The following is a 288,358-nucleotide window of genomic DNA, read 5'->3' on the forward strand; positions in this document are numbered from 1 at the left end:
CCGACTAATTTTGTATTTTTTTTTTTTTTTGAGATGGAGTTTCGCTCTTGTTACCCAGGCAGGAGTGCAATAGCGCGATCTCGGCTCACCGCAACCTCCGCCTCCTGGGTTCAGGCAATTCTCCTGCCTCAGCCTCCTGAGTAGCTGGGATTACAGGCACGTGCCACCGTGCCCAGCTAATTTTTTTTGTAATTTTTTTTGTATTTTTAGTAGAGACTGGGTTTCTCCATGTTGGTCAGGCTGGTCTCAAACTCCCAACCTCAGGTGATCTGCCCGCCTCAGCCTTCCAAAGTGCTGGAATTACAGGCGTGCACCCCTGTGCCTGTCCTGAAGTTTACTTTTTCTATGTTCTCTCTAATTTTTTTTTCTGGAACTCTATTAAGCATATGTTGGATCCTCTCATGCTTTTCTACCCACCTCTTTATTTCTCATTCATATTTTTCAATCCTTACCCTCTTTGTTTTGCATCCTGGGAAATTAGAGAACGTTTATGAAAATCTCAGAAAAAAACACATTTTTAAACAATTTTAACACATATGTTTATATGCCTAAATATTACTCTCTCAGTCTCTGATCTTCCTGTTTCTAATACAAAATTTAAAAATAAAGTGGCATTTATTGAGTGCATATTATGTGCTTGCTACAATTCTAAGTGCCTTCTGTATATTTTTTATGTAATCCTCATGACCATCTATTTTATAGATGAAAAACTAAAGCAGAGAGAGGAAAGTGATTTTCCCAATATTACCCAGCTAGTAAATAGCAGGGCTGGAATTTGAACACATGCCTTTCTTTCTTTAAATCTTGTTCTTTCTATGAAGTCATTTGACTGTAGTAAGAAATATTGGCAATTAAGGGAGTTGTTGGCCAAAGCTTATTCTCCAGTTCACTGCTTTGCCTCTTTCATAATCTCCCATTAGATAACTAATTTTCAGTTTTAATAGTCATCTGTGTGTAGCTTACTTCCAAATATTCTGTCTTCAGTCCTAACATCTTCTTTAAACTCCCCTGAACTCTAATATCAAAGATGTGAAATTGGATGTTGCCTAATGAGTATCAAGAGGCACAGCTGTGTAGCAGTAAGGTGGGAAGGTCTTGCACGTGGCCTGCCAAAATTTGAATCCTGCTTCTACTACTTGCAGATGTGTAACTTGGGCAAGTTGCTTAAATTCTCTGTGTCTAAGTTCTCATTCATAAAAAGAATAAGATGAATTTGCTATTATGTCTTAAACATATAATTTCTAAAATTGATCTCTTCAATCTCCCCGTAAAAGTACATCATCCCTCTTTCTAACCTCCCCCAACCAATAGATTTGGGTTCTTCCTTGTCTGATTAGCCCCTAGAACCCTTCTATGAAGTGTTTTGAACGTATCCCTTTCTTTCTACTTCCTTAGCTACAGTACTTTACTTCTGTATGTATTACTTTAAGAATCTTTTTATTTTTGCTCTGTTTTCAGGCTTTTTCTCTTTTAATCCATTTTTGTTCGTATACAAAATGAATACTTCCTGCATGTCTATGATCCTTTGTTATTGATTTTTTTTTTTTTTTTTTTTTTTTTTTTTTTTGAGATTTAGTCTCACTCTGTCGCCCAGGCTGGAGTGCAGTGGCACGATCTCAGTTCACTGCAACCTTTGCTGGCCAGGTTCAAGTGATTCTTCTGCCTCAGCCTCCTGAGTAGCTGGGATTACAGGAGTCTGGCACAGCGCCTGGCCAATTTTTGTAGTTTTTAGTAGAGACGGGGTTTCACCATCTTGGCGGGGCTGGTCTTGAACTCCTGACCTTGTGATCCACCTGCCTCAGCCTCCCAAAGGACTGGGGTTACAGGCATGAGCCACTGTGCCCAGCCTAATTTTTTTTTCTTTCTGATGATGAATTGCAAAAAATGCAACTGTTACAGAACAGAGAAAATGAAAGACTGCCAAACTTGACCTTGGATATGACCATTATCAACAATTTGGTGCATATTTTATTTAATAGTAAACAAAACTACTATTAACATTTGGTGCATATTTTACTTAATATTATACATATCCACTGTTAACTTTTGGTGCATATTTCCACTATTATCAATTCGTGTATATTCTATGTAACATTTTCTGTAACCACTATTAACATTTTGGTACATATTTAATACTATATATAAGACTTTTCAACATTATTATTTAACCATATATGTTGTTGACATATTTCCATGGTAGTGATATAGACCTATCTCATTATTTTTTAAAAATTGATTTTATTTGGCCAGGTGCAGTGGCTAATGCCTGTAATCCCAGCACTTTCAGAGGCCAAGGCAGGTGGATCACCTGAGGTCAGGAGTTCGAGACCAGCCTGACGAACATGGTGAAACTGTGTCTCTAACAAAAACTAGCTGGGTGTGGTGGCAAATGCCTGTAGTACCAGCTACTCGGGAGGCTAGGCAGGAAGGGTCACCTGAACCCAGGAGGCAGAGGTTGCAGTAAACCAAGATTGCGCCACTACACTCCAGCCTGGGTGACAGAGTGAGACTCTATCTCAAAAAAAATTGGTTGTATTAAATATTGATTGAACACAAAAGAATATTTATGAAATTTGTGTAAGTCATACAGAATTTTTATACAATGATTACCCACGTTCATACCACCCTGTTTAAGGAATAGAACATTATCATTACCTTTACATTTCTATTCCCTTTCCCCTCAAATGTAACCTGTATCATTTATTTCCATTTATCATTTTCTTGCTTTTCTTTATAGTTTCCCTATATGTTTGTGTAACTAAACAATATATCGTTTGCTTTTGCATGTTTTTGAGATTTATATAAGTGAATCATTCTGCATGTTGCCTTCTGCCACTTGACTTTTTCCCTTTCTACATCATGTTTCTTTTAGGATTGTGACTGGAATAACGTTGAGGAGAATTGATATCTTCATGATTTTGAGTCTTTCAACCCATAAATGTTATAACATTGTTTTATATATATATAATATATATATATATAATCTCCATTTATCCATTTATTTAAGTCTTCTTTAATGCTTTTCAATATAGTTTATGATTTTCTCCCTAAATGTCTTGGTCATCCTTTGCTAGATTTATTCCTAGATACATATCTTTTTTAACATTATTCTAAATGGTCTTTTTAGTAGTTAGTTTTCTAGCTCTTTGTTGGTAGATATAAATGCAATTGATTTTTCTGATGGAATGAAACCATTATTTAACGTCTAGAAGAAGGAAAACAACACATTTATTGCTTTTTGGATACATGACAGCTTCAGTGAAATTCTATAAATTTGGTTGGGAAAGATGGATACAAATTTGAGGAGAGTGTTATTTAGAGAGGCAGAGGGAAAGGAATCAAGGAGAGGCGCAAAGAGGGCATTAATGGTTTTCATCATATTTTATTTCTTTTTGAAGTAAATATGGGAAATTTTAAGATTTGTTAAGGCTTCATAGTTGGTACATGAGTGATTGCTTTATTATTCTTTGCACTTTTTGGAAACAGATCATAATTTTAAAAATAAAATATGCAATGTTAGACATATGCTCAAGATAAATCACTTTTATGATAGATGACCACAGAATCCATTTACTTCCATCAATTATTCTAAATTGGACATTGCAAAATGGGAGCTGTGTGCTGAATTGAAGCTCCAGATGTAATTTTTTTTGTGCCTGATGATAAACAAACGGATCAGTAAACACCAAAGATTTTACATTCGAATCTGGATTTCAGAATTCTCTTAAAGCATTAGAAAATCTGACCATACTGTATTTCCATGTGGTAATAGTCAATTAGATATGAATAAGTATTGGCTGCCTAAATGTGTTTTGACTGTTTAAAGATTTTAAATATTTTCAAAGATAGAGAGAAGAGCATAATAAGCCCCTGGATACCCATGATAGAAATACAGCAATTTTTGATTCATGGTCAATTTTATTTATTTATTTATTTAAGAGGCAGAGTTTCGCTCTGTTACCTAGACTGGAGTACAGTGGCATGATCATAGCTCACTGTAACCTTGAACCCCTAGGCTTAGGGGATTCTCCCGACTCAGCCTCCTGAGAAGCTAGGACCACAGGTGTGCACCACCAGCCCAGTTAATTTTTAAATTTTTTGTAGAGGCCAGGGTTCTTGCTGTGTTGCCCAGGCTGGTCTCAAACTCTTGACCTCAAGTAATCATTCTGGCTCAGTCTCTAGGAGTGCTGGGATTATAGGCATGAGCCACCATGCCCAGCTTGTTTTTTATTGTTAAAATTTTGTTTATTTTTTAATTGACAAAAAACATATATATTTATCATGTGCAACATGATGTTTTGAAATATGTATACACTGTGAAATGACTAAATTGAATGCCAATTACCATATCCATTACCTCACATATTTATCATTTTTTTTTTGTGGTGAGAACACTTAACATCTACTCTCTCAGCAATTTTTAAGAATATAATATATTATTATTAACTATAGTCACCATGTTGCACAATAGAGCTCTTGAACTTACTCCTTTTATCTAATGGAAATTTTATATCCTTCGCAACATGTCCCAAAACTTTCCTACCTTCCTCCCTCTCCCCAGCTTCTGGCAACCATCATTCCACAGTCAACATTTTTAGATTCTCTATATAAGTGAGATCATGCAGTATTTGTCTTTCTGTGCCTGGCTTATTTCACATAACAGAATGTCCTTCAGATTCATCCATGTTGATGCAAATGACAGGATTTTCTTCTTTTTTTTTTTTGAAACGGAGTTTTGCTCGTTACCCAGGCTGGAGTGCAATGGCGCGATCTCGGCTCACCGCAACCTCCGCCTCCTGGGTTTAGGCAATTCTCCTGCCTCAGCCTCCTGAGTAGCTGGGATTACAGGCACGCGCCACCATGCCCAGCTAATTTTTTGTATTAGTAGAGACGGGGTTTCACCATGTTGACCAGGATGGTCTCGATCTCTTGACCTCGTGATCCACCCGCCTCGGCCTCCCAAAGTGCTGGGATTACAGGTGTGAGCCACCGCGCCCGGCCAGGATTTTCTTCTTTTTAAAGGCGAATAGTATTCCATTATATATATAAATAGACACACACACACACACACACACACACACACACACCCCAACACATTTTCTTTATCTGTTCATTTGCTGATGGACAGTTAGGTTGACTCAATATTGTGAATAATGCTACAATGCACTTGGGAGTGCAGTTATCTCTTCAACATACAGATTTCATTTCCTTTGAATATATACCCAGTACTGGGATTGCTAGATCATGTGATAGTTTCTTTCTTTCTTTTTTTTTTTTTGTGATGGAGTTTTGCTCTTGTTGCCCAGGCTGGAGTGCAATGGCGTGATCTCAGCTCACTGTAACCACCGTCTCCTGGGTTGAAGCGATTCTCCTGCCTCAGCTTCCTGAGTAGCTGCGATTACAGGCACACGCCACCACGCCTGGTTAATTTTTGTATTTTAAGTACAGACGGGGTTTCACCATATTGGTCAGGCTGGTCTGGAATTCCTGACCTTAGGTGATCCACCCACCTCGGCCTCCCAAAGTGCTGAGATTACAGGCGTGAGCCACTACATCTGGCCTGAATTTCTATTTCTGAGGAAGCTTCATGCTGTTTTCCATAATGGTTGTACTAATTTACATTCCCACTAACAGTACACAAGGGTTTCCTTTTCTCCACATCCTCACTAACATTTATTATCATTCACTTTTCTGATAATAGCCATTCTAACAAGTGTGAAGTGGTATTTCATTCTGGTTTTACGTGGCATTTTCTTGATGATTAGCGATGTTGACCATTTAAATCTTTTACCCATTTTAAAAATAAGGTTACTTGTCTTTTGTGCTATCGAGTTGTCTGAGTTCCTTTATATATTTTGAATACTAACTTCTTTTATTTATTTATTTATTGTATTTGGGCTCTGGGGTACATATGCACGTCCCGCATCCTGCAGTACGGCCATTTTCATGATATTGATTCTTCCTAACCATGAGCATGGAATGTTTTTCCACCTGTTTGTGTCCTCTCTTATTTCCTTGATCAGTGGTTTGTAGTTTTCCCTGAAGAGATCTTTTACCTCCTTTGTTAGTTGTATTCCTAGGTATTTTCTTCTCTTTGTAGCAATTGTGAACAGGAGTTCACTCATGATTTGGCTCTCTGTTTGTCTGTTATTGGTGTATAGGAATGCTTGTGATTTCTGCACATTGATTTTGTATCCCGAGACTTTGCGAAGTTGCTTATCAACTTAAGGAGGCTTTGGGCTGAGACAATGGGGTCTTCTAAATATAAGATCATGTCATCTGCAAATAGGGACAATTTGACTTCTTCTTTTCCTAGTTGAATGCCCTTTATTTATTTTTCTTGCCTAATTCCTCCGGCTACAACTTCCAATACTATATTGAATAGGAGTGGTGAGAGAGGGCATCCTTGTCTAGTGCCAGTTTTTAAAGGGAATGCTTCTAATTTTTGCCCATTCAGGATGATATTGGCTGTGGGTTTGTCGTAAATAGCTTTTATTGTTTTGAGATACGTCCCATTGATACCTAGTTTATTGAGAGTTTTTAGCATAAAGGGCTGTTGAATTTTGTCAAAGGCCTCTGCATCTATGAGATAATCATGTGGTTTTTGTCTTTGGTTCTGTTTATGTGGTGGATTATGTTTATAGATTTGCGTATGTTGAACCAGCATTGCATCCCTGGGATGAAGCCGACTTGATCATGGTGGATAAGCTTTTTGATGTGCTGTTGCAATCGGTTTGCCAGTATTTTATTGAAGATCTTTGCATCAATGTGCATCATGGATATTGGCCTGTAGTTTTCTCTTTTAGTTGCATCTCTGCCAGATTTTGGTATCAGGATGATGTTGGTGTCATAGAAAGAGTTAGGGAGGATTCCCTCTTTTTGTATTGTTTGGAAGAGTTTCAACAGGAATGGTACCAGCTCATTTTTGTATGTCTGGTAGAATTCTGCTGTGAACCTGTCTGGACCTGGACTTTTTTTGGTTGGTAGGCTATTAATTGCTGCCTCAACTTCAGACCTTGTTATTGGTCTATTCAGGGTTTCAACTTCTTCTTGGCCTAGTCTTGGGAGTGTGCAAGTGTCCAGGAATTTATCCATTTCTTCCAGATTTACTGGTTTACGTGCATAGAGTTGTTTGTAGTAACCTCTGATGGCAATTTGTATTTCTGAGGAATTGGTGGTGATCTCCCCTTTATCATTTTTTATTGCATCTATTCAATTATTCTCTCTTTTCTTTTTTATTAGTCTAGCTAGTGGTCTATTTTGTTGATCTTTAAAAAAAAACCAGTTCCTGGATTTATTGATTTTTTGAAGGGTTTTTTGTGTCTCTATCTCCTTCAGTTCTGCTCTTAGTTATTTCTTGTCTTCTGCTAGCTTTTGAGTTTTTTTGATCTTGCTCCTCTAGCTCTTTCAATTTTGATGATAGAGTATCAATTTTAGATCTTTCTTTGTTTCTCATGTGGGCATTCATTGCTATAAATTTCCCTCTAGACACTGCTTTAAATGTGTCCCATAGGATCTGGTATGTTGTGTCTTCATTGTCATTGGTTTCAAAGAACATTTTTATTTCTGCCTTCATTTCATTGTTTATCCATTTGTCATTCAGGAGCAGGTTGTTCAGTCTCCATGTGATTGTGCAGTTTTGAGTGCTTTTCTTAATCCTGATTTCTAATTTGATTGTGCTGTGGTCTGAGAGACAATTATGGTTTCCGTTCTTTTGCATTTGCTAAGGAGTGATTTACTTCCAATTATGTGGTCAATTTTGGAGTAAGTGCAATGTGGTGCTGAGCAGAATGTGTATTCTGTGGATTTGGAATGGAGAGTTCTGTAAATGTCTATTAGGTCTGCTTGGTCCAAATATACATTCAAGTCCTGGACATCCTTGTTGACTTTCTGTCTTGTTGATCTGTCCAGTATTGACAGTGGAGTGTTAAAGTCTCCCGCTATTATTGTGTGAGAGTCTAAGTCTCTTTGTAGTTCTTTAAGAACTTGCTTTATGTATCTGGGTGCTCCTGTATTGGGTGCATATATATTTAGGATCATTAGCTCTTCTTGTTGCATCGATCCTTTTATCATTATGTAATGCCCTTCTTTGCCTCTTTTGATCTTTGTTGGTTTAAAGTCTGTTTTATCAGAGACTAGGATTGCTACCCCTGCTTTTTTTTGCTCTCCATTTGCTTGGTAAATCTTCTTCCATCCCTTTATTTTGAGGCTATATGAGTCTTTGCATGTGAGATGGGTCTCCTGAATACAGCACACTGATGGGTTTTGACTTTTTATCCAGTTTGCCAGTCTGTGTCTTTTGATTGGGGCATTTAGGCCATATACATTCAAAGTTAATATTGTTATATTTGAATTTGATCCTGCCATTTTGTTACTGGCTGGTTGTTTTGCCTGTTAATTGATGTGGCTCCTTCATTGCGTCATTGTTCTTTACCATTTGGTACATTTTTGCAGTGGCTGGTACTGGTTGTTCCTTTCCCTGTTTAGTACTTCCTTCAGTAGCTCCTGTAAGCCAGGTCTTGTAGCAACGAAATCTCTCAGCACTTGCTTGTCCATAAAGGATTTTATTTCTCCTTCACTTATGACGTTTAGTTTGGCTGGATATGAAATTCTGGGTTGAAAGTTCTTTGTTTAAGGATGTTGAATATTGGCCCCCACTCTCTTCTGGCTTGCAGGGTTTCTGCTGAGAGATCTGCTGTGAGTCTGATGGTCTTTCCTTTGTGGGTGACTTGACCTTTCTCTCTGGCTGCCATTAGGATTTTTTCCTTCTTTTCAACCCTGGTGAATCTGACAATTATGTGCCTTGGTGTTGCTCTTCTTGAGGAATATCTTTGTGGTATTCTCCGTATTTCCTGGATTTGAATGTTGACCTGCCTTGTTAGGTTGGGAAAGTTCTCTTGGATAATATCTTGAGGAGTGTTTCCAACTTGTATTCATTCTCCCCGTCACATTCAGGTACGCCGATCAAGTGTAAATTAGGTTTTTCACATAATCCCATAGTTCTTGGAGGCTTTGTTAATTTCTTTTCACCCTTTCTTCTCTAATCTTGCCTTCTCATTTTATTTCATTGATTTGATCTTCTATCTCTGATATCTTTTCTTTTGCTTGATCAATTCGGCTGCTGAAACTTCTGTATGCCTCTTGAAGTTCTCATGCTGTGTTTCTCAGCTCCATCAAGTTGTTTATGTTCTTCTCTAAGCTGATTATTCTAGTTAGCATTTTGTGTAACCTTTTTTCAAGGTTCTTAGTTTCTTTGCATTGGGTTTGAACATGGTCTTTTAACTCAGAGAAGTTAATGTTACTACCCACCTTCTGAAGCCTGCTTCTGTCAATTGATCAGATTCATTCTCTGTCTTTTTCTGTTCCCTTGATGGTGAGGAGCTGTGATCCCTGGGAGGAGAAGAGGTGTTCTGTTCTTTGATAGTTTCATCCTTTTTGCGCTGTTTTTTCCCCATCTTCATGAATTTATCTCCCTTTAATATTTGAAGTTGGTGATTTCAGGAGGAGTCTCTGAGTGGACTTTTTTTCTGTTGAGGTTGGAGCTGTATCTTTTTTGGCCTGTAGAGGGCGCGGCTGGGCTCTCTCGGGTTCAGTCAGGTTGTTGGGTGGGTGGTCCTTCCCTGGAGTTTGTTTGTAGGTGGGATGGGCCCCGCCTTCTCAATGGCGTCTCTCCTTCCCCAGCTGGATCTTCCTGGTTGAGGTCAGCTGGTGTATTTGCTGCCAAGCTCTCTGGCGAGGGCTTCAGTTTGAGTTCTGTGGAGGTGGGGCCTGCTGGGCTTATGGTCTGTTTCCCTGCTTGCAACTCTGCCTCCCTCCGTGGGACTCTCCGTCCCGCTGGTGTTAGTTCAAACTCCCGCCCAGGTTCCTGCGACAAGTTGCCGCACCCGGCGGTAGCCTCTGCTCAGATTTGCATCGACTACCCACAGCACCCCACCGTCTGGCAGGGCTCTCATTGACCGTGGGTTGCAGGAGGAATGAGGTAAGCACAGAATCCGAATGCGAGCACAGAGAGGGTTAAGTCCCCTGACCCTCCCAACCGGCTGCACGTTTCAGGTGGGGATGCGCCCCCCACCCCCCCGTCTTGATTTGTCTCCCGGTGGCTCTTGTCCTGCGGCTCCTTCCCTGGGCCTATTTTCAGAGCCCTATCAGTCCCACAGAAACAAACGCGGCACCTCGTTTCGAACTGTGAAGTCCTCTAGCCTTCTGCGTGTCATCCGCTGGGAGCTGCATTCCGGTGCTGGCTTCTCTTTGGCCATCTTGGCACCCACTGAATACTAACTTCTTATCAGATGAATGGTTTGCAATTAGCCCCCATTCTGTAGGTTGCCTCTTCTCACGATTGTTTTCTTTGCTCTGCAGAAGACTCATGGCCAATTTGGTTATATCTATTTTCTCTGTTCTCCTGACTTCTAGATTATTTCAAAGCAAGTACCAGATACTTCATTTCATCCACAGTATTTTATTTTATTTTATTTTTTGAGACACAGTCTCATTCTGTCATCCAGGTTGGAGTGCAGTGGAATGATCTCAGCTCACTGAAGCCTTCACCTTCTGGATTCAAGTGATTCATGCCTCAGCCTCCCGAGTAGCTGGGATTACAGCTGGGCACCACCATGCCTGGCTGATTTTTGTATTTTTATTAGAGATGGGGTTTCACCATGTTGGCCAGGCTGGTCTCGAACTCCTGACCTCAGATGATCAGCCCACCTTGGCCTCCAAAAGTGTTGGTATTACAGGCATGAGCTACCGCACCTGGCCACATCCATGGAATTTATTATTTATCTCTAAAAGGTTAGTACTTTTAGAAACAATAACCACAATATTATTGTCACACCCAAAATCATTAACAGTAATTCCTTAATATAATCAATTAGCAGTCAATGTTCAAATTTTCCCATTTTCTCAACTTTATTTTACTGTTTGTTCAACTAGAAATTCAAATAAACCTCTTACATTGCACCTGCTTAATATGTTTTTGAAATCTCTGGCATCCGGCAGTGAGGTCTAGACCAGCAGTATCCAACAAAATTTTCTGTAATAACCAAAATGTTCCTTATCTGTGCTGTCCAGTGCAGTGGTAGTTACTAACCGTACGTGCTATTGAGCCCTTGAAACATGACAACTACAACCAAAGGAATAGATTTTTAATTTTATTTAATCTTAATTAATGAAAAAATGTTTACTGATAGCTTTATTGAGATAAAATTCACATGCCATAAAAGTCACCTTCTAAAGTATACAATTCAGTGGATTTAGTTAAGTTCACAAAGTTGTACATTATTCACCATCTACTCCGGAACATTTACATCACCCCTAAAAAAGCTCAGTAGCAGTCACTTCTCATTCTCCCCAGGCCCTGCCAACCATGAATCTACTTTCTGTCTCTTTGGATTTATGTATTCTGGTTATTTCATATAAAGGAGTCCTATTGTATGGGCCTTTTATGTCTGGCTTCTTTCACTTAGCATCATATTTTTAAGATTCATCCACATTGTAGCATGTGTCAGTTAATTCATTTCATCTTATGGATGGATAATGCTCTATTGTATGCATATTCCTCAGTTTGCTTATCCATTCATCAACTGATTGACACTTGGATTATTTCCACTTTTTGTCTATTATGAATAATGCTGCTATGAACATTCCTGTATAAATTGTTATATGGACATATGCTTTCAATTCTCCTTAGTATGTAACTACGGTTGGCGTTGCTGGGTCATACGTTAACTCAGTGTTTAATTTGTTGAAGAACTACCAAATGGTTTTCCAAAGTGAATGCAACACTTTACATTCCCACCAGCAACATATGAAGGTTCCAATTTCTCTACATTTTTGCCAACACTTGTAATTTTATTTTATTTATTTATTTATTTATGAGACAGAGTCTCACTCTGTTACCCAGGCTGGTACAGTGGCATGATCTCAGCTCACTGCAACCTCTGCCTCCCGGGCTCAAGTGATGCTCCTGTCTCAGCCTCCTGAGTAGCTGGGATTACAGGTGCCCACCACCATGCCCGGCTAATTTTTGTATTTTTAGTACAGACAGGGTTTCACCATATTGGCCAGGCTGGTCTCGAACTCCTGACCTCAAGTGATCTGCCCACCTCGGCCTCCCAAAGTGTTGGGATTACAGGTGTGAGCCACTGCCCACAGTGTGATTTTCTATTTTTTAGAAAAATGATAGCCATTCTAGTGGGTGTAAAGTGGTATCTCATTGTGGTTTTGACTTACATTTCTCTAATTACTAATGATGCTGAGAATTTTTGCACGTGTTTACTGGCCATTTGTTTCTCTTCTTTGGAAAGATGGCTGCTCAAATCTTTTGTCCATTTTTAAATTGGGTTATTTATTGTTTTTCTTTTTGTAGTTGTTTTTGAATTTTAAGTGTTTATACATATAGATTCTAGATACGACTCAGTTGCTTATTAGATAGATGATTTGCAAATGTTTTCTCCCATGGTCTGAGTTGCCCTTTTACTTTCTTGTTGATTTCCTCTGAAGCACAAGTTTTAAATTTTGATGAAGTCTAATTTATCTGTTTTTCTTTTGTTGTTAGTGCTTTTGGTGTCATATTTAAAAAAAACATTGCCTAAAGCAAGTTCAGAAAAATTTACTCCTATGTTTTCTTTTAAGAGTTTTGTAGCTTTTGCTCTTACATTTAGGTCTCTGGTCCATTTCAACCTAATTTTTGAATATAGTGAGATCTTCATGTCTTGGTGTATGGCAGGTGAACATTTCCCTTCTTTTGCATGCTTAGCCAGTTGTCGTCACATCATTTGTTGAAAAGACTGTGCTTTCCCCTATTGATTTGTCTTAGCACTCTCGTCAAAAATCAATTGACAGTAAATTTAAGAGTTTATTTCTGGACTCACAGTTCTATTCCATTGATCTATATATGTGTCTTTACACCAGTATCACATTGTCATCACTACTGTAGTTTTGTAATAAATTTTGAAATCAGGAAGTGTGAGTTCTCTAACCTTATTATTTTTTAAGATGTTTTTTGCTTCTTTATTTATTTATTTGAGACAGAGTTTCACTCTCGTTGCCTGGGTTGGAGTGCAAAGGCGTGATCTCGGCTAACTGCAACCTCTGCCTCCTGGGTTCAAGTGATTCTCCTGCCTCAGCCTCCCCAGTAGCTGGGATTACAGGCACCTGCCACCACGCCTGGCTAATTTTTGTATTTTTATCAGAGATGAGGTTTCATCATGTTGGCCAGGCTGATCTCGAACTCCTGACCTCAGGTGATCCACCCTCCTTGGCCTCTCAAAGTGCTGGGATTACAGGCGTGAGTCACCATGCCCAGCCGGTTTTTGCTTCTTTTTATCCCTTGTATTACTACATACATTTTAGGATCACCTTGTCCATTTCTGCAAAAATGGGCAGCTGATATTTTGGTAGGGATTGCAATTAATGCAAAGGTCAATTTGGGGGCTATTGCCATCTTAATGATATTCAGTCTTCCTGGCTGGGCGCGGTGGCTTGTGCCTGCAGTCCCAGCACTTTGGGAGGCTGAGGTGGTGGATCACTTGAGGCCAGGAGTTTGAGACCAGCCTGGGAAACACAGCAAGACATCATCTCTATTAAAAATCCAAAAATTAGCTGGATGTGATGGTGAATGCCTGTAGTCCCAGCTACTTGAGAGGCTGAGGCATGAGAATCGCTTGAACCTGGGAGGTGGATGTTGCAATGAGCTGAGATTGTGCCACTGTGCTCCAGCCTGGGCTACAGAGCAAGACCGTCTCAAAAAAAACCCCTCCAAAACCTCACAATATTTAGTCTTTCAGTCCAGGGAAAACATATTTTTCCATTTATTTAGGTCTTCTTTAATTCCTTTCAATAATGTTTTACAGTTTTTAGTTCAAGTCTTGTACTTCTTTTGTTAAATATATTAATCAGTATTTTATTCTTTTTGATGCTATTGTAATTCAAATAGTTTTCTTGTTTCATTTTTAATTGTTTATTGTTAATACATAGACATACAATTGAGTTTTGAATATTGATGTATTCTACAACTTTACTAAATGCATTTTCAATTGTTTGCATGTGTGTAAATTCCTTAAGATTTTCTATATACAAGATCATGTTTTCTGTGAATAGAGATAATTTTACTTTTTCATTTCCAATCTGGATGCCTTTTATTTTATTTTGTTTTAGCTTAATTGCCTTGGCTAAAACCTCTAGTACAAGTTGAACTGAAGTGGTGAGAAGGAACATCTTAGTCTTGTTCCTGATCTTAGGGTACAAGCATGCAGTATTTCACTATAAAGTGTGGTGTTAGTTGTGAGTTTTCATAAACTGCTTTTATTGGATTGAGGAAATTCACTCTATTCCCGGTTTGTTGAGTATTTTTTATTGAAAAATGATGTATTTTGTCTAATACTTTTTCTGTGTCTATTGAGATAATCATATAGTTTTTGTCCTTTATTCTATTAATATGGTACATTATATTGATCGATTTTCAGATGCTAAACCGACTTTGCATTCTTTGAATAAATCCCTCTTGGTCATGGTTTATAATCCTTTTTATAGGTTGCTGGATTTGGTTTGCCATTTTTTTTGAGGGTTTCTGTGTCTCCATTTAGAAAAGGTATCGGTCTATGGTTTTCTTTTCTTGTGATGCCTTTGTCTGGTTTTGGTGTCAGGGCAATACTGGCCTCGTAGAATGAGTTGGGAAGTGTTTCCTTCTCTTCTGTTTTCTAAGGAATTTGTAAAGGATTGGTGCTAATTCTTCTTTAAGTGCTCAGGATGAAGACTTGAAATGTGGATATAACCAAGTAAGCACAAAATAATGAAGAAGAGTGCCAGTCTTCAGGAGCTGAGAGGAATGGGGCAGTGATATTTCTGAGGATATCAAAAGAAGGGAGAATTGACCGGCAAGGCTTTGCTGGAGGAGAAAAGGAAGTTTGTGCAGAAATACCATCAAAGGCACTCCTTCCTGCTGCCAAGAGCACTTGCATCTTGTAGAAAGGCTCCAGATTGCAAGATAACCTCATTCCTCAGAAGAAATTCTCCAACTGGGCAAATATTTCCTTGCTCTTAGGCCAGTTTGAGCTTGCTCAGAAGTGTTATTTCTGTTGGCCTCCTCTGCACTTTCTTCATCCGTGGGTGTGTAACACAGACTCTTTGAACATCAATAGCAGTGCTTCCCAGTGCTGGTCTTGACATGCCCCAAGGTGTCTTCAGTTATTTCAGGGGGTGTCTTGTAATTCCCAGAATTAGTTTACTTTCAATTTATTTTAAAAAGCGCTATATACCATTTGAGATGTTCCTTTGTGGTAGACGTGTCAGGAGAAGCGGATGGAAGATATGTGTCTCAGAAGGAAAATGAAGCAAGAAGTTACAACTTATAAAAGACAGAATCTCAGATCTGGGGTGTTTGGAAGTGTTCACTCTGTCCTACTCACTGATATGTCCCAGTGTTTGGCAGAGGTTCTGGCACATCAGAGTAGATGTTCAGTAAATATTTGTTAAATGAGAAATTATGGAATCAATGATTCTAAAACTCTGTGTGTTTATGGGAGAGCAGACATTATGTGGGGAGTACCTAAAGAGGTACAAGAAGATATCATTGTCCCCACAGGAGGTGGCAAGTATGAACATGCTAGGATAGACGTGTTTGGTGGCCTTAGGTCCCAGATTTTTCCAACAGCCCTAATTTAGGATACTTTCCTTTATTACTCTCTTAGGAAAATCATTCTTATCAGAATTGCTTTTTGCTTTGTAAAATATCCTCACTTTGAAAGGCAGAGGCCTTCTCGGTATAGATTGTGGCTGTGATGGAGCAGTGGTCTGTGCGTGTGAGCTATGGCATATTAGAGAGAACACTCCACTTGGAATCAGAAGGTGCCAATCCCACCTTGGTGAGTTGCCACATAGGTGGGATCACCATAAACATTTATAAACACATAAGGAAACAATCCACCATGAAGGAGAGGCAGCCAACACAAGAAGCAGGTAAGTGGCACCCCATGAACATAAGAGATCAGAATTGTTGGTTAAGGACTCTGAGCTAAGTATGTTTAAAATGATTAAAGAGATAAAATTAACAAGGGAAATTATATGCAAAGAGCAAGACTCTCTTTAAAAGAACATATAGATTTAAAAAGAACAAATGAGATTTAGAGAAATAAAATTAAATTTGTTGAAATTAACATTTTAATGTATCAGCTATGCTCACTTTAAAAGGAATGTAATATTACCTGGTAAAATTGAAGATGTACATACCCTATCTCTTAAAAATGCTGTAAGTACAAAGGCAAACACTAGAACAAAAATGCAAGCCTTCCTAAATATTCAAAGATATTTATAAATTATAATAGCAAAGAAAATAATATCATGAAGAAAAAGAAACAGTAGATATACATAATATGCATGGTGATCACAATAGAAAAGAATATATTGAAGTTGAAAACACAAATATCAATTTTACCAACAAATGTGAATGAGCTTAACTCACCTACTAAAACAAAAATATCTTCAATGTGGCTCATAAAGCAAGACCCAGCTACATGTGGTGTATGGGAGATACATCTAAATCAAAATAATTCAGATGGGCTAAAAATAAAGGCGTGTGCAAAAAGGTACCAGGCAAATGGAAGTAACAAGTAAGTGGGGGTTGAGATCCTGATATCGAAGTAGAATTTAGGCCAACAAAAAATTAAATGTGACCAAAAAAAGTCAATTTTACAATGTAGGTTTAACAGTTATGAAAATCTGTGTACCAAATAACCTTCTTTAAAAAGCAGAAACTACAGCTGAAAGGAGATACAGATAGAAACACTTGGCTAGTAGGAGAGTATAATATACCACTCTCAGAGCAAAACAGATCAAGTGGTAGAAATATAAGTAAGGATATAAAGTTAACAGCATAGTCAATAAAATAGATTTATGATCAATACTGAACTTTAGAATTTAATAATAGAGAATACAACTTCCCTCTCAACTGCATATGCAATAGTTATAAAAATTGATCAAATATTAGATCACAAAGCATCAATAAGTTATATACAATAGAAATATTAAGGGCTTGGTGTGATGGCTCAGATTTGTAATCCCAGGACTTTGGGAGGGTGAGGTGGGGGCATCACCTGATGTCAGGAGTTCAAGACCAACCTGGCCAACATGCTGAAACCTTGTCTCTACTAAAAATACAAAATACAAAAAAATACAAAAAAATTTAGCTGGTATGGTGGTGTGCACCTGTAGTCCCAGCCTGAGGGCTAAGATGGAAGAATTGCTTGAATTTGGGAGGCAGAAGTTGCAGTGAGCCAAGATGACTGCCACTGCACTCCAGCCTGGGTGACAAAGCAAGACTCTGTCTCAAAAAAAAAAAAAGAAAGACAAAGAAAAGAAATATTAAAACAATTCTTTTTTTTATATTGAAACAATTCTTACAAAAGTTCAATAAAACTAAAATTAAGATAAAATAAAATCCGCCCCTCCCCCCAGTCTTTTCCACCTAGAGACTCTTAACATTTTTTATTAAACAACTCTTGGGTGAAAGGGAAAATACAAGCCCAAATCACAGAATATCTAAAAAGCAAACAAATAAACCGAAAAAAGCAAGTAATGAAAACACCACATATCAGGATATTGGATATGTTTAAAGTAGAGATAATAGGAAAATTTATAGCCTTAAACACTTATATCAATAAAAAGCTAATGAAAATGAGTGAATTATATTGCCAACCTTAAATAATTATATTCAGGCCAGGTGCAGTGGCTTACACTTGTAATCCCAGCACTTTGGGAGGCCAAGGCGGGTGGGTCACTTGAGTTCAGGAGTTCGAGACCAGCCTGGTCAATATGGTGAAACACTGTCTCTACTAAAAACACAAAAAATTAGCTGGGTGTGGTGATGGGTGCCTATAATCCCAGCTATTCAGGAGGCTGAGGCAGAAGAATTGCTTAAACCTGGGACACAGAGTTTGCGGTGAGCAGAGATCACACCACTGCATTCCAGCCTGGGTGATAGAGTGACACCCTGTCTTAAAAAAAAAAAAAAAAAAAGAGAGAAGAGATTCAGAAAATATGATTAAGTGTAGAGTTTATCCAAGCACAAAGCTTGAAGATGGCCACTGGGAAAGCACAGACTCTAAACAAATAGGGTCAGTGGTCTTAAAGTGGAGAAATTTAAAGTTTCAATTATATAGGCAGAGACAGATGATCCAGCAGGATTACATTTTCCATACAAGACCAGTGCACATGAGCCACAGTGATTTGATTGATTACCGATTGCTGTATTCTAAGGAAGATTATTACTCTGTGAGGAAGGGTAGTGACTTGAGTCGGGGGTTCTTATCTCTGGAACTGTTTGGTCTTAATTATTTACAGTAAAAAGAGAGAAAAAGGCAGAAGTTGCAGCTGCATGCCTTGTGAACCAGGTTGCATAGTTACAATCCTCTAAAGGCTTGGGGTAATTTAAAGTTCCAACAGCTTTAACTTGGAATTATTTAATTTTACAATATCAGCTTAAAAGTGAGAAAAAGAACAACAAATGAGTCAAAAGCAAGCACAAGGAAGAAAGCAATGAAAGTCAAAGCAGAAAAATAGTAAAGATTAGGAATAGAAAACAGTGGGTCAAATTAATAAATCACAATTCTGGTTCTTTGAAAAAAGGAAGAAAATATGTAAACAACTAGCTAAATTACTGAAACTACAAAGGGAGAAACACGTGTATACAAAATAAGACAAAGAAGAAATAATGTGAAATATGAATAGGCATGAACAGACCAAACTGTTTTTTAAATGAATAACATGAGCATTCCAAATAGGGGTGGGGGGAGGCAAAAGCTTAAGTAATTTTTGAGCCTGGTATTTTGACTGTGTACATTAAGACTAAAGAAAAACACTGAAAACAAATATTGAACGCTAGTTAGTAGGTTTGGCTCTTGTTTCACAGAGATACGAGTTAGATAAGTAAATACAGTTGTCCCTCGGTGTACACGGGGCATTGGTTCCAGAACCCCCGAGTATACCAAAATCCTTGAACACTCAAGTGTCACAGTTGGCCTTGCAGAACCTGTGTATACAAAAGTCAACCCTCTGTATGTGTGGGTTTTGCATCCCACCAATAATTTATTTTTATTTTTATTATTATTTTACGTGACAAGGTTGCAGTAGGCAGCACAGCAGAGAAAGGGCTGTCTGCCCCATGAGTAATTTTAAAAGTCTGCATATAAGTGGATCAATGCAGTTCAAACCTGTGTTGTTCAAGGGCCAACTATATTTTGAGGATAATTGGAATAAGATTTCTTACAGCTTGAGCAGAGCGTCACCAGTGCAGAGAGGGTAACAGGAGCAGGTACTCTATTATGTTGATTGGAATTGGAGGTATTAGTATAAACTCATGACTTTTAATATATCCATTTATGTATAGCTATATATTCATCTATCTGTAGACAGAAACTTGGCACACTTCACTTTAATCCAATGATCAAAGTGAACCTCATCATTGATGGTAAAAATGCACATTATGTGCCTGTTTCTTTGATGAACTAGAAGGACACAACAGTCCTCCTGTGACATTCTTGTCCAAAAGCCATAAACTGAATCTCCTCATAAGGAAACATCAGTCACACCTAAATTGAAGAACATTTACCAAATATCTGGCCTATCCTTTTCTTTTATTTTTTCTTTTTTTTGAGACGGCATCGCCCAGGCTGGAGTGCAATGGCGTGAGCTTGACTCACTGCAGCCTCCGCCTCCCGTGCTCAAGCAATTATCTTGCTTTAGCCTCCAGAGTAGCTGGGATTACAGGCAGGTACCACCACACCCGGCTAATTTTTGTATTTTTTAGTAGAAACGAGGTTTCGCCATGTTGGGCAGGCTAGTCTCAAACTCCTGACCTCAAGTGATCTACCCACCTTGGCTTCCCAAAGTGCTGGAATTACAGGCATGAGCTGCCATGCCTACCCATGGCCTATCCTTTTCAAAAATATCAAGGTCACAAGAGACGAAGAAAGATGGAAGAACTGTTCCCAATTAAAGGAGAATAAAGAGACATGACAATCAAGTGCCGTATGTGATGTTGCATCAGATTCTGGGTCAAAACAAATTATTTTTCTTTTTGCTAAAAAAGGACATGATAGGCCAGGTGTGGTGGCTCATGCCTATAATCCCAGCACTTTGAGAGGCCAAGGCAGGAAGACTGCTTGGAATCAGGAGTTCGAGACCAGCTTAAGCAAAATAGTGAGACCCTCATCTCTACAAAGAAAACAAAATTAGCCAGCCATGGTGGTGTGTGCCTTATACCCAACTACTTTGCTTGAGATCAGGAGTTTGAGGCCAGGCTGGGTAACATAATGAGACTCCCATGTCTAAAAAAAAAAAAAAAAAATAGCTGGGTATGGTGGCACGTACCTGTAGTTCCAACTACTTGGGAGGGTGAGGTAGGAGGATCACTTGAGCTTGGGAGGTGGAGGCTGCAGTGAGCCATGATCATGCCACTGCACTCCACCCAGGGCAACATTGTCAGACCCTGTCTCAGAAAAAAGAAAACAGTATTATATTAATATTAAATTTCTGATTTTGATTATTATACTTCAGTTATGTAAGAGACTGTCCTTATTCTTAGGAAATACACACTGAAGTATTTAGGAGTCAAGGGCCAAGATATCTGCAACTTACTCTAAAATGGAAAAAACTATATATGGGGAGAATGGTAAAATGAATGTAGTAATATATAAAGCAATTGGGGAATCTGGGGAAAGGATAAATGAGAGTTATTTGGACTCTTCTTTCAACTTTTCTACTAGCTTGAAATTATTTCAATTGAAAAAGTAACAGGGAATATTTTTAAATGTTTGCAAGAACATGTAGGAGAATAACTGTTCTTTCGGAGTATAGGATTTTCGAATTCACATACAAAACACCAAACAGGCCAGGCACAGTGACTCACACCTGTAATCCCAGCACTTTGGGAGGCCAAGGTGGGCGGATCACTTGAGATCAGGAGTTCAAGACCAGCCTGGGCAACATGGTGAAACCCGATCTCTACTAAAAATACAAAAATTAGCTGCGTGTAGTGGCGCATGCCTGTAATCCCAGCTACTCAGGAGGCTGAGGCAGGACAATCACTTGAACCTGGGAGGCAGAGGTTGCCGTGAGCCAAGATCAGGGCATTGCACTCCAGCCTGGGCGACAGAGTGAGATTCTGTCTCAAAAAAAAAAAAAAAACCCACCAACCATAACTGAAAGAATAATACATTTGAGTAGAGTAAAATGACAAATTTATGTATACAGTAAAGAACTCTATGTAAGTGGAGTTAAAAGATAAACAACAATGAGAAAATATTTGCTATGCTTCAAATTAGTATCCAGAATATCTGTATATCTATCTATCTAAAAAAAAAAACTGCAAATGAGCAAAGAGAAAAATCAGCAAAGGATATAAATAGCTGAGTCACAGGCGAAAGGAACAAGCATGGGAAAAGGTGACCAACTGCACTAGGAGTTAGGGAGAAACAAATTAAAATAACAATAGTATACTATTCACACTTATTCAGATGATTATCCAAAATTATACAATTTGGTAATACCTATTGTTGAAAGGATGAATGGGAAAGGGGACTTTCTTTTCTTTTCTATTTTTTTTTTGAGACGGAGTTTCGCTCTTGTTACCCAGGCTGGAGTGCAATGGCGCGATCTCGGCTCACCGCAACCTCCGCCTCCTGGGTTCAGGCAATTCTCCTGCCTCAGCCTCCCGAGTAGCTGGGATTACAGGCACGCCCCACCATGCCCAGCTAATTTTTTGTATTTTTAGTAGAGACAGGGTTTCACCATGTTGACCAGCATGGTCTCGATCTCTTGACCTCGTGATCCACCCGCCTCGGCCTCCCAAAGTGCTGGGATTACAGGCGTGAGCCACCGCGCCCTGCCTGAGGGGACTTTCTTAATTAGTTTATCTATCTGGAGATTGTCTAACAAAATCTAGTAAAGCTGAAGGCCTGCACTTGGATATGTATGTGATTCCATCTTTAGGTCTGTGCCCTAGATCATTGCCAAAGGAACAGGTAGAATCGTTCATTGCAGCATTGTTGGTCATTAGTGAAAAATTGGAAACAACCTAACTGTCATCAACAGATGACAGCAGATAGTTAATTTGTGGTATAATCATACAATGCATTTAAAATTAATGAACTCTACATGCGCCAATGTGTAGAAATCTCAATAACAGAATTTTATTATTATTATTTTTGAGACAGAGTCTTGCTCTGTTGCCCAGGCTGGAGTACAGTGGCGTAATCTCGGCTCACTGCAACCTCTGCCTCCCCTGGTTCAAGCAATTCTCCTGCCTCAGCCTCCCAAGTAGCTGGGATTACAGGCATGCGCTACCATGCCTGGCTACTTTTTGTATTTTTAGTACAAACGGGTTTCACTATTTTGGTCAGGCTGGTCTCGAACCACTGACCTTGTGGTCCACCTGCCTCTGCCTCCGAAAGTGCTGGGATTACCGGTGTGAACCACGGCACCCAGCCTTAATAACAGAATCTTAGGCGAAAAAAGCAAGAAGCAGAAATGTAGTGTAAAATTTATAAACACAGAAACAATAATGGATATTTTTGATTGAATAGAAAAGGAGATACAGTTCCTGCCCTGGAGGAATTTGGGGGCATTGAAAGAAGTGTCAAGTAAACAGGTGATTCCAACATAGTACAATGAAAACCACAATTAGAATGGGCACCAAATACAGATGGAGGTGGCAAGAAGAAGGTGAAAAAACATATTGAAGAAATGGCAAAACCTTCCCTGCCCCTCTCCCATGCTGAACCAAGTCCTGAAAGACAAGAAGGGGTTACTTAGGTGAAAGAAAGGAAGGGAGTTTCTAGATCATAGTGTTATTTGCAAAAGCCCCAGGAAGAGACACCGTAGAGCGTGATTTGGAAACTGCCAGTTTTCTCAGAGTTGGAGTAGATGGAGGAGGGGACAAAGAAAGGGATGGAGGGCATTGGTAGGCACCCCCTGACAAAGGCTCTTCAGATCAGGCTATAAGGAGTTTCATCGCCTTCTGAAGGTGGCGGGAAGGCTAGATTATTGAAGCAGAAGAGTAACAGTTGCATCATGAATTATAAAAACGACGGCTCTGGAGGTAAGATCAGTTAGGTTTTTTTTTTTTTTTTTTTTTTCTTTTTAAAGAAGAAAACCAGGCAAGAAACAATGGGATCTCAGCTGAAATAGATGAGGTGGTGACTGAGAGATAGCACCATGTCCAACCCACACGGCTTCAGGGATGGATTAGATGTAGGTGTCAGGAGAGGATTTGAGGAGGTTCCTGGCCTGGCTGTCTTGGGTGTATGATGGAGTGACAGTGTTGCGTTTTGTGCCACTTGACTCTGCCCCTGGCCAACCACTGATTGGACCTTACAAACATTTAGTTCAAATATAAAAATGGGCCAGACACAGTGGCTCATACCTGTAATCCCAGCACTTTGGGAGGCAGAGGCGAGGCGGGAGGGCTGCTTGAGTCCAGGAGTTCGAGATCAGCCTGGACAACATAGTGAGACCTTGTCTCAAAACACAAAACAAAAACAAACAAAAAACAAATATAAAAATATCCAGAGGGAAAACTGAAGGCAGTGGTTACCATTACAACGTGTTTTCATTAGGGGTATATGTGGCCTTAGATTCATCATGAACTTTTAAATTACAAAATAAAAGCTGATTTTCTATGCAACATAGGAAATCATCGACTTGTGTAACATCTCAGTGAGCACAGGGACGTCATATTATTTTCTGAACTTTGCTGTGTGTTTGAACCACATAGCAAAAGAATGTCGGTGACAAAAATTGGAAAAGCAAGAAAGTACATACAAGAAAGGCTCGGCGGAGAGAGATCCAAGATGGCTGATCACTAGCAGCTCGGGCTCGTAGCTCCCAGTGAAAGCGCAGAGAACGAGAGGATGCCACACTTTCAGACGAATTTTTGTTGCTCACGGACCAAGAGATTCCCAACAGAGGAGCCCCACGGGTCACCAGGGCAACTTTTGTGGCTGGCGCGGCGGTTTTGCTGGCGCCTTAGTGCAGCAGTTCCTGGTGCAGAGTCCGGAGATTCCTGGGCAGAAAAGCACCATCAATCTTAACACCGCTGTTTTGGCCGGCACAGTGGATTGCTCAGATTTTGGCGCTGGGAATCAACAAGTGACGTCCGCTCAGAGACCTAGGTAGAAAGTCGGTAATTACAAAGATGACAGAGGGATAAATATATAATGAAGGGAAGAAACTAGCCTAAAAAGGCAAAGAATACTCAAAATCAGAATGCCTCTCCCTCTACAGGGGATTGCAATTCCTCATCAGTAACGGAACAAGGCTTAATGGAGAACAAGTGTGTTCCAATAACAGAAGCAGGTTTCAAAAGGTGGGTGATAAACTTCTGTGAATTAAAAGAACTAGTTCTAACCCAATGCAAATAAACTAAGAACCTTGAAAAAAGGTTTGACAAAATGTTAATGAGAATGGACAATTTAGAGAGGAATATAAGTGAATTGATGGAGCTGAAAAACACAACACAAGAACTTTGCGAAGTATGCACAAGTTTAAACAGTTGAATAGATCAAGCAGAAGAAAGGATATCAGATGTCAAGGACCAGCTCAGTGAAATGAAATGAGAAGACAAGATTGGAGAAAAAAGGATAAAAAGGAATGAGCAAAGTCTCCAGGAAATATGGGACTATGTGAAAAGACCTAATTTACGTTTGATAGGTGTACCTGAATGTGATGAAGAGAATGAATCCAAGTTGGAAAATACTCTTCAGGATATCATTCAGGAAAACTTTCCCAACCTAGCAAGGCAGGGTAATATTCAACTCCAGGTAATACAGAGAACACCACAAAGATACTCTTCAAGAAGACCAACCCCAAGACACATAATTGCCAGATTTATTAGGGTTGAAATGAAGGAGAAAATACTAAGGGCAGCCAGAGAGAAAGGTCAGGTTACCCACAAAGGGAAACCTATCAGACTCACAGCAGATCTCTCAGCAGAAACCCTACAAGCCAGAAAAGAGTGGGGACCAATATTTAACATCCTTAAAGAAAAGAACTTTCAACCCAGAATTTCATATCCAGCCAAACTAAGCTTTATAAGCGAAGGAAAAATTAAATCTTTTGCGAACAAACAAGTACTTAGAGACTTCACCACCACCAGGCCTGCTTTACAAGAGCTTCTGAAAGAAGCACTATACATATAAAGGAACAACCAATATCAGCCTTTCCAAAAATATATCAAAAAGCAAAGAGCATTAACACAATGAAAAATTTACACCAACTAATGGGCAAAACAGCCGGGTAGCATCAAATGCCAATATTAAACTTATATGTATTCTAATTGGATAAAAAGCCAAAACCCATCGGTATGCTGCATCCAGACCCATCTCACATGTAACAATACACAAAGACTCAAAACAAAGAGAAGGAGGAAGATTTACCAACCAAACAGAGTAAAAATAAACAAATAAGCAAAAAGCAGGAGATGCAACTCTCGCCTCTGATAAAGTAGACTTTAAAGTAACAAAGATCAAAAGAGGCAAAGAAGGACATTACATAATGGCAAAAGGATCAATGTAACAAGAAGAGCTAACGATTCTATAGATCAACCAGACAGAAAATTAACAAGGACATCCAGGACTTGAACTCAGACCCAGAACAAGTAAACTTAATAAACATTTATAGAACTCTCCACTTCAAATACACAAAACATACATTACCACCTCACACCTATTCCAAAAGTGACTACGTAATTGGAAGTAAATCACTCCTCAGTAATCACATAGCATTTCATAGGTTTAAATGAAATATTGGTTGGCTGCTTGTTTGTTATTTTCTTCCCTTATTCCTTCTTGTCTACATCATTAAGTATAATTATTGGTATAAAAGAGGTTTTCAATACCCATTACTAAACGGCATTCTAGCCTGGCCAAGAAACCAATACTCCCATTCTCTCTCTCTCTCTCTCTTCCTTTTTCTTTCCTCTTCTTCTTTTCTTTCTTTCTTTCTTTCTTTCTAAAAAAAAAGGGGGAGGGGAACAGAGCCCAAAGCACTTTGTGTGCTGCCTCTATAAACCGGCTAGAACCAGTCCATGGTTGAGAGTCATTGATCAGGAAGGAATGTTTTGTAAGCTGGTCAGCTTTCATGTCAAAATTGGGAAAGGGAAGGGAGTCTGGCAGTTGGTTGAAATTGAAATCAGTGAAATCTCCAGATCTTGGTTTTCCAGGGCTGATTTCTGTTTAACTCTTGGGAAAGAAGCCTGGTAATGGTTCATGAGGAAGCAGGTATGTACTGAGGAGTGATTGACCTATCATCATGGCTGGGAAACTTAGATTTTAAAGTTTTTCCAGGGTCTCTTTGGCTAAGAGGTGTCCATTTGGTTGTTTGGAGGGCTGAGGATTTTATTTGCATTTTCCAGAGGGCTGAGTCCTCTGAAGACCTCAGCAGGTGGAGAACTCTGGAATCCTCAGGCCTCCTTTCCTCCTTTATACCCCAGTGCTGACTAGAGAAGGGCAGACAGATATCTAGGAACTCCTGAAGATGGGAGCTCCTCTAGAGGGAGCTCCTGCCCTCTCATCCTCTGCCCCCAGCCTGGGGGCTGATCATCAACTAGACTTTATTGCCCCTCCACTGCAAGAGTGAGACCTGCTCCCTGAGCCAGTCCCCTGGGCCATGAGGGCTTCAGAAAAAGCGACCAGCAAATGGAAGGTTGGGTTAGAGGTCAAGTTCAGTTCCTCTGGTGAGTCCTCACCAATTGTGAAGCCTCAGTGCCCTGCTCCAAAGGATGAGGTGGTGTGCCTATCTGGAATCTGGGTGCTAGGTCCAGCAGGGAGCGACAGGCAGACAGCCAGCTTGGAACCAGTCCAGAGAGTATCTACCTGAGCTGGAAGCTTAGTACCACAAGGTTAACCATTGGCATTCCTTCCAACCCCAACCTGAAGGCTGCCCTAGGACCAGCCACAGATAATAGCAAGCTGTTTGACTCACAGAGGTAGAGATTCTGGGCCTCAGGGAACAGAAGAAGGGCCTCAGAGTTAGAGAGAGAAACCTGAGCTCTTCCCTGAGTGCCAGCTCATCACACATGCAATCTCACATCACTCGTCTTCCCAGCTGCAGAAACTACAGATCTCAGTCTGATTCTAAGCCTGACTTCTTTCACCTAGCAGTTGCAGGAGAGAAGCTCTGTGAGGGCCCACAGGGCACCATCCTAACGAATGTAGATCTAGTGTTTCTCTTTGGCCTTATCGGCTGCCTACTCCCCACATAACTTCTATCTCAGCCACCCTGGAATTCTTCTCACAAAAAAAAAAAAAAAAAAAAAAAAGGCTCTGCGCTCTGTAAAGGGATTAAACCAAAAAGCGGCGGGGGCAGGGAACAGTGTGACGGTCAGTCTTTGTGTGTGCACACTGCGCGTGCAGACAGGAGACTCCTCGGGAGACCAGGACCTGGCTGTGTGTGTGCGCGCAGTGCGGGGGTAAAGGGGGTGGAGGGGAGCTGGGACGGGGGACGGGGGAGGAGGTGCGCGCCGCGGAAGTCTCCCCCACCGCCGCCCCCATCACTTCCCTTCCCCCCGCCCCTCCTCCCTCTGTGACGCCGCCTCCCGTCTCCAGGTAACGTGGGGACCAAACAACGCGGCCGGAATGTGGCCACTGCCGGCCGGGCCTTCTCTTCTGGGACCCTTGATTTTCGGACATTGAGCACCATGCGCTTGCCTCTGCTGCCGGGCAACAGCTTCAACCGCAATGTGAGTAGGCAAGGCGTCGAGTAGGCAAGGCGTCCGAGGTCACGGCTCCCGGCTGGAGGCTGGAGTCTAGGCAGGGTCGTGGTCTGGCCACCTCCGCGGACTCTCCTGGAGGCCCCCTGCTGCTGCCCTGGGTTGGTTGCAACTTGGACCAAACTTTATAGGCCCCTTCTCCCATCTCCAAATGCATCTGAATGTTTTTCCTAATTTAGAAACATTATATAGAGTCCTTATAGGTGGCAGGACCCTCCAAGGTAGCGAATAATAGTGATGATAACCATTGAGCGTTTAATGTTTGTCAGGTGCTGTGCTTTAATCACCTCATGCAGCATCCAATATCCCAGCAGCCCTTTGAATTAGGTAGTTTTTCCCCCCATTTTACTATTGAGGAAACTGAGGCACAGAGCTACACAGTCTCATTGGTGAAGTTGGGTTTCTTTCAAATAACCTTATCTCCACAGACCAGAAGCCTAATCATTAGCCCCAGTATCCTGTGTGAAAAAAAAAAGTTACCGTTTCAATTATCAAATCGAAGAAATCCGGCACTATAAAGAGGGGTAGGTGGCAGATAAGAGTTCTATCAGCCTGTAAAGTTTACTCCCAAACTTTATAAAGACAGGCACCCAAACATGGATTTTTTTTCTCTATTTAGAATTGGGAGGGGCCATTTCTTTTTTTCTTTTTGAAATGGAGTCTGGCTCTGTTGCCCAGGTTAGAGTTCAGTGGGGCGATCTCGGCTCACTGCAGCCTCCGCCTCCCGGATTCAAGCGATTCTTCTGCCTCAGCCTCCCGAGTAGCTGGGATTACAGGCGCCTGCCACCACACCCAGCTAATTTTTGTATTTTTAGTAAAGATAGGGGTTTCACCATGTTGGCCAGGCTGGCCTTGAACTGACCTCAAGTGATCCACCCGCCTTGGCCTCCCAAAGTGCTGGGATTACAGGCTGAGCCACGGCGCCTGCACTGGAAGGGTCCATTTCAAAAGAAGATGAAGGTACAGAATAAAGCAACACAACACAAAAAACCCCGATCATGAAAGAACTTTTGCCAATAAATAGCACCTCATTTAAACAACAGCAGGAAAATGATTCAGGCTTTTGTTTACACTGGTTACTACTCTTTACCTGGGTCTCCCAGCTGTGTCTGCAGGAGAAGGTAATTCCCGATTAGACAAGAGGGAATTAGATGGAGTCACTCAAGGCAATTGTGTAAACCTTTAATAACTTTAGCAAGCAGACAGCAGATTGAAGTTTTTGACTTTATAGTTTCCGAACAGTGTCTGCAGCTAAGTCGTTGGCCCTAAAGTACCACTTTTATTTGTAGCTTCAGGCCATTGAATTCTGACCCCCACACATCTGGTGAGTCCAACTTTGAACACTGATTTGTGCATTTGTTGGTTGATGGGTAGAGGTTGGCCTCCCAGCATCGCATTGCTCTTTGGTGAGTATAAGCCAGCCACGCAAATAAGAAACGCCCCTGAGAGACGGGGCGTAAAAACAGATTCCAGAAGTAAAGAAGCATGTTGTGTAAAAGTAATTTTAATTAAAAAAAATGATAGTACAGCCTACAGCTTTTTGCCCAGCAACACTTCTGATTACCAATCCCCACTTCCTGCAGAAGTATCATAGCTCTCACGTGCAGTGATTAAGGATGGGAAGGAAAAACAGTGGTTGGATGGGTTATTTTTAAATCTGCAAGGTTCTGAGTGTATTTTTGCTTTTTAAAACACTTTTAAAATGGTGAAGTACAACACATATGCAGAAAGAGGCACAATGGATGATCACAAAATGAACATCAAGAAATTAAATATGGGGGCTGGGCGCAGTGGCTCATACTCGTAAGCTCAGCACTTGGGGAGACGGAGGTGGGAGGATCCCTTAAGCACAGGCGTTCCGGACCAGCATGGGCAATATAGTAAGACCTCATCTCTACAAAAATTTAAAATAATTAGCCAAGTGTGGTGGCACATGCCTGTAGTCCCAGCTACTCTGGAGGCTGAGGTGGGAGAGTCACTTGAGCCTGGGAGGTCAAGGCTGCAGTGAGCCATGATTGCACCACTGTACTCCAGCCTAGGCAACAGAGCCAGACCCTGCCTCTAAATAAATAAATAAATAAATAAAATATTACCAGTTCTCCAAAAATACCCCCCTTGACTGGGGTTGCCAGATTTAGCAAATAAAAAGACACATCTCAAATATTGCATGGAACCTATTTATGCGAAAGGATTATTTGTTGTTTACCAAATTTAACTGAGCATCTTGTATTTTATGTGACTACTCTACCTATACACTTTCTGTTCATTATACCTTCCGTACTCTCCAAATGTAACCACTGTCCTGGCTCCTATCACTGTAATTAGGCTTTGCTTGCCTTTGAAACTTTTATCAATGGAAATGTTTGGTGTTTATTCTTTTATGACTGGCTTTTTTAGCTCAACATTATATTCATTAGATTTGTCCATGTGGCTGTCTGTAGAGGTAGTTTGTACATTTTTATTACTCTGTAGTATTGCATTGTATGATTTTCACAACATTTATATATACATTTTAGTCTTGATAAATATTTGGCTTGTTTAGGGTTGTTAAGAATAGTTTTACTGTGACTATTTTTGTTCGTGTCTTTTGGTAGGATTGCTAGATCACACAGTATTCATATGTTCAGTTTACTGTCAAAGTGAGTATACTACTTAAATTCCCACCAGCATTTTCTGTTCCTGTTGCTCCACATTCTAACACTTGGTATTGTTAGTCTTTTCAATTTTTTGGATATTTTGGTTGGTGGGTGTAGCAACTCTTTGTAGTTATAATCTGTACTTCCTGATTTCTAATGAAATTGAGCATGTTTTACACATTTGTTGGTCATTTGTATGACCATTTATTGGTCACTGCTTTTTTTTTTTTTTTTAAAGATGAGGTCTCACTCTGTTGCCCAGACTGGGGTGCAGTGGTGCGATCTCGGCTCACTGCAACCTCCACCTCCCGGGTTCAGGCGATTCTCCTGCCTCAGCCTTTTGAGTAGCTTGGATTACAGGTATGCGCCACCATGCCTGGTTAATTTTTTTTTTTTTTTGTATTTTTAGTAGAGACGGGGTTTCACCATGTTGGCTAGGCTGGTCTTGAACTCCTGACCTCAAGCGATCCGCCTGCTTCAGCCTCCCAAAGTGCTGGCATTGCAGGTGTGAGTCACCGCGCCTGGCTTTATTTGTATGACCATTTATTGGTCACTACTTTTTTGTGTAGTACCTACTTATCTTTTGTCTAATTTTTACTGGGTTGTCTGCCTATTTCTTAGTGATTTGTAGAAGTTCTATATAAATTTTGGATATCTTCTTGTTTGTAGTTGGACTGTTCCCTCTCCTAATGATGTTTTTGATGAATAATTTTTGGAAAAGATTACTCTTTCTCTATGTCTCTGCAGAGCCACCTTTGTCAAAAATCAAGCATCCATCTACGTGTGGGTCTATTTCTAGGCTCATGAGTATTTAGAACATTTATTTATTTTATGCCTGAGAACAATGGGAGAGTGTGTGTGTGTGCGTGCATGTATGTGCGTGTGTAATAGAGAATGACAGTATACTTATTAGACACCTTGGACTGTCATTCAACAAGTCAGTATTTATTTATTGAGTATCCTAGTATGTGCCAAAATTAGGTGGCTGCATTTAGAAAATTGTTACTCTAGCCTTGGTACTAAACGTACTATGTGTTGCCCAAAGATTAATATTTTAAAAACTTGTACTTAGTTAAAATGTTGGATGTTCTCTGGCATAGAATGGTCAGAAAGTAAGTAAAGCTGTATCTGGCCTTTTCATCTCCCTCCCCGCACCGCCCCCCTCCGACTTGCTGAATTAAATTACCAAGTGAAAAACCTTGGCCTCCTGTAGATAGCATAATTACTTGGCTGTTTGGACTTAAAATTATAACACAGCTAACTTTTATTGCTTTTCCATAGACATTGAAAAGGAACTTATGTGCCCCTTTACTTAGCTGCCAGTGGTCAGTCATAAGCAATAGATGGATTTCTGTCCGCAACTAGGTGATATGCAACCTGTATTTCTCTCTCTGAAATACAAGAACTATTGTGCCTTCTAAAATATGAACATTTATAACTCTGATGATATTAAAATTATTTTGATATGAGTTGAAAACCTTTGGGAAAGATCACAACTAAATTCCAGATACACTATATCTTTTTTCCAACAATTTCCATGCTGAACTTGTATTGAGCAAGATAATCTGTAAAATGAGAATATTAAAATTAAAAGGGACATTTCCAGCCAAAGCCAAAAATCCTTTCTACAGTATTTTGGACAGATGGTTGTGTAGACCATCCTGATCCTGAGTGTCTCTAATGAATGATGAGGAGCTCACTCTTTCTGCTTTTTTTTTTTTTTTTTTTTTTTGAGATGGAGTCTTGCTCTATCACCCAGGCTGGAGTGCAATGGCGTGATCTCGGCTCACTGCAACCTCTGCCTCCCAGGTTTAGGTGATTCTCCTGCTTCAGCCTCTCAAGTAGCTGCGACTACAGGTGCCCGCCACCATGCCTGGCTAATTTTTGTATTTTTAGTAGAGATGGGGTTTTATCATATTGGTCAGGATGGTCTCGAACTCCTGACCTCAGGTGATCTGCCTGTCTCAGTCACCCAAAGTGCTGGGATTACAGGTGTCAGCCTCCGAAAGTGCTGGGATTATAGACATGGCTGCTCTTTTTGCTTTTAATGAAGCTATCTTGCCACCATCTTAGGAGGGTTTGCTGTAAATAGCCCATCATCTAATTTGCAGTGAAGCAAAGTCCTCCTTAAGAAGAAAGAAAACATATTTGAATTCGCAGCAATAAAATAAAATAAGAATTTAATGAATCATGACCAGCATTTTTCTTTCTTTCTTTTTTTTTTTAGACAGAGTTTCACTTGTGTTGCCTAGGCTGGAGTGCAATGGCAAGATCTTGGCTCACTGCAACCTCCGCCTCCTGGGTTCAAGCGATTCTCCTGCCTCAGTTTCCTGAGTAGCTGGGATTACAGGCACCCACCACCATGCCCGGCTAATTTTATATTTTTAGTAGAGCCGGGGTTTCTCCATGTTGGTCAGGCTGGTCTCAAACTCCTGATCTCAGGTGATTCGCCTGCCTCAGCTTCCCAAAGTGCTGAGATTACAGGCATGAGCCACTATGCCCTGCCCCTTTTTTTTTTTTAAGGAAAAAATAAAAAGAAATGAGTGGGATAGAGTAAAGAATTAGAGTGTATTATACTTGAGAAAGTTAATTGTTTCATGGACTTGTTTGTCCTTCCTGTGTGTGCTTGTGTATGTATGTGAACTAGCCTGCATTATATGCCTGTTACTGTGGTTGTGCAATCAGCATTTGAAAAACACTCATTCGAGCCACCTCCATCAATTTTTTTTTTTTTTTGAGGTACAGTCTTGCTATTTCTCCCAGGCTAAAGTGCAGTGGCACGATCACAGCTCACAGTTCACTGCATGCAGCTTCAACCTCCCAGGCTCAAGACATCCTCCCACCTCCATTGCCCCAGTAGCTGGGACTACAGGCGTGCGCCAGCATGCTCAGCTAATTTTTAAAATTATTATTTGTAGAGATGGGGTCTCACTATATTGTCCAGACTGGGCAATTCTTATTTAAATTCAGATCTTCAGCTTCTATGAAGGTCAGATCTCATCTCTCACCTTTCAAGCAGCCTCGTCAGCCTTTCTCAATATACTTTTAAAAATTTTTTGAAGTAAATTTCATGTAACATGAAATTAATCACTATTTGAAAGTATAAAATTCAGTGGAACGTCAGGTGCAGTGGCTCACGCCTGTAATCCTAGCACTTCGGGAGGCCGAGGTGGGTGGATCACCTGAGGTCAGGAGTTCAAGACCAGCCTGGCCATCATGGTGAAACCCTATCTTAAAAAAAAAAAAAAAAAAAATTCAGTGGAACTTAGTACATTCACACCATTGTGCAGCTATCACCTCTAACTAGTTTCAAAACATTTTTATCACGTCAAATCTCAATCTTTTTACCCTGAGGAGTCTTTGAAATGATTTTCGGGTCTTAGAGAATTCCTGCATAAAAACTATAGCTATAGCCCATGGTACATTAGCACAATCTGTGATAATAAATAAATAATGACACAAAAAGATGTTCAACATCATAGCTATTAGGGAAATAAAAATTAAAATCAAGATGAGATACCACTATATATCTGTTAAAATGGCTCAAACCCAAAACACAATAGCAATTGCTTACAAGGATTTGGAATAACAGGGATTCTCACTCATTTTTGGTGGGAATGCAAAATGGTAATTTCTTATGAAGTTAAACACGTACCTGCATATGGCCAGTTCCCAATTTATGTGAAATAAATAAATTCCCATAAATAATTCAGGGTTAAACTTGAAATAAGCACACATCAATTTCATTTTCAACTGGAATGAGAATATTGTAGATATACTAATCCAATAATAGTTGTCTTTTTAAAGTAAAGAATGGTAGTTTTCTGTGTATCTCTGGGTTTCAGCCAACTTATTTACCTACTCTTTCCCTTTCTCACAAAGGGTATCAACCATAAAGCAAGTGCGAATGTAGTAGAGGAAGCTTCAGGTTGTCTTGTGATAAAATTTCCTACTTGATTTATTTTTTCTTTTTACCTTATCCAAGTAGGCCTAAAAGTTCTCTATAGCTTCTATTTTAGAGGGTGCTATTAAGGAATGATATATGGTATATGGTATGAACAAGAGTAGTTTTCTCCCATATTTAAAACCGAAAAGGACTTTTCACCAGCTTTTTTGAGGAAAAAAAAAAAAAAAACAAAACAGGCAGTCTAGCTTACCTTTGTTTCCTTTTCATACATTCAAAAAAACTCTTCAGTCAGCGTAAGATAAACATGTTAAAGAATTCAAGATTATTTCAGTTTATATTTAAGATGGAATTGACTTTTTCAAAAAGTAGGCTAAGATGATTCAATTTAAATAAAGGTTGTAAATTCATTGTAATTAATGCTGTTTGCAGCATGAGAATGTATTGACAATGTTACGTAATAAAGCTACTAAAACCATATGACAAAGCATTATGAGTAAAAATATAACCTAAGATACAATTTTATACAAGACTTAAAAATTAAGTTCTTTTACTGACTGACACGATTGGGCTTAAAGATAGGTAGTTACAAAATTATAATCTTGATTTCTTTATATACCTGTATGTACATAAGAGTCTTATTTTTTAAAAGCTAAAAATAAATAATTAAATGTACCTCTCCACTCTGAAATCTGCGTTTGTATTTTCTCACACAAGTAATTCTGGGTCAAACTTGAAATAAGCATCTATCAGTTTCATTTTCAACTGGAGTGAGAAGCTTTCTGGCCTTCTTTTTGATACTTGTTAAACAAGAAAAGCTTTGCTTGCACATATAAGGAGTAGAAAATTATAGCAAAATGGTCATTGCTTCCCTGTAAATGGCAGGATGCTTGCTTTCATGTAATTTGTAACTGGCCATATGGTAGGTGTGTGTTTATAAGAAATTATCATTTTGTATTCCTACCAGCAATGATTGAGAATTTCTGTTATTACAAATCCTTGTGAGCAATTGGTATTGTCAGTGTTTCGGATTTTAGCCATTTTAATAGGTATATAGTGGTATTTCCTCTTTTCTCTTTCTCTCTCTCTCTTTTTTTTTTTTTTTCCTGAGACAGAGTCTCTCTCTGTCACCCAGGCTGGAGTGCAGTGGCGAGTTCTTGGCTCACTGCAACCTCTGCTTTCCGGGTTCAAGTGATTCTTCTGCCTTAGCCTCCAGAGTAGCTGGGATTACAGGCGTGTGCCACCATGCCTGGCTAATTTTTGCATTTTTGGTAGAGACAGGGTTTTACCTTGTTGGCTGGGCTGGTGTTGAACTCCCCCTCAGGTGATCCACCCACCTTGGCCTCCCAAAGTGCTGGGATTACAGGCCTGAGCCACTCTGCTCAGCCTGGTATCTCCTCTTGATTTTAATTTTAATTTCCCTAATGGCTATGATGTTGAACATCTTTTTATGTGCTTATTTGCCATCTGTATATCCCCTTTGGTGAAATGTCTTCTACTCATTTTTAATTGTGGTATTTCCTTACTGCTGAGTTTTGAAGGTAATTTTTAATATATTCTGGATACAAGTTGGATGCAAATCCATTATTGAATGTATGGTCTGTAAATATTTATTTCCAGTCTATGGCTTGAATTTTCATTCTCTTAAAGCAAGGGTAAAAAATATGTACATATATTTAAGGATAAAGTATAACATGAGTTCAAAAACTTATTTCCAATGCAAATTAAGGAGTATAGGGTTTTTATTTAACTTCTTTGATTTTATATATTTACATGAAATCTTGCTTCATAAGTACGTTAACTTAATTACTTATCCTAACATAAATAAAAATGTACAACCATATAATAATTTTGTATTAATAATTATTATTAACAATTTGAGTTTTGAAAATAGTTTAAGATTTGTTTGTAGCTATTTCTGTTGTGAGGGTATATCCCACCGGGAACGTACTGTCAAATTACTTGGTTTTAATTTCATTTAAATTATTGCTGTCAATATGGTTAAGTCACCAATTCAGTATCCAGTTAGGTTCATTTGTTTCATGGTGCTTTTGATTCTGAACTTTAAAAAAGCATTTGTATGGTTTCAAAGTCAAATTTGCAAAGTAAGTTACTTTCAGAGAGGTCTAGCTTTTATCCCTGTCTCTTCAATCTTATTCTCCCCCTCTCTCCATAATAACTTAAAAAAAGAAACAACTCTATTTAGTTTGGGGTTATCCTCTTTCTCTTCCTCCTTCTCTTCTTTTTTTTTCTAGATTTTTAAAAGTAAATTGTTAAATATATTCACATGTTCCCCTTTTATTAAATAAGTAGTAGCATACTCTATACATTCTCTCGAACTTTCCTTTTTTCATTTTAAGAGTATATCTTGGATATCACTTCATAATGGTATATGAGGCTCTTCCTCATTTCTTTTTACAGTTACATAGTACTCCATTGTGTAGACTTAACAATAGTTTATTCAACCCATCTGCTTTTGATGTACAGCTATATTATTTCCAGTCTTTTGTTATTATCGAATAATGTTGCAATAGATAGCCAAAGTGTGCTTCAAAAGACACTATCAAAAAAGTGAAAATGCAGACCACAGTGTGGGAGGAAATATTTATAAAGCATATTATCTGATAAGGGACTAGATTGAGAATATATAAAGAACTCTCAAAACTCAATAATAAAAAGACGAATAATCCAGTTTTGGTTGTATGGGATTGCTGGGCAAACAAACCAATTGATGTCTACTATGTCAGATCACAGGATAGTTTTGATTTAAAGATTTCTGTCACTTTGTTCCCAGTGACTATTAAAATATCCTTGAAATTACGTTATTTCAGATTGGGCCTCTTACTGAAGCTGCCATCCATATTGTGGAAATAACATATTCCATTGCTATTCCAAAATGTTCATTTGAAGTTCAGAAATTAAAGTCTTTTTGCCTATGTAGGATTCAAACACCTAATTTTGGTCACTGTGCATTCTGTACTGAACTTCATAGCTTTGTCACCTAGGGTACATTTGAGTATAAGTCACAGTGGCCAGGTGCGGTGGCTCACGCCTATAATCCCAGCACTGTGGGAGGCCCAGGCAGGTGGATCACCTGAGATCAGGAGTTTGAGACCAGCTTGGCCAACGTGGTGAAACCCTGTCTCTACTAAAAATACAAAAATTAGCCGGGCATGGTGGCATGTGCCTTTAGTCCCAGCTATTTGGGAGACTGAGGCAGGAGAATCGCTTGAAGCCAGGAGGTAGAGGTTGCAGTGGGCCGAGATCGTGCCATTGCACTCCAGCCTGGGCGACAAGAGCGAGACTCCGTCTCTAAAAATAAAATAAGTTACAGAATACCTAACGATGGCTTAAGCCAAATTAATTTTCTCATATCATAAGAACTTTAGAGGTGTGACAGTTTCAGGTTTAGGCAGTAACTGATGAATGTCAAAGAACTCAGGCTCTTTTTCTCTCTGCATTCTGCCATCTTCAGAATGTTGGCTTTTCTTTCTTCAGCTTGTGACCTCATAGTGGCAAAATAGTTGGCTCAGTTCCAGTCATCACAACTACATGTAAACATGTTCAAGACAAGCAGGAAGGAGAGGGAGGGAAAACAGCTCTTCTTATATCAGAAAACAAAATGTTTTCCAGGAGCCCCCCCAATAGATTCCCTCCTTCCATCTTACTTGCTAAAATTGGTGTACATGGCCATCCTTTGCTATAAGGAATGCTGGGAAATTATCTTGATTTTTTTTCACCATCTACGTTTGGAGGTGGGAAAAGGAAAAGAAGGTTCAATAGTGCTGTTAATAATGGCCAACAGGCCGGGCGCAGTGGCTCACGCCTGTAATCTCAGCACTTTGGGAGGCCGAGTCCGGCAGATCATGAGGTCAAGAGTTCGAGACCAGCCTGGCCGACATGGTGAAACCCTGTCTCTACTAATGATACAAAATGTTAGCTGGGCATGGTGGTACGTACCTGTAATCCTAGCTACTTGGGAGGCTGAGGCCAGAGAATTGCTGGAACCCGGGAGGCAGAGGTTGCAGTGAGCCAAGATTGCACCATTGCACGCCAGCCTCAGCGACATGGCGAGACGCCGTCTCAGAAAAAAAAATATATAATAATAATAATAATGGCCAAAAAACTTTGTCTGCCACACCAGCCACAGACAATACCTGTGAGTCTGGTATTGTCAGACTTAGTAGTATCTCTTTTATTACAATTTCTTTGTGTTGTTAAATTATACAAGTAACACATGAGTATGTCATCATTGCAAAAGATTCCAAGAATACTGTTCTTTCTAAACTATCTTCTTTTCGATAATGGAAAATAAGCCTAATACTCCAGTTAATCCAGCACGTTCACACTTTGTCCTTTGGGTATATTTTGGACTTTTCCACTAAATTATTAGTTTATTTGTCCCCTTGCCTGATAGCAGTGTAACCGGATTTGCAGCTTGGGCTCCAGGCTCTGGTTCTTAGCTTCCTTTGCTCAAAGAATCAAGCAGAGAGCCTTACCCCCACGGTGAGTGTTCCAGCTCCAAACAAGCATTCGTGGACCTAGAGAGTGAACAGCAATGCCGTTTATTGAGCAAGCGAAAGTAAAGGCTTCCACAGCATGGAAGGGTGGAAGGGAGCCCAAGAGGGTTGCCATTGCTGGCCAGGGCTGCCTGGGCTTATATTCACAAGTAATTCTGAGTTACTGAGTGTCTGTCCCCTAGTCCCATGTGGGGAGAGGGCTTGTGACCATGAGTCACCTAATCTCTCCTCTGAGTTGCTGAGTGTGTGCCCTTTAGTCCTGTGTAGGGAGGGCCTTGTGACCACGAGTCACCTAATCTCTCCTTCTGGTGGTTTCTTCTTAGTTTCTGTTGAACTTGCCAGCAGTATTGGAATGTGGTTGAACAGCTAACAGATACTTTGAATACAGCCTCCTGATATAGTTGAAGTACCTGTGTTGACCTTTTCCCATGTTAGGATTTCCAAAAGATTTCCCATTTACCCAAAAGGTTTTATTCCCTCAGTAGCATCCTTCTGCCTCTTCCTCTTCCCATCTAGATCCTGACCTTCCCTCAAAACTTGGCTCTAATCCCCCTGCTCATTAAAGCCTTCCCCGATCTTCTCAGCAAGAACCATCTGTGTACATAACCTTGCATGCTCATATTGCCCATTTACTGCCTTATTTCCTGTGTTGTGTTTTGTGTTCCTTATGTGTGATCGTGGCCGTCCTCAGCTGACTAAGAAACTGTGATTGGTAGCTCTTTGGGTTGCCCTTCATGTTCTCAGTGCCTTTCTTACACAAAGCGGGTCCTTAATAGGTGATTGATTGTCTGTTGCTGCCTCTACCTGCAGCAGCCATGATTAAAACATAGATGGGAATAAACACAGTTTGGGGGAATTAGCTCTGGAATTAGTTTCCTGCTTATGTCTTCCGCTGCTGCTGTGGAACAAAACAGCTCTTATTTTAGCAATAGTGACTATAAAGGAGGAAGAAAGTCATTTGCTTTTGTGGCTTAAATAGGGGATAAACTTCTCAGGATACATGGTTTATACAAAGCAGCCAGGGCAGCATGAAGATGTCCCTATCTAAATTGTGACTCAAAGCCCCCGTGTGGCCTCTTGTGCCATGCTGAGGGGTATTTTTCTCTCTCTCATTGGTATCCAGTTTGGGTTTTCCTGGAAGCAGCAGGTTTGTCTATGCATATTCATCAGTCAGGACTTCTAAGGAGACCATTCTCCCCACAGTGGGATTCCAGCTATGCTAATGGTACAAATGTAAAGGGATTTCTTAGGCTATTTCCTGGGGGGAGTTTATTCTGTTTCTGCAGTTGCAGAAAGGGCAGAGCCAACTTCTTGCAGAGGGGGGAATTCCCTAAAGCAAAGGGAATTGAGAGGTGGGCATTTTTACACCCCTGTTACCCAGGCCCCTGGGTGCTCAAATTCTACCTGGCAACTCCAGTGTGGCAAAGTGACCAGCTTGACCAGCTGAAGACTAAACAAACTGTTTGCTTTCCTAATGATGTGTTTGACATCCCAAAGGAGAGAATGGTCAAAACCACTAGATTTTTTTCAGGGATTGGAGGGATTAGGTCAGTTGCATGGTTTACCTGTAATTTAGACTACCTTTTCTTCTTCACATGAATTTGGTAATTGAAACTTACTGTTCTGTCAGATTCAAGCAGAGATGTTTATTTAATCATTTACAGGTCTATTTCTATATCATTTCGGTTAGAGTTTAGTCATTTGTTGCTTGGCTGTTTTCAGATCTAAACTTTATAAAAGGCACGTGAGTAGAGCCTCTCCTAGTGACCAAGGAAAGTGGACCTTCTCTTTCCTTTGTTTTAAATTGAAGTTTTTATTGAGATCATTGTAAATGAACATACATGTAGATTCACTTAAGGAAGAATACAGAGAGGTCCTGTTTACCCCTCATCCCATTTGCCCCAGTGGTAACATTTTTCTTTTCTTTTCTTTTTGTTTTAAGATAGGGTGTTGCTCTGTCACCCAGGCTGGAGTGCAGTGGCATAATCATAGTTCACTGCACCCTCGACCTCCCTGGATTAATTAGTCCTCCTGCCTCAGCCCCTTGAGTAGCCAGGACTGCAGGTGCAAACCACCATGTCTGGCTAACTTTTAAAAATTATTTTTTCTAGAGTTGGGGGGAGGGTCTTGCTATGTTGCCCAGGCTGGTCTCAAACTCTTGGGCTCAAGTGATCTGTCTGCCTCGGCCCCTGGAAGTGTTGAGATTACAGGTGTGAGCCACTGTGCCCAGCTCATTTTTCAAAGCTGTAGTATAATATCACAATCAGTATCTTGACATTGATATACTCCACTGATCTCATTCAGATTTTCCCAGCTTTACTTGAATTCATTTGTATGTTAGTATATGTGTATTTAGTCTATACATTTCATCACATGTATAGGTTTTTGTGGCTACCACCACAGTAAAGGTACAGAAGAGTTTTATCACCACAGGGATTCCTTATGTTGCCCTTTTATAACCACACCTCCCTCCCTTCCACCAACTCCCTGGACCCTACCATTCCTAACCCCTGGCAACAATGAATCTGTTTTCCATTTCTAAAATTTTACTATTTCAAAATGTTACGTGAATGGAATCAAAAAGTACGTACCTTTTGGAATTTGTTTTTTCCACTTGGTGTAAGTCTCTGGGGATTTATCGAGGTTGTTGCGTGTATCAACTGTTCATTCACTTTTACTACTGAGTAGTAGTTCATGTATGTATCACAGTTTCTTTACATTTGCCTTTTGAAGGTCATTGGGACTATTTCTAGTTTTTAGCTATTATGAATAAAGATGCTGTGAACATGTATGTATAGGTTTTTGTGTGAGCATACATTTTCATTTCTCTAGGATAAGGGCCCAAGAGTGCAATTGCGTGTTATGTGATACTTACATGTTTAATTTTATAAAAAGACTATCAAACTATTTTTGAGAGCAAATTACCATTTTACATTCCCAACAACAATATATGAGTGATCTAATTTGTTTGCGCCCTGATCAGCATTTAGTGTTGTCACTATTTTTATTTTAGCTGTCTGATAGGTATGTAGTAATATCTCATTATGGGTTTAATTGGCATTTCTCTGATGGTTAATCAATTGAATATCTTTTCATGTGCTTATTTGTCATCTGTATATCCACCTAAGTGAAATGTCTGTGTATTTTGCTCATTTCTAACTGGATTGTTTTTTACTAAGTTTTTTTTTTTTTTTAATTATTTATTTATTGTTTTGAGACAGAGTCTCACTCTGTTGCCCAGGCTAGAGTACAGTGGCGTGATCTTGGCTTACTGGAACCTCTGCCTCCCAGGTTCAAGTGACTCTCATGCCTTAGCCTCCCAAGTAGTTGGGATTACAGGGAAGAGCCACTGTGCCCAGCCTTGTTTTTGTTTTTGTTTTTTTCCCACTGTTTTGAGAATTCTTTATGCATTCTGTATACTAGTTCTTTGAGATGTGGTTTGCACGTATTTCCTCCCAGTCTATGGCTTATCTTTTCATCCTGTTAACAGTGTTTTTTGTAGAGCCAAAGTTTCTAATTTTGATAAGGTCTAATCTATCACATTTTTCTTTTATGAGTTATGCTTTTGGTGTCAAGTTTAAGGACTCTCTGCCTATCCCTGTATCATGAAGATTGTCTCCTGTGGTGGTTTATTTTGAGACAGGGTCTCATTTTGTTGCCCAAGCTGGAATGCAGTGGCATAATCTTGGCTCACTGCAGCTTCAACCTCCCAGGTTCAAGCAGTCCTCCTGCCTCAGCCCCCCAATAGCTGAGACAACAGGTATGCACCACCATGCTAGGCTATCATTTTTTTTTTATATATATTTTTGTAGAGACAGGGTTTCACCATGTTGCCTAGGCTTGTCTCAAACTCCTGCGCTCAAGAGATTCACCTGCCTCAGCCTCCCACAGTGCTCAGATTACAGTTGTGAGCCACTGCGCCTGGCCTCCTGCGCTGTTGTTGTTGCTTGTTTCCCTAAAGGATTTATTTATTTAGTTTTGCATTTTATATTTAAGTCTGTGATCTGCTGGGCATGATGGCTTATGCCTATAATCCCAGCATTTTGGGAGGCTGAGGTGGGAGGATTGCTTGAGGCCAGGAGTTCAAGACCAGCCTGGGCAACATAAGGAGACTTTGACTCTACAAAAATAATAATACAAAAAAGCTTGGTGTGGTGTTGTGCACCTGTGGTCCCAACTACTTGGGAGGCTGAGGTGGGAGGATGGCTTGGGCCTAAGAGGTGGAGGCTGCAGTGAGCTGTAGTCACACTACTGTATTCCATTCTGGGGGACGGTGTTTGACCCTGTCTCAAAAAAAAAAAAAAGCCTGTTAAAACTTAAAAGCCTAATTAACTTAAAAAGCTTTTAAGTTAATTTTTATATAAGTTGTGAGATCTAGGTTGTGATGAACTTTTTTGGCCTATGGGTGTCCAGTTGCTCAAGCACCATCTGTTGTAAAGGCTATCCTTCCATTGAATTTCTTTTGAATCTTTACAAAACCATTTGAGCATATTTGTGTGGGTTGCCTTTGAGTTGTCTGTCTGTTTCACTGATCACTGTGTCTATCCCTGTGCCATTGCCACACAGCTTTTATTACTATAGCTGTATAGTAAACCTTAATATCAGGTTCAGTGATTCCTCCCATTTTATTTTTCTTTGTCAAGGTTATTTGTCTTTTTTTAATTTTTCCTTATATATAAAGAAAATTTCTCTTTAGATCATTTAATCTTTTTCTGCTAAAAAAAAAATAAAAGATAGCTTTTAGAGACTGCATGCATTGGTTTGTAATGCTTTCTCCTGCAAGTAATGGAATACCTGACCGATAGTGGTTTAAACAAGCAGGGATTTATTTTTTTCACTGAGCAGGAAGTCTGGAAGTGTTGCCAGTGGAGGGTGTCCAGGTTCTTTGCATCTTGAACAAAGAATTGGACAAAATGCACAAACAAAGTAAGGAAAGAATGAAGCAACAAAAGTAGAGATTTATTGAAAACAAAAGTACAGTGTGGACCAGGTAGAGCATAGGGGCTCAAGAGCCCCTTTACAGAATTTTCTGGGGTTTAAATACCCTCTAGAGGTTTCCCATTGGTTACTTGATGTAGACCGTATCAAGTAATAGTGGCCTGTAATCAGTTTGATTGGTTGCAGAAAGCAACCAATCAGAGGCTGCAGTGAGGTTACAAAGGTTATATCCTATGCAAGTTATCTGATTGGTTGTGGGAAACAAACAATCAGAGGCTAAAGTGAAGTTATATAGTTACATGCAAAAAATGCAGAGTGTAACTCTCTGCAACCAATCAGAGATACTTTTGATTTTTCATCTGCCATGCAGAAAAAGGTTTGGGTGGGATTGCAAAGGGAGTAGCCTACCTCCAGTCCTTTTGTTACTTAGGGTGGAAAGTTGTGGTTTTCCTTTTGATTTAGTTCCAGAAGTCAGTATGAATTGGCTTTAGATTTCCTGCCTCCAGACCCTATTCTCTTGCCTCCAAGGTAGTTGGCTGCTGGCACATGTTTAGAGACTTAACTTTGTCTCAGCCAACATTTCTGCAATCCTGCCCGTGATCCCAAGGTGGCTGCCACAGCTCCAGGGATCATGTATACATTTCAAGAGAAGAGGTGACTGAGGGCAAGGTGATCTGCATCTGTCCCTTGGCTCAAGAGAGCAAAAATCCTTCATAGAATTCCAAAACAGACTCCTGAAAAAGAGGCTGAGGAAACAGGTGGAAGCATTTAGCTTTTTTTTTTTCTTTTTTTTTTTTTTATTGCATTTTAGGTTTTGGGGTACATCTGAAAAACATGCAAGATTGTTGCATAGGTGCATACGTGGCAGTGTGATTTGCTGCCTTCCTCCCCTTCACCTATATGTGGCATTTCTCCCCATGCTATCTCTCTCCAACTCCCCACCCCCTACTGTCCCCCACCACTCCCCCCAACAGACCCCAGTGTATAGTGCTCCCCTCCCTGTGTCCATGTGTTCCCATTGTTCAACACCCGTCTAGAGTGAGAACATGCGATGTTTGATTTTGTGTTCTTGAGCATTTAGCTTTTTCTGGAGTTTTTAAATGAAGACTTGCAAGGGAGAAGAAATTTGGGAATGTCTGTATGAATCGGCTATAATGAGCCAGTGTTTTCAATTTACTTTGGGGAAAATCTTTAGAATTCTTTATTGACTGGTGCCTTGAGTTGAATTATTTAGAGAAAAAATATCAGAGCCTTGTGAGAAAGATTCTGCACATCTCTACATCTTATTGATTTATATTTTGTTTTTCACTCTACTGATTTAAATATATTATTAAATATATAAAATCAATCTTATTGTTATATTGAGTTGGTGGCTAAGAATCATGAGCACAATACTTTTTCAAGTTAGTTTTGGGAAGAAAGGAAAATTAGCTTGAAAATGTTTGAGGTTTTCTTTGGCGTGCTTTTTTTTTTTTATATTTTTGAGACAGAGTTTCGCTCTCGTTACCCAGGCTGGAGTGCAATGGCGCGATCTCGGCTCACCGCAACCTCCGCCTCCTGGGTTCAGGCAATTCTCCTGCCTCAGCCTCCCGAGTAGCTGGGATTACAGGCACGCGCCACCATGCCCAGCTAATTTTTTGTATTTTTAGTAGAGACAGGGTTTCACCATGTTGACCAGGATGGTCTCGATTTCTTGACCTCGTGATCCACCCGCCTCGGCCTCCCAAAGTGCTGGGATTACAGGCGTGAGCCACTGCGCCCAGCCTGATGTGCTTTTTTAATTTGCACATTTGGGGTTAGTTTTTGAGTGATTTAGCTTAATTAATAAATAATGATAGCTTTCATGCTCTTATAGTCTTACACTCTCAGATCCCACTATACCTGAGGCAATTTTGTTATTTTCTCTGGGAGGCTCACAGTATCTGCTGAATGATTTTTTCTTCTCCATAGAAGCACAGAAAAGAAGAAAAGATAAAATGAATTTTTAAAATAAATATTAGATGAAGGAGGAAAAAAATCCTACACTATTTACAGAATAGAAGCAAATTAGTCCAGAACCTGATCAGGCAGAAATATCTAAGAATGATAGTTTTAGATAATTCTATATCAAATTTTCTATTAACCTCAAAAAATAGAAAAATAAGTTAATGTTTATCAAAATATTAAATATTAACTGTCTCTCTTCAGTTCCCAAATTTCCAGTAACTGCTGGTGACTGTAGAGGGATTGCTACAGCACTCTTTTTTAGTATTTCCCCAGCTTTTAAGGGATTGAGTTTAGATCCAATTATCTGGTCTATTTCCTCCCTTCCGGATCATGGTGGATGTTTTTGCTATTATATTTGCCAAAAGCAAAAGTAACAATTCAATTCTGATGACTTAAACAAGGAGACATCTATTACTTTTCTCAAAAAAGCACAAAGAATATTAGGCCTAATGCTTAAGGGCTCAGGTGTTGGGTTTGCATCCTGGATTCACCACTTATACTAGTTGAACTTTGGGCAAATTACTAAAACTCTGTCTCTCAGAATCCCCATCTAGGCTGGGCACAGTGACTAAAATCCTAGCACTTTGGGAGGCTGAAGTTGGCAGATCACTTGAGCCCAGGAGTTTGAGACCAGCCTAGGCAATATGGTGAAACCCCGTCTCTGAAAAAAATACAAAAATTAGCCAGGTGTGGTGGCATGCACCTGAAGTCCCAGCTATTCAGGAGGCTGAGGTGGGAGGATCGCTTGAGCCCAGGAGGTCAAGGCTGTAGCGAGCCATGATTGCACCACTGTACTCCGGCCTGAGCTACAGAGTGAGACCCTGGATCCAAAAAAAAAAAAAAAAAAAAGACTCATGTATAAAATGGGGATGATGATAGAATATAGTTAGAGATTTTCTGAGGATTAAGAGCATTTAAAAAATGTGCGTATCTCATTTATTAATGAGATTAACTATATTTTAGTATGTTTATTGGCTATTTCCACTTCATTTTTCTGTAAAGTGCCTTTTCAAATCCATTGCCCATTTTTCCATTGGATTTTCCCTTTTTTATTGTACATATATATGAGATATAGAGTGGTATTTCCATATCTGTATACAATGTGTAATGAGCAAATCAAGCATATTTATCACCTCAAATATTTATCATTTCTTTGTTTTGGGAACATTCAAAATCTTCTCTTCTAGATTTTTGAAAATATGTAATAAATTATAGTTAACCATATCTACCCTACAGAGCTACAGAACACTAGCACTCATTTCATCTATCTACTGTAATTTTTTATCTGTTAACCAACGTCTCTCCACCTCCTCTCGTTCCCATTTCCAGCCTTTAATACTCCCATTGATTAAGAGAATTTAATGTGGCCAGACATGGTGGGTCACATCTGTAATCCCAGCACTTTAGGAGGCTGAGGTGAGCAGATCACTTGAGCCCAGGAGTTCAAGACCAGTCTGGGCAACATGGTGAAACCTCATCTTTACAAAAAATACAGAACTTAGCAGGGTGTGGTAGTGTGAACCTGTAGTCCCAAGCTACTCAGGAGGCTGAGGCAGGAGGACAGCTTGAGCCCAGGAGGTCAAGGCCACAGTGAACTGTGATTGTGCCACTGCACTCCAGCCTGGGTGACAGGCAAGACCCTGTCTCAAAAAAAAAAAAAAAAAAGAGTTTAATGTTTCTTAAGTGCTTAGAACAGTGCTACAATTATTAACTGTCATGGCAACAGAAATGACATTTATATCTGCTTATCTAGCTCATGGTGGTCCTAGTAAGCTGTCACATTCTTACCAAGCACCTCATTCTTCCTGCCTTTGCCTTGTGGTTGTCGAGCATCTGGGCTTTTGAGTGTAGCCTAGAAAGAAACAACAGACTGCTGTGCTGGAGTTCTGAAATAGAGATTGCAAGCAGATCAACAGCTCCTGATGTAGATGACTATAGCTAGCTTCTCAGCTTGGATTAACTTTACGGTTTCTGTAGCGGCCTTGATAACTAATTGATTAATTAACCTATGCATGTGCTAAAATTGCCCTTCCAATTTTTAGCAATGAAGTAGGGGTGCTGGTGTTAGCTTTTAATTTGATATGAAGCAGAGAGTCTAGATTTGGCTGCCACCTTTCCAACAGTGGTGGAATGGGAGTCAGGGAGTTGAGATGCCAAGGAGCACTGATCTAGGAATAGTTATGCTCCTAACTTTATCATTTGCTAAGACACTTGCTAATTTCCTTGAATTGAGACTGAGTACCAATTCACAGTCACTATAGCAAAGGAAAAGTTGCCATGCCATCTTAAGAGGCTGTAATGGCAAATCTCAAGCTTGTGTATGTGTATAGGGTGTGTGTGTGTGGGGGCAAATATTTTAAACAAGTGCCATATGGACTGTTAAATCATATCAAACAAATTCTCAACATGTTTGTTTCTAAGGTATAGAATTCTGAATTGAAATTTCAAGTTAATACTCTAATAGTGCAAAAATGGAGTTTTGTATGCTACGTCAATTAGAGTAACAATAGCAATTGGCATCACTGAACTTAAAAAAGTGTGTGTTTTGTTGTTTTGAGTTTGTGTGAATTCACAACTCACAAGTCAAGACTTTTGGAGATGTTTTAGTAATAGTTCCTTTCATGCTAAAAACTATGTAATTAGGTGTGACTGATTTTATTTTATTTAGCAAGAGAATTGGAAATATTTAACAAGTATCTGGCTAATACTCTTTGAGTAGAGAATTTGCTCATAAATTTAGTAGCAACTTGATTGAATGAACTGCATTCTGACTTGATATATTTTGGTTTCTCTTCAATTTATAGCATCAGTGGATTTTATGGGCCCCACATGCTTCCACACAACTCTGTTGACCTTGGTGGGTTTTAATGTTTAAAATTAAAGGGCCCTGTCATATGATATTCTTAGTTATTGTTACTATTATAGCTGGACAAAGATGTGCTGGTAAGAGTTTGTAGCAGTTGTGTGTGTGTGTGCGTGCGTGCACACGTGTGTGTATGTATGCGGGGGTGGTGGTGGTGTCAGGGGTGCAGTGGCTGCTGCCCCCTCAAAGCAGCAAGCATGTAGCTGTCCGATGGGTTCTTCTTACCCACTGCCCAGATAACGGCCGATTTATCAAGATGGAGGAATTGCATTAAAGTTTCATCCACTCAGAGCCAGCTAAATGGGAGACCAGAGTTTTATTACTCAAATCAGTCTCCCTGAAAATTTGGAGACAGAGGTTTTTAAGAGATAGTTTGTGGCAGGCAGGGGCCTAGGGAATGGGGAACACTGGTTGTTGGTTCAGAGATGAAATCATAGGTAGTTGAAGCTGTCCTCTTGCACTGAGTCAATTCCTGGATGGGGGCTACAGACCAGATGAGCCAGTTTACCTGTCTGGGTGGTGCCAGCTGATCCATCAGAATGGAGGGTCTGAAAAATATCTTGAACACCAGTCTTAGGTTTTTTAATAGTAATGTTATCTATGGGAGAAGTTGGGGAGGTTAGGAATCTTGTGGTTTCTGGCTGCGCGACTCCTAAGCCATAATTTCTCATCTTGTGGCTATTAGTTTTGCAAAGGCAATCCGGTCCCCCCGCAAGGAAGGGGACTTTGTTTTGGGGAGGGGCTGTTATCATCTTTGTTTCAAATTTAAACTATAAATTCCTCCCAAAGTTAGTTTGGCCTATGCCCAGGAATGAATAGCTTGGAGGTTAGAAGCATGATGGAGTCGGTTAGGTACCATTTCTTTTGCTGCCATAATTTTTGCAAAGGCAGTTTCAGGAATCTCTCTTCTGCCCTTGTCTTTTCCAGCCCCTTATCTTCCTCATGCAGCTGTGGTGGTGACCAGGAAGGGAAGGCTAGCCTTGTGGAGGGCACTTTCATTTCAATCCACCTCTTCAGCTTCCTTTAGAAATAACAGCAGAAATGAGCCTTATACTCCATAAGATGTCATTTAAGTGTCTGATTTTGCTATTTAAGGCTCTCTGTGGAAATAGAGAGCCTCCTTTAGAAATAACAGCAGAAATCAGCCTTATACCCCATAAGATGTCATTTAAGTGTCTGATTTTGCTATTTAAGACTCTCTGTGGACTGATTTCCATATCAGCTGTTCAACATTTATGTCCCACTACTATAGGAAACGCTGCTGTATCTAGCTGGGTCTAGTCCTGGTCCTTCAACATGCTTCAGCATCTTTTCTCTTACTCTGCCCAAATTTACTGCATGGTTCAAGGCTCACTTTAAGACTCATATTCTACATAAATATTTCTCTGGCATCTACCACTCCATAGTATACTCCTTTGAATTCCTATAGCCTAATCTATATGCATAGGGTCCGCTACAGTGGGTTGCCCAAAAAATAAATCTTAAAAATAGATGGTATGGTTTAAGTTGAAGAACTATTGACTCATACCTATCATGCCCTGTGTTAAATGTTGAATAAGAAATAAGACAGACTGTGGCCCTGCTTCCATGGAACTAAGAGGAACAGTGTTAAAAGTGAAGTTTGACCCAGGAATGATGATCAGATAATTTATACATGTTCTTGGAGTAAATATTATTATGACCAATAATGTCATAAAAGTGGAGATAAATCTATAAATCTATTTGTGGATGAGAACATATAAGCTCTTAGGTTGGTTAGTAAGGGAGTCCTACTTGGTCCCTTTTTTTTTTGAGATGGAGTCTCACTCTGTCACTCAGGCTGCAGTGCAATGGTGCGATCTTGGCTTACTGCACCCTCCACCTCCCGGGTTCAAGCGATCCTCCTGCCTCAGCCTGTTGGATAGCCGGGACTACAGGTGCATGCCACCACACCTGGCTAATTTTTGTATTTTTAGCAGAGACAGGGTTTCACCATGTTGGCCAGGCTAGTCTCGAACTCCTGTACTTGGTCTCTTTTTACTGGAGCTCTGACGCAGTTCTCTCTAAAAGCTAATACCAAGTCCTTCCTCTTGAGAAAACAAAGTAATAAATGCTAACAAGCAGGCACAGTCACAGAGATTCTCTCATTTAGTCCTAACCACTGTCTCATGAAGCAGGTATTATTATTCTCACTTTAGACATGGCAAGCTAGAGGTCTCTGGAGACATAAAGTGGCTGCTCCAGCATCACATGGCCCATAGAGGCAAAGCTGGAAGGTGGATGCCAGGCTTCTGATGCCAGATCTCCTGTCCTATCCTTTATGACCCCATTACTCCGTGGTTCTGCTCTCCATTCCAAATGTTTGATTATTAGATTTAAAAGGGTCTAACCCAGGTAACATGAACAGGGAAAGATCAGCTGACAATATCTGATTGTTTGAAAAGAATCCACAGCTTATGTTCTATTCGTTCAATAGATGATCATTGAACACCTACTACGTGCCAGGCCCTATAGTCCTTACTGTCAGAAAGTACAAACTCTAGTATGAAATACAAGTAAATAAACAGAAAACTATAGTATAGTGTTCTAAGTACACTGATGGCTATACAGGCATTATGGGCATATAGAAGGGGGCTGATTTGTTGAATGCATGAATCAAGAAGAAGCTTGTGAGATTGTTTGTTTCTGTCTGCACCACTGCTGCCCTTTCAAAGGCACATCTATTATTTTTTTAAAAAAAACATGGTATTGTGTGTTCTAGGCACTTGGCCTGGCACTGGTGATATAGCCGGGGAGTGGGGGAGGGGAAAAGATAAATTCCTAAATGGTTAAAGACAGGGTAATCTTCCAGACGTTAATAGAAGATCTATACAGGAACAGAATGTTCTGCCTCTGGCAGTCAGAGAAGACTTTAAGAGATGACATTTAGATGATCTTTTATTTATTTCTTGCATTTTTCTGAGCTTGGGTTATTTTAAGGAAATTATAAATACTAGAAACTCAGGAGTTTTGATACCTTACCTAGAGCTGTTCAAAGAGCCATATGGTTCACAAGCTATTTCTGTCCCCATGATTCTGCTAAAACCATTCTCGTCAAGGTCACCAGCCACCTCCGTGTTGCCAAATCGGGGTCAAGTCTCAAGCCTCATCTTCATTTGACTTATTAGTAGCATTTAACACAGTGAGTCATGTGTTCTTTCAAATGCTTTCTTTATGTATTTTCCATGATACTCAACTCTCCTGGTGTTCTTCCCATCTTACCAGCTACTCCTTTTTAGTCTTGTTTGCTAATTCTATCCCATCTCCTTAATCACATAACATTGGCATATTTAAAGCTCAGTCTTGGACTTCTTTTCTGCACTATCATCATTCATTCTAGCGCTGTAGCCTTAAATACCATCCATCAACTGATGTATGTCAAATTTTTACATCCAGCCTTGACTTTCTGCTTGAACTTCAGACTCCTATATCCACCTGCTAGTCCACATTTCTACTTGCTTGTTGGCGTGGTATCTTGACACGTAACATGTCCAAAATAGAATTCTGGACTCCTGTGCTTGCCTCCTACCTCCAGAATTCTCATTTAAGTTCTGTCCCACCATTCTACATCCCAGCATCTAAAACTCCATTCTTCTAGTTGTTCAGGCCAAAATACTTGGGGTTGTTAACAACTCATCTCTTTTTCCACACCCTACATCTAATCTATTGGTAAATCCTTTTTGTTCCACCTTCAAGATATACAGAACTTGATCACTTCCACTGTCTCTACTTGCGTTACCCTGGTCTAGGCCACTATCATTTCTTGCCTGAACTACTGCAATATCCCCAGTTCTTTGTATTGTGGCCAGAGTGATCCTTACTCTGCCCAGCTCAAAACAAAATCAAGTCTTCTTTAAACCTCCAAGGCATTGGCCTCTGTTTATACGCTTAACCTCATGTCTCAAGTTAGAGGACTCTAGACCTTTCAAACACTAGGTAAGGCCTAATAGGGGAGATCAAATGACAATCCAGAGTGCAGGAGTGAATGGAGGGGAGAAGGGACTCTCGGTGACTGCAGACTACCGTTTCGTGAAACATGAAGATAGAGGATGGGAGGGAGTGAAGATGATAATGAAAGCAAGACTAAGGGCTGAAGGAGGCTTTTCTTCCTCTAAGAAGTGAAAGACTTGAGTGTCTTTATGAGTCCACTGAAAGGAGGCCATAGAAGGGAGAGGCTAATGCTGTTGATCACTGACTTACCAGGGACGCAAGCAAGTCAGTACTGCAAGGAGAGACAGTTAGGGCCCACGTGAGTATGGAGATCATAAGTTGACTGCAGTCACTGTTGTTTGCTTAGTTGTGTGGCTTATCCTACCACTTCACTCTGTCTTCTGGCCAGCGCCTTCTAGGTATCTTCATTCTACCCTTCCCAGCCCTTTTGTGTTATGCCTGCCCATCAATCCTGTTGCCTTCTCCCTTGTTCTGCTCCAGGCTCCTGAACACGGTGGATGTGACACGGGTCCTGAGGGTCACATTGCTTCCTGGATCACTATTCTTCTCTGTTTCCTAATTCTTGTTCTCCTCCCAGGTGCTTTAAACTTATCTACTCCAGGCCAGGTGCGGTGATTCATGCCTGTAATCCAAGCACTTTTGGGAGGCCGAGGTGGGCGGATCACCTGAGGTTGGGAGTTTGAGACAGGCCTAGCTAACATGCTGAAACCCCAGCTCTACTAAAAATACAAAAATTTGCCAGGTGTGGTGGTGTGTGCCTGTAATTCCAGCTACTCGGGAGGCTGAGGCAGGAGAATCTCTTGAACCCAGGAGACAGAGATTACAGTGAGCCGAGATCCCACCACTGCACTCCAGCCTGGGTGACAGAGCGAGACTCCATCTCATAAACATACATACATACATTCAATAAAATAAACTTATCTACTCCTGTGACATTTGTTTGATGGGGTCAGAGGTTGTGAAACTTTAGAAGCATACATGCTACCTTCGGAATTTAAAAAAATGTATCTACATGCCAACCGATCCATTATTTACTTAATATCTCTTTGCGAATTGAATCACTTTTGGAAAACTAAAACATACTTAAAAGGGAAACTTTATGTCCTTACCATAAACGAAAACCACACCACTTGATCTAAGTGGAAGGTCATGGTAAGAAAAAAAGAAATGAAAACAAAACAGTGTTTTTAGATTTGATGCCTACAAAAAGTTATGAGCCTGAGGCCTGCTTTCTTTTATATAGGCAAGTGTTTGGAAGGTATAGTCAGTACTATCAAATTGAGACTTAGCCTTACCTTAATCAAAAGGAAGAGGATAGAAGAAGATGAACATTCTTGCGTGTCCTCTGAAATCATCTCCATTACCAGGTAGAGTGGCATCCCTGGAAAGAGTGGCCTGGGTGTTTGTGTGCAGGGATGCTTAGCTCAAGGGTTGGCTTGCTGTGGCTTGCTTAATCAATTACAGTTGAAGATTGGTTGAAGATCTTCATGTTAAGACATGGCAGTGGCCTCTTTAAAAGTCTTTTGTGCAGGGCATGGTGGCTTATGCCTATAATCCCAGCACTTTGGGAGGCTGAGGCAGGCGGATTACCTGAGCCCGGGAGGTTGAGATCAGTCTGGCCAACATGGTGAAACCCTGTCTCTACTGAAAATACAAATATAAGCTGGGCATGGTGGTGGGCACCTGTAATCCCAGCTACTTGGGAGGCTGACGCAGGAGAATTGCTTGGACCTGGGAGGCGGAGGTTGCAGTGAGCCGAGATCACATCACTGAACTCCGGCCTGGGTGACAAGAGTGAGACTGTTTCAAAAAAAGAAAAAAAAAAGTCTTTTGCCTTCAGACCTTCCCCCTTCCAACCCATCCTGCTCACACTTAGTGGGTCTGTCTTCAGACGTGCTGCCTCGTATTGTCCCTGTGTCTCTGGGGAAACAAATGGCTCCTTGTTGCCTATTTGATCCAGACCCACAATGTTCAATTTGGCAAGCAGTGAATCTACCACTCAAATGTTATGGGCTTCCTGTATCTGCAGCAATATGTTAGATGGTGAGGGGACATAGAAAAAGGAAGAAATACACACCACGGTCCCAGAGTCTAAAAAATGTGTCATCTAGTTGAGGAGACAAAACAAACATGAGTATGCACATATTATGGTACACGTACATGTCAAAGGGCTGGTGGTCGGGGAGGGCCTCGTGAATCTGCCCAACCCTGGGCTTGGTCATCACATAGCTCATTTGTGGTGTATGAATCTCATGCTGGCTGGGTTTTTTTTATTGTGGTAAAATATACAAAGTATAAAAGATACCATTTTAACCATTTAAAGTATACAATTCAGTGGCATTTGGTACATTCACAATGCTGTGTAGCTGTCCCCACTATTTCAAGAACATTTTCGTCACTTCAAAGGAATCCTTGTACCCAGTAAACGGTCACTCCCCATTCTTTGTTCCTCCCAGTCCCTGGCAACCGTGAATCTGCCTTCTGTCTATGAATTTGCCTATTTTGTATATTTCATATACATGGAATCATATAATATGTGGCCCTTTTTATCTGGCTTTTTTCTCTTAGCATAACGTTTTCAAGGTTCATCCACATAGCATGTATCAATACTTTGTTCCCTTTGATGGCAGAATAATATTCCATTGTATGGTTATACCACATTTGTTTAACCATTCGTCAGCTGATAGACATTTGGGTTGTTTCCACCTTTTGGCTATTGCACATAAAGCTTCTATGAATATTTGTGTATAAGTTTCTTTCTGTGGATGTATGTTTTCAATTCTCCTGAGAATATACTGAGGAATGTAACTGCTGAATCATATGATGATTCTTTGTTTAACTTAATGAGGAGCTGCCAAACTGTTTTTCACAGCAGCCATACTAGTGTTATCCCCACCAGCAAGGTGTGAGAGTTCCAATGTCTCCACATCCTCACCAACATTTATTTTCTATTTAAAAAAAATTATAGCCACCCTAGTGAGTGTGAAGTGTTATCACATTGTATGTATGTATCTATGTATGTATGTATTTATTTTTAAGACAGAGTCTCACTCTGTCGCCTAGGCTGGAGTGCAGTGTGCGATCATGGCTTCATGGCTTCATGGCTCACTACAGCCTCAGCCTCATGAGCTCAAGCGATCCTTTTGCCTTAGTCTCCCGAGTAGCTGGGACGATAGGCGTGCACTGCCGGGACTATAGGCATGCGCTGCCATGCCTGGCTAATTTTTGTATTTTTTTGTAGAGACAAGATCTCACCATGTTGCTCAGGCTGATCTCCAACTCCTGGACTCAAGTGATCTGCCTGCCTAAGCCTCCCAATGTATTGAGATTATAGGTGTGAGCCACTGTGTCTGGTTTCACTGTACTTTTGATTTACATTTCCCTAATGACTAATGGCATTGAAGATGTTTTAATGTGCTTGTTGGCCATTTGTATATCTTCCTTGGAGAAATGTCTATTCAAGTCCTTTGCCCATTTTTAAATTGAATTGTGTGTGTTTTTGCTGAGTTGTAAGAATTCTTTATATATTCTGTATAATAGACCGTTATAATATATGATTTCCAAATATTTTCTGTCATTCTATGGATTTGTTTGTTGGTTTGTCTGTTTTTCTTTTTTTTTTTTTTATTGCATTTTAGGTTTTGGGGTACATGTAGAGAACACACAAGATTGTTGCATAGGTGCATTTGTGGCAGTGTGATTTGCTGCCTTCCTCCCCTTCACCTATATGTGCCATTTCTCCCCATGCCATCACTCCCCGACTCCCCACCCCCCGCTGTCCCTCACCTATTTCCCCCCAACAGACCCCAGTGTATAGTGCTCCCCTCCCTGTGTCCACGTGTTCTAATTGTTCAACACCCATCTATGAGTGAGAACATGTGGTGTTTGATTTTGTGTTTCTGTGTCAGTTTGCTGAGAATGATGGCTTCCGGGTTCATCCATGTCCATACAAAGGACGCGAACTCATCATTTTTGATGGCTGCATAATACTCCATGGTGTATATGTGCCACATTTTCCCTGTCCAGTCTATCATCGATGGGCGTTTGGGTTGGTTCCAGGTCTTTGCTACTGTAAACTGTGCTGCAATGAACATTTGTGTGCATGTGTCCTTATAGTAGGGCGATTTATACTCCTTTGGATACATACCCAGTAATGGGATTGCTGGGTCAAATGGAATTTCTATTTCTAGGTCCTTGAGGAATCTCCACACTGTCTTCCACAATGGTTGAACTAATTTACACTCCCACCAACAGTGTAAAAGTGTTCCTATTTCTCCACATCCTCTCCAGCATCTGTTTTCTCCAGATTTTTTAATGATCGCCATTCTAACTGGTGTGAGATGGTATCTCAATGTAGTTTTGATTTGCATTTCTCTAATGACCAGTGATGATGGGCATTTTTTCATGTGTTTGTTGGCCTCATGTATGTCTTCTTTTGTAAAATATCTGTTCATATCCTTCACCCAATTTTGAATGGGCTTGTTTCTTTTTTTCTTGTAAATCTGTTTCAGTTCGTTGTAAATTCTGGATATCAGCCCTTTGTCAGATGGGTAAGCTGCAAAAATTTTTTCCCATTCTGTTGGTTGCTGATTCACTCTAATGATTGTTTCTTTTGCCGTGTGGAAGCTTTGGAGTTTGATTAGGTCCCATTTGTCTATTTTGGCTTTTGTTGCCAATGCTTTTGGTGTTTTGGTCATGAAGTCTTTGCCTACGCCTATGTCCTGAATGGTTTTGCCTAGATTTTCTTCTAGGGTTTTTATGGTGTTAGGTCTTATGTTTAAGTCTTTAATCCATCTGGAGGTAATTTTAGTGTAAGGTGTCAGGAAGGGGTCCAGTTTCTGCTTTCTGCATATGGCTAGCCAGTTTTCCCAACACCACTTATTAAACAGGGAATCCTTTCCCCATTGCTTGTTTTTGTCAGGTTTGTCAAAGATCGGATGGTTGTAGATTTGTTCTGTTGCCTCCGAGGCCTCTGTTCTGTTCCATTGGTCTATATCTCTGTTTTGGTACCAGTACCATGCTGTTTGATTACTGTAGCCTTGTAGTATAGTTTGAAATCAGGTAGTGTGATGCCTCCCGCTTTGTTCTTTTTGCTTAGAATTGACTTGGCTATGTGGGCTCTCTTTTGGTTCCATATGAAGTTTAAGGTGGTTTTTTCCAGTTCTGTGAAGAAGGTCATTAGTAGCTTAATGGGGATAGCATTGAATCTGTTAATTACTTCGGGCAGTATGGCCATTTTCACGATATTGATTCTTCCTAACCATGAACATGGAATGTTTCTCCATCTGTTTGTGTCTTCTCTTATTTCGTTGAGCAGTGGTTTGTAGTTCTCCTTGAAGAGGTCCTTTACGTTCCTTGTTAGTTGTATTCCTAGGTATTTTATTCTCTTTGTAGCAATTGTGAATGGCAGTTCATTCTTGATTTGGCTCTCTTTAAGTCTGTTATTGGTGTATAGGAATGCTTGTGATTTTTGCACATTGATTTTGTATCCTGAGACTTTGCTGAAGTTGCTTATCAGTTTCAGGAGATTTTGGGCTGAGACGATGGAGTCTTCTAGATACACAATCATGTCGTCTGCAAATAGAGACAGTTTGACTTCCTCCTTTCCTAATTGAATACCCTTTATTTCTTTTTCTTGCCTGATTGCTCTGGCTAGAACTTCCAGTACTATATTGAACAGGAGTGGTGAGAGAGGGCATCCTTGTCTAGTGCCCGATTTCAAAGGGAATGCTTCCAGTTTTTGCCCATTCAGTATGATATTGGCTGTTGGTTTGTCGTAAATAGCTTTTATTATTTTGAGATACGTTCCGTCGATACCTAGTTTATTGAGGGTTTTTAGCATAAAGGGCTGTTGAATTTTGTCGAAGGCCTTCTCTGCATCAATTGAGATAATCATGTGGTTTTTGTCTTTGGTTCTGTTTATGTGGTGAATTACATTTATAGACTTGCGTATATTGAACCAGCCTTGCATCCCCGGGATGAATCCTACTTGATCATGGTGGATAAGCTTTTTGATGTGCTGTTGTAATCGGCTTGCCAGTATTTTATTGAAGATTTTTGCATCTATCTTCATCATGGATATTGGCCTATAGTTTTCTTTTCTTTTTGAGTCTCTGCCAGGTTTTGGTATCAGGATGATGTTGGTCTCATAAAATGATTTGGGAAGGATTCCCTCCTTTTGGATTATTTGGAATAGTTTCAGAAGGAATGGTACCAGTTCCTCTTTGTATGTCTGGTAGAATTCGGCTGTGAACCCATCTGGACCTGGGCTTTTTTTGGGTGGTAGGCTCTTAATTGCTGCCTTGACTTCAGACCTTGTTATTGATCTATTCAGGGTTTTGACTTCTTCCTGGTTTAGGCTTGGGAGGAGGCAAGTGTCCAGGAATTTATCCATTTCTTCCAGGTTTTCTAGTTTATGTGCATAGAGTTGTTTGTAATAATCTCTGATGATGGTTTGAATTTCTGTGGAATCTGTGGTGATATCCCCTTTCTCATTTTTTATTGCATCTATTTGGTTATTCTCTCTTTTCTTTTTTATTAATCTGGCTAGTGGTCTGTCTATTTTGTTGATCTTTTCAAAAAACCAGCTCCTGGATTTATTGATTTTTTGAAGGGTTTTTCGTGTCTCTATCTCCTTCAGTTCTGCTCTGATTTTAGTTATTTCTTGTCTTCTGCTAGCTTTTGAGTTTTTTTGATCTTGTTCCTCTAGCTCTTTCAGTTTTGATGATAGGGTGTCAATTTTAGATCTCTCCTTGTTTCTCATGTGGGCACTTATTGTTATATATTTTCCCCTAGAGACTGCTTTAAATGTGTCGCAGAGATTCTGGCATGTGGTGTCTTCGTTCTCGTTGGTTTCGAAGAACATCTTTATTTCTGCCTTCATTTCATTGTTTATCCAGTCAACATTGAAGAGAAAGTTGTTCATTTTCCATGAAGCTGTGCAGTTCTGGGTTGGTTTCTGAATTCTGAGTTCTAACTTGATTGCACTGTGGTCTGAGAGACTGTTTGTTATGGTTTCCGTTCTTTTGCATTTGCTGAGGAGTGATTTACTTCCAATTATGTGGTCAATTTTGAGTAGGTGTGATGTGGTGCTGAGAAGAATGTATATTCTGTGGATTTGGGGTGGAGAGTTCTGTAAATGTCTATTAGGTTTGCTTGTTCCAGGTCTGAGTTCAAGTCCTGGACATCCTTGTTAATTTTCTGTCTCATTGATCTGTCTAATATTGACAATGGTGTGTTAAAGTCTCCCACTATTATTGTCTGGGAGTCTAAGTCTCTTTGTAAGTCATTAAGAACTTGCCTTATGTATCTGGGTGCTCCTGTATTAGGTGCATATATATTTAGGATCGTTAGCTCTTCTTGCTGCATTGATCCTTTTACCATTATGTAATGTCCTTCTTTGTCTCTTTTGATCTTTGTTGCTTTAAAGTCTATTTTATCAGAGATGAGAATTGCAACTCCCGCTTTTTTTTTTTTGCTCTCCATTTGCTTGGTAAATCTTCCTCCATCCTTTTATTTTGAGCCTTTGTGTATCCTTGCATGTGAGATGGATTTCCTGAATACAGCACACTGATGGGTTTTGGCTTTTTATCCAATTTGCCAGTCTGTGTCTTTTGATTGGGGCATTTAGTCCATTTACATTTAGGGTTAATATTGTTATGTGTGAATTTGATACTGCCATTTTGATGCTAGCTGGCTGTTTTGCCTATTGGTTGATGCGGATTCTTCATTGTGTTGATGCTCTTTACCATTTGGTATGCTTTTGGAGTGGCTGGTACTGGTTGTTCTTTTCTATGTGTAGTGCCTCTTTCAGGAGCTCTTGTAAAGCAGGCCTGGTGGTGATGAAATCTCTGAGTACTTGCTTGTTCACAAAGGATTTTATTTTTCCTTCACTTATGAAGCTTAGTTTGGCTGGATATGAAATTCTGGGTTGAAAGTTCTTTTCTTTAAGGATGTTGAATATCAGCCCCCACTCTCTTCCGGCTTGTAGGGTTTCTACTGAGAGATCTGCTGTGAGTCTGATGGGTTTCCCTTTGTGGGTAACCCGACCTTTCTCTCTGGCTGCCCTTAGCATTTTCTCCTTCATTTCAACCTTGGTGAATCTGACGATTATGTGCCTTGGGGTTGCTTTTCTAGAGGAATATCTTTGTGGTGTTCTCTGTATTTCCTGGACTTGACTATTGGCCTGCCTTGCTAGGTTTGGGAAGTTTTCCTGGATAATATCCTGAAGAGTATTTTCCAGCTTGGATTCATTCTCTTCGTCACATTCAGGTACACCTATCAAACATAGATTAGGTCTTTTCACATAGTCCCATATTTCTTGTTGACTCTGTTCATTCCTTTTTACCCCATTTTCTCTAATCTTGCCTTCTCGTTTTATTTCATTGAGTTGATCTTCGACCTCTGATATCCTTTCTTCTGCTTGGTCAATTCGGCTGTTGAAACTTGTGCATGCTTTGCGAAATTCTCTTGTTGTGTTTTTCAGCTCCATCAATTCACTCATATTCCTCTCTAAGTTGTCCATTCTCGTTAGCATTTTGTCAAATCTTTTTTCAAGGTTCTTAGTTTCTTTGCATTGGGTTAGAACATGTTCTTTTAGCTCACGAAAGTTTCTTATTATCCACTTTCTAAAGGCTGATTCTGTCATTTCGTCACATTCATTCTCCATCCAGTCTTGTTCCCTTGCTGGTGTGGAGTTGTGATCCCTTGTAGGAGGAGAGGTGTTCTGGTTTCGGGTGTTTTCATCCTTTTTGCGCTGGTTTCTTCCCATCTTTGTGGATTTATCCACCTGTTGACTTCGTAGTTGTTGACTTTCTGATTTTGGTTAAGTTTAAGTCTGTAGCAGCAGAACTCATAAACCCCCTTTTTTTTTTCCCCAGGTGTTCTGTCCCAGGGAGTTAGGGCTTTATGAGTTTCTGCTGTGCTGCTGCCGTTTTTTTGTTTGTTTTTTTTTTTTCTTCAGGAGAAAGAAGAAGGCAGCCTAGTCACTCTCAGCCTGCAGAGGCTTCACTGAGCTGCCGTGTGAACTTCCCTGCAGTCCTGTTTATATGGGTGTAGTTAGAACTGCCTCAGGAACAGTGGCCCGCCTCTGTAATGAGGACTCTCTCTGTAATGGCGGGTTGCCTTGGCAATGGCGGGTTGCCTTGGCAACTGCAGGCTGCCTGCGTAATGGTGGACGCCCCTCCCCCACAGAGCTGGACCATCCCGGGTTCAGCTGTGCTTGCTGTGAAAGTCTCAACCCAGAGCGTTCCCAATTGCTGTTTTTTGGTTTTTCTTTTTGTTTTTGTGAGGGTGGGACCAGCTGGGCCTGATCACCTGGCTCCCTGCCTCAGAGCCTTTTGTTTTTTAGTTGAACAGTTGGCTCTCTACCAGGTGACCTGGTCGCCTGTTGAATAGGCACTGGGATCTGTGTGATTTCCCGTGCAGTGACCCACTGTGCCGGCTGAAACTGCGGCTCTGAGATTCATGGCGCTTTTTTGCCTGGGAATCTCCTGGCCTGGCTCCCTGTTTCAGCTCCCCTTGCTGGCTAAGAGGGGACACAGTCTCGTTTACTCTGCACTGGGAACCGCTGCGCCGGGGCACAGGCAAAACAGCCGCGCTGGTCAAAACAGCCGCCCTGGCGACCCGTGGGGCTCCTCCGCCTGGGAATCTCCTGGTCTGTGGGCAGTAAAAATCCATCTGGAAATGCGGCGTCCACTCACCCTCTGTGCTTTCACTCGGACCTGCAATCCTGAGCTCCTCCTAACCGTCCATCTTGGATCTCTCCTGGTTTGTCTGTTTTTCTAGAAGTGACATCTCACTATATTGCCTAGGATGGTCTTGAACTCCTGGGCTCAAGTGATTCTCCCAGCTCAGCCTCTTAAAATGTTGCTGGGATGCAGGCTTGAGCCACCTCACCCAGACTTCATTCTGTGGATTTTTTTCACTCTCTTGATAGTATCCTTTGACACACACACAGTTTTAATTTTGATGAAGTCCAGTTTATTTTTCCTTTTGTTGCTTGTGTTTTTGGTGCCATGTGTATGAAACCCAGTGCCAAATCCAGAGCCATAGTCACTGGCTTCTATTCTAGGGTTGGGAGCTGTGACTTGCCCAAGCCATGTCCCCAAAGTCTCTCACAACTTAGCACCCAATGGATGCTCACCAGATGTTTGTGAAAGGGATGACTATGTAGTGGGATGTGAGCTAACCCTTGATAGGGAGAGGGGTTTGTGTAGAGGTAGAGCCTGACCAGGGACATGACTTTGAATAGACATTAAGGTACCTTATAGGCTGTAAGATGTGGTCTGATCAAAGAGGAGGGTACATATGAACAAATTGTGGAAATCTGGGGGACAGGTAGCTGAGTGAGGCCTTCAACAGTGGCAGGGGCTTTTTCCATGTGAATATGGAAACCTAGATCCATGGAGAAAACTTCAAATAGTGGAGAAAGCTCCTCAGGGGAAAGAAGTCTGGCTGTGACTTCATCTTTATACCATACTGTCTAGAATGGGGCCTGGCCAGTACTACGCCTTAGTAAATATTCTGGTGTTCTGATGAAGGAGACTTTTAAGATATTTACATGAGAGGCTTTTCATGATATAGTCCTCCTATATATTCTACTCCAACTCACCCTCCTTCCAAACTTGAACTTGAGTTTCTTTTTATTAGATTCGCCCCTCACCCTAGGCACCGTCACCTCAGCTGCAGTATATCACTTGTAATCCTGCTCAGAACATCCTTGCCTCTCCTCTCTTATGGAGACTCTGGTCAGCCATGCACTTACCAGAGCTTAGGGTCACATGACCTTAGGTTCAGATGCAGGCTCCACTGCTTACTGTGTAACATTGGGTGGGCTAGTCTCCCTCTTTCTGCCTTGGTTTCCTCATTGGAAAAATGGCAGTAATAACACTGATGAAATAGTTCTGTGAAGGTGAAATAAGATATAAAACCCTTAGTTAAGCATCCAGCTTCTAGTAAGTGGTCAAAAATGGTAGCTATACTGTTTCTAGTTTTCTGTATTTGGCTGTTCTGTTGCTATAAATAAATATGTGAGGCTGGGTAATTTATTTAAAAAAGAGGTTTAATTGGCTCATAGTTCTACAGGCTGTACAAGAAGTGTGGCATTGGCATCTGCTTCTGATGAGGGTCTCAGAAAGCTTCCAATCGGTGGAAGGTAAAGGGATAGCCAGTGTATCACCTGGTGAGAGTGGGGGCAAGAGAGAGAAGGGGCAGGTCCCAGACTCTTTTAAAAACAACCAGATCTCATGTGAACTAACTGAGCGACAACTCATTTATCACTAAGGGGATGGTGTGAAACCATTCATGAGAGATCTGTCCCCATGCTCCAATCACCTCCCACCAGGCCCCACCTCCAACATTGAGAATCACATTTCAACATGAGATTTGGAGAGGACAAACATCCAAACCATATCATTGTATATATCTAAATCTTGCTTCCTCTGCAAGATTGTGGTTTTTTTTTTTTTTTTACTTCAGGGCAGGGGCTGAGTCTTATGCTTATTTTAACTTGTGTTATTTGGCACAAAGCTAGGACTATAGTAAGTACTTAAGAAACATTTGTTGGTTCAAGGTGACTTGTGATTACTCGGAGTTACTTGCTTTAGGAGACAGTATATCATTATAAAATTCTATATTATTCCACTACTCATTTTCTCAAACCCAACTTTTGCTTTGTTCTGTGGGGATCTGGGACTGACTTGTGGTAATCTGATTGTATGTGTGAGCAAGTGTGTGTGTGTGTGTGAGAGAGAGAGACAGAGAGAAAGAGAGAGAGAGAAAGAAAGAAAGACAGTGACAGAGAGACAGAGTGGAGGGAATGGTGGAGGTAGTGACAATTGATTCCCTAAGGGGCAGAACCAGCTACAGCTCACCATCTTAACCATTGCATCTAGCTTTCCTCCCCCAGCCCTAGAGTTGGGCTGTTATCTGCCCAGGGCAGCTGTTATGGCCCTGACTCCCCTGGGGAGGGCTGCTCAGGCCTTCCCCATTCTTCCAGGCTGCCTTTACCACAAAAGGAAATGAGGTCTTTTTGACCCTATCAGACTTCCCTGCCAAGGCATCGTGTTTTACAAGACGCTATTGCCCTGGCTATATACAGTAGTGGGCGATGTGCTAACATTAAAGAAACAAATTCAGGATACTGGTTATCTCTGGAGAAGGGAGGCAGGGCTATGAGCTCTGAGATAAAGCTTCAGTTATATCTGAAGTGTTTATTTGTTATGCAGGGCTGTGGGGCATATGGGTGTTCATTTATTATCATGAATATTACATAATCTTGAATTTGTTGCTTATCATTTCTATGCATGTATTATCCATAAATATTACTATATTTTATGAGTATTTTCTAGGTTTATATATATGTTGTGAAATTTTATGTGTACTTCAGCTACCTATATTTTTGGCCTGACAGTTTTTCATTTGTCTATTTGTGTGTGTGTGTGTGTGTGTGTCTGTCTGTCTGTCTGTCTGTGTTTGAGACAGAATTTTGCTCTTGTTGCCCAGGCTGGAGTGCAATGGCATGATCTCGGCTCACTGCAATCTCCGCCTCCCAGGTTCAAGCGATTCTCCTGCCTCAGCCTCCCAAGTAGCTGGGATTACAGGTGCACACCATCACATCCGGCTCATTTTTTTTATTTTTAGTGGAGACGGGGTTTCACCATGTTGCCCAGGCTGGTCTTGAACGCCTGACCTCAGGTGACCCTCCTGCCTCAGCCTCCCAAAGTGCTGGGATTACAGGCATGAGCCACCGTGCCTGGCCTAGATTTGTCTGTGTTGATACATGTAATATTAGACTCTGTATTCACATTCCATTTTATAAAGAGATGTATCTTTTCTACTATGGGTAGACTTTCAGTGGTTTCCTATTTTTCACTTTTGCAAACAATGCTGTAACAAATAGTCTGATATGTAGTTCCTTGTGCCTAGGACAGATACTTGTATAGGAGTGGACTGGCTAGGTCATAGGACATATATGCCTCTCTCTTTGCTCATATTTCCACATCTCTCCTTAGAGTGATTGTCCTACTTTACCTTCCCACCAGCAGTGCACAAATGTTGATGTTGGCCACGTCCTTGTCAACAACCCTTGGTAGTTGTATCTGTGTTTCCTCCTCTCTCTCCAGATCATCAGAAAAGGTGAGAGGTAAGGTTTTGCAATTAAAGGAGAATGTCAGCTCTGAAGAATTTCCTGTTATATTTACTTTAATGAGGAAAAGATTTTGTTCTCTGTTTTGGTGAAAATAATGTTTAGACTTCTGTGGAAAACAGTTACATACACTTTTTATTCTGAAGCAGACCAGTTTTTTCTCTTTGTTTTTTTCTGTTTGCATTCTTGGCAAACAAATAGGAAAGACCAATTAGCAAGCTAATGTTCTAAATATTTACTTGCAGTAAGAGTCTTTTTTTAATGTTTTATATAGCATGGAGCATTAGGTTTGTGTTTACTGATTTTCAATGTTTTGAATTGGTTAAAATGAATTAAATTTAAGAATGTGACACAACTTTATGGATAATGATTGATCATAATTATTTGCCCCTTTATTTGCATTTTGTGAGGGGAAAATACATGGTGAGAAAATGTGTTGACATTTTAAAACAGGTTAGAAAAGTCATAAAGAGTAACTTTGGGCCAGGTGCGGTGGCTCACAACTGTAATTCCAGCACTTTGGGAGGCTGACGCGGGCACATCACGAGGTCAGGAGATTGAGACCATCCTGGCCAACATGGTGAAATCTCGTCTCTGCTACAAATACAAAAATTAGCCTGGTATGGTGGAGAATCACTTGAACCCAGGAGGCAGAGGTTGCAGTGAGCTGAGATCGTGCCACTGCACTGCAGCCTGGGCGATAGAGGGAGACTCCATTACACACACACACACACGACTAACTTTGGCTATTTTATGTTGTCTCTTGTGTTCACAGGTAGGAAAGGAGAAGTTTCACAAATCCCAACATTGGGGCTTTTGCAACAATGTTATGATGTTGGTGAGTGAGGAAAAACCTGGAATAGGTGGAGAACCACTTCTGGGGCAAAAGATAAAGCCGAAATGTACCATATATCCTCAAGGAGATGGAAGCGATGTACCATCATGGGTAGCTTTTGATAAACAGGTAAGCCACATGATGCTGGGAGAAATGCAGTCTTAGAATTTTACAGATGCTAAATAGTTTTGAGAAAGTAGGAGTCTTCAGTGTAAATATTAAGGCTAGTTCTTTTTCTTTTTGCCTTTTCTACTTATTATTGCCTTTATTTTTAGTGTTTTATTTTTAGTATTTCTCCTCTTGTCTTTATTTGTTTAAACTGACAAACATAATTGTATGTATTTATGGTGTACAACATTATGTTTTGAAATATGTATACACTATGGGATGGCTAAATTGAGCTAATTAACATATGCATTAACTCATGTGCATCTCATTTTTTTTTTTGTGGTGAAAACACCATCTATTGTCTTACCATTTTCAAGTGTACAATACATTGTTATTAACTATAGTCATTGTGTTATACAATAGATCTCTTAAACATTCCTCCTAAGTGAAATGTTGCTTCTTTTGACTAAGGTTAGTTCTTCTGAAAAGATAAATTCAAGAACAAAAGTATCCTAAACAAAGAAAAATTATTCTTGCTCTGCTCTTTTTTATCAGGCACATTGGTTGCAAATGTTTATCTTTCTTGGCTAATGCTTATTAACCTTTCTCCTTCACTGGACAGGATAATCTGTCCTATAGACATTAAGGGTCTGGTCAGATTGTCACTTTTGCTTTTGAGTTGCCATTGACTAAATAATTGTGTTTGAGTCTGAATGTGGCATTTAATAGGAACAGAAAAATGCCTTCTCTTCCTTTCTCCATACTAATTAGTAATAAGCCATAGTTATGATTCCTCATCGCTAAGGGCTAAAATGTGACATGGCAAGAAAAATAGTGAAAGGAAGCAATGCCATTATTAGAAAAGAGTTGGAATTTTCTAATGTATATGTCTCTACACATAACACACACACATACATATAGACATATTGGAAGTTAGAAAAGGAAATGTATTTGAATATTTTAAAAAAGGACTAAGATCAAAGGAAAGAAAAGGCAACCAGCTATATGTATATGGTGTGTTTATCAGACAGCCCTGTATCACAGCCCTATGTTCTGTTCTCCAGAAAGAACTAGTTATTAGATTATTTGAGATCGTGTAATTAAAGGATAGTTCAGGAATAGATAAAGAATTCAAACCATAGCACGCTAAGTTTACCAGGTGGTTTTTAGTAGCTTTTAACATGGATTGGTTGGCAGTACTTTGATTCTAATTAAAACGTCCTCAAATTTGGTAGAATTGACACATCCCCATGTCATCTGTGATAGGGTAGATCAATTAGAGTGCACATTTTTTTTGGAAGCCTAGTTCCGACACTTATAGAGATCTAACAGACTACAGGGAGGTTTCTTTCCTGGGAAACAATCTCTCCTTTCAACATGGGCCAATATTTTTTCTTTTTTTGGATTATTTTCAGTACCTGGCTCAGTGCTGGACCCAGAGCTCAAAAACAATTCTGAGCCGACTGACTTGGGTGGATTATGCATAGTTTTCTATTACTCTCAATCTTATAGGATGTTTACTTTGCATGGGCCAAAGAAAAGATTCTATTTTTACTTCATGTCAAAAAGAGAGTATTGACAATATTTTAAACAAATCCACTACTGAATAAGTAATGTAGGCCACGATGTATTAATATTAAACTATTCTCTTGCATTTAAAGTCGAAAAGTCATTTTATTCATGTTTTTCTCAATGTTTAATATGTGCCTTTCAAGCCTATTTTGCAGCCCTTTAATTACTTATAAAATGATGTAGAATATTTCGTGAAGCTGAAATAATTTTAGCTTTAGACTACTTGAGAAAATGAAGAGCTTGCTCATTTCAGGTCTAACTAAATACGTCATAATTCTTTCAGTTATTTTGTTGGTCAACTTCAATTAAATATTCATTGAGCTTTAAATGAGACACTAAGACTATGAAATATTTACGTGCTCTGATGAGATTATGAACTACGGACTAGATCCTGGTTAATACCCTGAACAAATTATAAAGCACTTTCTACATTAGCAGTTCAACAAAAACAAGTCAACACCTGTTAATCATTTTTCTTAAAAATGAGACATTTTCAACTTGTTGCTGGTTTTTCCAGTAGCTTTTAATCTTAGCAATGTATCTCGCATTACACTCTCAAATAATACAAAGTTAAAATAAAGGCGGTCCTTGGGAAAGTGTATTAAAATTAATCTTTGTAGTAGATGCTTTTTGTGCCCACCCAGATCCATGCTGGGGTGGTGCTCCCCCACCCCCAGCTGTGACAAATGCTTTGACAAACTGCTACACCTGTAACCCTCTCTGGAGACTTGCTCTTGGCTGATGGGAGTTGTATCTCTCAGATTCACCTGGGAGGTTACATGGGCCCCTTTCCCCCAACAGAGGCAGCTAATAACTGACTGATTTATCAAGGGTTAAAAAAGGTTGGCTTCCTTGCCTGAAGGATGGATAATTCTTTGCTGTGATTCAGGCTCCATAGCCCCTCATGCATCAGGCCAAGGCTACACTTGACCTGAGAATGCATCCTTCCTTGCACGGCTCATTTCGCTTTCCTTTGCTGCTTCCCTCACTCCCTTACAGGTTTCTCCCAAGAGTGTGCCCTTAATAAATCACATGCACTAAAATCCCTGTTTCAGGCTCTGCCTCTATGGAACCCAACCTAAGACAACATTCCAAGTTTTAATCCATAATTCTAAAAACCACCACCAAAATGCCTTGCTCAAGTAGACTATCACGTTATAAGCAGAGAAAATGCCATTTGCAATCACCAAAAAGAGCCAGTATTTGTTACCCTGAATGGCCCCTGTGGCAGACACTTCTAGCTGTTTATCCTTTATGCATTCTACCCTTCCTTCTTATAGGCAGATCAGTTTTACGCAGGCTGGAATTGTGCCTACTTAAACGTGTTACCTGCCCAGGCTCCTTGCAGCTAGGGCTGGCCGCATGACTCACTTTTGGCCAATGATATATGCATTAAGGTTTATTGGGTGGGGCTTCTGGGAATGTTAGTATTTTTCTAATGAAAACAGGCTCAGCGGGTATGATTTCCCTGCCCTTTGCCCTCCTTTTGTTTTCCTGTCTGAAACTAGCGTTACCGAACCAAACTGGGTCCATTTACCTGCATGCAAGGGAAAGCCAAATGTCAAAGCACCAGGTTTTTGCAGCAAAAAGGGTTTATTGAGTTGATTGGCAAGGAGACAGGAGGAAACACTCAAATCTGTTTCTTGGAGCTGGGGGCTGGGTCAGGTTTTATAAGCATAGGTAATGAGGTGTGAGCTGATTGCATCTTGCAATAAGGTGATGCTGGGAGGCATAATCTGACTGGATACTGACGTGGGGTGACACCAGAGTTCGAACTTTTTGTTTCCTGGATCCTGCCATATGGTATCTGTAAGGGTTATTGCCGAGTTTAAAATGAGGAAACTGAGACCAGCACAAGAAGATTGAATGCGAACTTATTAAGCTCCCGGGCGAAGTTCTGCGGTCCGTTAGGAGGGGCCGGAGAAGTCGCGCTTGACTCCTCTCAGACGTGGGGTTTTATAGGGAGTGGACAAGTCTTGCTTGGTTGTGGGGAAGCAGGTTGTGGGCGGGGCAAGCTGCCTATTGGCAGGTAAGCGGGATGCACAATGCTATTGGGCAGGTTTTGGCGGGGCTTCTTTTAAATTTTGGCGGGATTCTTCAGCAGCTGGCTAGGTGCTGAGTGCAGAGCCTAGTGCTGAGTGCAGAAGTGGGTGTGGGATGATGACGTGGTTTCTAGGTGCGGAGGGGGTGAGCGTGTCCGAGCTCCCGGAGGGGGAGTGGGCATGTCCGAGCTCCCAGCGAGGCAACCGGCCTTACAGTATCTGCTTCTTAATTCAGTCCCTGTTTCTTGGTCCAAGCACTTAGGTTTCACCTGTGCACATTTGGTTCAACTAGGCATGCTTAGGTTGTGTGACCTCCAACTCTGGGGTCTATGGCAACTGGAAAACAACTCACGATTTTGTTATATAAAAGTTGAACTAGACTAGTCTGGTGCAGTTACACTAGGATGTAATTCCTAGGGCACAGCAGCTATCTTGTGAGCATGGCAGAGATAAAGGAAACCTAGGTCCTTGTTGGCATTGGGGAGCCACTGTTTAAGGCCCAGGCTGCTTCTCTTTGGACTTGTAGTTATATGAGAAAAATCAAGCCACATTTCAGAGATTCTCAGCCTAGCAAGGTATTTGGAAATATGTGGATGTGTTTTGGGTTGTCACGATGACCAGGAGCTGGGCCGGACTAGGGTAAGGCAAGTGAGGCACTTGCCTTGGGTACAACATTTAAGGGGTGCCCCCAAACTCAGCAATTAAGCTAGATAATATTTTAGTATAATACTAAAAAAAATCAAATTAATGCCAGAAATTCATGATGAACAAAATGCTATTGGAGCCTGAGACAAAAGGAAAAACCAGTAATACTGATCCAATCTTTATTAAAAATTTGGCATTTTGATATTTTGTTCCTCCTGGATTTTTTGCATTAATTTTGTTTTGTTTTATTTTTATTTTTTGAGATGGAGTCTTACTCCGTTGCCCAGGCTGGAGCACAGTGGCATGATCTTAGCTCACTGCAACCTCTGCCTCCTAGGTTCAAGCGATTTTCCTGCCTCAGCCTCCTGAGGAGCTGGGACTACAAGCAAACCCCACCATACATGGCTAAGTTTTGTATTTTTAGTAGAGATGGGGTTTCACCATGTTGGCCAGGCTGGTCTTGAACTCATGACCTCAGGTAATCCACCTGCCTCAGCCTCCCAAAGTGCTGGGATTACAGGCATGAGCCACTGTGCCTGGCTTGCATTAATTTTGACGTTTTAAATCGCCTCACCCTAGGGCCAGCCCTGACCAGGAGGTGCTGCTACCATTGAGTATCCAGGGGCCAAGTGTGTATTTTACATCTTGAGGTGTGGGGAAGGCAACCCGACATTGAGGAAGAATTGTTCTACCTCAAATGCCAATTATGTTTCCATTGAGAAACACAGTGTATGTACTGTTGCTTAAAACAGTATTGGGAGAATTTCTAAAAATAGGCAAAAGAATTTTGCTTAATACTGCACCCACCCTTCAAAGACTTCGTTATTTCATTGAATTCATTTAAATAAAAGCAGACTATGATGGGATCAAGACCAAAACAAGACTACTCCATAATCATAACTGTCTGAACACAGATGGAATGCGAACATTGTCCAAGTCACAAAATACATCACTCACACCACTCATACTAGTTATTTCCAGTCATCATCCCAGTACCTCCATGAGTAAGAAGCAAATATAGATGGTTATCCTTACCATATAAATGAAGAATCATTCTCAAGGAGAAGTGTAGCAAAAACCAGGGTCTGAGACTGGGTGTTGGAGGCACTGATTCTGGTTCTGGTCCTGCCATTAACTCTACATGTGATTGTGGCTTAGTCACTTTACCTTTCTGAGCCTCAGTTTCCTTAACTATAATGCAGGACTTGGCTAGCCGATCTCTACCTAGGCTCTTTTACCTCTAGCAATTTATGTCTAAGACTTGACTAAAGTCAAATTCAGCTTGTTTATCCTGGAACTGAGCCCAGACCCTGAATCTCACGGCCTAGGACTCTTTCTAATTACATCAGGCACCCACTACTTCATTATTAATTGAAATTTGGCATTTAGCAGTTTATGCTATGCTATGGTGGCTGTATAAGATCCATAGTTAGCTGCTTTTATGAAACGTTGGAGTATTTAGAAATACACGAGTGACTGAATGTTTTTATATGACTTTCGTCTGGATGTTAAGCCCCATTTACATAGACTCTACAATTTTGTTCTCATTTTTCATTTGTCAACAGCTCATAGTTAGCCTAATTTGTTTGCTATTTCACAAATGACTCAATTATAATAAGTGGCAAGATAAAGGTTGATCTCATGGGATATGCATAAATTTTAAAATATTTCTTTTTTTCCCATCTATTGTAAACATAATGATTATAATCAAAACTACTGACCGCACAATTGGAATTTTAATCACTTACATTAATTGACATTGAGTTTGTAATGAGCTGATTATTTATGTAGCACTGTGTGACTGTATGATTTGAACAATATAAAAATAAACTTTTAAAATATAATTTGGTCCCTTGGGTCTTCCTGATTTTATTTTTTAGATTAAACAAGTTAGTTTATTATTCATTTGCAGCAAGGGAAAAAACACACCCTAAGCAACTGTGGGATGTCTAATGAAGCAGGTGTTAGAAAAGGCTTATTATAGGATTTGGGCTTGTGTTACCTTAATTGTGGGGACTGATTAAGGAACCAGGGCTTTGCTCTGGATTGGGTGCTATCAGGAAGTAGGGGTACTTCTACGACTGGGTGTCTTCATAAATCTCATTATAAAGAGAACAGACTAGAGTGAGTCTATATCTGTAATTGGGAGAGAAGCAGCTGTCACTTCTGTGATCCAGGAGAGGGGGATGTTTGAAATTTTGTGGCTGGACAAGGTTCATTTTCTGTCTGTGTTTAGATGTGATTATGGAGTGGTCTTGGTTTTGTCTTGATCCATCACAGTCACAGAGTGGCCTTGTCTGATGTTGGTGGTCTCTGAAATTATTCCTGTTCAGCAGGGCAATACCAAGGTCCAGCTGTGGGTCCCAAGCCTGCTTGTAGCAGCACCAAGACCAGCTGATAGTATAGGCTGGCTCCTGGATATCAGGGGCTACTTTTCTGTTTCTAACCCAGAACTAGATAGAATTTTTAATTTTCCTGCAGGGGATTAAAGAGTGATCAAGTACATTAGAATTTCACTTGGTTAACAAAGAATAATACATAAATACAGATTCTTGAGGTTTTGCCTAAAGCCAATTAGGAATGTTATAAAATATCAGAATATATAAAAATAAAATACAATTAAGTTTTTTAAAAAATGAAAATGTGTTAGATATACGTTTAAACCAGACCCAAAATTTCAAATGGAAATCTTTCCATAGGTTTATATAATTTTCAGATTATCTGACTCCTGCCATTACCATGTCATAAAAGACACCAATATGTATAATTATAAGACAATGTAATTGCAATACATTGCCATTTTATTCCTACGTTTTAAGTTACAGTTACACAGATCTTCAGCTATTTAGTTTTAGAGAAGAAATAAAAAATCTTGCCTGAAATCAACCATGTCATGTCCCAAATTCTCAACTATGCATTCTGAATTTGTCAGTAAGAATAAAACACTTAGTCTTTATATTAAAGTGATAAAATTTGCAATTTCATTGTATTATGTGGGTTTCTTTAATCTTCTTTTGAAATTCAAAAGGTACTTAATAAAAATAATCCCCAATTCTGGAATAAATGTTTTTAGAATAAAAAGAATGAGATTCATAAATGAGCATTTTACTAAAGAAGAGAGTTCTTCCCACCTCTTTTCTAAAACCTGGAATTTAGCTATTTGACAAAATTTTAAGGCCCTTCCCTCAGGCCTAAACTTTTATCAGTAACTAGGCCTGTGGCTTATTCTGATTAGTCCAAAGTTAAAATTATCTTTTCGAACTTAAACTTTTGTAGGTACCACTACACCTCCATTAGAATGGCTATAATTTAAAAAGACTCTTCCTACTAAGTGTTGCTGAGCATGTGGAGAAACTAGAACCTTCATACATTCCTGGTAGGAATGTAAAATGGTGCTGCTGTTTTGAAAGACAGTTTGGCAGTTTCTTAAATTAGTTAAACATATACTTGCTGCATGACCCAGTAATTCCACTCCTATGTATCCATCTAAAAGAAATTAAAACATGTTCACACAAAAACCTGTGTGTGACTGTTTATAACATCATTATTCATAGTAGCCAAAAACAGGGAACAACCCAAATGTCTCTTAAGTCATCATGGATAAGCAAAATATGGTATATTCACACAATGAAAACTATCCAGCAATAAAAGAAACCTAATGATATATGTTACAACATGGGTGAACCTCAAAAACATTAAATAAAAGTAACCAGACACAGAAGACTTCATATTATATATGATTCCATATATATGAAATCATAGAAAAGGCAAATACATAGGAAAAAGCAGATCAGTAGTTGACTAGGGCTAAGTTCCTCCTGAAGTTAGTTTGACCTATGCCTCAGAATGAACAAGGACAACTTGGACGTTAGAAGAAAGATAAAGTTGCTTAGGTCAGATCTCTTTCACTGTAATAATTTTCTCAATTATGATTTTTGTAAAGGTGGTGTCACCATAACAAAATACTACAGACTAGGTCGCTTAAACAGAAATTGGTTTTCTCACAGTTCTGGAGGCTGGAAGTCCAAGGTCAAGGTGCTGACAGGGTTGGTTTCTCCTGAGGTCTCTCTCCTTGTCTTACAGATGACTACCCTCTTGCTGCCTCATCCTCTGTGCACACTAATTATAGTTATTTTGAACATAAAATCCTTGTCATTTATAAGATTTTAGTTCACAAATTAGAAAGAAACTGATAGTTACTATTTGACTTGTTGACTTAAATTTTAGGCTGATTTATATTTTGTTCTGAATTTTGTTTTTTTTGGAGACGGAGTTTCACTCTTGTTACCCAGGCTGGAGTGTAATGGCGTGGTCTCGGCTCACTGCAACCTCCACCTCTTGGGCTCAAGTGATTCTCCTGCCTCAGCCTCCCAAGTAGCTGGGATTACAGGTGTCTGCCACCATGCCCAGCTGATTTTATTTTTTTGTATTTTTTTTTTTTTAGTAGAGACAGAGTTTCACCATGTTGGCCAGGCTGGTCTCGAATTCCTGACCTCAGGTGATCCACACGCCAAGGCTTCCCAAAGTGCTGAGATTATAGGCATGAGTGACCATGCCTGGCCTGAACTTTTGACCTATAGAAGTCATGGTTATTTAGTTACTTTCCCCCCCTGAATTCAAACCAGCTGCAAGTTCATTTGAAACATTAAAAAAAATCTTTTACCTTCCTTGATTTTGTATTTGCAGGACTCTGCCCTATGGTAAACTCACTTTTCGTAACACCGATGATGGGTGATAGCACAAACGCCATAGACATATAATCTAGCTGCATTCTTAAAAAAATTTTTTTTGAAGTAATTTTGGACTCACAGAAAGTCCCAAAAATAGTACACAGAGTTCCTGAATACCCTTTTGACAGCTTTCCCCAATGATGACATTTAATATAACCATAATACCTTATAAAAACCAGGATTTTACCTTCTGCAACATGGTAAAACAAGAACAAAAATGCAGGACATCAGCATTGGCGTTGTGAACTCTAAAGTATCTGAGATAGGTCTCAATCAATTTAGAAAGTTTATTTTGCCAAGGTTAAGGAAGTCCCTGTGACACAGCCTGAGGAGGTCCTGATGACATGTGCCCAAAGGTGGTCAAGGTACAGCTTGCTTTCATACATTTTAGTGACACATAATACATCAGTCAATATGTGTAAGATGTATATTGGTTTGATCTGGAAAGGTGGGCCAACACAAAGCTGGGGAGAGGCTTCCAAGTCACAGGCAGATTCAAAGATTTTCTGATTCGCAATTAGTTGAAGGAGTTGTTATCAATAAGGAATGTCTGGGTTATGATAAAGTCTTGTGGAGACCATGGTTTTACCATGCAGATGAAGCCTCTAAGAAGTAGGCTTCAGAGAGAATAGATTGTAAATGTTTCTTATCAGACTTAAGGTCTAAGTTGATGATAATGCTGGTCAACTTTTCCTGAATTCCAAAAGGGAGGAAGGTATAATAAGGAATGTCTGGCTACCCGTTCCATCATGGCCTGGAACTAGTTTTTCAGGCTAACTTTGGAATGTCTATGGCCTAGAGGAGGGATCTGTTCAGATGCCTGGGGGGCTTAGAAATTTTATTTTTGGTTTATAGTATAATACTATTAACTAAACTGCAAACCTTATTTGGATTTTACCAGTTTTTACATGCCTTCACTTCCCCTACTTTGTTTAATAGTTTTATGGAATCTTATCCCATATATAGAGTGATGTAACCACCACCATGTTCAGGATACAAAATAACTGTATTCTTTAGGATTTTGCTGTTTGAGTCCTCATTTATTGAGGTAAACTTCATTTTAATTCTTAAAATCAACTTTACTGAGATATAATTTATATGTAATAAAATGAACCTATTTTAAGTATACAATTCCATTAGTTGTGACAAATGTATGCATCTGTGTAACCACCACCCCAGATACCATCTAGAACATCTCTATTACCTCAGGAAGTTCCGTTATTCCCCCATTTCTTTTAGCACTTTCCCATTGTTCTGACTTCTATCACCATAGCTTAGTCTTTCTTGTTCTTGGATTTCAGATAAATGGAATCTTATGGTGCATCTGCCGTGGAGTCTAGCTTACTGTTTGGCATTTAAGATTTGAAGCACAGCTTTGACAATGTGTATATAAACAAAGTGTAGAAATTCATGTAATAATCTACTATAACAGATTTCTGGGCATTTTACAGTCCTTTTTAGTCCTCTGGATTGATATCCCTTTATTTTAAAACATTCTGGTTCCATGTTTGTTTGTTTGTTTATTTATTTATGTATTTTTTGAGACGGAGTCTTGCTCTGTCACAAGGCTGGAGTGCAGTGATGCAGTCTTGGCTCACTGCAACCTGCGTTTCCTGGGTTCAAGTGATTCATTCCCCTGCCTCAGCCTCCTGAGTAGCTGGGACTACAGGTGCGTGCCACAATGCCTGGCTAATTTTTTGTATTTTAGTAGAGATGGGGTTTCACCATGTTGGCCAGGATGGTCTTGATCTTCTGACTTCGTGATCCACCCGCCTCGGCCTCCCAAAGTGCTGGGATTATAGGCATGAGCCACCATGCCCGGCCTTTTTTTTTCTATTTTCTTTTCTCTTTTATTGGACTTTCTGCCTCTTCATCTTCATTCTCTTTACTTTTATCCATTTTTATTCATCTTCTATTGTGAGTGCCCTATTTAACTTTCTTTCTTTCCCTACTTTGTCTTCCTCTGCTTCTGGCCTTGCAGTTGCTGACTTCTCTTCTTAGGAAAGTGTCATCATGATTGTCATCATCATCATCATCATCACTGATATTATTACTAGGGTCTTTTACCTTTCCCTTTCCCTTAGGGTTGAACCCAGGATATATACGTCTCCCCAAAGGGAGTGTTCTCTGAAATTAACTCTGTGTGCAGTGTCTAGGGTGTTCTTTGGAAACATGGCCTGCCTGCAGTACCTCTTTAATGAGAGGCTCTTTGATATACTAGAAAGAACAAGGCTTTTTCAGTTAGACAGACTGAAGTTTAGAACCTGGATATACCATCTGTTACCCATTTCATCCTGGCCATGTTTTTAACCTCTCTCTTAGCCTGAGTTCCCTCATCTGTCAAGTGGTAATAACAAAACCCACCTTAGAGTTGCTGTGAGCGTCAAATGGGTAATGCATGCGAAATACCCACGTTGTAGTAGTCATGAAGAATTATTTCCTTACATGGGATGGGGATGGCAGTTTTCCTAGGGGAAGTGAAGCATAAGCTGGGACTATCCCAGTACTCATGTGTGCTACAGGATTCTTACATTTTTCTTTTGGATAAATTCTGGCGTTTTCCAGAAGAATACATTTGGAGATGCTACCACTGAGACCAGTGAGTCATAAAAAGCAGCTATTAAGCTATCAATGTATTGCTCTTTCCAATTGTTCTATGCACCATTTATGTTGGAATTAGGGTAGTTTAAAAAATCATATATTATTTAAACAAAAGATTTTGTGATGTCTCTTCTATTTTAGCAAATTTACTTAATGATCTTTTAGGAGGAAAGGTGATAAATAACTACCTTTTTAATTATTTTATTTTTTCATTATTCTGAACTAATAGCAGTCAGTAATAGGCTGCTACAATTGTATTTGCATGCCTGTTATTCATAACTGTACTCATAGATTTTATAACATGATCATCTAGGTTCTAGAAACTTCATGCAGGTCCTTTTATGTTTAATTGAAATTCTGCTTCCTTTGCAATCTACCATGTCCCCCCCCTTTTTTTGGCTTAAAATATGAAATCTGTTTTGCATGTATTTTATAATTTCTCTTTGATTCTACTTGTTGACATTTTTCATTCAGAATTTCAAAGCATTTATTTTTGCATTTATATTTATATATCAAAAATATTAAATTTTAATACTTTTACATATTGCAGCTATTTTCAATTCTGGCCTACTTGGCTTTTACAGTCAGCTTTATGAATTGAAGCTTTGGTTCTTACTGATAGGTAATGGAGATAATATTATTGTATGTTCCTAGCTTTCTCCTTTTTCACATACCCTGCCTGCTGAACAAAAATTTGTCTTTGCTCAGTCCACTTTTCTCCACCTCCATCCTCTAAGGATTCTTGACTTTTTCAGTTGTTCTTATGCTTTGTGGGATATAAGAAAAGAAGAAGGGGATAGGAGGGAGAGAAACAGTGAATGAGAGATCACTGATGGTGATGAAATGTGAGACGTGTGAGAATTGAAAAAGAGAGAAAAGAGTTCTTTTGGGGGGAACTGTAGATGTGGAGCATAAATTGGATCACCTTTAGATTTTTCTCAGAGGTCTAAGTGAAGATGAAACAGGATTTTCAATTGCTATTAGTTGTTGGTCTTTTTCTTTGAATATACTACCACGCTGAGACTAGGCCACACTGGCTTATTATTTGAGTTGTTTCTAAATGTTAGCTTACTAAATTATATATTTTTGTGTATGCTTCAACAAATAAGAGAACTGCCTTTACCCACCCCTCTCCCAACACTGATCATTTGACCTAAGTCCTCTTATCTCCCTCTGAAATCTCTCTTTCATCAGTCTCCTTCTTTCCATGGCCACTGCTGCCATCCTAGTCCATCTTTCACCTAGAGAGTAGCCTCTCTAATGGCATCCCCGCCTTCAGTATAATTCCCTTTCTCAACTGCCCACTCTGCTACAGAGTTAATTTTCTAAAATGTTTAGACTCCTTTAGCCTCCTTTGCCTGGCTTAGGGACCACCTATGTTTTGGCTCTCGTACCTCTGTAGTCTTATCTCCCTTACTCCCCCATCATCACTCAGCCCTTAGCCACACAAAATGACTTGCAGTACCCCACATACCGAACACTGCTATGCTCCCAAAACTTCGGACATGCTGTTCCCCTTGACAGTGAATGCCCTTCCCCTCTTGTCCACTTCCTCCACCTTTCAGCCGATTGAAGACCCATTTCACATGGTACCTCCCCTGTGATGCCTTCTGCTTAATATTTTCAGGTGGTTGGCTATTCCCCCTCCTTTTGGAGCATTTTCATAAATCCTTCTTCCTCTTCTCTGTGTCCTCCACTGTGCAGGAGTGAGTGGAGATTTTGTGGCAGTTCAGGGCATAGTGGTTAAGCTTGTGGCCTCTGAGGCTAGGCACCTTGAGTTCTAATCCCAGCTGTCTCATTCTCTTTGAGACCATGGGCAAATTACTTAACCTCCCAAACCTTGACTTCTATAAAATGAGAATCACAGTATTGCCTAATTTATTGGTGTTTTGTGAAGAGTAAATGAGACAAAGTGGTGCACATCTGTAATCCCAGCTACTCGGGAGGCTGAGGCAGGAGAATTGCTTGAACCTAGGAGGCGTAGGTTGCAGTGAGCCGAGATCCCACTGCTGCACTCCAGCCTGGGCAACAGAGCAGGACTCCCTCTCAAAAAGAAAAAAGAAGAAATACCTGAGACAGGGTAATTTATAAAAAGGTTTAGTTGGCTCATGGTTCTGCAGGCTGTACAGGAAGCATGGCACATCTGCTTCTAAGGAGGCCTTAGGAATCTTCCAATCATGGTAGAAGGCAAAGGGGGAGTGAGGCACTTCATATGGCTGGAGCAGGAGGAAAAGAAAGAAGGGGGAGGTGCCACACACCTTTAAACAACCAGATCTCATGAGAACTCACAATGGTGAAGATAGCACCACGGGGGATATCCGCCCTCTTGATAGTCACCTCCCACCAGGACCCACCTCCAACATTGGGAATTACAATTCGACATGAGATTTGGGTGGGTACACAGATCCAAACCATATCACATGTGAGTAAGTGTAAGAAAATTCTTGCTTATCCACAGCATTTAAATTCAGTCAGGAATAATTATGCCAAATAACCACAGATTGTCCATGAGTGGCTGAGATAGTGACACCTTTGCTTTCTGATGTTCAGTGTACACAACTTTGTTTCATGTACAAAATCATGAAAAATAGTATACAAAAGTATCTTTAGGCTATGTGTATAAGGTGTGTATGAAACACAAATGAATTTCCTATTTAGACTTGTGTCCCATCCCCAAGATATCGCATTATGTATATGCAAATATTCCAAAATCTGAAAAACGTCTGAAACATTCTGGTCTCGAATTTCGGATGAGGGATACTGAACCTACATATGTACATACATATGTGTGTGTGTGTGTGTGTGTGTGTGTGTGTGTATATATGATAAAGGAAAAATATTATAAAAGATAAAGGAACAATCATATATATATATACAAGTACATATTTATATATAAAATCTATCTTTTCTATGGTAGGTGTTTTTCTTTTGTATTTTTCATATTGAATGTCAGTTTTCTTGATTCTGTTTATAAAATTGATTAGCAATGTGATTTCTGCTGGATAGGGCGACCCCCTTTCTTCTAGTCCTAGTATCATTTTTCCAGGAAGTCTGATTTTAAACAGTGGTTTGGAATCTCTTCTCTTAGTAATATCAAGTGTTTTTTAATTGCCTTGCGCAATAGACTCCATAAGGATGTAAAGACTATTTTAGATATGGTTTTGACAGTATTTTCAAGCTTCCAGCTTTGCATCCTACACTGATTTATATATTATTCAGTATTTTTATACATTCATTTTCTCTCCAAAGCTCTGTTATATATACATAATTTTCTTAATTCTTTAAATAGTGCTATGGTTATCACTGGTTAGCAAGTGTTCATTTTCTAATTTTTGCTGAAAGGTTAACCAGTGAACAAAGAGCTTAAGTGGTTTGTACCTGTGATGTAGTTAATTAGTGATAAAGCTACAAGAACATTCTAGCATTCTAGCCACTTCCCTTTCCATTTTCATGCATCATAGAATCATGTCTTATGCAGACAAGTAAAACTAAATTTCATGAATGCTTATATTGCCCATACAGGTGCATTTTACCTCAAACCATAGATTTAGTCATGAAAATTTGAGCACTAATTATAAACAGGTTTATGATATTTTAGTAATATAAAAAATTCTTTGGAAATCATCCCTTTGTAATTTATCTTTTCTGTTATTCATTTATGGAACTTACCTTTATTGACCACCTCTTATATTCAACATGCTAAATGAGATTCAGGTTTGTATAACTTGAGTTTTCTTAAAATAAGATATGCCTATTTAAACATAGTATCCATAGGAACATAAATTTATCAAAAAATGAAGTGAGAGAAAAAAATGAGAATTTGGAGTGAGATTATAACTTGAGCATTGGTGTTTAGATGCACCCCCACCTCCACAATCCCAATTGAAATCACTGCAAAATTTTAAAATGTGGAGAAACTAAATTAGTGTTGGAAGCCACGGAGGGGTTCCATCTTCATGCTGCAAACTTTGAAGAGTTTCCACCTGATATAGTGCAGATGGGATCATACTGAAGGAATATACCAAAACCAACTTGCAATTTCACTTCCCGAGAAAGTGACAAGAATTGAGTTGGGGTTAGGACAACCTGTAGGGGTTTCCACCTGGTTTACTTTCACAACTATTGATGGCTTAAGAGTGTCACTAGGAGGCCCAGAAATAGTCACACTGAAGTCAAAGTGGGCCCTGCATTTGGGCTTTTCTCTGGTCCAACAGGCAATGGCGTACAAAGGACTGGCCACTCTTCCTGGAGTGGAGGTCGGGTGAATTCATAAAATGTTTATATGAAAAATTAAAAGTTTTTCCTGGTGGGGCCATCAATGGCTCCACCTCCCTTCCTACTTCTCTTGACTGCTCTATATGAATTTATATTAACCAGTCTTCCAGTGAGAGGAGGAATCTAAGAACATTAGGATAGATGGTGAAGGGTGTGAAAGAAAACCCACCCACCCACCCACCCTATTTTTGGGAAAACACCAGTCTAGATAGACTGCTCTTTGTTCAGGAATGAAAAAAGAAACTTAATACAAAGTTTCTGAAAAGATTCTACAACATAAATGGAGAACATAGTATTCAAGAGGCAGAGGAAGAAAAATAGTTATTTCAAAAGTATGTTTTCTACAGAAAAATAAGTATTTCTGATAACAATGTGCTTTGTATACAGAAGTATATAATACAAAGTGAGAAGTAAAAGCAAGTTAAAAATATTATTGAATGAGACTGCAGGCAAAAATTAAAGGGAGATTGCTGAAGAAGGATGAATTATGAGGAGTCTAAAAATGCATTATATGTAGTAAAAAAAATATTAAAAGTGGGGAGAATGGGATGAGTGATGGAAAAGGTAAACTTCAGAAATTCTCCTGAAATGTAATGGAAAAAGATAGTAGAGCAATGAGATAATAACAGGTTGGACAGAGGATGGAGCTCTAACATGCAGACAGTTGTTCCTAAAGAATTAATGGCCAGATTAAAAGCAACCAAATTGATTAAGCATGCCATAAGAAAACAATAAAAACAAAAGCAACTTTCTGGATTATAGAAAGACGTAGACCTGCTGGTAGAATACTTATTCTGTACCTGAGAAAATAAAAAAAGAGATCAATAATTAGATCTACCCTGGCAAATTTTCAAGGATAAAGCAAGAAAATTACCAAGCATCAGGATAGAAAAAGTAGCTTAACCCACAAAGGAGAAGTTGACATCAGAATTCTCAGCAATCCTAAATGCCAGAAGACAATGAAGTAATGTCTATAACTTTTTGGGGAAAATGTTTGTGACTCAGAAATTCTAGACTCAGCCAAGGTGTTATCATTAATGAAAGCAGCAGTAAGATCTCAGTTATATAATTTATCACAAATATGCTATCCACATACTTTTCCCAAAAAAGTTGCTTAATTGCTAGCCAGTTAAAAGATGAGGCAAATTAAACAGTTCAACCATGGGGAGGTCATGAAATAAAAGGATTCGTGGCAAGTAGTGGAAAGAAACATATATAATAAGTCATGAAATAAAATAAAATTTAAAACATAATGTAAACATTTTGAGTGTTTATTGAAAAATAAAGAATAACAATCATAAAATGAGCCCCAAATGCAAGATAGGGCTAGGAAAAAATATGAATTATTTAGAAGAATATACAGTTTAACAGAGCTATATGGTCACAACTATGTCAAGGAAAGACACCAACAACAGTGGGTTTCTAGGTAATAGAAACACCATATACTTTTTCCTGTTACTTTCTGTTTTCATATTTTTATAATACATTTGTATTGTTTTTTTACATTTGTATTTTTATAGTGGGAAAAGTGCATGCAGGAGACTAACATGAAGGGATTTAAACTTTACCAAAAAAACAAAAAAATCTATGCATACAGCAGAGTTATAATTACAGACACATTTGTGGTATTGACTGCTTTGTTCTTACTCTCCAAATTAAAAATAAACTAAGCATTTAGCTTAGTTTATAGAAACTAAGAAAACTTAGAAAATACACAATAAAACAGACATCAGAGAACAGAAAGAAAAATAAATTTAAAAGCACAATTTTTTATATCAGTAAACAATAGTTTTGAAAAAGCACATGCAGTCTGAGTTGATTAAAGCAAACAGAATTAAAAACCTAAACAAAAAATACAGAAAACAATGAATTTAAATCATAAATTCAGAGGAAGTAATATATATAGCTATGCTAACTATGAAGTGAATAGTATTAATTAGCAAAACTGACTTAAGTACTATGCTGGAATTGGCCAATAACTATAGAAATATTAGAGAAAACCGCCAAAGAGCTACTCCAAATGTTAGTGCTTGTCTCTAAGTGGTAGCATTATGGGCTATTTTACTCCCTCGTGCGTGTGTGTGTTAATATTTACTTTTTTCCCACTACAAGCCACTTTAATTCTTTGAACAGTTTTTCCATGCAGGTAAACTATCACATTTTTCTACTAAAAATATTTTCAGTAGACTTTTTTCTACAATAAATTTTACTAAAAGCACTTGGTTCATTAATTACTTTTTGTCTATATGAATGCTGTCCATTGTGGCTTTTGAAAATCTGACTTTTCCTTGATGATCATATTTCTACCAAGATCAATTTTCCTGAGTCAAATTTTGTGTGTCCAAATTTTGCCAATATTTGGCTCTAATATTGATTTTTAAAAAATCAATTTTACCATGTGCATTTTTCCTTCTGTTGCTTTTATTTTGTTTGGGTTTTTAAAAAATAACATTTATTTTTTCTCTTTAGGTGCCTCAAAAATTTTATAATAAGCAGGTATGAATTTTGAAGTTAGATATAAATAAAAACCAACTGAAAAAACAAATCCCTCTGTCTTTCAAGACAAAGTGGGCAGGTTGTTTCTTCTGAGCTTTAAAGGTAGAAATAGTTGCCTTTCTAAAATTTAAGTGAAGCAAAATGTGACATGCCCTGAAAGGACTGCCAAGGTTCAGGGAGCCTGTTAATGGGCCTGAGAGCCTCTGTGACTCTGGACTAATGGCCCAGGGACCACTAAGAGTAAATTGAATTTCGAGATTACCGGCTACCTTCACAGCTCTCTGATGCCTCCAGGATGGGAGAGCAGATGCAACAAGTGGCAGACAAATAAATGCTAAATAATAATTCTTTGAGGTTCAATGGAATATCTATCACTTAAGTAGCAAACTATTTACAAAGTGTCCCAAATTTTACACATTTGCATTGCAAGATTTTACTAGTAACATGAATAGACGAACTGTTCTTTATGTCACTCATGGAATAAATGAAGATTGCTTTTTGATTTAGGCCACTCTTGATATACTGTACTTAGAACTACATTGCTTACTCCCTTTCCTAAAGAAATAAAGGTGAATGACAGCAAGGGTCTCTCCTGCATGTTAGAAACACTGCAGAGTATACTTGCATTTGCCACACAAAAATGCAGGGAGAGAGGAGCAGGTTGATAGGAAATATTTTTTGGAAAGGAAAACAACTAATTGTGTGTATATCCCGCTTATCTTGTTGAATGTATACTTATATTTTTTATTCACACAATTTTTTTTTAGAGACAAGATCTCACTATGTTGCCTAGGCTGGTCTCAAACTCCTGGGCTCAAGTGATCCACCCGCTTTGGCCTCCCAAAGTGTTGGGATTACAGGCATGAGCCACCGCAACTGGCTTATATTTTATTTAAAAAACACATTTTTTTTTTTTTTTTTTTTTTTTTAAGAGATGGGGAGTTTTACTCTGTTGCCAGGCTGGAGTGCCGTGGTGTGATTATAGCCCCAGAGTCCTGGATTCAAGTGATCTTCCCACCTCAGCCTCCCAAGTAGCTGGAATTACAGGCATGTGCCACCACACCCAGCTAATTTTTTATTTTTATTTTTTATTATTTTTTTATTTTTTTGTAGCGACGAGGTTTCACTATGTTGCCCAGGCTGGTCTTGAATTCCTGGGCTCAAGTGATCTGCCTGCTGGCCTCCCAAAGTGCTAGAATTACAGGCGTGAGCCACCACGCCTGGCCTATTTTTAATTTTTTTAATAGAATTTCTATAATATACCAATATCATACACAAATCACCTACCTCACTTTTAAAATTCTACATTTTTTAAAAGACAAGTAGGAGGGTGACTTTATCCACACTGCAGAGGACAGGGATTTAGATTGGGCAACTTTGTATTCTATCAAACTCTCTTCTTCACTGGCTACCTTAAGGCATTTTTGCTGGGAAGAAAACCCTTAATAACATCAAGGGCAGTTTACCTTAGCCCTCCTCCCATCCCATTGTACCCCACCCTAGCAGTCAGAAGCAGAAGTCTTATGAAAAGGTTTTGAGGAAAATATCCTGTCCTAGTTTACTCCATTCTAACGGATTCTTCAAACACATCCTTGACCTGGGACACAGGCAGAGTTCAAATCTAGTTTATATGTTTTGTCAGGCTACTTACTGGTCTCCTTTTTTTTGGAAGACTCCTGACTGTGCCTCTTCTGTTTAAAGATCGTAGAGGCGATGAGTGTTCTCTCGTAAGGTGGCCAAGGTGTGGGAGAGTGACAGATCTTTGATTCTAGCGATCACTCGCACTGTATGCAGGGCCAGGCCTGGGTGGGCATACAGGCAATGACTTCTGGAAATGCAGCAAGGGAGGAAGAAGGGAGCATCAGTTTCCACAATAATTCTCTCTAGTGGGATCTTTTTCACAGCTTCTCGGACTTGCTCAGCAGAAGAGTAAGTCAGAATTCCCGTGAAGCCCACATACAGGTTGGGAAAGTGGTTCAACAGGGGCTCGATGACTGGGTAACTGCCAGTGAAGCAATGCCTGTGAATCTTGTGGTCAGGGGGTACATGTTTTTTCAAGATGCCCAACATATCTTCCTCAGCCTCACGACAATGGATCATTATGGGCTTCTTTAGCGAGACGGCCAGCCGCAGCTGTCTCTTAAATACCTTCTGCTGCTCTGAGACAAGCGTGGTACACTTACAGGAATAATCCAAGCCCATTTCACCAAATGCCACAGCCTTGGGGTGTCGTAAGGCTTTTAAAATACTTTTTTCTTGTTGATGGTTATAATTATGGGCAAAGTAAGGGTGACAGCCAAAGGCCCCCCAAACAAGATTATCTTTCAAGTGATACTCCCACAGGCCATCCTTTAGGTTTCGAGGATTGCAGAAGCAAGAGATGCAGCCCTGAAATTCCTTAGGGAAGGAGCAGCTGTAAATTTGTCTGAATTTGGTAAAGTTCCCTTTGAAAGGTAGTCTGGAATATAACATGTCCAGGTGACAATGGGCATCAATGAAACCCTGTTGGTTTGGCTTCCCGAGGGTCCTTGGCAGAAAGCTAGATGCCTGTCCTCCATAAGGATGTTGTAATGTCTCCTCTTGATACACTCTTTCCTCTTTCGCCTCTGCTTCCCTATTTCTAGAGAAGTCAAGTAAAGGTGAATTCTTAGATGTGACTTCCTCTGTCATCTTCAGATCTCTGGACATGTTTTGGGAGCTCACTGGAAAACTGGTGGAAAAATAACTCAGGAAGCTCTGGTGGCTGCTCCTCTCACCCTGGAATATGTTGTTGTTGTTGTTGCTGCTGCTGCTGCTGCGGCTGCTCTCCTCAGCCTGAAATGTGTTACTGCTGCTGCCCATGGAGGGATAGCAAGAAGACTTGGTATTGCTGAACCGAGAGCTGGTATAGTCATGCCAAGGACTATAATGAGGTGGAAAAGTGGTATAGTCAGTGGCGTAGTATGTAGGCTCTGACACTACAGGGAAACACAGTGAGAATGCCTCATCTTGAGAGAATATGACAGTGGTTTCACCTTTATCAGACCAGTCACTCCCTGAAGAGGGGTGCTCCATCACCACCTTTTCTTTGTGGTTTTGGATTATTGAATGGGAGTTATAGTCATCCAGAAAATTAAAAGGTGGCGAGCCTTTTTCAAAAATGAGTCGACTTTGGTTACTGGGCTGTTTTTGGAATACTGAATGGGAGTTATAGTCATCCAGAAAATTTAAAGGTGGAGAGAGTTTTTCGCAAATGACTCTACTTTGGTTACTAGGTTGCCCCTCACTGAAGTTTTTAGGAGGATTAACAATCATCCTCTTGTCACGGGAGCTGCTCATCTCTGGAGCTAACTCCCTCTCTTTTTGAGGAGCAAAGATAGTGGCATTCCTGGCTGGTCTCTCTCCATGGTAGGGATGCTCTCCTATTCTAGATCGTACACTAGTGACAGCCTCTTCCTTTCCTTTTGGCATGTCATCTCCCAGGATCTCCTGGAGAACCTTCAGATAAGTCAATGAAGAGTCACTATCTTGAGGTCTGCCCTTCCTATTCTGGAACTTGTTTGGCTCCTCAGTTTCATTTTGACCCTCACTTCCAGCTGCAAACGTAGGGTTCATGAAGTTATAGGAGCTAAGTCTGGAATTAACTTTAAGGTTGTAGATGCCCTCCTCTAGAGAAGCCATTTGTTTTCCCAAGGGCTGGCAGACTGTATATGGAATCACAAGGAGGAGAGGAACCCCAAATGCTCCGAATTAGACAGTCTTTGGAGCTAGCCCTAATCACACCAGTGGCTGAGGAATGGGAGGAGGAGGAGGAGAAAGAATTTCTGTGGCAGGAGAAGCCTTAGGAAAAACCTTGGTGTGCAGGCCACAAAGTACTCCTTATGGGCTTTTGGGCCTTTGCGGGGGGGTCTCGGTCCCCTTCCAAACCACGTTACTGAGCTCCCCAGGGCAGCAGTGTTTGCTGGGAGATCCTACCTTAGTGCTCTTCGGTGGTGCTTTTCAGCGTGCGGACCAACCCCAGAGCGGGAGGGCCGTCACGCCACTCCGGCGCCTCAGGAACTTTTTCAACTCTTTTTTTCCTCCGCTTTTCAACTCTCTGTCACAGTTCTCGGTGTTCTAGGGATGCCAGAGTCCTTCCACGATGATTTCAATGTGCTTTGGATAAGTCGCAACGATCCAGGCCAGGTATGGCGTCAGATCCCACAGCACTCTCCTCAGACTCCTCCAAAGGTGGTCCGATTTTGCGCGGTACAACTTCCCGGATGTAAAATAAAACTGCTTCCAGAGAGTCAAAGTACTTCTGGGAAGTCAAAGTACTTTTTATTTATTTATTTATTTATTTATTTATTTATTTATTTATTTATTTATTTTTTGAGACGGAGTTTCGCTCTTGTTACCCAGGCTGGAGTGCAATGGCGCAGTCTCGGCTCACCGCAACCTCCGCCTCCTGGGTTCAGGCAATTCTCCTGACCTCGTGATCCACCCGCCTCGGCCTCCCAAAGTGCTGGGATTACAGGTGTGAGCCACTGCGCCCAGCCCAGTCCTGTGGACTATTCACTTAACATTACTGCATAGCCTCAGTATTTTTCCTATTGCCGAATGGTTTTCAAAAACATCATGCTAGTGCCATATAATACTCCATGGAGAATGTAGATGTGCCATAATTCACCAAACCCTTCTCTTTTTGTCATTTCTTCAGGTACCCTTATTCTACCTTTTTTCCTATGATAAAAAGCTGCAAAGAACATCTTTGCAGATATGTTTTTCTGCATTTTGGGTTGTTTCTTTAGACTACGTGCCGGGAAATGGAGTATCTGAGGGGAGGAGGAATTTTAAATTGGTTCCTTATAGCATTATATTGCCGCAGAAGAATTGTACTAACTTAAAATCTCATCTCTGATGAATGGTCCATTTAATAGGAGAAACACACACATAAACCCGATGCCTCGTTGTTATTTTAATTTGCACTTAATCTGACAATTTCTTAGAGTGAACATCTTTTTATTTGTTGACCTGCTCATGAATTTTGTTTATGCTCTGCTCCTATTTCTCTTTTAGGGTCTTTAAAAATTTAATTTAATTTTTTTTTTTTTTTTGAGACGGAGTTTCACTCTTGTTACCCAGGCTGCAGTGCAATGGCGCAATCTCGGCTCACCACAACCTCCGCCTCCTGGGTTCAAGCAATTCTCCTGCCTCAGCCTCCTGAGTAGCTGGGATTACAGGCACGCGCCACTATGCCCAGCTAATTTTTTTTTGTATTAGTAGAGGCGGGGTTTCGCCATGTTGACCAGGATGGTCTTGATCTCTTGACCTCGTGATCCACCCGCCTCGGCCTCCCGAAGTGCTGGGATTACAGGCTTGAGCCACCGCGCCCGGCCCCTAATTTAAAATTTTTTTATAAAATTACAGTTTAGTCATATTTGTAAAATTGTTTGTTAGCATGTTTTTGTTTACATTTTAATATATTGAAGTTATAACTTATTTATGTTGTCAAATCTTAATTTTTAAAAATGTTTTCTCTTTTTCTCCCAAGCCCACAGTGTAATTCCTCTTTCTGAGGCTTGACACATATTTATTTTTTTGGAAGGTGAAAGGAATTGATTTATTATATGTAAACCAATAATTCATCTGGTATTTATTTTAGGATCAATTGTATGGGGGACTATACACTGATGTTTTTCCAAGTTGGTACTTTTTTTGCCTATTGATTTATGACTTCTTTTTCATTATGTGTTAAATTCCTGTTAATAGAGTCTATTTCCAGACCATCTATTCTTTTTACACCTATTATATCTCTTGTTACTCTCTTTTACTACTTTAATAATTGAACTATTATATTAAGATTTTAAGTCTGGGAGAGCTAGATCTCCTTCATTACACTTAAATTTTATATTTAAAATTTATCTCTAATAGGCTGAACTATCTCTAATAGGCTGAAGTGTCTATTTTATCAGGTAGACTTAAAAAAATAATTCTAGGCCAGGCCCAGTGGCTCACACTTGTAATCCCAGCACTTTGAGAGACCAAGGCAGGTGGATCACCTGAGGTCAGGATTTCAAGATCAGCCTGGTCAACATGGTGAAACCCCATCTCTACTAAAAATACAAAAATTATCTGGGTGTAGAGGCATGCACCTATAGTCCCAGCTACTTGGGAGGCTGAGGCAGGAGAATCACTTGAATCCGGGAGGTAGAGTCCATATCGTGCCACTGTACACCATCCTGGGTGACAGAGTGAGACCTCATCTCAAAATAATAGTAATAATAATAATAATTTTAAGTCCCTCCAAAACAACTTTCAAATGGCCACTTGAAAAGTTGTTTTTGCTTATCCAGAATATACTTCACCTATCCTTTTAGTTGTGCTCTTCTATTAATATATCTTCTAGTAAAGATTTTTAGAGTTTTATCTGGGTCACAGAGATTTATTAAAACTATTTTTAAGTGTTTTGTAATTTTTTATTATATTATGAACATACTTTCCCCCCACTGTATGGTATAACTGGTTATTGCTAACACATAAGAATATTTTAAATTCAGGTATGCTTGTACTGAAATCTTCGTTAGTTTTTCAGCCTCTGCCTTTATCATTATTTTGTCTTTCCATAATGATAATTTTTGTCTCTTTCTTGCTACAATTTTTGCTTCATATCTTTCTACATTGTCTAGAACTTTTAAAAACAATATTAAATAATGATGCTAGTAGGGGCATTATTGTTTGGTTCCTGATTTTGGTAGGCACATAGTTTAATTAAGTATTATGTTAGATATTTACACTGTTGTTTTAAAGCAGATGCTTTTGTAATCTTGTTAAGGAACTACCCTTGCAATTAAAAATGTATGTGGTAGGAAATGGTGTGAGATCATTATATATTTGCTCATATTTCCTAATTGGGAAGCATGTTGGCAACTGTGAAGAAAATGCTGTTGTGTAGGTGGCTTGTAACTGTTAGAGACTATTGAATTCTGTTTGCCTGTATTTTACTTAGGATCTTTCTTCTATAAATTGTAAGTAGTGAAATTTCTCTGAAGCAGTAGTTCTCAACTTTGGCTTGCACTTTGTAATCACTTGGGGAGCTTTAAAAATCACTGATGCCTAGGTGCACCCTGAGAGAATCTGATTTCTGTGTGTGTGTGTGTGTGTGTGTGTGTGTGTGTGTGTATGGGGGATGGTGGATGTCTGTGACAGGGATTGGGGAGCTAGTGGAGGGACAGTGTGGCCATAGCATCAGGATTTTTAAAAGCTCTATAGGTGATTCTAATGTGCAGCCAGGGTGAGAACTATTGTTTTACAGTTACTTTTTTTTTTCATGGTACATCTGTTAGGCATAGGAATTCACCTTTGTAGCTTTCCATCTTTCTTTTGGTATCCTGGGGAGTTATTTTAATTTGGTAATTTTCTTTTCCTTGAAAGTTTGAACAAATTCATTAGTAAATCATTCTGGTTGGAGACTTTGTTGAGGCAATTCCTTGGTAATATTTTTCACTTCTTACTTGGTTATTAGCTTATTCATTGTGTTTTTGATAAGTTACAGTTCTTACAGAATAGCACTTATTTAATTGTAATTTTAAAATTTATTTTCATATGTTTGCATGATTATTGTAAGAAAATTTATCTTATAGTTCATATCTTATAATTGCATCTCCATCACGCACTGTCTCATTTCTCATTTTATTTATTTATATATTTCTTGATGAGCTTTGCTAAAATCTTAGCAATTTTATTCATTTAAAAAGTCTGTGGATTTATTTATTGTAGTTGTTTTTCTTCTTTCAAATTCATCTGTCCATACTATCTTTTTTGCTTCCTGTTTTTCTTATGACAGTTTTTTGCTTTTTCAAAAGCTTTTGTTTGTTTTTTTTTTTTGAGGCAGTCTCACTCTTTTGCCCAGACTAGAATGCAGTGGCATGATCATGGCTCACTGCAGCCTCTGCCTCCTGGGTTCAAGCGATTCTCCTGCCTCAGTCTCCTGAGTAGCTGGGATTATAGGCATGCACCACCAGTCCCAGCTAATTTTTTTGTATTTTTCATAGAGACGAGGTTTTACCATCTTGAACTCCTGACCTCAAGTGATCCACCTACCTTGGCCTCCCAAAGTGCTGGGATTACAGGCATGAGCCACTGTGCCTAGCCTTAAAAGCTTTTGTTTGAACCATTGCTGACTGGTTCTAAACTCTGGCTATGTTTCAGAATTACCTGGGGAGAGTAGGAAAGAAAAATAAATATCTTGTACTTGCCTATCTCAAGGTTCATGGTTGAGACCTCTGTAACAAAAGACAGATTTACAAGAGAAAAGCGCACAAATTTATTTAATGAAAGCTTCATGAGACATAGAGCCTTTAGAAATGGCCCAAAGAAACAGGGGAAAACTGTATTTTTATGGACAGTCATGTAGAATTATGATTGGAGGACAAAAGGATATGATCTAATGGTAATAAACTGGCGGGAACTTGTAATAGCTAGACTTGTTTGTTCAGATTTTTTTTCTTCATCCCTATGTGACACTCCTTTCCTCTGGGTATAGGGCAGGACACCTGTCACATGAGAGTCTATAGTGAAAGAGGAAGGGAGAAGGTCAGAGAATGACCTTCCTAGGTTTTGTGACCTGCTTCCACGGAGAATGATGGGAGAAGGTCAGAGAGACCTTCCTGCTTCTGCTTTTTCTCAAATGCCAAGATGCCATATTCCTCAGCATATTTGCTGAGGTAGCATTCCTGAACCCCATCATTACTGTTTTTTAAAAAATAGTAATAGTCCCCTCCCCAAGGTTCTGATTTAATTTATTTAGGCAAGGGTCTGGGTCTTTATTTTTTCTTATTTTTATTTTTTGACGGAATGTCATTCTGCCACTCAGGCTGGAGTGCAATGGTGTGATCTTGGCCCACTGCAACCTCCGCCTCCCAGGCTCAAGCGATTCTGCTGCCTCAGCCTCCTAAGGAGCTGGTATTACAGGTGTCCACAACTGTGCCTGGCTACTTTTTGCATTTTTAGTAGAGATGGGGTTTCACCATGTTGGTCAGGCTGGTCTCGAACTCCTGACCTCAGGTGATCCACCTGCCTTGGCCTCCCAAAATACTGGCATTATAGGCGTGAGCCATTGTGCCTAGCCGCATCTGGTCTTTTAAAAATTTTTTAAAGTTCCTAATGTGTAGCCAAGGCTAAGAAACATTGTTAGCAATTTATCCTCTCTCTCAGACTCTAAATTCCTTTATATAATAATTTGAATCCATTAATTTACCCCAGATTGCAAATTTGCCTATATCTTATAGGTTTGCATGGCCTTATATTTTATTATATGTGTTTATACAAATTTTATTATATACATTTATATAAAATTTATTTCTTTACTTTTTGTATTTTTAAATTTATTTTTTGTGCAGTTATGAGGAGTGAAAATTTTTGTTTATAGGTACATTATACACTTCTAGTTGTATTACTTTGTGATCAGTGAATACAACTTGTATATTTTTTGTTTTTAAAATTTATTAGAATTTTTGTGAATTAGCATATAAGTTTCAGAAATATTTCTGTAAATATATATATTGTCATGCATAAAGGAGCCATCCTTTATATGCTACACAAAATTTGTTATTGTTTATTTCCTTGATTATGGGATTCCATAATCATGAGAGAAACCATTGATTTAATAACACCTTTTTCAGGAGGAATAAACAACACTGCATTAAATGTACACAAATTTTTACTATCTACTAACTAACATATAGGGCATGTATTTATCCTTACCATTATGTCCCTTTTATAGTACTTCACAATTTAAGTCTGAACCTTTTTCATAAAACAGAGCTTAAGCATATTAAACTTGGACATGTGATGTTGACCTCTTTATAAAATGTCGAGGTTATTGAACATTGCTGATGTTTCATCTTTCTTTCCTGACAGCTTCTCTAGAAATTCAGCTGTAAGTTTTTGACACTTAGATGTTTGGTTCCTGAAATAATAGTCTTTCTGACTCATGCATTGGCCATATCAGCCTCTCCATCTTTAAAAATTATATGACTTATTCTAAGAGATTAGGGTTTTGCTTTTGCCTTACGATTGCATGGTCTAGCCTCCAGTGGACAACCTTCTCCATGCAGTTATTTTTTTGTGTCATACTACATCAGACAGTAATCATTTTCAAACATTTTATGTCAAAGTTAGGAATCTAATGTTAAAATCCAGCTGTTTGCGATATGCAATGCAAAGCAAATAACTCAATTGACTTGAAGATAGGATAGATCCTTCCCTACAAAGCTAAATTTGCATCATACATCAAGTTAGAACTACTTGCCCATTAAAATGCATTCTTTTTTTTTTTTTTTTTTTTAGGACAGAGTCTCCTTCTGTCACCCAGGCTAGAGTTCAATGGTGCAATCTCAGCTCAATGCAACCTCTGCCTCCTGGGTTCAAGTGATTCTCCTGCCTCAGCCTTGAGTAGCTGGGATTACAGGTGTGCACCACCACGCCCGGCTAATTTTTTTATTTTTGGTAGAGATGGGGTTTCACCATGTTGGCCAGGCTGGTCTCGAACTCCTGACCTTGTGATCTGCCCGCCTTGGCCTCCCAAAGTGTTGAGATTACAGGTGTGAGCCACTGCGCCTGGCCAAAATGCATTCTTGATTGCTTTGAGATTCTTTTGGCTTTAATTGTAAGATCCTGAATTCAGAAATATTAACATTTAAACTTTTTCCTTTGGAATGAGGAAATCATATACCTGTTATTTAAAGCTGATTGATTTCAGACTCAGGGTTTTTTTTTTCTTTTTCTTTTTTGTTTTTTCTGTCACCCAAGCTGGAATGCAGTGACATGGTTATAGCCCCACTGAAGCCTTGAACTTCTGGACTCAAGCAGTCCTCCTGCCTCAGCTTCCTGAGCAGCTTGGACTATGAGGCACACACCACCCTACCTGCCTAGTTAAATAAAGAAAAAATGTTGTAGAGATGGGGACTCATATGTTGTCCAGGCTGGTCTAGAACTCTTGGCCTAAAGTGATCCAATCCTCCTGATTTAGCCTCCTAAAGTGTTGGGATTACAGGCGTGATCACTGCACCCCGCCTAAGGTTTTATATCCTCTAGGGTAAGATTAAAATTCCAGATTCCTTGGGGATCAGGCAGGTAACCTCATATAATATCATAGGGCCTGCAGAGGCCTGTGGGAAACTGAAGATCACATGCCCCCACCAAACGATATTTATATTCTGTTTTCAAGAAAATTGCAGCCAGGTACATCCTCTAGGACCTTCTTTTTCTTTTTCTTTTTCTTTCTTTCTTTCTATTTTTTTGAGACAGCATCTCACTCTGTCACCTGGGCTGGAGTGCAGTGGCACAATCTCAGCTCACTGTAACCTCCACCTCCTGGGTTCAAGTGATTCTCCTGCCTCAACCTCTCAAGTAGCTGAGATTACAAGCCAAGCATGCGCCAACACACCTGGCTAATTTTTGTGTTTTTAGTAGAGACAGGGTTTCACCGTGTTGGTTAGGCTGGTCTCAAACCCTTGACCTCAGGTGATCTACCTGCCTCAGCCTCCCAAAGTGCTGGGATTACAAGTGTAAGCAACCATGCCTGGCCTAGGACCTTATTTATCTAGTTTCTACTTGGCATCATAAATGATGATAACACCTTATGTCATAATTATGTTCCTATAAATTTTCATTTTTAACAGTTTTTATTTTAGGTTCTTTTTTCTGGATTCTCTGATACATCAAGTTCCATTGCAATTAGGTCATTTATTTTTGTGAGATTACTTCTTAATCTATTTGGTGTCTTTCTTCTTACATTCTACTTTGCCACATTTTATAATTTCCTCTCCCTCTTCCTTTTTTGTCTTTCCATCTCTACTTCTTTCTGACTTGCTCTGTATCTTTCATGCTGGAGTTTGACAGACCTGTATTGTTATGGGATCAGAACATGAAGTATCAGTCTGTCCCTCATCTAGACATATTGAAGCCCAACCTAAAATAATGTCTGTCCTTTTCCTTTATTTCATTTTGGCATCCTTTTCTTTTAATGCATCATTTGATTGATAAATATTTAATGAGTACATATATGACAGTTGATCTATGCCAGTTGTCAACTGACGTGTGCCAATGTATTCATTCACAAATTTATACTGGTAGCATTCAGTATATAGAGGTGGATGAGAGCCAAGAATATCCTCTCTACACTTTTCTACTTGATTACAAAGAAAAAAAAATCTCAGATTAAATATTACCCACACTGAAAGTTTGATGAAGTTCCAGCTCTTTCTCCTTTTAGGTGTTCTTTTCTTCCTCCTCATTATTTAAAAAAAAAAAATACTTTTAAGACAGAGTCTCACTCTGTCACCCAGGTTGGAGTGCAGTGGTGAGGTCATAATTCACTGCAGCCTCGATCTCCTGGGCTCAAGTGATCCTTCCACCTCAGCCTCCCTAGTAGCTGAGACTACAAGTACATGTAACCACGCCCAGCTAATTTTTAAAATTTTTTGTAAAAATCAGGTCTCATTATGTGTCCCAGGCTGGTCTCAAACTCCTCGGCTCAAGTGATCCTCCTGCCACAGGCCTGAGCCACTGTACCCAGCTTCCTCCTCCTACTTAAAAAAAAATTGAAATATAATTCACATGACAAAAACTCACCATTTTACAGTGTACAACACAATTCAGTGTCTAATATCTTTTTTTAACTGAGGTAAAATTCTCATAACATAAAATTATCCATTAGCCATTTTAAAGTGTGCAATTCAGGGACATTTAGCATATCCACAAGGTTGTGCAACCATCACATCTATCTAGTTCCAAGACATTTTTGTCACCCCAGAAGGAAACTCTATAGTTGTCCAACAGCATCTTATCTGAAATGTTCACTCAGTACAAATGTGACAGCATTCTAGCAGTGGGGTTTAGCTAACCTAATTGGAGTCAGACCAGACAAATTTCTTAAGAAAGCAGCTGAACATAGGACTATTTGGGAATGAAGCCAAAGGTGCCATTTTGAAGGGTGTAGATCTCTGGGCTCACCAGATTCTTAGAACCTGTTGCTGTAAGGGCAGTGCCTGGTTAGTATTTGTAACTGATGTATGCATTTCGAATGTAATCATTTCACTAAAATTTATTTCTCACATCATTTATGGCAATTGACAAAGCTTCTTGTGTTGATCAGAGAAAAAGCTACTGAGGCATTTTGTTAGCCACTTCTGAATTGTGAGCTTCTGATAGAAATTTGCTAAACACTCCTGGAGTATATATTCTTAATTAGCTTAACTGACCCCCACCCCTAGAGGGTAGATTGCATCTAACAGACTCTTTCATATATATCATATTGTCCACGTTGAATAACCCTGGATTTACATCATATGTGCACTTAACTTTTGCAACTTCAATTATAAAAATTGATCAAAAGTGAGCGACAAAGAGAATATTTAAATGGAGCTCTTAGAGAGCCTGAGCCGCAGGTCAAGCTTGAAATGGCAGCCTGAATCCACTGTTCCCACAGTTGTCCTCAATTACCTTGTTGTCCTCAGTGTGTGAGCAGGATGCCATATTAAGAATGATCCCAATGGTTAAAGATATATATTATTCATACAACATGGCACCTAAGCATAATGAAATGATTTTAACTGGTCTTCAACTGAGGAAGCAGGCAGTCATCTGCTTCAACATGGGAGAAAAATGGGCTGTGTTTTACTTACTGAGAGGCACAGTTTTCTAAAGTAGTTAAGGAATTTTCAAGGATATTTTTGACTATTTCTGAATTTTGCCATAACTGCTTTAGAATCCACCTGTCTTTCCCTTCCTTATTCCCTACCGCCCCCATACAAGATGAGTCTGAGTCTAGCATTGGACTAGGCTCCTTGAGGTTCCCGAAGTGTAAGGTAGGGTCTCCAGGGCATTGGAAGAATTTCAGATATGCCTGCTTGAATTGCCTGAAGGCAAGAAATCGTCAGGACTAACAGTTAGGATAATTTTATGCCAGAAACAAGGCAGCTTTGTGTTATTGTTAATGGGAAAAAAATGACAAAACTTATTCATCTTGTGAGAAAGAATATTTTGTCTCTATAACACATACATTTAGAATCCCACTGTGAAATCCCAAAGACAGACTCTAGTTCAGTTTCTGGTAGAGCTGAACGATGGATGTATTACTTGAATATCATTTCCTTGTTCTAACCAGATGGTGATAAAAGTATAAAATAATCTTTATGTATTGTATCTTAGATCGTGTATCCATTCGCATAGCTGATGTATAGAATGTCTTCTTCGAAAAATTATCTCTACTTTTTTCTATATTAACAAAAAGTATACAGGCAGCTGCTTTGTTTATTTTAAGTTTGCTGAATTTTCTTTTCAATTCTTAGTTTCTAATTACGATTCCAACAGGTATTATCTTTTGATGCCTATTCGGAAGAGGAAGTACCTGATAAAAGCCAAACCAAGTACAGAATAAGATACTACAAAATCTACTACTATCCTGAAGATGACACAATTCAAGTAAATGAACCAGAGGTGAAAAATAGTGGATTGCCTCAAGGTATCTATTTAAAGCCGATTTATGGTTCTTTCACTTCTGACTTCTGCCTTTATATATTGTCTGTCTTTAGCTTTTCAAAAGACTGCATGCTACTGTTTAGGCTGTCTAGCCTGCTGGCAATGGTGAATATAAACATGCCATTAGCGTGTAGTTATTGATGGTGACTTAGCGGCTTTCTACCTTCTGCACCTCAACATTGGCCGGATCTCTCGCTCCTCTGTGGCATACTTGTATGTTTTCAGGTGCTGCTCTGGTATGAATAAACTCTCCTGTGTCTTTGATTTTTTTCTTCAAACCCTTTGGTCTCCTTGCTGTGAGCAGATCACTTCCTTCACCACACCATTAGGGGAGAAGAGAAAGCTGTTCTCCACTGTAGCTTCCAGATTGGCATTCTCTTCTTGAATTTATTGTCATTTGTTTCAACTGCCCCCTCCTCATCCTCATACATGTTAACAACAAACTTCGATGATTCTTCACCAGAGAGTCATTGTTCCTTTACCCCATGTATGCAAGTCATCTTTGTCTATGCTCCACTCAGCCACGGATAAGAGTTAACTCTGTGATGTGGCCACCAGAGAAGCTAATCCTAGGTTGCATTAAGTATGGCACAGATCAGTGGAGGTGCCTGATTTCTTCTGTTTGTGCTATGGGTTCTTGTCTTGGGATGCTGCTGAGTTCTGGATGACTTCAGGGGACAGAAACTACAACGGCGAAAGAACTGAAAATTTGTCATGTGCAAGACAGAATAGCGAAAAGGGATATTTGTCTGTAATGGGGAGACTCAAGTGTGTTTGATAAATATCCTCAGGAATCTAAAAGGCTGTCACGTGGAGGAGGGGTGACCTTATTTTCTGTATCTTCATGGATGTGACGTAGGGGTCAGAGTTCAGGTCAGTAAGAGGAAGAACTTTCTGGCAGAGAGCTGCTAGAAGTCGTAGTGAATGGAGCTGGATAGGGTTGGGATTAGGGGTCTGGTATAGGGGCGGAGGAGAGGAGAGTCACAGATTTGTTTGTTCCCTCGTGTAGACAGACGGCCCTGGGGGCAGATCAGGGTTGTTTTTCACTGACAGCTTAGTAGAAGCATGAGAGGATTTGAGTGGTCGCTGGTGTAAATGACCTTTCCAGGTACTTTGTTCCCTGAGGAGTTATGATTCTTGGGTGTGCTGTTGTTTCTTTGCCTTTTAGAGTATTGCCACCTCCAGTATCTCAGGCTCTGAAATTGCCTTCTCTGACTACAATCTCTACTCCTTTTACTTTACCCACTTGCTCATAACTACCATCCCTGTTCTTAATTCTCCTAGAAAAACGTATCCTGAATATGTCCATGTCTTTCCATCCCCTTCACTACCATCCTCACCCAATCTACCCTCATCTCTTGACTAAAGGAATGGAATAGCTGCCTGACATGGTCTCCCTGTTTCCATTCTTGCTCCTCCTCCTCATACAATCTCTTCTCTATGCAGCAGGGAGAGTGTTGTGTGGGATGTTACCTGGATGCAGTGGTGGCCTCTGAGAATTGTACATTCAGGCTCTCCCAGAGGCCACAAAACAGAAGGCCCATGGATCACATTAAAATGCATGAATCACATAATGCATTAAAGTAATTTAAAACACATGATGAGAAGCAAGAGGGAAAGAGATAGGGTTGGTTCACACACTTGGGACAGGGTACAAGTAGGCGGAAAGACCATACTGCCTGAATCCTGGGGCCAGCAGTGGTTCTGTCTCTGTTTTCACTACCCTTCCCTGCTACTAATATGGAGACTAGAATTGAGGTTCAAGCAAGGAGAACCATAGCCAGAGGGGGCCTCTGGCTGAGGGCACACACCGTCTCTGTTGGAGAGATGCAGGGAAAAGTGTGCCTGGCCATGGCTGTAGCTTGTCAATAAGCCTGCTGAATAGTCTTAGGTTTTGTTTGTGTTTCTTGGGCAGAGGTCACATGGGGCCAGAATGGGTGTCTCCAATGAATGAGTGGCCAAATTGAGACCTTATAAATATTGGGTGCTCATGAATATTTAGTGTCCCTTATATATTTAGCACATCATGAATATTTAGAGTCCAGGTGCCTCATGTATATTTAAGACCTACTGAAAATTAGTTATCTTTTGGTTTTTCGAACCCTTTCTTTCTATGTTTAACATACTCGTGCTCTACTTAGCCTACCTACCTATCGTTATTTAACACAACTCATGATTTCTGCCTATGTTGAACAAATTTTGCTTACTAACTAGTAATCTAGGCCTGAGGGCTTTGTATTGATATACCACAATGAGTTCAAGGGGGAGAAGCAGGGATTTGAGGGCCATGGGCTCTGAGAATAAGGTTGTCATGCAACCTCATTAAGTGTGCAAAGGGCTTCCTTCAATGCTCACGAGATTGAGTTTTTTCTTAGAGCATGGCTTCATTGTGTCTGGTGGTTGGAATGATGAATTTGGAGCCAGCCAGCATTGCCAGGAAGTGTTTGTTGGATGCCTACTCTGTGTCAGGCACTATGCTGTGTTTTGGGAAAATGGACAAAAGGACTGAGTCCCATCATAGCCCAATCTCATAGAGCAATAATAGGCCACCAGATTGGAGAAGAAAGGGAACAAGGCCACCAGTCCAAGAGTTTTGCAATTGTTCAGGCTAGAAATGCTGAGTGTCCAAACCAGGACAATGATGGTAGGAATAGAAAATTGGGGCAGGATTTGAGAGACATTTGTTGGCAGAGTAGATAGGCATCAGCCAGTGATTAAATCCAGAGAGTGAGGAAGGGGAATATCTAATGAAAGAGTGCCTATGTTATCATTATCTCATTTAATCTCCTGATGATCATGTAAAGTAGTTATTGTCACTGTCAGCTTTTACAGAAAAGGAAACAGGCTTAGGGAGGCAATTTGCTCAGCCTGTTTTGCATTGCTCTAAAGGAATACCTGGGGATGGATAATTTATAAAGAAAAGAGGATTATTTGGCTCACAGTTCTGCAGACTGTACAAGATGCATGGCACTAGCTTCTGCATCTGGTGAGCCTTCAGGAAGCTTTTACTCATGGTGGAAGGTAAAGGGAGAGCAGCAATGTCACATGGCAAGATGGGGAGCAAGAGAGAAAGGAGGAGATGCCAGGTACTCGTTAACAATTAGATTTTATGGTAACCAATAGAAAGAACTCATACATTACTGCCAGGACAGCACAAAGACATTCATGAGGGATCCACCCCCATGACCCAAACACCTCCCAGCAGGCCCCACCTCCAACATTGGGATCAGATTTCAGCGTGAGATTTGGAGGGGACAAATACCCAAACTATATCAGCCTCAGAGGGTCTCTATGGTTGAGGAGATGATGATACCTTTATAAAGCCTAGGAGCACAGAACAAGAAACAGGATTGGCATTTGAAGCTGGGGTGTGTGTGTTTCAGGGCATGAGGCCTTTAAAAGGGTGTTAGGACATCTATGTGGTAATGTCCCTCCACACAGGCGGAAACTTAGGATGTGTTTTCAGGAAAAATGTCAAGACTAGAAATGGAGATTGGGAATCAGAGGTGCCCAGATCTTGACCAGGCTATTCTACTCTGTTGGAGGAGAGCCACCGGTGAGATGGTGGAAAGAGAAAGAGAATTCGATGTAGTGTCTCTGCTTGGTTTTACTAGTGGTGGGAAAAGAGGAAGATTAGTATGAGGAGGCAATACGAGCTGTCCTCATTGTTCTTAGTGTTCTAACTGACACACTGTCCTCTCCCTGGTCATTTTGTTTGGTGAATTTATGGCTTAATGGGAAATCTTTCAGGAAATATGGAAATGCCTTAACATTTTTAAAAAAAGGTTTTCACAAATTTTAAGGTTAAAAGTATACATTTGGAGGGAGGCAGCAAATCACACTGCCACGTATGCACCTATGCAACAACCTTGCATGTTTTTCACATGTACCCCAAAACCTAAAATGCAATAAAAAAAAAATAAAGAAATGCATACAAAAAAAAAAGTATACATTTTATTTTATAAAGGGACAAGAGGTTTTAGATTCTTTAGAGTCATTTTAAACATATAAGGCAGTTTTTAAAGATTGGCAACAATGCATTAGGAAATGGTTGAAGATTAAGAACAAAGAATTTACAATGTATAATTTCTGTGGACATCTGTTTTACTTATGTGTATTTGATTATGTAACAGTATTGCTGTAGGAAAAAAATACTTTCTTATGGTTCTCACTTAAACATTTTGTTCTGATATTCCCTAAATAAGCTCTGCTTATTTTCTGATTACTTTCCCACCGTGACACCAAACTTGCACAAATGATAGACAGGAGGTCACAGGACACTCCAAGCCTGGATTAGGGACTTGCATTATTATGTTTTCATTATTACCTTTCAGGTGAAAGCTCATAATCCTATAGCTCACTGGTCCCTGTCCAGTTCATCTTAGTTTTATTAAACTATCCAAGAAGAAATACGAAATGTAGCTTCTTTTAGAATCTTGGAAAGGCTTTTATTAAGACTTTTCAATTCTTTCAGACTCTTGATTTCAAATCTCACACAGGCAGATTCCAAAGGCAAGTTGAAGGTAGTCATAATGATGTACTTGAAAATCATTCTTGTGGAAGGAGGAAGGAATACTATCATAAAGGCTCAAAAAAAGAGAGACCCGAGTAAAAGATAATTTTAAAGTCTCTGAAAAATTTCTGAATTTTTAATTGGCTCACTGTGGTCAGGATACTTCCCTGTGTGAAGACACAGCTCAAGAGTTGTGTATAGAATACACAGTAATCACACTATGTAATGACATTAAATTTGTCAGCAGAATAGAGAAATTTGGAAGGCTGTAGCAAATCCTGCAGAAAGCAAACACGAATAACCACTCTGTCACCAAGCTTTGTTTACAGAGAAACCAGTCTCTCTTGAAATATTTAATATGATAATTCTAGTTAAGGAAGGTCTGTTTGGACTGCAGATAGTTTGAAAAATCATTTAAATGCCTTCTTCAAGCTTTTCCTTTTCTTTCTTTCTTTCTTTTCTTTCTTTTTTTTTTTTTGAGATGGTGTTTTGCCTTTGTTGACCAGGCCGGAGTGCGATAGTGTGATCTTGGCTCACCTCAACCTCCGCCTCCCAGGTTCAACGATTCTTTTGCCTCAGCCTCCCAAGTAGCTGGGATTACAGACATACACCACCACATCCAGCTAATTTTGTATTTTTAATAGAGACGGGGTTTCTCCATGTTGGTCAGGCTGGTCTCTAACTCCCGACCTCAGGTGATCTGCTTGCTTTGGTCTCCCAAAGTGCTGAGATTACAGACGTGAGCCACCACACCTGGCCTGAGCTTTTCTAAATTAAGTGATTGGAAAAAAGAAAACACACTTACTGAGCCAGTGGTTCAGACCTCAGTGGGACAGGGTAGGTAGTGTTTCTTTCTGTTGTGATTTGATTGGCCTGGGCCTGCTTTCCATGTATTTAGGCCCTGGGAAGAGGCAAATGGTCAAGTTTAGGTGCTGTGCAGTGATGGTGTTCCTGTCACTTTCATAGGGTTTTGATATTTTCTAAATGAACTTAGAGGTCGGATACACTTATTTCTTGTGTACCTGACCATTTGGAAATGAGTGCAACTGGAGGAATTATAACCCTCCCTGCCCTCTTTTAGTTGCCTCTATTATCATGTAATTTTTTTAGGGTGGGGGGAGTTTGGAATCAGCCAGAAGCAAAAGAGGCATCCATTAGCATGGTACCAAAATAGGCATTCATACAGCTTCTAATCAGAACAACATATTTTTAATATTCACGAGTTCTTGTTGGCAAGGAGATTTGTGTGTGTTATGAGTCAAGAAAGTCAGTGTTGCACTTCAAGGCTTGCTTTCATTTCTTGCCAGGACATCACTCTCTTTTCGGTTAGATGTGTTATATTTATAGAATGTGTTGCTTTTCTGCCGGAATGTAGTTAAAACAACATTATATCAAGCCAAGAATGTCAGAGGTTAACCCAGTAGTTTTACCTCTAATTGTCTAACAGAATAATTGTCAGTTAAATACACCAAGTCCAGACTAATCTGTGCTAAAGAAAGGATTATGGTTAAAAATGTGCCATGATTTTCTAGTATGGTCTATACCAGTTGTTCTCAGAAGTGATCATCAGAATCTCCTAGCTCACCCCAGAATTTTTTTCTTCTGTAGACATGGGGGTCAAGAACTGGCTTCCCCATGGTTCTTAGTGCATCTTAGTTAAGAACACTGATTTCCACTAATGAATTGTTTTGGCCCCTTAATAGGATAGTATTTCTTATATATTTTTTAATACTCTAAGATAATCTACTTGACCAAGCAAATGTAATCACAAAATACAAGTCAGTCATTCATATGCCATTCACTCCTATTGGGCATATACTATATGTAGGTACTATATCCCATAAAGTGGAGGAGGGGTGGTGGGAGGGTTGCCAGATAAAGTATAAGATACCCAGCTATTTTTGAATTTCAGATAAGCAATAAAGTTTTTAGTATAACTATGTCCCAAATATTGTATAGGACATAGTTATACTAAAGAATTTGACTGGGCATAATGGCTTACACCTGTAATCCCAGCAATTTGGGAGGAGGAGGTGGGCTGATCACTTGAGGCCAGGAGTTTGAGACCAGCCTGACCAACATGGCAAAACCCTGTCTCTACTAAAAATATAAAAATTAGCTGGGCATGGTGGCACATGCCTATAATCCTAGCTACTCAGGAGGCTGAGACAGGAGAATCGCAGAGGGAGAGGTAGCAGTGAGCCGAGATCATACCACTGCACTCCAGCCTGTGTGAAAAAAATTAAAAAAAATTAAAAAAAGAATTCTTTGTTGTTTATCTGGAGTTCAAATTTAACCAAGCAGCCTATATTTTAATTTGCTAAATCTGGTAACCCTAGAGGGTGAACACCTGGGAGGGAACCAGGTACTTGAGGGATCAGAGGAGGAAAAGCCAATATCTACTAGAGAAGCTGGCATTTGATTGGTACCTCAAAAGTTTCTCTAGATAAAGATGGAAGAGAAAGGCAGAATAGTCAAAAGGAGCAACATGAGATAAAGTGATGGGACAGGAAATTGGGAGGTGTTTGGGAGCAGATCATAGATTGAATAGGGAAAACTGGGCAAGAGGACATTAAAGCATCTGTTATTTTGGTGCTTATTCAATGGCTAAAGGGGAGATGCATAGGGTTACTATTTCTTATTGTGCGCAGAAATGTGGAATTTTAAGTTTCTTATTCTTTTGCTGCAAGATAGGTGCCAGGCTATGTATATAAAAATAGTTATTCTTGTGAAACCAGGACTCTAAAGGTGATATTTTAGAAAAACAAAAGTAAAACTGTAGTAGTCATTTTAGTGGAGGAATATAGTACACAAAAGAGGAAGAAAAGACACTGTTGTCTGATTGTGGTTAAGGCTCTTAGTATTTTTAGAGCACAAACTTGTAGATGTGATGACAAGTGGCAATTGCAGTTATATCTTCATTTACCTAAGAAATATCTGTCTTTAGACTTGGATGTACTCTGGGTATGCAGCATTACTAAAATGAAATTAACATACTTAAAATAGAGGTGACCCAGATGTGGTGGCTTACACCTGTAATCCCAGCACTTTGGGACGCCAAGGCAAAAGGATCACCTGAGACCAGGAGTTCAAGACCGGTCTGGGCAACAAAGGAAGATTCTGTCTCTACCAAATATAAAAAATTAGCCAGGTGTGGTGGTGCATGCCCGTAATCTCAGCTACTCGGGAGGCTGAGGTAGGGAGGATCGCTTGAGCCTGGGAGGTTGAGGCTGCATTCATCCACGATTATGCCACTGCACTCTAGCCTAGGCAATGAAGTGAGACCCTGTCTCAAAAATGAATAAATAAATAAATAAATAATAAAATAGAGGTGAGAGATTGGAGTCTTAATTCTGGAAGGTGAATTCCAGAAAAGTAAATTTAGTGATATGAGCAAAGATCTAAAGCAATTCCCAATTGAATAACATGAAAACACATTAAACATAAATGGATATATGGTCACTTTGATCTAAACCACAGGGAAATGTTAGAAAGTTAAAGCTTGCAGAGTATAGCCAGATAACAGGGCTTTTACAAAGGAAGAGAGATGTAAAACATGGCGATGAGGAAAAGCTGGAAAGCAGGTACGTGATCCATGGACATGTGTCCCAATTGTCTTTATGGGGCAGTTAAGATAAACACGTGAAACTTTAAAGGGCAAATGCAGTGCTTTAGTTGTTTTTCTGTTTTTTTTTTTTTGAGACGGAGTTTCGCTCTTGTTACCCAGGCTGGAGTGCAATGGCGCAATCTCGGCTCACCGCAACCTCCGCCTCCTGCGTTCAGGCAATTCTCCTGCCTCAGCCTCCTGAATAGCTGGGATTACAGGCACGCGCCACCATGCCCAGCTAATGTTTTGTATTAGTAGAGACGGGGTTTCACCATGTTGACCAGGATGGTCTCGATGTCTTGACCTCGTGATCCACCCGCCTCGGCCTCCCAAAGTGCTGGGATTACAGGCATGAGCCACCGCGCCCGGCCTTTTTTTCTGTTTTTTAACAATATCCTTATTTATCCACCTTGATGATTTCACCTGCTCTTCAGTGTGGGCCACGGACACATATCCTGCCCATTTCTTTGATATCCCAGAACAAATTCCTGCTAATGGAGTTTCTGCCATATATCATGGAAGACTAAAAACACATAAATCCCGATGATTAGAAATTTTAATTCTCAAAGGACAATTGAGAAATCTTAAGAATATGTTATTGAAAGCTCTCATGTGCAACTGTACATTTCAAATGGCCCACATTGCTTTTCTGATTAGTATGGAATTGTGACATTAGATTTTTGGTTATCAAAATTTTATTAGTGTTAAATCTGCCTTTTCTTTCTAACTCATGGATGTTCAGGACTCTTTTTTTGTCACCAAGAACTTCTCTGGCCTTTTCTGAGAAGCATCTAGTGAGAGAAGTGTGGAGGCTAAGAGATGGAAGAGTAGGGGGAGGGAGCCTGAGATCTGCAGGCTCCTGGGAGAGACAAGTCATCTGGTGGGGCAGGCCCTGCAGGATGCATTGCCACAGCAGTGGGTGGGCATCTCTGGAAATTTCCCCTTAGAGCAGAGAGAGACTGTTCTTTTGGAAGAGGAACTCCATCTTCTCTCTTTTCTTTTCATGGTAGCTGATAGCTCTTTTATCCATTTCCCTCCTGTTATGCCTATGGCTTTTCCTCCTCAAGTAATATGTAGCTGCAGTACAGTGAATTACAGCTCAGTGAAGACTATGGAAAGTAATGGTATTTAGTTAGAGTCTGAAAACCCAACTTCAAGATCTTTTACTGCCATTTGTTAGGGCATGACCTTGGGCATGGCATTTAACCACTCTGAGCTTTGGTTTTTTCATCCTTAAACTGAATATTCATATTTCATGTATTATCTGTCTTATGTAATTATTGAGGATTAAATGAGAAAATGTAAATGAAAGTTTATCTTAGGGCTATGATGATGATTGTGCTTAGTATTATTTAAAAGCCCAGTGGGTGAACCAGTTTTTCTCACCTAGAAAAATAAAGGATTCCTATTCAAAGTCTTACTGAACAAAAATCAGCACTAACTTGCTTATTTGAATTTTTATAATGAAGTAAAAATGCAAGATAGATGGAATTTTTGAAGAAGCTCCTGACTGTTGAATAATTCTTATGTATTTTAAAAACTGTCACAATATAAGTATTTTTGAAGTGGTATATAATGGTTCCTGAAAATACCTGAAATGCCCATCCTTTTATACATGTTGAAGTATGCAATTTGTTCTAAATGTCTAATCTTGAATGATTAAATAATTTGCATACTGTTTTCAGTGCTTTGAATTAAAGGCTAATTGAAGTATAATTTTTTGCAGTAAAATCATCTTTTATGTAGTACATTTAAAAATATTCTAGGCCAGTTCTAATTTTATAGTTTTATTATTTTAATTTAATGCACCAAGTAATTAAAAATTGCTGCAAAGAAAAGCTGAAAATGATTTTAGTTAATTTCCCCTCAACAGAGTGAAAAGATGATAAGTAGAATAATGGAAGAGAGCCCAACACAGTTCCTGGCACATAAAGATATTCATTAAATATTCCTTAATGAATAAGGAATGACTAATTCCTACAGTGTCTCTAGACTTTGAGAAAAGGCACCATTCTCAGTGCTGTATAAAATGACGATAGGTTGACATCTTTATATTAAAATACCTCCATGCAGAGTTCTCACAAGCCAATTTTTGTTGAATCATTAGATCCGCAGTTTGCTCTGCTTTCCTTTTCTCCTTGTTCTTGGAGTAGATTCTCAGGCCTAAGTCAGTTACAGATATTGAGAGACAATTCTCCATGGGTATCATGCATTTCTATAAGGCACTGACTTCTCTTTGTTCTGGACTGTCTCTTCAAGGATGTTTATATAGCAAGTAGCTGTGGAAGACAAAAACAGTCTCTTCCTCTGGAACAAAGTATAGGTTTGCTTATAGCCTTGGAAGATAGAGGCTTAGTGTCTCCTTCCAGAATAAAGTCTAATAAAGATAGTAGCTCCCTCTGAGACAAAAGCAGGGATGCTTATTGCTTATTATAAAAGATTTGGGTTCCCAAAGCTAATGGTTCCTCTCCTATAATGTGCAAATGTTACCTGGCCCTTACTGTGTCATCCTGTGGGAACTGGGGCTCAGGAAACTGGAGCAAGAAATGCTGATATTCAGGGTACTCTTGCTATTGTTGATTAATAAACTGCCTTTTGTCTCTGACCAAGGCACCTCCTGTCTTCTACCAGCATCCATGAAGCTATGGAAAGCTAACTTGTCATCTTGCAAGTAGGATAAAATCTCAAACCCTAAACAATTCTTTGTTCGTTTGTTTTGAGACAGGATCTCACTCTGTTGCCCAAGCTAGAGTGCAGTAGTGTGATCAGGGTTCACTTTAGTCTCAACCTCCTGGGCTCAAGCAATCTTCCCACCTTTCAGCCTCCCAAGTACCTGGGACCACAGGTGGCATCACCACACCCAGGTAATTTTTTTAAAATTAATTATTTTTCTTTTGTAGAGACAGGATTTTGCCATGTTGCCCAGGCTGGTCTTGAAGTCTTGGGCTCAAGCAATCTGCCTCCCTTGGCCTGCCAAAGTGGTAGGATTGCAGACATGAGCCACTGTGCCTGGCCCCTAAACAATCCTTGACAACAGATTGCAGCAATATTTGGGTAACTTAGCTGATATGGTGTGGTATAGTTGGTATGCTCATGTAGGCAAGGAACCCTTTTACCTCCAGTGGCTGACCACTCTTTTGGATATACGTAGGGACCCTGGGAACATATTCTCAAGAGGAGAAATGAATGGGTATCAGGGTTGGAGGTAGAAGATGGGATGAGACCTAGAGCTTTTGGCCCAGAGCACTGGCTAGAACTAGGAAGCCTCTAGTAACCCTCATTTGAGGTAGTGGTTCAGTGGAGGTGGACAGAGGCTATATAGAGGAAGGAGGAGGAAAAATAGGTTGATAGACGAAAGAAGATTCCATGAAACTTCACAGCAGCTGAAAGTCATTCATTGTTACTGAAACTTCTAAGTCAATGTTGACACCTCTCATTCCAAAGCTTATTAGCGTTTGTTTTTTGAGACATGAGTATGCATTTTCGTGAGCACTCTACATTGGTGCCTTAATGCCTTGTTGAGCATGCTCATATTGAGTGATTGAGTGCTTGCTGGTGGCTGAATGTGAACAGGCTTGTTCTAAGAAAAGACATGATGGCAGCGTCTGGTACTTTTGGTCACTCTGACTATATGCCCTGTCCTTCATCCCCCATCATCACCCCAGTCTTTATGGTTTATTAAAATACTTCCCTACCACCACTTAACACAACTCTAACCACATGCAAGGCTGGCCACAGAGCTCTGAACCTCAAAGTCTCAGCTCCTTCTGACTCCCTTGGAGTTGGAACGTACTAATGCTGTTTCCTAGAATGAACCTTTTGCCCAGTTTTCTGTTGTGGGAAAGTATTCCGGGTTGTTAGTGACTGTGCTGTATCTTCTTACTTGTTAGCCACATGATAAAACAGTTTTATTTTCTTTCATGCCATAGGGACTTCTATCCGGCGTCATCGGATTACTCTCCCACCTCCTGATGAGGATCAGTTTTATACTGTGTATCATTTTAATGTCGGCACAGAAGTTGTCTTCTATGGCAGGATATTCAAGATTTATGACTGTGATACATTCACAAGAAACTTTTTGAGGAAATTAGGAGTCAAAGTGAATCCACCAGTACAACGTCCGGAAGATCCTTACATTAAGATTCGGAGAGAGGTAAGGAGTTGATGTTCATTGAGTTCTTGTCTTCAGAGTAAGAATCCCTTTGGAAAGTCAGTAAACGGTATTTATACTCCGGATGCAGATGTGAAAGAGCTCTTAGGGCCATAGTTACTCAAGTCATTTTGTTCTTCTTTGGGCTAGCGGGAAGGCTGAGTGTTAGCAACAGAATAGGAATGACTTCCTCATTGCCTCACCCCAATTCTCTCTGCAGAGAGTCTCCCTTTCAGAAGTAGGAGTCTTCAGTGAACTGCTCAGGTGAGACAGTTTCTAGGTACCCACAGTTGGGTTTGTGGTCACTGATGATGTATGAATTGTATCCATACTTCCTTGGCTTGTGTTTTTACATTTTAGTTGCCTAACTCTGGCTAGAAAGATTTTTGCTTCTACACTAGTGACTTAGTGAACCAAGACTTGGGTGCACCTTTTTTCTTCCTCCTAGGAACTCCCAGGTCCTCTTAGGGTGGCACTGGATGCCAAGATGCTCTGGAAGAATAAAGAGGACCATGATTCTGGTGTACCCCCTTTAGGAAAGGATGTTTATCTACAAAGTGTGACCCCAGCTAGTGTAAGGGAGTAAAGACTCAGTATTTTTAGTATTATTTTTTTCTTTCTATTTTTTTTTAACAGTCCCTTGGCCCAAATTTTGTTTTCCAGAGGAAGAATCTGAACACTCAAAGGGGTGGAAGGTGACACACCCAGCTAATCTCCTTGCTGGGACTGCATTGCAAATCTCTTGACTCTTACCCTGATTTTCATCATTGTCATTTGTTTTCTTTTTCCTTTTCTATTGAAATGTGATTATACACAGTAAAATACACAGAAATTAAGTGTACAGTTGGATCAGTCTTAACAAATACATGTACCCCTATAACCTACCCCCAGATTGAGATGTAGAACATTTTCCTCCCACAGGAAAGCCCCCACTCAACCGCCATGCATTTTGTGAATCAATCCCTCTCCCCACCATGGACAACCGCTGTTCTTATTTCTCTCCCCATAGATGAGTTTTCTCTGATTTTTATTGTTTTAAAACTTATAATTAATTTCCTTGTAGATAGATAACAAAATTTCCTTGTAGAGAGGTAACGAAATTCTTTACTTGTAGAGAGGTAACAAGGAAACACAATTTCCTTGTAGAGAGGTAACAAAATTCTCTTTTGATTCTGTTTTGATCTCTTTTTAAAAGCCACATGTAGGATCATTCATCTATTCCTGCCTCCCAGCCCCAGCAGAATTATTCTTTAATGTTGTAGGCATACAGCCCTCTGGAGAAATATATATATAAATATATATATTTTGTTGATCCTAGAATATCTAAGGTGAAATGCCTGTATATCGATGTAAAAAGGGATTTTTTTGATTTGGATTCATTTTTATTTTTTCCAAATGCCATAGATGAAAGAGTCTAGATAAATAGAAAGAATTTAGAACCAGCAGAGAGAACCTGAAGGGAATGGATCCAAAAGAATTGCCACCCTTTGCATATGGCTGCACTCATTCACTAACAGTTGGTGTTATATGATAGTGACTGTGAATAATGATGTGTTATATGAAATCACACAGAGCACTGTGGGATTTTATAGGTTTATAAAGAAAAAGATCTTTTTAAAAAAATTATACTTTAAGTTCTGGGGTACATGTACAGAACGTGCAGGTTTGTTACATAGGTATACACGTGCCATGGTGGTTTTTGGCACCCATCAACCCGTTATCTACATTAGGTATTTCATCTAATGCTATCCCTCCCCTAGCCCCCCACCCCCCAACAGGCCCCGGTGTGTGATGTTCCCCTCCCTGCATCCATATGTTCTCATTGTTCAGCTCCCACTTATGAGTGAGAACATGCAGTGTCTGGTTTTCTGTTCCTGTGTTAGTTTGCTGAGAATGATAGTTTCCAACTTCATCCATGTCCCTGTAAAGGACATCAACTCATCCCTTTTCATGACTGCATAGTATTCCATGGTGTTTATGTGCCACATTTTCTTTATACAGTCTGTCATTGATGGGCATTTGGGTTGGTTCCAAGTCTTTGCAATTGTGAATAGTGCTGCAATAAAACATATGTGTGCATGTGTCTTTATAGTAGAATGATTTATAATCCTTTGGGTATATAACCAGTAATGGGGTGCTGGGTCAAATGTTATTTCTGGTTCTAGATCCTTGAGGAATCGCCACACTGTATTCCACAATAGTTGAACTAACTTACACTCCCACCAACAGTGTAAAAGCGTTCCTGTTTCTCTACATCCTCTCCAGCATCTATTGTTTCCTGACTTTTTATGATCACCATTCTAACTGGAGTGAGATGGTATCTCACTGAGGTTTTGATTTGCATTTCTCTAATGACCAGTGATGATGAGCTTTTTTTCATATGTTTGTTGGCTGTATAAACACCTTCTTTTGAGAACTGTTCATATCCTTTGTCCACTTTTTGATGGGTTGTTTCTTTCTTGTAAATTTAAGTTCCTTGTAGATTCTGGATATTAGCCCTTTGTCAGATGGGCAGATTGTCAAAATTTTCTCCCATTCTATAGGTTGCCTGTTCACTGTGATGATAGTCTCCTTTGCTGTGCAGAAGCTCTTTAATTTAATTAGAATCCATTTGTCAATTTTGGCTTTTGTTGCCATTGCTTTTGGTGTTTTAGTCATGAAGTCTTTGCCCATGCCTATGTCCTGAATGGTATTGCCTAGGTTTTCTTCTAGGGTTTTTATGGTTTTAGGTCTTACATTTAAGTCTAATGCATCTTGAGTTAATTTTTATATAAGGTGTAAGGAAGGGGTCCAGTTTCAGTTTTCTGCATATGACTAGCCAGTTTTCCCAACACCATTTATTAAACAGAGAATCCTTTCCCCGTTGTTTGTTTTTGTCAGATTTGTCACAGATCAGATGGTTGTAGGTGTGTGGCATTATTTCTGAGACCTCTGTTCTATTCTATTGGTCTATATGTCTGTTTTGGTACCAGTACCATGCTGTTTTAGTTACTGTAACCTTGTAGTATAGTTTGAAGTCAGGTAGCATGATGACCCCAGCTTTGTTCTTTTTGTTTACGATTGTCTTGGCTATATGGGCTTGTTTTTGCTTCCATTTGAAATTTAAAGTAGTTTTTTTCTAATTCTGTGAAGAAAGTCAATGGTAGCTTGATGGGGATAGTATTGAATCTATAAATTACTACAGGCCGTATGGCCATTTCCACAATATTGATTTTCTTATCCATGAGCATGGAATGTTTTTCCATTTGTTTGTGTCTACTCTTATTTCCTTGAGCAGTGATTCTGTAGTTCTCCTTGAAGAGGTCCTTCACATCCCTTGTAAGTTGTATTCCTAGGTATTTTATTGTCTTTGTAGCAATTGTGAATGGGCATTCACTCATGATTTGGCTCTCTGTTTGTCTATTATTGGTATATAGGAATGCTTGTGATTTTTGCACATTGATTTTGTATACTGAGACTTCGCTGAAGTTGCTTATCAGCTTAAGAAGATTTTGGGCTGAGAGGATGGGGTTTTCTACATAGACAGTCATGTCATCTGCAAACAGAGATACTTTGGCTTTCTCTCTTCCTATTTAAATACGCTTTATTTCTTTCTCTTGCCTGATTTCCCTGGCCAGAACTTCCAATACTGTGTTGTAGATACGGTGTTGAATAGAAGTGGTGAGAGAGGGCATCTTTGTCTTGTGCCAGTTTTCAAAGGAATGCTTCCAGCATTTGCCCATTCAGTATGATATTGGCTGTGGGTCTGTCATAAATATTTCTTATTATTATGAGATACGTTCCATCAATACCTAGTTTACTGAGAGTTTTTAGCATGAAGGGGTGTTGAATTTTATCGAAGGCTTTTTCTGCATCTATTTAGATAATCATGTGGTTTTTTTCATTAGTTCTGCTTATGTGATGGATTATGTTTATTGATTTGCATATGTTGAACCAGCCTTGCATCCCAGGGATGAAGCTGACTTGATTGTGGTGGATAAGCTTTTTGATGTGCTGCTGGATTTGGCTTGCCAGTATTTTATTGAAGATTTTTGCATTGATATTCATCAGGGATATTGGCCTGAAATTTTCTTTTTTAGTTGTGTCTCTGCCAGGTTTTGGTATCAGGATGATGCTAACCTCATAAAATGAGTTAGGGAGGAGTCTCCCTTTTTCTACTGTTTGGAATTGTTTCAGAAGCAATGGTACCAGCTCCTCTTTGTACCCCTGGTAGAATTCGGCTGTGAATCCATCTGGTCCTGGGCTTTTTTTGGTTGGTAGGCTATTAATTACTGCCTCAATTTCAGAACTTGTTATTAGTGTATTCAGAGATTTGACTTCTCCCTGGTTTAGTCTTGGGAGGGTGTATGTGTCCAGGAATTTATCAATTTATTCTAGATTTTCTAGTTTATTTGCATAGTGGTGTTTATAGTATTCTCTGATAGTAGTTTGTATTTCTGTGGCATCAGTGGTGATATCCCCTTTATCATTTTTTATTGTGTCTATTTGATTCTTCTCTCTTTTCTTCTTTATTTGTCTGGGTAATGGTCTATCTATTTTGTTAATCTTTTCAAAAAACCAGCTCCTGTATTCACTGATTTTTTTGAAGGTTTTTTTGTGTCTCTAGCTCTATCAGTTCTGCTCTGATCTTAGTTGTTTCTTGTCTTCTGCTAGCTTTTGAATTTGTTTGCTCTTGCTTCTCTAGTTCTTTTAATTGTGATATTAGGATGTTGATTTTAGATCTTTCTTGCTTTCTTCTGTGGGCATTTAGTGCTATAAATTTCCCTCTAAACATTACTTTCTTTAGCTGTGTCCCAGAGATTCTGGTATGTTGTGTTTTTGTTGTCATTGGTTTCAAAGAACTTATTTATTTTGGCCTTAATTGTGTTATTTATCCAGTAATCATTCAACAGCAGGTTTTTCAGCTTCCATGTCATTGTGTGATTTTGAGTGAGTTTCTTAATCCTGAGTTCTAATTTGATTGCACTGTGGTCTGTGAGACTGTTATGATTTCTGTTCTTTTGCATTTGCTGAGGAGTGTTTTACTTACAATTATGTGGTTAGTTTTAGAATAAGTGCTATGTGGTGCTGAGAAGAATGTATTTTCTGTGGATTTGGGGTAGAGAGTTCTGTAGATGCCTATTAGGTCTGCTTGGTCCAGACTGAGTTCAAGTCCTGAATATCCTTGTTAATTTTCTGTCTCATTCATCTGTCAAATATTGACAGTGGGGTGTTAAATCTCCCATTATTGTTGTGTGGGAGTCTAAGTCTCTTCGTAGGTCTCTAAGACCTCACTTTATAAAACTGGGTGCTCCTGTATTGGATGCATATATATTTAGGATAGTTAGCTCTTCTTGTTGCATTGATCCCTTTACCATTATGTAATACCTTTGTCTTTTTTGATCTTTGTTGGCTTAAAATCTGTTTTATCAGAGGCTAGGATTGCAACCCCTGCTTTTTTTTTGCTTCCATTTGCTTGGCAGATATTCCTCCATCTTTTTATTTTGAGTCTGTGTGTGCCTTTGCATGTGAGATGGGTCTCCTGAGTACAGCATGCCAATGGGTCTTGACTCTTTATCCAATTTGCCAGTCTGTGTCTTTCAATTTGGGCATTTAGCCCATTTACATTTAAGGTTAATATTATGTGTGAATTTGATCCTGTCATTATGGTGCTACCTGGTTATTTTGCCCATTGGTTGATGCAGTTTTTTCATAGTCTTGACAGTCTTTACAAGTTGGTATGTTTTTTTCAGTGGCTAGTACTGGTTTTTACTTCTCATATTTAGTGCTTTCTTCAGGAGGTCTTGTAAGCCAGGCCTGGTGGTGAAAAAAATCTCTCAGAATTTCCTTGTTTGTATTTCTCCTTCACTTATGAAGCTTAGTTTGCCTGGATATGAAATTCTGGGTTGAAAATTGTTTTCTTTAAGAATGTTGAATATTGGCCCCCACTCTCTTCTGGCTTGTAGGGGTTCTGCAGAGATACCTGCTGTTAGTCTCATGGGCTTCCCTTTGTGGGTAACCAGACCTTTTTCTCTGGCTGCCTTTAACATTTTTTCCTTCATTTCAACCTTGGTGAATCTGATGATTATGTGTCTTGGGGTTCTTCTCAAGGAGTGTCTTTGTGGTGTTCTCTGTATTTCCTGAATTTGAATGTTGGCCTGTCTTGCTAGGTTGAGAAAGTTCTCCTGGATAATATCCTGAAGACTCTTTTCCAACTTGGTTCTGTTCACCCCATCATTTTCAGATATACCCATGAAACTTAGGTTTGGTCTTTTCACATAGTCCCATATTTCTTGGAGGCTTTGTTCATTCCTTTTCATTCTTTTTTCTCTAATCTTGTCTTCATGCTTTATTTCATTAAGTCGATCTTCAGTCTCTGATATCCTTTCTTCTGCTTGTTCAATTTGGCTATTGATACTTGTATATGCTTCACAAAGTTCTCGTGCTATGTTTTTCAGCTCCATCAGGTTATTTTTGTTTTTCTCTAAACTAGTTATTCTAGTCAGCAATTCCTCTAACCTTTTTTCAAGGTTTTTAGCTTCCTTGCATTGGGTTAGAACGTGTTCCTTTAGCTCAGAGGAGTTTGTTATTACCCACCTTCTGAAGCCTGCTTCTGTCAGTTCCTCAAACTCATTCTCTGTCCAGTTTTGTTCCCTTGCTGGTGAGGAATTGTGATCCTTTGCAGGAGAACAGGTTTGGTTTTTGGATTTTTCAGCCTTTTTGCACTGTTTTTTCCTCATCTTCATGGATGTATCTACCTTGTTCTCTGATATTGGTGACCTTTGGATGGGGTTTCCGTGTGGATGTCCTTTTTGTTGATGTTGATGCTATTCCTTTCTGTTAGTTTTCCTTCCAACTGTCAGGCTCCTCTGCTGTAGGTCTGCTGGGGTTTTCTGGAGGTCCACTCCAGAGCCTGTTTCCTTGGGTATCACCAATGGAGGCTACAGAACAGCAAAGATTGCTGCCTGTTCCTTCCTCTGGAAGCTTGATCCCAGGGGGCATCTGCCAGATGCCAGCCGGAGCTCTGCTATATGAGGTGTCTATTGACCCCTGCTGGGAGGTCTCTCTTATTCAGGAGGCACAGGGGTCAGGGACCCACTTGAGCAGTCAGTCTGTGCCTTAGCAGAGCTCAGGTGCTATGCTGGGAGATCCACTGCACTCCTCAGAGTGGCAGGCAGGTACATTTAAGTCTGCTGAAGCTGTGCCCATAGCTGCCCCTTTTGCCAGGTGCTCTGTCCCAGGGAGATGGGAGCTTTTTACTATAAGTCCCTGACTGGGCCTGCTGCAATTCTTTCAGAGATGCCCTGCCCAGAGAGAAGGAATCCAGAGAGGCAGTCTGGCTACAGCTGCTTTGCTGAGCTGCGGTGGGCTCCACCCAGTTTGAACTTCCCAGCAGCTTTATTTACATCGTGAGGGGAAAACTGCCATTCAAGCCTCTGTAATAGTAGACACTCCTCCCCGACCATCAAGCTCCAACATCCCTGGTCGACTTCAGACTGCTGTGCTGGCAGTGAGAATTTCAAGCCAGTGGATCTTAGCTTGCTGGGCTCCATGGGGGTGGGTTCTGCTGAGCTAGACCACTTGGCTTCCTGGCTTCAGCCCCCTTTCCAGGGGAGTAAATGGTTCTGTCTTGCTGGTGTTCCAGACACCACTGGGGTATGGAAAAAAAAAAAAAACTCCTGCAACTAGCTCAGTGTCTGCCCAAACAGCCACTCAGTTTTGTGCTTGAAACCAGTAGGCACCCAAGGGAATCTCCCTCCTTGTCTGCGGGTTGCAAAGACTGTGGGAAAAGCATAGTATCTGGGCCGGAGTGCACCATTCCTCATGGCAGGGTCCCTCAAAGCTTCCCTTGCCTAGGGGAGGGAGTTTCCTGACCCCTTGCACTTCCCGGCTGAGGTGATGCCCGACCCTGCTACGGCTCACCCTCCATGGGCTGCACCCACTGTCTAACCAGTCCCAGTGAGATGAACCAGGTACCTCAGTTGGAAATTCAAAAATTACCCACCTTCTGCATTGATCTTGCTGGGAGCTGCAGATTAGAGCTGTTCCTATTCGGCCATCTTGCCAGCCACCCCCAGAAAAAGATCTTTTGTGCCAGGAATTGAGAATAAATACCAAGAACAGCCAAGAAATGTTTTAAATAATTTCCTTTCAGAGTGGGAACATCATTTTAGCATTTATTCCCCGAGGGAGAAAATTCTTCAATAAATATAGAAGTCTTTGGGAAATTAGGAGTTTAATAAGAGGCTTCTATATTGACTTTCATACATTTACTTCTGCAGTGTTTGCTGCCTTTAACTGTAAAGTTAAAATTAAACAATTTAACTTAGACTGAAAAGAATCCCAATGGTATATTATCAATAATGCTTTTCTTAGAGGCCTCATAATGCCAAAGAAACGTTTTTCAATCCATTGAAATAGTGGTCCTATAATTTCATTTAAATATCAGGGATAAGATTGAAGAGCCTTTGGAAAACCATCGTGTCTTTCTGCTGTCTTGGGTTAAGAGTGCACCTAGACTGCCCTTGACAGCTAGAAAATTTCAAGAATTTACAAAAAGATTGTATAACCTGATTTGCGACAACATCTCCCTTGTCAGTGAGCACTTCCTTATATAACAAACAGTCCTATTTGGCTACATCAGACAGAATGGGGGCAATTTTATTCCAAGACAGGGCCATGAACATGCAAATAGAGGGAAGAGTTACATCAAGAAGACTGTGGAACTAGTGGTTCCTGGGCCAGAGGACAGCCGAGGCAGGGGCTCTGCAAACCTTAAGTTCTCCATTTGCTATGCTCCTGTTTCTCCAGAGCATTCTTATCCTTGACACCTAAAACTTGTTGAGCTAAAATAAAACAATGAATATATTTCTTCCCTTTTACCTTCACAAAAATCTGTGAATGAGTAACAATTACGTACTCATGTGAATTTCCCAGTGAAAAGACAAATTATGTTTTTGGTTGAGATATAATTAACTTTAGAATCAAATGTATAAATCTTAAGTGTGTAGGTCAAGTTTTGTAAAATGTGTGCAATTGAGTAACCAACACAAAAATCAAGACATATAATATTTTTATCACCTCAGAAAGTTCCTTTGTCCCCCTTTCTGGTCAAATTCCCTACCCAGAGGCAATTAGTGTTCTGATTTCCATCACCGTAGATTAGTTTTATCTGTTCTTAAATATAAATTTTAAATCTTTGAGAAAAGTCAGTTTTTAAAAATATTAAAGAAGTATAGTTTTTAAATTTTTTAAACTTTTTTTTTTTTTTTTTGAGACAGAGTCTCGCTCTGTCACCCAGGCTGGAGTGTAATGGTGCCATCTTGGCTCACTGCAACATCTGCCTCCCAGGTTCAATCGATCCTCCTGCCTCAGACTCCTGAGTAGCTGGGATTACTGGTGCCCACCACCACACCTGGCTAGATTTTTTTTGTGTGTGTATTTTTAATAGAGACAGCCAGGATGGTCTTGAACTCCTGGCCTCAAGTGATTCACCCGCCTTGGCCTCCCAAAGTGCTGAGATTACAGGTATGAGCCACTGTGCCTGGCCAGAAGTATAGTTTAGTGTATTAAAATAATATTTAATAAGAAAAACTTCCTCATGCTTGTCTCTGTTCTTAAGATTAAAACTGATTATAGATGCATATGTATGTATGTCATAGTTGAAATTTTAAAATGTATCACAGAATAGTCTATAGAAAATATATACCCCCCCACCTTTTTTTTTGAGACAGGGTCATGTTCTGTCATCCAGGCTGGTGTGCAGTGGTGTGAACATGGCTCACTGCAGCCTTCACCTCCTGGGCTGAAGCAGTCCTCCCATTTTAGCTTCCTGAGTAGCTGGGACTACAGGTGTGTGGCACCACACCTGGCTAATTTTTTTTTAAGAGTTGTGTTTTTGCCATGTTGCCCAGGCTGGTCTTGAACTCTTGAACTCAAGCAATCCTCCCACCTTGGCCTCCCAAAATGCTGGGATTACAGGCATGAGCCACTGTGCCTGGCCAAAAATATATCTTTATATATTTGTCACTTGATTGTGTGTATCCTAGAAGTGATTATGCAAAACCTGCAACTATTATTGATATTTTCTTCATTTGCAGATTCTAGAACACGTAGAGCCCCTACGTCCCTACAAATCCTTTGACACCCGGAAACGGTTCCTCCAGTATCATGGCAAGATTTTGCGTTTCTTCTGCCTGTGGGTTGACTCAGGCTCAATGCTTGGAGACCGTCGAGAACTCATCCTGCATTACTACTTGTGTGATGATACTATTGAAATCAAAGAATTGCTTCCAGACAACTCAGGCCGAGATTCTGTGAAAATGTTCCTCCGGAGGAGTAAACTACCCAAGGTGAGCAGTGGAAATAACTGCTTTCTGAATTTGCTTGTGGAACAAGAGACTAGAGTCACTGTTTGGAATGTTGTGTGTTAAGAGTATGGGATGATAGTAACCATGCACCAGTGCAGGTATTCAGGAAACTTTCATTTTGTGCTCTCTATTAATATACATCTGTGAAAGTAATACAGAGAATATGATAAATTAGAGTTCGAACATTGAAGTTAAGGGAAGTAAAGGAAAAAAGTCAATTGTAAGAAAAAGTACATCATTGTCATTGAGTTCACAAAGAGTTTTATGAAACTAAATGACCCCTTAGTAAAAGAATTGCTTGTGGCTTTGGATGGAGCACTAGGGTATGATCTCTGCGGACTACTGAGGAGAACCCACGGTTTGGTCTGGGTTGTGAATGCAAACACACACTATACACGTGCACCCACATGTGCATGTACACATGCACTCACAAACATACACATGCAACTTTACAAACCAAAGCATCTCTTCTGAGTGTAGCAACTAGTCACCAACTAGCCACTAGCTAGTGGCAATGATGACTTTTGGATTTTATTTGATATTAAAAAGAGTTTTCAGACTGATTTCTACAAATATTTATGGCCACATGAGAGCTTATGTAACTTTGGTGCAGCAGAAACAGGCCAGACCTGGATTAGAATTCTGAGTCTGCCCCTTAATAGCTGTGCTACCTTGGGCAAATCACTTAACCTCTCTGAGCTTATTTCCCCATCTTTAAAATGTGATAATATAGCACACACACAAGAAAATACCACCTATGGACCTGTAAACATGTATATGGACACTTAAAAATATGAAGGTTTTTTTCAAAAGCTCTATGTTATAGTTTCTTTCTTATTTGGATAAAGTATCTTTTAATTGAATTCTTAGTGCTCATGGAAAGGTTACCATAACACTAATTTCCAAGGCAAATAACTGCTGTCCATTCAGTCCTCACAGAAGGTTTTCCCAGATTCTCTGAGCCCACTGCCAGAAGCCCTATGGTATTGCTTGGAGGCAGGAGAGGCACAATTTGTCCCAGAGGGAGCTCTGGGATATGCATAGCAGGCGACCAGGAGGTGCCAGAGAAACCTCTTTTTAGAATGGCTTTGAAAAATAAGCTAAATATAAAATAATAATGACATACCTGACATTTACAGTGTGCCAATATCAGTTACTTCATTTTATTCATTCATTCAACAAATATTCTTTGAGTGCCACCTGTGTGCCAGCCCTGGGGTTATAGTAAGAAAGGGAATGGATGAAGTCCTACCGCAACTTGTTTTGATTTTGTCTTCCAGAATGACCACACTAGAGTCTATCAACCAGGCCAGATAACAGATCGAGTAATTCTCAATTTCTGTGGTGACTTAAAAAGGAACCAAGAGGATGGCTACCTGTTGGATAAATATAAGGGAAGGAACCTCACATTTTATTACCTGTTTCTAGTGTGACTTCCCTGGAACCTGAACAGTGGGGCGAGTTACATAGTCTTCTCTTATGAGATTGTGAATGAAATGGATGAATATATAAAACGTATGCCTTGTACTGCTATTTATTAGTAATAAACATGTTGAAATGTATATATAAATATATGCATTGCGTTGCAGTTTGTAAGTATAATACTGCAGTGCTAAAATAACACTTTTAGAATATGAACATCAACTGGTTACTTTTTTATTTGATTTTTAAAATTTAGTTATAAAAGACTGAAAAATTTTTTCATTTCCTTTTTTCTCTGGGAAGGGATGTCTGGTTCTTTGGAGGGTCCATGGTGCCAATGCTATGTTCCTTTGTTTTTATTAGCTAGGAAAAGAAGACCAAGAGTTTTACAAGGATTGTGACTTGTCCCTAGGAGTCACCATCAATGTGTGGGGAAGAAAAGTGCTCCTTTATGACTGTGATGAATTTACGAAGTCTTATTATAAGTCTAAATATGGAATTAGTAAGTGATACATATGTCAATTAAATATCTTTTAAGAATTAAACTCTTTGTTCCCTAGTTAAGATTTTACTTTGGAGTTTCAAATGCTAGGCTCATAATAGCTACCATTTATTGTACATTTGGTATCTTCCAAGTATTTGTTGTCTTGCATATTCCTAATGATTCTCTACGGGTAGATTTACTATCCCCACTTTAGAGGTGAAAAAACCCGAGGCTTAAAGGGGGCTCATTTTTCCAACATCATGCAGTGAGCAAAGAGTGAGCCAAGGTTTGAACTTGTCTGCCTGATGCCAGGGACTTCCATTTTCCCTTATGGTCCTCTGCCCCACTCCAATATGGGGTAAATGTTTTGGTTGAGCAATCAAAATGGAAATCTGAATGCATTTCTTTTCACTTAATTCTTCTTACCACATTGGATATACCTAATTGAGTTATTGAAGGAATTCTCTTCTGCTAGTTTGCTCTACCTTTCCTGGTGAGGCTCAGCCAGGTTTCAAGCTTCTCTCTTCTTAGATATTAACTCCATTCCAATCAGGTTAGTTCAGTTCAGAATGAAAATGAGTGATTTATTAAGCACCTACTGTATGTAGGTCATTGCAGTAGACATAGGAGATACAGAGTTTATAAGAGGTTTCTAGACTGGAAGGGGAACTGAGACCTGTGGCGTGTGACACCGTGTTATGTGTGTCTTGGAAACTGGTGGAGGATATGACTTGAAACCTAAAACATAAACCCTCATTTGTTAAACTCCCCTCTACCTGAGGCTGCAGGTACCTGCTGCTGCTAGGAATCGATGGGACTTGCTGACCTCCCAGATTGGTACTTGGAGTTGAGATAGGGAGTACTTAGTCCTGTACTTCTCTCTGAACCTTGGAGTATTCATAGGAACACACTTCCCTGAGGGGTGAGATGGAAGCCAAGCGCAGCCACAGCTTCTTAAAAGACAAGGTGCTTTGTCTCTAGAATGAGATGAAGCCATGTTATGTGTCTTGTTGTCCCCATTGTGTAGTATTCCTGGAATTCTGGGAATCTTCATATTGTGGGAGAAGGCACGTCAAGCGCACAAAGGGGTTAGAATAAAAAAGGCTTTCAGTTTTACTGTTAGGTTCACTAAGGGAATTTGTTGCACCGCATCTGCAGGCCAGATGAGTCAAAATGTATGGGCCCTACTGGGGCCAAATTGGTGGCCTCTTTTTATTTTATTTTCTAAAATTAGTCCCCCTCAGTGGACACAGTTGGGCATATTTGCTTTGGGGACTGTGGACAAGAAACAGCCAGGAATGTGCAGGTGGCAGCTGCTCTAGAGAAGCTGCTGGTGGCCCTTAGACTATGGGAAAGGAATTTGGCCTTTAATAAATGTAGACACCTGTTTGGAATCCGTAAGTCTTTAATGTAGAATAAAAATGTAAATGTAAATATCAAGGTGAGTCACCGAAAACCATAACTTACACCTGATGATTACCTTAATATAAAGGATGTGGTCAATGTTCCAAAGCATTATATGATTCCTTAGTCCAACTTTTGGTTGATGTTTGTCTGTCAGCTTGGTGTTGAGAATATGAAAGTGGCATTTGGGAAAATGAATTTCGTACTGCTGAGACTTAGTATGTTGTTAGGATCTTAGCAGCTTCTCTCGAAAATTTTCTGATGCAGTGTGAATTCCCTGGTATGCTCCAAATCGAGCCATCCTGGGTAAATGTATCAGCTTCAAATGTCCTATGGTCCATTTCAGTCGAGTCCTTGTGCTTAATTTCTTTCTGTTTACTTCTTTTGTTCACTCTATGGACTAATTGTATGATGTAAAAAAAAGTAGTCTGTGCCTTTAAAGCTAATATAACATGAGCATTATGCATTTAAACAGAAAATTATGCAAATGCAAAATTATGATGCATTTCATAGTCACACTGACTTTTTATATTTCTCATAACATATGTTAAAATATCCCATTTAACAGACACTATTATTACACAACATTTCTTGAGTTACAACAGTGCACTTAATGTAAGTAAAGACTAGAAATTATATGTATGATGAGGTAGAAGGGGGAATGAATCAGTATTCTCCTATAATCTTTGCATTTGCTTTTCCTGATTTTTTGGTAAGGTTAAATTAATATACTTAATGTTACTCAGATAGAGTTATTTCTGCCATTTTAATTTTATTTATAGTTCATCTGGTCCTAGCAATTTGTTTAACTGACCAAATTACATGCATTATGTTTTGGTATCCTTAAAACCCAAACCAGGACAAAGTCCCATCAATCATTGTGGTTCTGTTAATAATTGTGGTCATATTTCCTCCCTTGTCAATAATTGTGGTCAGTAGAAAACCTGGGTGTCTCCACTGCGCAGCACGCAGAAAGGATCTGACAAGTGCCAGCCACACAGCTAGGGGCCTTAGCAGAAAGTTGGGGGAGATTTCTAACACAGTATGCAGCCTTGCTGCTTTAGTACCTTCTCCTGTGTAATGACACCCCAACCTATTTTGGGAGAGAAAAAATGTCAGACAAAGAGAAGAAGTTGGCCACAGTCCCAAGAAAGGTACACAGATAACCTTTCTATTTATGTAGAAGTGGAGGGCTTACTAGAATTTGAAGAGACATTTGAGCTCCTGTGTAAAACTCAATTTCTTAATATGATTCCTTCATACATTTAAGGATTTTAAGGAGAAGGTGATTCCATAGATTTCTTCTCTATAATAGTGCAGTGTGACCCCCTCCATCAGGCAGTTTTGCCATCCTGTTGGCCCTGGCCTGCCTGCCAGGCTGTAGCGTGTCACTCCCTCATTATTTTATGTGAATGAATGCAGACTGGCAGATGGAGGTCTGTTGATCTTCCCTATAGCATGAAGGTTGAAAAAGGCTCTAGGGGCTCCAGCAGGTGTTTCTTTCACTAAAAGGACAGGGATAAAATGTAAACTGTTCTTATATAGGAATTTCTGCCTTAGGTTATTATTTATCAATGGACTTTCTTATCATTTTTTCGTCATGACTGGAACAATGAAGTAGTAACAAGACTGTTCATTCTGGTTGCTTTTGAACACTTATTAGGCTATACTTAGATTGAACAAAAATCTTAAAGCCTCTTTAATTTTGTGGAGTCATTTCTGGCCATCTCTGAACTTTTAGTGTTAGGAACAGCAGGACATTAAAGATAAGTGTTTAATGATTATTTGAGTGAATTGGACACTTAAAATTACACCAATAGGATAGAATTGGCTTCCGGTCTCATCACATGGCCTTGATGGACCTAACAATTTTGTTTCTTTTGCTTCCTCTATAAAATGAAGATGGTTGAAATGGGAGGATTCTTAAAGATTTTATAACTCTAACATGATGTGATTCACGAATTTAGGTTTCATTGAAATCATTTGACATGGGTATTGAATACAAACAGAAGTGGATTTACCTTCAAGCTACTGAAACATAATTTTTAGAGGTCTTCCTTTCCAGGGGCCCCAATCCAAGGCCCTGGCCTAACTTTTTCTTAGTAATTTGACATTCTTTGTCTAGGAGAGCTTCGCCCAAATTATTTAAGCTTCCAGCCTCCCAAAACCTGTATTCGTCTCTAGGTTACTAGAATATAAGCGATGAACTTTGAGGTAATTGAAGGCTTTTCCAAATAGTCTTTCCCACTGAGATGGTGAATAGAAAATCACCATGAAGAAGCATTAAGACTCCTTTTTAATATATACCATCTCTCTGCCAATTTGTTGGAATCTAGTCAACCATGGATGGGCATTCGAAATATATATATACACACACACACACACACACACACACACACATATGTGTATATGTGTGTGTATATATATGTGTATATACATAGACAAGTTACTTGGAATTAGGGGAATCAGATAATTAAAAGACATATATGTCTCAGGATCTAGCAGAATGCCAACTTAAGACATTTGGGAAGATGCTTTATACAAAAATGTATACTTTTTCATTTATTCAATGAGTATTTTTAACACCTAAAACATGCAGGATGCTGGGCTGATGGAAAACCAAAGTGAGGAAACTTGTCATTCAGCTGTGAGTCCAGAGCTTTGTGAATGTATGCAAATTAACCAGAGAAATGGGATTTAAAGTTGGATCTTGAGCCAGAGTTTCCAAAAAGATGTATGTGGTGGTATAAAAGTAAGGCATGATGAAGTGGAAAAGTTCTAAGCTTTTATACACTAGATGGCACTGTGGGTGCAGAGGAAAGCTCTAAATTGGTTCTTTTGTTACTTAAATCTGTTGCAAAAATTATGTGGTTGAGAAAACAACAGTGTATTATAAGCCCTGTAATTTTGGGGGGAAGCGTAGAATGCAGTCCTAATTACTTTGAGATTCAATATGTGCCCTCTTTTGGGTTAGACTGCTTAGACTGATATATAGAGTTGTATGTATATGTCTCCTGTTCTAAGAAACTGCTCAGGCCCTGATTTTTTAATAATCACATAGAACTCTCCTGCCATGGCTATGGTGCTCTTTCTGAAATGAAAAACCGAACAGCGGTGCATTAGGTGTACTGATTAGCAATGATACGGTCTACTGCAGTTCTGCCCAATTCCAAGATTTGAACTATCCTCTTTATTCCCAAGACTTTTCTTTAATCACCACAAAAATAGCAGTAGTTGAAGCTCATAAGTCACTTGTGTACTGGCAGACTGGCTCCTCTCTTTCACTGAATCACCTTTATAAACAAGACTGCTGTGAGCAGTTTCTGTTAGGATGGAACAGTACTCTTTGGGGGATTGTGTTTGGGGAAATTTCACACAAAGGGTGCTAGGAAGTCTAAGGAAATATGAAAGCTGAAAATGTTTTCAACAAGAGTTAGAAATGGCCTCAAGCCCTTAGCCTTTTGATCATCAGTTAAAAAACAAAACAAAACAAAAACAAAAAAACACCTTAATATTAAGAGTTAGATTGTCTTGGATGAAAAATTGGTCTATATTTTCTCTTCTGGAGGTGTGCACTAAAATTTGTCCTTTTCCTCTTTGAGAACTTTGACAGTGAAAAAGGAAATATTGCTTATGTAGAACTCCTTTCATTCGTGATTGAAAACACCTATGTCATACTGAAGCTTGGGGAAGAAGTAGAAAATTGACTCTGTGTGAGTTTGTTTTGTCTTAGGAAAGATCTGGCATCTTCTTTGCCATTTATGTTGGGGACAAACACAGTGACTTGGATAGATCAGGTCAATATGTTCTTTGCTCTGGAGAGCACAGTTGCTTCTCAGAGATTGTACAGCCTCACAAATGAGTACCTGGAAGCTCCTAGGCTATTACAAATATGTTACCAGCTCTCTCTCCGCCTCTCTTTCCTCACAGATGATAAGTGTATAAATAAAATCAACAGTATTTACCGCATACCACTCCCTTGGAGAGAGTAGGCAGTTGGCTATTTTAAAAGTTTTTTCTCTTTCCGTTTTGTTTGTTTGCTTCATTGCATTTGAGTGCAATTGCAGTCTTTCCTTGGGCAGTAACAAAAGCTACCTTTTGTTTTGGTGTTTGTTTTTGAACTACATAGGGAAGTGCTATGACCCGGAGTCGATTTGGAAGCAAGGGGGCGTACTCAAATAGAAGGTGCAGTAGGAGGAGATGTTAGATGCGGAAGGATAAAGGTGAATAGTTAGGAGTAAGTCCTGTTTGGAAAAGAATTGTATTAGTGAGTGTTGACTGAGATAGGAGAGGGCTAAATTACAAGTTAAAACATGGAGTGAGTGGCATAACCTTTCAAGTTTGAATTTTCATATTATTGGAAAAAATCAGAGAACAAAAATATTCAGAAATGGGAATGTGATTACAAAATATAAATGTGTACTTATTTGACATAGATTCTTTTTTTTTTTAACTTTTGAAGCAATGGTGATTATTAAGTGAGTTCCATGGTTTTTGTAAACATGATTGAAACCTATTCTCATAGGATTTTGCTGTGTTTTGTTTGAAGGAGTTTAAAATAGTCTACAAAGATCTCCATGTTCATCTTGAAAACATAACAAACCTTTCAAAACAGCCATAATCAGGGCAAAAAAAAAAATATTGATGTTTTGTTTGCCTTTGTTTTGTTATAGAGAACTTTACCTCAGTTTCATGCAAGCCGCCTCCTCCTCCTCCAAAAATAGAAAGGAAATTTCCACCTTATAATGGTTTTGGTTCTGAAGAGGATTCTCTTCGTAACTGCATAAGCCTCAAGCCCACACCTCATCGGAAGAACTTCAAGAAGTTCATGGAAAAAGACAGGTGCTTAAGGGAACCATGATTTTAGTCTGATCTTTCCCAAATGTGTTTGGAGTTTATAACATAGTTCTCATGACGAAACAGATGTCATGTAGCTCATCTAATTGCAAGTCCAGGGAGACATTATTATAGGCTTTTAATGAGGTTGATTAACATGCACGTATTAACAGGTTCTTACTTGAGTGCTTATTTTAATAAGTATCATCTGGAGGCCTCTAAAGTAATATTATCTCCAATCCATGTTGCCTTTCCATGTCTATCTATATCTCTGTCTCTTGAAGATGGCAAAGATGTAGAGTAGGAGTTAGCAAGCTTTTTCTCAAAGGGTCAGATAGGAAATATTTTTGGCTTTGTGGGCCATACGGTGTCTGTCACAACCACTCAGATCTGCCTTTGTAGCGTGAAAGCAACCACAGACAGAATGTAAACGAATGTGTGACTGTGTTCCCATAACATGTTTTTTTATGGCCACTGACATTCAAGTTTCATATCATTTTTATATATCATAAGATATTATTCTTATTTTGATTTTTTTTAACCATTTCAAAATGTGAAAACCATTCTTATCTCAAAAGTCATATAAAAACAGGTGGCCGGCTGGATTTGGCCCACTGACTGTGGTTTGCCAACCCCTGCTATAGAGATTTCCAGGATTTATACGTGTTTTTAAAAATGTTATTTGGTGATTAATGTTGTTGTTTTCACTTGAGAGGTTGGTTGAGTTCAGTAACCATAGATTTCTCACTTGGCTGAGTATAATTTTAAATGATTGACTTTCAGAAGTATTCCTAATAGACATGGAGAAAAACCTGCCCATGAATCATGCATATAGAATGTAGACACTGCCCTTGGCTACTTTTTGCTTCTGCAGGGAGAGCAGACACTGGAGAAAGAAGTCAGGGGAAAAGTGGTGGCGAAAGATTGTAGATACTTGAATAGGATGTGGGCTGAGGGTTGCAGTCCTGTGTGACAGAAATGAGGGATCAGGAAATCCTGGGGAGAAACAGTGATAAAGGGAACATGTGGTAAGACTAGGAGAAGGAGAAGAAAAAGACATCCTGAATTTCATACAATTGATTGGGGTCAGGGGCTGTTGTAGAACATTTGAAGGAGAGAGAACAATAGTTGTGTTACATCTGTAAAAGTGGTAAAAATTGATAAAGAATTGTACAGAATGTCAGTCTGCCTTTGCTATGACATGATATCCTTTGTCTTTCTAGAAATAATCTTTTTTTTTTTTTTAAGGACTTTACGGTTCCATTTTTAAGTTTTAGATTTGGTGCTTCTCAGGAATGGTCCCTGTAAGTTTTAGAAATGCTAATTATTGTGCCTCCCCCCCCTCCCCGCCCCCTTACCGACTGCGACAGAAGCTCTGGGGAAGGGGCCCAACAGTCTGTGTTTTATCAAGCCTTCCAGGGGATTCTGAGTCACACCAGTGTTTGAGAACCACTGATTTCTAGCACGTAAGAGGGTCGCCAACTTATACTCTGTCCTCCCTTATTGAGAACAGTGTTTAAGTGAGGTTCCAGGGTAGGACTCTTGATGGCTAACTGCTGTTTTTAAGGACAACCACCCGAAGGAGGTGGGCAGGAAGAATGTCCCTATTGTAAAAGGAGAGGGAATTTTTCTTATAAGTAAACAAGATGAAATATTATCTAGGGTGTTGCTTCTGGAACCCAGGGAAAAACCATTCTTTGTGAGTAGTTGACTTAGTCCCTCATTCTGTCTACACTGTGTAAACTTGCCCACAGAACACTGACTCTAGATGGTATTCCATGTTCCTGTCATGTTGTCATGGCTGGAAGATGGTGGTATAGGCACAAATGTCTCTCATTTTGTTCTTTCTGTCCACTGCTCGATCTGTGCCAGGAATACACTTTCCTCAAGCTCCTCTCACACAGGGACTGTGTTTCCATAGTAACTAGCACATTCAGCTAGAGACTTATACATGAGTTTGAATAACCCAAGGTTTTAAAACTGTAAGAACATAAAGAAGATGATTTCACAAAGCATACAAAAATAGTTTTTTAAAAAATACAAATAAACTGTGAATTCAGACATGAAATTGTACATGACATGTTGATTATATATATTGCTATTAAGATGTACTTGGTGCTATTGTTGTTGTGAGGTTAATGCTGATGTATGAATCATTGGAGGGAATAGTTTCAGATTAAAGCATATGAGCTTTGATGGATATAAAGATCTTTATTATCTGGGTAGATATCACTGTGGTAGCCTGGTGGTTAGATTGTCTAGTTTGAGGAGGGAGAACCAGGATAATATCTTTCTTGCTGCACCAGGCTGAGTTAGTTACTCTGTTCTTTGTGTGCTCACAGTATTCTGTTGATTATATTTCTAATAATCCAGTTACAATACTTAATCTAATTTAATCCAAAACCTTGGAATATAGATAATATTATTGCACCCATTTCTCACATGAGGAAACTGAGGCTCAGAGAGGCCATACAACTTCCTCAAGGTCACACAGGTAATTTTTAGTTGAACTAGGAATTGAACCCAGGGAAATCTGACTTCTGGAATTCACCTGTCTTTCAACAGAACCTATACATATCGAAGTGCATGTTAATGACTTGTTTATGTAATTTGTGGGCTCCTCTGAGACCAAGGGCTCCTTGAGGGCAGGGGCCAGCTTTATGGCTTCTGTAAGAGTTAGTGCTGGCTATACATTTGGGGATCAATAGTTTGTCTAAGAAGAGAAGACAAACTATTGCTCACTTATTCATATGATGAATAAGTGATATGAATAAGTGAGCAATAGTTTGTCTAAGAAGAGAAGACAAACTATTGCTCACTTATTCATATGATGAATAAGTGAGCAAATAGAATAAATATTCACTCATCCAGTTCTTAATCATGGATGGAAGAGACAGATGACTTCTCACCAGGAGGGTTATTATCACAGACTTGTGCCAGTCATAATCATACAGCATCCAAAAACTCGTGGTTTAATCTTCATCTCTGTCTTGTTACAGATATTATCCATCTGCTGTCCCCACCAGTCATTTTTCCCTCTTTTAAAAATGTTTCCCCATTAATAAAAATAAGTCTTCATGTGTCTTCCGACCATAAAACTCTATAGCTCTATGTCTATTTGAGGTTTTTAGTAGGTGTAGAGCCCTGGATGAGCCGTTAATGAATGAACAACTATTTATTGAGTCACTACTGTGTGTCAAGCAGTGTTCTGGGTGTTTGGGATGCATCAGTGAACAAAACAGACACCAAGGCCTGCCATCGTGGAACTTATATTCTAGTTGTGGGAGATGGACCATCAGTGATGAAGATAATACATAAGTAAATTATGAAGTATTTACAAGATGTTAAGTACCATGAAAAAGATAAAGAAAGTATTAAGTTGCTGTGAAAAGAGTAAAGATGGATTGGGAGTGTGGGGCTGAGGAACATTCCTCGTTGCCGTTTTAAATAGTGTGGTTGTGATGGACTTTACTGAGGAGAGGAAATGTGCTTCAGGCAAAAGGAACAGTTGGTGTAAAGGCCCTGAGCAAGAAGTGTGCTTGGGATGTGCAAGAAACATCCAGGAGGCCGACATGGATAGAGTTGATGAGTAAACAGCAGAGCATATGGAGAGGAGATGAGAGTGTATGGGGGATTGGGTCATGCAGGGCTTTACAGACTGTTTAAAGGCGCTTTTGACTTTGAGTGATAAGGGGACCATTGGGAAATTTGAGCAGAGAAGTGACTTGAGCTGATTTTCTTCTTAAAAGAATCATTCCAGTGTAGTGTTGAGAGTAGACTATAGATGGCCATGGTGGAAGTTAAGACCAGGTAAGAAGCTACTGCAGTAGTCCAAGAGAAAAGTTATGGTGGCTCAGATCTGGGTGAATGCAGTGGAAGTGATGAAACTTAATAGTGGATCCTGGAAATATTTTGAGGTTAGGGTCAGTGGGATTCCCTGAAAAATTGGATATGAAGTATGAAAGAAGCAAGGAGTTAAGATGACTCTCAAAATTTTGGTCTGAGCAACTGGAAGGGTGGAGTTGCCATCCACTGAGATGAGAAAGATTGTAGATAGGGTAGGTTTAGGGATAAGTGTAGAAGTTTAGTTTTAGAACCAGTTAAGTTTGGGATGTCTATTAGATAATCAAGTGATGATACCAAGTAGGCAGTTGAATATATTTGTGAATATACGGTTCAGAAGACAGGTGAATGTGGATCCATCAGCATGTAGATAGTATTTAAATCCATGATACCAAATTGTGTTAAAACCTTGAGATTGGATGAGATCACCAAGGGAGTGAAAATACATAGAGCGGAGCATGACCAAGGAATAAACTCTGGAACGTCCCCAATTAGGAGCTTGGGGAAAAAAAGGAAACCAGCAAAGGAGACTAAAAAGGAGCAAACAAGAAAGTAGGAGCAAAACCAAGAGAATGCTGGATCCTGGAAGCCAAGTGAAGCAAGAGTATCACCGAAGGAACCATCATTTGTGCCAGTTGCTGCTGATTGGTTAAGTGAGATGGGCACAAAAAATTAAGCATTGGAATTGGCATTGTGGCGATCATCGTTGACCTCTACAAGAGCAAACCTAATGGAAGTAGGTTCAAGAGAAAATGAGAGAAGAATTTGAGGCAATGATTGTAGATAACTCTGGGCTGTATGTAGAAAAAGTTAAGACATGGCTCCTGGACCTAGGAATTTATAATTTGTTTGGGGACAATGGGAATAAACACATTTTAAAAACAACCATCCAGAGTACACGTCTATATAGTGCTAAATTCAATGTGACATTACAATTGATGCAGGAGGTGTAAGTAGGTGGTCAGCTGGAGTATTGTGATAAAAAAGAATATTCTGAGAAGTCTGAGAAGTAGCTATTAGGGAAACATCTGAAGACACACTTGCAGAGCTTCTCAAAGTATGCCCAGGGGAACACCTTATCAGAATCTTCTGGGGTTCTTCTTAATAATGCAGGTTTCTGGAAATGTGTGCTAACTACCGAATCCCCCTGTATCTTTGGGGATAGGACTCTGGATTCTGCATATTTAACAAGCTCCCGAGGCGACTTTTATATACAATAGACTTTGTGAACTGCTAGTCTAAAGATTTAATTGTGTAGATTATATTCTTGATTAATGAGATCTCCAGAACACTAGATTTAGGTGAAAAAAGGCATGTTGAATGTGTGAAAAACCCACGCTTAACATATACACTTATAAATTTACGTAGGTTATAAGAAGTTAAATTTACAGTAATATTTCTTTGCCTGAAGTTAGACCTTCCTCAGTTGTTGCAGTGATATTTTGGCTATCTGAAAAGTTACGGTTTTGTGTGTGCGAGACAGGGGCTATCAAATCTATTTGTTACTTATAAATCCAATTATGTACCAGAGAAGATGGTTGGCAAGGCATAGCTTCCTCCCACACTATATGAGGTCTTTCTGAAGCCGGGGAACTGGATATCGAGAAAACAGAACCATGGAGACCTGACTGCTTTGCTCAGGCTGTTCTGAGGCGAGTCTTCCAAACTGCTGCACACCGTCTCACATGGGTCCTCAAGCCTAGGAATCTTGGTGCCATGCTTTTTCAGCTCTGATTCTTGTCCAGTCTGAGAAAGGGGCAGAGAAAAGCACTTTTTGCCTCTGCAAATCAGAAATACTTGGTTTATTTTTTAATCACTGTGAACACAAGGAAAGAATGATTTTCAGCATAGGAGACCCTGCAAGGGAAGACTTTTCTGCTTAGAGTTGTGACAGAGGACATGGTTTATTCTCCTGTGTACTTCCTTGGGGTAATGATTTTAATTATCAAAGACCTCTCCAAGGGTTTATTGTCTGTTACAAAGTCCACCTTTCACTAGCTGATATCTGCAGACATGCTTCTACTAACAGATTATAAATCAGTTTCTTCAGTGACCAGGCAATCAACTTTGGTAACTTTTAATTCTATAATTTGATCCTATCTTTAGCCTACTAGACTATTCTATTAATGCATAGAATTCTGAATGCAAATACCAATAGATACAGATACCATAACAATTTTCCATGAACATTTATTGAATACTTATAATGTAAAAAGTGTTATATTAGATAATGGTTAATAAGACAGTCTTTGGCCTTGGAAAACAGACTTGTAATGGCTTACAATACAAGTGATAAACACTATTAAAAACAAAAAAGGTGGGTCTGTCATAGGTGTTATAGCATTTGAAAAGGAAAAGTTAATTTTTCCCTTGAAGGAAGTTGGGGGGATGCTGGGGAGCTGGAGGAGTGAGTCAGAGAGGGGAGGATGTGGACTGGAAGACAGAAAAGCGGAAGGGCATGAGACAGTGAGTGGTGAACGGGAGTGATGGCCCCAGATACTGGCAGAGCCCAGGATTGCCCAGGCAGCAGGCCTAGGTGCTTGCTCTTCTTTCCAATGTGATTATTTTGATTGGTGACTAGCTTCGTCATTGGAGAACAACCAGTTTGTGCAGCTGGTTTGAGCAGTGTGTTTATGAGGTTTGTTTAGGGTTCATTTTCCCAATGTGTTACCCAGGACATGTAAAGAATCAGAGATATTTTAATATACTGAGACAATTCGTCTGCATTTAGATTTAGAACCTTAATTAGAAAATGGTTGAATTCTTTCACTTTGGACAGTTTGTGCCTACTGTATTAAAGCTACATTATATCTTTTGCAGACTTTTAAAAACATAATACGTGAAAGATTTCCTGTATAACTCTGTAACTCTCATTTCTCTTCCATTTAGCTGTGGCTCAGAAAGCAATATACTCCGGTTTTTTGCAAAACTAGACATGGAAAAATACGCTGACTTGGACAGGATATTTGTTATTTCATATTATCTCGCTGATGATACCATTTCAGTATTCGAACCTATAAAGAATAATTCAGGTAAGAGATATAGTTCTCATAGTATTTTCTTGAGAACATTTAAGTGTCTCTTCATGTTGAAAATTAGGGAACATGATCTGATTTTGTAGCCTAGATTATGTACAATAGAGGCTTAAAAAAAAAACCCTGAACAATAGTGGGTTTTTTTTTTTTTTTTTTTTTTTTTAAACAAATCTCTTGAATGGGAACCTAAACATTTAAAATGATAGAGGTGGAACAGTTTTGGTTGGCTTTGGGCTGGGGTACCTGGAGTTACCTCCTTTTTGCCACTATCCCCACTTCCACTGTGGCCTCTGAAGCACCTCCATGGAACCCGATGGCTTCAAAATCATGGTCTAGGTACCACTGGTTCTACTCGCAGCCAGCAAGCCAAGAGGAAGTCTGTATTCTTGATAGTCCTACTTACAAAATTTTTGTTTGGCTGTGAGACAAGAATCTCAGATACACAAATTCAGTCTTCAGGGTCCATCTTTATCTGGCCCTTCTGTCTGTTGAGGTTGTTGCCAAGGTTCCAGCACTCAGGCCCACAGAATGCCTCTCTGCAATATGCTGGTACCACAGCCATTGCTGAGGAGAGCCATTGACTTACCTAATCATGGCACTGTAGGATCCTGTTCTTTGTCTCAACATGTTTAAAACTTTTATCTATGCTGAAGACATACATTTGGGCAGAATAATCAGTGATGTGCTGGTTAACTGGCTCTTTGAAAAGATTTTAAAAGCCCTGATTTATACTGTTTGCCAGTTTCCATGGTGTGAATACCCCAACCATGGCCAATTTCAAGCAGCCAAGAGTTTAAAAACTGGCTTGCAAAATCTCTGAAAATTCAACTGTCAGCTCCTTTGAGCTGGTATAAGCTACTTAGCACACCAGTGAGTAATGAATAACTTGTATAACTAGGCTCTACGGTGATTTCAATAATGGATCAAATCTTAAAATATGAAATTGCATAGGGATGAATACAAGTCATGCTCTTACAGGTCAAAAATCAACTCTAATACATTTAGAATGGGGAAGATGTGGCCAAACAAGTTGTAGCATATGTGAAACAGAAGGGAAAAAAAGATTTAAGGAGACTCCCATAGTTATCTTTAAAAACTTAAGTAATCTCCTTTACAGAAGTAGGGCATTTGCTACTTAATCTGCATACCAGATTAAATATAAGGCATCATCTGGGGCAAATAGGTGGAAATAAGCACAAGTGAGGAATTTTCTAACTGCTACTATTCAAACATGCTCTAAAGATGAGTATCTTCCTGATGTTCCACTCTCCCATTATGCTGCTGGGCATATATAGGAGGTCTTTTGCCAAGTGTTTATTGGACTGGGAAGAGAGTAGAGAGCGAGAAGAAAAGGCTAGAATTCCATGCCATTTTTTCTTTTTCTTTTCTTTTTTTTTGAGATGGAATCTCGGTATGCTGCTCAGGCTGGTCTTGAACTCCTAGCCTCAAGCGATCCTCCTGCCTCAGCCTCTTGAGTTGCTGGGACTGCAGGCATATTCCACCCTGCCCAGCTTTGCTTTTTGTCTTGAACACCCACACCTAGAAAGTCTTATTTCTTTGCTCACTCCCTCATTCCTCCCTTAAGTCCTAAAATAATAGGCAATATGAGTTCACAGGTAACTTGTATGGTGGTCTGTGCTTGAAGATAAAGTAACTCTGAAGTCAAGTCAGATGCTTCTTTCAAGAATAAAGACTGTTCATGGACTTTTCTATTTTTCTATAGGAGTTACTGGTAGAATGTTCTTGAAAAGAAGTCGTGTTAAGAAGCCTGGACAACAAGTCTTTAAACGTGAACTATCTGAATATTTCAAGGCCGAGGAGTTCTACATTGGAGTCACAGTGAATGTGAATGGTTACCTGTTTCGTTTGCTCAATGCTGATGAGTATACGCTAAAATACATGGAGCAGAATGTAGATAAGGTGAATTTACTTTGTGTAATTCTTGACTTGCCTCTCAGCCCTCTGCAGTCTGTGTTTTTCTTTCTCTAGGGCCTTTTTCTTCATCTTGCCACCAGTTTAACATTGTGCATTCACACATGTGGGCATGAATAATGGATCCGTGTGACTTGGCCACACGTTCCATCACAGAGGCCAGGTCCTTGTCTACTCTGTTTACATGCTGGGTTCTCCTCTGCCCAGCATCACAGATTCCAGGCACAGGCAGGAGGCAGGGCCAGGGTTGAATCAAGTTTCCTGGGTTTTCTGCTGACACTAACAATGTTTTCAGAAAGAAATTCAACAACTATAGGAAAGGAAGAAAATCTGGTGCCACACACTGTGCCGTCCCAGTTAATTGGCACAGGCCAACAGAGAAGGCCAAGACCTGAACAAACAGAAATCTCAAGGGAACTGAATAGTTGCTAGGGTTGCACCTTCCCATAGCAGTAGCCACCTGAGGCCTAAATAAGGATTTAAGGATAAATTGGCAACAGTGAGCTCAAATAGTGTTTTTTTATTTTTTTTAAATAAGATGGCAGATGGGTACTGTTACTGCAAGTGCTATTAAGGCAATGCTGTTCAGTAAAAATAACATATTGATAAAAATCTTGATTTTACATGTGGACTAGTTCAGTGTGCAAACATATATATTTGGGAAGCATTGCCTAATACCGAAAAATCTATCTGGAAAATTTTATTTTAAAAGTTTTCCTTTAAGTGATAATATTTATGTACTATTTATATACATACAATGCCAATTTTGTCTCCTTTGTAGATAAAATGCCCAGGGTTAAGTTGCTAAGATCGATGTCTCTGTGTGTATCACATCATTCATATCAGTTTGGTGTGATATGACTATATCACATCATTCATATCAGTTTGGGTCCTCTGAGAAGCAGATGCTAAAACAGAACGAGAAGTGTGAGAGATGTCGTGGGGGAAGTTTCTAAGAAGGATAAAGGGGGAGGGGCCAGGAGTGGGCACGAGGAACCTTCAGACCGGGAGGCAGATTGAAACCCTGTGGAAGGAGAGAGAAAGGAAGGAGGGGTGTGTAGGGAGAGCCTCAGCCGACAGTGCAGCTCTGGGAAAGTCTCAACCAGGCTGATGGGGAGCCCCAGAGCACAGACTGCCTATCAGAGAGGTCCCCTGTCAGGCAGGAATGGCCTGGCTCTAGTCCCCCTGCTGTGCTTTGTGTCATTGGGCAGGAACAGCCTGGGGAGAGGGTGGCCCCAGCAGCGACATTTCCTGTGAACTCTGTGTGAATCTGGAAGGTATGGCAGCTGGAGTCTGTCAGCCAACAGTGCTCTTCTCTCCAGGATCTCTCTTGACAGGCGGCCTGAGAAGTGCCCTCCATGGCTGCCACACCATCTCTTCATTTGTAGTCTTAGGGATTCAGGTTATAAAACCATGAACCAGTAGCTATACGAAAACACTGAATCTAGACGAGAAACTCAGTCATTGAGAGTTTAGGTTTCTGGAGACCAGCAGGCCTGGCTTGGGAACCTGACTCCACATTAATAGCTGAGGGACCTTACATAAGTATTTTTCCTGAGCTTCAGTTTCTTCATCTTTGGAATTGGAGGAACAGCAGTGCCTATTTCGTAGAATTGCTATGAAGATTAGATGTGATAATATGTATGAAGTGCTGAACTAACCATGAGGCCCATGGTAAGCTCAATCAGTACTGCTATTGTAATTTAGAGTTCTTTTTCCAAACAGAGGGTGAACCTATACCTTAATATAAAATATATATGCAGCATAAATATAAGATATAAAGGTTTTTTTTTTTTTTTTTTTTTACCTTTGGGGACAATAAAAGCAAGGTAGGACGTTATCTGGTGTCAGTATCCCAAGTGAAAACTGTATTATTTTAAAACTACCCTTAACAAAGACATTCTAAGCAGAGAAAGATTGCTATACCATTTAATATCAGCCTGAGGAATCTTTTCAAAAGAGCTAATAGATCCTGTCATGGAAATAGATGAAAGGAAATGAAAAAATGTAGGAGGGGTAGGGAACTGCGATAGGTGCCAAACCACCCGGATCATTCTCTGGTGGGAGAGAAGGATCTTTATACTAAATTGCCATCAATGTTTTTATGTTAAAATTTCCTCTTCTCATTTTTGATCTCGTAGCTATAATTATTTACGACCTTATGTTTAACTGGTTGCAAGAAGTATTCTTACCAAGTCAAAAAGCTAGTCACAGGGTAGGAGACAGGAACACTGGACAGCCCAAAGAATGAATGTGCGAGGGCTACGGTGCCTGCATGGATCTTTGATATTCAGTCTTGCTCTCATCAGTGCATTGCCTAATGAACAACAGTTCCGGGGGGTGGGGCCCATTCTAAAGATCTAGAGAAAATAGAGGTCTACTTATCCAGTTTTGAATCCTCATTTTTTTCATTAGGATCTCCCAACATATTGGGCCAATATCCAAGGGTTATAGGGAGGAGGCTGAGATAGAAGCAGGGGTTGTTTTCTGATCTCTGCGGTCTGCTGTTCCTTAAGCTTACTTCTCTCAGAGCTGGGGCCTATGCGGATGTGAACTGTCATCCAGAAGCTTTAACTGAGGAGATACAAAGCTAGTATGCCTTCTCGGTGTTGGTATCTTTGCAAAGACAAACCCGCTAACTTCATGTCCACAGTGTGAAGTCCCTTTGCTGGCCATCAGAAAAATTGGGCTCCTGAAGTGTTTAGGAATATTTAAATGTGTTTTTCCTTTCATTTCCCCCTCACAGTATCCTTTCAGTGACTTCGAACGTAGCCTGCAAAAGGTGAAGCAAGAATCAAGATCCAGAGAGCTCAAGCAGGTATTTATAGCTGCTGACTGTAAGCACACAAAGATGGTGGATTATAATACATTCAGGTAAGCCATATTCTGCTAATAATAATCTGTTTTCCCCTCAAGATTGTCCAAAGAACAGAAAGAATTATTTCTTTCCTAATTAGTTAACTATTTTCTATTGGGAATTGGCATTTCTTTGAGTTCGTATTACTCTGTGGTCAAGTTTTGGCCACTAATACTCTAATAAATGTTATGAATTTACGTATAAAAGGGGTTTGTACATGGGAACAGAGGGGCAAAAGCATAGAAAGTCAGCTGGTCACATTGTCTTATGAATCATGGGGTTGAAGGATCAGCAGAATGCCAGGAACGGTACAACTGAGTGAGAAAGACAAGAAAACGCAGCTAAGAGCACCTCCCCTCACCCACATCTGGGGGACAAAGGAGGGACATCTCCAGGAATGTGATGAAGTTGGAAAATAGTAAAAATGTTACCGATTATCAGAGCAAAGGTGATATGTATGCATCTGTGTGTACTTGTGCTTACACATGTGTATTCTGAAAGACATGAAAATATAGGAATCGAGGGAAAAATATATGACAGTAGTTGGAAATATTATAACAAATCATGATCAAGATTTTCTCTAAGGTGAAGCTGAATTCTGGGACTATCCAGTGGCTGACCTAGGCAAATTTCCAAACAGCAGAAACACGGGGAAATTTAAATCCAGGGTCTCGTACAATTCTGAGACTTCTTAGCCTGAAAACAAAGTGAATGGAGCGTTTAGGAGAGTAAATTAAATCATGGTTGGAGGACAAAGGGCACTTTCTCCTTAGGCTGAGAATTCTGGCTCCTGACAACCATAGTGGCTGAAAGCTATATAGTAAACTCCATTTGATGCAGTCAAGATGTGGGCTGAGAAATGAGGAAGTGAGCCCAGGAGAGGGTAGCAGGGAGGTCTTTCCAACTTTGTGTCTGCAGTCGCCTCTTGCATCACTACCTGGTGGCCCAGAGCCCACCATTAGGCCCAGAGTGTCCCAAGAGCTCATTTGTTGTTTTAACAAAGCTCTTTTGTGTCTCCAAAATGTTCTTTTGAGAGAAGCAGTCAGAGGACATATTTTTATTGTTTAGAATTCCCAACCTTCTGGGATCAATAAGAATTTATAGTTCTTTGTTATTGTTCATAGTCACATACACATGTTCATAGTGTTTTGGAAAATAAATGGAGACAGTAAAGAGCAGAGACAATTACTCAGGCCATGGGCTAATGGAAAGCAGTGGAGGAGAAAACAAGAAATTTCCATCAGAAATGAGGGAGTGGTTTCATTTTATTATTTGTGTCCTTTTACAAAAGCATCCATTTTCCCAACACTCGCAAAGTCTATTGGAAACACTTTAGTGAGTTTATAGGGCTTTTTGGGAAACACTTAGGCCAGGCAGGCAATCCAAGGAGGAAAAGTTGCTTTGCAGATGGTGGCCTGACCCTAATTCTGGGTGGGATAAAGGACCACTACACTGTGATTGGAAGGGTGGCCTCAAGGAGCTGCATGCTGAAAAAAAAGCTCCTGGTCCCAGAAATTCCTTAAAATGAAAGTCAGATCAGATTACGCCTGGCTTGAAAAATCCTTCAGTGGCTTGCTATTGTCCTCACAATAAGATCCAAACATTTCACTGCAGCCAGCAAGGCCTTGAGTGATGTAAGTCTGTTTGTATTTCCAGTGTCACCACCTCTTTTTCTCCAGTTCTGTCTTTTGGCCTCACTGACTGTCTTTCAGTTTCTCAAACACATCAAGCTCTTTCCTGCCTCTGAGCATATGCACACCCAGTTCCCTCTGCCTGGAATGCCCTCACCAGCGTCCTCTACATGGCAAACTCTGGTACTGATTTCAAATGTCAGCTCCCAGAGGGGTTTTCATTCACTCACGGTCCTATGTAAAGTAGATCATCTGCTGTTATTCTTAGCCCCTTGTTTATATTTTTCATATCACTTAGCACAACTTGCATTTATTTCATTTAGAGATCTGTTTAGTTGGGAGTGAGGTGTCTATGTGTGTGTGCTTGTGTGTGTCTTCTATTCGAATATGAGCTTTCTGGGGGCAGGGAGCTCAATGGTCTTGTTCCCCGTGGCATCCCCTACTGCTGGGGTCAGTCAGTACATATATATATATAGTTACCAAATGAAATGATGAACCACTGGAGTTGTTCTTGGGGGTTCTAGTTTGGAGGTGATGGCATGGCCTCCAAATATGAGCGTAGACCAAGAGTCTAGATGTCGTGATTTATATGACATGCTTGGTGCCGGGTGCTGAGCCCTCTGTCTTTGGAACTCCTCATTCGTGCTTGGCTCATAAGTGTGGGTCCCTGCACGTTGTCTTCAGCCCTCTCTTTTGCTTCTCAAACTCTTTCCTGAGCAAAGAAAAAAGAACTACATAGCCCGTGTCTATCACATCATACCCTAATTCAATTCTTTGCTCAGTGCTTTTACTAGCTAATATTTTCCTTCCTTTATGTATGTGTGTAAGAGTGTGTGTGTGTGTGTGTGTGTGTGTGTGTGTATTCTGGCTCTCCTCACCAGAATGTAATCTCTTTGAGAGCAGGGACCTTCTCTTTCTTGTTTTCTGCTTTAGCCTTATGACTTACCACAATGTCTGGCAAACAGTAGTGTTAATAAATACTAGTTGAATGGATACATTTTATCTAACCCTCACTGCTTTGGCTCTGATCTGCAGGCTGATGATTGTCTCCATGCTAGTTCCTCAAGCCCAGACCTTTCTCCTGAACTATAAACCTGGAAATATGAATACCTCTGGGACATGTCCCCCTTGCATGTCTTTTAGGCATCCCAAAAATAACTTTCCCTAACTTGACCTCATTTTCTTCTTTCATAAAGTTGCAGCTAGGGGACTGTATCCTGATAAAGGCCATCATGGGCATCCCCAAGAGCCCAGACCAGGGATTGGCTTTGTGTCTCCCCTCTCTCCTCTCACGACCTCTCCCACTCACCCTTTGAAATTGTACATCTTGAACTACCTCTAGAAACTTTCCCTTCTTTCCATCCCTAGCTTCATGATTGCAGTTCAGCTTTTCATCACTGTTTACTTGGACCACCTGGAAAGCAGTATAACTTATCTCTTTTTCTTAACTCTCATCTTCCAAAGTTTTACCAGAGTAACCTTCCTAAACTCTGATCAGATCATTCCTCTGCTCTTAACCCTGCATCAGTGTACCACGTGAGTTTGCCTACCTCTCTCTCCATATTTCCATCTCACTCGAAGAATACTTTTGTAGAAACCACCATTTATTGAGCACTTACTGGGGGCCAAGCATTGTGCTAAACACTTTACACCTACTATCCACTGGTAGCCTCCTGTCGAGTTGTTACTTGTTTGCTTCCCTGCCTCCACATCAGCTCCTGCCAAGTACAATAGATGTTTGCTGAATAATTTAATGAATGATCCTATTTCTAAAGGAGTGTTCAGTCTAAAGCTTGCATCAATCAAGTAAATAATTGATTACCTTGTACCAGGGAAGGGCCATCTGGCTCTCACTTAGGGAAGTAAAGAGAAGCTAGGCCTGATCCTCACTAGCCAAGTGACTTGGGCAACTCACTTCACCTGCCTGCATCTCACTCTTTTGTTCACATATTGGTCTCTGAGGTCCCTTCTAGGCTTTGACAACTGGAAACTCTGAAAACGTTAAGTTTATAATGTTCTTGTAAAATATTCTCTTTTCAAATTTGTGCATTGAGATGGTAGAGAACAACAGAGGCAGGCAAAGCCAGGATTGCAACATAGGCCTATGGACTTCGCCCCCGTGCCCTGACTCTCTCCTGCTTAGAAACCTGGCACTCTTATCATATATCTGGGGCTTCAGGGCCCAGATCTGCTGCTCTGGGCAGTGGTACAAGCCCCCGGCATTGCCCTTCTTCTCAGAGATGTGCATCTCCTCTCAGGAAAACCTTGAGGATAGGAGCTAATAAACTACCTCTGCATAAGGTGCCATGGTTGATAATGGACTCATGTGTGGACCTCCCAGAGATATTTGCCTCAGAATACACCTGATGGAATGCAGGAACAGGCAGCCATCAGGAAACAGAAGTAGGGATTTTTTTTTTAATGTTTTATTTGGGTAGGGAACATTTCTCTTTTGCCTTGTGGGAGTTCACTTCTGCTTCTGTTTCATTGATCCTCTCTAGAATCTTTTTGGCATGGTCTATCAGATTTGCCTATGAGAGCTGCTGATCGTGATCCAAGAGAGTGCAGAGAACCTTTCTCAGAGCCTTGGGATAGGTATCTGGTGGCAGTGGTGGGCAGATTTTAGCAGGGAGCAGGGCAGGGACTAAGCTTGGCAGGCCTAGTATTTCAGTTAGTCGGGAACATGGGCAGGGTGAGGCTTCCCAGTGAGGGCCCTGGACTCTGAACCACAAGCAGCAGCAGCAGCAGCACTGAGAGCCCAATGCCAAGGAAGATGTGGTCAGCCCATCTCTCTGGCCACCTCCCCGAGCCTTGATCTACCCATCAGAGACAACACCTGGCCCTATGTAGCCAGTGTGTATTTTGGTTAGCTGTGTGCCTCTTCTCCCCACCTGGGGAAGCTGTCAGAGGGCAGGGCCCATGCCTGGTTCACTCTTGTGGCTTTACCAGATACCTCCAGAACCCAGGGTATCAGGCCTCAATGAACATGGTGAATTATTACAGGGTTCTTCTTCAGGCCCCCATTATCAATTACAGGGTCAGTAGCTCTCCTGTGAACATCCATGTAATAAATTCCTTCTAAGATTTAGAACCTCGAGGAAATTTTTTCTCTTGCAAAACTAAAATTCTTTCTAAAAGAGGTAATATAATAGAAATAGTTCTTATCACTGGTTTTGGAGTTGGCAAACCCAGATCCAGCTCTTGACTCTTGTTTCCCAGCTTCTTGGCCTTGGGGAGTCTGCTGAATAATTTTTTCCTCTGTAAAATGGGGACAATAATACATAGAACACAGCTGTTGTGATGAATACATTTGATATTGGTATGTAAAATTCTTATTGTAGCTGATTAGTGCACAGTGCATACTCAAAGTGAAAATTCTTTATCCCAATAGTTGCAAACTGGTATCATAACAACAGTAATAGCAATCTGCATACTGTTTTTAGTATTTCAATAAGCTTTATATTTACTCATGATGGGGGTCATTCAAAACGTTCTTTAATAAATGAGGTTGAAAGAGAAACTCTAAAAACTTGTAAGCCTTGAAGATGGAAAATAATAAACATCATGTTGGTGGACCAAGACAGGGAAACATTAATATAATCCACCCTGTTGCTGTCCTTTACTTCACAGAAGCAGATTGTAAATTTAGTGCTTAGAACATGGTAATGGTCTCATCCTGATTTATCTAGGACAATTATCTCTCCCTTTATATGGTTTTGCTCTATTTTTATTTGGACTACTCAGTGTACATTGCTATTGGTGTTTTTACTGTAAGCAGTCTAGTATTTTTTAAGGAAGACACTAGTCCATGAATCTGTATGAACAAAAGCAAAAGCAAAGACAAGTAAAATCCCAAAGCACTCAAACATAGGTTCTTATCATGAACCAAATAGATTCTTTGACAGTATTCATAGCCTGTCTTCAAAATGGAAATCTCAATATATATTTTTGAAAACAGCATTTTGAACCTTCCTAAAAGCATTAAATATAAATAATGTGATGTTGTAGAAAGAATGCTGGCCTGGGAATCAAAAAGATTGAGACCTTTGATTTGATTCTGTCACTGGCTGCTGGTGGTGTTTGTATTGGTGAGGGCTTAGTTTTAAACAGGAATATCCTCTCTGGCTAGTTAAGCAAAAGAAAAGAATTTATTAAAAGGAGACTGGGTGGTTCACAGTGTCTTTGGAAGGGCTGGAGAAACAAGCTCGAGGCTGAACTATAGGAACAGTGCCCAAAACAGGGCTGTAGAACTTGTCTGATGAGAAAATGACCTCTGTTACCACCGCCACCGCCCATGACTCATTGCTGCACTTGCATTGCTGCCAAGAACTCGATTTTACCACAGCCATAACTACCACCACTTCTGGCAATTGTCCTTTACCACCCCTGAAGGCTGAGCTCCTTTGACATCAAACGTGGCCCGCCCTGAGCTGCTTTTCTTCTGTTGATCCCTTCTGAGGCACAATCTTATATAAGCTCCCCTGATTGGTAGAGAGCCTGGATCACCTGCATATTTCTAACTGCAGGGAAGTCTGGGAAATTGAGCTCTGACCTCTATGTTAGGGTGGTAGGGAACTTGATGTGGTAATTTCCCCACATTAAATAAAAGCTATTTAAAAGATAGCTTTTGTAGAAAGTTTGAGTTAGACAGGATGAATAAATTCTGGCGTTCTGGAGATCTACTGTACATCATGGTGACTATAGTGAATAATGATGTATTATATACTTGAATTGCTAAGAGAGTAGCTCTTAAGTGTTCTCACCACAAAACAATAAGCGTATGAAGTGGTAGATATGTGACTTAGCTTGAGTTAATTATTTCTAAATGTATATGTATGTCAAATCATCACATTATGTGCTGTAAATATAAATAATTTTTAATTGTCAATTATACTTTAATAAAGCTGGGGAAAATAAAATAAACAAAAGGTACCCTCTTCATTTGCCATGAATACTGCAGGGATAGTAAATCCAAACCAACATGAGCCAAACAGGGAACGCAATTATATGTTGGCATCAGGGACTAAAGTCTTTGTAACCAAACCAAGCAAAGAACCTACCTATTGTTAGTATTTTGAAAATATTGTTTTGACTCACCAAGGAGCTAAGCAAGATGCAAAGCCCTCCCCTACATGCTGGGAATACTCTGAACCCCTCTGTGGTGACTGAGCAACCCCAAGCTTCTGGAAGAATTGGCAAAACGCAAGCTATCTGAAATAACAAGAAGAAGTTGTTGTTGATTTTTAACGTGTAAATTCCCTTAGAATTTGGTTTCTCCGAAATGAGTTATTTGCTTTGCGATGCTTGTTACTTGCTGTATCGATGATATTTGAGAAAATGAAGGATAATGTGAAATGCTGAGATGAAACTTGTAACTTTGGCTCTGCTGAGCTGCAACTTGTAACTTTGGCTCTGCTGAGCTGCTTGTAACTTTGGCTCTACTGAACTGTTCTGGTAAAAACAGGAACTCTGTGAAAGGGACTAACCACATAGCTTGACTGCCGAAGAGAGATGACAGAGTGTAATAGGCTTCTCATTGCAGAGAGCCTATAAACGGATGTGCAGTAGAGAGGCTTATTACCTGGATTCCTTTCCCAGGAAAGCCATATTGATTAGGGCCCTGAAAAGGGGATGCGAACACTTATGGAGAGCCTATAAACGGACGCATGAGGGGCGTCTGTCTCTGTGGTTGAGATAAGGATGTAAAAGTCTTTCTTCTCCCACTGCTCCTCCAGCCTGCATGGAGGCCCCCTCCTCTTGGAGCTTTGTGGTCAGGCTGGTTGTCCTGTGTCAGATCCTATTCCCCCTGTAGCTGTGAGCCCAATATGTTCTTGTTGATAATCATAAGTTTATGTTTCAGCTGTATTCTTGCTAAGGTGTATGGTTTCTATGCTGACCCACAGAAAGTTATCTTTATATTGTTCTGCTTTTATAATACCACATTGTGATTTTTTTGCACCAGTTTTTGCAAATATATTCTTTTTGTGTAATTATCACTGAAACTTTGTGTAATTTCACTCCCCCTCCCCTATTGAAAGAGCACAATAAAAGACTGAGGTTTTCAGGGTAATGTCAGACATCCATGGAGCGGCTTTTTGTGGTATCTCCCCTGGACCCAGCTTTAAAGAAAACTTTTTCCTGTCTCTATTTCTCTTTCATCAACCACTTGATCACTTTGAGAGATCTTAAACCCACATTGATATATTGGGAGCTGGTCTCGCCAGTACCTACACTTGGCTACTTTTGCAATCTCTGATGAACCTTTCTGAGTTTCCATTGCCTTAAATGAAGGTATTGGATTAAATACAGGTTTATAGGTTGAAAGCTGGCAGTTATGTTTTGTTTGGCTTTTGTTTAATGTTTTTAAAATTAAGAGTTTAAACATAAGAATATATATATCTGATGCCTCTTGGAAAATAGAAATTGGACCCTCATTTCTCCACGGCAACAATCTTTTGGGGGTGAATGGCACTTGTCCTCTTTAGGTAGAGCCTGTTCTCTGCGTTTCTTCTCAGTCTCTACGAGTCCTTATTGTCTCACACCAGGACACTTTCTCCTATTTATCTTACATACCTACCCAAGTAGGTACTAGACTAGGTAATTCTTGGATTAGATCATTACAAGGTACTTACCAGACATACAATTCCATTATTTTGTTACCGTAGGTACTGTGGAAATAGGCATTTAGGAGTCCCTGGATAAATAGTTCAAAATAGAACTGAAGACTGATTTTTTAAAATTAGAACTCAGATATGATTGTATACTTGGAAAATCCAAAGGAATCAATTTTGAAATGGTTGGAACTATTAAGAGCATTCAGGAAAGTCGCTAAATATAAGAAAGCTATATACAGAACAATAGCTTTACTTTATATCGGCAATAACTACTTAGGAAGTGTTCTGAAAAGGGGAATACTATTTGCTGTAGCAACAAAAGTGAAATATCTGGGAATAAATTGGACAAGAAACGTTAAGACTAAAATGAATGCAGTTTTTTAAACTTTATGATATCTCTGAATGGGAAGACAATATTGTGAAAATTCTAATTTTCCAAATTAATCTATAGATTTCAAGCAATTCCCATTAGAATTACACAGTAGGTTTCTGCTGTTGCTGTTGTTAGATTTCATTTTGTTTAACAGGGTTAGGGGAGATAAATTGACTGATTGATTATGAAGCTTCTTCAAGAAGAATAAGGGATTAAGAATATACAATAAAATGTTGAAAATATTAAAACGTAGATACTAGAAAGGTATATGATTTACATACATTGAAAACATTTTCTAGCAGAGAAACAAAAATATCAGTGAAATACAGTGTCGAGTCCATAAAAAAACCCATTTTTATGAACTTTTGTATAGGGTATGGAGAACATTTCAAATCAGTGGAGAAAGAATGGATTATTAATAAAGATTTTGGTGACAATTGACTAGAAAATGCTTTTATACGCTTATTTTGTGGTGGAGCACAGTTTCCAAAAGCCATAAAGGAAAGATTATATTGACTACAGAAAAATTTTATATCTCTCTATACAAAAGATACCACAAACTTAAAAGACAAGGGACAGACTAAGATAAAATATATATATATGATCACATACATACAAATAGTCTTTAACTATATATATATATATATATTTAGTTCATGTATTTTATTAACTCTTACAGTTACTTGTCTTCTGGTTTGTTGAAGCAGTAAGTCAGATAACATTTGCCACAATAACGTCTGTCAAAGTGGCTTGCAATAAATACTCCAGCACCACATTCTCAGAAGGGTGCTCTTGATGAAAGCAACTAATTTTGCCATTCTCACCCACCTTATAATATTTCAGGACGACCAGCTTAAACTTTCTCTTGTGCTTATTCTTCTCGGGAGTGGTGTAGGACTTCTTCCTTTTCTTAGCAACACCATGAAGTCTCAACACAAGATGAAGAATAGACTCCTTTTGAATGTTGTAGTCAGACAAAGTACATCCATCTTCCAGTTGCTTGCTAGCAAAGATCAGTCTTTGCTGATCAGAAGGAATTCCTTCCTTATCCTGGATCTTGGCCTTTACATTTTCTATCGTATCTGAAGGCTCAACCTCGAGGGTGATGGTCTTCCCCATAAGGGTTTTCACAAAAATCTGCATTTTGGTGGCGTCTCCATTGGAGATGGCGGATGGAAAAAAAAAAAAGCGAGAAACTATTTATAATCAGTGCAAGAACCAGGGGATTAACATTAAGTACTTAAGAATTCGTATAAAATCAACAGACAAAAATGGGTCAAAGACAGGAATAGAGAATTCACAGAAGAAATAAAAATAGTCTTTAAACCTATGAAAAGATGCCCAATAATGACACAAGCTGAAACAATAATGAAATATTATTTCCACTTACTATATTGGCAACATTTAAAAAGAATAATATAACCGACTCCAGGTGAACATGTGGAGTAACAGGTACTCTCATTTTCCATTGATAGGAGTTTAAATTGGTTCAGCATTTTGGAGGTCAATCAACAGAATGGGTCTAATGTTTAGATTCTTTTACTTGGTAATTGCATGTGTAGAAATTTTTTATTTGGAAAAATTTAGACAGGTGAATTGATAACTATATGTTTATGTGCATGCACAATATTTATTGCCGCAAACTTTAGTAAACATTTGGAAAAATAAAATGCTCAACAATAGGGAAATAGTTAGATATATTCTATTGCACTAATTTAAGACAATATTTTTTAGCCATTAGAAAGAATGAGATAGACCACATACGTATACCAGAAAAAATGTTTGATGTATCAGTCAGGATTGGCTAAGTAATGTTGCAGTAACAACAACCCTTTAATCTCAGGGAATTAAATAAACAAAGGTTTATTGTTTGCTGACTTAATGTATCTATTGTGGTTGTCAGGGGAATTTTGTTCATAGTAGCTACTTGGAGACTGAAGCTAACAGAATAGCCACTACCTTGAATGTTGCCAGTCACATCCATAAAGGAAAGAGAATTTTGAATGGTCAGTACAACAAATTCTTACCTGGAAAGAAATACATATCACTTTGACTAGCACTAGTCACAGTAGTCACAAGACACCACTCCTGTGCTCAGAAGAAAGAGGGAAACCAGATCTTGGTGAACAGCTATGGTGGCTACCACATTTGTGTTGTGCTGTTTTGTAGATAAAGCAAAATCCAGAAGTATGTTAATATCCTACTTATTTCAAAAATGTAAAAGTTGTGTGTGCATGTATATTTATATAAATATTTCAAGGAATGTATATCCTTTAAAGAAATGCTAGTGGGCTACACACCAAGCTATTAGTAGAGTATGCTTCATTCCTTGATTTTTTTTTTCTTACAATAAGCAATTATTTTAAAAAATTTTATTTAAATAAAATAAAACCTAAACAAAACAAAAAAGCCTGGGCAAAGAGCTTATTGAACATTTTTTTAAATTTCTTGCTTCAGTTTCCAGAAAGAGCTGATGGTAGATGCTGGTAGAATGTTCTGAGCAAGTCAAGAGGCTTAGAATCATAGAGCAGGGCACAGGTTGTTGTAGTTGATACTCTACCTACTCTGATTATTGACTTCAGTCAAGTAATTGTAATGTGCTTACTTAAAATTCTTATTTTAGGGGCCACAATATTTTATGTTTATGCAATTACAAAGTTTCAGAGGTTTAAAGTTAAGTTTTGAGATGAAATAGTTTTTATAATTTTCAAATTCCTATCAAATTAGCAAGTCTTACCATTCATTTTCTCTAACATGTTATGAAAATTTTAAAATGTCCAGAACATTTGGAAAGATTAAACAGTGGACACTCCATATATCTACCATTATACCATTAACCTCTTACTTTATTAGCTTTATCACACATATCTCCATTTATACATCCTTATATCCATTTATTAACCCATCTTAATTTTGGTGTATTTCAAAGAAAATCGCAGACATCAGTTACTTCTCCCTAAATATTTTAGCATGCTTACTGTTTTAGTTTTTCTTTTGATGTAAAATTTATGTTCAATAAAATGCACAAACTTTGTATATTTACTGAGTTTTGACAAATGTACGCTTGTGCAACCCAAATCCCTATTAATACATAGAACATTACCATCACTCCAGAAAGTTCCCTCATGCTCCATCCCAGTCAATTTCGGTGCACATCCCCCATTCAAGCAGTAACTACTGTTCTGATTTTTTTTTTTTCCACTATAGGTGCTTTTTTTTTTCTTTTTTTTTTTTTTTTTTACTATAGGTGGTTTTTCCCTGTTGTAGAATTTCATATGAATGGAATTATACAGTGTATACTCTTTTGTGGCTTCTTTTGTTCAGTATGATTTTGAGATTCATTTGTATTATAGAATGTATCAATAATTCCTTTATATTACTGAGTAGCATTCCATTGTATGAATATACCGTCATTTGTTGATTCATTCCCCTGCTGATGGATACCTGGGTTGTTTTCTATTTGGGGCTAATATGAAAAAACCTGGTCTGAATATTCCTGACACAAATATTTTTGTAAACATTTTTATTTCTCTTGGTTATATACCTAGGAATGGAATTGCTGGGTCATACATAAAGTAAGTGTATGTTTAGTTTTTTGAGAAACTGCCAGACCTTTTACCCAAGTGGTTGTATCAGTTTACATTTCCAAGTCCACATTTTCAGTCTTTTATGGTTGTTGATTTTTGTGATCTGTTTAAGATGTCTTCAGCTGGCTCAGTCGCCTAGATAGTCTCCTATGTTTCCCTTTAATAGCTTTATGGTTTTAGCTTTTGCTTTTAAGTCTATGGCTTATCTCAAATTAAATTTTGTATATGGTGTGAAATAGGGATCAAGGTTCATCTTACTTAAATTCTTAAAATGCTTATTTGAAACTCTTATATTATGGGCCATCATATTTTATATTAAAGAAAAAATAATTCTAGAGCTTTAAAATGTAATTTTGAAATGGAAGAGTTTTCATAATTTTCAAATTCTTATTCAATTACTGACGTCTTACCCATAATTTTTTTTTCTTATTCTATGGTATACTTTTGATTAATAGTCAAAAGTATATCAAATGGTCAAAAAATATCAAATTCTCCTTTGCATAGGAAGCTAAAATACTGGCCTTTTATGTTTTCTCAAATCTTAACAGTTTTCAATAGTTTCCTTATGTAATACATTCGTATTTCTTGAAAATTGAAGTATTCTCACAAAATAATGTCCCAGTTAACTGAGGAATGCTAGATACCAATGATCTTATTAACTGAAGGAAACTGTGTACCACGCATATAGTAGATTATATTTTCCAAAGATTGCTTCAACAGTATCTCCCATCCAACATGCTCACCTGTAATGTGAACTTGACCCTTCCACTGAGGGATGGTGCTATGTCATTTCCCCTTGAATCTTTTTAAATTTATAATTTTTTATTTTTATGGGTACATAGTAGGTGTATGTATTTATGGGATACCTGAGATATTTTGATAAAGCCATGCAATGCATAATAATCACATCATAGAAAATGAGGTATCCCCTTAAGCATTTATCATTTGCATTACAAACAATCTAATGACACTCTAAAGTTAAAGTATGCAATTGTTATTGACTATAGTCACCCTGCTGTGCTATCAAATACTAGGCCTTATTCATTCATTCTGTTTTTTTTTTTTTGTTCCCACTAGCCATCCCCACCTGCTGCCCTCCCCTCTCAACCCCTACCCTTTCTATTCTCTGGTAAGCATCCTTCTGCTCTCTATCTCCATGGGGTTTGATTGTTTTGACTTTTAGATCCCACAGATAATTGAGAACATGCGATGTTTGTCTTTCTGTGCCTGGCTTATTTCACTTAACATAATTACCAAATCTCATTCTTTTTTCTGGCTGAATAATACTCCATTGTGTGTAAGTACCACATTTTCTTTATTTACTTATCTGTTGATGGACACTTAGTCTGCTTCCAAATATTGGCTATTGTGAACAGTGCTGCAACAAACATAGGAGTGCAGATATTTTTTCGACATACTGATTTCCTTTCTTTTGGGTATATATACCCAACAGTGGAATGCTGTATTATATGATAGCTCTATTTTTAGTTTTTTGAGGAACCTCCAAACTGTTCTCCATAATGGTTGTACTAATTTACATTCCCACCAACAGTGTACGAGGGTTCCCTTTTATCCACATCCTCTCTAGCATTTGTTATTGCCTGTCTCTTGGGTTTTAGCTGGGGTGAGATGATATCTCATTGTAATTTTGATTTGCATTTATCTGATCATCAGTGATGTTGAGCATCCTTTCATATGCCTGTTTGCCATTTGTATGTCTTCTTTTGAGAAATGTGTATTCAAATCTTTTGCTCATTTATAAATCATATCATTAGATTTTTTTTTTCCTATAGAGTTGTTTGAGCTCCTTGTATATTCTGGTTGTTAATCCCTTGTCAGATGGGTAGTTTGCAGATATTTTCTCCTATTCTGTGGGTTATCTCTTCACTTTGTTGATTGTTTCCTTTGTTGTGCAGACACTTTTTAACTTGATATGATCCCATTTGTCCATTTTTGCTTTGGTTACCTGTGCTTGTGGGGTATTACCCAAGAAATCTTTGCCCAGACTGATGTCCTGGAGAGTTTCCCAATGTTTTCTTGTAGTAGTTTCATGGTTTGAGGTCTTAGATTTAAGTCTAATTCATTTTGATTTGATTTTTGCATATGGTGAGAGATAGGGGTCTCATTTCATTCTCTTGTATCTGGATATCCAGTTTCCCCAGCACCATTTATAGATGAGACTTTCCTTTCCCCAGTGTATGATCTTGGCACCTCCCCTTGAATCTTGAATGGGCTTGTGACTCACATGTAACCAATAGAAGATGACAGAAGTAATGCTGCATGACTTCTGAGGCCAAGTTAGAAAAGATGCGGGTTGTGCATTGTCTGGTGTGACAGTTCCCTTTGGAGCCTGAGCTACTGCGTGTGTAAGAGGTCCTGCCACCTTGACTCTACTATGCTATGATGAAGCCCAGGCTACATGGAGAAACCACATGTGTGTGGTAATTCGACTGGGAGCCCAAGCTGGTATCTCAGCTAATGGCCCTTGTCATGCATAATTCAAGCCTCTAGTTATAGAATCTTCCAAGTTAAAGCCCCAGACATTCTTCTGCACTCTGTCTGAATTGCTAACCCTCAGAAACCATGAAAATAGCAAAATGGGTGTTTTAAGCTGTTGATTTTTAGGTTTGTTTGTTAAAAAACAATATTAACTGTAACAACATGCACCAATGCATTGCAGGGAAATGAAATACTGAAACTGTACTGCACTCAAGAAAAGTATTTAATTTTTGGTTATTCAGAGAACAATTTGATATCCTTTAGTGACTCAAAGTCATGGCTTTCCAGTTTTTTAATGGCAAGGGTAGAGAAATCTCGTGCCACATCTTGGAAGAATCTCTTCTTTCTTTCTTTCTTTCTTTTTTTTTTTTTGAGACAGAGTTTCGCTCTTGTTACCCAGGCTGGAGTGCAATGGTGCGATCTCGGCTCACTGCAACCTCCGCTTCCTGGGTTCAGGCAATTCTCCTGCCTCAGCCTCCCAAGTAGCTGGGACTACAGGTGTGCACCACCATGCCTAGCTAATTTTTTTGTATTTTTAGTAGAGACGGGGTTTCACCATGTTGACCAGTATGGTCTCGATATCTTGACCTTGTGATCCACCTGCCTCGGCCTCCCAAAGTGCTGGGATTGTAGGCGTGAGCCACCGTGCCCGGCCGGAAGAATCTCTTCTTAAAAGACCTCCCCTTAGGGGAACATCACGCACCGGGGCCTGTTGGGGAATGGGGGGGGCTAGGCGAGGAATAGAAGAGGGGGGGATTTGGAAGGGATAACATTAGAAGAAATATGTAGATGACGGGGGATGAATGCAGCAAACCACCATGGCATGTGTATACCTATGTAACAATCCTGCATGATCTGCACATGTACCCCAGAACTTAAAGTATAATAAAAAATAAAAATAAAAAGTATCACAAGTAAAAAAAAAAAAGATTATTTGCTTAATAAAAAAAAGACCTTCCCTTGTCGTACATGTAATTCAAATGCAAAAATATGCGTGTGGATATATATAGATGCATATCCACATACAAATATGTGTGTATGTGTGTGTTTGTGCACATCGAGATTCTTTGTACTTGTATCTTCCATCTGCAAGACTAGTAGGGAGTCTCTTCCTTTCACCTGAATTAAGGCAGGTGAGGTGGAGGCTTTTGTGAATTTAGATGTGTTTTCCATCCAAAGAACATGTGGTCTCCTTTTCTAAGATTTTAATTTAAATTAAACTCATATACAATAAGATTCACTTTTTTGGTGTACAATTCTGATTGTGATGCATTCCTAGAGTTGTGTAACTGCCACCACAATAAAGATACAAAACAATTCTATCACCCTGCCTTCCCCCTTCCAACTGCCCTCCCCCAAATGGAAGTATGCTTTCTCTTGAGTAAACACATAGGAGTTGAATGTCTTGATCATATGATAGGTGTATGTTTAAACTTTGTAAGAAACTATCAGTTTTTTGTTTTGTTTTAGGGGTTTTCTACATCTTTCATTAGATTTTCTCCCTAGATATTTGATATTTTTGATGCCATCGAGTGGCATCATTTTTAGTGGTTGCCCTAGAGTTTGCAATATACATTTACAACTAATCCAAATTGTTTCAGTTCGTTCTCACACTGCTATGAATAACTACCTGAGACTTGGTCATTTATGAAGGAAAGAGGTTTAATTGTCTCACAGTTTCGCCGACTTTACAGGAAATATGACTGGGAGGCTTCAGGAAATTTACAGCTGTGGCGGAAGGTAAACGGGAAGCAAGAACCTTCTTCACAGGGTGGCAGGAAAGAAAGAGAGAGAGCAAGGCGGGAAGTGCCACATGCTTGCAAACCATCAGATCTCCTGAGAGCTCACTCACTATCACGAGAACAGCATGAGGGAAATCCGCCCCCGTGATGCAATTACCTCCCACCAGTTTCATCTCCCAACACTGGGAATTATAATTCAACATAAGATTTGGGTGGGGACACAAAGCGAAAGCATATCATAAGTTCACTTTCCGATAACACTGTACTAGCTTCACCAGTAGTCAAGTGCTCCTTCCCCCTTCTCTTGTATCATTGCTGTCATTCATTTCACTTACACAGAAGCATACATAAATGTAAAACCATACACAATCAAATACATTGTTGCTATTATTTTGAACAAATTTAATGTTAGATCATTTAAGAATAAGATAAATAAAAGTTTTTACTTACCGTCATTCATTCCCTCTCTAATGCTCTATCTTGCCTTATGTAGATCTAAGTTTCTTACCTAGATAATTCCTTTCTCTTTGAAGAGAGCTTCTTTTAACATTTCTTGCAAGTCAGCTCTACTGACAACAAACTCCTTCCATGTTTTCTGAGAAAGTATTTCTCCTTCACTTTTGAAGGAAAAATTTCAAAGGATAGAATTTTAGATTGGTAGTCTTTTTCTCTCAACACTTTAAATATTTCAGTGTACTCTTTTCTTGCTTGCATGGTGTCTGAGAAGTCAGATGTAATTCTTACCTTTGCTTCTCTATGGGTAAGATTTTATTTCCCTGTAGCTTCTTTCAAGATACTTTCTTTAGCTTTCATTTCTTACAGTTTGAATATGAAATGCCTAGGTAGAGTTTTTTGTTGTTGTTTTATTTGGTTTTGGTTTGTTTTGTTTCGGGCATTTATCCTGTCTGTTGTTCTCTGAGTTTCCTGGATCTGTAATTTGGTGTCTGACATTAATTTAGGGAAATTCTTAGTCATTACTTACTCAAATTTTTCTGCTGTTCTTTTCTCTCTTTCTTTTCCTTCTGGCATTCCTATTATGTGCTTGTTATGCTTTTTGTAGTTTTCCCAGTTTTTAGATGTTCTGTTCCATTTTTCGTTTTCAGTCTTTTTTCTCTTTGCATTTTGGTTTTGGAAGTTTCTATTGGCATATCCCCAGGTATGTCAACATAAGATTTGGGTGGGGACACAAAGTGAAAGCATATCATAAGTTCACTTTCCGATAACACTGTACTAGCTTCACCAGTAGTCAAGTGCTCCTTCCCCCTTCTCTTGTATCATTGCTGTCATTCATTTCACTTACACACAAGCATATATAAGTGTAAAACCATACATAATCAAATACATTGTTGCTATTATTTTGAACAAACTTTTATCTTAGATCTGAGATTCTTATCCATGTCCAGTTTACTACCCCATTAAAAGTATTCTTCATTTCTGTTACAGTTGTAAACCAAAAATAAAATTCAGAGCCCCTCACCTCATGTGAATGGACCCCTCCTCTCAGCAAGGGTATCCCTGAGGGACTAACCTGAGGGACTAGTTCAGGTCATGATGAGGTGTGAGAGTCAGACATACCTCATTATACCCTCCTCTCTTTTGGGATTACTGATAGAACAGACTCTTTAAGTCTGATGAGAAATGTATACAATCTATTCTCTCTGAAGCCTGCTACCTGGAGGCTTCATCTACGTGATAAAACTTTGGTCTCCACAATACCTTATGGTTGCAACCCAGACATTCCTTTCTATTCATTCAAGATCTTGAGATAATAACTTTGAACCAATTGTCAATCAGAAAATTTTAAAGTCTGCCTATGACCTGGAAGCCCCTGCCCTTCGAGTCGTCCTGTCTTTTCAGGCCGAACCAGTGTGTATCTTACATGTATTTGATTGATGTCTTATATCTCCTTAAAGTGTATAAAACTAGGCTGTGCCTCAACCATCTTGGGCATATGTTCTCAGGATCTCCTGAGGGCTGTGTCATGGGTCATTGGTCATATTTGGCTCAGAATAAATCTCTTCAAATATTATAGTTTGACGCTTTTCATCAAAATAGTGTTTTTGATTGCTAGCATTTCTTTTTGAGTTTTTCTTAGAATTTCCGTCTTTCTTCTTACATTATCCATCTATTCTTGCATATTGTCTAATTTTTCCATTATAACTAATAGCATATTAATTATGGTTGTTTGTTTTAAATTTCTAGTCTGATAATTCCAACTTCTCTGCCATATCTGAGTCTGATTCTGATGCTTTGTCTTTTCAAACTGTGTTTTTTGACTTTTAGCATACCTTGTAATATTTTGTTGAAGACCAGACATGATGTACTGGGTAAAAGGAACTGTGGGCCAGGCACGGTGGCACACGCCTGTAATCCCAGCACTTTGGGAGGCCACGGTGGGCAGATCACTTGAGGTTAGGAGTTTGAGACCAGGCTGGCCAACATGGTGAAACCCTGTCTCTACTAAAAGTACAAAAAATTAGCCAGGCATCGTGGCACGTGCCTGTAATCTCAGCTACTTGGCAGGCAGAGGCAGGAGAATCACTGGAACCAGGAGGCGGAGGTTGCAGTGAGCCGAGAGCTCGCCATTGCACTCCAGCCTGGGTGACAAAATGAGACTTCATCTCAAAAATTAAAATAAATAAATAAATTGAAGGAATTGTGGCAAGTGGGCCTTTAGTGATGTGGTGGTAAGGTGTGGGGGCAGAGAAATCTTCTCTAGTCCTCTGATTAGGTCTCAGTCTTTAGTGAGCCTGTGCCTCTGGACTGTGAAGTACCTTCAGTTCCTCCCCTCCCCTACCCCTATCCTAGGTAGAACAGGATGTCTGGAGGGGACTGGAGTCAGTTATTTCCCTTCCCCCATGTGGATGGCTAGAGCAGACTGCAGTTGAGTATTACCCTTCCCCCAGGTTGTTAGGCTCTGGTAAAACCCCAGTAGGTCAGGCTCATGGCTACTTTGCCACTCTCCCTGCCAGAAGTCTGAGAGTATACTTTTTGATATTCACTGCGAGAACCTCATGGAAATCCTGGAGATAAAATTCACACAGGTGTAGGCTCTCCGGCCCACCCCCCTCATCCACTTTGACTGGGACGTCTAGCACTTTAAAAGGCATTTTTTAAAAAGTTCATTATGTTTTAGAAGTGGGATCTTGTTATGTTGCCCAGGCTGGATTCAAACTCCTGAGCTTAAGCAATCCTCCCACTTCAGCCTCTCAAGTAACTGGCATTACTGTGTCCTGAGACGTCAAGAGTTTTTATCCATTGACATTGAGCCTCCAGCATTCCAATTACAGTTTAGAGTTTTCTACCCTGGTACAAGTTGCCACAGAGGTTTCTGCTCCAGTAAGTTATGAGTCTGTGTAATTTTGGGGACAGTGATTTGCCCTGTGACTTCACTTCTCTGACACATCTAAGAAGAGTTCTTAATTTTTCAGTTTGTTCATTTTTTTCTTCCCAAACCGTTTTTTGTTTGTTTGAGACAGGGTCTCGCTCTGTCACCCAGGTTGGAGTGGAGTGGTGCAATCTCAGCTCACTGCAACTCTACATCCTGGGTTCAAGTGATTCTCCTGTCTCAGCCTCGTGAGTAAATGAGACTACAGGTGCTTTCCACCATGCCTGGCTAATTTTTTTTAATTTTTAGTAGAGATGGGGTTTCACCATATTGGTCAGGCTGGTCTCGAACTCCTGATCTCAGGTGATCTACCCACCTTGGCCTCCCAAAGTGCTGAGATTATAGGCGTGTGCCACCACCCCTGGCCTCCAAACTGTTTTTTGAAGTAGTTGTATATTTTTCCATTTTTGCCAGGAGTCTTGGAGAGTTCCAGTACCTTTACATGCTTATTACCCTTGATACGGTCTGTCTTTTAAATTGTAGCTAATCTAATGTCTGTATAGTAGTACCTCATTGTTTTTTTGATTTGCATTTCCCTAATGATTAATAATGTTGAACATCTTTTCTTATTTGCCGTCCATATGTCTGGTGAAGTATGTATTCAAGTCTTTTGTCCATTTTTACTTTCTGTTATTCCTGAATTTTTAGCATTTTAAAAATATATGCTGGATACCAGACCTTTATCAGATAGATGATTGCCAAATGTTTTCTGTTTCTCTGTGGATTGTAATTTTATTCTTTTAAAAGTGTCTTTTGAAGAGCAAAAGTTTTAAATTCTGATTAATTTCTATTTATTAGTTTTTGCTTGTGTGGATTATGTGTTGGTATTGGATCTTAGAAGTCTTTGCCTAATCCAAGGTCACACAGGTTTCTTTTCTACTATATTTTTCTCTAGAAGCATTATCATTTCAGATTTTATATTTAGGCCTATGAGCCACTTTGAGTTAATTTTTATATGGATATGAAGTATTTGTTAAAAAGTTTTGCTGGTTTGCATGTGGATATGCAATTTTTTTTTAGCATCATTTGTTGAAAAGACTATCCTTTCTCCACCGAATTGCCTTCTTGAAAATCAATTGCCCATGTAGGAATGGGCCTGTTTCTGGACTCTGTTCTGTCCAGTTGACCTATTTGTCCATCTTGATACCAATATCACATTTTCTTGATGACTGTAGCTTTATAAGTCTTGAAATCTCATAGTGTTAGTCCTCCAACTTTGTTCTTCTTTTTCAAAGATTTTTTGGCTATACACTGGATCTTTGTGTTTTCTTATGAACTTTCGAATCTGTTTATCAATTTCTATAACAAACCCTGTTGGGATTTTGATTGAGATTGTGTTGATTCTACAGATAAATTTGGAGACAATATTGAGCCTTCTGACTAATGAACATGGTATGTATCTCTACTTATTTTGGATTTCCTTTATCTCAGAAATGCTTTATAGCAGTGGTCCCCAACCATTTTGGCACCAGGGACAGATTTCATGAAAGACAATTTTTTTTTTTTTTTTTTTTTTGAGACGGAGTTTCACTCTTGTTACCCAGGCTGGAGTGCAATGGCGCGATCTCGGCTCACCGCAACCTCCGCCTCCTGGGTTCAGGCAATTCTCCTGCCTCAGCCTCCTGAGTAGCTGGGATTACAGGCACGCGCCACCATGCCCAGCTAATTTTTTTGTATTTTTACTAGAGACGGGGTTTCACCATGTTGACCAGGATGGTCTCGATCTCTTGACCTCGTGATCCACCCGCCTCGGCCTCCCAAAGTGCTGGGATTACAGGCGTGAGCCACCGCGCCCAGCCCGCGAAAGACAATTTTTTTACAGACCCAGGTGTCAGGGCTGGGGGATGGTTTCAGGATGATTCAAGCACATTGCATTTATTGTGCAATTTACTTCTATTATTATTACATTATAATATGTAATGCAATAATTATACAACTTACCATAATGTAAAATCCGTAGGAGCCCTGAGCTTGTTTTCTTGCAACTAGCGAGTCCCATCTGGGGGTGATGGGAGACAGTGACAAATCATCAGGCACTGGATTCTCATAAGGAGCATGCAACCTAGATCCCTTGCATGCACAGTTCACAATAAGGTTTGTGCTCGTATGAGAATCTAATGCTGCTGCTCATCTGATAGGAGGCAGAGCTCAGGCAATAATGCGAGCAATGGGGAAATGGCTGTAAATACAGATGAAGATTTGCTTGCTCTCTTGCCCACCCACTGTTCACCTCCTGCTGTGCAGCCCAGTTCCTAACAGGCCACGGACTAGTACTCCAGTCTAGATAACCTAGACACAAAAATTAATCTTAGATTAATTTAAGACCTAAATGTAGGAAACAAAAGTTGTAACTGGTACTCCAGTCTGTGGCATGGGGGTTGGGGACACCTACTTTACAGTTTTTAGGGTACAGATCTTATTTTGTGTCAGACTTATCACTAAATATTTTATTTTTGATATTTTCATAAATATAATGCTTTAAAATTTAATTTCTTACTGTATATTGCTAGTATATAGAAATAGCATTGATATTTTTATATTGATCTTATATTCTGCAACATTGCTAAACTCATTTATTAGTTCTGGAAGTTTTCCTTTTTATTCTATCAGTTTTTCTACACTGATGGTCTTGTCATCTGTGAATAAAGGCAGTTTTACTTCTTTACTTTCAATCTGGATTCCTTTGATTTCTTTTTATTGCTTTATTGCACTGGCTAAAAGTGCCAATATGGTATCTTTTGTCACATGAAAGCTTTAAATTTTCAATTATACTTGAATGTATCCATCTTTTCCATTATGGGTTTGTGAATTTTGCATTCTGTTTACAGAATTATGTATGCCCCACATATATGAAGATATTCTTCTTCATTTTCTTCTAAAACTTACAACATTTGCTTCCTACATTTAGGTCTTAAATTAATCTAAGATTAATTTTTGTGTCTAGGTTATCACACACACACACACACACACACACACACACACACATATACAGATTGCCAATCGACCCAGTACCATGCATTGTCTGTCCTTTGCCCAGTGGTTTGTACTGATACATCTGATGTATGTCACAGACCCATATCCATATGAATTGGTTTCTAAGACCTCCATTTTATTAAATTTGTTTGCTTGTCTATTCTTAAATCAGTATTATCTATTTTCATTTGTTACTATAGCATCATGATATATCATAATGAAATATAAGCAGGGTAAGTTCTAATTTTTCTTTTTCAGATTCTCCCTATTTGTAGACTTTTAATTTTCTATACAACCTTTTTAAGACTTTTCTAGCTCTATAAAAAGATTGATTGTATTTTGATTGGAATTGTGTTGAATTTATACATTAATTTGAGTGTATAAATTTTTAAAACAATTTTAGCTTCAGGAGGTACATGTGCAGGCTTGTTATAGGTGTATTTTGCATAATGCTGGGATTTGGGCTTCTATTGACCCCATCACCCACATAGTGAACATAGTACTCAATAGGTAGCTTTTCAACCCTCGCTTTTCTCCCTCTCTCCCCCTTTTTGGAGTCCTCAGTGTCTATAATTTCCATCTTTATGTCTGTGTGTACCTTTTGTTTAGCTCCCACTTATAAATGACAACATGTTGCATTTGGTTTTCTGTTTCTGCATCAACTCACTTAAGATAATGGCCTCTAGCTGCATCCATGTTGCTGCAAAGGATGTGATTTCACTCTTTTATTTATGGCTGCAGAGTATTCCACCATGTACATGTACCACATTTTCTTGCACTCATATGTTTATTAAAGTGGTATTCCCAATAACAGCCTCATAGAATCAGCCTAGGTGCCCATCAACTGTGGACTGGATAAAGAAAATGTAGATTTCTTTTCCTTTGGGTAGATATCCAGTAATGGGATTGCTGGGTTATATGGTAGTTCTATTTCTAGTTATCTGAGAAATCTCCAAACTGCTTTCCACAGGGGCTGAACTCATTTACATTCCCACCAACAGTGTATAAGCATTCCCTTTTCTCTGCTTCCTCACCAATATCTGTTATTTTTTGACTTTTTAATAGCCATTCTGACTGGTGTGAGATTATATCTTATTTGATTTTAATTGCATTCCTCTGATGATTAGTAATGCTGAGCATTTTTTCATATGTTTGTTGTCTGCTTGCATGTATATATCTTCTTTTGAGAAGTGTCTGTTGATGTTCTTTGCCCACTTTTGAATGGGTTTTTTTTCTTGATTTAAGTTTAGATTCTATTAGTCCTTTAGTCAGGCTTATAGTTTGCAAATATTAGCTCCCTTTCTGTGGGTTGTGTGTTCACACCATTGATAGTTTCTTTTGCTGTGCAGAAGAAGCTCTTTAGTTTGACTAAGTCCCATTTGTCAATTTTTGGTTTTGTTACATTTACTTTTGGGGTCTTCAACATAAATTCTTTGCCTAGGCAAATGTCCAGAAGAATTTTTCCCAGGTATTCTGTAGTTTTTTTAATAGAGAAAAAAACTTTATAGTTTTAGGTCTTACATTTAAGTCTTTTTTTTCTCTCTTTTTTTTTTTTTTGGAGACAGAGTCTCACTCTGTTGCCCAGACTGGAATCCAGTGGCGTGATCTCAGCTCACTGCAACCTCTGCCTCCTGAACTCAAGCAATTCTCCTGCCTCAGCCTCCCAAGTAGCTGAGATTAAAGTCACATGCCATCACGACTAGCTAACTTTTCCTTTTCTATTTTTGTAGAGATGGGGTTTCACCATGTTGACCAGGCTGGTTTTGAACTCCTGGCCTCATGTGGTCTGCCCACCTCAGCCTCCCAGAATGTTGGGATTACAGGTGTGAGCCACCACTCCCAGCCATATTCAAGTCTTTCATCCATTTTTAATTCATTTTTGTATATAATGAGAGTTAGGGATCCAATTCATGTCTAGCCAGTTTTCCCAGCACCATTTATTGAAGAGGGTGTCCTTTCTCTATTGTTTATTTTTGTTGACTTTGTCAAAGATTAGTTGGTGTAGATGTGTGGCTTTATTTCTGAGTTCTCTATTCTGTTCCATTGATCTATTAATATGTGTCTATTTTTGTACCACTGCCATGCTGCTTTGGTTACTATAGCCTTGTAATATTGTTTGAAGTCGGGTAATGTGATGCCTCTGGCTTTGTTATTTTTGCTTAGGTTTACTTTGGCTATTCAGGCTCTTTTTTGGTTCCATATGAATTTTACAATTGTGGTTTTATTCTAATTCTGTGAAAAAAATGACATTGGTAATTTGGTAGGAATTGCACTGAATCTATAGATTGCTTTGGGCAGTATGGATATTTTAATGATGTTGATTTTTGCAATCCATGAGCATGGAATGTTTTTCCATTTGCTTATGTCATCTATGATTTCTTTCAGCAGTATTTCATAGTTCTACTTGTAGAGAGCTTTCACCCTTTTGTTAGATGTATTCCTAGGTATTTATTTTTTGTGGTTATTGTAAATGGGATTTCATTCTTCATTGGTTCTCAGTTTGAATGTTATTGCTGTATAGAAATGCTACTAATTTTGTATCCTGAAACTGTACTGAAGTCATTTATTATGTCAGGGAGTCTTTTGGAGGAATCTTTGGGGTTTTCTAGGTATAGAATCATATTATTGGCAAACAGAGTTGATTTGACTTCCTCTTTTCCTATTGGATGCCTTTTATTTCTGGCTAGGACTTCCAGTACTATGTTGAATAGGAGTAGAGAGAGGAGACATACTTGTCTTGTTGCAGTTCTTAGGGGAAATGCTTCCAACTTTTGTCTTCTTGATGTAAGCATTTAGCACTATAAACTTTCCTCTTAACACTGCTTTTACTGGCCGGGCGCGGTGGCTCAAGCCTGTAATCCCAGCACTTTGGGAGGCCGAGGCGGGTGGATCACGAGGTCAAGGGATCGAGACCATCCTGGTCAACATGGTGAAACCCCGTCTCTACTAATACAAAAAATTAGCTGGGCATGGTGGCTCGTGCCTGTAATCCCAGCTACCCAGGAGGCTGAGGCAGGAGAATTGCCTGAACCCAGGAGGTGGAGGTTGCAGTGAGCCGAGATCGCGCCATTGCACTCCAGCCTGGGTATCAAGAGCGAAACTCCGTCTCAAAAAAAAAAAAAAAAAAAAAAAAAAAAACACTGCTTTTACTATATCCCAGAGGTTTTGGTATGTTGTGTCTCTATTTTCATTTGTTTCAAAGAATTTTTTGCTTTAATTTCATTGTTTACCTAAAAGTCATTCAGGAGCAAGTTGTTTAGTTTCCATTTATTTGTGTGGTTTTGTGAGTTCCTCTTGATATTATTCCTAATTTTATTCCACTATGGTCCAAGAAGATGCTTAGTAGAATTTTGATATTTTGGAATTTACTGAGACTTATGACTGAGCACGTGGTCATTCTTAGAGAATATTCTGTGTGCAGATGAGAAGGATGTATATAGTCTATGGTTATTGGGTGGAGTATTCTGTACATGTCTATTAGGCCCATTTGGTCAGAAGTCCAACATAAATACAGTTTCTTTGTTAATTTTCTGCCTCAATGATTTGTCTAGTGCTGTCAATGGGATATTCAAATCCCCCATTATTGTATGGCTGTCTCTATCTTTTCATAGGTCTAGTAGTAATTGTTTTATAAATCTGGGTGCTTTGATGTTGAGTGCATATATATTTAGGATAGTTAAATCTTCTTGTTGAATTGAACACCTTATCATTATATAGTGCCCTTCTTTGTCCTTTTTTATGCTGTTGGTTCAAAGTCTGTTTCATTTATATAAAAATAGCTACCTCTACTCTATTTTGTTTTCTATTTGCATGATAGATCTTTCTCCATCCCTTTACTTTGGGCCTATCAATGTCATTACATGTGAAATGGGCCTTTTGAAAAAAGAAATTTGGATCTTTTTTTTTTTTTAATCTAATTTGCCATTTTATGTCTTCTAAGTGGAGCACTAAGGCCATTTATAGTCAGGGTTAGTATTGATATGTGAGGTTTTGCTCTTGTTGTAGTGTTGTTAGCTAGTTGTAGTATCAATTGTATAGCTGCTTTATAAGGTCTCTGGGCTTTGTACTTAATGTGTGCTTTTGTGGTAGCAAGTATTGTTCTTTCATTTCCATATTTAGAACTCATTTAAATATTTCTTGTAGACTGGTCTTGTGGTGATTAATTCCCTTAGCATTTGCTTGTCTGGTAAAGACTCACCTTTGTTTATGAAGCTTAGTTTGGTAGGACATGAAATTCTTGGCTGGCATTTATTTTCTTTAAGAAGGCTAAATCTATCTACTGTTAGTCTGATGGGATTCCCTTTATAGGTAATTTGGCCCTTTTCTTTAGCTGCTTTTAAAATTTTTCCTTATGTTTTGACCTCAGATAGTCTGATGACTATTTGCCATGGGAGTGGTTGTCTTGTATAGTATCCTGCAGAAGTTCTGTGAATTTCTTGTAGCTACATGTTGACCGCTCTAGTGACATTGGGGACATTTTTCTGAATTATATTCTCAAACGTTTTCCAATTTGCATGCTTTTTCTCCTTCTCTCTCTCTCAAATGCCAGTAAGTCATAGGTTGAGTCACTTTGCATAATCTCATATTTATCAAGGGTTTCATTCATTTTTAAAATTATTTTTTCCTTATTTTTGTGTGACTGGGTTAACTTGGAAGACCAGTCTTTGACCTCTGAAATTCTTTCTTCTACTTGATCTAGTCTACTGTTAAGGCTTCAAACTATATTTTGAAATTCCTGTAGTGAACTTTTCAATTCCAAAAGTTCTGTTTGGCTCTTTCTTAATATATCTATTTCATCTGTCATTTCCTGGATCATTTTTCTGTTTTATTTGTGCTGGATTTCAACTTTCCCTTGGATATTGTTGAATTTTCTTGCAATCCATATTTTGAATTCTTTATCTGTCATTTCAGACATTTCAATCTGGTTAGGATCCATTGCTAGGGAGCTAGTGTGATCCTTTGCAGGTGAGAAAACACTCTGGTTTTCTGTACTGCCAGAGTTCCTGTGCTGATTCCTTCTCATCTGAGGCTGTTGCTTCTATTTCTTTTTTTTATTATTTGCTACCATTTCAGAGGGCTTTCTAAAAATTTGTTATTCTTTTTACCCTTGAGGGTATGACTATGGGGTATGTTGTGTGTGATTGATTGGCTTCATTTCTGGGTGCTTTCAGGGGGCCAAGGCTCTATACAGGTTCCTTGGTCGCAGATAGGTTCTGTGCTATGGCTTTCTCAGATGCTGCTTATTGTAGCAATGCATTTTTGTTTGGTGGCGCAGTTCAGGCTGTAGTGTAGTAGATGGTGCTTAAGAGTAGCAGCCAGTAGGTAGGTTGGTATCCAGGTGGACACACCTGCCGTGATGGTGGTGGCAGGAAGAGATGATGATGGGGTGTGCTAAAGTCTCTGGGGACCAGGCTTGGTGGCTCACACCTGTAATCCCATATTTTGGGAGGCCAAGGCAGAAGAATTACTTGAGGCCAGGAGTTCAAAGCCGGCCTGGTTAACATAGTGAGACTGAATCTCTACAAAAGAAAAACTTAAAATTAGCTGGGTGTGATAGTGTGCACCTGTAGTTCCAGATACTGGGGAGGCTGAGGTGGGAGAATTGCTTCAGCCTAGGAGTTCAAGGCTGTAGTGAACCATGACCATGTGACTCAATTCCAGTCTGGGCAACAGATCGAGACTCTGTCTCAAATAAGTAAAAAAGTCTCAGAGGCAGGGTTTGGGGAGTACACCAGCTTCTCATTCTCATATAAGGCCAGCAGGAATTCATCTATTTTCTTACCATGTCCCTCTCACAGGGCTCACAACCTGTTTGTAAAGGTTTTGTCCTTTGGTTCTATGCCACATGCCACAGTGTGACTGTGGGCTGTGAATCTACCTTTCTGATGCCTACCATTAGAGTAGGGGTCAGGGCAGAGCCTCTTCTCACAGTCCAGGGTGGGTAACTCCGAGGTCTGGCCTCCATTGCTAGGGCACTGCCATTCTGTTTAAGGGAGGGAGAGTTGGGCCTTACACTTTGTGCAAGTACAAGCAGGCATGGGCTTGCTTTCAGTGTGGGTGGAGTTGTGGGAAAAGTGTTTCAAGCACTTTCAGTGTGAGCTCACATTCAGCAGAGTTAGAGCTTCTAGAAAAGCATGAAAAGTGCTTTCTTTCAGTGCACACTCACTTTCCAGGGGGATGGAGCCACCGGAAAAGTGTGAACAGTGCTTTCTTTCAGTGCATACTCATGGGGCCCTGGTGGGGAGATCTGCTGCTGCATCTCCAACAGTTACTGGGAAGGAGGTAAGAGATGACCCCTCTCTCCATATCTGTTCCCAGGCATCAGTAGTATCCCCTTCAGCAGTTGGCACCACACCCGTGATTCCTTTTGTCCCAAAGAATGCTTTGGTGGGCTGTGTTCCCCTCTCCCTTAGGGGCAGCCCACACTGAAGTTAGATCTCCAGGGGACCTACTGGTCCCCTGTGTTTGCCAGAATTATAGTAGGTTCTGTGGTATGTTTGTGGGTTGTCTGGTGGTGCAGTGGCTCAAGGGCAGAGGATCCCTGGGCACAGCAGTGGCACCACACGTGCACAGCTGGTATGGTGCCCTCTGTCTCAGTTTCAGTCTGAGGGGGGTGTGGCATGGCTGCGCAAGCTGGCCACCTGATTATGGGGACAGAATTTCTGTCACTTTGAAATAGAAACTTCTCATCTATAAATATAATATATCTTGTCTTATAATACTTTATAGTTTTGTTATTGTAGATGGTATGTTCACTTTAAAATTACATTTTCTAGTTGATTGTTGATAGTATGTATGAATGCTATTGGTTTTTTTAATATTATGTTTTGTATATTGGTCTCATTTTATGTTTTGAGTTTTCAGAGTCTGTGGATTCTTTTGGATTTTAATTTTGGACCATATTATATAAACTATAAATAATGACAGATTTGCTTCTTCCTTTCTAATCCTTATGAATTTTTTTCTATTTTTATTATATTGGCTAGGGCCTACAGTGAAACATGTAAGTAGTAATAGCAGATCTCGTTACCTTTTTCCTTACCTTACAAGGGATATTTTTAATATTTAAGTGCTTAGCTTATTACGAGTTTTTGGTAGATGCAAATATTTTATTTAGGATTTTTCACATCCTTGTTCATAAAGGAGATAAGTCTATACTTTTTCTTTCTCATACCATTTCTGTCCATATCAAATATGTGTTTTATAATTGCTTCATTAAGTTGAGTTTCAGAAAATTCACTGTTTCTTAAAGCAGCTTGTAAAACGTAGGTATTGTCAGTTTTTTAAAGGTTTTGTGTAAGTTGTCTGTAAAACCATATGGTGCTTCCTTTTTTCAGTGGGTAGATTTTTAATGATTCACTTCCTCTAAGGGTAATACATTTTATTCCAGATTTCTATTTCTTCTTGAGTTGGTTTTGAAAATTATATGGCTTCTAGAAACTTTTCCATTTCATCTAGTTTTAAATTTTTATCACCTTTTTAGTCCTGTTACTGTTGATTTGCACCTTTTAAAAAAATCAATTTTACTAGAGTTGTTCTTTAGATTTTTAAAACAACCAAATTTTAATTTGTTAACCCACTTTTTAAATTTGGTTTTCTATTTCATTAATTCATCCATTTGTATTCTTATTTTTATTATGTTGTTCTTCATACTTTGTGTTTATTTTCTATCTTCTTGACTTGGATATCTGTTTCACTGATTTTCAGTGTTTCTTTTCTAAGAAATGCACTTAAGGCTTTAATTTGCCTTCTTAGTATTACTTTAGCTGTGGTGTGTTTAGTGTTTATTATCCTTCATATATAAATATTTTCTAGTATTATTTCTTTTTGGCCACTTAATTATTTAAAAGTTTGTTTTTACATTTCCATATGTGTATGAAGTTACTCTCTTTGGTTCTTGATTTCTCTTTTTATTACATTTAGTTAGAGGACATTGGCTGCATCTTCCTGATTCTTTGATATTTAATGAGACTTGCTTCATAACCCTGGGAATTAAGCCTTAATTTCTGAAATGCATGTATTTTTCTCTTACTTTTGAAATTTAAACGCATACATCATTCTAGATTTAACTATTTTACTTTGATCTTTTGAAGATATTCTATTATCTTCTGCCTCCATTGTTGGTACGTCTCTTGTTAATATAATTGTTCCTTTGTAATCATAAGCCTTTATTCTCTCTGGTTGTCTTTCTTTGTTTTTGGTGTTCTGAAGTTTTATTACAATGTATCTTGCAGTTTGAGAATTATTCTGAGCCATTATGTCTTCAAATAACTTCCCTTGTTCATTTTGTCTGTTTTCCTTCTCAAACTCTCAACCTGTTCTTGTTATCTCTTAATATCCCGTCAAACTCTTCTTTCTCCATGTCTTTTGATCTTTCATTCTTTTCATTTATTTTTCATTCTGTGCTACTACATTTCTGGAATTTTCCTTAAATCACCCATCTAGTTCATTGATTCAGTGACTCTGCCTTCTTATTTTTTAAGTACTATTTAATTGTCGTGTTTCATATTTTCATTCTTTTCCGTAGCATCTTGTTCTTTTCACATGGCTTCTCTATGCTTTATCTCTTTAATGATTTTAAACATAATAATTTCATGGTTCATTACTGATTTTTGTTCTATTGTCCCAAATTCATGGAATACCATTTCTTCTGTTATATCTGCTGACTTAGGTTGGATTGTTTCCTTTTATTTTCTGAGTGCATCTTAAATTGAACTTTCTTCCTCCACTTTGTTGTTCCTCTGTTGCTTGGGTTGAGTGTTTAGAGTAATTTTTAAAAAATCTTTTATTTTGAATTAATTGTAGTCTTACGGAAAAGTTACCAAACTAGTCTAGAGAATTCCCATATTTCCCTCACCCAGCTTTTTCTATGTTAACATCTCACCATAGTGTAATTATTAAACCCAAACAATTAATATTGGGACAATCCCAAGACTGAAAACTTTAGTTTTTCAGTCATCTTTCTGTTCCGGGATCCTATCCAGGATCCCACACTGCATTTAGTAGTTGTTTCTTCTTAATCTTCTGCTGTCTGTTACAGTTCCTCGACCTTTCTTTGTCTTTTATGACCTTGATACTTATGAAGAATAGTGGTCAGTTATTAAGTAGAATGTTGTTCAATTTGGAGTTGTCTGATGTATTCTCGTAGTTGGACTGAGATTATATGCTCTTGGAAAGAATATCACAGAAATGATGTTGTCTCCTCCTTAGAACATCATATCAAGTGGTTCATGATGTCAGTATGTCTTACTACCGGTAATGTTGGCCTTGATCACTTGATTCGGATATTACCTGCCAGGTTTCTCCACTGGAAAGTTAACTATCTTTCCTGTTGTGTTTAACAAATACCTTGAAAAAGATGCTTTGAGACTATGCAAATCCTACTTTTTCTCAAATTCACTTGCTAATTTTAGCATCCAGCATTACAACTCTTTGAGTAGTTTTGATTTTGCCTTTTCAGGCTAGCTTACACACTGGTCTAATTTCATGTTAATTTTGATGTTAATTTATTTCCTTGGAACTTAGATTTGTCAATTTTTTTTTGTTGTTATTATAAAGGAATACCTGAGGCTGGGTAATTTATAAAGAAAAAATGTTAATTTTGGCTCATGGATCTTCAGACTGTGCAGGAGGTGTGGTGCTAGCATCTGTCTTTGGTGACAGCTCAGGAAGCTTACAATCAGGGTAGAAAGCAAAGGGGGAGCTGGCATATTACATGATAAGAGGGAGCAAGAGAGTAGGGAGGTGCCAAGTTCTTTTAAACAAACAGATCTCACATGAACTCAGAGTGAGAGCTCACTCATCACTGAGGGAATGGCGCTGAGTCATTCATGATAGAAATACCTTCCACCAGGCCCCACCTCCAACACTGGGGATTACCTTTCAGTGGAAGATTTGGAGGGGAAAAACATCTGAACTATATCAGAGCTTTATATAGTAAGTGGGAAAAATAAACGTATACTCTAAATTCTTGTTAGGTAGAATATTGACTTTGATTTCTATCAGGTAACTTGTTTTTTTAATACCTAGAGACTCAGCAGAGAAAAGCCTCCTTGTCATCTCTCTTGTCCAATGGCTAGAGTTTATTAATTCTTTCCCTTCCCTTGCAGCCTTTTACAGTTCTAGCTTTATGCATAGGTTTAATGTGTAGGAGTTCCCAGTTGGTACTCTTACCTGCTAAAGGGTTTGATCCCACTTCCTTCCCCCGCCCCTGCCCAACTAGCTCCTACCCTGCTGCCACCTATTAGCTTGTTCACCTTCCTCTCTGGCTGTCAGCTACCTCTTCGCGTTGTTACCTAGGGACATTTCTCTCTGTTTTTGCAAGCTCAGCCAGGAGTGTGAGTTATAATTGCTGCCTAGTCTACCATTTTGCCACACACAATCTCTCTACCATGCCATAAAACTCTCTAAAATTACACTGGGGAAAATACTGACTAGACATGTTATTATTAGGGAATGTCACATTATTATTAATACCTATGCTGAAGTGGATTTGGCTGTGATCGTATAGGCCTAGTTAAAATCAGTTCCACTATTTAAAAATCTTAATCACTCTTAGGCTTTGCTCTTTCAGTTTTTGAAGCACATCCATTCTTATAACCTTGAGTTTTACGGGATGCTAGAAAAAATTATTGGTATTTTAGAATAAATAAACCATATAATGTTGTGCCAAAACAGATAGAGTGTTTCTTATGTTTCTAAAGAGTGGGAAAAAGACCAACTCTTTTTCTGGGGTTTTATATATACGTATATATTTATATTGTGTTTATTTTATTTCTTTTTCCATGATCATATTCTTGTGGAAATGAGGAAATCATTAACAGTGAAACTTCTATTTCATCCAATATACGATGTTCTAATGGCCTGTTTTCTAAATGAAGTTTCTATGAATAAAAGCAAGGCCTCTATGTAGCCATTTAGTTGCTAACAAATGACCCGGTTAGTGCCACCCATGATTTCTTCTTTAATTAAATTCCAAATTTTATGTTTAAAAATGGGAGCAGTAAGTAAATGCTAATTTGTAGTTCCTCAGAGGGAGAATTATGATATAAAAATTAGGATATAAAATGAGAGGATACAGCAGGGCAGGAGGGTAATGGCACTTGGGCCACCATAGGGCAGGCCCTGCCAGGCTGCTTTTCATTCAAGTACATTTTGCAACTCAAAATACTGGGTATGGAAAGTGTGCCACATACTACGGTGTTTAATCATCTAAGTTTATTCTTTCTTCATTCATTCATTCAATAAACATATATTGTGTGTGTACTCTGTATCAGGTCCCGTGGTGGATGATAGAGGCTCAGAGATGAATGAGCTGCCCTTTGGGAGTGCCAGCCTCATCTTTGGACTTGGACTACTGGTTCTGGGCTGCCCAATCTGGGTCACTCTCTTCCCACACCATTTTGGAGGGGTCTCTCCTTTGCTATCCAGTTTCTCCTGCCTGTGCCTGAAGACATGGACTAAATTATATTTCTTTTCTTAAGATGTTCCTGACCACCGCAGCTCACAGTAATCCTTGCCTCTTTGAACTCATTTTATTTATGGCTGGTGCTACCCAGCATATCTTTTTATTCCCACATGCATGTTAGTTGGAGAATAGATGAATGAATGAACGAGTAGATAAATGAACAAAGGTGGTGCCTTTTGTTTGGATTCAATTTTCACTCAATAGGATCACATTGACAAGGCATGCCTAGACTTATTTTGACCTTTCTTGAAGGATGATTCATTCTACCACTTAATAATAATTATCATAATAGCTAACATTTATATACTTGCTGCTTACCATGTGACAAATGTTGCACTAAATACTTTCTACATATTAACTCATTTACTCCTCACAGCAATCTTACAAAGTGGGCACTATTATTATTCCCATTTTGCAGATGAGGAAACTAAGAAACAGAGAGGTTAACGAATGTACCCACAATTACTTATTAAGTTGCAGAGCTGTGATTTGCACCAGGCAGTCTAGCAATTTCATAATGAGTTAAGATTTAGAATCAAACTAGCCGAGGTTGACATTCATTCTGCCTGTCTAATGCTTCAGGTTCATCATCCATGAAATGAGAATCATTCAGGAGCTTAGTGGGGGCATTAGATGAATTAACATATGCTAAACACTAAGCCAGCAAATACCCATGACATTAGTTCCATTCACTTCCCCTTACCGCTGGCCACATGGAACTTACACTCTGGGTCTAGAAAGCATGTATGTGTTCCTGGATGGCTCAGCAGCTGTCTCCACCAACTTTGAGATCTTGGCTCTTATTAAAATCTTCTTCCTTAACTCTGTCTTTTCTGGAAGGCTGTCTTTTGGAATGGGGGCAGTTGGGGTAGGATTAAAAAAAACTTTCTGGGTAAATACCCCTTCAGTTTTTCTTCTCACTATTATATGTATTTTTATATTTATTTATTTTGCCTTGTTTCAGAAATGGATTTACAGTAAGCTACAAAGATGTAGACAGTTCTATAGCATAGAATGAATATGGAAATACTAAAAATAAAAGAAAAAATATAAGTAGGAATGAACAGGGGAACCAGAAGTTGGGCTGGCATACAGAGTGTATTTACAGGCTCTGAAGTTATGGGCATTTACTTGCAGTCAGCCACAGGCCTGGCTTTGAGCTTCCTAGAGGTCAGTGCAAAATAGGAGACCATGATCAGTTCATGGTGTTTATAAAGCAACTATAAGCTGGGTATGGTGGCTCATGCCTGTAATCTCAGCACTTTGGCAGGCCAAGGCTGGTGGATCACTTGAGCCCAGGAGTTTCCCACATGCCTGGGCAACATTGTGAAACCCTATCTCTACTAGAGATACAAAAATTAGCTGGACGTGATGGTGCACACCTGTGGTCCCCAGCTACTAGGGAGGCTGAAGTGGGAGAATCACCTGAACCTGGGGAAGCTGAGGCTTCAGGGAGCTGTGATCACACCACTATACTCAAACCTGGACAACAGAGTGGCACCCTGTCTCAAAAAACAAAACAAAACAAAACCCACAAAAAAACCATAAAGCAATAATAAGCCAGTTGCTTAGGAAAAGGAATCCTAATGCAGAGCCCAAGAAAGACATTCTTCATTGGGCACTCACAGAAAGGACTCTCTGGTAGGTGAGTGGTGGTCTCAGTAGCATGCTGCAGGATACCCAGGAATGAGGTCCAGGTGGCTGTTTCTGACAGTATTCCTTAGAAGAAAAAAATAGCACCCCATCAGAATATTGTTCGGTCAAATTAATTCTGCCAGAGGCATCATGTGCCATAGCCAAGGTGTCCAACTTCCTGAGGTCCAGCTTAACACTGGGGTGTGAAGCTGTCTCTTAACACTAGGGTATGAAGGAGAAGAAAGTACAAGAAGGCAGAGAGTACATCAATCATCAGTTGCCAGAATAATAAATGACCTCAAAATCTCTGTCACGCAAAAAAAAAAAAAAAAAAAAAAAAAAACCCACATTTATTTAGCTTACAGTTCCATGGGTTGGCTGAGGGTTTGTTGATCTGAGCTGGGCCCAGCTGGGGTGGCTCTGTTCCACATGTCTGTCATTCTCCTTCAAGGAACAACGGGCTAACCCAAGCATGTTGTCCTCATGGCAATGGCAGAAGTGCAGTTGGAATGGGAAACAAGAAGACCTCTTGAGACCTAGGCTCAGAACTGGCACACTTTGACTTCCACATCATTCTCTTGGCCAAAACAAGTCCTATGGCTGACCCCATTGTCAAAGAGCATGAAAGAAACTGTGCACCTTTAGAGAGTGTAACAGCAGAGTGACACGGGAAAGGGCACAGATAGCGAGAGGGAAATATTGCGGGCAATGATGCAATATCCCACAGAGGGAATGGAAATGACTTTCAGAAAAGCTCACTGCCCCTTGGGGCTCAGAGGCCCCTGCACTGGTTGTATCTGCTGCCACCATGCAGGTTTCATACCCCCTGGAGGAGACTTGGGCAGGAAGTGACTCTGGTTGTGGCTAGTTACCATTGCGACAGATGAGCTCAGTACAGATTGGACCCTGTGAGTGACCATTCTGTAACCTGGGTGGAACCTTGTGCCAGCGCCCATTAGAGTTGCACATTCTCTGCCTAAGCTGGAATATGGCTGGGCCCCTGAAGTGGCAGGGAAGTTAGGGTTGTAACTGATAGCCAGCTTCCCCATTTTGTTTGATCTTAATTAATTTGTACTCATTTTCCCTTATATTTTATAAGTAGAAATGTGAAACATTTACTAGGTGAGCATATTTACTTTATTTTTTGATTTAGAGCCACTTAAGTTTTATAGATGAAGCTATCAGCATATGGATTTCTTCTATTACTTTTTAAACTGCTATATTTAGAACTGACGTTCTGTGGTTACATGCTGGGATCCATTACATAGAGTTTAAGCACAGAGTGTTTAAAACAAGGAGCCAAGAACAAGTTCTCATTATATTATCTGGATTGAAAATGATTTCTTACTGACATTGCAAAGTTTCAAAGTTCCAGCCACTGTCAAAATGTAGCTGGGTAACTTGCCTAGATCGTGTCTATGACTTCTAATTCAGATAAGTGATTTGATTCTCAGCCCAGTACTGCCCTCTCCCAAGCTCAGAATTCTTCATAGAAGACCCAAAACAAATAAAAAAAATAGGCCACAACAATAAAATGTAAGAAATTCTCCTATTTCATATTCTGGTAAGGAAATAAATCATTTTATTCATTGATGGACTTATATTTCTGCCTTTTTGATTTATTTCCTGGCATAAGAGACTTAGCTGCCTTAATGACAATTTGTCAATTCAGCACAAGCCCAAGAGTCTACCCTGGGGCTTCCATGTGAGTCAGTGGTCCCAGGGAAGAGTCACTGCTAAGGTTTGTGGTGATTGTAAACTGCACAACTCTGGAACACTGCATGGAGAGCCTCTTTTGGAATTCCTCTGTCAGTGGTTGGGATATTGGGACAAAGCTCCCAGCTTTTACTCTGCCCCTCATCCTCTTCTTTTCCTTCCAAACCCCTATCCCAAATTTGGCTTCTTGGTCTCTAAATCAAAAGCTGGTCTTTCTTCCTCCCTTCCACCCTCCTTCCCTAAATAAATGTGCCCTCTTTTCATAGTGATTTGGCACATTTATTTAGGATGGATACAACTAGGTCCCTCCTTTCCTTGACCATTCTCTCTCTGTCTTCACACATGCACACATACACATGCATGCCATCTGTGACAGAGTCTGTGGAATTTGTGAACCATAGCCACACACAAATGTCCAGGACTGCTCTAGAGACCTCTTGATAAAGTTGCATGAGCAGAGAAAAACTAAACCATGCAGTACAGGAGAATCCATGCAGATTCTGAAAGTGATGTATGGCATGAAACGTCAGTTTTTGTTTGTTTGTTCTAAGAAACTAGTTATGTTATTATAAACCGAAAGTATCTGAGACAGGTCTCAATCAATTTCAAAAGTTTATTTTGCCAAGGATAGGGACATGCCTGAGGAGGTCCCAATGACATGTACCCACAGTGGGACAGGGAACAGCTTGGTTTATGCATTTTAGGGGGACATGAGACTTCAATAAATACATGTAAGATGTACATTAGTTTGGTCCAGGAAGGTGGGACAACTTGAAGGCATTGGGGGTGGGGTCATAGGCTTTTGGGTCATAGGTAGATTTAAAGATTTTCTGATTGGCAATGGTTGAAAGAGTTATTACCAATAGAAAGGAATGTCTGCATTCTTATAAGGGGTTGTGAAGATTAAGATTTTATCATGCAGATGAAGCTTCCAGGTAGCAGGCTTCAGAGAGAATAGATTGTACATGTTTCTTATTACACTTAAAGAGGCTGTTCTACCAATAATTCCAAAAGCGGGGAGGGTATAGTGAAGCATGTCTGCCTCCCATTTCCCATCATGGCCTAAACTAGCTTTTCAGGTTAATTTTGGAGTGCCCTTAGTCAAGAGGAGGGGTCCATTCAGATGGTTGGGGGGCCTTAGAATTTTATTTTTGGTTTACATTATGGTCACAACAAAATGTATCAGAGTCTCAGCAGGTGCAGGCCATTTTGAGAAGCAAACAGAGAAAAATAGGAAAAGATGTGTTAAAATTTACAAAACACATTTTCTGAATTAAAAATTAAACTAGAAGAACCAGTAGAAAACTGGACACTGTAGAAACTTGGTAATAAACCAGAGAACTATCGTCAGAAACACCTCCGAGAGAGCAAAATTAGAGAGAGATTGAAACAATGACAGAGAAGAGAGTAGAAATGGAGGTAGAGAGAGAACTAAATAAATGCAGCTAAAGTGATAATCAAAGATCATTTAAAGAAATCATTTTCTAAGTTAAGAAGAGTATTTGTAAATTGAGAGAATTCACTCTGATCCATGTAAAATACATGAAAAGAGATCATTAAATATACCTTGGTAAAAATGTGAAAAGTCACATAAAAGATTCTTATAAGCATCAAAGCAAACTTATCTAAAACAAAGCTTAAAAACGCTACCATCCCCAGCAGAACCAATGCCCTAAAACCCAAAAAGATAGGACCCCATTTAATGCACAGAGGCAGTGGTTAAATCTTCAGTGCTTTTAGGGTAAACAGATTGAGACAAGTTGTTTTTTATGCATGGAACAATAGAAATGTTTTAAAATCTTTAAGAAAACCAAAAATAACTAGTTTCTTTAGTAAATTGCTCAAAGTAATATATTATCTTAATAAATTAATCCAGAACATGAAGAAAAATATCAAAATTAAGAACTCAAAGAGGACATCTTATCTTTAAAAATTGAAGCAGCATTGGACATTAAAACAGGTTTTATACACATACACATGCTTACATATGTGAATTCAAAGCTAAACATTATTTCCAAAAGGTAAATGACATCATTAGCAAAATTTTAAAAGTAGATGATATGGGTTATACCACAGATAGAATAACTGAAACTCAGAATAGGGAAACTAAGGGCAAAATTCCTCATATTTTATCTGAATGTGATATCATATTTCATCCATTTCTTGGATAATTAGGCATATATAGGTTTAAAATATTTTAGGGCAATTTCAAGTTAATCACGAATAGGATTCTAAATGGAATTCCAGAATCTAAGAGCAAACCAAATACAGTAAGTCCTTACTTATGTTGTTAATCGGTTCTCAGAATCTGTGACTTTAAGTAAATGACATAAAATGAAACCAATTTTCCCTTAGGCTAATTGAGAGAAATGAAAGTTAAGTTCCTACAGCATATTTCTAGTCACAAAAAAATCACTGAACTTCTAAATAAAGACCCAAATACTTATAATATCAGGCCTTGAAATAAATGTGAGCTCTACATACATTTAAGAAAGATGAATAAAAACAAATAAGATAATGATTTACCCAATTTCAGTGACTCAGTAAGTGACAGTGGTCATGGTAGTGATGGGTTAAATCAGTGAATAAATGTTTGCAGAGCGAACGTTGTAAGGAGCATCTTTTCCCACCTTGCAGTTCAAAACCAAAAAAATCACAAGTTGAGCAGGCTTGCTGAACGCTTTTGTCCCATGTCCTTTATCATCATAGACTTTATGAGTTTTTATTTGATCATAATTTGTATTCATTTGTTCATTCATTTTCCAACCCACTTATTCCATTTCAAGGTCATGGGTGGCTAGAGCCTGTCCCAGCAGCTCAGGGCACAAGGTGAGAACCAGCTCTGGACAGGTCACCACCCCATTGCAGGGTGTAGTCACACATCCACACTCGGTCACACTGGGACCATATAGACATGCCACCTCACCTCATGTGCACGGCTTTGGGATGTGAGAGGAAACCAGAGAAAACCCATGCAGACATGGAGAGAAAGTACAAACTTCATGCAGACAGTGGCTCCAGCCTGAAGCCATTTTTTCCCCATCAATATTATAATACAATGATGTTGAAATGAGGTAATGTTATTCAAGAAGCTGCTATATTTAGGCTATATTGCAAAAGACAAGTAGCAATCAATATAAGGTAATAGCAACAATACATGAAAAACTAAAAACACAAAATAAGATGACAGGAGTAAAAAAAGAAAAATCTTCCCCATAAATGTGAACTCCTTGATTGCCCTTGAACGATCACGACACATTCCACCTACTCCAGATTGGCAAAGGGTCCCCTCTCTTTTACTTTCTCATTTAATTCCCATTTGACATATCTGGAATCTCTCTTGGAGATTTATCAGTATATTCTTGAGACGTCTTCTCTTTTCCTTTCCCCTTAGTTGTCCGGGAACCCCAGGGACACTTATTTTGTTTGGGGAGGGCCAGGCCATCACTGCTTTGGCTTCTTGTTACCAGGCTGCTGTGGAAGACAGGTTCTGCCAGGCTGATGGATGGCACCAGGATGACTTTACTGGGCAGAAGGTCATGGGCTGGCTTTTGTTGTTGTTTTAAGTTGAGAGAGACATCAACATTCTATATGCTGAAAGGAAAGGACCAATAAAATCCAAAAGGAAAGGACCAATAGAAGTCAAAGGCACAGATGCCAAGCTGGGCAACTGATGAATCAGTTAATAGCTGAGGATGAAGCAGCAGTTAAGGATGGAATGAAGGCCTAGTTATACAGTTTTCACTCTCCACAATGGATATTTCGAACTTTCTCACTCTTAAGCTCCTAACTTCACCATTTTCCTCCCATTTATAACAAAACCTCATCTCCAGGTTAACAGAGCATATAGAGATCCGGAGATGTAAACCTCCCCTATTCCCCACATCCACAACTTTGCATTCCTTTTTTTTGTCTCAGTAGAAAAGGTATTCTTCCTGCTGTCCAAAGCCAGCTTCCATGATGGTCCTGTCTCCCAGACACTCAACAAGAGACTTGGGGGCCATCCGAGGTCCAGCACATTCAATTCTAGTTTATGTTTCTGAGCTGCAGCCTTTTACTCCATTCTCTTCATCCTAGAATCACTCCTGTGCCTACCTCTGTATTGCTTCCTAAGTGCTCAGGCTTCTAACTCTCTGTTCATACTGCTCTCTTGCTCAGAACCCTTCAAGAGATTCCCTTCAGCAGAAGAAAACCTGGGTATCCTAACATGGCTCACACATACACCTCTCATGATTGGGCCCCACCTGCCAGCTCTCAAATTTATCTCTTGCTTTGTTTTCACTATATTCTAGTCGTTTTATAAACCCTGAACATTGTGGTTCAATTTTTGGCTCCACCACTTACTATTAATAACACTGTGCCCTTGGGCAATCTATGAAAGCTCTCTGGGCCTTAGCTCCTCATCAGTAAAATGGGGACAAAGTTCGTACAAAAGGATTGTCATGAGGGTTAAATGAATCTATGTATGTGAAGCAGATCAATGTTTGACATACACCGAGCTCTTGATAACGTCTGTGCCTGTTATTAACACTTTGTACAGCTCCTCAGATGTATTATACCATCTTCTTGCCTTCTTTTTTTTTTTTTTGAGATAGAGTCTTGCTTCGTCGCCCAGGCTAGAGTGCAGTGGCGCAATCTCGGTTCACGGCAACCTCCGTCTCCTGGGTTGAAGGAATTCTCCTGCTTCAGCCTCCTGAATATCTGGGATTACAGGCGTGCACCATCACACCCAGATAATTTTTTGTATTTTTAGTAGAGATGGGGTTTCACCATGTTGGCTAGGCTGGTCTTAAACTCCTGATCTCAAGTGATCATCCCGCCTCAGCCTTCCAAAGTGCTGGGATTACGGATGTGATCCACTGTGCCCAGCTCTTCCTGCCCCCCTTAAATCTTTGAGGATATGATTCTTTCTCCCATTCCTCTCAGTCTCCTTCCCTTACACAGCTCCCACTTCTCTGGTCGTCAGATTGCCTTTCATCTTCAAGATCTGCTCTGCTATCACCTCTGCTGTGAAGCTTTCCTGGATTTCTCCCTACGTGTATACACTTGTCAGACTGGACGAGGGGTACCTTCTCTGAGCTTTTGGACATATCTTTATTGTAGTACTTTTTCTACTTCATTGACTTGGCTTTCCCTCTAGTCTGTAGTTAATTCTAGGATGCAGATATTGAGGGTCGGGGGTCAAATCTGGTCCATTCCTCTATTATTCGCTGTCACTTGACATAAAGTTAATATTCCATCAGTGTTTATTGAATGAGTGAATGAATGAATGAATGAATGGATTCATGGACAAGGGATATGTGCAGACAGAACACAATAGAAGAAATATTTCTTAACAAATAAGGGGAAGAGGTGTTGAAGTTTATTCGTAATCAAATTATTATTGATTAAAATGAGACATCATTTTTACTTATTGAATTAGGAAGTACTTTTTATGGCCAGGCGTAGTGGTTCATACCTATAATCCCAGCTCTTGGGGAGGCTGAGGCAGGCTGATGGCTTGAGCCTAGGAGTTTGAAACCAGTCTGGGCAAAACAAAAAGCCAACCCCAACTGTACCAAAAAGAAAAAAAAATTGCTGGGTGTGGTGGCACACGCCTGCAGTCCCCAGATACTCACGAGGTTGAGGTGGGAGGATCACTTGATCCCTGGAGGTAGAGGTTGTAGTCAGCTGAGATCGCACCACTCCACTCCAGCCAGAAAAAAAACACCTTTTTTTTTCTTTTACTTCTGTCTCCATGTTTGATGGAAACATTTTTTAAAAGGATATTCCATTGCTGTGGGCTCTTAGGCATTGCTGATGGGAGGGTAAAAGCAACTTAGTACTATGTGTCAAGATCTTTTTAAGTCTTACTTTCTTTTAATTTTTATTTTACTTTTTTTTGAGACACTGTCTCACTCTGTCACCCAAGCTGGAGTACAGTGGTACCATCATAGCTCATTGAAGCCTCAGACTCCTGGACTTAAGCAATCCTCCTGCCTCAACCTCCCAAGTAGCTGAGATTGCAGGCACACACCACAATGCCGAGCTAATTTTTAAAAATGTCTGTAGAGATGGGGTGTTGCTATATTGCCCAGGCAGTCAAATGTTCCTTTGTTTTGCCTCACTAATTGTACTTCTGGAACATCATCCGAAGGGAATAATTGTAAATACACACAAATGTTTATGTATATAGATGCTCATTATGGCATTATTTATATAAAAATTTTTAAAAATGTAATATCCAATAACAGAAGTATGGTGTTACATTTTGGTTTCAGAATAGTCTGTAATAACGTGGAAATGTTGTATTAAGTGAAAAAGATGAAAATATGTTCACACCTATTAAGAAAAAGACAAATGCCTATGCATAGAACAGAGACTGTGGAGAAGTGTACCAGAATGTTTACTTGGTTATATTTGGGTGGTAGGGGTATGTATGGTTTTTCTTTTCTTTTTTCCTTGCTTTTATGTATTATCCAATTTCTGTATAATTGGAAATGCATTACTTTTATAATGGAGTAAAGCATATATATATATATATGTATATGTATATGTATATGTATATATGTATGTATGTATGTATGTATTTTTCTTTGAGACAGGGTCTTGCTCTGTCACCCAGGCTGGCAAGCAGTAGAACAATCATAGCTCACTGCAACTTTGACCTACTTGACTCAAATGATCCTCCCACCTCAGCCTCCCGAGTAGCTGGGATTACAGGCACATGTTGCCACGCCTGGCTAATTTTGTAATTTTTTGGTAGAGATGTGGTCTCATTAGATTGCCCAGGCTGGCCTTGAACGCTTGGCTTCAAGTGACCCTCCCACCTTGGCCTCCTGAGTTGGTAGGATTAAAGGCAAGAAACTCCGTGCCTGGCCCGAATTTTATATTTTAAAGTGTGTGTTCAGAAAGATTTAAGAATCTGATTATATTACTGATAATTATTTGATGTAAGTAAAGCTTGAATTACTAAATTGATTATAAGCACCAATAGGACACAGACCGTGTTTTGTATTTACCCGTTGTATGATCAGTAAATACCTGGGGGTTTATATGGGGGCACCCTTCATCACGTAAGGCCCCCTGATTGTCACAGAGCTCACCATGGTCTTACAGGCCTCTAAACCATCTGGTAACTAAGTGAGAGACAGTTAAAAACAAAAAAAGCAAAACAAGTGGGGTTTGCTTGGAGACAAATAATCCCTGAACATAAAGTGGGTGTTAGCAAAGGCAGTGGTAGAAAACGAAGAACTCTGCTTGTAAATGAAATGAATATTCACTCCTTTCTGCTTACCTTGCAAGTTAAGCACCAGCATTCAGACTTCATTTGCTGTTACCAATTACCAAAAGTGTTGACACAATTTAAAAAACAAAACTAAAAAAAAAAAAACCCACTGTTGCTTTAGCTTGTTTAAATGCATATTGTACCAAATCATGGAAGAATTATAGATGAACGTTTTAAAGGATTTCTAAAATTGTACTTCCATGAAGAATAGACTGTTAACGGTATATAGCAATTACTCTTAACTGCATGAAAATATCTCATTTTGTTTGGCTACACTTAAACAGGCCTGAAGTCGAGTGCACCATGACATGCTCAATTTCAAACTAAATAAATTAAAATTACCATGTACATTCCACTACATGTCAAAACGGGAAAAACCATAGTATTATAGTTGATGTGAAATGAAGATTAGAACAGTAATAAAGAGAAAACATGAAGCTGCTTATATTTACTTGGAATGAGAAAATAGGGTCAGTGATTTTCACTGCCAATGTACTTACTTCTCTTTGAGAAAAATACATCAAAAAATCAATTTACAAGGCAGATTAATTTGGCTGTAATTATTTGTACTGTGAAAATATTATTTAGTTTCAAAAGGATTTATTTAAACCAGGCACAGTGGCTCACACCTGTAACCCCAGCACTTTGGGAGGCCAAAGTGAGAGGATCACTTGAGCCCAGGAGACCAACCTGGGCAACATAGCGAGACCCCATCTTTACAAGAAAGTTTAAAAATTAGCCAACGATGGTGGTGCACACCTGTGGAGCTAGCTACTTGGGAGACTAAGGTAGAATTGCTTGAGCCCAGGAGTTCACGGTTGCAGTGAGCCATGATCACGCCGCTGCACTTCAGCCTGGGTGACAGAGTGAGACCCTGCCTCTTAAAAAATAAAAGGATTTATTATTTATTTCAGGGTTCAGTGTGCTTGCTTGTCATTAAGAACTTGACAGAAATTAGAGGAATTTGAAGCTAAGATGTTAGATGCCATTGCCAATTTAAAATGAGCAAGATAAAGATAGCATATCTTTATATGTAACAGAGAGTGAAAGAGGACATCTAATTCAATTTCTAAAAATTAAGTATTTATTTTAGATCTATCCATTTTATAAAAGAAGGCACACCTGGAGCTTATTTCTTTAGCACTTTAGACTTACCCTTGAATATAACTGTTTAAAACAAGCATGCTATTTTCATTTTATATCCTGCAGATAAATTCTAAGGTTTCAGAGTCATCAAAAGCATTTCACATTTTTCCAAGATAAACTTGCTTAAGAGAAGTAGTGCTTTCAGTTTAATGCAACTTGAAATTATCTCCATTGTGAGATGATGAGAGTAATAAAAATTGCTATCATTTATTGAACATTCATAGTTCCAGGTACTATGCTGAATGCTTTTCATATTTTGCTAACTTAACCCTCATTTTTCATTTATTCATCATACTATTTGTTATCTTACTATATGCCAGGGGCTATTTAAAGTGTCACAGATTCAACAATGAACAAAGTAGATAAAAAACACTACCCTCTGTGGATCTTACACTCCAGTGGGGGTGGGAGGGAAATAAAACAATCTTCAAAATAAGTAATTATATACTAGGTTAGAGTATGATGAATGGCCTGAGGAAAAGAAAGCAGGGAAAGGGTTAAGAAGTGCCAGAGTTGTAGAGGAAGAGGTCACCTGTTATGAAGGTTAGTTAGAGAAGGCCTCACAGAGAAGCTGACATCTAACAAGATAAGATGCCCTACAGGAGGTGAAGGAACAGCCTATGTGACTGTCTTGGGGAAAAACACTCCATTCCAGGTAGAGGGAACAGCCAGTACAAAGGGTCTGAAGTTGAAATGTGCCTAGTGACAGCAGACAAGGGGCCCTATCATGTCAGGCCTTGTAAGCCATCATGAGGCTTTTGAGTTCTACCTTGAGAGAGATGGCAAGCCCTTACAGGGTTTTGAACAGGAAAAGGACATGGTCTGACTTCTGTTTTAACATATTATCCTGGCTCCTATAGGAAAATAAAATTCTATTTCACAAGTGGTCTTGTCTCATTTCACAGATAAGGAACTGAAGTTCAGAGAAGTTGAGTAGTTTACCACTAGTGGGACCGGAATTGTAATACAGGTCAATGTAATTTGAAAGCTCACACTTTTTCCACTGAACCACACTGCCTCCTGGTTGAAAACAAGTTTGTGATCTCGGCTGGAGTAGATAGTTTTTTGATAATCTGCAGTGACCCCCTGTTTTCTCCTTTTCTGTGGAATTCTTTGGCCTCTCTTGTGAGGCCACCATGTTGCATAACTCTGGAGGAAACCACTTATATGCCACAAGTCTATAAGTGCGCTCTCTGGAGGTGGGCAGTGCAAAGCCAAAGTGGCCATACATAGTGGACTTGTTCTCCAGTGAAGTTGAAGAGCTTTGTACGTGGCATTAAACTCTGGTTAGGCCTGTAGCAAAATCTATTGGGTCTAACATTTGTATTGGACTCCCTTTGATATATTTTCCCATCTCTCCTTCCTCTGACACATATTCTACCAGCTATCTCTACCACCCTCTACTCTCTGGCAATGCTGTAGTCCAGCAGTATGACATGCTGGGATATAAGTGACAATACAGCAAGAGTTTCTGTTTTGTATGGGCAGCTTAGGCCCACAAGTGTAAGAGAAAGCCTGAGGGAGTGTAGGATATGAGCAGGTGTGCACAGCTTCTGATTACAGGAAGCAAAACACATTTTATTTGATGAATATCAAATTGAAGGTAATGAGAAAGGGTTCTACCTAATTGTCGCCAAAACTGCTACTCGGTTTAATTTAGCCTCAACTAGATTTTGTTGTATGCCGTAGGGTCTGAAGGCTTAGGCTCTTGAGCCCTTGTTTATGCTAAAACTAATTTTTGTTTAGTTTATTTGAAAGACATTGCTTAGACTTTAATGATTCAATAAGTAAGAAAATACCCTGAGATTCAGAGCTTTAAAAGGAAGTTGTGTTTCACCATTTCACTGGATGACTTTAATGGAATTATGTCTTATAAAGCCGTTTAGCATTTTATGTTTCAGAATTCCACATAGAATTCTGAATACCCTAGAGCATCTTGGCATTTTTTTTTAAGTCTTATGACTTTAGTTACAAAAGCCAAGAGAAAATCATGGCAGTATCCCTTATAAGATTAACTAAATAATACTGTGATATTATAGTATTATACTGTATAAAATATTAGTGCCAGGAATGTAGTGCAATGTTGGCTAAAGGCAAAGGTAACTTGCTATCTAAATCTTCAAGATTACTTATAATAATCACAGAACACAAGAGCAATACAATTACAACTGCCTTTAAAGATGCATTTTTAGCCGGGCACAGTGGCACGTGCCTGAAGTCCCAGCTACTCGGGAGGCTGAGGTGGGAGGATTGCTTGAGCCCAGGAGTTCTGGGCTGTAGTGCGCTACCGCACTAAGTTCGATATCAATATGGTGACCTCCCGGGAGCGGGGGACAACCAGGTTGCTTAAGGAGAGGTGAACTGGCCCAGGTCGGAAACGGAGCAGGTCAAAACTCCCGTGCTGAGCAGTAGTGGGATCACGCCTGTGAATAGCCACTGCACTCCAGTCTGGGCAACATAGCAAGATCCCGTCTCTTAATTAAATAAAAATATACATTTTTATTTCCCTTAAATGATTGGTCAAGAAGTACTGAGATCAGAGATTGCTATCAGATCTTATTGCAAGTTCAGTATGAAGTTTTAGGTGAGGAAGGGCTATGCTTGATGGAAGTTGGATCTATGTTTTTGTGGCTGCTGCTAAGCAAAAACAGAGGATGCAGAAAGCAGTTTGACAGTGCCTTAATAGGTTAAACAGAATTACCTGTGACCCAGGAGTTTCACTCCTTGGTATATGTACCCCAAAGAATTAAAAACAGGTGTTTAAACAAAAACTTGTACACAGATGTTCATAGTAGCACTATTCGCAATAGCCAAAAGGTAGAAGCAACCCACATGTCCCTGTATGTATGAATGGATAAACAAAGATGGCACATTCATACAATGAACAATGGTATGATAGTACAATGAATAAGAATTCAGCTGCAAAAAAGAACGAAGTCTTGATACATGCTACAACATGGATTAACCTTGAAAATGTGCTAAGTGAGACAACTCAATCACAAAAGACTACATACTATATGATTCCATTTATATAAAATATCCAGAATCTGGCAAATCTGTAGAGATAGCAGATTAGTGGTTGCTGGGTAGGGAGGAGGGTTGGGAAGGAGGGAGGAACGACGAGTGGTTGCTTAATGGGTATGGGGTTTTTTTGGGGTGATGGAAATGTTTCAGAACTAGATAGAAGTGGTGGTTGCACAACACTGTGAATATACTAAATGTCACAAATAGCAAATTTTATGCTATGTGTATTTTACCAAAATTTAAAAAATGGAATGTGTGACTTTTGAAATGATTTTTAATTCTTTGTGAATCCTACTGAAGTTTAACAGGGTGGGGGTGAGTCCTGAAAAACACGCATGTGGCAAATGTGGGGCAGAGTGGCGGCAGCCATCTGAGGTCTGCAAGGTGAGGCTCGTACATCCCGATTGAGATCCCTGGTGCAGGAACCTGACTCATGTGGGCGCAGCAGCCACAGAGGCAGCCGCTCCAGGAGCCCCTGAGGCCTTGCAGGGCTGTTGGCAGTTTCAAGTATAGCGCAGCTTGTTTGAAACTCTCATGTAAAGCCATGTAAAACTGTGGAATACTGAGCCGTTTAAAACCCAAGCATACAGAAACCCAGCAGACATAAATTTTAACTGCAGTGAAGCCAGGATAATTTCAGTTTATCCTATGAAAAGGAAAATAAACTTTTATGTTCTGGTGGTGCTATACTAAGTTTAGTGAAAGGTGTATGGAAAGTTTCTAGTTGTTGCTGCACATGTTCTTTTTCCTTGTCCTTGGGAGCATGCCACTTTCTCTTCTTCACACCATACTCTGCTCTCAGAAAGAAATGCTTTCTGATGGTTTTCTTGTTTCATTTAGACAATGAAAATAATATTTGATTATTACAAAAATTCAGAAAAAATGGAAATATGGTTTTTTTTTTTAAAGACATCTCAGCCATCAGGGACTATTGATGTTTTGGCATGCATCCTTCTGGTCTTCTTTCTATGATGATATGTGCACCTGTATTTTGATTTTTCACTGGGATCATACTACATTTATCAACATAGCATGGACATCTATCATACCAATAAATATCAATCAATGTCATACTTTTTTTTTTTTTAGGGATGGGGTCTTGCTCTGTCACTCATGCTGGAGTGCAGTGGTATGATCATAGCTCACTACAGCCTCAAACTCCTAACTTCAAATTATCCTCCTGCCTCAGCTTCCCAAGTAGCTAGGATTATAGGTGCATGCCACCATGCCCAGTTAATGTTTTTGTATGTTTGTTTTGGTAGAGATGGGTTCTCACTATGTTGCCCAGGCTGGAGTACAGTGGCATGGTCATAGCTCACTGCAGCCTCAAACTGCTGGGTGGAAGCAGTCCTCCTACCTCAGCCTCGTAGACATCATATCTTTTTTTTTTTTTAGCTTTTAGATTTATTCTTCCATAATCTTCTTTTTAATTTTTTTAATTTATTTATTTATTTATTTATTTATTTATTTATTGAGGCAGAGTCTTGCTCTGTCACCCAGGCTGGGGTGCAGTGGCGTGATCTCAGCTACCACAATTTCTGCTGTCTGGGTTCAAGTGATTCTCATGCCTCAGCCTCCCCAGTAGCTGGGATTACAGGTGTGTGTCTCCACACCCAGTTAATTTTTGTATTTTTACTACAGATAGGCTTTCACCATGTTGGCTGGGCTGGTCTTAAACTCCTGACCTCAGGTGATCCGCCCGTCTCGGCCTCCAAAAGTGCTGGGATTATGGGCATGAGCCACCACGCCCGGCCCTAAACACCATATTGTTAGTGATGGTGCAGTGTTCCATTTTACACACATGGCATGAGTGATTATTTCTTGACCAGTGTTGTAAAGGAGGTAGGGGCTTTCCTTGGAGTGGCTCTTTTGTGGTTACTTAGCCCTCTGTCAGAGATGGTTGGTGACTCAGGTTTTCTGAAATTATTTTCTCTTACTTTTTTATGATGGTTAGTGATAGCCCTCAAAGCAGAGGTGATGGCCAATAAAGGCCATAGAGGTCCATAAAAAATCAGTTTAAACCCCACTGCCTTCAAGGAGATTTCCTGACTGAGCCCCACTCTATCAATTGTCCCCACCTTTCGTGTCCCAGCAGAAGAGGGAAAGAGTAGTATATACAAGCATGGGCTTTAGAACAAGACTACATGGGTTCACATTCTGGCTTTTGTGACATTAGGCAAGTTACTTAACATTTCTGTGCCTCAGTTCACATCTGTACAGTGGGGATAATAGTAGCACTGTCTCCTAGGCCAGATGCCAGAAGTTCCTGCTAGCACAGGACCTGGCACACAGTTAGTACTCAACAAATGGCAGAGGTTGTTATTACTGTTACTCCGTTTATTTAAGTGGCCCAACCAGTTTGTGGCTTTGAAAGATCATCTATATGCCTGGACAGTGCAAATAAATAACAGACTCTGAAAAGTTCTAATTCCAGAGAGCCTTTTACAAGTGCTTTCCATACAGCCAGTCTCCTGTCAATATTACTAATTGATTGTCTGACCTGATTTGCTGAAATTCTGGGATCAGCTTGGTGGGATTTTGCATTCATTTACCATTAAAATAAAAAAGTAAAACCAAATTAAAACAAAACAACCCAGAAAACTTGAGAAGTAGATGTAGATGAAATGAATTTCCTTTAGATAGGTCAACATCATTGCTGTGGGCTTTCCTAGACTCTATGGATATTCTTGACTAGGAGAATCTAGAATTATTAAATGATAATGTCCAGAAATACCTAAAAAAACTGAAAGCATTTATTCTGAAAGACCTCTTTATACCAGAAGGCCAAATACAATTTTATATTCCCTTGTTTATTCGGGATTCTTGGGAACTGAATTATTTCCAGTAAATAAATTTTCTAGACAGTGGAAGCTTATTCCTGTAACCACCATAATATTTTGCATTTTAATCATTTTGATCTAATGCTTTCTAATGTATGCTGCATAGTTTATGGCTTTCATACAGAGTTACATTGAAAACAATTCAGCCAATTTGTTAGGCCTTGAGTCGTCATCATCGATACGTTGTTGTTTAGTTTTTTTTTTAGCTCTGCCTAATAATCTCAGTATCATTTGCCTTCTAAAGACGCAGACAGCTGTATGCTTACATAGGTCTTTTACCTTTTCATTTTTTTCTATTATTTTTTTCTCACTGCCAGGGTATGTCCATTTTTACTTTTTATTACAGAAATGTGCATGATTGCTTTCCTCATCCCAAAATACCTTTCTAATTTATTAACTTACAAATTTCATGCCCCAGGAAACCAGAAACCCAAGTCTGTTACTATTTTGTGTAAGGAAGATTAATAGGCATTGAATAAACTCATGTACTTCGTGACAGGTTTTTTGACAATTCAAGGCCTTTAAAAATATATTTCCTGCTGGGCACGGTAGCTCATGCCTGTAATCCCGGCACTTTAAGAGGCCAAGGCGGGTGGATAATGAGGTCAGGAGTTCAAGACCAGCATGGCTAAAATGGTGAAACCCTGTCTCTACTGAAAAAATACAAATATTAGCCAAGTGTGGCTGTTGGGGCCCATAATCCCAGCTACTTGGGAGGTTGAGGCAGAGAATTGCTTGAACCCGGGAGGCGGAGGTTGCGATGAGCCGAGATTGCACCGTTGCACTTGATCCTGGGCAACAGAGTGAGGCTCTGTCTCAAAAAATATATATATACTTCCTGGTTACAGGCTGTTATTTGGTAGGTATTTGACTCTGGGCAAAATGCCATTTTATTTATAAGCTACAGTGCCTATGATTTTCCATTCTGGCATTGGTGCCTTCCTGCTGCTCCCAAACTAAATAGAGAAATGAAGTTTTAAAAAATCACCTGTCCTCTGTGCATTTGGTAAAAGTTTTGTAAAATGGGATTTGGATCTTTTAAATAGAAGGAGAGGTAAAATACTGTATTCTTAGATATCAGTCCATAAATGTTTCTCCATTTTCATTACAGAGACATAGTGATGACTTGCACTCATGGAAACCTCTCAGAGCAAGAGTTTGTAACCATTGCACGTCACTACCGTGTGCCTGAGGAAACATGTCCAGATGGGGATTTCTTACTTGCACTGGCGCAGAAAAAGTTCAAGAAAAATTTTTTTGATAATTTTGACCGTATCATTTATGCCTGTGGGTATGAAGATCGAGAAAAGTAAGCTTTTGTTTTATTGATTCTAATCATTTACATTTCTGTGAACCTGAGTAATGAAGGAATTTCTATCTTATCAAAAAGAAAATTGATGTGTCTCATCATACTCCACTATTTAGCAAAGCCACCTTAAATCGTTTCTGCAGAAGTATTTGGGTACAGATATTTCTCAGTAATGGTGAGCTTTCTTTTTTTTTTAGGGGTGTGTGTGTGTGATGGTGTCTCGCTCTGTCCCCCAGGCTGCTAGAGTGCAGTGGCACAATCTTAGCTCACTGCAACCTCTGCCTCCTGGGTTCAAGAGATTCTCCTGTCTCAGCCTCCTGAGTAGCTGGGACTACAGGCATGCACTGCCACGCCCAGCTAATTTTTGTGTTTTTAATAGAGACGGGGTTTCACCATGTTGGCCAGGCTGGTCTTGTTGATGGAATAGAGGAGGCCCTGTATCTTTGAAAGAATAGGCTGCTTTCTTGCATGTTCTTTTCATTTGCTTCTAGAAGCTTTCAATTGAAGCATAGTAAATCAAAATATTAGAAGGGTTAATTTTGAGATGTCGTCTTTTTGCATTATTTTAGTACTGATTGGGATTTATAAATGTAACTTTTATAATAAACAGAAAATGGAATGAAGTTCAGCATAAGCTATTTCTTATACATTGGCTGTGAGTGTGTTGAGCTTCATTAAGTCATTGTTATATACAACTGGATGCAAACATCTTAATATGTTTTTATGTATTCATCTTATAGACCTGATACAGTGGGGAGAAATATGCATTTACTGATTTTATCTGGAATTAGAAAAATCTTAGTTCTTGCTCTGGCTTCTAGCCCTATTGCTGCACACCACTGCCATCTCTTCCTGGTGACCACTTTCCTTATCCCCAAACTTGAAATCTGCACTCAAGTGGCCAACTGCATACCCTGAATATCTGTGACGGTCCCATAGTTTATCTTAAACATGTTTTTTATTAATCCATAATATATCCTCTTTGAGTTTTTATAAAGATGGTATTTTTCCTTGACTCTGTAAGCCTCCCCAAGCTTTCTAGAAGATGTGTGGCCTGAGTTTTGCGTGGTCCTAGCCCTACCTTCCACCTTGGTGGTGCTGCTTCCCCAGAGTGAGAAGTATGACACTGCTTCATTCAAGGAACACTTCTTGGAAACAGTGGGGCTGCTTGACCGTATAGCCTGAGGTTCTCTCAGTTCCAACAAGCTTTGATTCTAGATGTAAACATTCTCATTGCAAAGAAGAGAGCCAACTTTCTTTCCTGTTGATTCTAATGTTGCCCAATGCCTGGAAAAGCATTGGCTGAGTGAGAACATTGGACAAGCATTTCTGTGCCCTCAGAAGACTGGAAAAAATGACTGTTGGGCTGCTCTAGAGAAAACTACTTGCATCTGAAAAAATTGAAGTGAATATTGAGACCCCAGCTGGGGCTTCCAGGTTATAAGGTTTAGGTCCAAGGAAAAGAACAGAAAAACACCCTCAAGTCATATCATACTTGAGTTGGAGGCTCTAGATGCCTGTCAAATTAAGAGATGTTTTCAAATATCAGAACCATTTTTGACTAGTGGTCAAGAATGCAGATCAATTACTTAGAGCAACACTTGTGGCTGCAGCCTTAATAGGCTGTACTGTCACCAACCAAGAATCTGCATCTTGATGGAAAAGCCTTTGTAAGGACGGAATCTGGTGACCTCTGAAATAGAAAAAGCTGATGAAATGCAATATGACTGTTCTTCCTTGTTGTGAATTCCAGTACCAATTTTCATACTTCCATGTGTATATTCTTAGGACACGTCACAAATGTATTTTCTTTCCTGTAGTATGTAATTGTTACTAAAGGGATACAAGGTATATAAAACCTCATTTACTTTGTTTTGACGCAGAAAAAATGTATTACCCACCAAAGACGTTAAAAGGCTGTGCAAATCCTTCAGATTACCTTTGACTGGTGATCTTCTAGAATCCTTATTGTCAAGGTAAGTTAGAATTCCACTGTTGATAGGGCTTGTCCTGCATACTTTTATTTGGGGCACTATTTTTGGTTTTACATCTCCCTTTAATTACCCTTGATTTACCCTTGACTGTTTTGATTATATTATTGGTGGCCTACCTCCATTTAAAGTGTTACAGAAGGAAAAGTTTGTCATGATTTTGAATGTTAGAGAGCCTATTACAAATTATTTTTTTATATTTTTAACATGAATACACACTTATATATTCACAGATTCCTGTTTACATCTAGACAAAATGAAATACACAACTTCATTGGTTAGGAGGGCATTAAATGTAAAATTTAGGGCAGGATTTTCAAAGCAGCAGTTCCTGATAGCTATAGACATGCAGTAAGAGAACCTAGGGTTATTAGCATGGGACTCTGTCCTGATAGAGCACCAGATGTAAAACATAGAGATTATGATGCCATAAAAGGAGAGCATGGTGAACTGCTTTCTAAAATACATCAGTTCTACTGTTGAACCTGACTTTTGATTTCCTGGCATGTCCCTCTCAGCCACCTAGACTCTGGTCATTTCTTATGCTTCCTATAGCATCACTCACTCTAGCTCCTCCTCTGACTTATATATCTTGATAATTCTGACATTTTTGGCTGTGTTCTAGGCATCATGATCATTGCTTTGGGTATATTATCTCATTTACTTTTTGAGAACAGCTTGGTGAGGTCAGAACTGTTATCTTTCCTATCTTATACATAAGGATGCTGAGGTTTAGAGAAATGAGGTATTTTGCCCAAAGTCACATAGTGCCAAAGAAGAAGAGCTGTGACTTGAATCGTGAACCTTTCAAATGCACATCCCCTGCTTCTAATCATTTTGAATTACTGTCTACAAATAGCCAGTAGATTAGGATGTCTTGACAGTTCTACCCCCTCCTTACTGCCTGCGTCTACTCTCCTCTCCATTTCCACTATCATCATTCTTGTTCTGACCCACATTGCTTCTTGAATACTGCAGTGCCACCACATTGGTCTTTCATCCACCAGTCTCTAAATGTTTAAATTCATCTTTATATATAGCAGCCAAGTACCTTCTAAGAGCAAAAATGTATGTCATCATATTGCACTTTTACTCACAAACCTTCTGTGGTGTCTCTTTGCTCTCTAAGGAAGGACCAGCTCTTTAACTTTGAATTAAGCTCCTTCTCCATAGTGGGGCTTAGGGTTGACAGTTGGAACATTATCCTCAAACGGGCTGACATGGAGAGTCCTTGTTTGAGGCAAAAGGAGAAACCAAAGGAACAGATAAAGCCAAATTCTATGTCAGGGAACTAGGGTCCAAGGTGTCAAGAGGGAAACCCAGAAGAGTGCAAATCCAGTTGGATGTGTGTGTGCATTGGATTGACCTGGAATAATTTTCTAGACTATCAACTCTATTTGTTTTGTTTTGATTTTGTTTTTGTTTAGCTCTATTTGCCTTTATTTGCTAGCAGCAGTGTGAGGGATCCTGGCATAAAGGAAATGAGATTAAGTAGGCAGGCCTTGGACCCAGAGTTCTTCACAGTTATTATCGCCCTACCCCCAAAACTCCCCTTCCTGTTGCCAGTAGTCCTCCCACATCTGCCATTTAGCATTTCACACATATACCTCCTGCCTTTCCATCTTTTTTTTTTTTTGTCTTTTTTCTAGCTGTTTCTTCAGTAGGCAGTAGCTCCCCATGGTTTTCACTTGCCGAAAGCTTGCTCTTCCTTCAAGACCTATTTCAAGTGGCACCATATCCATGAAGCTCCGTTGTATTTGTTTGGCTGGTAATCAGAGTGATTATCTCCTCCTAAGAATTCTCACAGCACCATTTATGTGTCTTTTTATCTCTTACCTTGTAATAATGAGTTGTGACTTGACCTTTAATTCATTCAGATGCAGACACTGCTTCTGTTTGATTTACCACCTATAAATAACCAATGGGTTGTCACATCCTGACAGTGTTACCCTCCCCCCACCATCTCTTAAATTCTTTGAGTCCACTTATTAGCTGTGTGATCTTGTGCAAGGGTTTTGACCTGCCTGAACCTCAGATTCCTTACCTCTAGAATGAGATAACTGTACCTATTTCCTAGTGGTTCTGAGGATTAATTGAGATAACATACATAAAGTACCTAGCACAGTACCTGGTACAAAGAATTGATTGAGGACTAGGAGAGAAATTTAAGTCAGAGACCACAGACCATACACTCTGATTTAGAAATAAACTGGAAGAAACCCGTGTCTTTCTATGTAGAGGAAGCCATGTTTTTCAACAATTGGATACAAATGCCTTTTGCACATTAAGCTGTCTTCTAGTCAGGAAGCTGTGGATGTTTATTAGATTATCTTTTGATGGCCTTGAGGATGAGTTGTCCTGGAAAGTCCAGTAATGTGGGAGCCTGGCCTCTGGAGGACCTACATGTTTCTTATCCAGTGCTGAGGCCACCAAGTCATCATCCTCTCATTCTCTCAGCAGACTGTTTTGTCTTTGCCTTTACGATTTGACATTAAATGCAAAAAGATTGTTTCACAACTTGCTTCGAAGTCGTCTCAGTCTCTGAACACATCTGTCTCCAAGCCCAGCTTAGCTTTGAGGAGGTCATCCCTCTCAGCTGCTAAGCAGACCATGTTCAGTCTAACTTTGCCTCTAATTGTGCAGTGACCCTTCTCCACACTCAGGGGAAACTTCAGACTAATCAGATTAGAAAATGTCTCATTCCCATTCCCCTCTCCCTCCAATATGCCCTGCCATGATTTGGGTCACATGCTTGGTGTTTTGCATCATCTCTGCAGATTCCTTTCAAAGACTGCCCTAATTCCTAATGGGCCCATCAGCCTGCAGCTTACATTTATATTCTGCATTCTTATTGTTCCCCACAGACTCCACAGGGCTTTACAGAGCCCTGACCAGAGTCTCTTTCTGCACAGCCCTCCTTATGGCACGCTAAGCCAGAGCCCCCTCTGACGTCTGCAGTCTCCCATGGGAGTCAGGCATAGAGCTTGTTGATTTTGTTCAATGCACGCTCTTGCCCAGGAGTAGTTTTACCTGCCTTGGGATGGATCTGGGCAGCTGTTGAGCAGCCATGTAACCCTGCTGTGTGAATTCAGATCAGAAGATGAAAAAACAATATGGCTCAAGGGTTGGATGCTTTCTTTCACCCAGTGATTGTTACCCATGTATTTCTCCTAACCCCATATTTTGGTACCAGGATTTTCCTTCTACTCCATTCTCATTTTTCTTATAATTAAGCTTGGTCTTTTCTTTATTATGTTAGCATAACTCAAACTGGATTCAGGACTTCAAAATCTTTTCGTATCTGGTTCAGCCCTTCAGCCCCTGTCAGTTTGTTCTGTGGGAGCTGGTCCTTAAGTACCAAGCAAATTCATTTCATTAATGCACAGAGCATCAGACTTAAATGTTCTATAGAGTGGTAGCGATTATCCATTAATAATATTAGTGACACTTTGTATTGATGTAGTGCTAAGGGCCTTAGAATATTTTGTAAATTTTTGAGCATATTAAAAGATATATTTTAATTGACAGTAGGCATTATTCCTCATTTCATAAGTGTAAACTCCGAGGTATGAGGAGAGTCTCTCACTGAAAGACTGTGCTTCAGGCCAAGATGAGCCTCTAATGGAAGTAGAACTACAACTCCCTAAGATACTCTAAACCTTCGCCTCTATCTGAGCTTCTGGGGGTGGGGACTAGACCTCGTTCATTTTTGCAGCCTCAAAGACTTGTCCTGTGCTAATGCACTGGGCGTGGGGGAGAAAAACATGGGCTTGGTGTTCACCAGAGCTGCTCCTGCCTCTGCAGGTCAACTCTGCTGCTTCCTGGCCATGCGATCCTTGGGCATTTACTCAACCCCTTTGAGCCTTCATTTGGGTATTAATCTTCCTCTGAACTAATAAGCAAGAAATTCTGATTCTTAGACCATAAGAGGTAGAGGGAATTCTGAAATCATTCCATTCTATATTTTTTGTGGAACAGGGAAGGAAGGAGGCAGCCTTCTCCCCTAATTGTGGCCTTCTGAATCGAGACTTGGAAAGACTAGAGATTCAAGTGCAACTCTTTCCCCAGCAGCTCTGTCCTGAGCTAGACTTTTATAGCTGGCTTTGGGTTCCATGGAATGCCTTAGAACGGGCCTCCCAAGAGAGCTGGTGCCTCATCCAGAAATATCAGTTAAAATGGAAAAAGTTAACAGCGCTTTAAAATCATCTCATTATAGTTTACCCAGCCCTGCCCCCTGCCCCACTCCCAGAGGCAGGATTAAGGCTCTTGTGATTTCACCCAAAAATACCTGGCAGTGAGGCTGAAGGGCGACGGCTGAGCCATGTGGCAGCTATTGTGGCAGAGTGTTTGGTGTACTGATGAAGTTTTCAGAGAGAAGCCCCTTCTCTCTCTCTCTCTCTCTCTCTCTCTCTCTCTCTCTCTCTCTGTCTCTCCCTTTTTCCTCCTTCGTGTACTGTGTCACTCTCTCTGTCTCTTTCTGAGACCCACCGACCCACCCACATGCTTTCTACCTTTTCAAATATAAGGAGGTTTCTAGTTGAAGAGATTTTTCTTTTAAATCCCAAACTATGTGGACATACAGAGTATCAACTCTATGTACAGCCCTAAACTGGCAGCTGTGACCCACCTCACCAAAGAGATCTGTGCTGGAGTCAGAATTGGAATTTAGCGGCATGACTATTTAGAGATAACCAGAGTTACTTGTTGGCAACTTGACGCAGGGGCCCCAAGCTCCACTTCTTCTCAAGTGTCTGGCCTTGAAGACTTTTACCAGGTGTTTCAGGATGCACCCCTGGGTTTGCTAGGTAATGAACTGAAACCAAACACAACTGAGTCAGAAATGGATCTTCACTGTCTTCTCTCCCTTCCAGACCGTTCCCCTAAATGATGAGGTGATCTTTGCAATAGAGAAGCAGGCTCCTCTTCAGCAAAATACAGCTGCCACTGAGCCTTTTACCTCTACCAAGGGTGGAAATGGAGCAGCTCAGGATTATTCCCCATAGCAAGGAGATGGATAGCTTCTGTGGTTTTCAAGCCATTCATCATTTTGGGGAGGGGGGAATGTGAAAATCAGTCAAATGTCACATCAGACTTGGTTCTAAGAACTCCCACCTAGCAAGGCATGAGGAAGCATGCTCAACGGGTCGTATTATCTAGAAAGGAACCAGAGGAATTGCCTTTCCTCCCCCTTCTTCCACAAACAAGTCTCTGAGTTTGTGTTGTGAAGAAAATGGTGGATTCCCTAGTATCAAAGGGAAAGAAGAATTTATGGAGGTTTTAGGAAAACACTTTAGCACTGTGAGCTAGGACTTGAAAGTAAGAAGGCTGACTTTTTAACAAGCGTAGAAACACTTAAAAGCCAGAATTAGTGCTGCCCTTTAGGGCAGTCACCCTGGAAGGCTGTGCACTGATTCCAACAATGTGGCCATAGAAAGTTCTTCTTTGGAATTGCCTTCAAAGCCTTTTGAAAAGAATTTCCTCCAGAGTGGCCAATCTTTGTCCTTTGACCATGGATCAGAGTTTTAACAAGAGCCAATGTTGTCTGGGGGGGAGTGAAGCAAGGGGACTCAGGTGGAGAAGTAGGAGCACATTTTTTATGGAAAGCACAGCATGGCCATGACATAAGGAAATTTATCTTCTATACCATTCATAGGCTTCTCCAGGTTATTTTGAAAGGATGCCTAGGATTTGGCAAATGATGCTTCTAGCCATGAGACAGAGGGAGGTCCCCATGATGGGTGACTTGGGGAGATAACCTTCAAGGGTAACCATAGTCACTGGCTGATTGATTTGTTCTCACTCCCATAATATTCAGACCTTTCTCTGTCTCTGAGCTGCCTCCCCTGCCTCCTCTTCCTCCTCTGACCTATACTATTGTTAGGACTGGAGATCTTCTTTGTGTCTTGATTCTTTGCTTCCAACTTCATCTAACAAGCGTGGTGGATATTAGAGTACATTTTATAATAGCAGATGATGGCATGAAAAATCTCTCTACGTCAGTGGCCCAGGAGGCTACGGGCAGAATTTTGGAGCAGGGAGGAAGACTGAGAGACTCATTCCTCCTGAACACACTCCTGACTAGTAGTGCTTCTTTCTTTCCACATCTGACTTTTACATGTTTACTACCTGGAAAATCATCTCTCAGAGTCTCTTATCTGCTTTTTACACTCCTTAAAATTTTAGTTGTATCAAACTGACATATGCTGATAGTCAAAAATCATCAAATCATTCTAAAAAGCTTATTTCAACAACAGCACCCTCTGGCCACATCCTTCTCTGCGCTCCCCTACCCCGACCCATTCACCAGAAGCAGCCACGTTCAGCACTTCTAGCTGCTTCTGCTATTTGAAATAGCATGTACATACTGAGTGCACTGCACATGATATCATAATTGATCATTTCCAGATACTGCCTTCTAACTTACTGTTATAGTGACTGAAAATTTAGCTTAATATTGATTTCCATTGCTGTTTATTCTTTTGGAATGCTCTTAGCATCTTCTCTTTATTCCTGGTATTCTGGAAGTTCATGATGGGGAAGAGAGAGACAGAGAGAGACAGAATGTGTGTGTGTTTGTGTGTGTGACTGTGTGTGTAGCTATATATAGATTCGTTGTGCTTAGCACCCTATAGGCTCTTCTAGTTTGGAGTCACTGTACTTTGGTTTTGAGAAATTTTCTACTAATTATTTAATAATTTCCTATTATGAGAACTCCTATTGCTAAGATTTTAAGGCCAGGTGTGGTGGCTCACACCTGTAATCCCAGCACTTTGGGTGGCCGAGGCAGGAAGATCACTTGAGCTCAGGAGTACTCGGCCAGCCTGGGCAACATAGTGAGACCCCATCTCTACAAAAAAAATAAAAATATTAGCCAGGCATGGTGGTGCATGGTTGTAGTCTCAGCTACTCAGGAGGCTGAGGCTGGAGGATCACTTGAGCCTAGGAGATTGAGGCTGCAGTAAACTGTAATCACGCCACTGCACTCCAGCCTGGGCAACAGGGCAAGACCCTGTCTCAAAAATAAATAAATAATTAATACAAAGATTTTAGATCTCTTGAATTTGGATATTTTCTCTCCCAGATTTTCTTTTTCATTATGATGTATTGACTAAGGGATTTCCCCAAGTTTATATTCCAGCCCTTCTACTATATCTTTTTACTACTATCATATTAACATTTTAAATTCCAAGAGCATGTTTTTCATCCAGATATTTTTTTCTTGTAGTCTTCTGTTCTTTTTTTCAGGAATATAATATATGCTCATATCTCACATCTTTCCCTCTGTTCCCTGAATTGCCTTTGGTTCCTTTTTCTTGTCTGTTGCTGTTCTGGCTTCTGTCTTTAATGTTGGATGCTTTGGTCAGGGGAAGGGGTTTGTTGATTAGTGGATTCCACTGCCCAGTCAACTCCTAAGCCTTCATTTTATTAGAGATTCCACAGAAGCTAGAATCTGGACATTTCTCTGGAACCATTCAGAGTATGGGGAGAAGAATCCCATCTTCTCCTGCTAAGGTAGGAGGGAGGGTGGGATGGGGGAAAGGGAGAGTTTAAGCATGGTCACTGGTATTCTTGCAATAGAAAAGGGGAAGGAAGGCTCCTGACAGCTTCTTGTCCTCTGCACTCCATTATGCCTCCTCTCTCCAAACTGGAGCTTCTTTCATTGAATTTCTCTGGAGAACAAACCTCTGCTCTCTATAGGGAGGAGCACAGTGTGGAGTAAGATATTTGGTGGTTCAGTTGCTCTTGCTTTCTTCAGGCTTTCCAACAATGCTCGTTTTCAGTGCCACCCCATATTCCTGCCTTTATTGGCACCTGGAGTCTGCAGTCACTCAGTCTCTGATATTTTGTGGGCCAAATTGACTGGACTCTGAGTGCCTTCCCTCCACTGACATGAACATTTTGGGTTCAGCTTCTCTTCCTCAGCTCTGCCAAGTTAGTTACCAATCCTCTGTTTACTTTTCATCTTGAAAAAAGTTTGAAGTCTCTTCTCTACCATTGTCTTTTTTCCAATTCTCTTTGTCATTGTGGATTATAACCTATTTTTATTCTTTTTTGGTCATTTTGGTAGGATTTGGGGGAAAAGGGAGAGAAATATTTGTGATTGATTCATCGTGATTTACTGCAACTCTGTCTACTTCCCAAGAGCAAAGAATTCTTCCAAGAAACATGAGCTAGTTTTATTCCCTTTAATTGAAATAGTCTTTGTTCTTTTCTCCCTTGTGCCTCTTGGGGGGATTCCCACATACACTAAGATCCTCTAAGACAGGACTGAAAAGAAAAACTTGGGAGTATTTTACCACATTACTGCAACTCTTCCTTTAGGCCTGGCTCTGGGATTTTGGAAAGATAAACTCATTCAAACATTTTTTCTCAAAAAACATTTAGACATTATTTCTGAGTTGTGTATACTTTTACTCAGTGGATCTTCCCGAATATCATTTGATTCCTAAATATCCTGCTCAAATGTCCCCCTAAATGGATAAATGGTCTGTTTTGAGTCTGACATATCATGAACTGGGCAGGAAGGAAGACTGGGTGTTATGAGGTAACAGGTAAATATCAGAGTTAGTGGTAACAAAGTCTAAAAATAGGACTTCCTGTGGTAACTTCCAGAAATTTTCCAGTAAGTTCCAGTGCCATCATCTAGGGCAAATAGAAATTCAGGCATAGGGACTCAGATAAGAGCAACTTCAGGAGGACCTTTCTAAGGAAGCAACATTGGAAACGGGACTTTCCAGACAAAGGGACCAGAAGTGCAAATGCCTCGCATTTCTGCCAGCAATCTTGGCATGATCAGGGAACCAGAAGAAGGCTAGTTAGTATACCTGACACATTGTAAACAAAGAGAGCATTTTCAGGTGAGGAGATGTAATCAGAGAGGCCATCAGCAGCCACATTAAGTTGGGTCTTATAAACCCTGATAAAGAGTTCAGCTGGTGTTTTAAGTGGATTGGGAAGCCACTGGAGGATTGCAAGCAAGAAAGTGATTGATCTGATCTGTCTTTTAGAGAGAGCACTGTGGTAGACGGTGGTCTGCAGCAAGGTAAGAGTAGAAGTAGCAAGACCAAGACAGGAAGTTATTGCTATAATCCAGGTGAGAGACGATAGTGGCTTGGAATTAGGGAGTAGTAAAAGGGATGGAGAGAAATATATGCTATGGTGGTAGAACCCACAGGACTGCTTAGTGGATTGTATACGAGGAGTGAAGTCTGATATGATCCTAGATTTATTTGGTAGTCTTTGACTGGTTCCCAGATTACCGGGATATTATACTTCTGAAACCCCTAGGATCGAATAAGTGACTCTTATAATTGATGAATGGGAATTTACTGACAAATTCTGTACTGTAAGAACAGATAGAGAAACTTATTTTATTGATGATCTCATCAAGTCTCCCAGTTTTATGGCTTTAAATACCTTCTATATGGCTTATGACTCCCACATTTTTATCTTCAAATGGACTACTTCCTTGAACTTCAGACTCATAGCCCCAGTTGCTCACTTTCCATCCAAATGTGGCATATCCAAAACTGAGCTCATGATCTTTCCAACCTGCAGCCCCTGCAGTCTTTCTCTTCTTCAGTTAGGGCAGCTCCATTGCTCCAGTTATTCAAGCAGAGGTGTTGGAGTTATCCTGAATTCTCTCTCCCTCTCTCTTACACACTATATATAGTCTTTTAGGAATCCTACATTCAAAATATATTCAGAATTGGCCACTCCTCACTGCCTTCCAGTGCCATTGCCCTCATCTAAGCTGCCATTATCTCTCATCTGGATCCCCACAAGGGACTTCTAACTGTCCTTGCCACTTCTGCCTTGTCCCGTGTATTCCACTCTGAATATATCAGTCAGAGTGATCTTTTAAAAATATCGTAAGTCCCTTCTTAGTCTGTTTGAATTGCTATACCAATACCATAAACTAGGCGGCTTATAAACCACAGAAGTTCATTGTTCAGAGCTCTCATGGCTGGGATGTCCAAGACCAGGATGCCAACAGACTGGGGTCTGATGAGGGCCCACTTCCTGGTTCACAGATGATGCCTTGTCTCTGAATCCTTACATGGCAGAGTGGGCAAGAGTGCTCTCTGGGGTCTCTTTATTTAATATAAAAGCACTAATCTCACTTATGAGGGCAGAACCCTTACTTTCTAATCACCTTCCCTAAAGCCCACCTCCTAATATCATCACATTGATGAGGTCTCAATGTATGAATTTTGAGGGGACACAAACATTCAGAATGTTGGAGGTCTCATAACCTTTCTGTATAATATGCTCCAGTGGCTTTTAGTTTTCCTCAGCATAAAAGCCAAAGGTCCTACAATGAGCTCATTCTTTGACCTTAGCTCCTACTCGGAATATTAGGAAATACTTTCTTTCAAGGCTCTGTGCTAAAAAAAAGTTTATTATGAGACATCTTTAATTGAGTTTTCGTTCTTCCCCCAAAACATACACAAATAAAGGAAATAATGGCCCTACATTTTGGCTATAAATATTTCCATAAACAGAGTATGTCCTTTAAAGGAGTTGAAATGCCTAGTGAGCCACAATTTAAAGGGTAAACAGTGGGTAGGGGGCAGCACATTGGAATTGTGTCTTAGAATCCTTGGCCAAAGAAAATGTACACAAAAGAATTACAGAATTCCCCTTTTGCCTCTTCTGGTCACTTTGTTTATTCCATTTTGTTTAGATTGATGAGGCTATGTGACTTCAGCTTATAACATTTAATTTATTGCTGCTAATTTTTATTAGTTTATAAATATAAGCTATTAATTTTTTAATACTTTGAGAAGAAAAGAGAACAATTTTGGACTGATTTTGAGTAATTTTAAGGGCAGGAGCCTGGAATAGGGTGCCTGGAACAATGTCTAGTGACCACTTTGTACTTTCCTTCAAAAATTGATGTTACATGATAATTAGCCTTAAAAACTGGCAAAATGTGATCCCATAATTAGGAAATAGTGGTCAAAGGGATTAATTATTTTTGACCTGTATTTTTATGGTATAGGTCAAATAATCATTTGTTAATTTTTTTTCAAAATGAAAATGGGCTGAAGTTTTTCTGATTCTAACCTTAAAACAATTCAGATGATACAGAAAAGTCTAAAGAAAAAGTAAAAATCAGAATCTCTCTTCCAAGAGATATCTATTCTTAATACGTAAGTCTATTGCTACCATACTTTTTTCTGTTTTTTAATGTAAATATAAACCTAAAGTGGGATAACTGTTCATGCTGTTTTACAGCCTCCTTTCTTTCTTTCTTCTTCTTTTTTTTTTTTTTTTGAGACGAGTCTCGCTCTGTCACCCAGGCTGGAGTGCAGTGGCATGATCTCAGCTCACTGCCACCTCTGCCTCCCTGGTTCAAGTGATTCTCCTGCCTCAGCCTCCCGAGTAGCTGGGATTACAAGCATGTGCCACCATGCCCAGCTAATTTTTGTATTTTTAGTAGAGACGGGGTTTCACCATGTTGATCAGGCTGGTCTCAAACTCCTGACCTAGTGATCTGCCCGCCTTGGCTCCCCAAAGTGCTGGGCTTACAGGCGTGAGTCACTGCGCCCAGCCTTACAGCCTCCTATCTACTCAACAGTGTATCAATAACATATTTATATAATAGCAAATATGGATCTAAACAACTCCTTTTAATGGCCACATAATAAATAATAATGATGCATTGTATTTTTTCAAAAAATATACTGCTAGACAAATGAATCTAGCTTACCTTAAAGATTTAGAAGGTATGCAATTTAAGAAATATAAGGACATTCTATTTTGGTGACATATAATATCAACCATTAAACTAAAAGGACCTTTAAATATTTTTAACAAAATATCACTATAATCTTAGTTACTGAATAAGCAAATTTGTTTCTGTGGCAACTACAAAAAGTATTTGTTGAACACCTACTAAGTGCTAGCACTGATCTTGTTGCTGGGGATATTTTGATGAATTAGATAGGGAAGATCCCCGCTCAAAAAATTTACATTCTGAAGGGTAAAAAGCAACAAGAAATTATAAGAAATAAGAAAAATATCAGATATTGAAGCATACATAGTATTATATTTTCATGGTAAAATTGAAGCTGACATTTTGGTTTTGAATTCTGCAGATTGAGTCAAATTATATATTATAATTATATTTTCAGATTTGAAAACAGTGAAAAACAAATAGATTATAAATCATTTTTCTCTACCCTGAACTGGAGAAAGAATCCAATGCCTGAATTGCAAGCACAAGAATACCTTAAAGAGGTAAAATTAACACCTATTTTTAAAACTATCTATGGTTATTTCCTTTCATGTTAAATATCTTTAAATTATTTTTCATTATGAAATATTAACATCCGCGCTCTTGGAAAGAATGCTTATGTGTTTCTGGGTATTTGTGTTAAAGGCTAATTTACTTTCCATGCTGAGCAAACATCTGCTCTGTAAGAGCATGACTTTTCTTATGCAGCTGAATTTTTTTTAACCTCGGTCGCATCCAATTATATGGAAAATAGGATAATAGCTTACAGTTATAAATAGATATAAACACTGTTATCAAGGGATTCTGGTAACATCATCATAAGCCACCAGAGCAAATCTCAAATGGTGCCTATGTCAAGAATCCCTAGGGTATCTGTGGCTGTGTACACAGGTTTGCCGTGGGTGAAACAATTGAGTATGGGGATGTACATTTCACAGTGGAGCCAAATTTAAAATCAAAATTCCACAGAAAAATGCTTGGTTAGGGAAAACAAAGTTCATGTGATCAGATGGTGCTCTCAACATTGTGGAATTGTCTGAATTCTCTAAGATCTCTTTGGACCAATTGTCTTTAAGAAGTGGGTGGGTGGGTGGTGGTTTGTTTGTATTTTAACATGCTCCAGAAATTGATTTTCTTGGGAAAGTCCCTTGATAAAGCAAATGTCATGTGGTTGATACTCCCAGAAAGGAGGCATTTATTTCTCCCGGTCTCTGCTGACCAGTTCATTCTGGCTAGAGCTAGTCTAGTGCCCCGGGGAGTTCCCTCAGGCATGCAGCTACTCTAAGGGCAACCATAGAACTTCCGCATGGTTGGGGGAAAGTAGTGGCCTTTGGAGTCAAACAGAGCTGGGGTTGAATTTTGGCTCTGCCACCTACTTAGCTGAATGACTGTGGATCAGTAAAGTTACTTACCTTGTTCATTTATGAATGTAATCCCCAGATAAATCAGGATTAAGTATCGACTCTCATCAGGTTCTCTGCTCTAGGCTGGGGGCAGAGATGAAAATTGACATTACTACCTTTGAGGGGTCCACTACTGATGGGGGAATTGGTACGCTCATGATTTGGAGTGTGGTGTGATACAGCCTGCATGGGATTCTATGGGATGACGAAGTAGCTGCTTCTAAACAGACTGGGGTGAACAGGAAGTATTTTCAGGGGAGATGACACTTGAAATTTCAATGATGAGTAGTAAGAGTTAGCAAGGTAGGAAGGTGACATGGTCTGGAAAAGGCATTTCCAGCAGAATTCTCAGGACATGGGAGAGCATGGTACTTGTACAGAACCAGCAGGAACTGGTGTGGCCGGAGTGAAGGCACATGGGGAAGAGTTGAAAAGGATGAAGCTGGAGATACCTGCAAGGGTGACATTTGAATATTGTCCTGTGAGGTCTGGAGACCACTGACTAAATTCAGAGAAGACAGCAACATGATCAAGAGTGCCCTTTACAGAAAACTTGCTTTGGCTGGATGGTGGGTGGACTGGAGTTGGGGATGGAGACAGGCAGACCCACTGGGAGGCTTTTTTTTTTTTTTGAAAATGGAGTCTCACTCTGTTGCCCAGGCTAGAGTGCAGTGGTGAGATCTCAACTCACTGCAACCTCCACCTCCCAGGTTCAAGAGATTCTCCTGCCTCAGCCTCCCGAGTAGCTGGGATTACAGGTGTGTGCCACCACACTCGGCTAAGTTTTGTATTTTTAGTAGAAACAGGGTTTCACCATGTTGGCCAGGCTGGTCTCAAATTCCCGGCCTCAAGTGATCCGCCTGCCTCAGCCTCCCAAAGTGCTGAGATTACAGATGTGAGCCACCACGCCTGGCCATAAATAACAGCAAACACTTAAAGCATTTACTAGGTGCCAACTACTGTTCTAAGATCTCAAAATCACTTAGCTTATTTAATCCTCTTAGCAATCATAGGTGCTTTTATTATTCCCAGTTTAGAGATGAGGAAGTTAGAGAAACAGCAATGTAAAGCAGAGTCAGAATTTTAACTCAGGTCTCTTTTGCTTCAAAGAATAAAAAAGAAAACTGTCATTTAAGTAGAATTTGAAGATACTGGATTGGATTAACCCAAATCTAAAATACTATCACAAAAACAAACCAATACTGTCATTTGCCCTGATACCCCTTTAATTATTATCCATGTGAATATTTAATTTTTACATGCAAATAAAAACATGGTGGATGGGATTTATATTCTTCTACCTTTTCATTGAATGTTCTAGTACTCTGTATTGAATGCATCCCCCCCAGTGTCCCTTTAGGACTGCTCTCCAGAGCCCTCTACCGTGCTCTGACCCTGCCCAGGCCAATCCTTGGCAGCTGACCTTTGTAGGCCACATCAGTGGGTCCCCTGGCCCTCTGGCCTCCAGTTGTGTTGGCCAGTGGGATGCACCAGCAGGAGACTAGAGGGTGAGAGGAGAGAGAAATCTTCTTCCTCCCTGCCAGTCACAGCAGATTGACGGCCTCCTCCTTCCAAAGTCCACAGCACTTGTCTAGAGGCTCTTTCCATATGGCTGCCCACTCCAGGTTCTGGTGACCACCCTCATGTGCCCCTTCAGCCCCAGGTGGTAGTAATGGCTCCCTGCTGTTATAAACCCAGGGGACTATCCACTGTTGGTTTTTCTAAGCACTTCGCACAACTTTGTAACTAGTCACTCTATTAAACTCTTCCTGATTTCCAGTTTGCATATGTCCTCCATTGCCCATGAGACCCTGAATATACAGGACATACTTATTTTTGCTATAAGCTTCTGTAGTTCTTTTTCTTACTTTCTACTTCTCTCTTTCCTCTTCCATTCCACTCAATCCACCGCCCAAATGTTTACCTCTGTGTTGGGGGTTTCATTGTTTCATTGTGCATTGTACGAAAATAAGATCATACCACATGCATTTATCTGCAGTGTGCTTTTCTTTCTTAAACATGGGAAATTCTCCTAGTTTAGTGTGTATAGCATTCTTAATAGCTGTAGTGTGAATATATAATAATTTATTAAACTGTTTTTTATTGACAGGCATTCAGGTTTGTTTTGTTTTGTTTTTTTTACATATTTTGCCTCTGAATACGTGGTATTTTATTACTTTAATTTTTATTTCCTGATGACTATTGAGTTTGAATGAAAGCTAATCATCTTTTTGTACTACAACCTACAGTAAGAAAGTAGTTTTTTTATAACAACACAGCATGCACATATATAATGGAAGAAAAGTTTCACAGAATAATACTGTTGTGAATACATGTGGTGCAGTATGACATATTTGTTTCTTTTTTCATTTCTCTCTTCCTTTCTTTTCTTTTCCTTTTTCTCGTTCCCCACCACCTCTTTTTTTTCTCTTTTGAATGTTGTTCATGACCCACTAAATTGATTTCATGACCCACAAAAAGATCACCATCTGCACTAGAAGAGTAGTCACTGCATGGGAAGGCCAAAGATCCACTCTGCCTTTAATCAGTCCTGCCCAGTTTCATCACTTATCAACTCTGTCAGCTGGGACAGGTATTTAGCCCTGGACCTCAGATGCTTTTGAGACGCAATGTAGAACAGAAGGTCTCCAATCACAGGGACCCTAGTTCAAATCCTTAGATCTATGATCAACTAACTGGGTGACTTTTAACGAATTACTCAACCTTTCAGGTTTTCCCATCTCAAAAATGGAGATAAGAATAATTCTTCCATTAGGGTTGTGAGGATTAAGGAAGTCAATATACATGAGTCACTTATCACAATACCTGTCCCATAGTAAGGGCTTAAGTGTTAGATGCTATTATTTTTTGTAAAATGGAGATGTCTCACTTTCCTCAATTCAGGGGACTGGGCAGTCCCTTTTGAGGTTAAGATGGATGATTCTATGGCAAGAGAATAGTTCTAGGCTAGGAATGTTACATCAGAAACAGCTTGTGCTTCAGCATTAGGTTCTTCTAATTGCGATTCATTTATGGTGAGAACTTTACTTATAGGGTCTCATCAATTCTGCTGATAAAGCCTACAAATATTCCAGTCTGCAAGAGACATTTGAGACATATGGAAAGGACTATTCTTTTTTTTTCTTTAATTTGAGATGGAGTCTCAGTCTGTCGCCAGGCTGGAGTGCAGTGGCGCGATCTCGGCTCACTGCAACCTCCACTTCCCGGGTTCAAGTGATTCTTCTGCCTCAGCCTCCCAAGTAGCTGGGACTACAGGCACGTGTCACCATGCCCAGCTAACTTTTGTGTTTTTTATAGAGAGGGTTTCATCACGTAGGCCAGAATGGTCTCAATCTCTTGATCTCATGATTCACCCACCTCAGCCTCCCAAGATGCTGGGATTACAGGCGTGAGTCACCACACCCAGCAGAAAGGACTATTCTTTTTCAGCCAATTAAAAATAAAATAAAATAGACATAAAATGCTACCTGGTCAATTTCACCAATGAGAACTTAACTAGATTCCAAAGAGTTCAAAGCAGTCTGGTACTGATAAGCTTGTTATTATTTCATAAAGAAGACATAAAATAGCTTGGGAATGTTATCAGTCAGTCTATAATCTCATGTGAAAATATTAGCGTGACTGGGTTGAGCACAATGTTGAATAGTTTATACAGTAGAATACAGTAGCAAAAAGTATAATATCTACTGATCCATGTAAGTGTGCTCAAATGTTATTAATAATGTTGAATATGCCCTGAAACACTGCTTGGTCAGAGTTTGTCACAGGTTAGGTTCTCCAGGAAGTAGATGGAGTCTAATGTGCAGGATGTTTATTTGGGAGTGTCCTTGGGATCAACTCCCATGGAAGATAGGGGAAAGAAATAAGAGTGGGCAGAGGGAAAAGTTGAACTGCGATGCAGGCCCAAAGATAGCTTTGGCTGACTCATAGGGAGTTCTGGAGTTAGCACGTCTTTTCAGAGTTGTCGTGAGTTGGACCAGAATGGCCTGGCCTTTGTCCCAGTGGGTTGGTTCAAGAAAAGATATGACTTTGTGCAGAGTGGCTCTCTGCACCCAAGACGTTTGTAGCTAAGGAAATCCATGAAGGGGACTCCCAGCAGCTGGGCCACCAAGCTCCTCCTCAAGGGGATTCTGGATGGTACATCACAGCTTGGCAACCAACTACTGTTGAAATCCCTGTTGACTGTTCTTGGTATCAACTGAGAGCCTGGCAGTGTGACAGCCTCCTCCCTAGCTGGTTCCCTGGTTATTGTCTGATCTTCCATTCACGGTAGGGATCTGATAGGAGAGTGGTTATGCCATAAGAGGCCATGGTGGAATCAGACTAGATGTGTAGGTCCTGGGGATGCAACTGGGTAAGAAAACCTCTCAGTTACGACTTTGAGGATTTCCAACATTTGGGGAGTTTTCCATAGCCAGTCACATGTAGGGCTTCAGGGTAATATCCATCAGGTTGTGAAAGCACCCCAGCCCTGAGTGTGAAAGTGATGAGAGTAGACATCTTTTGAGAGAAAGGAATGGCAGGCTGAGCTCCTATGCGGAAGCATGGCCCAGATATAGGCCCCAGGGTTGGGAAGCTGCACCCTTCCTCCAGTATATGAGCTGGACAGGCTGGCTCAGACTAAAGTTTCAGAGATGTTATGGACAGCTCTGTAGAAGTTACCAGCACAGGCCATCACCTGGAACCTGGATATTTTTACTCCTGGGCTGAATATTGTCATCAGCAGGATCTCTTTTCTGGACTGGGAATCTTACTGAGAAGTGAAAAAAAATTATTGGCTGATGAAAGCTGAGTAGGCCTCAGTACTAGATTCAGCTCTTAATTCTGTCTGCATCAGTGTGAATGGATAGGATGAAGTTATGGGTGGAAGTTTGGAACACCTTCCCAGTCTAGTGTGACTAACCACCATGGGGTGAGAAGGGAGAGGCCAGAAACCAGGAAGAAGACCACAGGCTTCAGCCAACCACAGGCTGAGTAGGGGTCTGGTTCACAAAACTTGAGATTGGAAGGAAGTTCTAGCAAGGCATCCCTCCAAAACAGTGAGCATAGTGATGGGGAATCTAGAAGTTAGTACCGTTCGGCAATCAGAGGGAGCCACTCAGCAGGCTCAGACCAAGCTTTCATCCTGTCAAGGGCACAGAGCTGGGTAAGTCCCCATACCCGTGAGGTTACAGCAGAAAACATGGAGCATACTCAAAGGGATCCTGGAGGTGGATTTGATAAAGGGACTGTTGACAGGGTGAGTAGGGTTAAGGGAACCAAGCAGGGGAGTGGAGCACTCAGGGACTGGCAAGAATGGGAGAAGCAGGGAGGGACTGGTGTTATTGGAGCCCAGCAGAGGAGCTGCAACTATAGCTGCAGGTAGAGGAGTATAGCCATTATAGCCACCCCCAAACCATGGCCTGGCAGGGAGGGAACAGAGTGAAGGGAAGTGAAATCTATACTCTGACCTCTTGCTTCTCCTGTTTTCTGATCTCCTAATGCTGCTTCACATTGGCTGAACCCACCCAGAAGCCAGAGAGCATGGAAGCTTGAGGAGTGATGCAATCCACAGAGCTGATCTCCCAGGGCAGAAAGCAGAGTGAAAAGGGCAAAGAATGGATCTTGAGGGGCAAATGGAGACAGGTCCAGCACAGTCTGTTACCAGAATAAAGCCTTGAGCTCAAAACAAGCCCCACAGTCAGGATATAAAGCCAGGTCTATATTAACTGCTTCTGGGGCTTGGTCTGCTGGATTTGAGGACCAGTCCCCTGGACTCACAGGTGGCTCCCCTACCTGTGCTAGTTAGGTGGCCTCAGCTAGTAAGAATAGAGGTCAACAACAAGCAAGGAGAATTTAAAGAGTACTATAGTGTAGCTAGTTTAGCTTTGATTAGTCCTACTGCCCTTTGGTGACAGGTTTTTCCTACATGGTTGGATATAAGCTGTCATCCATCATGACTGTTGGCTATGGCCTGTAGCCAATGGCCTGTAGCCTGGATTCTCATTGGGCTCCCTTGATTATCCCTCTGCCTAGCCCCTCAGTAGCCCATGGTGAGCCGTGGGGCTGTAATTTAACTCTCACTCCATTATGTGACTATCTGTGTCTCAGCATGTTGCCCTGGTGCTGTCATGGCCTGGAGACCCCATTTCCATTCTACTGTGTTTACCCACAGATGGTAGCTGTAAAACTGGCAGAATAGGTCCCACTGTTTAGAGCCTGTCTGGTTAATCTCAGAAGTCACGTTTTAAAAAATAACACTAAATCAGTTCTCATATAAACTTTATAACTTACACTGTGTGACTGGCGTCTTATCTTTTGACATTTCTGAGAAAAGTTGGATGTGGCTTCATTTTATGAACATCGTAACTGCAGACGCATTAGCAGTCATCTCTAAAGCACTGTCTTTCACAATAGGATGATATAGGGCCTTGGCAGCAGGAAGTAGGGGGCAGTTGGGTACACCTTGGGATACATCTTTGGACACCCACCTTGTTGAGAATCTCCTTTTGGTATTTAGAGCGTGGAATAATCTGTGACATTTTGTTGTCCCAACAATCTTGCAAGAATAAGTATTATTCCCAATTTAAAGACAGAAAGCTGAGACTCGGAGATATTCCTAATGTTAAGGATTAAATAGTCAGGGGCTAGTGCCAATTTTTTAAATAAGTATAAAGTTATTTCTAATATTTGTGGTTGAATATAACAGTCAAAATAAAAGGTTGTGAACCATTCCTCTTAGATTTAAAAAATAACTGGCAAATACATACTGATGACCTAACACGGAGCAATAACCTAATAGGAAATGATACTCCTGGAATCCACTTTCATCTACAGCATCGGGTGATGTCCACTTGAATTGTACACATAAGCCTATCATTGAAGCTCAAAAGTGCAGATCTCCCTGAAACTTTTACTTGCCCTGCATTGCACTTCCACGGAAAGGTTTCCTGTTTGGAAATTACACCTGTCTTTTAGCTACAACTCACACACAGATGACAACTTTCTTGAAGCTTTGTCTACAGAAAGGGGAAGCAATCATGAAATATTGGCTTGCTGTAAAGACAGAAATGTATAGAAATCTAAGCTAATCTCCTGGCTTTATATATGAGCTTTTCCTCATGTTATCAGAATTCTCTTGATTATCTCACATAATATTCACAAAATCCTCTTACAAGTTTATTTCAATTTGATTTGCTTAAATGTAATTGCTTTTATGATTTTTGTCAAACTAATTAGATTACTTCTAAAGTCTCGTTAACTTTATTTGAAGGGAGAAAATCTAAGAAAACCACAATTTTAATACTGTACACACTACTGGCCTTTTCTATCAATTTATAGGTATTTCTCACAGAAATATCCTTTTCCTAGTGAGTGGAGGGTAGTAACATGGTGAAATCACTAACATGACTCTATCTGCCTTGCATTTGGGAGGAATAAAAATAACCTTGTTTCAGTGAAGCATGGAATTTAATTGGCTCCCGATCTTTTCCCCTCATGCATCTGGTGGCCAGTATTACAGTAGAAAATTTTAAACTAGAAGGAGACATAATCCAATTAAATTTCCTTTTAAAAATGTCAAAGCAAATAAATCTAGGGCCCATTAGCTCACACACAGCTTTGCTATTCTCACTGGGCAGCTGCTGTTTACTGGGTTTTCATCCAGTGCCATCTTTGCTTCCCATTTCAAGGGTATGCGATTTTACAGATCGGCAGCTACGTTTTTTCACCACTGATGAACGAGTAATTTATTGCCAACTTGTTTGACATCTTAAGTGCCTCGAGTGACAGCCAGCTTGGAAGATATAATAGGGCCTTCTTGGAGACAATGATTCCCAGACATTTTAGAATCATGATTTTTGTATCTTTGAATTTCACTCTGCATTTCATGGTTCTTCCTTCTTCCAGAAAACACTATGTGGCATGTATTGTTTATGCTCCAGATTACATCAAATTTTGGTCTGAGATTTGGGTGCTGTCTTTTGAGTTATCTGGAAGTCACTTGGAGACTCTGGATCCATCCAGTTTGTCAGGAAGATGCTTTGTTTCAAGCTGTGCTATGACTTTCTTAGACATATTCTTAATTTTGATCAATGCAAAATTCCATAGAATCTACATTTGACTTCCTCTAGAAGCAGACTTGGAGACAAAGATCTAAGTGTAAATCATTTTAGGGGGAGGAGTGAGAACACTAGTAAGGGAGTGGGAGAGTGAGAAAGGAAAGGGAAGGAGTTACTAAAGGCATATTAGCAAACCAGTTACAAATGTAGATGATGTGGATGATTGAAGGTTTGGTTTTGAGTCAAGGTCTCACTCTGTCACCCAGGCTGGAGTATAGTGACATGATCATGGCTCACTGCAGCCTTGAACTCCTTGGCTCAAACAATCCTCCTACCTCAGCCTCCCAAGCAGCTGGGACTACAGGCCCATACCACCACACCCCGCTATTTTTTTCTCTTTTGTAGAGACGGGATCTTACTATGTTGACCAGTCTGGTTCAGAAGTCCTGGCTTTAAGTGATCCTCTGCCTCAGCCACCCCAAATGGTAGAATTGCAGGTGTGAGCCCCCACACCTGACCTAATGATTAGAGCTTAATGCAACTGGGACACACTGACACTTTACAGTCATCCCACCCAAAGTGTGAGGGAGCTGCGGTATTCATCCATCAGCTCCCATCAGTCATTGTTTGAGGGCTGCTCTTGAAGTGGAGGAAAGAAAATAATTCCCTGGCACTTGTGACTTGCCACAGGGACAGCCAAAGCAAGCCTCAGAGGCTAAAGAGAAGCCCAAGGGCAAAGGAACGCAGGTGCTGGCAGTTGGAAGTCAGGCTGTTATGCTCCAGAGTGGAAAGGGTGAGTGGATTAGAAGGGGTGATGGCAGAGCCCACTACACATACACAGTTAAGATCCCAAATTCCAAACCTGCACTGCCCAGGGAATCTGTTTTACAGAGATACAAGCAGGCTTGTCCTCATCTGGAATGGGTGGGATCAACTTCTGTGGATGACTCCTCCTGTTGTAAAAAGTACCATGCAGTTATTTCCACTTAAAACTGACATGCACTCCTGGGAAAGCCATATGATACGAGTTTTCTTTGCATTGTATAGTAGAATTAATAAAAAGTCAATGAGGCTGGGCGTGGTGCAGCTCACGCCTATAATCCCAGCATTTTGGGAGGCTGAGTCAGGTGATTCACAATATGAGGAGTTCAAGACCAGCCTGGCCAAAATGGTGAAACCTCATCTCTACTAAAAACAAAAAAAAATACAAAAATTAGCCAGTTGTGGTGGTGGGCATCTGTAATCCCAGCTACTCAGGAGGCTGAGGCAGAGAAGTGCTTGAACCCAGGAGGTAGAGGTTGCAGTGAGCTGGGATGGTGCCACTACACTCCAGCCTAGGCAACAGAGCAAGACGCCATCACAAAAAAAAAAAACCTCAATGAAGACAGTATTTTAACTCACTTCCTAGATTTTCATGAAGATTCTATAATATTTGGAACACTTTCAGATTTATTAGAAAGTACAATTAGGCAGTGGTAATATGTGGATTTCTTATGTTGCCTAAAATGTCTTCATTTTACCAAGGGGCTGGCCATGAGATTCCTTAGGTAGATCCAATTATAGACAAAATTATGAAGAAGATACCTTTCCCTCTACTTTATTGATGCATCACCCTATCCCCTGAGCCTTGGAAACTTCCCCTGTTTCCTAACCTTCCTTTGGTCCCAATTTTGATTCCATTAGTCCATTTTAAGCCAATAGCTGTGAAAATCTCCCTAAAATTGGTGGTTGGTAGTAGATGGACCCACAGCACTGCTAATGTGTCTGTGGCATTTATGAAATATTTGGACAGAAAGTCACTCCCACCTGGAACCTAAGGAAGAGTGACAAAAGAAAAAATAAGGGAAGTGGTATTGATTCAAAAGAAAGAGCACAATGGGGCTGGAGTAGTCAGGAGAGCTTTGTGGGAGCCATGGGATTTAAAGTGGTCAGGATTTAAAGGAATGGATTATCTTTTCATCTTAAATTATCCTTAATTCCAAATCTCATGAGTATTTACTTGAGTTTCATTGTGCCCAAGTCGCTAACAAATCTGATCTAATCTCCAAATTCTTGAGTTGTCATGATTGCATTGTAAGTTCTATTATTTTCTTTATTGTCAGCATTTAAATCACAATTCCTTGCTCAAAAGGTACAAAAACAAAACCACTTTTGCTACCTAATAAGCTATGAGGCAGAATCTTCTAGTACTGACCTGTTTCATAAGATCCATTCCCCAAATAATTTCATCATTTTATATGAGTTACATAATTTATTATTTCTGTATTGAAAACTTTTATTTAAAAAATCAATTAGAGAATGGTGACTTTGAAGTCATAGATTTGTACTATTCCTCTATAATGAGATTAAATTTACAAACATCAATAAAGAGCAAATATTGCTGTAAGTTTTGTGATAAAATTTTGAGGGACATGTTAAATAGTGGAGTTGAATGACTATTGATCTTAGCCTTCACTGATTAAAATTAATGTGTGTGTGTGTGTGTGTGTGTGTGTGTGTAATGGTTTACTACTTTTTGGTGTAAGGAAGGATGTTTTACCAAGTTCCATGTGGTATGAGTTATACAAAACACCCCTTAGGAGTTGGTTTAGGCATCAGCCATCTAAATGGTCATTTCCCTCTTCATTTTGCCCTTTGGTGGTTTGGGCTTAACTTCTGAGAGGCAGCATCCTTGAGAGAGAAGAGTAGTGTCACTTCAAGAACTGCAGTGTTTTCTACTTGACTTTTCTTGTTGGAAATGTGAGGATCAAATGTAGCTACGTAGGATGAAAGCCAGCTGCTTCTGAATAGATCCACTCCCCTTCTTGGCTTTGGAGGGTAGCCCCGCAGATGAGCACAGCTCTGCTGCTCCACTGCGCAGGTTATTAGAGTCCAGGCTTCTCCACTGACTGGAGGTTTGACTTGAGATAATCTATTTAATTCTTCTGTCTTAGTTTCCTTTTCTGTAAATAGATTATGATCATAATACTTACCTCTTCAGGGTATTCTGTGATGATTAAATAACTTGATACATGTAAAACACTTAAAAGAGTACCAGCCATGTAGTAAATATCCAATAAATGTGTTGTTATTCTTATTACTACTAGGTAATTACAGGATTCCTATCTATAACCCTGCAAAAATCTGCAACTAGTTTATCATCATCATCATCATAAATCATCTCTTAAATTAAGGTTTTACACCTGAATTAATGATGCTGGTACTTAGTTCTCTTCTGATTCTATGGCAGTGTTATCAATTGTCATAGTTTTACGTATTACTCATATTTCAGTGACTTCTATATCTTTGCACAGTTCTGGACTCTGACTCTGTGCTATATAGAACCATATTTGCAGATGTTTACCAGAGGCCAGGCATCATGGCTCATGCCTGTAATCCTAGCACTTTGGGAGGCAAAGGTGGGTGGATCATCTGAGGTCAGGGGTTCAAGACCAGCCTGGCCAACATGGTGAAACCCCATCTCTACTAAAAATAGAAAATTAGCCAGGTGTGGTGGTACATGCCTATAATCCCAGCTACTCGGGAGGCTGAGGCAAGAGAATCACTTGAACCTGGGAGGCGGAGGTTTCAGTGAGCCAAGATCATGCTACTGGACTCCAGCCTGGGCAACAAGAGTGAAACTCTGTCTCAAAAAACAAAAACAAAACAAAGCAAAAAAAATCACAAAAAACAGATGTTTAACAGAATCTTCACCTTGTTGTCCCATGGACAACTGAAAGAAAAAATGCCCACAACTGAAGTTAGAATTTCCCTCTGAGCCTTGTTTTCCTACTAAAAAACGTTTTTAAACTCTTCCTGCTTTCCTTATGATATTACACTAGGTTGAATATTGTCCCCTCTAAAAGTCATGTCTACCCCAAACCTCAGAATGTGACCTTATTTCTAAATAGTCTTTGCAGATGTAATTAATTAAAATGAAGTTATACTGGATCAGAGTGGACCCTAAATGCTGTGATTGGTGACTTTATAAGAAAGCCCTGTGAAGACATAGAGATATACACAGAGAACACCATGTGAAGTTGGAGGCAGAAGCTAGAGTGGTGTGCCTACAAGCCAAAGAACAACTGCCAGCAATCACCAGAAGCTAAGAAAGAGGCATGCAATAAATTCCCACTTAGAGCCTCCAGAAAGATCCAAGGCTGCCAACACCTTGATTTTGGACTCCTGGCCTCTTGAACTGTGAAAGAATAAGTTTCTGTTGCTTTAAGCCACTTACTTTGTGGTACTTTGTTACGGCAGCCCCAGAAAACTAATAACAGACACTGTCAACTATTACTAAATTTAGAATTCTTAGAACCATCTTTACCTGTATTAGTTTCCTAGCGATGCTCACATGAAATATCACAAACTGAGTTGCTTAAAACAATAGAAATTTATTCTTCCACAGTTCTGGAGGCTAGCAGTCCAAAATCTAGGTGTCAGCAGGGCCACGCTATCTCTCAAACCTGTGTGGGAATCCTTCCCTGCCTAGACTCTGATGGTTTGCTGGCAGTCTTTGGTGTTCCTTGGTCTGAAACTGCAAAACTCTAATCTCTGCCTCTTTGGTCACCTGGTGTTCCCCTAGTGTGTCTCTGTCTTCACCTGGCTGTCTTTTTATAGGGAGGCCAGTCATATTGGATTAGAGAGGCTCACCCTACTCCAGTATGACCTCATCTTCCTCATCTTAATTTACCTAATTACATCTGCAAAAACCCTATTCCAAACAAGGTCACATGCTGAGGTACAAGGGGTTAGGACTTTGCATACCTCTTTTGGGGGGACACAATTCAACCTACAGCACTACACCTTTCTTTTGTCACCATTTCAAATTGATCCCCTTCTAGCTATTTCACGTTCTCCTGCAGCAGCTTCTCTCAGAGGTAGCTCCTGTTCTCCGTGCCTGCTTCAGCTGTCCTAGTTATGGCACAGTCATCTTTTTGTGGTATTATTGCACTCACCTCCAGATTGATTTTCTTACTTCATTTCATTCTCTGTACATCCAGCAAGTTAGCTCATCGGTTTCTAGTCAGATTACTGTCATTTCCCTGGCAAAGACCTACCAGTGACTTCCCGTAACCACAGCCTCAAGTATAAACAAGCACAGAAGTTCAGAAGTTTGGCCCCAGCTTCTCTTTCTAACCATCTCTCTTGCCACTTTGTACCATGTGCCACAAACCACACTGCTCTACTCACCCTTTCTTTAAAATAGATTTTAGATCTCTAGGCCTTTGCTTATGCTTTTCCCTATGCCTGGAACATCCTTCACGACCCTTAACCCTCTGCTGAACTGCTTTGCATCCCATAAGGTCCAACTGAAACACCACTTAATCAGCTGGCTTCCAAAATTCTATCACATCAAATTATTGAGCCTTTACCTATGTGTCTGACACCTTGTGATTCTGGATACTAATATTAATATACATATATACAACAATTAACCTTGACAGTCATATTTCAATCTTGACAGTAGAAATATAAGCAACTATATGTATGGACTTTGCCTCCTGTTGATATTAATTAACTATTGCAGCAGACACAAAGAGTTTGTGTGTGTATATACACACATATTTATGTATTACATATTATAGAAAATGTGCATCTGTGTGTGTATGTGTATACACACATAAAGTGGCTTATCTGCAGGATCATACTGTGAGTGATCCAGCGTTCTTTTCATTGTTTCCTGAAGAAACAGTAACCAAGCAACGTATAGCTAACAGTTTGTATTTTAAAAATTGGGTTCTTTAGGTGGCAGTTCATGCCTGTAATCCCAGCACTTTGGGAGACTGAGGTGGACGGATAACTGGAAGCCAGGAGTTCAAGACCAGACCAGTCTGGCTAGTATGGCGAAACCCATCTCTCCTAAAAATACAAAAATTAGCCAGGCGTGGTGCCACGTGCCTGTAATCCCAGCTACTCGGGAGGCTGAGGCACGAGAATCACTTGAACCCAGGAGGCAGAGGTTGCAGTGAGCCGAGGTCGCATCACTGCACTCCAGCCTGGTGCCTGGTGACGGAGTGAGACTCTGTCTCAAAAAAAAAAAAAAAAAAAAAAGTATGGGAGGAGCTATCACTGTAATAATGCCGAATAACAACTCCTTAAATTTCAGTGGTTCACAACAAGACACATTTCTTTTTCTTGTCTGTGGGCATGTAGGTCAGTCAAGCATGGGTGGATTCAGTTGAGCTTGGCTCTTAGTCTACAAGTCCAGCCTGGTCTGATCTACTTTGGTCATTCTAAGAACAGCAGCATCCTGGGCCATTTTCTTCTTATGCTGATGGCAGAGGCACTGAAGGCCAAGCCAAATGATGCCAGTACGCTGGAGCCTCTGTTCGTGATATGTCTGCTAACAGTACATAGGTCAAAGCTAGTCACGTGGCCCACCCCATATCAAAGGAACAGGAAAATACACTCTTCTTACTCCACAAGAGGTTCTATAGAGTCATATGACAAAGAGTGTGGGTGCATAATTCTTATACAGGCAGGCAATGAAGAATTAAGAACAGGTATCCAGTCTACCACAAAGTCCTTATGAACCTAAAGTAGATGGTACAAATTTTCACTTTGAATATAAACTGTTTGGTGTTGAATTTGCAAAACTGTACTTTGAAATGTGGCTCTAATCGTATCCATTTTTGTTTTTTTTTTCTAGAGATGTGAAGATGTTTGGCTTGGGATGCCATCACCTATTCCTGCGAAAAACATTGACTACTTTACCTTTTTGAAGGATATGGTTGGCTTAGAGGAGGAAGCCATGCCAATTTTGGTCAATTCTTTTTGATTTACTTCTCTAATTTTTTTTTTTTTGAGACGGAGTTTCGCTCTTGTTACCCAGGCTGGAGTGCAATGGCGCGATCTCGGCTCACCGCAACCTCTGCCTCCCAGGTTCAGGCAATCCTCCTGCCTCAGCCTCCCGAGTAGCTGGGATTACAGGCACGCGCCAACGTGCCCAGCTAATTTTTTGTATTTTTAGTAGAGACGGGGTTTCACCATGTTGACCAGGATGGTCTCAATCTCTTGACCTCGTGATCCACCCGCCTTGGCTTCCCAAAATGCTGGGATTACAGGCGCGAGCCACCGTGCCTGGCCCCTCTTTTTTGTTTTTAATGAAATTATATCTGCCGGGCGCGGTGGCTCACGCCTGTAATCCCAGCACTTTGGGAGGCCAAGGCGGGCGGATCACAAGGTCAAGAGATCGAGACCATCCTGGTCAACATGGTGAAACCCCGTCTCTACTAAAAATACAAAAAATTAGCTGGGCACAGTGGTGCGTGCCTGTAATCCCAGCTACTCGGGAGGCTGAGGCAGGAGGATTGCCTGAACCCGGGAGGCGGAGGTTGCGATGAGCCGAGATCGCACCATTGCACTCCAGCCTGGGTAACAAGAGCGAAACTCCGTCTCAAAAAAAAAAAAAAAAAAAAAAACCAAAAAAAAGAAAAAGAAAAATAAAAGAAAAAAGAAAAGAAACAATGTTTATATTGAATGGGAATCCATAAACCACAATTAATCTTATTTTGTCATGTTAGGTTTTCACGACATCATATTATATTGCTGACGTACTAGTACTATTTAAAATGCCATTTTGAAACATGTTGAGTATTTTTGTTATATGTATGATTTATTAATACCAAAAATCTTCTGATAATTTTCATCAAACATAATTTGATTCATTACTATATGAATAGAAAATGAATTTTGATGGTTATACATGACAATATAAAATCAAATTATATCACAGCAATAAGTTGTGATTCTATTAAACATTTTTGAAATCTTTTTGACATGTTTATTACTTATATAATTAAGTTTTCTAGCAACTCACCTCATCAAAATAATTCTTAAACCTTTCTAGAGTAAATATGTTTATCTTTTGAGCTTAGTAAAGGTATGGAAAGAAAAAGAACCACCCCTCGACACACACACATACTTGGGAAAGAAATGGGAACATATGCAGTGTTTATATTTTTAATACCCTTTTTTCTATCTAAAGTCATCTTGTTAGCTTAGGAATATATGCATGTGTATATAATTATAGTATGACCAAAATTTATTATGTCTAAAATATTTAGGAATGTGAATGCTGAAGATTTTGAGATTTTTTTTTTTTTTTTGGTTTGTTTTATACACACATCCCACCCACCCCACCCTAGAGGTTTAAATATTCAGAAACTACAACATTTCCCCCACTGCATTTTTCTAGTTCTATTTTTATTTTTCTTTAATGGAACTCTTGTCATATACTGTACATTTGATTAAAACCCATAGCCGTCCATGTACTTCTGGGAATTCAGTGTAGAAGTCTATCCCAGTCTATCTGTTGTTCAGTGTTGGGTGCTATGTATCATCAATCCATTTCCCTGGTGTTCTCGGAGACAATGGAGGCCTCTCAAGAAGGACCTGCACCATTTACCTTTCTGGGACTACTTTGAGAAGAGGAGCTGATGACATCTCAAGGGACCCTTCGGACTCATTATCTTTCACTCCACATTTGCGGCAGTGTCTTGCTGGCTTCTTGGCACTCAAATGTACCAATTTGCTCTCGACAACAGTGGTCCTTTCATTTTTTAAAAATTGAAGTTAATCAATAAACTATTTCTATATAGAAACCTACAATAATTCCACATGTGCTATTGTTAGAATAGACGCTTCCCCCCACCCCCACCCTTTCAGGACTTAACACTAAACTAGTATCCTCAATTTATATACTAAAACTATCTACCGTAAAACCTAAATTTGACTACTTGATTTTTGTCCCAGGTTTTTTTTTTAAGGCAACTGACAGTGCCAAGCCATTTTGTCACTTTAAGATTTTTCATTCCCCAGAGAGCAAGCTTTTAGAAGGATGACACTTTCCTGGAACTTTTCAAGCTGACACATTCGTCACTTACCTATTCAACTCTTCAGTCAGTTGTCTTTCCTTCAAGAGATTAAATATGTAGATAATTTAGCCCTAGTAGAGGCTCATAATATAGTTCATTTGAGAAGTGGGGGGAGAAAAAGAAAGGAAGCAAACCAATGACAATGCTCCTGAGCTTGTGGGGTGACACTGCTCATTCTATTGCATAGATGTGTGTTACTGCCCTGGTTGTTTCTGGATCAAGCCCACAATTAGCAATGAAATGGCCATTATAGGATTCATGCCGATAAACATGATACATCGCAGCCATACAGACACTTTAAATAATTATTCTTTTTATAACTAAACCATATACTGAACAAGATTTATAATTTAGAGATAATATCCCCATTAGTAAAGTTTATGACCCAATAAACAGCTCCCACTAGTTAATAAATGCCAAAGCCATAAAAGCAAAGACTATTAATGTAATAGAATTTCTGTACCTCCCTCTTTTGCTGGTGGTCTCAGGACACTGAAGGGAAATGCTATCTTAGGAAAAACATTTATTCTCGTTATGTAAATATCAGTGAATTGTCTTACAATCCATCTGGAAGTCTCCCAGCCCCCCTTGGTCCCAGGTGGTCCCAAAATGCTGATGCATTCTGCTTAGGTTTCAAGCAGTAGATAACTCTGGTTTTCAGCACAAATAAACCCCGAGACTAAAATCTTTGGGGGTGGAGGGCTGGAATTTCTGCCTCTTCTCTTCCCTCTGCAAAAGAGAAATCCCAACTATTGTCATTGTTCCAGGGTAATAATTTGAAAGAAGTTTCACAACCTTTCCATATACTTATATTTTCAGCTGCTAACGTGATCTCATTTTGATGAAAAAGCAAGTGCCGCCTCTGGATGTCTGGGTGAGTTGAAGTTTAATACAGGCAAACCTTTTGTCCTAAGAACTAATTGTTTTTTAGTATTCTTGGAACTGTGGGAATGATTGATAAAGCCGTTTGAAACCCCAAATCAAATCATGTCTTTTCATACAAAACTGATTAAAAGCTGTTGAAGTTCACATTAAGTGGTTTGCGGAGGCACTGTTGTGAGGTATGGTGTCGCCAGCAGAGGATTAATTTGCAGTGCTTGTTTGCCTTTTGTTACCTTTTTTACCTAACCACTTGAAAAGTAATGTGGGTAAGTCTATTGGTTGACTTTAGCTTAAGCTTACTAAAATGGTTAAAATTTTAGACAACAGAGGGGAGATACAGAGCTTCGTAACTTTCAAGCATTATAATAAGCATTTTTCCTACTTTATTTCCTGTATTGCTTTTGATTCAATTATTGACAAATACACTATTCTTGCTATTTTTTTAAACACTTCAGTATTTGAATTTTGGTTATTTGGGGTTGTAGAGCTTCTAAGCTTTATGGACCCTTCAGTCATGAGTTTAGAATGTTTAAATTGCCCTCCTTTCTTTCAAATAGGGAATTATTGATGAGTAAAATAGAATCTCAAATCAATACAAAATACAAAACTCTTGCCTGTCCAACTTGGATTTATCTTGAGTTGGGGTTACTTCCTAGCCTTTTCCACTTATTTCTTTTTTCTCCTTTCCTTCCACCACACATTATGATTTTGCTATAAGCTTAGTAGTTGGAGTCATAATGCAATAGTAGGGCCTTCCACAAAATAGTTATGATATTGAATAATGCAGAATCCATTATAATGAAGTGCCATGCTCCCAATTACATGTACATTCATTTTAGTTATGAATGTAGATCCCTGAATTTTAAATACCCTTAAAAAATGGTCTGTAAATGACTTTGCAGTCAGTTTCCCAGTGATGGTGGAAACATATACACGGGTGATGTGTCTCTGCCCTGATGTTGGTTTGGGCAAAGTCTGAATTGCTTCAAGTTGAAGGCAGGTTAAGACGTTTTCGAAAATGAGTTTCTTCAAGTTGACAGCATCTTCAGAGACACAGTGCTTTTCAATTCCCAAGAGAATGTAATGTGTAAAAATGGAAAGCCCACTGAGGCAAGATCAATGAGGCTATTTAGAAAACAGTAAACCTGGAGCGATAATGGAGCAAACATTATTACAAAGGATAGGGCTGACTGTGCAATTAGTTTAAGAGAATTTTGTAACTCACCTCCTCTCCTTATTCTACCAGGTTATATATATTGGTTTAAATATACGTTTTCATTCAAGGTTGATTAAGTTCCCTAAAACTAAGAGTTCTGAGATATCTTTGTCAACAGAGTGGTTGAAATATGCATCTTCTTTGTAATTCGTTCCTGGTCCCCAGTAAAATTCCTTGCAAGGGAACTTTCAAGCCCAGTATGTGTCTTGTGTGTGGTACACACAGGAGCCTAGGGGTCAGCACTGCTGCTCAGAAGCAACTTGGTAAAAGCTAAAAAAAATGTGGCCGATGAAAAACTCCACAGCAGCTCTGCAAGCAGAGAATTAATGACTCACTGGAATCAGTAGGAGCCTTTACTTCTAAATACTCATTAGTTAAAGCAGTGAGCCCTGATGTTATGCAAGTTAGAGAGGGAAAGAGGGGACTGCCCCTCCCCATTGTCTATTTTGAACAGAATATGCACATTTAACTCAAAGTGCTGAATGATTCAAATACATCAAACCAACTATTCATCAGTTTCCCAGCTTCCTGAGCACCACTTTGCATCTGTGTAAAGCCGACAATAGAGGAAATGCTTGTTATGACCCCACTATAATGTTAAAATCCAGAGGGGCTGATAGCTTGGTGAAAACATAAAAATGCATTTTCCTTTAGAAGTAGTTTCACCAAAGTCATCTTTGTGTTTCTTTTTTCCTACTTTGCCTATATAACAAGAACCTCTGACTGAAATAGGAACTTGATAAAATTGCTTTTGCCTGCTTTTTTCTCCTGTGCTACCACTGTTCATTATTGCTGTGAGGCCACCCGTTGAATAAAGAACAGGAGCTGAACAGCCATTTCAGACTGCTGCGAATGCCCCCTGTTTTAACTATGACTGGAGCTAGGAGGGTAAGAAGGGAAGTGGCAAGAGATGACCATTTTAGAGGGGAGTCGGGACAAAAATAGGGACCACCTTGTGTGTGTGACTCATGTTGAAGAGTTTGCACTTCATCCCAAGGGAATGAGAAGTTTCTGAGATATTTTAATCTGGGGAATGGAAAGATCATGTCTGTATTTAAAAATCTCTGGCTGCTTTGTGTATGTGAACTCTAAGAGTGAGTTTGGCGGCAAGAAGACTGATTAGTAGACTGTTGCCAGAGGAGTGATGGGTAGTTTGGATTAATGTAATGTTGGTGTGAAGTGGAGGGATTCACGATGCATTTGGGATGTTGGAGATGAGGGAGAAGAAATCAAAATTGTGACTGGGTCATTTTCACAGCTGGGCAGATGGTGTTGCCATTCATTGTGCTGGGATACGTGAGAGAAAAATCAAGTGAAGGGGGAATATCAAAAATTCTGCCTTGGGCATGCTGGATTAGGGTGCCTGTGGAACTGATAAGTGACCATGTTAAGGCAGCTGGATTAACAGGTCTGAATCTTAGCAGAATGGCCTGGGCTGGAGAGGCATATTTGAGAAACATCAGAGTATGGATGGTACTTGTGAGTTTGGATAAGATTACTCAGGGGAGGCATGTTATTTGAGAACCATAGTGCCCGGCATATTACTAACAATAATAACTTTTTTTAAAAGCAGCTTTATTGACATACAATGAACTGCACATATTTAAGTATACAATTTGATGAGTTGATATATGTATATACCCTCAATACATCACCCCAATCAGGATAATAAATTGTTAAATTAAATTAAATTTGGCCTGAGGCTGCCTTCCAACTTTGAGCCCTAACTTAGTGAAATGTAAATAACTGAAAGCCTGACTTAGGAGTGTCAGAGGCATTTGAACCAGAGCGACTCCATCTTGAATAGGGGCTGGGCAAAATAAGGCCGAGACCTATTGGGCTGTATTCCCAGGAGGTTAGGCATTCTTAGTCACAGGATGAGATAGCAGGTCAGCAGAAGAAACAGGTCACAGAGATCTTGCTGATAAAGCAGGATGTGGTAAAGAAGCTGGCCAAAATCCACCAAAACCAAGATGGTGATGAAAGTGACCTCTGGTCGTCATCACTGCTCGTTATATGCCAATTCTAATACATTAGCATGCTAGAAGACACTCCCACCAGTGCCAGGACAGTTTACAAATGTCATGGTGCTATGGTTTGGTTCCACCCAAATCTCACCTTGAACTGTAATCCCTATAATCCCCATATGTCAAGGGCAGAACCAGGTAGAGATAATTGGATCATGGGGGATGGTTTCCCCCATGCTGTTATCATGATAGTGAGTGAGTTCTCAAGAGATCTGATGGTTTTATAAGCATCTGGCATTTCCCCTGCTTGCACTCACTCCATCCTGCTGCCCTGTGAAGAAGGTGCCTGCTTCTCCTTTGCCTTGCACTGTGATTGTAGGTTTCCTAAGACCTTCCCAGCAATGCAGAACTGTGATTCAATTAAACCTCTTTCCTTTATATATTACCCAGTCTCAGATATTTCTTCATAGTAGCATGAAAATGGACAAATAAACATGGCAACATCCCAAAGTTACCCTATATGGTCTAAAAAGGGGAGGGGCCCTCAGTTCTGGGAAATCTCCGCTCCTTTCCCTGAAAACCCATGAGTAATCCACCCCTTGTTTAGCATATAATTAAGAAATAACCATAAGTATACTCAGTCAAGCAGCCCATGCCACTTCTCTGCCAATGGAATAGCCATTCTTTTATTCTTTACTTTCTTAATAAACTTGCTTTCACTTTATGGACTCATCCCAAATTCTGTCTTACACAAGGTCCAAGAACCTGCTCTTGGGATCTGTATTGGAACCCCTTTCCAGTAAAAAAACACAATACCCCAAAGTTTGGTACCTTGGTGTGCTGAGTACTTTAAAGGAGATTTGAAGTCCTCAGAGGCAAGGTCTCTCTGACCCTCTCCTATCCTCCTCTATCCCCTATTTTCTCCTAGAAAAGTGTCATAGAAACCAGAATTCCTCTTTCCCAACACAGGTCATAGAGCCTAGAAAGGTCATTCTCTGACCTTCCCCCTTCTCCCTTGGAGACCCTCATGTGACAAGTGTCCTTTCCTATACCCAGAGGAAAGAAATACTACACAGAGAGGCCAAGAAACATATGAATGGACTGGCCTTACTGAGCTTCCCCCCTCAGTCTATTACCATTAGATTGTACCCTTTTGTCCAATCACATTTCCACATAGCTGTCCATTCTTCATTGAACCTAAGCACAAAAACATAGTTTGTCCTGGGTCTTTGAGTCTGAAGGCTCCCATGTCACATAGAACCTTGATTAAATAAATTTGTCACGTTTCCTCTTGTTAACCTGTGTGTTGTTACAGGAGTGTTGGCCATGATGCTTACGGTGAGGAAAAGTAGCACACATTTCTACCCCTACACTTGTTATGTTAATCTTTCAAATTTTAGCCACTCTAACAGCTGTGTAGTGATACAGTCAGCTGTTCATATCCATGGGTTCCACATATGTGGATTCAACCAACTGCAGGTAGAAAACATTTTTTAAAAATTGCATTTGTGGTGACATGCACAGACGTTTTTGTCTTGTCATTTTCTAAACAATACAGTGTAACAACTATTTACATGGTGCTTACATTGTATTAGGTATTGTAAGTAATCCAGAGGTGATTTAAGGTATATGGGAGGAAGTGTATCGGTTATATGCAAATATCTGTGCCAGTTTGTATATCAGGGACTTGAGCATCCACAAATGTGGGTATCTGTGGGAGGTCCTGGAGCCAATCCTCCACAGATATCAGGGAAACACTGTAACTCGTTGTGATTGTTTATATTCTTCTCACTGAGTTTTGAGAATTCCTTACATGTTTTGGACACAGGTTTTTTATCTGATGCATGATTTCTAAATATTTATCTCAGATTATAATTGTCTTTACATTTTCTTAACAGGGTCTTTTGGAAGGCAAAAGGTTTTAATTCTGATGAAGTCTGTTTTATTAATTTATTCTTTCATGGATTATGTTGTTGGTATTATGCCTAATAAATCTTTGCATAAACCAAGGTCACAAAATTTTTTTCTGTGTTTCCTTCTGGAAGTTTTATAGTTTTAGATTTTTTATTTGGGTCTATAGTCCATTTCAAGTTCATTTTTGTATATAGTACAAGGTAAGGCTCCAAGTTTTTTTTTTTTAAATATGGGTATTCAATTGTTATAGCACCATTTGTTGAAAAGATTAACATGTCTCTAGTGAATTGCCTTTGTACTCTTGCAGAAAATCAGTTGTCAGTTATGCATGGATCTATTTCTGGATTTTCTATTCTGTTCTACTGATTTATGTGTTGATCTTTACATTAATACCACACTGTCTTGTTTACCGTAGCTTTATAATGAGTCTTGAAATCAGTAGCATTAATTCTCCAACTTTGTTCTTCCCATAGTAGTTTTGGCTATTCTAGATATTTTACAATTTCCTATGAATTTCCACATATTGACTTGTCAGTTCTAAAATCATTCTAGGATTTTTATTGGGATTTGAATCTGTAGACCAATTTGAAGAGAATTGATATCTTAATAATATTGAGTCTTCTGGCCCATGAACACAGTATATCACTGTTTATTTAAGGCTTCTTTATCTCTGCAATGTTTTTTAGTTTCCACATATTTGACAGATTACTCCATAAGTATTTTCAGTTTGTTAATGATAATGTAAATGGTAATTTTAAAATTATTTAATTTTTGTTGCTAGAAGATAAAAATGCAGTTTTTGTTTATTTGATTTTTATACATTGATCTTGTATCCTTCAGCCTTAGTAAACTCATTTATTAGTCTTGCAGCGTTTTTCTAGACATCAGATTTTTCACATGGACAGTACAAGTAGACAATCACGAATGATTAGCTTTTTCATATAGTTGATGTTAGTCCGTGAATACAATCTTCTTCATTTCAAATATGGATGCCTTTTATTTCCTTTACTTGTCTTATTGCACTGGCTAGAACTTTCAGTACAACATTGAATAGAGATGATGAGGGTGGACATCCTTTTCTTGTCACTGAACTTAGAAGGAAAGCATTCAGTGTTTCACCATTAAGTATGAAGTTAGCTGTAGGATGTTGGTAAACATCCTTTATCAGGTTTAGCCAACCTCCCTTCTATTTTTATTTTGCTGAGAGATTTTTATCAGGAATTGATTTTGGATTTTGTTAAACATTTTGGTGCATCTGTTAAGATAATCATATGATTTTTCTTTTTAAATAGAGTATTTAATATAGTAAATGACATTAATTTTTAAATGGCTTTTAAGACAAAATTCATATAAAATTTACCATTTTAAATTGTAAAATATAGTGGCATTTAGTACATTCACAGTGGCATTTAGTACATTCATATTAGCATAATGTTTTTGATCATCCATGTTGTAGCGTGTATTGCTACTTCATTTCTTCTTATGGCTGAACAATATTTTATTTTATGGATATACCACAATTTGCATATCCATTCACACATCAATGGACTTTTGGGTTTCACCTTTTGGCTTTTATGAATAGTACTGCTATATAAACGTGTGCACATGTGTTTTGTTTGAGTACCAGTTTTCAGTTCTTTTGAGTATATACTTAGGAGTAGAATTCTAGGATCATATAGTTATTCTCCATTTAACGTTTTGAGGAACTGCCAAATTGTTTTCCATAGTGACTGAACCATTTCAGATTCATACCTTAAAGGTATGAGGGTTCCAGTGGCTTGACGTCTTAACCAGTTTTTTAAAAATAGCTTTCCCACTGTGTGTGAACTGATAGCTCATTTGGTTTGTATTTCCCTAAAGACTAATGATGTTGAGCATCTTTTCATGTGTTTTTTGGCCATTTGTAAATTTTCTTTGAAGAAATGACTACTTGAGTCCTTTGTCCACTTTTTGATTGAAAATGACATTGAATTTTAAATATTAAACTGTGCATTACTGGAATAAACCCTATTAGGTCATGATGTGTTATCCTTCTTATAAATTGCTGGATTGAATAGCTAAAATTTTGTTTTAATTTTTTTTCTGTGAAAATCTATGAAGGGTATTAATCTGTAGTTTTCTTGTCATATCTTTGCCTGGTTTTGGTTTCATGATAATGTTGGTCTCATAGAATAAATTAGGAAATATTATTTCCTTTTCAGTTTTATGCAAGAGTTTGTATAGAGTTGGTATTATTTCTCCTTTAAAAATTTAGTAGAATTTACCAGTGAAGCCATCTGGGCCTCCAGTTTGCTTTGTGGGAAGGTTTTTTAAACTACAGCCTCAGTTTCTTGAGTAGATATAGGGTTGTTCACATTATGTATTTCTTCTATTGGGAGTTTTAGTGGTTTGTGTCTTTGAAATAATTTGCCAATTTCATCTTGGTTGTTGAATTTATTGGCTTAAAGCTGTTACTGATATATAATTCGCATCCTTTTAATATCTAAAGAATCTTTAGTGCTGTCACCTCTCTCTTTGCGGATATTGGTAACTGCTCTATCCTTTTCCTTGTTTCCTGTTCAGTATGGCTAGACACTAATTAGTTCTATAAACAGCTTGTAATTTCATTAACCTTCTCTAGTGTTTTTCTGTTTTCTATTTCATTGATTTCTGCTCTGATCATTATTATTTTCCTTCTACTTTGGGTTTAATTTGTTCTTTTTTTCTAGTTTCTTAGGATGAAAGCTGAAGTCATTGATTTGAGGTTTTTTGGTCTTTTCTAATATAGACTTTTAGTGCTGTAAAATCCTAGTGACTGTTTTATTGGCATCTCATACATTTTGATATGTTATGTTTTCATTTTCATTCAATTATTCATCCAGTTACCTTCTCATTTCCCTTTGATTTCTTCTTTAACCTACAGGTTATTTAGTAGTATATTATTTACTTTCAAATTTGGGAGATTTTTCAAAGATCTTTCTGATGATTTCTAATTTAATTCCCTGCAGTCAGAGAACAGATTCGCATGATTTGTATACTTTTAAATTCATTGAGATCAGCTTTATGGCCCCAAATATGGTCTATCTTGGTAAATGTACCATGTGCACTTGAAAAGAATGTGTATTCTACCCTTCTTATGTAGAGTGTTCTATAAATATCAATTAGGTCAAGTTGTTCAAATCTTCTATATTCTGATTTTCTGTCTACTTGTTTCAACAATTATCAAGAGGAGGGTATTGAAATTGTTTACTATAATTGTGATTTCATCTATTTCTTCTTGCAATTCTATCAGCTTTTGCTTCATGTATTTTGAAACACTGTTAATAGCTGCATGAACATTTAGGACAGTATATCCTCTTCATTAGTTGACCTCTTTACCATGATAATAATGAATTTCTTTGTCCCTGATAATATTCTTCGATCCAAAATCGACGTTGCCTGATAATATGCCACTTTAGCTTTCTTTTAATTGGTAGTAACATGGTATATTTTTTCTATATTTTTCTGTTAATCTATATGTATTTTTATATTTGAAGTACCATTCTTATAAGCGGCATTCAATTAGGTCTTGCTTTATTATCCAGTTTGACAATTGCGACCTTTTAATTGGTCTATTTGGACTACTTGCATTTAATTTAATTATTGATATGGTTACACTTAAATCTGTCATCTCGATATTTGTTTCCTGTTTGTCCAATGTTTTTCTTTGTTTCTTTTTTCTTCTTTCTTTTGCATTAATCAAATTTTTCTTATGATTCCGTTTCATCCCTTGTTGGATCATTCACTATTGTTGGGACAGAAAACTTTTGCTCTACCCTTTTATGTTCAGTGTTTAGGGTCTGTAAATTAAACTGAAAAAGATTAGCAAGGGAAACAACAGATTTAATTATATACATATGCACAAAAGTTTACCAAGAAATGTGACTTAAGACAGTTAGAATTCGGGGCTTATATATACCATCTAGGGGATGGGAAGGAGTAGAAGGGTACTTCTGGAAGAGCAAATGACTTACTAGAAAAGAGGGAGAAAGGGCACTTGGGAAGAAACAAATGACTTTTTGGAAGGATAGATGGGCCCTTAAGAGAATAGATAGGAGATGTGATAGTTTTTTGATTATGTCTCTTTGAGTGTGATGCCAACTTCCCATCTGAGAAGAGAAGACGACAGTTGCTCCTGGAGAAGGACTTTATGACAACTGAGTTCTTTTGGGAGGCACTGCTTTTAGGCAGAGAAAGTTTTTCAGGAACTCAAAGGCCTTCAGCTCAAATTAATTTTTATGCCACAGTGGCTTATTCCGGACCCTTTCATTATAACTCTTCAATTTGTTATTATATTGATTGTTTTAGGGTTTGCAGTATATGCCTTTAACTTAGCACAATGTACCTTCCAATGATGTGTATGATATAGTATAGTAATCTTAAAATGGTATAAATCCATTTATCCCTATTAAATTTTGTGCTATTATTCCATACCTTACTTTTCATATGTTTTAAGCCCCATACTGCATTGCTGTTTTTATTTGATAGTCAATTATCTTTTAAAGAGATTTAAATAACAAGAAAAAAACTAATATGGTTATCTAAGTAGTTACCATTTCTTGTGCTTTTTAATCCTTTGTGCAGATCCGTATTTCCATCTGGTATCATTGCTCTTCTGCCTAAAATACTTCATTTAACATTTCTTATAGTATGGGTCAGTTGTTGATGAATTATTTTGCTTTCTTTTTAAATGTCTTAAAATGTCCTTATTTTGCTTTCATTTTAAATGAAAGATATTTTCACAGAGTATAAATGCCTAAATTGAAAGTTTCTTCTTTCTATATTTTAAGTACATTGCCCCTCTTATTTCTGGCTTGCATTGTTTCATATGAGAAATCTGTCAACTTTATTTTTGTTCTCTGTATGTAATGTATGTTTTTTCTTTGACTAATTTCAACATTTTACATTTATCACTGATTTTAAACCATTTGTTTATGATAATGATGAGCCTTGGGCTAGTTTTCTTGTGCTTGGGATTTGTTAAACTTCTTGGAACTTTAGATTTATAGTTTTTATAAAATTTGGAAAACATTTGGCCGTATTTTCTTCAAGTGCTTTTTTTTTTTTTTGAGACAGAGTTTTGCTCTTGTTGCCCAGGCTGGAGTGCAATGGCATGGTCTCAGCTCACTGCAACCTCCACCTCCCAGGTTCAAGCGATTCTCCTGCCTCAGCCTCCCGAGTGGCTGGGGTTACAGCTGCTCACCACCACGCCTGGCTAATTTTTGTATTTTTAGTAGAGACGGGGTTTCACTATGTTGGCCACTCCTGACCTCAGGTGATCCACCCACCTTGGCCTCCCAAAATGCTGGGATTACAGACGTGAGCCACCACGCCTGGCCCAAGTGCTTTTTTAGTTACCACTCCTCTCTCTTTTCTATTGGTGACTCCTATTACATATATATTAGGCTACTTAAAGCTTTCCTATGGTCACTGATGCTTTGTTCACCCTTTTCTCTTTGTGTGTGTGTGTGTGGTTCATATTGGATCCTGTCTTTTGCTCAGTCTTTGAGTTCATTAATAATTTTTCTGCAATATCTAAGCTACCATTAATCCCATCCACTATATTTTTCGTCTTGTACTGTACATGGTGTTAGATTTAGGTCTTTTTATATCGTTCATGTCCCTACTTCACATGCTCAATTTTTCCTCTAGCGTCATGTATATATGGAATAAAGTTACAATAATGGTTCAAATATCCTTATCTACTAATTTTATCATCTAAGCAATTTCTGTGTCTGTTTTGAGTAATTTTTGTCCCCATTATGGATAATATCTTCCTGCTTTTTGCATGCTTGCTAATTTTTTTTTAGATGCCAAAATTTAGACTTTTATTTTGTGGTGTGCTGAATATATTTGCATTCTCATAAACAGTTGCTTGCTTTGTTCTGGGGTATAGTTAAGTTACTTGGAAACAATTTCCTTCCTTTTAAGCTTTGTTAGGCAAGACAAGAGCAGTCTTTAGTTTAGGGCTATTTTTTCCCCAATACTAAGGCAAACCCTTCTTAGCACTCTACCCAATTCTTCAACATTAGTAAAGTTTTTGGCTCTGACTGATGAGAACAAGAATGTGGTGGGCAGAATTCTAAGATGCCTGCCAGTGACCCATACTTTTATATAATCCCTTCCCATTCGAGTATGGTTGTGAATCATGAATATGATAGGATAGTCACTTCCACAATTAAGTTATCTTATATGGCACAATTGATTTGGCCAGGCACAGTGGCTCAGACCTGTAATTCCAGCATTTTGGGAGGCCAAGTCGTGTGAATCACTTGAGTCCAGGAATTCGAGACCAACCTGACCAACATGGTGAAACCCCATCTCTACTAACAATACAAACATTAGCTGGGCGTGATGGTGGGTGTCTGTAGTCCCAGCTACTCAGGAGGCTGAGACAGGAGAATTGCTTGAACCCTGGAGGTGGAGATTGCAGTGAGCCGAGATCGCACCATTGCACTCCAACCTGGGAGATAGAACGAGACTCCGTCTCAAAAAAAAAGGAATTATGTAATTTTTAGTTGGTAGTGTTCTAGTTCTAATGCCGGTTCTAGTGGCACTTTAGTTGGTAGTGTTCTAAACATTTTGCTCTTTGGCTTCATATGCATCATACTTCTTGCTAGTTTCCACAGTGTTTAGCATGATGTCTTATATACAGTAAGCACTCAATAAATGCTTGACTTTGCTTTTTTAAATTTGATTTTGTAAAACCATTTATTTTCAGTGAACTTTCAGAATTACTGTGGATACTATTTCACATTAGTTTTCAAAAGTATCATTGCATAACTACAGCCAAACTAGATTAATATATGGATATATACATGTCAATATTCTATGTTGTCATGTTACTCTGGCTTCCCCTAAGAACAGATACTAAGATTAAGTCTTGTCGGCAGGTGTGATTCCAGGAAGCAGTTGTGCACAAGAAGCAGAGTACAACAGGGAGGGAGGAAAAGAGCCAATCCTAGCAAAAATAGAGTTGGCCACCACTGTAGAAGATTGGTGTTCACTCCACCCAAGATCTTGTGTAAAGTGTTAAGAAATGATTCTCAGAAGTGTCTGCTCAATAGTCAAAGGAGGAAATCAGTTATCTATTGGCCCCTGTTTCCCATTGGTCAAGAGCAACTCCATGTGTTTTAAACTCCTTCACACTTCCTAGTTGTCTACATCTAATGCAGAGGAGGTTCCTAGCGATGGACTCAAGCCCCAGGAAAGGAAGTGAGAAGTGTATGGAACCAGCCAAGGAGAGGCATTATCCAATTGCACCGATGTGAAGCCAGTCAAAGTGTGAACAGAACTGGGTGCTGCAGCAATGTCTAGAGTAAAAGGAGAGGCTAAGAGGATATTGGAATAGTATAGAGGAGTTGTCCAAAATATATAATGTTCTGTAACTTATAACAATATAATCCTTTACTGATTTCTAATAGTCTTTTAAATTGATATCCACACAATTTATATAGTATACTTTAAGTTCTGGGGTACATGTGCAGATCTTGCAGGATGGTTACATAGGTATACACATGCCATGGTGGTTTGCTGCCTCCATTCCCCCATCACCTACATTAGGTATTTCTCCCAATGTTATCCCTCTCCAACCTCCCCACCCCCTGCTATCCCTCCCCTAGCCCCCCAACCCCCAACAGACCCCAATGATGTTGCCTTCCCTGTGTCCCTGTGATCTCATTGTTCAACACCCACCTATGAGTGAGAACATGCAGTGTTTGGTTTTTCGTTCTTGTGTCAGTTTGCTAAGAATGGTTTCCAGATTCACCCATGTCCCTGTAAAGGACATGAACTCATCCTTTTTTTTATGGCTGCATAGTATTCCATGGTGTATATGTGCCACATTTTCTTTATCCAGTCCATCATTGATGGGCATTTGGGTTGGTTCCAGGTCTTTGCAATTGTAAACAGTGCTGCGATGAACATGCGTGTGCATGTGTCTTTATAATAGAATGATTTATAATCCTTTGGATATATACCCAGTAATGGGATTGCTGGGTCAAATGGAATTTCTATTTCTAGGTCCTTGAGGAATCGCCACACTGTCTTCCACAATGGTTGAACTAATTTACACTCCCACCAACAGTGTAAAAGTGTTCCTATTTCTCCACATCCTCTCCAGCATCTGTTGTCTCCTGATCTTTTAATGATTGCCCTTCTAACTGGCATGAGATGGTATCTCAATGTGGTTTTGATTTGCATTTCTCTAATGACCAGTGATGATGAGTATTTTTTCATATGTTTGTTGGCTGCATAAATGTCTTCTTTTGAAAAGTATCTGTTCATATCCTTTGCCCACTTTTTGATGGGGTTGTTTTTTTCTTGTAAATTTCTTTAAGTTCTTTATAGATTCTGAATATTAGCCCTTTGTCAGATGGGTAGCTTGTGAAAATTTTTTCCCATTCTGTTGGTTGCTGATTCACTTTAATGATTGTTTCTTTTGCTGTACAGAAGCTCTTAAGTTTCATTAGATCCCATTTGTCTATTTTGGCTTTTGTTGCCATTGCTTTTGGTGTTTTAGTCATGAAGTGCTTGCCTATGCCTATGTTCTGAAAGGTATTGCCTAGGTTTTCTTCTAGGGTTTTATGGTATTAGGTCTTATGTTTAAATCTTTAATCCATCTGGAGTTAATTTTTGTATAAGGTATAAGGAAGGGGTCCAGTTTCAGCTTTCTGCACAAGGCTAGCCAGTTTTCCCAACACCATTTATTAAACAAGGAATCCTTTCCCCATTGCTTGTTTTTGTCAGGTTTGTCAAAGATCAGATGGTTGTAGATGTGTGTTGTTATTTCCGAGGCCTCCGTTCTGTTCCATTGGTCTATATCTCTGTTTTGGTACCAGGACCACACTGTTTTGATTAGTGTAGCCTTGTAGTATAGTTTGAAGTCAGGTAGTGTGATGACTCCAGCTTTGTTCTTTTTGCTTAGGATTGTCTTGGTTATGTGGGCTCTTGTTTGGTTCCATATGTAGTTTAAGATGTTTTTCTCCAGTTCTGTGAAGACGGTCAATGGTAGCTTGATGGGGATAGCATTGAATTTAGAAATTACTTTGGGCAGTATGGCCATTTTCACAATATTGATTCTTCCTACCCATGAGCATGGAATGTTTTTCCATCTGTTTGTGTCCTCTCTTATTTCCTTGAGCAGTGGTTTGTAGTTCTCCTTGAAGAGGTCCTTCATGTCCTTTGTTAGTTGTATTCCTAGGTATTTTATTTTCTTTTTGGCAATTGTGAATGAGAGCTCGCTCATGATTTGGCTCTCTTTAAATCTGTTATTGGTGTATAGGAATGCTTCTGATTTTGTATCCTGAGACTTTGCTGAAATTGCTTATCATCTTAAGGAGATTTTGGGCTGAGGTGATGGAGTCTTCTAAATATACAATCATGTCATCTGCAAATAGAGACAATTTGACTTCCTCTCTTCCTAATTGAATACCCTTCATTTCTTTTTCTTACCTGATTGCTCTGGCTAAAACTTTCAATACTATGTTGAATTAGGAATGGTGAGAGAGGGCACCCTTGTCTACTGCCAGTTTTCAAAGGGAATGCTTCCTGTTTTTGCCCATTCAGTATGATATTGACTGTGAGTTTGTCATAAATAGCTTTTATTATTTTGAGATACGTTCCATCTATTCCTAGTTTATTGAGAGTTTTTAGCATACAGGGCTGTTGAATTTTGTCGAAGGCCTCTTCTGCATCTATTGAGATAAACATGGTTTTTGTCTTTGGTTCTGTTTATGTGATGGATTATGTTTATAGATTTGCGTATGTTGAACCAGCCTTGCGTCCCCGGGATGAAGCTTACTTGATCGTGATGAATAAGCTTTTTGATGTACTGTTGCATTTGGTTTGCCAGTATTTTATTGAAGATTTTTACGTTGATGTTCATCATGGATATTGGCCTGAAATTTTCTTTTTTAGTTGTTCTGTGACAGGTTTGGGTATCAGGATGATGTTGGTCTCATAAAATGAGTTAGGGAGGATTCCCTCTTTTTGTATTGTTGGAATAGTTTCAGAAGGAATGGTACCAGCTCCTCTTTGTACATCTGGTAGAATTCGGCTGTGAACCCATTTGGACCTGGACTTTTTGTGGTTGCTAGGCTATTAATTGCTGCCTCAACTTCAGACATTGTTATTGGTCTATTTGAGGATTCAACTTCTTCCTGGTTTAGTCTTGGGAGGGTGTAAGTGTCCAGGAATTTATCCATTTCTTCTAGATTTACTGGTTTATGGATATCCACAGAATTTTGAGTATCCTCAAGCTGCAGAAAGACTCTAAGGAAGTGATGAGAATAAGGCGCTAAAGGGGAATGCACCCAAATTATCAATAATATTCTTGAAATAATCATTTTTAAAAGTATTACTGTTAATTAGAGTTCTGCTTCAAGCCAAAATGGAGGTATCAGGTTCCAGATTTATCCACTTGCCTAAAACAACTAAAAAACTCTTCAAGATACATGAAACAATTATTTTCAAGATACTGGATTTCAGGCAATGAAGGAGAGTGATCCATGAGAAAGAGGAAAGTGGTGAACCTCATTATAACCCCAGATTACTGCCTAGAGAGAGTTTCTTGCCACTGTTGAAGGAAGAGGTAAACCAAGTTGAATATAGCAAACTCCATGACTACAGGAGATGGGGCCAAGAGTCTATGAGTACCAGGGAGCTAGAGTTCGCAGAGCAGATTATTTGAGAGGAGAGAACTTCACAGAGATAGAACTTCAAAGATCTGCCGGGGGCCCCTAGCTGAGTACTAAGCAGTGTATGTGTGCAAGGAAACTACCCAAGAATGGGGGAAGAAGCACCTGAAAGGATCAGAAGAAATAATACTTGGTATGCAAAGATAGTAATAATGCCTGTTCTCAGCAAACTGACTGCAAATTCTTAGAATTCATGGACTGTTGTACCCAGAAGGTTCTTGCCTTAGTAATGAGGAATAGTTAACCCTAGAGGAAACATGGTTTTAACCCACCTAACAAATTTCAAAAGCAAGACCTAAAAGGATCAAGCTGTTTCCAAGTAATTTAGCCATGACCTAGGAAAAAAGCCGAAGAATATCTATAGGAATACATTAATATCCAGCACTTAAAACGGTAAAATTCACAAGGTATGGCATCCAGCAAAAAGTTACCAGGCATGCATAGGAAAGGAAACTTCAACTCACAATGAGAAAAAAAAATCAGTAGGAACTGATCTAGACCTGACATAGATGTTCTAATTAGCTGACAAGGACAATCAAACAGCTATTATTAACTATCCTCCATATGATCAAAAAATTAATAAGAGATATGGAAGATAAGAAAAGACTGGACTTCTGATAAAAACTATAATGTGTGTGGTGAGATGAAAAATATCATAAATGTGATTCATGGAAGATCAGATGTTGCAGAAGAAAAGATTAGCAATAGAAATCCCAAAATCAAGCTCTAAGAGTAAGAAGATTGTAAAAAAAAAAAAAATGAGGACATCAGTGAACTGTGAAACAACTTCAGGCATTCTAATAGGTGATTATAGTACCAGAGGGAGAAGAAAGACAGGCAAATAATGGTCCAAAGTTTTTCAAATGTTATAAAAACTAGTAACACATGAATCCAAGAATATTAAAAAGCAAGCACAAGAAATATTAAGAAAATCAGACCAAGGAACATCATAAACTGCTCAGAACTAGATATAGATTGAAAATCTTAAAAGCAGCCACAGAATAATTATATGTTCTGGACAGAGGAACAAAAAGATTTCAGCAGATTTTTCTTCAGAAACAACGCAAGCAAGAAGATAGTGGACCAATATCTTTAAAGTACTGGAAAAGTAAAACTGACAATGTAGAATCTATGCCCGATAAAAATATCTTTCAAAAATGAAGACGTAACAGGTACTCAAATATTTATGCACAAATGTTCTTAGGGGAAAACAACCCAAATGAACATCAATACATGTATGAGCAAATTATGGCACATATATACGGTGGAATATTATTTAGTCAAAAAAGGACTGAGTTCCGGATACATGCTATGACATGGAGGAACCTCAAAAACATGCCAAGTAAAAGAAAACGGATACAAACGGTCACATACTGTATGGCTTCATTGATATGAAATATCCAGAATACGTAAGTTCATCAAGTCAGAAAGCAGAGTGGGCTGGAGGAAGGAAGGAATGGGGAGTGACTCCTTAATGAAGACAGGGTTTTCTTTGGGGACAATGAAAATGTTTTGGAACTAGATACAGGTGATGGTTGTACAACATGGTGAATGTACTACATGACACTGAATTTTACACTGTCAAATGGTTAATTTTATGCAATGTGAATTTCACCTCAATAAAAATGTCAGTTGACTATGAACTGGAAGCTCAATATAATAAAGATGTAAATTCTTCCAAATTGAAATACAAATATGCAATTCCTACTAAAATTTCAGCAACATTTTTATAGCTATAGGCAAGGTTATTCTAAAATTTATATGGAAAAGGAATGGGACTAGAAAAGCTAAAATGGTTTTGAAGAAGGTGAAAGTGGAGGAGTCAGTCCATTTAATTTAAATATTTGTATTATCATAGCTACAATCATCAAGACCGTTTGGCGTTGTAGGACAATAGATCATTGGAAGTGGATAGAGAACTCAGAAATAGACTCACACAAATACTATCAACTGATTTTTGATAAAAATACTAAAGCAGTTTCACCAAGTGATGCTGAAGTAGTTGAACATTTATAGGCAAAAAAGAAAAGAAAAGAAAAGCCTTGACTTAAGCTTCATGCTTTATACAAATATCTTAAAAAGGATCATGGACTTAAGTGTAAAATGTAAAGTCACAAAAGGTTTAGGAAAAAACCCAGGAGAAAATAGGAAAGGTTAGGTGAACAGTTCTTAGATTTAACATCAAAAGTGTGATCCATAAAGGAGAAAAAAAAATCCGATAAATTGGACTTTATCAAAATTAAACATTTGCTCTGCAAAAGACCCTATTAAGAGAATGAAGAGACAAGCTACAGACTCAGGGAAAATCTTTGCAAACCATATATCCCACAAAGGATGAGCAACTAGAATATGTAAATAAGTCTCAAAACTCATTCCATTGCAAATTAGGCAAAAGACATGAACCAACATTTCACCAAAGAGGACATACAGATGAAAAGCACTTGAAAAGACATTCAACATATTTTAACCATTGGGGTAACACAAACAAAGTCACAACAATATCATTACACATCTATCAGAATGGTTTTTAAAAAAGGAAAATAGCAGCAACATAAAATATTGGCTGGTTGTGGAAAAGCTGGATCACTCATACTTTGATAGTGGGAATGTTAAATGGTGCAGCCACTCTGTAAAACAGCTTGATAGTTTCTTTAAACGTGCAACTACCATACGATCCCACACTTTTACTGCTGGGTGCAAAACCTATATATGAATGGTTATAGTAGTTTTATTTACACTAGCCCAAACAGCCTAGCTGTCCTTCAAAGGGTAAATGGTTAACTGCAGCACCTCCATACTGTGGAATACTACTCAGCAATAAAAAGGAATAAATTGTCGATGCAATGTAACAACTTGAATGAATATACAGATAATTATACTGTGTGAAAAAAACCAATCCCCAAAGATTACATACTGTATTATTCCATTTATACAGAATTCTTGACAAAATTATAGAAATGAAGAACAGATCAGTGGTTGCCAGAGATTAAAGGGGTAGTGCAGAGGTTGGGAGGAGAAGAAATGGGTGTGGATACAAAAGGGCAAGTGATGAATCCTTGTGATAATGAAAATGTTCTGTGTCTTCACTATCAATGTCAGTATTCTGGTGTGATACAGTACTGCAGGTTTTCAAAACGTTACCAATGGGGGATCTGGGTAAGGGCTACATGAGATTTCTCTATTGTTTTTTACAACTGCATGTTAATCTACTATATAAAAATAGAAGGTGAATTTTAACAACTTCTAAAGAAAGGCAAAAACAGACTTTTTCAGATATAGAAAAAATGAGTGTTTGTCATGAGCAGTTCTCTCCAGATTGATCTATAGATTCATTATAATCCCATTCACAATGAGCAAGCATTTTTGTATAAATTTACATATTGATTCTAAAATTCATATGAAATGCAAAGGTAGTCCTTCAGGCAAAAGGAAAATGGCTTCACTGGGGAATTGCACCAAGCATTTCATAAAGAAATAATACTGATTCTATGTAAACTCTTCCAAAAAGTTGAGGAGAACAGAATACTTCCCAACTCATTCTATGAGTTGAACATTACTCTGATATGAAAACCAGAAAAAGATATTTAAAGGAAAAGAAACTACAGTTCAATATTCCTCATGAACATAGACGCAAGCTAACTTTCTGTTTCTTTCTTACTTTCTTTTCTTTCTTTCTCTTTCTTTTTCTTTCCTTTCTCTCTTTCTTTTTCTCTCTCTCTTTCTCTCTCTGTTTCCCTCCCTTCCTTCTTTCTTTCCTTCCTTCTTTCCTTTTTGAGATGGAGTCTCACTTTGTCTCCCATGCTGGAGTGCAGTGGTGCGATCTCATCTCATTCCAACCTCCACCTCCTGGGTTCAAGCGATTCTCCTATCTCAGCCTCCTGAGTAGCTGGGATTACAAGCACACGCCACCACACCTAGCTAATTTTTGTAATTTTAGAAGAGGTGGGGTTTCGCCATGTTGGCCAGACTGGTCTCTAACTCCTGACCTCAGGTGATCCACCTGCTTTGGCTTCCCTGGGATTACATGCGTGAGCCACCTTGCCCAGCCCAAACTTGCTTTTTTAAAAAATTATTTTTTCTAATAATTTGTTTTGAAGTCTTTTTAAATTTACAGAAACATTGCAAGAACAGTACAAAGAACTCCTTTATCCCCTTCACCCAGATTCTTGAACATTTCATTGCATTTGCTTAATCGTCATCTCTTTTTATATATATCTATTCATCTTCTATTTTGTTAAGATTTCAAACAACAGTTTTGTTTGATGCTTCATTTTCAGACATTTTAATCAGTCATTACATTGATATTCTATGAGCAAAATTTTTCCAGAACAACAGTATGGAATAGTTCTAAATTATGGTATTGCACGGGTAGAAAAAATGTTCATATATCATTTTAAAAATTTACTTCTGACTCCACTCTAAATGTCTTCTCAAAGGGGGAAGTCTCAAGCTGACTTAATTTCTTTTTGAGAAGCTTGTTGTAGGCCACCTTGACCAAACTCCTTCAAATAGCTGAGGAAATAAAATCCTTGGGAAGCCAAAGGGCTCACCTTCACATGATTCAAAATTTCTTAACATAATTTTAGAAAAATAAATCCAATAATCTCTAAAAACAATAATACCTCATGACCAAGCAGACTTTAGCTAAGTAGTGCAAAGTTGGTTTAACATTAAAAAATCAGTGTTAATAGCAGATTTTTAAAAATTACATGATTGTTTCAATAGATTTCATAAAAGAATTTGACAAAATCCAAAATTCCTGATTAAAAACTCCCAGCAAAGTAGAAGGGAACTTCTTCAAATGTGATAAAAAGCACCTAGAAAAAACCCTACAGCTAACATCACACTTAAAGGTGAGAGACTGAATGCTTTCCTTCTAAGATCAGAAAAAGACTATGATGTACACTTTCACCATTTCTGCTCAGCATTGTACAGCAGGGTATGCAGATGGCAAATAAACACATAAAAAGATGCTCAATATGAATAAGGAAATGCCAACTAAAACCCTAATAAGATAACTATACATACCTAATAGAACATCTCAAATTACATCATAGCATTTGTTGGTGAGGATGTGGAGCAATTGGCATGCTGCTATTGGGAATATAAACTAGTATGACCACCTTGGAAAACTATTTTGTAGTTTCTTAAAAGGTTCAACATACACCCTCCTAGCTATTCTACTCCTAGGTATTTCCCCAAGAGAAATGAAAGCACATTTTCACACAAAGGCTTACATACAAATGTCATAACAGCTTTATGTATAAGAGCTAAAAACTGGAAACAACCCAAATTTCCATCTACAGGTAATTGAATAAATAGCAATATATCCAAAAAATGCACTATTGATACAAGTCATCAATATGGATGAATCTCAAAGTAAATGTGGGTAGTGAAAAACCGGAAATAAAAGCATACATACTATGTGATTTCATTTACATAAGTTTTCAAAGAATGCAAACTTGTCTATACTGACAGGAAGTGGATTAGTATTGTTTACTGTGTATCAGTTATACTTCAATAAAGCTGTAAAGTAAACCTGTACAATTTATGGAATATGAATAAAGTTGTATTTAAAGATAAACTCATAGCTTAGATTTTTAAAGAAAAGTGCTATATATAGCATATGTATAATAAATTTGATAAAAACAAAAAGCTATCAAAAGCTGGAGGAAGAAAAACATGAATTTAAAATCAGAAATAGGCCGGGTGCAGTGGCTCATGCCTGTAATCCCAGCACTTTGGAAGGCCAAGGCAGGTAAATCACCTGAGGTCAGGAGTTCGCGACCAGCCTGGCCAATGTAGTGAAATCTCATCTATACTAAAAATACAAAAAAATTAGCTGGGCGTGGTGATGGGCGCCTGTAATCCCAGCTACTTGGGAGGCTGAGGCAGGAGAATCGCTTGAACCCGGGAGGTGGAGGTTGCGCAGTGAGCCAAAATTGGGCCATTGCATTCTAGCCTGGGCGACAAGAGTAAAGTATCATCTCAAAAAGAAAAAGAAAAAAGAAAAACAGCAATCAGTAGGATTTTGTAATAAAATTCAGGAATCAGCTGTAGAAAAATAATATGTAAACATTATTACATATAATGAAATGGAGAATCATACATGCGATAGAGGGTATAGACGAGCATTATAAAATTATAGGGAATATTATGTAAAAGTATATGCTAAGAAATTAGAAAAATATTTTTTAAAAAGAAAATTAAGGAGGTTAAGTAACTTGCCTAGCATCACCCAGCTAGGAAAATGGTGAATCTTGGATTCAAGTTTATACAGTCTAGCTCTAGAGTCCGTACCTTCAACTACCACATTAAAAATGGAAAGCTAGTTATTTTTATAAAACTCATATAACATTCATTTCATAACGCATTAAAAAATAGTGTGAAAAGGAAAATGATATTCAGTGTCACTTACACATGCAAATATTTTAAAGTATTAAATCAGATTCAACAATATATTAAAAGGATAATTCACTGTAACCAAATAGGCTGCATTACAGCAGTAAAACATTGTTAAATATTTAGAATCAGTTAACGTATTATATATCTTTAGGCATGTGATCTTCACATTAAATGCCTACAATACATTAGATAAACTCCACTAATTTCTTATGAAAGGGCTTCAAAAGTTAGCAATGTAGGAATACATTCTTAGCAAGATAGGAAGATTTATTTCAAATTAATAGCAAACACATTCTTAACAGTGAAAATTGATATTCATGGTTTCATGACTATATGTTTGCCAATACTCATCTAATTTTACACTTACAATTGGTGAATTTTATTATATCTAAGTTACACCTCAATTAAGCTGATTTTTTTTTTTTTTTTTTTTTTTTTTTTTTTTTTTTTTTTTTTTTTTTTGTGGAGACGGAGTCGTGCTCTGTCGCCCAGGCTGGAGTGCAATGGTGTGATCTCGGCTCATTTCAACCTCTGCCTCCCGGGTTCAAGCAGTTCTCTGCCTCAGCCTCCTGAGTAGCTAGGATTACAGGTGCCTGCCACCACGTGCGGCTAACTTTTGTATTTTTTTTTTTTTTTTAGTAGGGACGGGGTTTCATGATCTTGGCCAGGCTGGTCTTCAATTCCTGACCTCGTGATCCACCCATCTCGGCCTCCCAAAGTGCTGGGATTAGAGGCGTGAGCCACCGCGCCCGGCCAAAGCTGATTTTTTAAAAAAATCAATGAGTCTCCTGATGTGATGCCCTGTCAAGTACGCCACATCACCTGTGTAGCTTTTCTAACAAAAATATTTCACGAGGATCTGTTCTTGAATTAAGTTCTCAGACTAACCAAATTGTGAGACATTCTACAAGACAACTGGCCTGAAATATTAAAAACTGTCAGTATCATGAAAGGCAAAAAAGAAGACTAAAGAGCTAAGATGACTAAATATGATGTGTGATCCTGGATTGGATTCTATATAAGGAAAATTAAAGCAATAAAGGACATTGTTGAGGAAAATTGAGGAAATTTGAATATGGGCTGTATTAGATAATGTTGCATAAAAGCTGTTTTCCAACTATTTTATTTATATAAGAATCCCCTTGTTTTGCAGAGATACGTGGTCAAGATTTTCAGGTGAAGTTGAAGTGTCAAAATGACTGCATCTATTAAGTGGTTCAAGAAAACAAAACAAAGATAGATAGATAGATAGATGATAGACAAAAAAGAGTTAAAGGAAATATGCCAAAATATTAACAATTGGTGAAGGATATATAGATATTAATTGTAATATTCTTTTCATTTTTCTGTAATTTTGAAATTTTTCAAAATGAAAAATTGAGAAATGTGTATTAAAATAGTCTTGAAATAAGAATAAGATAGTTTATTGCTTGTTTGAAGATTTTTTAAAATGCATATTCAGTCATATTGCTCTCACTAGAAATATTAATGTTTAGAGAGCAAAAGTGTTTTGTATTGTTAACAAAATTAAAATTTTTTATGTAAAAAAATTCAGTGAGGCAGGGTGCAGAGGCTTATGCCTGTAATCCTGGCACCTTGGGTGGCCAAGACAGGAGGATGCTTGAGCCTAGGAGTTCAAGGCTGCAGTGAGCTGTGACTGTGCCATTACACTCCAGCCTGAGTGACAAAGAAAGAGCTTATACCTCTAACAACAACAATAAAAACAGTTCAGTGGGAGAAAACACACATTATTCAATACACTGAACGGAAAAACAGCTATTCAGAAAATAAAACTATATAACCAACCTGAATGGTAGTTATAAAAGTTCACTGTCAAAATTCAAGCCATCAGAATTGAACATTTGGAACCGGGCGCGGTGGCTCAAGCCTGTAATCCCAGCACTTTGGGAGGCCGAGGCGGGTGGATCACGAGGTCAAGACATCGAGACCATCCTGGTCAACATGGTGAAACCCCGTCTCTACTAAAAAAAATACAAAAAATTAGCTGGGCACGGTGGCGCGTGCCTGTAATCCCAGCTACTCAGGAGGCTGAGGCAGGAGAATTGCCTGAACCCAGGAGGCGGAGGTTGCGGTGAGCCGAGATCGCGCCATTGCACTCCAGCCTGGGTAACAAGAGCGAAACTCCGTCTCAAAAAAAAAAAGAATTGAACATTTGGGCCGGGCTCAGTGGCTCATGCCTGTAATCCTAGCACTTTGGGAGGTGGAGGTAGGCAGATGGCTTGAGCCCAGGAGTTTGAGACTAGACTGGCCAACATGGCAAAATCCCGTCTGTACAAAATATACAAAAATCAGCCAGGCACTGTGGTTCCAGCTACCCAGGAGGTTGAGGTGAGAGGATCACCTGAGCCCAGAGATGTCGAGGCTGCTGTGAGCTGTGATCAGGCCATTGAGCTCCAACCTAGGCAACAGAGTGAGACTCTGTCTCAAAAAAAAAAAAAAAAAAAAAAAAAAAAAAAATTGAACATTTGTTGACTAAGTGTAGTCTAATAGGGAGCTTTCCAAGAGTAAAAGAAATTGAAAGCAACAGAAAAAGATCAGATTTGATAATGAAATTAAAATTTTAGAACATCAAAAACATAAAATTAGACAGTAAATATTTTAAATATAACAAATGGATCATCAGATTTATTTATAATATGTAAAAAGTATGTTATACATATATAATAAGAAATATTCTATGACTAATAAAAAATAAGTAAAGAACACAGTCACAAAACAGAGAAAAATGGTAGAGAAACCTAAAATTGCATTTGATGTTGAATGTAAATAAAGAAAAGGAAATACTGTAATAAGATTCTATTTCCATGACATCAATGTCATAAACTTTAAAAAGTAGTAATTTATTGCCGGGGAAAATGAGGAATCTGTACCTTCTATTTCGGGTGGGAATGTAAATTGATACAACCTTTATGAATAGCAATTCAGGAGCACCTATTTAAAACCTTAACATATCCATCCTCTAGTAAGACAACCAAGGAAATAGAGATGCTGACCAAGATTTATGGGCTAAGTTAAAATTTGTAACATTATGTAAAATAGTGAAGATATGGAAATAACAGAAATGTCCTACAATTAGGGGCTGGTTAAATCCATTTCAGTACATATAAGGAAGCAATATGAGGCAGCCATTAAGAAGATGCATATAAAGCATTTTTTTAATGACAGGAGGACTTAGTTAAGATACAAATATGAAGGGAGAAAGATCAGAGTTCAAAATTCTATATCAAGAAAATTTCAATTATTTAAAAACATGTGCTTAGAAAAGGGCTTATAGGAAGTAGTCCAAAATGTTCACATCTCTGGGTAATAGGATTTTTGCTGATTTTCATTTTCCCTTTACACTTTTACAAATGTTCTTCAGGATACATATCTTACCTATATTGGGGATACTGACGTCATTATTAATATGAATGAGGCATGGTCTCAGTTGGGGAATAAAAAGACCTGTACTTAAATCTTGATGCTGGATTGGCCCTGGGACCATCTTGTCCACCTTGTCCCATTTCAGGATTCCCTCCTGTAGTACCTCTGGGCATGGGTAAGTGCACAGGTATTTTGAGGTAACACATTTATAGTAGATATGATTTTGATTATTTGGAAGTTCTTCCCTGTTGAGCTGAAATTAAAGTCTTCTTAATGTAATGTAACTTCCTCTCACTGCTCTGGGGACAGCTAAGTGTGCATGTATTCCTCACCTCCAAATATCTGAAGACTGCCTAGGTCCCCACCTCAACTATTCTTCCTGTGTCACAGTTTTCAGATCCATCAAGATTATGGTCACCATAGCTATGTTACTCAAAGTGTGCTCTGTAAACCAGCAGCATCAACACGGCCTGGAAGCTCATAGGAGTTTAGAATGTTAGGCTCCATCTCAGACCTCCTACATGTAATCTGCATTTCAGTAAGGTCCTTAGATGGTTTGTCTGCACATTAGAGTTTAAGAAGCAATGGCCGTGAGGACTCATTCTCATTTGCCCGCATTTCATTTAATGAGTGTGCTCCAGACTGAAGAATATCTCAATATTCCTTTTTATTGGGCGAGCAGGGACAGGATCTTGCTCTGCCACCTAGGTTGGAGTACAGGGGTGGGATCATTGCTCACTGCAGCCTTCACCTCTCGGGCTCAAGCGATCCTCCCACCTGAACTTCTTGAGTAGCTAGGACCACAGGTGTGTCCCACCACACCTGGTTAAATTTTTTGTTTTTTCTGGAGACTGAGTCTCACTATGTTGCCCAGGCTCATCTCAAACTCCTGGACTCAAGCAGTCCTCTCATCTCGGCCTTCTAAGGTGCTGCGATTACAGGAATGAGCCACCACACCTGTCTCCTATATTCTTATAGTATATAAAACAATTGTTATAGCTTCTGATCTCTCCATTCATCATGGAAACTAATATTTATGGAGTGTGTTGCTTTATATAAGCCACTGTTCTCAGGCACTGTTAAGTGGAAGACAAGTGTGAAAAATTAAATTGCTGCAAAGGTCTAAGAGTTTCAGTCCCCAGTGGAAGAATTGTCATAAGATGTAAGTGACAAATTGGCAAAAGGATTATATAGACAGTGACTGCTATTGAGGCTCAGAGGAGAAAGAGATCATCTGAGAACAGGGTGGTTACAGAGGAGTAGGCTTGTATCTGGGCTTGTAAGGATTGAATGCTCATGGTAGGGGCAAAACTGTGGCCAGAGTGTCCCTGGATATGGTCATGGTGGATTTGAAAGGCAATGTGATCTGGGACAGGAGTTCTCAAACTTTAATGAGCATCAGCATCACTGGGAGGGCTTGTTAAAACACAGATCCACAAATTGCTGAGTTTCTGAGATTTGACTTTCTCATCCAATAGGTCTGGTGTGAGGCCTGAGAAAGTACATTTCTAACAAGTTCCCAGGTGATGCTGAGGCTGCTGGTTTGGGGATCACACTTGGAGAAGCACTGATGTCAAGGAAATAACATGCGTCTTGGAACCAGTTTTGATTCTACCACTTTTAATTTAGGTAGAAAGGATTTTTTTTTTCTTTTTGAGGTTTCTCTTTGAGAAATGGAGAATTATACATCTTAGAACTTACATCTTACAACTTTTTGAGACAACTAAAAGAAATTAAATTCTCTAAAAGCCTCCTACAATGTACTGCCTGGTACATTGCTAGTGCTCCATAGTTTAAGTTAGATTTTTATTCCTTCCCCTAAAGTAATTCTGCTTGACAATGTTAGTTGCAACATTTTTGGGAGTGAAGGGATAGTGTTTGTGGTGTGAGGGTCACTTGGGAATAGGCACAGGGCCTTTTTGGAGAACGTGGGATGAGCCTTCCATACTACTGGATCATAACAGTCTTCTGTGTGACTGTCTTGTGTGTGACTGTGTTGGTCCATATTCTACTCTGATGACGATTTACATTGTCTGGCAGTGAGTCAAAACAAAGACACCTTAAGACTTAGAGAGGCCAATGCCATTTCAGGTACACTGCCTGAAGAAATGTTTTGAGAAATGGAATTTAGAATTTATATTCTACCAGTGAAAGAGGAAAATTTATTTTTTATTTATTAGAACTGAGAATTCTAGGTTTACTCCCTTAGACTTTTTTAAATAAAAAAAAAATATTTTTTTAAAATGAGGGTCTCACTATGTTGGCCAGGCAGAACTTGAACTTCTGGGCTCAAGTGATCCTCCTGCCTCAGCCTCCCAAGTAGCTGGGACTACAGGTACGCACCACCATGCCTGGATGATTTTTTTTTTTTTTTGAGAAATTCAAGTTATCCTGTGTATTTGGAAAAATATAAATGTAGACCTTTCCTCTTTCTCTGTCGAATAGGGATTCTCTCATTTAAACACCATTAAATAGAGAACAAAAAGATTTGGCAACTGAGTGTATTCCCCCATCACAACTTCTTTGAGAACTACTAGAATCCTTAAAACACTGAGGGATTCCTCAGGTATTTCTTCATTTCACTTTCAGTGTTCACAGTAACAGAATCCATTAAAAAAAATAGGACCTTCCTACATTGATACCCAGATTGAAATGGGAAATTGATGGATTCTCCTTTTGCTGCCATTAGCCCTTGACTCCTTCCTGGGAATTTGTTTATTAGATTTTATAATAGCTGGCAGCTAATTAATCATATGGTAAACTTTTGAAGGGTAAGACCCAGGTACATTTTAGTTGATACGGAGAAAAGAAAGGGTTGTTCTAGGGCGGGAGTTTTTGCTTTGTTGAGTTTGGGACATTTAGGGGTCATCTTCAGGATGGTGGGCATCTAAAGGAAGGTCATCAAGCAGGGACAAAGTTTTCTCACTCGGCAGTTTCGTTTGAGATTTCAAAACTAGACTTTGGGCCTGTTCTTGTTTCTTTCCCCTCTCAATAGCTGAACTTTAACAGAGAAAACATGTCACCTCCCAGATTATGTGTCTTTACTGGCTCCACTGGTTGCCTTCTGGATCAAATTTAAACTGCCTATTTCAAGAGCAGCCAGTATCCCTTGCCTCCAGTGGTGCGTTGTATAAATAGCCATCATGGGCAATTAGTGTCTCTGATTTTCTTCTTTCTAAATAATGCGGTTGAGGGTTGTTTAATATATTTCAGTTTTTCTCTCCCCAAAACATAAGTAAATTATGTTTTCTTATGCCTTGCAAAGTTCATGCATATATCACTTCAACCATGATTAAAAAGGATAAGGTGATTAAAAAAAAAAAAAAAAGGATATGAACCAGCCACTCACTAACATTTTATGAGCATAAGACAGTTTTGGTCAGAAATTTCCTTAGGAAAAAATTTCTGTTTTTTTAAATGGGAATTTTTTGTTGCTTATTATTCTTGTCCTTCTTGTCCACCCACACAACCAATGTCACACACATTTACTGCTCTGAATCACTTTAAGTGAGCCATAAGTCTGCACTCATGTAACCCCATAGCAGAATAAGTCTGTCTGAAATCAAGGGAGAGAACATTCTCAATACGTTGATGGTCCTAGTGTTCCATGCTGTTGGATTCTCAAGGAATTAACAATTTCTTAGGCTTCATGCCTGAGGCAAAGATTGAGTAGTAGAGTTCTATCAGCACTTGGGTGGGGTGGCACTTCAAATCAAAGTACCGGAATACAGTCACAGTGACCACATCCGTGAGTTTTTAGACATCCAGGAACCAGATTAGCAGTGTTGTGTAGCCCGTGCTCCTTCAGACTTCTCATTTGGGCAATAGGATTCTATTATATTTCATAATCACTACAGGGCCAGTAGCTGCCACTGGCCTAAAGAAGGCAAAAGAACTCAAATTATATCCCAAATTGATGATCTCCAAACACCTCAGCTACTTTTTCAGCACCTCAAGCCACCATCCACCCTGCAGCATTTTTTCCTAGTGTCCATGAGCCTCTTGGGGCTGCCGTTTTTACTCCCTGCCTGCCCTTGGGCTCCTTAACTTCATCTGGTCTGTTGTGCCGAGGAAAACCCAGGCTTTTGCCCACCCATGCCCCAAAGAATTGGCTCAGCCCAGTCCAGAACTCTGTCTTCCAGAGAGCCAAAGTAGGAGAAGGCAGGCTCAGGCCTGTCTGTGCAGAACAGCAGATGTGAGAAAGAGCTGGGCATGAAGGGAATGGGTTCGGCTGGTGGAGCAGCTGTGGGTGCCCCATCAAAGAACTGACAGCTCTCACCATTCCCATGGCCCCTGACCTGATGGCTTCCTACTTCAAATTCCTGGGACACTACCTGTGGGCTTTCTCTGGACATCAGTGTAAGCTAGACTTGTACACAGGGCATGCCAGAAGTAATGGGTAATTACATGGTCTAGAAGTAGCCTTCAACCAGTGACTGGCAGAAGTTGGTGACTAATACCCCAGGCCCCTCAGTCCCTCAGGCAATAAAACTCTGAGATATGCTCTATGCAGTCTTCAGAGACACCCAGGGAGATGGAGCCCCAGTTGCCCACAGCAGTAATCTTCTTATTAATTCATACTGTATTGGTTTCCTTTCCTTCCCAGTCTCACTTATTGCCTCTCATACTATTGCTTCCTGGCCTTGCTCTTCAAATCCTTGTCTCAGGATTTGCTTCTGAGGGAACCCAATCTAAGCACTAGAACATGGGATGTGTGAGATTGTGGCTGTACAAATCTCCACGTTGTGGAGATCCTAACTACCATATTGAAGTGAGACTTTATTCCATGGTGACTGGGTGGTGAGCATCTGATCAGACTTCTTTGCTAGAGAATCACTCTGGAAACAGAAAAATGGATTAGAACAGTAGTTTCCCAAGTGTCGTCTCCGGACCATGAAAGTAAGAATCACCTGGGAACTTTTTAGTGAAGTAAATTCTTGCCTCCACTCCTAGACCTACTAAATTAGACAATCTGGAGGTGGGGCCTAGAAACCTGGGTTTTAACAAGCCCCAGGTGATTCTGATGCCCCTAAAGTTTGAGAACCACTGTATTAGAGAGTAGAGGAGAAGCTGGCAGTGTGGAGGAGACCAGTTATCAGGCTATAGGAAGATCCCTAGCAAGAAACTGCAAGGGCCTGAGCTATCAGTTTTGATTCCCTCCCCCCTATTCTTTTTGCTTTGGACTGTGTTCTGCATGTAGAGTGTACTGAGTAAGTATTTTGGCTTGATGTCTTCCATCCCACTATCAAACAAGTAGGCAAAGTAAGGAGGGGGCAAGGATGGGGATGGGTGGGGTTCAATGAAACCTGTATGCTGAAGTGATTTAGTTCATATGAGGTTCAGCTGCCATTGACTGCATGGCATTTAGAGCATTATCCCTTTCTCAGTTCCAGGGACAGAGTCTTCCTCTAAAGAAATCAGGTCATTGGCCAAACCTGATGTCTTCTTTTGAACAAACAGCAGCTACTCCCTCTTCGGAAATCAAGATTCCATGGCTTTTGTGTATGGAATCTGAGAGGTATTGTAAATCTGAGAATGAAATCACCATAAAGTGGTCAATAAAAGCTTTTAAACAGAAATAGCTTCCTGAGAAAGGGAACATTGTGTGTGTGGACGGGAGAGGGATGGAGTTTGCGAAGATGAATGGGCAGTCTCCTGTTAAGTGGCCTAAAATCCCAGATTAGTTTGTGTTGGTTTGAGACCTAATCCATATTATTATTATCTGCTGTTGCTTGATGACATTTTCTATTTTCAGAGTCAGCTTGACCAAGGTCTTTATAAGTCGCAAGTTTCAGAACCCCATCATTATGCCCTGTCACGTTGTCCAATAGCACCCCAGCCTCTCATTGCCTGCTTCTGGGTCTGTGGGAACTCAGAGTCCCCCAACAGTCCCCAGGGCTGGGGCGGGTGAGGGAGACGTGATTGGCAATGGCCTATCCCACAGGGATACCAGCTCTGGGAACAACAACGCCTTTGACTGAAGCCCTCACAGGAAACTGGACAACATTCTCTGAGCCAAAAGGAGCAATTGGAAAGGTAGTTTTGTGGGTTGGCTTCTGAGCCAGAGTTGAAACAAGGCTGTAGCAAGTCTGAAAGAAACCTGGCAGAAGAGGAGAAGGCTCTCCCTGTGCCAGGAACTGCACAAACCCGCAACCAGTCAGAGCTGGTGTGGTGAGGAAATATTTCTGACTGGCAAAGATGGCTCCACAGTCTATTTTACCGTCAGGCTAATGGCCAATGTCCTCCTTGGTGGAATGGGGCCTGTTGAAGGAGAGCCTGTTTGGAATGATTGCTGTATTATTTATCTTTGACCAGGAAAAAAGTACGCCTTTTCAGAGGAACTGAAGAGGGGAAACCATTTGTGATTGCAAAACCTTAAAAGGTCATCATATGCCCTTCTTAACCAGCCAGATTGAGCTATTACTTGACCCTTGTCATGTAAAATTAATATGAAAATAAAGATGTACATGCACAAGAATTTGCTATGCATATGGATTTTTTTAAAAAAGAAATAATTAGCTTGAAGAAGCAGGCTATGGTTGGCTACACTGATGGACTTTTCAAGTCAACCAGAGTTGCTTTGTGGATTAAATACAAAGCTGTCATAAAATGAGTAAGCACAAAATCTTGTGTCAGAGAGAAAGACTAACAGGATCAGTGTCAGCCCTGGACAAGAGAGAACAAATCCACAGGGTCAACTCGGCCCCTTTAAAACTCTCATAGCAGAGGGGCATCTGGTTATGTCCATTTCTCTCTATTAAGTCTTTGGCATTTGCAGCAGTGTTTCTGGCTGTCATAACAACCAGCTGTGGAATGATCGATCTGGATACTGAAGGGCTTACCCACTTCAGTCGTTAAAAACTAACCTAGGTTTCAGTGATTTGGGGGAGTTTTGTGATTGGCATGCACCGATCTGACAGTGATTGGCATGACTGCTTGGTTATCAACCTGAGGATGATCAGAAAACCAGGGGAAGGGTGTCAGAGATTGGAGATTGGTTCATCCAATTTCTTCCTCTAGATCTGAGGCCCAGTGGGGGAAAGTGACATTGAAGTCACCTGATAGTGTGTGGTAGACCTGGGATGAAACTCCTAGGCCCGAAATTTCCACTTTTCTCCATCTGATCAACCCACAGTACCTACTCTTTATTCACAGAAATAAAACAAAGCCATTTTTTAAAATTCTGCTCCTTTCCAGCTGAAGTTAATTCCCCAAAGACGTATCTTAATTAAGCTAGCATAAGAAAAATAGCAGCAATAACTATAAAAATGATGCAAGATAAATATGGGCATTCTTTGCCCCTTAATTTATTATTACTTTAAAAGGGTTACTAAAGCTTGCCTTGCTTCTGTGAAACATGGTGCATTTTTGCAATTCCCCTCAGTTATAAATTAATATAGGCCATTAGGGATGAGACTAATGGTGGATGAAGACTTTCTCGTGGGGAATACATAGCACCTGAGAAAATGAATGGCTGTGGCATATGAGCCCCCAACCAGTCCTACAAATGACACGACTTGTCACAAAACTAGCCCCCAAAGAGGTATATTAACTTCCAATAAATGAACTCAGCCAATTTTTTTTTCTTTCCTCTATAAGCATGTTCTCCATGTCAGTCTACCCAGAGGAGTTTCGGTGTCGGTATCAAGGAGCTGTGTGTGATAGGCCAATCTGAGGCCGACCTGCATAAATACTCTGCTGACAGTTGGCTCTTCCTTTTTAGAAAGTCCAAGTTCATGGCTGAGATTATGTGCTAATGAGAATAAAAGCCAACCAATTTGAGGTCTGGTTAGCCATTATCAGATATCCAAAAGCTTCCTTTTCAGAAATTTAAGAAAGCCTCAGAATCTTTTTAATTCCCAGGGTAACAAAGTAAAATCTAGGGAGCTTTAGGAAAAGCAGCGATTAGATGAAACAATATATCAGAAGGTTTTTTTCACCCCTCCTCAGTCATACAAGGTTGCTGAGAGATGTTGAGGGAGCTTAATAACTTCCTGGGGGAGGCTTGAGATAAAAGCCAAATATTATGCCCCTACAGATTTTTGGTTAGAAATGTAGCAACTTTGAAACTGAAAAACCAAAGTTTAAGTCAGACTTACAATGGCCTTCTGAACTCAGAAAATCAAGGCAGTCTGTCTGAGGACCTAAGATTTGTGCTGTTATCTCATGGACAACATTAAGCCATGCCCAGGTGAGCTGCCGATTTCAACACTCCCCTTTCCATCCCTGCCATCACCATGGCCAGTGTGGGTGTCCCTGTTCCTTTGGACTTCAGTTCAGGAGACTTCAATGTCCAGTTCTGCCTTTATTCACTCAGGAAAAGTAAATGTAGCCCCTCCTTGTGTGAAGGATAATAACAAAACCCCACAATAAATTAATGCAGAAGGATGAACGTGCATCTGGCATTAGGGATTCTGATTTATTGCGGCAGCCCTGGGCTCACACAAACCCCCAGTTGCCTGCTAGCACACACACATAGCTGAAGAGAAGTGATAAATGATTGGGCCTTTGGAGACAGCTAGGCAGCTGTGGGCATCACATCACACAGAGTGATCATCTGGGCTACCCAGCCAGAGTCTCTGTGCAAGCGTAAAGCAAACCACCATTTGGAATATCTTCCAGTGAATGAAAGGTTAGTTTTATTTTTCTCACTTTATTTCAGTAAGGGCACAATTGGCCAGGTAATCAGCTCCTGATAAATCACAGTAATGGCCCAGTATACCCATGCTCTGTCCAATCTAGAGTTAAGGCTGATGTGCACCAGAAACACACAATTGATTTGCCATAAATTAATTTTTCCCTGAAAAACGTCATTGTTTCCCTGAAGGAATCTCCCTTTTATCAGAACAACTGTGACACAGCTTTTAGAAAATGAGATTGGGACATAAGTAAGCTAGCAAGTCATCATTTGTGACCCCGAGAAACAGCTTTGTGTCTTTCAGTGGTAATTCAATATGGAGTGTGGTTATCTTTTAGTCGGAGAAAGAACAGGTTTTTTTTAAAAAGGAGACTGTTCCCTCAAATTCATTGCCATTTTTGCATTTGGTCATGCAGGACGTTAGCCATTCTGGGAACGATGGTTGAAACAGGAAACAAACTTGACTGATTGTTGATTTCCTTATATTAGGTGGGAAGATATAATATGTGGAATTTAATATACCCATGGTCTACCACCAGAGCAATGACTACTGAATTTCATAGTTTTCTTCTCTGTATTCCCAGTATGTCTTCCAGTAATGAGCATGGAGGAGACCTTGATGAATGTGTCTTGAATGAATGGGTCCTTCAGATGAAAGGGAGCTTAGACATAACCACCCAAGGTCCTACTTCCTTATTTCAGAGAGGAGACCAAGGCATGTGTGTGTTGCTGGGGGAGGTTTATTAACGTAGTCAAAACCACCCAAGCGGTGAGGGGCAAAAACAAGACCAGAACTACCAGTTCCTCTGATTGTCTACTCAGTGCTCTTTCTACCACCTCATAATGCCTTAGCCACCAAGTTCTTCCAAACCTGCTTGCTTTAGCTTTGCTGAAATTAATTTTCTATTACTTTACCTGCTTTATGTCTTCCGTTCTCTTGCTATCTAAAATTTCATAGTTTGTAATTGTCATCATCAAAACAAGATTCAAGCTTTCCTTGGATAAAAGATACATACCTAGAAAGAAAAATCTTGTTTCAGACACTCTCTGTGAAATGGTCCAGACATGCTAAGCATTCCTGATGACTTGCTACCTGCAAATCAGACACCACAGCTGCATGTTTCTTTTTGACAGGCTATAATTTGTACTCTGGATTAGAAAATACTTCTGATGTCAATCAAACATTTGTGGAACCCATGAACATGCTCAATGCAACAGGGAACAGAAAGGAACACAAAGGCATGACTCTGACCCTCAAGATGCTTATTAGTAAGAGCGAACTGGCACATGTGAAACAATGCTAAAGTGTGCAGCAGGGAAGAGAAAGGATCTGCTGAACGCAAAGTTTTATATATATTATCTCATTTAGTCCTCACAACAACGCAGATGAGATCATTGTGTTTGTTCTGATTTTTAAGATGAGGAAATAGAGGCACAGAGAGGTTACATAGTTTCCCTGAGATCACTCAGCTAGTAAGTGGTAGAGTTGAAATTCAAGGACAGGTGGTCTCACACTGGAGTCCAAGCAAGCTTCTGCACACCACGTTGCTTTCTGTAGTTGGCAGCACAGACCATGTAGTAAGGGGACCCCACAGGTGAGGAAGGTCCCTAAGATTTAGAATACCCAGAAAAGGTTTCAGAGAACAGGTGGGATCCAAATTGGTTCACAATATGAATCAGCAGAGGAGAGAGTACCAGGTGAAGAAACAAAATGGGCAAAGGCAGGGAAGAGGGACACTCGGGAACCTTATAATGCTTTCTACCTCTCGAGCACACTGTTAGCTGTTCCATACATCATCTCACTTAAGTCTCCCACAACCATAAGAATGATCCAAAGGTAAATTCTCAGTCTTTGTATTCCTCATTGGCCGCATTTGACCCAAGGCATCACTCCCTCCCCCTTGAAACACTCTTCTTGGCATCTAAGACACTCCCTCCCCCTCGAAAGATTCTTGGCTTTTTGAGTATTCATTCTACTTCTGGTCATTCCTTCTCATTCTTCCTTTGTTCCCTGCCTTCTAACTGTTGAATTATCCTAGGCCTCAGTTCTTGAGCCTGTTTTTTTTTTTTTTTCCTATCTAAACCCATTCCTTTGCTGGTGATCTCATTCAATATGAATAGTTTCAATAGCATAAATATCCAATCTAAATGGTTGATGTAAATATCACACGCACACTCACACACATATAAAATTTTCAGGGCCAGCCAAGATGGAGTAAGCCTATTTAGTCTATCTCTTCCACCAATTATATCTGAAAACTCCAGACACAATATACAAAGAAATTACTGGAGGACTCTGAAACGTAAACAATAGTAGATAGATTCGAGAATGAAGTCAAAACTTGAATAAGGACCAATACCAGCGAGATTGCTATTTTTTTATTTCCTTGTGTCTCCTGACTTGATATGAGGGCGGTCTGGTGGCCTGAGTCACAGAACATGAAATGGGGATGGGCATACAAAACTTGAATGAAATCCGACTCTTTCTGGCCAGAGGCCTGGAGAAAGGAACCCCTGAGAGTCAGAGGGTTCAGGAAAACATCCATTCTTTTTCCTTTTTCTTTTGTTGTCTCTTGGCTTTGTTCTGGGGCTAACAGTGGCAGTGGCAGTTCAGGCATGTAAAATTTGTTTCCCTGACTAACAAAACTTGGAAAAGGGATCTTTGTGTTTGAAGAATGTAGAAGGAATCCCATCATTTTTTTTTTTCACTGTCTTTTCTGTTGCTGATTTACCCCAAGGATGGCTCTGGCGATACAGAATTGTATGACAGTATAATAGTGGGGAAAGCTAGAAACCTGAGGGAAACGTATTTTTCTGGCCAAACAAATTGGAAAAAGTGGACCTTGGGAGCCAGAGAGTGAGGAGAAAATCTCAGGAGAGAGTTGGAAAAGGGAATCTCCCTAATTCTGTGTATGAACTGACACAAGTCCTGGGCTCTTTACAAGTCAGCTGTCATGAGCAACACAGACCCAAAGAAGAACAGTAAAGTCTTTGAGAACTGAGCTATAATAGGAGTGATATACCCCAAGTCCCATACAAGCTCCTGAGTTCCAGTCACATAGACTAGGACAATAAAAAGCAATGGCCTTCAATCCTGAAATGGCATTTGAACCAATAGCCACAGACAGTGAGACAAAACTGCTCTTAACCTAACTGTGCTGATTTTCTGTTAAAGTAAAAACAATATCTATTGACATTCTCAAGAGAACTTTAACAGGACCCAGTCTCACAACATAATAGTCAATATGTTCAGAATGTAATCTAAAATCCTTCAACGTATAAAGAACCAGGACCAATTCTCAAGGAAAAGGACAATAGACAGATGTCAACACCATAATAGTCCAGATGTTGGAATCAGCAAAGACTTTAAAGCAGCTATCATAACCATGTTCCATGAAGAGAGGGTGATGACTCTTGAAATGAATGGAGTGACAGAAGTTCTCAAGAGAAAAATAGAAACTATAAAAGAAGAATCAAATGGAAATTTTAGAACTGAAAAAATCTCTCTAACAGAAGAAACACTGGATGGGTTCAACAGCAGAATGGGGATGATAAAGAAAAAAAGTGAGTGAACTTGAAAATAGATCAATAGAAATTATCCAAGCTGAAGAACTAAGAGAAAAGAGGATGTTTTTTAAAAACAGAAGGAAGCATAGATTGAAAAAGTAACAGAACTTCAACAAATGGTGCTAGAATAGTTGGATACCTGGTATGGTCTAAACATTTGTGTCCCCCAACCCCGCCACCCTGGACCCGCAATTCGTATGTTGAAACCTAACCCCCAAGGTTATGATATTAGTAAGTGAGGCATTTTGGGAGGTGATTAGGTCATGAGGAGCCTTCATGAATGGGAATAGTGACCTTATAAATAAGTTCCCAGGAAGCTGACTTGTGCCTTCCACCATGTGAGGACACAGCAAGAAAGAGCCTATGAGACACGGGCCCTCACCAGACACTGACTCTGCCAGCACTTTGATCTTGAACTTCCCAGCGTCAGAACTGTGAGAAATAAATTTACTGTTGTTTATGAACATAAACCATCCAGTTTATGATATATTGTCATAGCAGTCCAAATGGACTAAGACAATATCTATATGCAAAAAAAAGTACCTTGATGATACCTGAAGCCTTATATAAAAATCTATTCAAAATGGTTCATAGACCTAAATGTAATACCTAAATTTATAAGACATTTAAAAGAAAATAAAGGAGAAAGTCTTTATGACCTCAAATTAACCAATGAGTTCTTGGCCTCAACAACAAAAGCATCATCTATAAAAGAAAAAAATATATTAAACTGAGCTTCGCCAAAATTTAAAATTTTGCTCTGCTAAAAATACTTTGAAAAGAGTAAAAAGGGAAGGTACAGGCTTGGAGAATGTATTTCCAAATCACATATCAGACAAAGGACTTTTAAGCAGACTCTATAAGGGATTTTTCAAACTCAACAATATAAAAGCAAATAACCCAATTTAAAATGGGCAAAGATTTGAATGGATGCTTTACTAAAGATACTCAGATGGCAGATAACGTGAAATGACACTCAACATTATTAATCATTAGGGAAAGGCAAACTAAAACCACAATGAGATACTCTTACACACCCATTAGTATGGTAAATAAATCAGTACATATCTGATGTTGCTGGTGGATATGCAAAATGGGGCAGCTACTTTGAAAAACAGTTTGGCAGTTTCTCGTAGAGTTAAATGTACATCTCCCATACAATCCAACAATCCCACTCCTAGTTTTATATCTAAGAAAACTGAAAACTTTTGTTCACACAAAAAACTGCATAAATGTGTATACCAGCTAATAAGTGGAGACCACCCATATGTCCTTCGGTGGGTGAATGGGTAAGCAAAATCTGGTCCATTCATGCAGTGGAATACTACTCAGCAGAAAAAGTAATGGAATATTGATAAACACAGTGACATGATTGAATCTCAAATGCACTATGCTGAGTGCAAGAAGCCATATTCAAAATGCTGATCTTGAATTGTAGCTCCCGTAATCCCTACGTGTCATGGGAGGGAGCCGGTGGAAAGTAATTGAATTATGGGGGCGGGTTTATACCATGCTTTTCTCGTGATAGTGAGTAAGTGTCATGAGATCTGATGGTTTTATAAAAGGGCAGTTCCTCTGCGCAGCTTTCTTGCCTGTCACCATGTAAGTTGTGCCTTTGTTTCTACTTTGCCATCTGTCATGATTGTGAGGCCTCCCCAGCCATGTGTAACTGTAAGTCCATTAAACCTCTTTTTCTTTAGAAATTACCCAGTCTCAGGTGTGTCTTTATTAGCAGTGTAAGAACAGACTAATACACTGTATGATTTTTATTTATGTGGCATTCTAAAAAAGGGAAAACTATAGGCACAGAAAATAGATTAGTGGTTACCAAGGGCTGGAGATAGGGGAAGGGTTTGATTAAAAGGGGCTGTATGAGGGAGTTTTTTAAGATGGTAGAACAATTCCGTATCTTGATTGTGGTGGTGGTTATAAGACTGTAAGTATTTTTTTTAAAAAAAAAAAAAAAAACCTCATTTTGCTTTTTTAAAAATAAATTTTAAAGTTTTTCCAAATTTACATCTCTGGATCAGACATCTTCCCTTCAGTCAGATATCTGTCTGCTATTTACACTCAGATGTTTAATAATTATCTTAAACCTAACCTGCCTGATACCAAACTCTTGATGTTTTCTTCCAAACCTGCCCCATTTACAGTGTTCTTGGTCTCAGTTGATGGTAGTTCTGTTTTCCTAGTTGCTCTGGCCAAAATGCTTGAAGTTATCCTTGGCTTCCTTCTTTATTGTATATCCCACATCTAATCCACCATAAACCCATTTGTTTCTATCCCTTAAAAACGTATTCTCGCTACTTCTACTTCTATTGGCTTGGTCCAAGCCGTCATCATTTTAAAATAGCTTTCTCACTTAGAGTCACTGCTTGTGTTAGATATGGAGATGTGTCATTCCACCCAACCCGCTTGTATTAGCCCATTCTCACACTCCTATAAGGAACTACCTGAGACTGGGTAATTTATGATGAAGAAAAGGTTTAATTTCCATGATGAAAAAAGGTTTAATTTTCTCAAAGTTCTGCAGTCTGTACAGGAAGCATGGCTGGGAGGCCTCAGGAAACTTACAATCATGGCAGAAGTCAAAGGGGAAGCAAGCACATTTTACCATGGCAGAGCAGGAGAGAGAGCAAGAGCGTGAAGGGGGAAGTGCGCACACTTTTAAACCACCAAATATCATGAGAACTCACTCATTATCACAAGAAAAGCATGGGGGAAGTCTGTCTCCATCATCCAATCACCTCCCACCAGGCCCCTCCTCCAACACTAAAGAGCACAACTCAAGATGAGATTTGGGTGAGGACACATCCCTCCGCTTCCAGGAAGAACACGCTGCCCAGCTGTGGAAAGTGCTGTTAGCAGACAGCTTCCAGCTATTAACTGATTCAGACTCTGCTTCAGCTGCAGAAAACCCATCACTTCCTCCAGCCCAGACACACAGACCTCCTTGCTCTTTCCCAAGCGGGCAGGCAAAAGACCTGCCTCAGAGCCTTTGCACCTGCTGTTCTCTCCGCTTAACTCTCTTCCCTTAGATCTCGTCTGTATTGGTTTCCCAGGGCTACCATAATAAATGACCACAAGCTTGGTGACTTACAACAGGAGAAATGTATTCTCTCACTGTTCTGGGGGCCAGAAGTCTGAAATCTAGGGGCCATGATCCCTCGGAAGGCTCTAGGAGAGAATCCTTTCTTGCCTCTTCCAGTTTCTGGTAGCTTCAGGCATTCCTTGACTTGTGACTGCATCACTCCAATTTCTGCCTCCGTCTTCACCTGGTCTTCTCTTCTGTCTCTTATAAGGACACCTGCCATTGGATTTAGGGCTCACTTAGATTACCCAGACCAATCTCATCTAGAGATCTTTAACTTAATAACATCTAAAAATATCCTTTTACCCCCCCTCCCCCGCCCAAATAAAGTCACATTCACAAGTTCCCAAGGTCAGGATATGGACATATCCTTTTGGAAGCACTATTCAACCCACTACAACCTCTTAGCTCACTTCTTCAATTCCTTCAAATCTTTCCTCAAAAAACGCCATCTCAGCCTGTGACCTGCCCCCATCACCCTACTTAAAATTAGAACTTCCCCATTCCCCTTTCCTGCTTAATTTATCCCTATAGCACTTATTACCATCAGACACACAGTGTATTTTCCTTATTTATTCTTTGTTATTACCATAAGCCTACCACCACCGTTATAATTGTCAGGGGTTTTTTGTTGTTGTTGTTTTTCTTTTTGTTTTTTGTTTTGCCTACTGTGTTCATTGCTGTATTCCCTTTTCCCAGGACAATGCCTGGTACAGCTGTAAAGTTGAATGAGTAATTATCCCCATATTACGAATACTTAAGCAGGCAGAGAGGTTAAGTCATTTGCCCAAACGTGACATTCAAACCATGGTCTCTCACATCAAAACCCATGCTCCTAACATGATCACATGCCATCCTGCCCGGAGAACCACCCTTTATTGGATCTAGAAAATTCCCTGGTGCGTTGCTGACCTCTAGGGACGTCTATTGTCTCATAGTCAAGGAAACAACAAATCGACTTCTTATCCTCACACTGTCTGGAATACTTGAGACCCTTCCCTCATCTGAAAGTCTTCCCCTGCTCTCAATTCCACTACTTTACCTTCCCTGTTAAAGAAGTTTCCATTTCTAACTAGCCTAAATCTTTCATCCTGCTGTGGAGGTTTCTTCTCCCATCCTGAGTGGTGAGAGAGCAGCTGCTCTCCAATCTCCTTGCATTTGGAGATTATTATCAAGTCGCCCTGTGGGCATTGCTGGTCCAGACAAAACATGCCAGACAAGTTCCTTTAGCTTTTTCCAGAAATCTCATTTTATTTTCTTTCTCCCTCTCCCTTCACCCCTTCCCTGCAATGGGTTTCTGATAAAATGCAGGATGAGATTTTTGGCTTGTATCATGCACTGCCCTTAGGTGATGTTCTATAAATAATGAATGGAACAGAACAACATTTTTTAAAATGCATGTTTTGGCACAAATTCAATTACTGGTGTTGGCACTTGCTAACCTAGCAAATAAATGCATTTTCTCTGGCAACAAATGCCTAGCTCCAGCTTTTAATGCCTCTTTTCTGGATATCCTATTCACAAACTGCACTTTCATAAACAGCAGAGAATGCTCAGAGTGAGAGGGGAGAGGCAGGTAATAGTCCCACCCAATTCACAGACAAGGAAACTGAGGTGGGAAGGGATTGTGCCCCTTCAGGATGGATGGATAGCCTGGAGCTTCCCATACTAGGTCACACTGATTCATAGAGCTCCAGAGGCCAAAGGCATTTGCTCATTCCATCATGCAAGCTGCACTGGAAAGCAAGGCCAGATAAAATCTAAGCTGATGTTTGGATGGACATTATTCTGTGCTCTGTGGGCCAGATTCTCAGCCTATGAAGCGTTGTGGCAGTGTGTGTGGAGCCTCATTTCATGCTAGTTGATGGGAATTTCTATAATAAGAGAAACTTAAGCCAAATTCTCAACCAATATAACTCTGTGAATTCCCATAGAATTACGTAAGTTGAGAATCTGGCTTATGTGTATGTGCATGTATATAACTTGCATTATTTTATGAGGTCAATCAAACTGTAGAGATGACCATAAAAGTCCCTCCATTACATTAGTATTTTTTTTGGAGGGGTCGTGATCTTAGACTGGGATTCCTTAATGGAATAAATGGGAAATTATATGTGTGTATGCATATCTATATGTATAAATGTATACATATCTGTATATAGACACACACACACATATATATATATATATACTCACTGGATTCTGTACAAGAATAAGGAAACTCCATGTTATTTGAATCCATTAAGTACCATTGTGATTTTGTTTTATTTTATTTTGTTTCTGTCTTTCCAGGAAGTTTTGTTTTCCTCTGTTTTTCTGTTTGATTGAAATACAATGTTCCCATTTTTGGACAGTTCTCCAACCTGGACAGATGAGCTCTTCAAATTGTTGGGAGAGCGCTTGAGAGTTCCATTCAGGAAGTTCCAGACACTAGAGCAATTTAGAATTGGCTGTCGGTGCCTCCCCCAGCGCAGGTGGCTTTTATCTTTATTATGGATTGTTCCATGAAACATTTTGGTCATTTGAATTTGTTTTCAGTGTAACATTTAAACCTGTAAAGAATAAATCCCATATGTGCAAGAGGGAATAACAGCAGAAAAGGAGACATGGAAACTTTCACCTTCCCCCTCCAGCCATTGGTTCAGGGCCAGTCCAGGTCTGCATTGGCAGAACATATCAGCCTTTCAATGAATGCCGTTTCTTGTGCTGTGTAAAAAAGGTTGGTGGTCTTGGTTTGGTGGGGCTATGTGGGCAACTGCCTACATCACTGGGTCGAGCCCAACAGTCAGCACTGACTCCATGGCACAAAACTGAAGAGTGGTTGGACTTAAAAGGGGACATTTCCCATGTCCCTAACTCAGAGCTGATGTGACACATAGAAAGCCTTTGATGACTCTTCATCACCTCTTCTCACCTGATTGCAGAGACCGGCTTTCTTCCCTGGAGACTGTGGATGCTGTCTGTCCTCTTTGGTTTCAAGCTTCTCTCACATTTCAAAGGCATTCAATTCAGCTAATTACTGAGCAGATTCTACATTCTCCAGGCCTCTGGTTGGGCTCTAATCTGAAAGAGGGAGTCCGAGTTTTAAGGAGTTCACAGCCTGGAGGAGAAAGGAGAGGCCAAGATCATGGCTAGCTCATGGCATCATGGAGCTGAGCAGAAACGGAGGTGCAGAGAACTATAACTTGGGGGGCAGGGTAGGGATCCAGCAGAGAGGGTGTAGCCATGGATGAAGCACTCGAAATATGAGTAAGACTTTGCCAGGAAGTAGGAGGGGGAACGAGGGAGAATGTTCCAGGCTGAGGAAACCCCATGTGCAAAAGCACAAAATATCATTTGGGGAACCCCCTCAGTGGCTCCCCGTAGCTGTCAGGCTAAAGGACAAATGCCTCAGCAGGTCTAAAAAGCCCTTCACATGGCTGCTGTTGCTCTGCCTCAAGATTCTTCCTTTTATTGTTTCCCTTCCTCTTGACCTTCACCACAAACGTTCTTAATTACAGGGGCCATGCCTGCTCATATTCCTGCATATTTGCATTTGCCACCTGAATCATCTTTGTCCTTTTTTTTCCTGGCTTTCTCTTATCCTTCAGAACTGTACTTAAACTTTTCCAGGATTCTTCCCTGACTCCTTCTTTCCTCCCTAAAGGGACATTTGATGTCCCTCATGGTATTTTGATGGCCCCTTGTATACAGTTCCACAGCATTGTCATTGCTGAGCCTATTGAGATAGCACATAGGCCTCTCAGCTCTAAATCTGAAGCATCTAACATGCTAGACAATGTCAGTGAGAAAAAATTTTTCGTCTACCCTCTTGAGTTCGGTGATTGAGGGCCTGCAAATTAAACTGACAAAAAACAGATTAGCAAGGGGAAAACACAGATTTAATTACAAATATGAATGGAGAGTTCAAAAAGAAATGTAATTCAAGGAGGTATGAGAATTTGGGACTTATATACCATCCTAAGAGGGGATGAGGAGGGGCAGAGGGACACTTGTGGGAGAACAGGTGACATTTAGGAAACATAAGTGGGCGCTTAGGAGAAGATGAGTGATGTAATAGTTTTATGTCAATGTCTGTTTAGGTGATTTATCTTAACTGGGGCTGACATTTCCTCTGTTGATAAGAATCAATCTTCCCTGGTTGTGAAACTCTGGGAGAGGGGATTTATGACGGTTGAATTCTTTTGGGAGGCTTTGATTTTATAAAGATAAGGGAAGTTCAGAAAAATCTTCTTCCTATAGCTGTTGATTCTCAGACATCGTCAGCTCAAAATAATCCTTATGCCACTGTAGCATATTCTAGACCCCTTCACTAGTACATAGTAGATGCTCCGTAAAATATTTTATAAACAAATAAATTTTTCAAACCTGCTTCTTTTCTATTGTTCCCTCTCTTGAGGAAAGACACCATCATTGTCTAGTTGCTCAAGCTATAAACCTAGAAGTCAGTCTTGATTTCTCTGTAGTGCCATATCCAATCCATTAGCTGTTCGTGTCAGCTGTGCCTGTGAGACATATGAGTTTATGGACTCCTCTGTCTCCACTATCATCTCCTCATCTCAGGCACTTATCATCTCCTACCTGGACAACTGCAAGAGCCTCTTAATGTGTCTCTGCCAACTTGTCTCCACATAATCAACCACCTGTACAGAAGTCAGAGTGACCGTTCTTAAGGGTAAATTGGAACATTTCTGCCTGAACCCCAGGTTCCCCTAAAAAATAGAGTCTGTGGTAAAGTTCACTATTCTATTAAGATATGCAATCTCAGGAAGTTGGAGTGAGGAACAAAGGAAGTGAGGGAGGGAAGGACAATGAGCCAATAAAGGGTGTGTTACTGAGCTAGCCACGCTTTAGTATCAAGTGAAACTGATTGCTGGAGCTGATGGGCTGGCTTCAGAGAAGCCATGTAAGACCTGCCTCTCAAGATAGTCTGTTCCAGGGGAAGAAATATCAACTCTTCTCTCCTATAGGTCAACAGTCCACCCCATGACACAGTAACTCTCTGCACTTATGAGTTGCACACCTATAGTCTCCTTGTAGGCGCCTCAGCAGCCATGCCACCTTGTCAATGGGGAAAATCCTAAGGAAAGGTGAGAGGTACATGGATGAGGCATGAGGTGACATCACACTGGAGTGTGTCTATGTGAAGTTAATCATAGAGCTTGTACAGAGCGGCCACCATTGCAGCTAGGACAGAAAAACTATCCAAGGCCCATTCAACAGGTGAGGTTGAGAAGATGTTAATGGAGAGTGTCTAAGAGGTGTCTGATGTTCTGCCACTCCTGCCTAAAACCCTCCTGTAGCTTCCTACTCATTTTATCTAAAATGGCTGGCCTGTAAGACTCCCACCTACTCCCCAACTCATCTCCTCTTACCCCCTCTTCAGACTTCCACTTCAGCCACACTGACCTTGCTGTTTCTTAAATATACCAACGTTGTTTGCACCCCGAGGGCTTGACGTTTACTGATCTCCCTCCCTGCAAAACCCTTCTCTCCGATTCACATGACTGTTACCTACTTGTCATGGAAGTGTCCGTCCAAAAATTCCCTCCTCAGAGAGCCCCTCTCTGGTCACCTTACTGAATGTAGCTCTTACCCCCACATAGCCACTCTCTATCACCTGGATTTATTTTCCTGACAGCATGGGTTTCCATTTGTAACTACCCCAGACATCCCTTTGCTTTCGTATCGTCTTTCTCCCATGGCTAGAATGCAAATGCCATGTAGCTTTAGAGCTGGCCGGTGGGAGATTCAGAACGCTGGGCTCAGGAGGAAAGTGGACCTGTTCTCATGTCATCTCAGGACCAGGCCCCTTAAGGCTTCCAGGTGAGAACTGGTAAATCAGATATGTCAATGGAGGTCAAAACGAAAGAGCTAGAAGAGATCTAACACCCCTCTCCACACCCCTAGCATCCACAATGGCACCTTTATTTCCACTAATAATAGTAATTTCTGATTTTGTTTCTCTCTCCTCCCCATTTAAAATTTTTTGGTGGTTTCTCATTGCCTCCAGGATAAATTCCCTAACCCTTTGGATTTTGTAGAAGATCCTCCTTGATCACCACTGCATCTCCTTGCTTTCTTCCCTGCTTGTTCTTTTGCAGGACTGCAGAAGACGGATGAGCAGGCTGTGCACAGCATCATTCTAGAGGGCATTATCATCATCTCTGTGAGAGCGGTACCCCTGCAAACTCAGCAGGGCACAACCTGAACCAGGCTTCCAAACACCCTCCCTAGGGCCCTTGTGCTTCCTGTTTGCTCTGCCTGGAAAGCATAGTTTATAATGCTTGCCTGTCTAGAATGGATCACCTCCTCCAGGAAGCCCTTCCCTCTCCTCTGTGCCCTCATAACATCCTGCCATATTCTGGTCATAATGCTTACCTTGCTGGGCTATAACTGGGTTGGTTGGTCTCTGTTCTACTCTAGTGTGATGGATTGTATCAAAAATGTCTATGACATGTAGTCTATCCATAATATTATTTAGCCTTAAAAAGAATAGAAATTCTGACTCATGCTACAACATGGATGAACCTTGAACACACTATACTAAGTGAAATAAGCCAGTCACAAAAGGACAAATGATTCCACTTATATGGGTACCTAAAAGTGGTCAGACTCATAGAGACAGAAAATAGAATGGTGGTAGAGGCTGGGAGGAGGGGAAATGGGGAATTAGTGTTTAATGGGTGCAATTTCAGTTTTGCAAGATAAAAAGAGTTCTGGAGGTTGGTTGCACAATAATATGAATAAGTTAACCCTAGTCAACTGTATATTTAAAAATGATTAAGATAGTAAATTTTATGTTATGTGTATTTTACCACACTCAAAACTTTGAAAAAATGGCTGCAACAATAATTCCTGGCCCAGGTGTTCTTGTTGATCCCTGATCAAATGATGGATCTTGATGGACCAAGTGATTTTCACTTCCCTTGAGCCTGGGTAGGCAGTTATGTTTGCTTTGCTATGCAGCACGTGGGAGAAGTGATGCTATGTGGCTCACTGTGACTGGGTCATAAAAGGCAACACAGATTCAGCCTGGCTCTTGCTTTTTTGGGATGCCTGCCTTGAGATCCAAGAGTCATTCTATAAGAAGTCTGGCTACTCAGAGGCCATCATGTTAGAAAAGCCACATGGAGGGACCACATGGAGATAGAGGGAAGTGCCCAAGAAACTCAAGCTGTCCATCGCCCAGCTGTTTGAGCCTTTCCAGCATCAACTGTCAGATACGTGAGTAAGTGAGCCTTGGATGATTTCAGCCTCTAGCCTTTGAGCTGCTCCAGATGATGATGAGTGGAACAGGTATAAGTTGTCTCCTTTGAGTCCTGCCCACGTCACAGATTTGTGAGCAAAATAAATGCTATTCTTAGACTGACCAATTTGTCCTGGTTTGCGTGGGTCTTTCTCTATTTTAGCACCAAAAGTCCCATATCCCAGGAATCCCCTCAGTCTCAGGCAAATCTCAATGGTTGGTGTTACAGGCTGAATTGTGCCACCCGCTCCAAACCCTGCAAATTTGTAGATTGAAGTCCTAACCCACAGTACCTCAAAATGTGACTGTAATTGGAGTTAGGGATTTTGAAGAGATAATTAAGATAAAATGAGGACATTACAGTGGGCCCTAATACAATATGACTGGTGTCATAAGAAGAGGAGATTAAAAGGCAAACAACCCACAGACCAAGGGGGAAACACGTGAGAACACAGCAAGAAAGAGGTGATCTACAAGCCACGGAGAGAGATTCAGAAGACGCCAACCCTGTTAACACCTTGATCTTGTACTTCCAGCCTCCAGAACTATGGGAAAATGCATTTCTGCTGTTTAAGCCACCCAGTCTATGGTATTTGTTATGGCAGCCCTAGCAAACTAATATGGTTGGTCACTCTTATGGACTGAGCATTTGTGTCCCCCCGACAAATTCATATGTTGAAGCTCTAGCCCCCAATGTGATAATATTTGGAGGTGCAGCCTTTGGGACATGATTAGATTTAGGTGAGATCATGAGAGTGGGACCCTCACGATGAGAACTGGGGCTTTACAGGAAGGGAACGAAAAAGAGAATTCTGTGTGTGTGTGTGTGTGTGTGTGTGTGTGTGTGTGTGTGTGCATTGAGGAAAAGCCATGTAAGGACACAGTGAGAAGGCTGCCGTCTATAAGCCAAGAAGAGAGCCCTCACCAAGAACGAAATCTGTTGACACCATGAACTTCTCAGCCTCAGAACTGTGAGAAATAAATGTCTTTTGTTTAAGCCTCTCAGTCTATGGTATTTAGTAGCTTGAACTAATTAAGATTGTCACCCTGATTGCTTTTGTAGTGAGACCTTAAATTTTGTGGTGGTTTATTATGCAGCAGTCAGTAAGACCAACTTGATAGTGGACTCCTTGAGGTCAGGGGTCACAGCTTTCATTATTCTATTCCCAGCACTCCGCACATAAATATTATTTAAAAATGTTTTAAATGTCAGAATGACTGGCTGAACAACTGAGTAGGTTGGGGAGGTAACTGTCAGTAACTGTCCCAAATGGGCAACACCTTAGGTGAATTATATAACTGGGTTTTAGAATATCTGAATACATAAAGCTATGTGACAAAATGGATTGCCTTTAGGAGTTTAACCTCATTCCTTTCCTCCTGGCAAGCTCAGGCAGCATGATTGCCTCTACCTCTCTGCAATTGCTCAGTGGCCCAAATGTGGTTACCAATCAGACCTTTCGCTTATTTAATCTCCCACTCGGCAGGGGCTATCGAAATGTATAAAAATCATCCTGGCTTACGTCTGCTTCCCCAATCATCACTGGATGGGATTTCAAACCATTATCTGTCTGTAATGGTGTCTCTCTTCTCTCAATAGTGTCCAGATTTATTGAATGTGAAAGTCTTGGATCCTTCTTGCTAGGGATGAACCTCCAGGGTTTACAACTCCTCACCCAGGTCTCAATTTATAGTCATTAACAGCTGTTCAGCATATGCTATTCAGGCTGCAGGTGTACTCTGCTAGTAAAATAAACACCCCGATTCTCATTTGTGTGCAATCCAGAATATTACCCAGATGTTGGGATGAATACAATGGGATCATCTGTGGGAAAACACATTAGCTGCTGTGATGAGCAGAGGCCCTTGACAGAGATGCTGTGCAGCCCGGAGTGAGACATGCCAGGGCGGTGAATGCCAAAAGGCCACACCAGTGGATCCCACCCTCAAGCCAGAGCCTGACTCTGTCATTGCTGCAAGATTGTTGATTTAGGGATAAACAATATAGATTAAAAGAAATAAAGAATTCCACAGCTTTCTGCCCGATTTGGAGCTGAACTCTATTTGCAGTCTCAGGAGGTCAATGGTCAGTGGAATTGTCCTGGTCCCAGAAGACAGGCCGTGGGACATTAAGCCCTCTCACTTCTGTGCTGGCTGCTTCCAGCCTATGTACCTGAGCAGAGGGCTACAGTGGTGGGGCAGGAACAATGACAAGGACAACAGAGGCTTTCTGGGACTTGCCCACCTCCTGACTCAGCAGTATCAAGTCAAGGCCCACAATCTCCCAACTTGGGAGTGAGGATGCAGCAGGTGAGAAACAGAAGGTAGTTTTTAAGTTTTAAATTTTCATTAAAGTATAATATACAGAAAATATAATAAACAGAAAAGTATATAAGTTTTAAATGCACACGTCAATCAATTTTCTCAAATGGAACACACCCACATAACCAATATCCAGATTAAGAAATGAAGCATGACATGCAGCACCCCAGAAGCCCCCTCATAGTCCCTAGTCACAATTCCCATCGCCCAGGGTCACCTGTATCCTGTCATTTAACAGTGTCAAGAAGTTTTGCCTGTTTGGGCAAATTAAATCATCAATATATATCCTTTTTTGGTCTGGGTTCTATTGCCTGACATAATATCTGTGAAATGCACAAATATGTTGTGTATAGTTATAGAACATTCATTCTCATGGCTGTATGCTATTCCTTTGTGAGAACACCACTATTTATCCATTCCACTGTTGATAAGCATTTGGAAAGTTCTCGGTTTGGGCTATTATGGAAAATGTTGCTAAAAATACTCTAGTATTTACTTTTTGGCAATATACGTAAACATTTCTGTTGAATGTAGAGCTACGAGTAGACCGAATCATAGGGTATGGGCAGTAGATTGTGGTTGTTCTAATTCGTCCATGAGAGGTTTGCTTAAAAGAAGTGAAAACATGGAGGATCATTATTCTGGCATGTTGCCATCCCAGGGATACACCAAGGAAATTTCAAGAGAAGAGGAAAACGTGTGGCTATTTCCCCTTGGCTTTGCTTCTCAGTGCTTCCTCCCGCACACGTACACCAAGGCACGAACCAAGGTCTTTACTCTCACAAAATGAGTTGTGAGGAGAAGCCTTCTTCTTGAGATGTTTTGAGGGACTGTCACAAAGACCCCTTGCCCCCAAATATGTCCCCCATTGGTGTGATGTTGATGTCTGAATTTCCTTGGTAAAACATAATAGGTGAATAACAAATCATTGGGGAAAAGGTAATGTTTTGACTTGAAAGGCTACAGTAGGCTGATCTGAGGTCAGGTGCTAGATGCCAACATCAGCCTCATGCCCACACCTAGCGAATTAAGCCAGGTGGCTACATGCTGGGGAGATTACCAGGTCAACACGGCATCAGGCATTAAATCTGAGTAAGGGTCCCTGTCAGAGTCAGCATTAGTGGACAAATCTGAGATCAACCCTTGGAAAATGTATAAAAACCTTGAAGCCCAGAGGACGACTGGACCAATTCAAGCAGACACTCTGGGGGCTAACCCCAGGTATCAGTACCTTTCTTTTTTTTTTTTTTTGAGACAGAGTCTTGCTCTGTCGCCAGGCGCCAGGCTGGAGTGCAGTGGTGCGATCTTGGCTAACTACAACCTCCACCTCCCGGGTTCAAGCAATTCTCCTGCCTCAGCCTCCTGGGTAACTGGGACTACAGGCGCACGCCACCACACCCAGCTAAATTTTTTTTTTGTATTTTTAGTAGAGACGGGGTTTCACCATGTTGGCCAAGACGGTCTCCATCTCTTGAACTTGTGATCCGCCCGCCTCGGCATCAGTACATTTTAAAGCGCCCCAGGTGGTCATAATGTATAGTCAAGAGGTGATTCTGCTCCCCAAGGTAAATTTCAACCCCTAGGGGACATTTGGCAATGTCTGAGGACATTTTCAGTTGTCACAACTGGATGTGAGTGTTATTGGCATCTAGTCAGTAGAGGCCCGGGATGCTCCTACACATTCTGCGGTGCACAGGACAGGGCAGTCCCCACAACAGAGAATCAGCCAGCCCCAGATGACAATGGTGCTGAAGTTGAGAAACTCTGCTCTAGGCAAATTCTCACGGAGAGTGGGAACAGGCATGCGTTCTTTAGAAGTCTGAGGCTTTGTTCCAGCAGAGTTCCTTGAATTGGATGACGCATTATAATTTTGAGTAAGACAATTTCTCCTCTCGCCTGCCTTCTGGAGGCTAAAGATGACATCTCATTTTCCTTGTCACCTCTTAAAGAAAGTAGTCTGCATGAAAGGAACCAGGAGAAATGAGATGGAAAAATTCACTTCCCTACCTCTGGAAATATCCAGCCTGTGTCCACAAACTGGGCGACATGCTGTTGTCTTTAACCCTGAGTTGGAGCCAGATCCCATGTTGAGGATAATTAAGTATGATTGCCTTGAATCAAAAATCCCCTTTCAGCATTGTGGCGTGCACCTGTAATCCCAGCTGCTTGGGAGACTGAGGCAGGAGAATCGCTTGGACCTGGGAGGTGGAGGCTGCAGAGAGCCGAGATCGTGACACTGCACTCCAGCCTGGGCGACAGAGCGAGACTCCATCTCAAAAAAAAAAAAAATCCCCTTTATTTGAAATTTGGAAAGTTAAAAAAAAATTCTCACTGTATTGTAGGGTAGCGTTCATTCATGGCTTGCTGTTAGACTCATGTGTGGTTAGATCCTAGGTGGAGAGAATACTGAAGGCAGTTTTTACATCACATAATGAAATGCCTTAAAAATAATCTGTCCATGTCAAATGTCCTGGACAGCTTCACACCTCTGTCCTAGAATTATATAACACATACTTTCTGAATCACTCATATGAGATACCGGCTTATAATAACATTTAAATGTGTCACACATTTATGTTTTATATCCCAAGGAGAATACTCCATAAGAGCAGGGACTGACTCCCCCTCCCCCATCCCCCCCAACATACATACACCCATGTCTAGTGGAGTGCTGTGCATATTGTAGGTGCTCAGAAAATGACTGTGGGAAGAAAGACCCCCCTCCAAAAAAAAAAAGGAGGAAGAGACGCAGAAAGGGAGGGAGGAGGAAGATATAATGTAGGCCTGATATATCTGAATCATGTAATCACAGTGAGCTGTGATGTCATGACATTCTACATGATGTCTGAATATCCAGAAAACATAGGATAAACTTATTTTCACACAGTATGTGAGCTACATCTTCAAATAATATGCTCAATGTATTTCTCCTCAACCTATTACAATCTTTTTTCCGTGTTTCTAGACTTTCTGGATACTCTGGAGTATATTTACTTATATTTTTGTTTATGTATTTATAAATACACTTATAGGTATCTATAAGTACACTTTTTCCCCTGTGTTTCCAGACATTCTGTAATATTGTTATGTATTTAACATGATACATATAAACTTTTTTAGAGTAACGATTGGACCCGTTGCTTTAAATTCAGGAGAACCTCACCTTAGAAGATTTATGGAAATGGAAGAAAAATGTGGTGAGCATATTATTTGAAATAGAAACTAACATATTGTTTAAATATATGTTTATCCCGTTGTTCTTGACTTTTTGGATCCCCTGTGTTAAATAATTTGGGAAAAAATCCATTTATTTGAGTAATCAGTGATGCTATCAGGGTTTGGGTGGTGCTTGTTTTAAGGAGACCATCTGCTGAAACAAAGCTTCCAAGGCCCCCTGCCTTGGTGCAACCTGGGGAGGCTTATTAAAAGAACACGTTTCTGGGCCCTACTCCAGACCAGCTAAAGCAGAGCTTTAGAATCTACATTTTAAACAAGTTCCCCTGGTAATTCTTGTGCACCCAAGATACGTTGTGTTAAAATCGACAGTTTTTATAATCCCCCAATGCAACTGCATGATACATGCAGATGCAGGGTGAGTAGCAAATTCAATAAGTCCTTGAGTCACTAAGGCCAACAAATAAAACAGTCAAGTGGAGGCAACTGCTGGCTCAGAGCCAGGAGCATCCTTTTGGGGCTGCTTTTATGAGAAGGGGGCACTTGCAATATGGTTCCTGGAGGATACCAAGAATTGCCTTGTAATAATAATAACAGTGACAAAAATAAAATAGCTAGCAGCCACTACGTGCTTACTAGGTGTTAAATGATGTCCTGAGCATATTACATCTATCTAATCCTCCCAACAACACTAAGAGATAGGCCCAGTTGTTTCCCCCGTTTTACAGGAGAGGAAACTGAGGCATAGAAAGGCAATTAGCCCACCTAATATCACACAGTAAGAAAGGAGCAGAGCTGGGGCTTCACATCAGACAGTCCTGTGGCTGTGACCACTGAAACTTGTGCTAGATATTATTTGTTCTTCGGAGAGAATGAGAAATGGAATCTGGAGTTATAAAGAACTCGTTGAGATGCTTTGCTTAGAGTGGTCCATTTACAAATGAATAACGTGAGATTAGTGAATTCCCGCTATATGCCAAGCATGTTTGAGGCCCTGGGTATGTGAAAATGAAGAAAGCAGTGTGTTTTTGACCTCAAGTAGCTCACAGTCCTTGAGGAGAAGGCACATCATCACACATGTCCATGTAAACTTGCAGCCCTGGTTAATGCTGCTCTGAGCATGTATGAAGCAGGCTGTCTGGCCTAGACAGGGAAGGCTGGTTGTCTGGATGGGACACTGTGGGGATGGCTTGTCCCTGTCCATGATGTCTGGGGCTTCACCTGGGATGCCTTGAAGGCTGGGCTCACCAGAGTCTGTTAACTGAAGCCCTGACATGTGGCCTGTCCATGTGGCTTGGGCTTTTTGGAGCAGGGCAGCTGAATTTCAAGAGGATGCATCCCAGCAGGGTTTTCTGAGTGATGTTTCAGGAGAACTAAGCAGAAGCCTTTTATGATCCAGAGTTGCAAGTTACCCAGTTCTATTTCCACCTAATCCATTGGTGTAAACAGACATCACCCTGCCCAGATTCAAAAGGAGGGAACGTAGATCTCATTCCTCAGTGAGTTTCATTCCACGATGTTCGTAGTTAAAAGGAGAGTTTGTCCATATGAGAACAATAGACACTGTGGGCTACTAGAGGGTGGTGAGGGGGTGGGTTAAAAAACTACTTGTTGGGTACTATGCTCATTACTAGGGTGACAAGATCAGTACTTGAAACCTCAGCATCATGCAATCTTCCCATGTTACAAATATGCACATGTATCCCCTGTATCTGAAAGTCAAAATTTAAAAAAGGAAATAATAATGAATATTTATATTAAATATATCAATTAAAAGCTACATTTATGGCCGGGTGTGGTGGCTCACACCTGTAATCCCAGTACTTTGGGAGACCGAGGCAGGCAGATCACCTGAGGTCAGGAATTCAAGAGCAGCCTGGCCAACAGAGTGAAACCCTGTCTCTACTAAAAAACATATACTAAAATTAGCCAGGCGTGGCAGCGGGTGACTGTAACCCCAGCTACTCGGGAGGCTGAGGCTGGAGAATCGCTTGAACCCAGGAGGTGGAAGTTGCAGTGGACGGAGATTGCACCATTGCACCCTCGCCTGTGCGACGAGAGTGAAACTCGGTCTCAAAAAAAAAAAAGCTACATTTATTTTTTAAAAATGAGAGGAGAGTTTATTAACCAAGGGGAATCACTTTTTAACTTTGGACATTCATTTGCTAAATTTGGCGGAAGAGATTTTTTTTTTGGAGTGCCTCATGTCATACCCATCGGCCACTTTCTATTGTCCTATGGGTTTGATTGATGGGAGCTAGGAGACTATCTCAGGACTTGCATCATTTCCCAGGTGAATCAGAACTCTGGGGTGGAACTTAGCAATCTGTAATTTAACAAGCGCTCCAGGTAATTTTTATATGAGCTGAAGTTTGAGCAACACGTTATGCTCTACAGCATAGAACCCCCAAATGACGGAGGAACTGAAGATCCCACGCTACATCGTGAGACCTCGTGCTTCCTTTCTCCATCCTTCTTCGTGAATATTGCCCACCAGGTTTTACCCCAGATTGGCAGCACCCCAGGCATAATGAAACAGCTTGGTTTTTGCTAGGTTTACCTACAACAAGGCCACCAGTTGACAAATTCTACTATCCTCGCATACGGAACTTCCATTCAGCTTTGTGGCGCTTCTCTCTTAAATACGAGTAGCCAGTCAAGAATCAGCAGACAGTTGGAGAAACGTCTCTGCCACACAAAAGGCAGAGATCAAATAAGTAAACTAACAGAATGAAGGGACCCACAGGAAATGGGAAAATTCAGGGAACAGAAAAAAATTTCAACAATAACAATAATGGCAGCAATAAAAAAGTCTAATAATCGTTCATGCTCCTATTTATATGAGAAGACACTGGATTCATGAAACAGGAACGTGACTTGATAAAATGGATCAAATGCAGAAGTGTGAGTTCTTGGAAATTAAAATAGGGTGCTTACAAATTTTAGTAGAGGGGTTGAAAGAAAGTTGAAAATAATTTCTCAGAAAATATCACAAAAAGACTAAGAAATGAAACATGGGGGAGACCAGTCTGGGCAACACGGCAAAACCCCATCTCTATTAAAAAAAAATTTATCAGGGCATGGTGATGTGTGCCTGTAGTCTCAGCTACTCAGAAGACTGAAGTGGGAGGATAGCTTGAGCCAGGGAGGTCAAAGCTGCAGTGGGCTGTGATGGCGCCACTACATTCCAGCCTGGATAACAGAGCAAGACCCTGTCTCAAAAAATAATAATAAAAAATTTAAAAAAAAACAAAAAAGCATGGGGGAGAAAATTTTTTACAAATATGTAAGGCATATTTCACCATCCTGACCACTTCCCAGCCAAACAGCCAAGGAAATCCTGTTACTCAGCAAATATTAAGATGGGAGCCCCATTTGTCAGGTACCTGTATGTGCGATGCATGTAGCCTTGCAGCACGTATATCTGGGCTCTACTGCAGTGAGCTGAGCCAAAGATCCCTGAGGGTGAGGGAACTGTGGAGTTGTGTTTGTATAGATGATCGCATTGAAGAGCCATTGAAATGTCAAGCCCCAGATCCAAAGTGGGTTCCCCAAAATGAGATCAGAGCCATGAGAAGGCTGAACTGCACAGAGTAGGCCGATGCAAGAAAGTTTAGGTTTTGTTTTACTGCCTTTCACCTACCCACCCATACAGAAGCGAAAGAGACAGAGACAGAGAGACAGACAGAGAAGGCTGAAAGAGGCCTAAGTCATATATTTGCTAGCCGGAGTTATAGTTATCAAAAACGGCTATGGAAGATTATGAATGCAGGGGTGGCTATTATTCAACTGTAAGTGTGTGAATTGCTGCAAGGCAAACTTCCATTTTCTCCCCAGATTGTCAGTAATAAAGTCAGTTATACACACATGACTTTGTGTTAGCGGGTTGATTTTGGGATGTGTGTGAATACAGAGAAAAGAATAGGAATGTCCTATGTTTCTGGGGAGGTTCAGAACAGGACTCATTCAGAAGGAAGAGCTTGTGGCCAGCCACGGCTAGGACCAGCATTAACTACCTCCCATCTCTTTATCCCCAATCCATCAGGTCCCCAGAGAGGCTGGAAGCGATTTAAAGTCCTCTGCACACATTAGAAGACATTTGAGTAAATGCCATTTGAAACTCAAGGGCAGGGTTACCTTAGCTGAGGTCGTGGTTACATACACACAATTTCATTTAAATTCATGACAAATCTGCAGGTTCATCATTACTGTCGTGATTTTACAGAGGAGGAAACAAAGAGTTTGAAATGGATGTTGGACAACTTACCCAAGGTGCTCCAGTTTTAAGTGGCTTAGCTGGGATTCAGAGCCAGGTCTTATTGGTTCCAAAGCTCATGCTTCTCCCATTACACCAGGTCCCACAGCAAGAAATAATATGCCAAGTTCAAGTCATCCAATCCTTTGCTGAAGGCACTGTACCTCTGGGTTGCTGGGTTTTGATATGACTGAATATACTCTAGTGTGGGGTAGCTTTAGGTCGAAGGATTGGTGTTTATCTCCATGTTTGATCTTTCCTGATTGCTTAAGGCTTTTCTTCTCTCCTCCTTCTCCTCTTCTTCGTCCCCCACCCCTCCTCCTTCTTCGTCCAAAACCTATTCTGTTTCCTTCCATAAGCAAGCAAGCATGAGACATAGACAGCCTCATTTATTTTAACTATAAAGGAAGAGCCCTGGGAAGTTAATCAGACTGCCAGGAATCTGGAATTTGCTGATGAATGGACATTTGGCTGAGCATAGTAAATTCTCAGCTAATTGAAAGCAGATAACAAGAGTAATGCATCCACCTTGAAAAACATCACCTTCCTAATAAATAATTGGAAATGGCAATCTTTTGACATATGAACTGAGGGGGAAAAGTCTTAAATAAATTCTGGACTAATTCCTGTCACATATATTATACTGTATTTAGCAGTTGTGCTATATGAGAAGATTAAAAGCTATAAATCTCTTTGTAACACCATCTACAGCAGTGTTTTAACTCCAGAATAAATAGGAGTGGGGTTCTTAGAGTCCCACATAGAATATTGACTTCCATGGTTTTAATGTTGTGTGTGTGTGTGTGTGTGCACGCGTGCATGTGTGTGTGCATGTGCGCATGTGTTTTGGGGTGGTGGTGGTGATTTCCTTCTCTCTATCTGAAGAAACAGAGATTTAAAGAAATACAGCAGATCATCCTGCCTGACTGCTGACACAGAATGCATCTTCTAGGAGGCTTTTGCTAACCCCAGTGTGATCCATGGACCGCAAAAACATGGGCATTACCTGGAAGCTTGTTAGAAATGCAGAATTTCAGGCCTCGTCTCAGACCTACTGAATCAAAATCTGCGTTTTTATGTTGTTTTATTATAATTATTTTTAAAAATCTGTGTTTTAACAGGATCCCTAGGGGATTCATCCTAGGGGATTCATTTGCACATTCGCCTTTAAGAAGTGTCATCCTAGTGTTCAATACAGGACAATTTTAGACAACCTGAGTGATAGCAGAGCCAACTGGATTCATCCAGAATTGATTTCATCTGAGGCTCTGGAAGAAATCTAATGCTCAGGCTATGTCTTCAGAAAGACCTTCATTTTCCTCCTGCTTTGTCTTAAGAGCTGACTGACCTCTACCTCCTTCCGATGCCCTCCCTTAACACTGAGTTCTAGAAGCCAGATCTTTGTCCTGCCCCCTCACTCCTACTCCCCACTTCAGTCTCTCTCTGGGTCTCCAGTCTGGAGAGCATTTCTTCTGGACCGGGAATCACTAGCTGGGTCCCCTTTTAGCCTCTTGGGGAGTACAGCTCTGCCCAGGATTATCTCAGGTCTGTGCACCTATGGGTCTTTGCCTGCTGCCAACTTTCTTGGACAGTACCCACCTGCCTGCCCACTGAAGCCAGGGGCTTGCAGTGGTGGGGAGTCCACAAGCAGGCTACTGCATGAGGGAGCCAATGATCTCCATGGCCTGTCCCTGCACTGGAATCATCTTGGATTTCTGGATGATGCAGACTTATTAAGATTTCTGAAGTCGGTTACTTTTAAGAAGGGTGTTTTAGCCATCATTTCTTGAACAACTACTGTGTGTTTGGGTATGCAACTAGACACTTTCCTTATGTTATCTTGTTCATTTCTTAGAAAAGCCCAACAATAGATGCATTTTTGAAATTGTCACTAAGATACAGCATTAGGTAAGATGCACAGATTGTAACTGTACAGTCAGATACATTTTGATACGCGTGTGCACCTGTGCAACCCACAACACGGTGAAAATACAGACCACTTTTGTCACCATAAAGAGTTCGTTTGTGCCCCCTTTTAGTGAATTCTCCCCACCCTAGAGGCTACTACTATTCCGATGTGTATCCCCATAGATACACGTTGACTGTTCTGGAAGTACATATAAATGGACTCATATAGTGTGATATTCTTTTGTGTCTGGCTTCTTTCACTCAACATAAGGTTCATGAGAGGCATTCACACTGTTGTGTGTGTTAGTAGTTCCTGGTGGGATATTTTAATCCCCATGTCACCTGTGAGAAGTGGAGGATTGGAGAAATTGGCTAACTTATCTTGGTCATAGGAAAAGAGTCCAGGTCAGTCTGCCTCAAGAACCGTCTCAAACTCCCCTTTAG

The 288,358-nt window shown here is 39.7% G+C and overlaps 1 protein-coding gene and 1 pseudogene across 1 annotated transcript; one reads left to right on the forward strand and one right to left on the reverse strand.

The window, feature by feature from the left end:
* Window positions 1–27,383: 27,383 nt before the first annotated feature.
* EFHC2 (EF-hand domain containing 2) lies at window positions 27,384–225,129 on the forward strand. The gene is made up of 16 exons (XM_064364565.1): window positions 27,384–27,443; window positions 27,597–27,730; window positions 66,499–66,687; window positions 99,362–99,512; window positions 111,579–111,802; window positions 121,879–122,130; window positions 123,429–123,540; window positions 123,932–124,072; window positions 130,132–130,300; window positions 137,027–137,169; window positions 138,896–139,092; window positions 141,851–141,978; window positions 194,975–195,172; window positions 197,056–197,148; window positions 209,304–209,409; window positions 225,001–225,129. Exons 2-16 carry the CDS (start codon window positions 27,689–27,691, stop codon window positions 225,127–225,129), a joined length of 2,274 nt encoding a protein of 757 aa, XP_064220635.1. The 5' UTR covers window positions 27,384–27,443; window positions 27,597–27,688.
* LOC105714244 (ubiquitin-ribosomal protein eS31 fusion protein-like) lies at window positions 151,259–151,722 on the reverse strand (annotated as a pseudogene).
* Window positions 225,130–288,358: the final 63,229 nt, after the last annotated feature.

This window comes from Aotus nancymaae, unplaced genomic scaffold (assembly GCF_030222135.1).
Source record: "Aotus nancymaae isolate 86718 unplaced genomic scaffold, 86718_ANA_hifiasm-v0.15.2.pri h1tg000058l, whole genome shotgun sequence".
NCBI lineage: Eukaryota > Metazoa > Chordata > Mammalia > Primates > Aotidae > Aotus > Aotus nancymaae.

What these genes read in the sequence shown, in the direction of transcription:
- EFHC2 (XM_064364565.1), top strand. Translation starts at nt 27,689, where the DNA reads ATGCGCTTGCCTCTGCTGCCGGGCAACAGCTTCAACCGCAAT. An exon ending in GCAACAGCTTCAACCGCAAT is followed by an intron (nt 27,731 to 66,498) that starts GTGAGTAGGCAA and finishes TTGTGTTCACAG; the next exon opens with GTAGGAAAGGAGAAGTTTCA. An exon ending in CACAAGAATACCTTAAAGAG is followed by an intron (nt 209,410 to 225,000) that starts GTAAAATTAACA and finishes TTTTTTTTCTAG; the next exon opens with AGATGTGAAGATGTTTGGCT.